Here is a 288,358-nt window from a genome sequence, read left to right on the forward strand (position 1 = left end):
ATGTCCATTGCAAGACGTTCCAAAGTTCTACAGGAAATGTAGGTTCAGAACCATGCCAAAGTATGGAGCACTGTGAGGGCTGAGATTTATATGCCATAAAAATGAGAGGAGCATGTTAATGGAGAAATGAAGCTAAACTGCCAAACCAAACTGTCAACTGGTTATTTTTTAATCTTTTAAAAATTTTTATGGCAAAATTGTTTCACCGCTAGTTATGCAGCAAAAATGCTTGTGGTGAACATACTTGCAGCAAAGATGTCTGCTACAAAGATGCTTTACTAGAACAACAACAACAACAAATTCTGGAGAAGATACCAGACACAGTCAAGGCTCACATCACAAAGAGCATCGTCCAGTGGTATTTATGTTAAAATTTGCTGTAACAAAATAGATTCTATTTGCTTTCAAATCTACGTGAATTACGCAGTCATTATTCAAGCTGAATTATAAAAATGTTAAATGTTGCTATTATTCAAATCAAGATTAAATGGAAATAGAGCAAGATGTCTCAAGGTTCCTGATACAATTGTAAGAAGAAATGAGAAGATAAGGGTGAAGCAGAGTCTGCTCTCTTGACCCTTGATTCTGGTTAAGGCCATGAGATTTGCTTTGGTCAGTGGAATGCTGGCCAACGTGATACATGAAGAGGCTTGGAACAGCCTTGCTTTTTTTTTTTTTCCTACTTCTCTTGCTTCTGCATCACCATTATAAGAGGAATCTGGGCTTTTTGGCTGCATGGTGAGACAGGAGTTAAGTCATCTCAGAAGGGGCCATCTGGGTCAGCATCCCCAAGACAGGTGAGGTGGGGTGAGAGCACCTGCCACTGAGGTCCGAGGTGGTTTGACAGTGTAATGATGGCAGTAAATAACTGATAGAGCTGCTTATGGTTTTGCACTCTCATTTGTGTTAACTTTCTATTTGGAATAGCTGTGGTTAAGTAGATATGAATGGGTTCAATGTATTTCAAGAGTTCCTGTATTCTTTTTTTAAAAGAATAGCTTTCAGATACCCACTATCCAATTCACCTCTTTCAAGTGTCCAATTCAACGGTTTTTAAATATATTCACAGGGTTGTACATTCATCTCCACAATCTACTTTAGACTATTTTTACTCTTTCCCAAAGAAACCTTTCCCCCCTTGGTGGATAACCTTCCATTCTTCTATCCTTCCCAACCCCAGCCCTAAGCAATAGCTAGTCTACTTTCTGTCTCTGTAAATTTCTTTTTCCAGGAAATCATATCAATGGGCTCATATAATACATGGTCCTTATGGTTGGCTTTCACTTAGCATGTTTCCAAGTTTCCTCCATGTTGGAGTGCGCATCAAGACTTCCTTAGTGTTTTTTCCCCAGTCAACACTTTAATAACTAAAATTAATTCAAATTAAGCTCTGTAAATCTTACTAAAACTACAACCTTTGTATCTACAAAGCTGTATTTTTTTCATATTTTTAAATTGAGATATAATACACATCACCTAAAACTCACCATTTTAATCTTTTTTGGGCATATAATTCAGGGACATTACATTCACAATGCTGAGCAACCCTCACCACTATGCCTTCCAGAACTTTTTCATCTTCCGCAACTGAAACTTGGTATGCATTAAACCCTATCTCCTCATCCTCCCTCCTCCAAACCTCTGGGGATTACTAACCTACTTTCTGCTCTTCATTTGTCTCTGAAAGTTCCCTTATGGAAGGGGACGGGTCTTGTCATGTTTTGTCTTTTGAGATTGACTTATTTCACTCACTGTGATGTCTTCAAGGTTCTCCCATATTGTAGTATATATCAGAATTTCCTTCCTTTTCAAGGTGGAATAGTATTTAATTGCATGAATAGACCATATTTTGTTTATCCACTCATGTGTTGATGGACATCTAGGTTGTTTTCACCTTTTGGCTATTGTGAATAATGCTGCAATAAACAAGTTTTTGTTAGGGGTATGTTTTCATTTCTCTTGCATACGTACCCGGAGTGGAACTGGTAGGTACTATGGTGAATCCACGTTTCACCATTTGAAGAACCCCCAGAGGTTATTCCAAAGCAGCTGCACCATTTTACATCCCTACTAGGGGTGTACAAGGGCTTGTACTTCCTTACATCCTCACCAATATTTATTACTATCTGTCTTCTTAAATTATTATTATTGCCTTCCTTGTGGGTGTGATTCCTTTTTGGTAAGTTTGGGTATCCTTAAATCCTACACAATTTGGAGCATGTGCTCTATTGTTAAAGTAACATTCCAATAAAAATGTGTCAAAAAAGTAAAATTTCTTCACCAGTGATTACTGCAACACAAATTGCAATTATGAGCATCATTTCCTATAGGACTTTGAGCCCTTTAACCAAAAAAAGGAGAATGATAAAATTAATACAATTTCTTATCCAAGTGTTAATCTAAAAGGAGAAAAATGCAACAATTTTCATGCTTCCTATCTTTCTGAAGCACAAACTTTATGCTTCTTGACTGCAGCATACAAAATATGGTGTCTATTCACTATCATTGCCTTCTGGAAGATTTCACATTGAGACTAGAGCCAATTTTATTCTCAACCAAATTTAGAAAATATGTTTCATACCTGGAATCGGATGCTCAAGATGATATCATTACTTGTCATGCCCTGTAATAACACCAAGACTTCATACTGACCACATTTTCTTTTCTCTTCTTTTTTTACTTTTTTTTCATTTTCTTAACTTATTTGAGGTGGCCACTATTTAGAGATTAAGTATATAGTCCTGAAAAAGAGTTGCTTAGCTTTTCACCATTAAGCCTAACAATTTCAACAGCTAAACTCATAAGTTTTTTTAAACTCCCTTTCGGTTTCTACTTAAGCCACAGTATATGAACTGGCATTTTGTTTTTGTCCTAAAAGCTCCATTTGGTAAATGAGATCTCTCAATCCAAATGGATTCATTTTTTAATTTATTTTTGCTTTCCATATTGGAAAAGGTACAATTTAGATTCTGACTGTATAAAATCATATTTCAAGATTGTGCCCCTTCATGCAGGACTCTTAAAATCCTTGTGTCAAGATCAGATGTTGATTTTAATTTTAAATGAAACAAACAAACAAAAAAACCTTTTTACCTACACTCTGCCCTGCCTCCTTGCTCCTATCCCCAAAGAAGTGAAGAAAAAAACCCCAGAGGTACTTTTTATGCTTTCAATAGAATTAGAAATTTGATTCAAAAGGTACAAATATATCTCCATAATTTTTTTCTTTTTTCATAATTTTTTTTAAAAGATGTTGTTTATTTATTCACGAGAGACACACAGAGAGAGGCAGACATAGGCAGGGGGAGAAGCAGGCTCCCTGCGGGGAGCCTGATGTGTGACCCCGGGGTCACCACCTGAGCTGAAGGCAGATGCTCAACCACTGAGCCACCCAGTTGCCCGATACGTCCATAATTTTTTAAAAAGAAGAAGAAGAGAGGTATCTGTGGAAATGCATGTCATTAGTCCTGTTGACTGTATCTGCCTGTGGGATGTGATTAGAGGAAATCCTAGCATCTCTCCTCTCTCCTCAAGGGTGTATCTGGGCTGTTGCCCTCTGTGGGCCCACACAAGGATTGGCACTGGAGAGGGTAGTGTTTGGATTGGGTGGAGTGCTGGCCAGCTCCCTCCGAGCTCCGTCTCAATTTTAAGCTTCTCTGATCCTACCCAAGTGAGAACATCAGGGAACGTGTGTGTTATTATCTGGAGTAATCGTGTGCAATGTTTGGGAAATACCACACAGCAGTGTTTTTACACTTCCTGTTCTTGTTTGTGGCTTATTTTAGGTTTTCTTAGCTACCAGAGGTCGTCACAAAAAGTCCTCCCGGGTCGAAGTGGGCTGAATTTGTAAGAAATAGGAGGTTGACTATTCTGGTAACTGAGATTTATGTAATCAGATGCATAATCCTTCGGCTGTTAAAATCCCGGCTTTCCAAGGACTAATTATAGGGAACACAGCTCATCAGAGGGAACCTGGAAAGACGCTCTGCAGTGTGTCCTATATCACACATGTGACATTTATTCTCGCTGGAGTCTGTCTCTCGATAATTGTTCTTCAGGATTTGTTGCTCAGGGGCTTATGGGAAAAATTACTCCTAATAGAAATACTATTATATTTTATTCACAGTATTCTAACTTTCAGAGGATTTAATGACAAATCTGTTCCTATTACGAGAGTAAAGTTAAATGTATTTCTAGATTTAAATAAAACATGCAGGAATAAGAATTTATAGGGGGAAAATTGCTGAATGAAGAGAGGAATTAATGGAATGGTGTTTCAATCTGGGGAGAGCCTTCAGAAGGGTCTTCACTCCGGTCAGGCAAATTGGTCCTTCCTCTGCTCAGGGATGTTGTGGACCGAAGGGTGCAGGGATGACAGAGGACGTTGGTCAGGAAGTGCTACAGGCTCAGTTTCACCCAGAATACTTCTGCAGGCACCCTGTCTGCAATTACATGCATGAGTGTCCACACACATCTGAATATCAGCAGTGCATTTCTTGTCTTTCGTTTGTGACTCATGCTGATACTCAGTTCTCTTTTGTGTTTTGTATAAACTCTGGCTGCAGCCGCACACGCATGGGCACACAATTTGTGGGTGTGAATCATCAGTTATAGAATTGTGCAAGATTACATCTCCACGTGTTTTTTTTTTTTTTCCATCTTCCCTGCTTAAAATAGCAAGGAGCTCTGGAGAAGGGTCAGGGAATGCAGGGAATGGAGTGAGTTAGCTCCCGGTGGTTGGCAGTACCTGGGCTGGCATCCTATCTCCTCTGGGCCCAGAGCTCCAGCATCACGCCCACCAGATCCAGTGCCCTCTCGACAGGCATGACAATAAGCACTCAACGTGCATTTTCTCCTTTAATGCTTGGATCGGTCGTCTGTGGAGAAACTCTGATTACCTTATCAAACAGACGAGGAAGCTGAGGCTCCCAGGTGTTGAGCAGCTGGCAGGGTCTCACGGCTGTTGCCAGTTCCCAAGGCAGCTCTGCAGCTGGTACGCTCAGCAGTCTCCAGCCTTCTGCAGGGGTTTTCAAACCTATAATTTCATAATGGCTCCAGGACTGGCTGTGCTCCCCATTATACAAACAAAAAAAAAACCTGAAAAGTGAGCTACTAGGTCTCCTACTAAAGGAGGCAGCTGAGAGAGATGTATGGACGAACCATGTGGGCCACCTGCTAGCAGGTCTCTGCTTTGGGCACTGACCCTTCTCACCTGGGGCTCCCCTTGTCTTGAGAGGTCATGCCATGACCCCAGTGTTGATGTCCCATCCAGTGTTTTTTTATTTTTTAAAAAGGTTTTATTTATTTATTTGAGAGAGAGAGAGAGAGAGAGAGAGAGCACAAACGGGGGGCGGCAGAGGGAGAGGGAGAAGCAGACTCCCCACCGGGCAGGGAGTCTGATGCAGGACTGAATCCCAGGACCCTGAGATCATGACTTGAGCTGAAGGCAGATGCTTTGCCCACTGAGCCACCTGAGCACCCTGGCCCAGCATCCTTTGCAAAAGAAAACCCCAAGCCCCCAAATGGAGTCACTTATGCCAGATCAAGCCACCAAACTGGGGCTTACTACCTAAGCCAATTAAAGTTTCAGCCTTTACTGATCAGTCAGGACTTTTCCAGCCAGTATCAATAAGCTAATAAGGTAATCTGTCACATGGGCCCTCTCCAACCCCTAAGAGAAGATGAAGTAATCCACCTAAAAAGACTACTTTTCCCTAAAGGAAGATGACCTCACCCCAAATAATCCTTTTTTTTTTTCTGTTTATGACTCCCTTGTCCTTTCTTTAAAAACCTTTCCCTTTCTAGAGCCTTTTAGAATTCCCCTCCGCTTGCTAGATGGGATGTTGCTGGATTCCTGAATCAATTAATAAAGTCAAATAGACCTTAAAGTTTACTCAGTTGAATTTTTTCTTAACAGCTCAATGCTGTGCACTGCAGGGGGAAGGCCACCCAGGGGTCTCACTCCCTTCTGCTGCTGGGTCTCATCTGACCTGTAAAATTCCATCCTAATGCCTGCTCAAGTGATTTACCATCACTGTCCTTTTTCATTTTATTGGCATCAATTATTGAGGTGCTTACTAATGCATTCTAAATAGGTTTCCTGTGAACCACTGAATACAGTTTTCACAGGGTGACAATTCCTCCGTTGCAGAGACACTATCTCTGGGAGAAGGAGTTTTCAGACCTCATTTAACCTGGCTTCCAATCCTGGCTTGCTGTGTGACTCTGGACACATCTCTACCCTCTCTGAGGTCCAGCCTATATATTAAATGGGCATAGTATTTACCTGTGACCATTTATTTAGACTAGGAATACACACACACACACACACACACACACACACACACATACTTGGTCTATAGGTGGTTTTAAAAATATATTAGACCCTTAATGTAAATAATTAATTCATATTTGCTTTACAAAATTAGAAATAAAATGTTCCAGTCCCAGAACTCCTGGCGGGTCCCAGAAAAGTGTCTGTGATGATGAATGAATGAATGTGATGATGAATGAATTCATTGCAATGCCTGTGGCTTTTTGCAAGGTTCCAAATACACCTCCGGACAAGTTTTGCTGTCAGTGTTTCCCCACCACTGCCTTTTGCTGAGGTGGGAGGGAAGTGTTCCTAATTCCCAGAGGCCCAAGAGGGGGTGGAGAAAGCAGAATGTCTATATTTTGGTCTAATTCTCAGCACTTCTGGCTGTTAATTCTATGACTTTGTCAAAACTATTTAAAATTCCCATTTCTTGAATAAAGAAGATGTAGTCTATATATACAATGGACTATCACTCAGCCATCAGAAAGGATGAATACCTACCATTCGCTTCCATGTTGATGGAACTGGAGGGTATTATGCTGAGTGAAAATAAGTCAATTGGAGAAAGACAATTAGCACATGGTCCCACTCCTATGTAGAATATAAGAAGTAGTGAAAAGGGCTAAAAGGGAAGGAGGGAAGGCAAGAGAGGACTAAAAATCAGAGAGGAAGACAAACCATGAGAGACTCTTGACTCTGGGAAACAAACACAGGGTTGCAGAAGGGGAGTTGGGTGGGGGGATGAGGTAACTGGGTGAAGGGCACTAAGGAGGGCAGGTGATGAGACGAGCCCTGGGTGTCATACTATATGCTGGCAAATTGAATTTAAATAAAACAAAAAATGAAATAAAAGGAAGAAAATAAATAAAAAATAAAATTCCCATTTCTGGCCTCGCCCCCCCCCCCCCCCCCCCTCACCAAGGCAAAATAAGAACACTAAAAAATACCTTTTCTGCTTGCTTTGTTGTCAGGCACCTGGGGCTCTGCTAAAGGTGAAAGTTCCTTTCCTATTCTTACCACTTTGGAAAGTACAAGAATGCCTGGAGCCTGTTCCCCAACCTCAGCACATTTGTCACGAGTCTGATCACAGTTTTAGGAGAGTATCGATCTGAGACGCTATGCTTACCACTCCCGGATTTACATCTCCTGGTGGTCCTTTCGGGGAGGGGAGGCGACCACGAAGCCGGTGACTGATTTCCAATCGGGGGTCTTCTCTCTCTGTGAGCCACCTGGCTTTTCTCTTTATGCAGCGCAGCCTCCCCTCCACCCTTTTCTGATATGCTTTTCCTTTAATATTCCATCATTTAAAGAATATATGTCCCTTTTGGGAACGGTTGTGAAAGAGCCTGAGTGGAAAGCAACACACATACGGTAGATACAAGTGGATCCCAAGCCCTTCATTCTTCAATTAAATCTATTCAATTCACCTACTTGGCGTAAGGTCACTTCTGTGAGGTATTTGGAACAACACTCCTCTGTCAGGGTGCCAGTTTATGGTTTTCTCTATCTGCTGGTCGCAGCCCTCAAATCTCCAAGCAGGAATATACGTAATAAAATGCTGACACCATACCTCAAGTGGGGTAGGGCTTACAATTAAATAGATCTCAGCATCTATTTTATCTATCCAACTAACTAATTTTTTCCCCATCCTTACTGAGCTGTAAGTGGACATACATCTCTGCCAAAGTTTGGCCTTGGACGTGATGATTTGATGCGTGAATAATGTATGGAGTTCATCAGGGTGTTTTTTTATTATTTTTATATTTTTTTTACTACGAATCATTAAATGAGTTCAGAAAACAGAGTCCTCTCTGCCATCGCTTTCAGTACATGCGAATGCTTTCCCCCGACCCGATTGGTTATTTCTCTCCCAACTTCAGCTTTTCCACTGATGCCCCAAACCCCAGGCGACGGGAGACACTTTTCGGAGCTCGGCGCTGACGCTCAGCGTCTCGCGGATCCTCCAGCAGCATCCCGCGGGGGACGCTCGCGTCCGGGGCCCGCAGCAGGTGGCACCGCGCGCCCCGCCCCGCCCCCGCGCCCCCCGCCCCCGCGCCCCCAGCTCCCCGCGCGCGCAGGTGGCCGGCCGGCCGCGGTCCGAGCGCACTCCCGCCCGCCGCCGCCAGGGGCGCCCGGGGCCGCGCGAGCCCGCAGCTCGGGCGCGGGCGCGGGCGCGACGCGGGCGCGGGCGCGGGGCGGGCGGGGGCGGGGTGGGTGTGGCTGCAGGTGCGGCTCCCGCCCGCCGGCCGCGCGGGGCCGCAGAGCGCCGAGGAGGCAGCGCCACCCGGGCCGGGAGGGAGCGGGCGGCCAGGCCCGCGCGGAGCCGCTGCGCGACGCCTCGGGTCCTGGGGCGGGGGCACCATGGACCCAGCCGCGGGAGCCCTCCTCGGGATGCTCTTCCTTTTGTCTGCTCGGCCCTGGAGCCCGGTAGTGGCCGGGAATCCTTGTGAGTACGGCGCATCTCGTGAAACTTGCCTTGGCAACTTAAGGAATCGTGTTTTGATCAGTAGCGAATGTGTGCAGGTGGGATCGCTGGCGTGGGCTTTTGTTTTTTTGTTTTTTTGTCTTGTTTTGTTGTTTTGGGAGGGAGACGTTTAAAAAGCATCTCCAAGTACCAGCGCCAAGCTGGGGTGGTTTGATCGATGCTCTTTCCTCCTGCCAAGTCCGAAATTCAGCAAGACCTGAATTTGACTTTTTTTTTTTTTGTCTGGGAGCTGAATCTTCGCTGGGAAAGCTCAAGTTCTAGTAAAACCTGAAACCCGGCAGGAGCATCCCCGAGACGCGGAGTCCGGCGAGAGAAGCGCTCCGGATCAGGGCAGGCCAGCAGGCCGGCGTGGTCATTCATCTCCTTGCGGTGTGGATGCGTGCTGTAGGAAGCGTGTCAGTGGGAAGCGGCGGGTCCTGCATTAGCGCACGCGTTTGCAGTGGGCGCTCTGCGCCATCCGGGGCGGGGGTCCGGGCGCGCCCGGGGCGGGGGCGGGGGTGAGGGGGGGGGGGTGGGGGGGAGCTCCGCTGCGCAGCCCCCCTGCCCTGGACGGAGCCCGCGACTCGGCGCCCGCCCCCCGGGGGAGGCCGGAGGGAGGACAGGCTGCCATCCCGGCTCTGGACGAGTGTCCCTGCCCGCATGTTGTGGTGCGTGCGCTCCTGGTGTTGTGGGTTCACCGAGGCCCGGTGCATTAGGCTCCGGGTCCTGGGCTAGCTGGCGGCGCGTCTGCCCTAGGGAGGCTGCTGGCCGCAGGGACTCAGCCCACCCCGAGGTATTTGACTCTGAAAAATCCGAAAAAGTTGTAAGAGTGCTGTTCGGACTGAAGCCTCCATCCTGGGGCTTTTCTTTCCTTAAGGGCTTTTTAAAAAAAAGTCCCTCCTGTCCTCCCTCGCTGCCCCATCTCCTTCAAGAAAAGGAATTAAAGCACAGACACACACACACACACACACACACAGAGGGAAAACAGGTGTAGGGCTTAGGACGAGCTAGTGTGCGTTTCCAGAAAGTAGGTAGCAGGCTTGCTCAGAAACTAACCCTGCTGCTGGGGATCCAGATTTAGCTCTTGGGGTCCCCACTCTGCCCTCCCTGGGAAGTTTGCTAAAGTGTAAAATTGTTACACCTAAAGTCACTCTCCTACTCATTCATCCGTGGATGCCGCAGGACTGTGATGATTTTTGTGGTGTCATCATCTAGTATCAGCTCATTTAATGCCATATTGGCGTGAGTCACTCCTAAAAAAAACGAGCCTTAATCTCCTTGGAGCAAATACTGCCCTGTGTTTCAGACGCATTTTTAATTTAGCTTGGTGCTGCGACTGCTCTGAATTCATTAAAACAGGGGGTATTTACATAAAATCAAACCCTTAGATCCTGCCATAGAGCCCTTGTCCTTTTGCTAAGAAATTAAAAACAACCACCACCAGATGATTTGCTGACATTAATAAATTGTAGAATGATTCAACGGGCTACTCTGAGGTACCATGAAAAAGTCACTGGAGGTCACTCGTACTTAAAGGAAACGTGGCTTCAAGAATCCTTCCCATGGGAGAAAGCAGAGTGCCGTGCTGCCTTTCTCATCTCCTTAGTTGTGATTACAGCATGTTGGCAACATCAGTCGTTTTGGTATTTATTTTCAGTTAGTATTTTACTGTCTGAAATGCACGGGGGGTGGGGGGGTGGGGAGGGTATCAGGTTCTTTCACACTGAGCATCCTTCTCAGGAGTCACACGCTCTGGGGTGCTGGGCGGCTGAATATCTGTGCAGATGCCCCTGTCGGAACCGGCTGTGTCTCCACGCTCAGTCCCTCTGGGGCTCTGGCTGATTCCCCAGATACTGTTGCTAGTTTTTGCTTTTCAGCCTCTATTTATTTGGGTGTATTTAGTCCTCTTATGAAAAAGTTCGATAAATTAAAAACCAATTTGCCTTGCTAAGGACGTTTTAGATACTAACGTTAAAGTCCTTGACCAGATCACCAGAAAGATGACACTCTCCAAGTGTCGATCGAGTACGTATTTAAATGACATGGCAGATTTAAAGATTCATGAAGACCACACAAAATTGCCTTTGATAATTTTTCGGTAATTGCATCTGGCTGCCTCATTTGTAGCAGAAGCAGTAAATGGTGAAGGAGTCTCATGTCTACACGAGCTGGTTGGACCTGCTCAGTTTTTCTTTAACTCCTGCATATTTGGGAAGTGTGAGTTTTGTGTGCATACAAGCAAAGTACACCAACGTGTTTCTGCAATCTGTTATTACTAAGTCAAGGTAGCAGGGTGTTTCTTGCTCTGCCCCATCATTTGAGAAATTCTAGAAGAGTTGGCCAGGAGTGTGGGATTTAAGCTACAAGCAAGAAATCACGAACATCAATATTGCTCAAGTGTTTTGTTGGCTGTTCTCCCCCAGACACCCCCGCTTAGAGTTTTCAAAACTCAAATAATCCTTTCAGACAGAACTTTAAAATGAACAAAAATGAAATATTCTTGAGGACTAATAAGAAATTAATAAGAATTGTATATGAGTTAAAAAAAAAAAAAGACAAAGATCTTCTCCCCAAATGGACCCAAAGACATAGTCACCTCTTTACAAGCAGGTTCTCAGTAGTAAATGGGTCAGCCAGGGGTCAGTCCAGGGGAGCGGGTGAGTTCCAGCCAAAGAGGTCCTGTCAAGGAATGTGACTTGCCTGAAAGATTTGACATCTCAGAGATTACACATGTGTGATATGAATCTTTTTAATTGGCGGGAGATTTTATAACAGGAAGATGATACACAGGAGGGAAAATGTGTCTAAATGGCCATGACCACAGGCTTGTTTTGTTGCTCTGTATTCTCTGTCTTTTGAAGATAAAACAAGTTGCATTATCTAAAATACAGCTTAGTATCTGATAAATATATATATATATATTTTTTTTTTCTTAAAAAAATGTGAACATTCACCTGGTCTGCCTTCTAGAACTCTCTGTCCTGAGTAAGATGAGAGTGTTCTGATATGGATCTGTCCTCTTAAATAACTTAAGAGAGAAGTTGGAATATAGATTCCAAGTGAGAGCCCTGCTTTCTGGAAGTTGTTATGTAGGCTGTCGTTGGCTCCTTTACTTCCTAGCAAGAGCCACAAATGGAAGAAGGTGATAGCGCTTTGCTTTTAGAATTATTCTTGTGAATCCACGATTCCTTTGTGAATTCCAAGACCCTTTGGGAGGAAGAAGGGATGTAATCTGAGTATGAAAATGTCAACATTTTGATTGTGTATTTAGCGTCATAAACATGTTTTCCAGATTGTGCATCGCTCTGAGGAGTTATGGGTACCCCCTCCCCACTTGGGAACAACACAACTGAAAGCTAATTCACAGCTGAATTATTTTCCCCATCCATGTAAGTTAAGTATAAGCTAGAAGTGAGAGCTGCTGCCCTCCTCCCATCTCTGCTGAAAAAGGACAGAAGCCTATGTTAGAAATTTCAGTCATTGATGGTGATTGTTTGATATAAAGGATGACATTTTTGCAGATCCAGGGATTTAGTTTAGTGAGTATGACTGACTTGTTCTCACTTTGTTAAGTCTCAGTACTTGTAATTTTCTCTAGATGTTTCCTTATGATTCCTTCCCCTATCAAAAGTGCCCTTCTTGTTGCAAGAAAGAAAGAGGTATTTCTGACCCACTACAGGTGGGGCATACACTTTGAATTGCTGTTCTAGGAGTGATAATCTGAATTCGTTTTTATGTATTGACACCTGTTCTCTTCCCCCCTTAAATCCTACATCCATAAGAGAGATGTCTGACCATGACTTGGGGGTGTCGTTCAAGCCCATGTGCTGGCCATCATGGGAAACCAACCTATGGTCTTCATGTACTATGTAGTGCTTGACCTAGGCAATAAACATGCTTACACTTCAATTTGAAAATTTGTACCAGAGTTGAACCCTCCCTTCATTGGAGCCTTGGCTTCTTTATGTGCTAAAGCCTTATTGCAACTTCTTTGATGAAAGTGCATTAATATAATCCTGTAATAGAAATTATCATGCAGTATTATCCTTTTAAAATGTAAGTAACATACATCGTTTGATATAGTAGTGAGACACTTGTAGTGTATGAATTATCCTAACCTGGTGACATGATTAGCCTTAATAATTTGGAATAAAAAATATGCATGCATGCAGAACTTAGTAACTGGCTATAATGCTATAATTGCTAAGAAGGATAAAATCATAAGAATTTGTTTATTTTTTTAGAGAGGCACATGTGTGGGAGGGGCAGGGGGTGACGCAGAGAATCTTAAGCAGACTCCCTGCTTAACGTGAAGCCCCGTGTGGGGCTTGATTCCATCACCCTGAGATCATGCATGACCTCAGCCAAAATCAAGAGTTGGTCGCTTACCAAACTGAGCCACCCTGGCCCCCTGTGAGCATTTATTTAAGTAAATGTGTTTGTCTTATGTCTCTTCTCGAGGGTTTTGTTTTTTAGGAGTCTTGTTCTTTCAGTGGATATGGATTCTTATAATTATTTGCTAAGTGTCATCAAAATTCTTTATTGCTATTGAGTACTGAACGTATTCAATCTCCAGTCATGTCGTGAGTGCTAAGAGGCTCCATATAGTCTGTAAAGGAATTTTGCCTTGATGAATATGGACTAACATCCTTCCAGGGTTTTAACTGGTTCAGGCTTTTCTTTGCCTCCATAGCCGCTTTGTGTTTGTCTAAAGTGAGTCCAGTCTTCTGAGTTAATCATCCTGGAGTAGGAAGGGAGCCTGTCAGAAGGTATGCCTGTGAGCAGGTGGATGGGGAGTCCATTCTTTTTTTTTTTTTTTTTGGAGTCCATTCTTGATGCAGTAAAATATGTTGGGGAAAATGAGTGCAGGATATGTGGGTACACGTTTTAGCAAGCACTGGAGTTCAGACTTTTTAGAAAGAACCTTCAACAAACCAGTAAACAAACTGTTATTTATAGTATTTGAATGCACCTCCCAGAAATACGGAGGTGGTGAGGATACTTTTGGAAACAGGGAGAAAACAAAAACACATTCCCTCCAAAAAACTTATAAAGTCCATGGTGACTCTCAACACAGAGTGACAGGCGAGAACAAATTCTGTTCAAGCATACGATTTTGGGAGACTGTTTAAGCAAAAGCAAACAAAATGATCCAAGGATATGTCATTAGTGACCCTCCCAGGCCTGGAAGGGGGTATTTTGGGGAGAGGAGTGGAGGTCATGAAAATCTGCTTTGAGTTGATTTGGGGGTAAAAAAAACACTCAAATCATGCAAAAGTACTTCATAAAGGACATAATCACTAACAGAAACGTCTCAATTAACTGAGCAAATTTTAAGTTGAATCTTCTCCCTTAAGTCAAAATTAGACTTTGAATATAATAGTATAAAGTAGCTCAGACAATTTGGAAATGATAGATCCAAGAGTCTCTCCCCACTTAATTTTTAGAGGCTTGAAAGTCTTATCTTCCACATACAAAATTCTTCAGAGTGACCTCTGCAAGGTGCTCACTCTACCTGCCACCTGTGGCCCACCGTGTGTGCCGATTGCTTTAGGCATTGGGTGCTTTGTGCTGAATAACCTCTAAAAACTGAACTATTTATGTCAGCATATTTCTGAAAGGCATTAGACCAAAGGTAATATGTTCCTTCAAAATAGATATGCTTGTTATTCCTTGTTTGAGCTCTATGGCGTGGGATTACATGCTTTAGAATTGTGTTTTATCAGGTGTTAAGAAAAATTACACACAACTTGTAAATATTGCAAAAAGGAGTATGACAGTGTGACCTATTACCATTATACAAAGCATTGTTCAAGAGGCCCACATGATTGTTTAATTATTCAGAATAACGCCCCCATGGCTGACTTGGTCATTTACTGTTTGATCACGGCTTAGACACTAAGATGTTACAGGTTGAATTGATGTTTTTTTTTTTTCAGGTACAAATGGTAACTACGAAGCTTTTATTGCCTGATAGCACAGTCGTAGGAGAAAAACTGGTGTAATATGTCTTTTCTGGGCAGTACCCTGGATAAGATACTCATGGTGGGTGTGTTAGTTATAGCTAACTCATGGAGAGGAACATGGAAAAGTTTGCTACTTGAACTGGAAAATGGAATTTTTCTTGGATGTGCCCTTCAGGGAATATGATAACCAGTGTGTCAGATACTGAAATTTATGTCTGCCTGAGTTTTATTGAGATGTGGTCCTTAGGGACCCTATCACTTGTGGTTCCGTCAGCTAATTTAGTGATCGTCACTCATGGAGAAGGGATTTCGGTGCCACACGTTCATTGGGCCACTGGAGATGGGGCTGGCGCATCTTGTTTGCCACCTGTGGTGGGTCGGTAACCTCGGGCAGCCCCTGGATGCTGTGGCTGAGACCTTGTGCTGCATCTGCTCCTGTCAGTGGCATCCCATTGCTTGGGGTGTTCAAGGCCCAGCAGAAGATTTCTCCGGAGCTTGTGAGCCAGCGGGGCAATTACAAGCTTGGATGACAGCAGGAGTGGCTGGCTGCCTCGAGACATTAAATTAGGCACTGCCGGCAGGACTCACGGTTCTAATTAGTTTTTTATTTTAACATCTATGAATCCCCAGGCAACCAGAGAGCTTGATAAAGTTGAGCTAAGTGTGCTGTTTCTGGGAGTGGTGAATTGACAGCAGGGGTGGCACAGTGACCTCTGTGTGCTGGGACGTGTGCTTGCGTGTCCCCAGGGTGTGGATGGGGAGAGAGCGCATGGGATTAGGAGCATCGTCAGTCGTTACAAACCCAGGCTCACGGTGGCTGAGGTGGCAATCCAGTTATGTGGAATCGAGTCGTTTGTCATCAACTATTGTACAAAATGGATATGCTCCAGTTTGGATTTCTGAGCATATGAGCGGTCAGGAAATCTGATATCCATCCTGTCCCAGTTGACACCGTTGCCTTCTCAAGCCTGAGGTGCTGTGTTCCCGGTCCTGGTATACAGCTGACCTGAACCCACAGCCCCTACCCTATCCTGGTCCCTGGGAATAGTGTCCTAAAGATGGCGGGTAGAGTTTTCATCTAAAGGCCAGCAGATACAGGAGAAAGACCCCAATTAGCATTAAAAAATAATGCAATAATTTGATTCAGCTCAAAGAAAGTCACTTTAATCACAACTTCTATTATGAAAGAAAATATTTAAAGAACCAGGATCTATTTTAAGGTCTCAGATTTGGCAGACTTAAGGAAAATAATACATGTCTATAGACATCTGTTCAAATGGTTGGAGATTATCAAGATTAAGGATTTAGCTTTACATGTGTTGTGTTTTTGATGTCTAAAACTTGCAAATAGGAGCCTGGCGACGGTAACAGTATTACAACATGAAAAGAAAAATGAGTAGCTGTGTACTGTCACCAAGCGAGCCTGCTGCTGTGTATCTGTGGTTCTGGGGCTTCTTTGCAATGTTGCGTTGATTCGTGGAAGTTCTGATAAGAAACCCCATGAGCCTTGACATTCCAAAGCATATCCTTTTGTATGATGTAGGATATGCAGGCATTGGTAAGAGTTTAAAAAACTGGAGGACTCAAGGAGGGTGAGTCACAGAGTTTAAGGTGTATTTCAGAGAGTTTAAGGGAGCAAACACCAAATTACTCTGTGCTTTCTTTTCTTTTCTTTTTAAAAAATATTTATTTATTTTACAGAGAAAGAGTGAGAGGGCATGTGAGGGGAGGGGCAGAGCGAATCTGAAGCAGACCCCACGCTCAGCATGGAACGTGACACGAGGCTCGATCCTACAACCTTGAGATAAATGACCTGAGTCGAAACCAAGAGTCCATTGCTCAACTGATTGAGCCACCCAGGTGCCCCTATTCTAGGCTTTCTTAAAGTGTAAGGAAAATTTCTGAAAAAAGTTTTTGCAGACGTGGAACACAGAGTTGGCAGATATCAGAGTAAATTCCTTATTAGGGAAAGTCAAAGGATCTATTCTGAATTATAGCGCAAGGCGAAGAAAACAGTGTTGGTTTTCTAGATCGTAATAATAAAATTGCCATAGTAAGAATTTACAATTCTTTGTCATGATGAACTCCTGCTCTACTTTAGCGAGCCTGAAAACCTGATCTTTGAGAAATTTACGTCACTACCGATGTTTGATTTTTACACGTTCTAAGTTCTGTAAGTAGTGGGATTCACTTGCTGGAGGACAGGTTGCATATATGCCTAGAAAAAAAAAGAGCCTTTCCCTTGTGAGTATTGTTGCAAGGTGAGGCAAGAGGGAGTGGGAGGCTAGAGTGCGCTTTAACACGAAAAAGACACCTAGGTCATTGATTGTGGCCCTGTTCCCCAGGGATGAGGCTGGACATTCCCCTGCATCCATCGTACCCTCATTCCCAGAGCCTCTATGAGCATCTTCCTTTTCCATCGTCTAGAAATGACTGGGTTGGCTTGCATGGATTGGGTTGGCCAGAAAGTTATCCCTCCTCCTTCACTGCTGCTGGTGGGCTCAGGACTGAGTGGGAGGGTGGCAGTGAGAAAGAGACAGTAGCACTGCACACAGGAACGCTTCTCGGAACTCAGTGGTTGCTTGATTTTGTATGTAGACTAATAAGAAATGGCAATGTAAGGATTAGGCTACTGGCAAGCCCCTTCCAGCTCCAAGTGACAGAAAACCCAATCGAATGGACTTCCACCAAAAAGGGAATTGTCAGCGCACATATCATTTCATTTCAGGCAAGGATAGAGATGCTGTGCCGTGAGGATTGGCCTCTCTTCCTCCTTCAGCTCTGGCTTCCCATGTTGGCCTGATGCTCTGGCAGTGTCCTGTCTGGCAGCCCCATGACTGAGGTCAAGCTGCCCAGCAATACTGCTGGAGAGGATGCTTTCCCCTCCCTGGACTTTGGCCCTTATCACTTTGAAGCAGGGAGCTCTGACTTATTTGCTCATTCCCTTATTCCAAGCTCCAAGAAAGCAGGGACTCCTTGAGGGGACAGGGGTGGTTCTGAGAGATAGTGGGCTGTTGACTAAGTAAAGAGGTGAATGATTCTCATTCCCCACACATCCAGCCAGATCTGCACATCTGACTTGCCTTGTCTCTGCTGTGTTGTGTGACTCTTCTTACCCGGGGTCTGTGACAGGAGGGGGTGGCCCTCTGGCTGACCAGGGGTGGAGCCAGCAAGTGACTGGACTTGGTCCTTGACCAGGTGCCTTGGCTGCATCATCTTGACAAGAAAGTGAAATGCGCCATCCACTTAGGTAATTAGTTTAACATCTATTATGGAAGCACTGGCTTTCATTCTCTTATCGGCTTCATGTAACAGATGGTTGGTTACGTGTATCCCTCCTTCATTAGATTTTAAAGTTCCTGAAAACAGAATCACATTTATTTGTCCCTACAGCTCTGCTGTTGGCACTCAGTGAGTATTTACCAAGAAAAGAAGAAATTAATATATGGAAAACATGCTATTTTGAAAGTATATGGAAGACACGGGGAATCTTCATGTGTGTTTTATGATCATTGTGCAGGTAGCCTAATAAAAAATTAATTTTAATTTTTATGTGAGTATCCCTGAGCTCACCATTTGTCCATGGAAAGATCCACTGGCTGATTTTGAATGTTTCCTTTTCTTTTGGTAGCAAAATGCATGACATAACTTCTGGCCTGAGGCTTTGATAGGAAGCATGGAGTATGTTGCAAAAGCTGCTGGGAGCCCCTGAGGGTGTGCTGAAAAGGCCAGGTGTCAGAGGCATGACCCAGGACCAATGAGCAGAGAAGAGAAGGCCTCTAGGCAGGGGCCATTACCACAGGATGTCTGTGTCTAGGGAGATCTTTGATCAAGTCTGAGCCAGGCTCCATATTCAGGGTCTGAATTAGAGGTGCCTGAGAGCATTGTGTAACGAGTTCTCCAGAAGCCTGGTTCATCAACTAGAGGCTTGAAGCAGCGTGATCCAAGTGGGGAAGGCTGGCTACACAACAAGGCAGAGGCCAGGCAGGCAGCAGATGGCCATTGCACCTCAGTGTGGATGTCTAGGCCTGGACAGCCAGGGGGCTGAATTCATTTGAGTCACAGCTGTCTCTGGTGTGGTGGCCATGGACTCTGTTTTGTAACTTGTTATGCCAAGAGGGAGCTCCCATTGTGGTCTGAGACCTTGACACCCTTGGTCTGGGCTGGGGGATTTCTGAGTCAACAAAACCAGTTGTTACTGAAAATTTTTATGACGGGCTGGCTCAAGGGCATGCTGAGATCTAAAGAATATCTCTGTTTTCTTTCTTTCTTTCTTTCTTTCTTTCTTTCTTTCTTTCTTTCTTTCTTCTTTCTTTCTTTCTTTCTTTCTTTTTTTTCTTTTTCTTTCTTTCTTTCTTTCTTTCTTTCTTTCTTTCTTTCTTTCTTTCTTTCTTTCTTATATCTCTGTTTTCAAATGAAGATGGTTTCTAATTTTATTTTCAGAATTATATAGTGGGGCACTGTGGATGAGGATGATTCCAGCAGCATTCTTTCAAATAAATAGCATAAAACTACAAAATTCAACAAATGTGGTGAAGTCATGGAACACACTTCCAGATAGGTGAGAGGGGGAGGTTAATTGCAGTATAGTTGGCGTACGATGTGATGTTAGTTTCAGGTGTACAAAGCAGTGATTGGACAACTCTCCACTTTTTGCTATGCTTACTAGATGCGTAGCTACCATCTGTCACCATACAACCCAGTTACAATACCAGTGGCCATTCCCTAGGCTGTGCCTTGCAGCCCATGACTTCTCATTCTGTAACTGGAAGCCTGTACCTCCCACCACCCTCCACCCATTTTGCCCATCCCCTCTGGCAACCACCAGTTTGTTCTTTGTATTCATGGGTCTCTTCCTGCTTTTGTTTGTTTTATTTTTTAGATTCTACCTATAAATGAAATATGGTATTTGTCTTTTCTGTCTGCCTTATTTCACATAGCATAATACTTCTAGGTTCATCCATGTTGTCACAAATGGCAAGATTTCATTCTTTTTTATGGTTGAGTAGTAGTCCATTATATGTATATATATATAATGTATATATAATAATGTAATATATATAATATATAATAATGTAATATATATATAATGTAATATATTATATATATATATAATGTACCACATCTTCTTGGTGCCTTCTTTATCCATTCCTCTATTGACGGACAATAAGGTTATGTCCGTATCTTGGCAATTGTGGATAATGCTACAATAAACATGGAGGGTACATATATCTTTTTGAATTAGTTTTTAAATTTTCTTTGAGTAAATATCCAGTAATGGAATTACTGTATCATACAGTTTTTCTATTTTTAATTTTTAAAAGATGATTTATTTATTTATTTATTTATTTATTTATTTGAGGGAGAGAGAGAGAACATAAATTGGGGAGGGGCAGAGGGAGATAATCCCAAGAAGACTCCCCACTGAGCATGAAGCCCAACACAGGGCTCCATCTCACAAAGGAGATTATGACCTGAGCCAAAACCAAGAGTCAAACACTCAACCAACTCAGCCACCCAGGCACCCTATTTTTTTTTTTTTTTGAGAAACCTCCATACTGTTTCCATAGTGGATGCACCAGTTTACATTCCCACCAACAATACATGAGGGTTCTTTTTTCTCCACATCCTCACCAACATGTTATTTCTTGTCTTTTTGAGTTTAGCCATTCTGATAGGTTAGCCATTCTGTGAGGTGATATTTCATTGTGGTTTTGATTTGCATTTCACTGATGATGAGTGATGTTGAGCATCACTTCATGTGTCTGTTGGCCATCTGTATGTCTTCTTCAGAAAAATATTCAGGTCTTCTGCCCATTTTTAATCTGATTATTTATTTATTTATAAGTTCATTATATATTTTGGAACTTAAGCCCTTATCCGGTACTTGAAAATATTCTCTTATATTTAGTAGGTTGCCTTTTCATTTTTTTGATGGTTTCCTTCATTGTGCAGAAGTTTTTTATTTGGTGTAATCTGGACTGTTTTATTTTTGCTTTTATTTCCCTTGACTCAAGAGATATACCTAGAAAAATGTTGCTAGGTTCGATGTCCAAGATTACTGCCCATGTTCTCTTCTAGGAGTTTCATGGTTTCAGGTCTCACATTTAGGTCTTTAATTAACTTTGAGTTTATTTTTGTGTATGGTGTAAGAAAGTGGTCTAGTTTCATTCTTTGCATGTAGCTGTCCAGATTTCCCAACACCATTTATTGAAGAGACTCTTTTCCCATTGTATATTCTTTCTTGCCTCGTTTGTGGTAGGTTGATTGACTATAATCATTGATTTATTTCTGGGCTTTCTATTCTCTTCTCTTGACTTATGTGTCTGTTTTTGTGCCAGTACCATACTGTTTGGTTATTATAGCTTTGCAGTGTATCTTGAAATTGATTGTGATACCTCCAGCTTTCTTCCTCTCTTTCAAGATTATCTTGGTTATTTAGTATTTTGTAGTGCCATATAAATTTTGGAATTATTTGTTGTAGTTTTGTGAAAATACTATTGGCATTTTTATTAGGATTGCATGAATTGGTAGATTTCTTTGAGTATATAACATTTTAACAATATGATTTTTTCCAATCCACGAGCATGAGATATTTTTTTGTGTCATCCCTTCAATTTGATTTATCAATGTTTTATAGGTTTCAGAGTACAGGTCTTTAACCACTTATGTTAAGCTTATTTCTAGGTATTTTTTTCTTTTTGGTACATTTGAAAATGGAATTATTTTCTTAATTTCTCTTTCTTCTACTTTGTTATTTGTGTATAGAAGTGCAACAGATTTTTGTATATGAATTTTGTATCCTGTAACTTTATTGAATTAATTTATTAGTTGTAATAGTTTTTTAATGGAATCTTTAGGGTTTTCTATCTATTGTATCATGTCATCTGCAAATAGTGACAGTTTTACTTTTTCCTTGCCAAGTTGGATACCTTTTATTTTTTTTCCTTATCTGATTGCTATGGCTAGCACCTCTAGTACTATGTTGAATAATAGTGGTAAGAGTGGACATCCTTGTTTTGTTTCTAATCTTAGTGGAAAACCTCAGTTTTCCACGATTAAGTATGATGTTAACTGTGGGTTTTTCATGTATGGCCTTATTATGTTCAGGTATGTTCTCTTTAAACCCACTTTGTTGAAAGTTTTTATTATAAACAGGTGTTGAATTTTGTCCAGTGCTTTTTCTGCATCTGTTGAGATGATCATATAATTAGGGGTGAGGTAGTTTTGATGGGAATGCCTGGATGGGAATTCTGCTAGTCCATTGTGTGACCTTAAGTAATTTACTTATTCTTGCTGTGTCTCAGTTTATTCATCTCTAAAAAATACAAGTATAGTAGTGACCTATCTCACAGAGCTGCTGAAAGGATTACATTAATTAATGTATGTAAATATTGCCCAAAACATCAAATCCCTAGTAAAATTTAGCCATTATGCTCCTGTTGACCTCAAGTATAAAATCAGAAATGTGACTTAGTCCATGATCCTGGGAGAATAATGAGATAGTCAATATTTTAAGGAAAAACATTTGTACTGTGTATTTTCATTACCCAAAATATTATCACTATAATGGAAGGTTAAGATAGTATTACATAATAAGAATATTAAAAAGAAGACTATAGTACAGTCTCAGAAACTTGTATAGTTAACCACTTATGGAACCACAATAGGAACATTGGTATGTTTTGGCTCTCTGTAATGTATCTCTGTAAATAATAAAATTCCTTAGATTTAGCTCTTTGGATTAACTTGTCATTAACAAGTTTAATCTTAAACTTCTTTCAATTTTTTTAATATATTTTTCCCATTAGCCAAGAAGGATTCCCCAGATCAAGAAAACATGCTCTTGCAACTGATATTACTTGTTATCTGGCTATTTTTTGGAAGTTTTCTAGGATATGTAGTATCTGGTCATCAACACAGATTGTTCATCCTTTATGATTGTTAAGTAAGTGTTAGTCTCCAAGCCAAACATATTTGCGTGTACTATGGGATGCAGTCTCAATTAGAATGGATATGAAGACACTAGTGTGGATCCTTAGAGAGGGGGCATTACTGCTTGATTCTGAAAGATTATGTTTAGTTCTCTCTCTTCAATTTGTCTCTGTTCCCTTTTCTTCAATAATTCCAGCATTGACTTATTCAAATCCTCCATATCTCTGGGAGTTTATAAGCTATATTTGTCTCCATGGTTTCCCTGTCACCAGCTTATCTCCCTCTAGTCCATTTTATCCTACAGCCAAAGTAGTCTTTCTTTTTTGTTTTGTTTTTAAAAGATTTTATGTATTTATCATGAGAGACAGAGAGAGAGAAAGAGAAAGAGAGAGGCAGAGACACAGGCTGAGGGAGAACCAGGCTCCCTGCAAGGAGCTTGATGTGGGATTCGATCCCAGATCCCAGGATCACACTGTGGGCCAAAGGCTCAACCACTGAGCTACCCAGGTGTCCCCAGAGTAATCTTTCTAAAGATGATCTTACTTTCTGTGGTAAAGCTTTCATATATTTTCTCACATATCTGACTCTCTGTCTCTGTTTGTCTCTCTCTTACACACACACACACTCCTTGAAAGGTCCCTTCTCTTCACTCACTGCTTTCATCCCCTCCTTTAACTGACCCTGGACTACAGCCACCTCATTGCACTGGCATTCTTCCACCAGGGCTTTCATACCTCCTTCATCTTCCCCCAGTTCTGTCTCCTCATGTCTTGTCTTCCTGTTGAATGTGTTTTGCTTCTGAAATCATCTAGGCTCATAGATTCATGCCCAGGAAATACATGCTTACAATAAAAATAAACATAAAACATATAGGAGAGACAAAAACCATGAGGGAAAATCAGGAGAAATAAGAAACTGTACAATCAGATAAAAATAAATGTAGAAATTGAAATCAATTTAGAATGTACAATTTGTTGCATGTGTATAAGGAAATAAAAAATATTCTTTATAATGTAAAGAATAACATGATCAAAATGGTCAAGCAGAATTGAAAAAGAACAGTGTTGAGAAGTGAAATTTGTTATCACTGGGGTAGAGAATTCAGTGGCTGCTGACATGGCAGATTAGACACAGGTGGAGAGAGGCCTAGCAAATTAGAAGACAGTCATGGAATAAATAACCAGTATGTTCCATAGGGAGACAGAGAGGCAGGAAATATGAAAGCCAGACTCAGGAGCAGGATGAAGAATGCAACAAGATCTCTGTATCTGAAGGAGTTCTGTAAGGAGAAGATATGGAAAGAAACACTTAAGAGAATCTATAGAAATTGCCTAGAATTGAAAAGTCACCAATATTTAGATTCAGGAAGACTTTCAAATCCATAGTAAATACAAAGAAAAGGAAATTTCCACCCACAATAACACTTTATGTTGGAACTGTCAAACACCAGAGTCAAGAGAAGCTGATAAGAACAGCCTGAGACAGAAATAACAAACAATAAAAACAAAGACATGAACTGTTAAGTTTGTGAGAGGGAATACTTGCCAACCAAGAATTATAGACTTGTTGACTTTAAGGTTCAAGAATGAAGGTGAGGTAAAGTCATCATAGAAAAAATCAAAACCAGGAGTGTTAAAGACTAACAAACCTTCACTAAAGGTGTGTTAATGGATAAGTTTCACAAGAAAGGAAATGATTATAGAGGGCAGTATGAGAGGTTAGAATCTAGTAGTGTGCATATGTATATGATCTGTATGTATTCATTTGAGAGAGAGAGAGAGAGAGAGAGAGAGAGAGAGAGAGAAAGCATGAGCTGAAGGAGGAACAGAGGGAGAGTGAGAAGCAGGCTCCCCACTGAGCAGGGAGCCTAATGTGGGGCTCCATCCCAGGACACTGAGATCATGACCTGAGCCAAAGGCAGACTTAACCACCTGAGCCACCCAGATGCCCCACTAGTGTTCATATATGATTACACATTTAAGCAACTTTAAAGCTGTATGTATAATATTGGTGTGTAGTTGGTGGAATGGAGAAAGAGGACAAGATAAATCTATATGAACAACTGAAAATACATGGGGAGGGGTGATCAGACGTAAAGCATTCTATAATTTTTACATTATTTTGTGGAGCAAATTAAAATCTGTTTAATTGTAGGCTTTGTTAAATTGTTAACCAAAATGCAGTGTAAAATTTTAAGGAGGCCCACAAGAAGAATATGTAAGAAGATATGTAATAGGAAGTTTACATTCCAAACCAGTAGAATAAAAAAAAAAAAAAAGGAATAGGTGAGGGGAAGATTTCAATCTGTTCAAAAGAAAACAGAAAAGGAGAGGAGAAGAAAAGAAAGCTTTGGGTAAAACAGACAAATAAAATATAGTGAAGTGATAAGGATATAGCAATTTGAATAAATTATTTCCAGCTTCTATTTTATGGGGATGTATTACATTGGACAGTAATATTCAGGCTTTGAACTACATATAGAATATTTACATTTTTACTTGACTAAAAAAACCCAGTTCCAATGAATTTCAAAGAATTATTAACATAAAAATAAATTTCCTAAAATTGAAAAGGAATAATGTGTTTCAATTACAGAAGCTCATGTTCTGGGTTAAATAAATGGAGCACAATAATGGAAATTGTCAAGTGAAAATTGTGGAAATAGGGGGCCCCCCTGGGTGGCTCAGTCAATTAAGCATCTACCTTTGGCTCAGGTCATGATCCCAGGATCCTTGGATCGAGACCTGTGTTGTCGGGTTCCCTGCTCAGCAGGGAGTCTGCTTCTCCCTCTCCCTCTGTTGCTCCCCCTGCTTGCATGTGCTCTCTGTCTGTCAAACATACATAAAATCTTTTAAAAAATTGTGGAAATGGGAAAAACAGAGAAACACGGTCCTGGTTTTGGTCACCAAAGATAATGATGTAAGCTGATTTGCTATAATGGAACAAGAGCTTGTTTGACTTCTTCAGAGCTGTAAGATCAGAAACAAAAGGAAAAGCAGAAATAAACATTATGAGGGAAAATAACTTTTTCACTAGAAATTTACAGTCATGAGTAGGGAGGATGACAAGGGAGAGTAAGTTCTTGCTAATATTCTTTGGGAAATAAGTAAAATTTCGCCTTAGGCATTGTTCAAAAAGTAGGATTAGCATTGTGTTAAAAATAGAAGGATAATCAGTGGAAAAGGAATTAAATATGATATTTTGCATGCTGTTCAAAATCGTGCAATTTCCTCCCCTAGGAAAAAGTCATGTTTTTCTGTTTCATGTTTTAATATGATCATACGTTTATTCATTTGTCTCTGATATTGAGAGTATTCATGATTAAACAAAGGAAATATGTTTATATTTGAGAACAGGTGAATGGGATCCTTTAAGTGTGTAGGAATTTTCATCTAATCTCCTTTTCTTATGGACTGCTGTTAGAGTTACAGCAATAACTCTAAGTATGACATTTGGCATCATGGGTGGATTTGGGTGGCACAATTTAATTTGTGCTCATAACACTTTACTAGTATACTTATGAAGTTATTAAGTTTCAGCAATTATTGCTGATAAATTACGGAGACCTTTTTCTATGGCTGTCTGAAATCTTGAGCTATTTCCCGTATTTTAAAATAGAATAAGACATCGGATTTTCTCATGCGTTTTTCTGTTAAAATCTGGAGTTCCCCGAGGTTAGCGGATTTGTATCTTTTATAAACTAATTTTAAGTTCTGTGGTCTTATATAATGCTTTTGCGGTGCAGATATAGAGTCAGGTTTATAAAAGAAAAGGCAGTATCTATACATGGTATCATTCAGCACATGCTGTGAATTTTAAATTTCTACTTGCTGCTGAACATTTATACATTTCCCCTTCTTTTTGACATGAGTGCAATATATCAGCATGGCTCGGAAGGTTAGTAGAGGAGTAGGAAAAACCCACCCTCTCCGGGTAAATTTTTTAAAGAAATGTTTAGTTACACCCTATGAAAATTACAACAAATAGGTATGTTGTCTTTATAAATGTGTCTAATGAGATATCTGAAAATGTACTACTTTATTCAATGGTAATCTAAGTTTGCCTTTACTTGATATACGTTTATGCACACACACACATGCATACACACGCTTCCTAAAAATGATTGGATTTTCCACTTGTGTAACAGCAGTGGCCTCTAGTTTTGAATAAACATGAACAATTAAACAAAATGATTGTTTTATGGAAATTTTTTTGGCAGAGCCCCAAGTTTTCAGTGAACTGTTACCATTTAAATTTAAATAATTTTTAGGTAAACATTATATTAAACAGCAATGCTGCAGTGTACTGGCACCTCAGCGGGTTCGACCAGAAAATACTAAATTGTGAGTGAGTGGTCGAAACTTTAAGTATCATCAAAATTCCAGAAGATAACAAATTCCATAATATAAAAACCCTCCTTTGTTCCCTCCTTGTATTTTGTATTCCTCCTTGGAACTCTACAGAGAAATTACTGCCCTGTGTTTTTCTCCCTTCAACAAAATGGAAAAAACCCCAGCATTTTGTGGAAGGGTCATGAACAAATAAATACTTGTGCTTGGAATGGATTGATTGTACTTGCTGCCACCAACTACGCACCTGTTTTGAACAACTATCCCTTGTTGACTCTCAGAAGAAAGAAGGGAGGCAGGGAGGAAGAAAGGAAGGAGAGGATGGGAGGGAGAGGGGAGAGAGAACAAAAGGCATGTGAATCCAAATTACAAAACAAAGCTTGTGGCCTGACTTTCATCTGCAGTCCCAAAAGCTTTTTGAAACCTGCAGTTGATTATTTAAAGCACAAAATACACATTTCTTTGCAATGGCATGTATTCTGTTTCTCATTCCTATAAAGCAGTGAGTCTTTAGCTTGGGAATATGTTAGTTATTTTGTTTTTATCAATTTTAAATTCTTTCCACTGAAAATGCCCAAAGATCAGATATTCTTTCCAAGATAGAGTAAAAAGTTCTCATATCACCTAAGTCTTGTCCTAAAAATTCAACTATTTGTTACAATATTTATGGATCAAATAAGATAGTACACTGTTAGGATTGTTTTTTGTTTTGTTTTGTTTTGTTTTGTTTTTTGTTCTGTTAAATTTTTGTAAGTTCTTTAAGAAAGTCATCTGGACTTTCAGGAGAAACATTCTTCAAAATATAAATGACCATCTAATTCCTTTTGTGTTTCATCATCAGTCTTTAAAAACTTTGCACTGTGGTTTTCAATCATTTTACAATCATATAGTAGAGAGGGAATTAAATAATTTTGTTTCTAAACTTTTGGTGGAGAAAATTGAGAAACTTAAAAAAATTTGCGGTTTCAAAATAAATTATTGATTCCCTCAAGAAATATTTATTAGGTATTGCTCCACAAAGCAGCTTATGTAGAAGCAACATTTATAGACTGAAGCTCTGTGGTTTTATGGCAATTACTGTATTTTGGTAATTCATGTGAACAATGTATGAACAGAAAAATTAAAAGCGGGCACACTTGATTGCCTTGTGACCATTTTAACAATGTGAGCATAGCTTGTGGGATATTAGACTTTGCCCCTTGAAATGGACATCTCATATTTAATGCAAGCAAGGCAGTTCTCCAACCAATGAGCTATGGATAGTTAAAATATTTTTAAACTAAATGTTTAGGGCAAAGTCAATACTCATATGAGTCAACAGCTGACTTCCCAAGTGTGTCCTTCTGGGTCAAGTTTGATAGGGTTTCAGATTTTTTTTTAAAGATTTTATTTATTTATTCATGAGAGACACACTGAGAGAGGCAGAGACGCAGGCAGAGGGAGAAGCAGGCTTCCTGCAGGGAGCCCAATGCGGGACTGGATCCCAGGACCCCAGGATCATGCCCTGAGCCAAAAGCAGAAGCTCAACCACGGAGCCACCCAGGTGCCCCAGGGTTTCAGATTTTTGGAATTGTGTCCCTTACACTGCCAAGTAGCCCCTACTGGTTTAAATGCTAAGCACAGAACACCACGGGGATGCCCGGGCTGCTCACAGGAAGACAGGTGGCTGCCGTTGAGCCACTCTGCCGTGCGCTGCAGGGATGGTGTGCGCTTCCTTTCCTGAAGAGCAGAGGGTGTCTCCCTTGAGTGCACGAGTATCCTCCATTGTATCTGAAATACCTGGTTTGGTGGGGCTCAAGGTAAAACACCCCTGCTAAATCAGAATTGCAGGGGTGGGGAGAATGCTAATTTTTAAAATGCCCCCGCTGCTTTTTCCTGGCGTTCAGTTTGGTGACAGATGCTCAGTGATGTAAGGGATCAGCGGGTCCTGCCTGGGGCTTGGGAAAGTCCTTGGCAGACGGCTTCAGGACCCCTGCCACCCTTCAGCCCGAGCACCCCATAAACCATGAAACTTCATATAGGAAGGTAGGTCTCTTGGGCATCAGTGTCCAAGAAACTATTGCTATGCTTGTTTGCCCCTAAACTGTATTGCACAGAATTGTGCAAACCTTGACACATCTGGAGATGTTCCTTTCTTGGAATGCAGAGATGTTCTGTTCTTTCCATTTGTGAGTTCTTCCTGAGAAGTATCTGAGTGTGGTGGGCCCCTGGCTGTTACTGATGTTTTAAAGCAGGAACAAGAATGTCACCTGAAACGAATGCTTCCTGCACAGTCCCCTTGTGCTGGTGTGGCCCTCTCTTCTCCACCCTGGTTAACCTGTGTCCCACTGTCACCTGCCTCGCCTGGAAATGAAGACTGCGTGCTTTTCCTATCAGGATGAGTTGGGCTGTTTCCATGTTGTTAGCTCAATACATGTCACGGATGAAATATAACTTAGATATGGAGATTGAAGTAAGTTCTTCTCCAACTTGTGGCCAATTTAATTCAGCACACATTTATCAGATGCCTACCATGTGCCAGGCACTGCGCTAGAAGCTGAGGAAATAAAGATAAATATATATATATATATTTTAATGAAACCTGCTGATCCTAAACGAGAGGCAGGATGATTCATTAAAATGGCACCAGTTGTAATGCTGGAATCACAGTCACCATTGGGTATCCGTGGCTTTTGCTGAATATAAGTTTTCAGGGACCTTGGTGGATAATAATTGGGATTATTAAAATGTTGCCTTTCAAACAAGTCCAAATCCTTGGCTCCTGTGGAAGGAGGCTGTGGAAGGAGGGAAACCTGTGAGAAAACTGAAACAGTTCTCCTTCCAGAGCTCTGAGTCTTCTGAGGTTTGGAAGTCATGCAGTTTTGCATTATTTTAAAACCAGGAAGGAGTAGACTTTTTTTTTTTTTTTTCATTTGCCAGGCCAAGTGCTAGAGCTAAATTTCACAAAGAGGCTTCTTAACATATAGCTGGAATAGAACCAATGTGAAGATTAAGTGTTTATGTCTTTTCTTAAGGTAGTTATTTGAATCATGGCCTGTATTTTTTTTTTTTCATAGCCTTTATTCTTAAGTAAATCCTCAGTTGTTGATAAAAACAAAGTTGTTTTCTAGTGCGCATTATTTTTAGAGCAGTTTTAAGTTCACAGCAGAATTAAGCAGAAAGTACAGGGATTTCCTATCCCCCCTCCTTTCCGCATACATGCGCAGCCTCACCTCAGAGTGCTTCATTTGTTCAAACTGATGAACCTATCTTGATGTGTCATTATTACTCAGAGTTCATGATTCATATCAGGGATCACACTTGGTGTTGTATAGTCTATGGGATTTGCCAAATGTATAAAGACATGTATTTACCATCCCAGTGTCTCACAGAGTGGCTTCCCTACCCTAAAAATGCCCTGTGTTCCACCTATTGATTCCTGTCTACCTCTTAAACACTGACAACTACTGATCTTTTTTACTGTCTCTGTAATTTTGCTTTTTGCCAAAATGTCATATAGTTGGAATCAAACGGTATGTAGCCTCTTCAGATTGGCTTCTTTCACTTAGTAACATGCATTTAAGGTTCCTCCATGTTTTTTCGTGGCTTGATAGCTCATTTCTTTTTAGTGTTGAAAATACTCCATTGTCTGGTTGTGCTACAGTTTCTTTATCCATTCACCTACTAAAGGACACTCTGTTTGAGCCCACGTTTTGGCAATTCACGAGTAAAGCTGTTATAAACAGTGTGCACATGTTTCTGTGTGGACATAAGTTTTCAACTCCTTTGGGTAAATACCAAGGAGTGTAATTGTTGGAATGCATGGTAGGAGTATATTTAGTTTTTTAAGAATCTGCCAAATTGTCTTCCAAGAAGATCGTGCCATTTTGCGTTCCCACCAGCGATGAGTGAGAGTTCCTGTTGCTCTACATCCCTACCAGATTTTTATGTTGGCAGTGTTTCAGGGGCTGGCCATTCTAATAGGAGTGTGGTGGTATCTCATTGTTTTATTTATTTATTTATTTATTTATTTATTTATTTATTTATTATTTTTTAAAAAAGATCTTATTTATTTATTCAGAGAGAGAGAGAGAAGCAGAGACACAGGGAGAGGGAGAAGCAGGCTCCATGCAGGGAGCCTGATGTGGGACTCAACCCCAGGTCCAGGATCACGCCCTGGGCAGAAGGCAGCGCTCAACCGCTGAGCCACCCAGGCTGCCTGGTATCTCATTGTTTTAATTTCCATTTCCCTGATGACCTATGATGTGGAACCTCTTGTTACGTGCTTATCTGACATCTGCACGTCTTCTTTATTGAAGTCCCTGGAAGTCTTTGGACCAATTTTTAAATGGAGTTGGGTTTTTTTTAATTGTTGAGTTTAAAAGTTATTTTTATATTTTGGAGAATGGTTCTTTGTCAGATGTATCTTTTGCAAATATTGTCTCCCAGTCTGTGACTTGTCTTTTCATTTTGTTGACAGTGTCTTTTGCAGAGCAGAAAATTTTAACTTTCATGAAGGCCAGTTTATCAATTCTTTCTTTCATAGATTGTACCTTTTGTGTTTTAATCTAAAAAAGTCATTGCCCAATACAGAGCATCTGGATTTTCTCCTGTGCCATCTTTTTGGGTATTTTATCGTTTTGTACTTTACTGTTAGATCTACGATCTGTTTGAGACATTTTGTGAAAGGTGAAAAATCTGTGTGTAGATTCATGACTCTACATGTGGACGTTCAGTTGTTCCAGCACCATTTGTTGAAAAGACCATCTTTGCTCCATTGTATTGCTTTTGCTCCTTTGTCCAAGGCCAGTTGATTATATTCTGTGGGCCCACTTCTGACTCTCTTTTTATTTAGTCCTTTGATTTTATGCATCCGTGTTTTGTATTGATCGTGTACATATTTTTTAGATGTATGCCCAAGTGTTTCATATTTTTGGATGCTAATGTAAGTGGTATTGTGTGTGTATGTATGTATGTATGTATGTATTTAATTTTGGTGTTGTGTTTTTAATTTCAACTTCAACCTGTTCATTACTGATATATAAAGAAAGCAATCAACTTTTGTTCATTAGCCTTATATCCTGCCAACTTGCCATAATCTCTTATTAGTTTCAGGTTTCTGTTTTTAATTTTTGTTTTAGCTAATTCTTTTGGATTTTCTACATAGATGATCATGACATTTGCGAACAGAGATTTCTTCCTTCTCAATCTGTATCCCTTTTATTTCCTCTTCTAGTCTAATTGCGTTAATTAAAGACTTCTAGTAGGATGTTGAAAAGGAATGAGGAGAGGGAACATCCTTGTCTTGTTCCTGATCTTAGTGGGGAAACTTCAAGTTTCTCACCATTAAGTACGATTTAACTGTAAATTTTCAGTAGGTATTCTTCTTCAAGATGGAGAAGTTCTCCTCTATTTCTAGTTTAAGAGTTTTTACTACAAATAGGTGTTGGACTTTGTCAAATACTTTTTCTGCATCTATTTATGTGACCATGTGATTTTTCTTCTTTAGCCCATCGATGCGGTAGATTACATTAATTGCTTTCTGAATGTTGAGTCAGTCTTGCATACCTGGGATAAATTACACTTGTTCATGGTGTATAATTCTCTTTATGCATTGTTGGATTCAATTTGCTAATATTTTGTTGAGGGTTTTACATCTATGTTTATGAGAGGTATTGGTCTATAGGTTTCTTTTCTTGTAATATCTATGACTGGTTTTGGTATTAGGTTAATTCAGTTGTCATAAAATGAATTGGAATGTATTCCCTATGCTTCTATCTTCTGAAAGAATTTGTAGAGAATTTGGAAAATTTCTTCCTTAATGTTGGGTAGAATTTACCACTGAAGCCATCTGGACCTGGTATTTTCTGTTTTGGAAGGTTACTAATTATAGATTCAAATTCTTTAATAGATGTAGGCCTATATAGATTGTTTTCCTTCTTGTGTGAATTTGGCAGATTGTATCTTTTAGTCCATATAACCTAGGTTATTAAATGCGTGGACATAGAGTTGTCCATATTATTTCTTTATTTTCATTTCATGTCCATGGGATCTGTAGTGATGCTGTTTCTTTCATTTCTGATATTAATAATTTGTGACCTTTCCTTTTTTTTTTTTAAGCTAACCTGGCTAGAACCTTTTACTGATCTTTTCAAAGAGCCAGCTTTTGGCTTTTTTGATATTCTGCACTGATTTCTTATTTTCAATTTTATTGACTTGTGCTCTAACAAGAAGACTTTTTCAAAAGTGATTTCATGTATTTAAGTTGCACATTTTCTGGAAGTTCAAAGACAAGTCATTAGGCAGGAAGCTCTTTTTATTAACAAATATTTGCCCATTTACATCTTCTCTACCATTTGGATTCAGCATTTGGAATATACTATTTTGTAATTTAAAATTTGCTCAAAAATCTGTGAAGCATTTTATAAATGCTTTGATCTAAGAAAACGAAGTATTACCAGTATGAATTCACTCAACTGGAGGGCCTACACCAGGTCCAGATAGCTTCAGTGGTAAATGAATTTACCTGGAAAAAAATATATATAATTTTGAGAAAAAGAAGCTGATATATTGTTTTATAATCTCAGTCTAAGGCTGTTCTTTTGGTAAGATGTATAATAGGCTTTTGATTAAAATGGCATTGTAATAGGTACAACTAGTGAGACAAGGTTTGAGTATTTCATAAATATGAATTATATCAGAACGCACACAAAGGTGTCCCTGGCACTTTGATCTGAGTCATATATAAATCATGAACAATTGTGGTGTGTTTTTTTTTCTCCAAACACATGACAATGGACCATCACTTTGCCTTTAGAATTCTTAAGCTGTTTTGAGAACCTCACTTTGAGTACATTTTGCTTTTCAAAATTAAGATTATTCCATAGAATCACTCTCATTAATATGAGTGGTTATTAGGAAGGGGAATAAAGTTGCTTTAGCTTATTTAGCTGTAATAGTTTCTGTCTATCTTCATATGTTAATTCTCATAAGCTTATTATTTGTACTCAACTTGCTTTTCCCTCTAAGTGATAAATAGTGGTGCTTTAAAGTTATTTTGCCATCTCACTTGCTAAAAACCACAATTTGTGAATAATTCTTGTATCTTTGAAACATTTTAGGAATCATCTTTTTTTTGGATAGAAATAATATTTATTAGATTATTCATAAGAATGGTATTCACTTAGTGGGATTCAAAAGTTTTTTTTTTTTTTTTTTTGGATTCAAAAGTTTTATAATGATGCCAGAAAAAGAAAATTAAATTGGGTCTTGACAGTTTTTGCTTCAGGAATCTTAGCAGAAAATATAGACATTGCAGATTGAAAACTATAGTTAATTGAAGTTCAGGATGACTCCTGAGCCTTCACCTTACATGCATTAAATTTAGTTAGAAACACACTGAATGCCTAGAAAACACTGTCAAAATCCAGAACCACTCCTCTCCAGGTGCCTTATAGAATGTGACCACCTTGTTTTTGACCACACATATCCTCAACTTTTACAATGTTGGAATAAATTGGAACACAGGCTTTAAAGCCTCTAAGTTAGGGTTAGATAGAAAATTGTCATTCTAGATATTTATTTATTTACTTATTTATTTGCTTATTTGAGAGAGAGAGAGAGTGAGAGAGAGAGAGAGAGAGAACACAAGCAGGAGAAGGGGCAGAGGCAGAAGCAGACTCCCCACTGAATAGGAAGCCAGATGTGAGCCTCCATCCCAGGACCCTGAGATCACAACCTGAGCTGAAGGCAGATGCTTCACTGACTGAGCCACCCAGGTGCCTGAAAATTATCATTTTAAAATAAATTTTATAAATTTTTCTTCCAAAGAAAGATTACAACACAAAAGCTATTACTACTACTACTACTACTACTACTACTACTACTACTACTACTACTGCTACTTTTTAAAGACTAAGCTTTGTATGCCTTCTTTGAGGAAAGAATAAAAAATGACAATATGGTTTAGAACTTTAAATCCTTCCTTTTCCATCTTTGTAGGGGGAAAATGTCTTTATAAGATATTTTGAAGGAACTTAGTGTTGCCTTGTATTACCATAGTGAGAATAATAAAAGCAAATAATTGTAATCCTTAGCAATCCTCTTAGTGTATGAGTCCCATTGTACAGTTATATGACTCCTTGCTATACTGCTGTGTGACTCCCATTGCCTAGTTGTGTAACTCCCCACTGTGCAGTTGTGGGAGTTGGCTCCCCATTGTATAATTACACAATATCACCATAGTACAGTTGTGTGATTCTCCACTGTCCAGTTGTGTGTCTCTTCATTGTACAATTGTGAGAATCCCCACCGTCCAGTTGTATATCTCTTCACTGTCCAGTTGTGTGATTTCCCACTGAAATCTCATCAGAGAGAACCGAGGCTTAGGGAAGGGTGAGTGACACCCCAAGAGCAGGCAAGCTGTCAAATGTCAACCCCACCCAAGTTCAGCTCCAAAATCTGTGCTAGGTTCTCATCAGTTTCCAACTTAAGAGGAGACCGTAAGTGGTGAGAGGACAACAACTGTGTGAGCAACAGAGACGAAGGGGCAGCGTGGGGACAGACCCCTAAAGGAAATTTTGTGGGGCCAGGGATGGGAAGAGAGCAGGCTTCCGAAGACACACAGTTAATGGGAATAATTTTCTCTTGCTCTCAGTCTTCTGTGTGACTTCAAGTTGGCGGTGAGGTCCCCAGGACCCCTCTGCATTCATGGTCTGCTCAACATGCTGGCACCCCTGAGAGATTTCTAACCTAACACTCAAGTTTGCTCAGTTGACCATGAACTGTAGACAACATCCCTCCTCTGGAATGTCCTGAAGTACTAATAATAGCCCAATATGAACTCAACAGCTTGGTGCTTCAGTGCATGACCCCCATCACAGGGGCTTCCTGGGCCTTCCTTGTGCCAAAGCCTGTGTCCCCTTCTCAGAGCAATGGTTGTGAATGCATTATATATTTGTATATGTATATGCCAATTACAGTGATGTGCTGATATCAATAAATTAGAAATTGTTATATAATGTCTCCTTAGCTATTAAGTACATTAAATAACAAAATCTAGTAGTGAGTTGAATAAATGCTATTATTTTGAAATAACGAGGAGCATCAACTGTATTTCTAGATGTCCATGACAATGATTGCTATGAGAATACCTCTAACTTATGATGGTAACAAATCAAATGCATGGGCACTACTCAAAATGCTGTGGTCTGTTGCTGCTCATGATTAAAGAAAATACTGAATTTTTGCTAAAGGTTTGATGAACATAAAGATGTGGTTTTTCTGTTTGTCTTCCCAGGCTCCTTAAATCGTGTCTCTACCCCATGTTATGAATTTCCAAGTCATGGTTTCCCCGATTCAATTTCCTTGAAAAATTCTCTTGGGCGTTTGATTGGACTTCTAAATGAATCTTTAGATCAAACTGGGGGTGGCTGAGATGTTAAACATGCTGTCTTCCTGTCTGTGATTACTGGAGGCTGTATTTTATGCAGTTTTGCTTTAATGTCTTTCAATATAGTTTTTATAATAATCCCCATTATGTTTTTTTCCATTATTATGTTTTGCACAGTTTCCTAAGATTCATTCTTAGATACTTTATGTGTTTTGTTATTATTTGCTATTCTATTTAATTTATCGTCTAACCCCAACTAGAGTTTAAAGTGAAATCAGTTTTTGGGATATGGAGCTATTAAGCCAGTCAATTAGCTACTTTTGGATTTTTTACCTCTACAATCATATCATCTGAAAGCGATGACATTTGCTTTTTTTCTTTTTTCAATTCTATGCTTTTAATTTGTAAATGTTCTCTTATATCCTGATTGGACTTTGAGAGCAGCATTCAACAGAAGCAGTGATGCCTATTAAAGTCTTCTTCCTGATTTCAAAGGAAATTCTTCTGATAGTTCTTCCATTGAGGGGCAGTGGGCTGCAACCAACTTTTAGCAGTTGGCAAGAGCCAATCGTTAACTTTTCATGAATTTTGTAAGCCAGTTGTTAAAATACAGCCATTATTAAAGATTAAATTGTAGAAAGTTACAGTGAAATAAATCATGTTAAAAACAAAGGTAAATTCTCCAAACTCACCCCTCACTACTCTATTTCATGGCATCTTGCTATTATCTGTGCTCTTGAGGTTATTTCAGTGTCTTGGATCTGTAGGCTGGAAATACTGTCTAATGGTGTGAACATGTGTGAGTCTCTTTTCAGTCCCATGCTTGGTGATATCACACTGACAGCTTGTAATTGGCCACGATGGGAGTAGGTACACCATAGAAGATAGCAAATGCTACCAGTCAGGGCTTTTATTTTTTTTAAGAGCCTGTTGTTAGCATTTACTAACACACCTCTGACCAAGACTGATGGTTGCCACAGGTTCTAGCATTTTCTTAGCCTGTTAACTAAAAAGGGAGGGAAAGAAGGAAGGAGAGGAGGAAGAGGAGGAAGGAAGTAGGAAGGGAGGGGGAGAAGAAGACAAGCCTTGAGCAGGGAGTTAACCGGAACTTGGTATTTTCTGCACAGATAATTGTGATGCTGCGCTGGCATCCACCTTGCCACGAGAAGCCTTCAGCAGCTCTTCAGAGCTGTCCAGCAGCCACGGCCCGGGCTTTGCAAGTCTTAATCGCAGAGATGGTGAGTCCGATACCATATTGTTCTTGATCCATCATGATTCTTTCTCAGGGAGAATAATTATCATTCTTGCTTAATATTCATTCTTACGGTTCACAAAGTAATTATATTGCAGTTTAATGAAAATGAAGAAGCAGTTCAACATTTTATTGTTTCTTCCCTTCCTTCTTCTTTAATCTTTTTTGTTTGTTTTGACATCTCCCTTCCCTGTTGATGGACAGCAAATGATCATCAATGAGATTCAAATCAGAAGGAGATTATTAGACGCTCTAGATTATTTCCTAATTTATCACCCCTTTTTAGCTTTAGGGAGCCCTATGGATGAGTGACTAGTCAAGAATAGGTATCATGAGTAGCTAAACCAACAAATGGATGAGCCAATGTCATGGGTGCTGAGGGACACCCAACAAGTCACTGGCATCCGTGAGATGGGAAGCTGCCTTAGGAGAGTGATGGGGAAACAGCTCCATCCCAGGAGCTGGCCTGGGAGGAGCCCGAGGGAAGGCATCTGTTAAAAATAGATTCCCTTTGTATGTGTAGGAAGGGTGATAATGGATTACTTTTTGAAGAGATATTTACTCATTCTTGCTCCTTGAATGTCATTGACTCAGTTATTTTTTCTTTTGCACAAATAATAGTTCAACGGATTGAATAAGCTAATACATACAAACTCAAATGTTTTACTATCTTTTTAAAGGGATAGGTTAACTTTTCTTGGTGAATTATTAATTCAGAAAGTGAAATTTTATCTATTTATTTATTTTTAAAGATTTTATTTATTTATTCATGAGAGACACAGAGATAGAGAGAGGCAGAGACACAGGCAGAGGGAGAAGCAGGCTCCCTGCAGGGAGCCCAATGCAGGACTCGATCCCAGGATCCCGGGATCACTCCCTGAGCCAAAGGCAGATGCTCAACCACTGAGACACCGAGGTGCCCCAGAAAGTAAAATTTTAAATTAACTGTGTCCCTTGTAAATGTAAAACTTGAAGCTAGGACTATGGAATTGAGCATTTCCTCCCTTTATCTGGTATTTCTCAGATCATAGTTTAAGTATAGCTTGAATTTTATTGTATCCTTAAAAATCAAATGCAGGAACCCTGCAAGTGACCAAATAGACTGGTAGGGCACATTAAGGACACAGTGAAGGATTTTGGCAAGTTTAGAGGAGAGAGAGCATACCCACTGATGACCACCTTCATGGTCCTTTAGGAAGAAGCAGCATTTCTGGCCAGATAATTTACTCCTCCAGATATTTATGAAGCATCAGGCATGATAACTTTCAGTTCTCCAATGAAAATATCTTCTCATTGAAGCCAGATTTCCATTAATAATTAAATGATCAAATTTACTATTTTTGGTCTGGTGGTTACTCTAATACCAGCTTAACATCTAAACTTTCCAGTGGTTGCCCAAAGACTATAAAACCTAAATAAGCACCATACTTAATTAGTTTAAAGAATCCCGAGGGGCCTGTGTATTGTGTTTCCGATTTGCATATACAGAATATCTTTATGATTCAGGCCTCCCGTCCTGTCAGTGCGGTGGCACTGGGAAGTTTATAAGCATTTGGAGAGAAAATCCCGATGTTTAAGATGAATTTATTTCCATTACATTTAATTAAAAAATTAATAACTTAGAATATGATAAGCAACCATTATAAAATGGTAAGTATAAAACCTATTTGCTATGTTCAGATCACTCTCTTTGCAAATTTAAATTAATTTTTTTAAAAGCGTGGCAATCAACTGATGAGGTTTTTTTTTTCTTATGGTTGTTGTTACTCTGATTGTTTACAATCCCCATTTCACGAAATATTCCTTCATTTTACCATCTGATTTCATACCCATTGCTAAAGCTAGATTCATCTAGCACAGTTTATTGATATTCCTTCTGGAGGATTATCTATGTATATTTTCTTTTAAAAGCCAGCATATCAGATTAGCCAGCATATCCTTACCAGCTGGAGAACAGATTAGCTCACTTCAGTTGAGGATATTATGATGTAAAACGTGGATTGTGTAAAATATGGACGATTATAATAATGACAACGATGATTCTTCATATATAGTACTTTTGGCTTTTTTGAAAATTCTGTGCATGATCTGGTGATGGAAATCATGTTAGACTACTTGTTATATGATTAGAATTTCCTTGGTGTATGTTACGATACTTGGAGGTTTTATTTTTTGTATTTGTTATTTATTTTATATTTAAAGATTTATTTATTTACTTGAGAGAAGGAGGGAGGGAGAGAGAGAGAGAGAGAGAGAGAGAGAGAGGGAGCGAGCCATGGAAGGGCAGAGGGAGAGAGAGAGAATCTCAAGCAAATTCCCCACTGAGCAAGGAGCCTGATGCTTGATCTCAAAACCTGGGAGATCAAGGACCTGAGCCAAAATCAGGAGTCGGGCACTTAACCCACTGACACACCCAGGAGCTCCATGGTACTTGGAAGTATTAAAAAAGAGGGTCTGTTTTACCTCCCTATTTTCTTATTTTTCCCAGGAGTCTTTGAGTTTTCAAATGTTTTTCTGAAAAATTAGAAATATCTGAAATATCATGGCTTCTGCTAGGGATTTTATGTGGAGCTGATCACTGCATCTACTTGATGCATGGAGTCGTAAGACTAGGCGGGACATTATTTTGTTTTATTTTATTTTATATTATTATTATTAAGGATTTTACTTATTTACTTATTTTAGAGAGAAAAAATGCATGGTGTGGAGGGGGAAGGGAGGGTAGAGGGACAAGCAGACTCGATCCTGAACTTGGAGCCTGACTTAAGGCTTGATCTCACGACCCCAAGATCAGTACCCAAGTGGAGATCAAGAGTCAGACACTTAACTGACTGAGCCACCCAGGCATCCCATAATTTTAGATTGGAATCTATCTATCTATCTATCTATCTATCTATCTATCTATCTATCTATCATCTATCTATCAGCCAAAGGGGAGAGGTGGGTCCATGAGATTCAGGAAACCATGACTCCTGTGTAACCATGTGTTTTTCAGTGTTTTGTGTGAGTCCCCTAATGGAAGTGCTAGTTACTGTGGAGATAATACTTAGCATCATCACTCAATATAAGACTAAGAGCTCCTGAAGTTTATTTTTGGAATCTCTATTCTGGTTCCTCTAAAGTTTCTGTAATGATGTCCAAAGTTGGGTTCTCGATAATACATTAAACAAAATGCCCACGTTGATGTAATACATACTACTTTTTTATACAAAGGAACATAAATTGCTGCAAGTTAACATCCCCAAATGCCTGAATGTGTAATTTTTCTAAACTGATAGATTTTAAGAAGTAAATCATAGACAAATACATTTATTCATGTACCTGCTCCAGAAAATTGATGCCATTAGATAAAAATGCAAAGTCCTTGAAAATTGGGCTTGATTGTTCATATTGGCTGATTTTGTTTCCATCAATATTAAATTGAGTATTTCCTAAAATTGCAAGTTACCTAATATTTCTTAGGCAAAATCCAGATTGCTGAAATCTGACCTTATAAATAAGAACATGCTTGACTTCATATTTTTCTTCTCAAATGTCTTCTAAAGAGTCTTCATACTCCAAGTTTATCCAGGTGAAAGTTCATTAACAAAACCAACAATCTCCTCCTCCCCGGGGGAAGCATCTGAGTGGCTTAGCCTGTGAGGCATTTGCCTTCAGTTCAGGTCATGATCCTGGAGTCCTCAGATCAAGCCCCGTATGGGCTCCCTTGCTCCATGGAGTGCCTGCTTCTCCCTCTCTCTCTCCACCTGCTGGTCCCCATGCTTGTGCTCTCTCTCTCTCTCAAATAAATAAAATCTTAAACAAGCTGGCTTAGTAGCACTGCAGAGACTGTGTTCCAGTTCTGGACACCATGCTCTCCCCAACCATCTGATCTGTAAGCGCAGTCATGGTGGTGAGGTGCGTGGCCTTGCCAGAAGATATTTGAAATTGACTCAGGAAGACACATACACATGGTCTTCCTCGTTTATCTCCCCAGAATGCTTGCATGAACACTTAACTTCCAGAGGGTGGGCCTGCTCTGTTCCTGACTCAGGTGCTGAAAATCATGGCTTTTAATGCAGCAAGTCACCTCACTGGTGGCAGTGCAATGAGGCTGCATGAAATTTAACTTTATCAAAAAATGACATTTCAGAATGCTACATTGGTTATTGCACACAGAAAGTAGACGGGGACAAATTGAGCTGACTAGATGTTTTCTTTTCTCTTCGTATTTTCCACCTTTCCCGTATTGAAACATTGAGCACGCAGAGCACAGATTGTGTTACCTGTGGATGGAGCCAGGACAGATTTTGTCTGATGATGCCGATACAATTAATGGCTGAGTATTTAATTTAATTTAATTTAATTTATTTTTTTAAAGATTTTATTCATGAGAGACAGAGAGAGAGAGAGAGAGAGAGAGAGAGAGAGGCAGAGACAAAGGCAGAGGGAGAAGCAGGCTCTACACAGGGAGCCCGACGCGGGACTCGTTCCCAGGACTCCAGGATCACACCCTGGGCTGAAGGCAGGTGCCAAACCGCTGAGCCACCCAGGGATCCCCAATGGCTGAGTATTTTAGAAACTACTCTCAGCATTAAGATATTTTTTCCTTAATAGTGAAGTACAGTTATAATACAAGTCTATACTAGAGGTTTTAGCAAGATAAATAAGTAAAGAAAAAATGATTAGATTAGGAAAAATGCTTAGATATGGCTATTGGATACCAGTTTCTTACAACATTGAACTCTGATTATTTGAACTCTGCAATATCCCAAATAGGGCATGATGAAAAATTCACTGGTTTTTAACAAAGAAATGTTTTTAAAAATTGAAAGAGTAAATAATTTAAATATCTAAAATTGTGTCAACAGCTGACATACATCAGAACATTGCATCAAAAATGTTTGATGCAAATCTTATAATAGTAAAGTTTTCTGTTATATTTTTTTCATAAAATTGCAGTTCCTATAAATTCCCATCTTTTATTCACAGGCCAGGAGGCTAATGGAGCTGGCCAGCATTCCCAGTTAATAGAGTGAGCAATTTAAGTTGCAATAAAGGGTCCTGAACACCAGATTTTTATAAAGGCATATGGATGTACTGGGAAGGTTTTGCCTCTGGACATCAGATTCTGAATTCTGTTTATCTGGCTTCCTTAAAAGTTTTTAGACTTATTAGGGTTAATGCACAGTCTTTGTAAGCCACCATTTATTTTTCTTTCTTCCCTTTCCTTCCAAATGACTTTGTAGATACTGGGTAGAGGGGGCAGACCAAGCATAATAGCATCAGTGTAAAATATGCCCATGTACTAAAGCACAGAGCACTGTCTTGGTAGCCATGGAGTTTTATTAAATCACAGCTTGTCTAAAATGCAAGGTGAAAATGAAATAAAATAAGATAAAAAAAAAAATAAATAAAATAAAATAAAATAAAATGCAAGATGGTGGCATGTGGGAAGAGAAGCCCCAAACACCAGGGTGTGTGCAGACATCACACAGACCACACACATAACTGCTCTGATCCTCCCCATAGCCCTCCACAAGCTCTGGACTCTCCAGGTTCCTACCATAGAGCCTGAGGTACTAGATGAGACAATCCAGAACAAACCCAGTGTTTTCAGAGTTGCCGGAGACCTTCACGGAGGCAGTGTTGGGGGCCGGTTTCTCTTCCAAGCAGCCCAAGTTATAGAATTACCCCAGGGGAAGACAATTCTCCCTCTCTTCGAGATCAGTAGTCTTTTTTTGGGTAGGAGAATGTCTCCTGGAGATGCTCCGATTTCTCTGTGTGTTTCCTGCTCTTTTCAAGACCGTTTGGGTTTGCAGGCTGGGCTCATGCCCTCATGGAGCTGGATGGTGGGTGGGACTCCTCCTGCTGTTTGCTGAGGGAGTTTGTTGGCTCTTAACACTAGGGGTTAGTTGGCACACACTCCCGAAGCCTGTGGTGGTTTTACTTTACTGGTGCTTTTTTGGCAAGGCCACCACTTGCTAGGTCACCTGCCCCTTGAGGGATAGGTCTCATGTCACTTCCTGTCTCCCTGAAATCTGACCATGAGTCTTACCTGGTTTCGAGCCTGAGCAATCAGGCCACAGTCTTCCTTTACAAGTTTAATCTGTTCTTGCCAAGTTGACCTTCTGTTCAGATCCAGTTGGATTCTCATTTAGCTTCTGTGTCTGCTTTGGATGGCCAGTGGTGGATTCTGGGTCACCATGCCAAGGGGAAAAGAGCAATGGACGTCTTGTCCTGGCAACTCGGCCCAGAAGTAACCTGTCAAGTCCACTCACAGCTTGTTGGCCTGAGCCAGTCACGTAGCTTCACCCAACTGCAAGGGGGCTGGGAGTGCTGTCCTCCACGTTCCTGGAAGGGAGAAAGCAGGCAAGATTTGGCAAGGATGTCCTGACTGCACAGCCCCTATAAGCTGGTCTCCCAGAGTTCCAACGGAAGCCACACCAGAGCCTGACCTCTGCTTTTCACTGATTACTCTCACCTTTCTTATGCCCTGGGGCTTCATTCCCCATCAAGGTGTCTGACTCACCCTGCTGTCACCCTTACTCATCTTCTGCTTCATCTCCTTCCAAGTCCCCAGGGTCCCCGCCTGCTCTTCCAGAACCAAGTCCTCGCACATTGTGATTCCCATTTCCTGAGTTGCCCTTCGCCCTCCTGGCTTCTCTGGGGCTCAGAGGCATCATGATCACCAGCTACCAGGATTTTCTGGAGAAAAGGAGCAAAAAACATAGTTTAGCTTTTCAGAATTATTTCATTGTCTATACTCTGCATGTTAAGTGCCTCGTGGCGGCCACAGTTTTGCCATGAAATTTCCATTTCTCCAAGAGTCAGTCATGCTGTGACATACTTGGCAACTGCCCTCATGGGATTTGGGAGCCCTTCTAAGGGCCATCACGTTCTTAAATAGTTGTCTAGCAAATTCTAGTCTGTTCCTTTTCAAAATGATTCACTTTTTATATCACTCATAATACACAGAGAGGTTCATAGAAGTTATGCATTTAACAGTATGTACCTTTGACACATATCAGGATGGCTTTGTTCACTTTTTAATAAGTGTCATTCCTGTAGACATGTATTTTGTCCCATCCTCCCTGCCCCCTGTACTACTTGCAGGGTTTTCCATCCAGCCACATTCAATTGCATTGCCCCTTCTAGGGATTTCTTTCTTTCTTTTTTTTTTTTTTTTCTGCCCAGGACCCCTGGCTAAAGATGCACCAGCTAAGGTGACCCTCATTTCTGCCAAAGTGGTAAGGTCCTGTTAGCAATCTTTCGTGAGGCACCTGGCATCCCTAATGGTGCATAGGTTGGGTGTCCTGATCTACATGTTTAACTTGTGCCCCAGGAAGACCATAGCCAGTGACCAAAGCTGCTGGGACCTGCCCGTAGGCCCTGTGGGCAGCTGCCTTACTGCCTTGAACGTGGATGGAGACCTGCCTGGACTAGGGGCTGCCTGTGAGATGGTGATCCAGGGCTCACTGTTCTCTCTTTCCTGTGATCCTTGCAACTCGACTCTTGTTTTGTTGCCCTGTTTCCTCTAAGGGAATCACGTGGAGAAGGCTTTGCTCTGACACAGTCAAGTACTATCCTTCGAAGGCCCCCGCCCGAAGTGCTTCTTGTCAGCAGCACCCACGCTTGCTTCGTGACGCTCAGGCCTCATCCTTTTTGCATTCATTAAGACACTCTATTTTGTAGAGCAGGTAATCTGTGCATGACTCTTTTCATCGGAGCACTCACAGTGAGCTTATGGATTGTTATGAATTAAGCTCTACGGCAGCCTTAAAGAAAATGCAAGGTTGAGCCTCAATGGAATTCTTTTCCAGAGGCGTTTGGCTGACTGAGCAGTCACAAATGGGGGGATCGTTTAGTTGTCTTGGTTTTATTTCCGAGCATCTCCCCCTTGCACTTCCTGACACAATCCTCCACCATGTTTAATTTTTTTTAAAAAAGGACATGGGAGAGCAGCAGTGGGGTGTCCATGGGAAGTGGGGGAGGGGGACGGTGAGGACCGTGGCGGCCCAGCCTCCCCCAGTTCTGCAGCTGTGCAGCTTGGCCTGAGGATGCTCGGATACCCTGTCTGTTCTGCAAACTCAGGGGGCTATGAAAGTGATGCTTTCATAGAACGAGGACACATCCCAGAGCTGCCCTCCTTGGGAACGTGGAGATTTCATGGGACAGGAATAAGCTCAGCCACACAGTCTATGCAGTCATAAATGAGGGGTTTACTGCTTGTTCGGATTGTGATAGGCTTGCGGGGCAAGTCTTGTTCTGCTTCTAAGGTGAGAAATGAGCGCATGGTCTTATCCACGCTGTCCACACAGAACTTCAAACGGGAGCAGAAGAGTCTCAGATTGACTCCGATCTGTGCGATTCTCTACTATCTGTTCCCTTAAAACTCGGTCAGGAATACATGTACGAACAGCAAAGCAGAACACACAGTGTTGACAGATTTTTGCTTGTTTTATGCAGAAATAGCTGCAGTAATGAATGCTCGGTGCCAAAGGGTGTAGAAAGTCGTCCCTGGGGAGGCTGTAGACAGCTTCGGGGAGCATTTGCACACCTGAGTGCTTCCAGGATGTTTCCTTTTCCTCAGTATCGCTGGCATTTAATACAAATCTCAGATTGGCTGGTGTGCACAATTTTTATTTACCTTTTGAATTGTCTGTTTACAAAGCCATTTTAAAATGGCTTGCACATAGAAATCTGGTTTACAACTAGGCAGCTGCGTCTGACTTTGGCCTTCTGGATGCACTTTTTGGGAAATGTCCCGTTCTCCCTGGCTCAGGCTGCTGGCACAGTGAAGGAGGCCCAGCGGGAAGGGAATCAGAGCCCAGGTAGGGAGGCCCAGAGGCAGGCTCTCTGGACCTGCTCCAGCATGATAGCCAGAAATGCTACCTGTAGATAGCTAGAATCGCTTCCTAGGGAATCAGAGCTGCAGCAAAATGCTTCATCCCCTCAGCAGCATTGACAGGGTTATGACACAGCCTTCAGTGTGTCGAGCCCAAGGATCCAGGAGTGGGGAGGTCAGGGGGCATCCATGGAGACCGTCTGCCTGCCGACCCCTCTTTCCTGGGGACACCTGTCATCTCCTGGGGTAAGTAGGAATGAGCTCTTGCCTCTCTCCTGCTCTTCCTTCTCATGCTGGGCCCTGCCTGGAACTTGGGATAAAGCACCTGTGGATTGAGAAGTGTGTAAATGAGGAAAGAGGACACATGTAGCTGGCTGAGATCCCATTTGAGACAATGGAGTAATGATCCTTAATGGTAGTGGTGATGGTGGGGCCGGGGGGGGGGGGGGGGGGACTTCCCTTGACAACAATTGCAACTTAGCCATTTATCTGCTTGGCATACAGACGCCCTGAAGTTGGGTGGGTCTGTTCACTTCACGTTAACCCACTTGACTTTTGCTCTCATGGTCATCTTTTTTTTTTTTTAATTCAAATTCAAGTTAGTTAACATATAGTGTATCATTAGTGACAGAGACAGAATTCAGTGATACATCAGTTGCATAACACCCAGTGCTCATGACCTCATGTGCCCTCTTAATGCCCATCCCCAAAGTGACCCCATCCCCTCAAGCCCTCCCCTCCAGCCACCCTCAGTTTGTTTCTTATAACAAAGAGTCTCTTATGGTTTGTTGCTCTCATACTTGTTGAGGCTGGAAGAAGGCATACGCATTGGCTTTTCTGCCCTGGGCAATGTTCTTCTCTGCGTAAAGCCAACGGTTTATAAGGGCGCATGCCCTGTGATCACCGGGAGCCGTGGTCACTGTCATCGTGATCAGTGGACAGAGTAATTAAGGCCCCGCTGAGAGTTTCCTAGTCAACCTTTCTTGTCTCTGAGGAACTGACCCTGCCTGTATCTGAGCCAACCAGGGATGGGGGAAGCAGTCACACAGGAATAACTAGACACAGACGCCTTCCCACGGATCAATATAAAATACAGTGTGGTGAGTGGTAAGGAAACACTACTGAATAGCTGATAAACCACAGGGAGATGTTCTGAGGCAGGGTAGAGAATGACAGGGGGCCAAGCTTTCATAAAACATCCTCACAGGAACCTGAAATGATTGTGTTGTTCTCATCTACAGAGCAGAGACTGTAAGGCCAATCCCGCTTGCTGGGTGTGCAGGGCGGGGGGGGGGGGGGGGGGGGGGGTTGGGGTCACATGTGGGACCTTGGGCAAGGTCTTTAGCACATCATGCATGCACAACCAGGTTTGTCTTTCTTCATGTTCTTACCTTTATCTGATACGAAGTGGCTGGCAAGACACCATTCAGTAATAAGGTGACCGGGAAAGCTCGATGGCCGTGCTGTGGCCCCTTGTTCACCTGGAAGCCTCGGCAGTGATACCTGTTACATCTGTGACTGTCTTTCAGCGCTTGGCAACCAATGGGAGGATAGGGGGAACACTGGGTGCTTAATGCATCTTCCTGCCGAATCTTCCTTACAGCATGAGCACACACCTAGCACGCCTTCCCTGGGAGTAAGAAGGATGCTTTGTGTTGGGCGACCTCACACGGGCACTGCAACCTTGTTCTGTGCAAGCAGGGCCCTCTGGCTAGGCTTTCCTTTGTACACGCTGTGATGCTTTATTCAGGAAGGGGCAGAGGTGGGAGGGAGGTGGGTGGTGATGGGAAAACACAGTCCACGTTGACACCCAATGGCCCCCATTGGCATCCAGTGGCCCCCAGCAGCCCCCAGCGGCCCCAGGTGGCCCTCATCGGCACCCAGTTTCCCCCATCAGCACCCAGTGGCTTCCATCAACACCCAGCAGCCTCCATTGGCACCCAGTGGCCCCCATGAGCGCCCAGCGGCCTCCATCAGCACCCAGCAGTGATCTGGGGGTTCCCAGGGTCCGTGTTATCCTGCCAAAGCCAATTGCCCCCTGGCCTTTGTGGGTTCTGAAATTCCACCCCTTTATCAGAATACCCAGTTAATCGAATTGCTTAATTTGCATATCAGTAGTCTCTGGTCACCACAGGTAAAGAACAGGAGATGCTCAGGGGCCATTGCCTACAGGTATTGAGGGCTGGTTGACAGATAGGTAGCTGCACCTGTGTGAGAGCTGGTCCTGGGCGACAAGCTGGAGATATCATGACATGTTTACTGAATTGTGCTTCTCCACAAGGGTGATGCCATGCTACTATTTCCATGAGAGATGAAAATTGCTGGGGAAAGATGGTGAAATGTAAGAAGAGGTATCATCAGTACCCTCTCTAGGACTTTACTACCATAGGATGAGCCAAAATAATAGAGGGCATTTATGTACTTTCTTGAAGATTTAAACCGATCTATATAAACTTTCAAATGTGGACTCTCCACAATATGACAATCAGTGGAATGCCATCACCTAATTTTTAAGTTTATTTTTGTGAGGATCATAAAATCGCACCTAGTCATAGAGTAAGTAATGTTCCTTTGGACCGTTAGCTAGCTCTCAGCTTAGAAATGGGCACTGAGGGGGACACTTGACAGGATGAGCACTGGGTGTTATTCTGTATGTTGGTAAATTGAACACCAATAAAAATTAATTTATTAAAAAAAAGAATCCAGAAGGACTTCCATTTATTGTCCAGCAGTGGGACCCTCGGACCAAACAGTAAAACTAATCTTGTCATTAGAGACAAGGAAAGACTGCGAAACTGTCACAGGCTGGAGGACACAGAGGAGACACAGTGTCTCCACCAGATCCTGATGCGGAGAAACAGAGTTAGTGGGAAACACTGGAAAAGTCAAAATAAAGTTTGTCATTTCATTAGTCTCTGAGTCTTGATAAAAGTACTGTGGTGATGTCAGATATTAGCTTTGGTGGACCCTGGGTAAAAAGTAGACAGGAATCTCCTATGCTATATTTGCAGCTCTTCTGTCAATTGGAAGTTATTTCAGAATAAAAAATTTAAAAATGCGTTCCAGAACAACCAAAACTGCAGTGTACTTAAGGATTCTGCGTCAGAGGAGAAGGCATTGTGCTTATGGCACATTAACAGGAAAATTTGGAATACTTCAACAAAGATTCACTGTGGGAAATCTGGGTAGAAAGAAATTAGAAAGGCTCTGGGTTCTAAAGAACTTGTAACTTTAGACTTTACGAAAGGTGGTACATGGGCAAGTTGTGCTGCTAAAGGAGGACGTGGTGAAGAAACGTACATGCCTGCCTCCTGTTGATGCCTCTGTACCCTGATGCAAATGCCCCTCATCCCCTCCCCTCCGAGCTGCCCTGTGACCCTGTCACACCCCTCCTGACACACACTCAGCCCTACTGGCTTTAGCAAACCAAGTGTGGATGTCAGCGAGAGCTCCTAACAAGAAGATGGTAAGTGTTGTCTGATGCTTTAGGCCTCATTATGAAAACCTCGAGGTAGGTGCCAGCACAGTGAGGGGAATTTTTTTTTTAAACCGCCTTTGTCATATTAGGGATTATTTATGTGACTCGTGTTTTCTAGACATGGATAATTAGCAAAATATCAATTCCAGAATGTGTATCAAGCTTATTTTTCCCATTTTTTATTGCTTATTAATTTAAAATCAGAAAATTCAACATGAGAGCTAAATCCAAATCCAAAACTCATGTTTCTGTTAAGCTGGAAGAATGAAATATATCAACAAGACATCCTTGGGTTGCTCTAACTTTTCTGTTTCTCATCTATTTCTCTATGGACAAAACAAAGCATCCATCGTGATTTCTGCTCCACAGCTATTGTCTCGAATACCTGAAAATGTCCTTGTTATTCACTCGCTCTGGATTCTCCCTTAGACTCCCTGCTGCCTCTCAGAGGTGTCTCTCCCTGTGCAGAAAAACCTTCACCTCTGCCCCTGACATACTGCATTTCAAATTGTTCTTTGAAATGTGTTTCTCGCATGAATCTGTAAGCATATCGAGTGTAGGGCTGTGCCATCCATCACCACCTTTCTCATCTTAGCATTCAGTACTGTACTTCCTCAGATTCGGGTTTGAGAATTAAGTTTTTCTAGTTCTACCATGGTCTGAATGTTTTCCTTTAGATCAGCCAAGAATAAGTCCCACGTAAAGGCCAGTAAAGACACTAGCTTCAATCATGGATGCAGCGGCATGGTGTTTGCTTGTTCACCTGCTGCGTTAGGCACTTTCACTTAGTGGGACCCCTGGACATTAGAGAGTCAGGGGTTATGAGCTCAAAACCAAGGCAATTAACAATTAATTAATGTAGGAGTCATCTATTTACCTACTCTGTGGTTTGAATGCATGTGTGTGTGTATGTATGTGTGTGTGTGTGTGTGTGTGTGTGTGTGTGTGTAATTATGAGGGGGTTAAATGTTCCAGGATTTGAAACTCTGATTTTCATCTGTTTTATGTGTGTTCCCATTCTTACAGAACCATATAGATCTTAAAGGTTTCTTTCTCTTTACCATGTTTCTCCTGTTTCTGTTTCCATTACAAGGGGCTGGTGGCTGGTCTCCACTTGTGTCAGATCAATACCAGTGGCTGCAGATTGACCTTGGGGAGAGAATGGAGGTCACGGCTGTGGCCACCCAGGGGGGATACGGGAGCTCCGACTGGGTTACCAGCTACATCCTCATGTTCAGCGATGGCGGGAGGAATTGGAAGCAGTATCGGCATGAAGAAAGCATCTCGGTACGTTCCTTCGGTGGAAGCAGTCTGTCAGAGCATGAATTACGCCAATTACTACGTGTTGCTGCAAATCTGTCAGATCAAGTCTAGAAATGGAGCCTCCTAAATTACTTGAAAATGTTTTCAAGGGAATGTAAGACACATGTGGCATTTTAAAATCTGCTGCCCATGTATAATTTATGAAATAAGTAAAACAATTTTGTAATGTAGTGAAATATGGAAAATGTCTTCCCATTATTCCTTAACATGGTGTGAAATCTACAGACTAAAGTCACATGCCACCTACTCTATTTGTTTTTTGTTTTGTTTTGTTTTGCTTTGTTCCATAATCCAGGAGCTGGTATTGCCTTGGTGTTGTTCAATTAAGTAAACTCATTCTTCAGAGTCCTCTGATTAAGTGAGATTTCTGAAGGACTCCAAACATTTAAAAATACATGTAATGAGAGTCTCCCCATGGACAACGTGTTGAGGGACGCAGGTCTGGCTCCGACGGAAACGTGGGTGCTGGTGTGGCCCCTTCTAATTCATGGGAGGTAGATCTCCAGGATTCTTTGGAACTGTAACTAGTTTACATTATTTTACACCAGTGGCGTAGTTTCTACTTCTGATTACGTACCCGTGCTTCTTTTAGGAGAATTATATTTTGCTTGCCTGACTTTTCATATATTAAAATGTGTGAAATTTATTACATAGTTAGCATTTTGAGTCTTCAAACTGTAGTCTGCCCAGAACGAGGAGCTCTGAAAGTAGAGTGTGGTGAACATCTGCAGCATTTGCACGTGGCAATGGATGGAGGGGTGCGGCCTGCAGATTTCTCAGGTGGAGAAGGAATTACTTTTTCTTTTTTTTCTCTTCTTTTATAAGATGTTTGTTTGTTTATTTATTTATTTATTTGAGAGAGAGAGAGAGAGAACAAGCAGGGGGAGCAGCAGAAGGAGAGGGAGAAGCAGACTCCCTGCTGAGCAGGGAGCCTGACATGGGGCTGGCTCCCAGGACCCCAGGATCATGCCTTGAGCCTAAGCCAGAGGCTTAACCTACTGAGCAACCCAGATGCTCCCACTTTTTTTCTTCTTATTTAAAGTATCCTTGGGGGATCCCTGGGTGGCGCAGTGGTTTGGCGCCTGTCTTTGGCCCAGGGCGCGATCCTGGAGACCCGGGATCGAATCCCACGTCGGGCTCCCGGTGCATGGAGCCTGCTTCTCCCTCTGCCTGTGTCTCTGCCTCTCTCTCTATCTCTCTGTGACTATCATAAATAAATAAAAATTAAAAAAAATATAAAGTATCCTTGGGGTGCCTGGGTGACCCAGTTGGCTGAGCTCCTGACTCTTGATTTTGGCTCAGGTCATGATCTCAGGATCCTGGGATCGAGCCCTGCATTGGGTTCCATGTTCAGCAGGGAGTCTGCTTTAGATTCTCTCTCTCCCTCTGTGCCCACTCCCCCTCTCTCATGAATAAATAAATCTTTAAAAAAATACCCTTTAGATGGTTGCCAGGTACTGGGGGAAGGGAGGAATGAGAATTACTATTTAATGGGGACAGAGTTTCAATTTAGAAGATGAATAAGTTCTGGAGATGCATGGGGGTGGTGGTTGCACAACAGTGTGAGTGTTAATGCCATAAAACTGCACACTTAAAAGTGACTAAAGTGGTAAATTTTATATTATGATGATTTACCCACAATAAAAAATATAGTTTGGCTTCTATTTAATTTAGGCTAAGGACATCATGTAACTCTTAAAAATTTTTCTTGTCACAGTAAGAAAAAAAGTATCAGGGAGTAAGCTGTTACTTGTTATCATGTGGCTTATCTATAACACTAACAAGCAACAAAATGATACTATTCATTGGTAACAAATTGGCCTCATTTGAACTTCCTTAGGACTAACTCTTTTACTTAGTATATAAATTCATAGATTATGGTCTATTTAATTTCTTGTCTCTGGACCTCTTTATAGTTCATCAATAAATGCTGGTTTCAGTTGAATTAAGGGGGCACCTGGGTGGTTCAGTCAGTGAAGCATCTGCCTTCGACTCAGTCATGATCCCAGGGTCCTGGGGTCAAGCCCTGCCTTGGGCTCCCTGCTCCCTCTGCCCCTCCCACTGCTTGTCCTCTCTGGTTCTCTCTTTCTGTCAAATAAATAAAGAAAATATTTTTAAATATTGAATTAAGAAGAGCTAAACAGTTGTCTGACATGAGGTAAAAGAGCAATATAGGAGAGATTTTTGTGTTTTGGGGGCTGGCTGACTTAAATATCCCAAACAAGCAGTTGCCAAGTGTGTGCTTAGAAGTAGATATTGATGTTGAGCTAATTCTGAGAACACCAGGTCTAAACCAGGGTGAAGATCAACAGTAATTAAGAACAAAGAACAGTTAAAGCTTAACAAAGCATCCACTTAGAGAACTTTTGTTCAAAATTAAGTCTTTTTTTTTTTAAATCAGCTGATAGTTAATGCATGCTTATTCTCAGCTGTATTAATCAAGGTTCACATTTTTACCCTCACCCCACCCCAATACATGGTTGAGAAATTGGGACAATTCCTGTTTTTCAGCTGAGCAGCTTGGGAGAAACCATATGTAAGTATTTACCATCTGGTACTTTGTTTAGAGGGGCTCAGGGGAAATAAGGTCAGGAATTAGTAGCATTGTTGATCCTAGACCAAGCAGGTGAGGACAGATGCTTGGACCCTCCAGGCCCACCTGTCATCCTACAGTCAAGACTGGTGTGGTACCTCCCTCCCACTCCCGGGGAGCTGGCTTATGGAGACCTGCCTTCCCCTTCTGCATCCCCAGCACATCACTGTGCCAGGGACTGAGCAGAAAGTTGGTAAATCTTTGCAAGATGGATGCATGAGTGGCATCTACCTTCTGACAGAATAGGATGCTTTTCTTGAGGTCCCTGCTCTGCAAGCCTTCGAAACCCTTTGTCTCAGCTCAGGGGTGCTTGAAGCTCCAGGGCAAGCATTCCTTCTGCATTTTCATCTGCTTTAGGATGGGGGCTCACCTTTGTGTTTTCTCCAGCCATCACCACAGCTTAAGTGAATTAATCTCTTTGTACACAGTTGACTGACCACAGTGAGTCACACTTGTTGATAATCATGAGATTATCAGTTTCTTGAAAAATGTCAGGCTGACTTGGCTGCTCTCTGGCCCCCTCACACGGTCAGCTGCTCTTACTCATAAAGCACATATTATACCAGAGGCTGTACCCATTCTTCAGCTGGTGGGTTTATGTATAGACTCTTGCTATTAATTTGAGAGTGAATTTAAGATCCAAAAAAAAAAAAAAAAATTGCCTTGAAGTATTTACACTCTTATTAGCAAAAGTAATATTGTCCTTTCCTTAGATTTGTACTGATGTTGTATTAGGCCACTATGCACTTGGTGGATTAATGCAAGACAGAGCTATCACATCACAGTTTCTGTAGGTCTGCAGTCCGGTATACCTGCCTGGGTCCTCTGTGTAAAGTATTGGCAGAGCTGCAGTTTTCCTCCTCCAAGGTGTCTGGTGATCCCCAGGACCCTCCTCAGGTTCTGCGATTCACCGGGGGGACTCACAGGACCAGTGTATAGTCATAAAACTATGATTCATAAAGGATATAAAGCAAAATGAGTAAAGGAAAAAGGTGCATGAGATGAGGTCCAGAGGAAACCAGACATGAGCTTCCACAAGTGCTCTCCAAATAGAGATGTATAGAACATAATTCCCCCCCAAAACAATTTATAGCAATCGGTGTAAGTGTTGTGAGCCATTGAAGCTCATTAAAGACTCAGCAGCCAGGGTATTTATTGGGAGCTGGTCACATAGGCACCCTCCTTGCAAGACCCCTACAAGGAAGACAGGAATTGAATATAAACTGCCCTGTTTGCATAAACATTAGGCCTAGTGAGCTACTGTTATCATTAGCGTCTTGGTAAGAGGCCAATCTTGCGATTTGGATCAGTCTGGGTGATTTGAGAGTCCAACTACATGGTGAAGAGGATGATTCAGGTGGTCTCTGGCTCTGCTGTACCCAAGAGGTAGCCATGCCCACCCCACCTTCCATGAGTTACCTGCTGGCATTTATTTACCTGTATAGAAGGATGGGTTTAAAAGTCTGGGGGAAGCACTTTGACTCCCTGGCTCCAGCTGAGGGGCCATCTGAGAACTCACATCTGTGGTCACTGGAAGAACCCATGTCAGCAGGTGGCCCCATCGACCCCACACTAGGCACCAAAGCTCCTGGGCTGTGGGTGGAGCCATGTAAGGACCTAGAGGCCACCTGAATGGGGCTGGCATGGACTAATAAGGGAAGAATCCTGGGATGGCCATATTTTCAAATTTCCCATTCTTCATCTCTCTTTATGATCCTTTGGTTTCTTTTATATTTCTCTGGTTTCCTTTCCTGATACATCACATCTTTCTACTCCTATCCTCTGCTTCTCTATGGGAGAATCTGGATTATCGTGGTCTCTACAGCTCAACATGTGGCCCACAGTCGATCAGCATCACCTGGGTTCTTGACAGAAATGTGGAATTTCAGCCCTTTTCCTGGTTTACTGGATCCAAATGTTCATTTTAACAAGATTCCCAGAAGATCACAGAAGTGTGGACCAACATGATGCAAGTCCCATCTGTGGGAGAGATTGTTCTGCTCCTTAACTATCCTTACCTGCCTAGATCATGGGAGATCACACCCCTGCTGGAAGATAAAGCTTGTCCCACACACATGTTTGCCTGAGCACATGATCCTCCCTGTAATTGGACCTTAGGAACCTCTCTCCATTATCCTGTGGCTGCAAACACCCTCTTCCTCCCCAGTAGTCACCAATCTAGTGGAACAAAGCCCAGAGTATCTTCTGCTTGTTTTTATCAATAAATAACAACCAAGTGCTTGAAGTTAGTACCATCCTTGAGAACTATGTTATTTCATGAATCTGTACATTTTGCATTAATTAGGGCTTATTCTTTCCATTATAAACTCATCAAACCTCAAACTCAAAGATCCCTTAGGAATTCAAGATTGGGCTGTTACTCAGAATGCAATGGCAACTTAGAATTTAAGTGAATTTTTCTTCCTATTCAAGATGTTTGTGTGAGAAAGGCCTTCTTCTAAGACCAGACTGGTAAAATGTATTTGGAAAAAAAAATAAGAGAAATTATTTGAAACATAGGATCTAATATAAATAATTCTATTTAATATATTTCTTTTGCCTTGAAAAAATGTGTAGGTCCTAGGGTGAACACAAAAGAGAAATAACAAACCATTTGAAACTTCGTTCTACTTTGGATAATTTACAACCTAAACCAAGTAGAAAATGTAGACTAATTAGCGAGGCTAATTAATATTGTATTGAAAGACACAGCAACCTTCTAATGCTCCACAAGAGGACAAAGGTGATTTTGTAGGGTAAAAAGATTTAGGGTAGAAGAAATGACAGGAAAATACTGGAAGCAAGACAGATGGGATGGGGGGGTGGTGTTCGTTACGTCTGCAGTGGTTTATTTTTTAAGAGAAGGGTCTGATGCACACAGAGCTAAATAGTCACCTTGTTAAATCCAGATCACAGGTACATGTGTGTCTGTTTTTTGGGGGGATGTGTCTGAAATATTGCATAACCGAAAAAAAAAACAAAAAACCTCAAAATACTGAATTCAGGTTTAAAAGAACAATGGTTACTTGGTAAAAATAGAGAAATCATGTGACCCATGTGTGACTTCAAAATAAAGAGGGATTAAAACCTTGTCCAATCATAATGAGAACAACCTGAATCAGAAATAAGGAAGAGTGTTTGTGTGCAAAGAAGTAGACACTCTGCTAAGTGGAAGCTTTGCTGGGAGCCGAAGTGGAAATTCACCTGACAGAGGTCCATATTAGTTTAGTCATTTAAATACATGTTGGCTTATTTCAGGTCCAGGTTCAGACATTTATTAGTGAGTTGATGACCCAACAAGGCCAGGCCCCACATTGCATCTGAGGTTGCAGGAAGGGTCTGCAGGGTTGGTAAGGTCAGACATGAGGTTCATGCCAACACCAGTCTCACCAGTCCCAAGCTTGGCTCTGAGGCTGATTAGTGTTTAGCAGAATGGAGCAACACTTCAATGATTCTGTCATCGATCACTTCTTTTTTTTTTTAATTTTTTTTTTTTAATTTATGATAGTCACAGAGAGAGAGAGAGAGAGGCAGAGACACAGGCAGAGGGAGAAGCAGGCTCCATGCACCGGGAACCCGATGTGGGATTCGATCCTGGGTCTCCAGGATCGCGCCCTGGGCCAAAGGCAGGCGCCAAACCGCTGCGCCACCCAGGGATCCCTCATCGATCACTTGTATGTACTCAGCCTTGTTGGGGATATGGTTGTCTCCTTCTTAACCATCCAGCCCATCACGGAAGCATATCGATCACCATGGCAGTGACTTTGTACCATACTTTGTTGATTGTGCTTACCACTGTGGACCGCAATTGGATTTTCTATACACGTCTTCCCTTCCTGGGCTCTGAGAACCATTATGTCAGGGATTGAAGCCCCCAGAGGCCCAGGACTATTACGCTTTCTCAATAAAGGGCTATTGTATTGAATTAAGGAAAAGTTGCTGTTCTCAAATAGACCTCAACCAGATGGGTAGTTAAGGATATAGAAACCTTAGCCAACCATGGGAGGCTGCTTATGCAGTGGGAGGCATTGGGTGCCAAATCTGAGCATGAGAAGACGTCTAACTCTGCTTTCCCCACAAGGCTGCACAAGGATGGTGCCCTATTGAGCCTAAGGGGGTCGCATGTACCTTTAACTGTGGGTCACAGCAACAATAGAGATAAATGCTGGATTCCCTCCATGAAAAACTCTCACAGCAGCTGAAAAGGTTGAGGCAATGAAGTGCATGAGCCATCCGAGCTGCAACTCCATAGTAACCAGTGGCTTCCTGAGAAGCAGGGTGTCCTGTCTTTGTCAGGGCTCTGCTTTAGGTGCAGAACTAACTTCCTTCCTTCCTTTCTTCTTCCTTCCTTCCTTCCATCCTGCTCTCCCTCCCCTCTCTCTGTCAATGACAGCCCTCTCCAACCCAAAAAGCTTCACTCTGTACCAAAATTGCTTAGACACCCCCCTTCTTTCTCTTCATTCTCATTTTTTACACATTAGTCTCTTTTACCCCATTCATTCATCTCGTGCCTATGTCACATCAGTTCTGGAGTCAGGGGCTCTGGCCTGTGTATCCCTCTATACTTTGTACTTATGTCACTGCTTCGTTGAAGTCATAATTGGGCTCGTTTGAATTGCCATGTTATCAGGCCAGGAGGGAGGGATATGGTGGGCAAGCCGAATCTTAAATACGTTAACAAGAGAAGTGGGAAATCTTGAGACATATTACAAATTACGTTACTTTTCATATTGACCAAGCAGTTGCAGAAGTGCTGTTTTTTTTTTTTAAGACACATATATTCAGCGTCATGATCATACTATTACATTTAGCAATCAACAGCATGGGTGCAAAAAAAAAATCTACATTAGAACCCTTTGTTGGAATGCTTTACACTTTCCACAGAACAGAAACTAAAATAACCTGTTACACATTTAGTCACAAATACAGTCTTTGAGTTTTTTGCCCATACACATGAGTATTGTCTAAAACATGTCTTCTTTGTAGCAGCTAGGTCCTGCCACCACTGTGCTTGGCTGAGTTCACAAATCTATTGTAACCTTAGCTTCCCTGTCACTTCTCTGGCTCTCCTCTCCTGCTAAGCTTTGTTTCCTGGCAGTAATTAAAACCTTCTGCCACTGCCATAGCTGCTGCTGCTGCTGGAACCGCCATAGCCACCTTGGTTTTGTGGTTTGGCAAAGTATTGGCCTCCACCACCATAGGGGCCAGAGCTTCTGCCTCCAAAATTTCCTCCTTTCATGGGTCCAAAATTTGAGGATTGATTGTTTTAATTGCCAAAATTGTTACAGCTTCCGCCACCTCCAAAGTTGCTTCCACTAGCACCGCCATAGCCGCCTCCACCTCCTCCGTTGTTATAGCTGTCATAGCTGCCACTCCCACAAAAGCCACTACCCTGGTTTCCAAAACCCTGTCCACCACTCCCATAGCCTCTGCTTCCTCCAGAGTAACCAGGGACACCTCCTCCATAACCACCATCATTACCAAATCCGTTATAGCCATCCTCACTGCCACCATATCCACCATGATCTCAAATGCCACCGAAGCCACCTCTGACCCCTGAATTTCCCTCCACAACCAAAGTTGTCATTCCCACCAAAACCACCTCCACAACCAACACCAAAGTTTCCGGAACAACTTCGGCCTCTTTGGCTGGATGAAGCACTAGCCATCTCTTGCTTCGATAGGGCTTTCCTTAGTTCACAGTTGTGGCCATTCACAGTATAGTATTTCTGAATGACAATCTTGCTACAGAGTCATGGTCATCAAATGTCACAAAAGCAAAACCTCTCTTTTTTGCCACTGCCTTGGTCAGTCATGATCTCAATCACTTCAATTTTCCTGTACTGTTCAAAATAATCTCTTAGATGATGTTCTTCAGTGTCTTCTTAAATGCCACCAACAAAAATATTTTTCACATTTAAGTGGGCACCAGGTCTTTGAGACAACCCTCAACCATGAGACAGCCCTCTTTGGCTCCACAACTCTTCCATTCACCTTGTGTGGCCTTGCGTTCATGGCTGCATCCACCTCCTCCATGGTGGCATACATGATGAACTCAAAGCCTTTGGAGCATTTGGTGTTTGGGTCTCTCATTACCACACAGTCCGTAAGCATTCCCCATTGCTCAAAATGTTTTGAAGCTCAAACCTCTGATGGAGAGCTTCCACAGCTGCTCAGGCTCTTTGGGAGACTCTGACTTAGACATGACAGCAGTGGGAGGGGAGACTTTAATGATGCTTACTCAGCGGCATCCAGGGGCAGAACCAGAAGTGGTGTTTTTAGCAATACCTGGAAATTAGGACATATTTTATGAAAAAAGTGTATTGTAAACTGTAATATGAATGGAATATGGCAGAGTCATGAGGGAGATAGCTTTAAAAGTAGGATTTTTGTTTTTCATTCGCTGAAAGAGCACAAAAATAAAAGCTCTCTTTGTGTCAAGCAAGAAAAGCGAATGATGAAAAAATTAAAATCTTACAAAATTTTTCTCCAGCAGCACAGTCATTGAAAGGAAATGCCACTTAGCCAAGTCTCAAGGAGGGGGGGAAGCAGGGCAGCTGAGGGAGGCCCTCCAGCAGGATCTCATAGAAATTCTTCCTAGCCTGTTGCAACTTGGGCAGCTCAGCTTCAGAGGATGTTGTACTAATAGTTGGTCTCAGATGGAATGATAGTTAATCCTACAAGGTCTCCAGTTTGCACACATACTGTAAACATGCAGAATGCATAAGTATGGTATGTACTTTGGCCTATCTGTGGAGGATTTCCTGGGCCTATAATTTTGACATAAGAGCTTCAAAAGTGGCTTAGTGCCAGATGATTGAGGTCTCCAGGAAGTGGCCCATCGGGGAGGGAGAGCGGTGGAGAACCCCTGTGTTCACAGCTCCTGATAACACCTTTGGTTTTATGCCCTGTGCACTACCATGCCACCTGTAGTTAGAACAGTTTTATGCTTCTGATACAGAGCACATTTTATAAATTTATATAGACAAAGGCAGCAGTGAAATACATAATATTTTGCAGAAGAGGATGACAGGCTTTGGGTATTTAAAAAATGTTAATGTTGCTAGAAACACAGAGATGATGAGAATTTCTGATTAGCGATCCTCAAACTTTCTGAGGAGTAAGGTCGGGGCATCAGTTGAGAAGCTGGATGTCATCTAAATATGTTTAAAGGTCTCAGACTGAGAGAATATTGGTGTAGACCAGGGGTCTGCCAACTTTTTCTGTAAAAAGACAGATAATGAATATTTTCAGTAGACCATACAGTCTCTGTTGTGATTACTTAACTCTTCCATTGTGTGAAAGAAGCTGTGGGCATTATGTAAATGAACAAGTGTGGCTGTGTTGGAATAAAACTTTATTTACAAACATCTGCAGCCAGCTGCATTTGGCTCTGGGCTACAGGTTGCTTGATCCCTGGTTTAGTCCATTTTGGATCTATCTAAGCCGTGAGGTAGGGATCGAGCTTCATTTATTTTTTCCAGGTGGTTACCTACTTGTTCTAGTATCATTTATTGAACAGTATTAAACAGAGAACAGCATTAACACTGATGTAAAATAGATGCCTGTTCACCAATCTCAAATAAATTAGTGCTTCTCAACATTTTTGTCATGAGGGTCCTCTGGGTGAGTTGTCTTTGTAATTAATGAAGGCAAATTTACTCACATAAAAAGTAGTCTTTTCTGTTATTGTTTATTCATCTCTGGATAAAGTTTTAAACTTCTACTTCTGCCTTATTTCAGAACTTGTCTCAGAGAGAATCAATTTGGGGTTTCGCTTACTTTTGAGACTATAGAGGACTTTTAAAAAACACTTACTTGGGACACCTGGGTGGCTCAGTGGTTGAGCATCTGCCTTCAGCTCAGGGCATGATCCTGGGGTCCTGGGATCGAGTCCCACATCAGACTCCCTGCATGGAGCCTGCTTCTCCCTCTGCCTATGTCTCTGCCTCTCTCTCTCTGTGTCTCTCATGAACAAATAAATAAAATCACTTACTCCACGTGACCTTAAAAGATGAATGTGTTAAGCCCTCCTTTCTGTCTCTATCCTTACATTCTCAAGTTATTAGGTGCATTCAGATAGAGAAGGAAAGGATACAAGAGGCATAAAAATTAGAAATGAAGATAAATTATCATTATATGCTCTTTAAGAACATAAGAAAGTCTCCTGAGAAATAATTTTAAAAAATAAAATAACTCAGCAATGTACCTCCTTTTGAAAGTAATTTCCAAAATTAATTACTCTTCATACCTATAAGTAATTAGCTAAAAGATAAAGGAATCATGGACCTCATTTACAACAGAATCACAAACAATAAAATTGACAAGAAATGCTCCAAAAAATATTTAAAAAACCATTAAGTGGCATCGAAGAAAAGTGAGATTAATCCTTGTCCTTGGGTTATCAAGACTTGATAGTGTAGTGATGTATTTTCATCCTAAACAAACCTGAAATAAAACGAGGTCTTTCTAAATTGCATTTTTAAATGTTTGCACGAAGGAATAGCCACAGCAATTGGCAAAAAGAATAGTATTAAAGGGAATAATACCTTTTAAGTTTGGAAAATGCCTTATAAAGGATAAATCAAGCTGTTTAAATTAATATTGTTTATATTAGCATATTAATGCACAGATTGGTGAAGAAACATAATAGGGTTCATTAACAAATATATTCACAGAATTAGCATAAAATAAATGTGACATTTCAAATCAGTGACAAAAAATGGATTATTCAGTAAATGATACTGGGACAACCTGGAAAAAAGAAATATAGCTGGATCCCTACTTGTATATCTTAAATAGATACAACTTAAAATAAGTCAGCCACGGAGAAAGGACTGGATGCACTTAGGAAATGTTTTGTCTGGATTACTGGGGAGAGCATGCTAAGCAAGATGGGATACCTAGAGGTTACAAAAGAAAAGACTGATAAATCATAATAATTTAAAAATGATGAGTGGAGAAAAAATGCTATCAGAACACCAAACATAAATTGGGGAAATTTTAAATATATATATGACAAAGAGCAAATTATCTTCATTTGTAAAGCATTCTAATAAATAAATAAGATTTTAAAAACCATTTAAAAATGGGTAAAGATATACAGAGGTGGTAAACAATGAAACAGAGAGGTTTATAAATGCATGAAAAGGTGTTCACTCTCACAAACCTTGGAGGGTAGTTTCCTCCAAGGTTCAATTCCTCCAAATTAAATAAAAGTATCTGAAGCACTGGCTCTTTGAGCTCTGAACTTAACAGTCCAAAAGGAGTGGGATTTTAAGTCCCCTCAATATATGGCCTACACTGTGAAGAAACTCCACCTCTGGGAATGAATCCCACAGGGACACTAAGGTACATAGAAGGTGCCCGTGAGAACAGTGCTCACATCAATATAGTTACGATCTGTTCTCTGCCAGTAAATGAGCACATAGGTAAATTATGATACCCCCATTTTATGGAATAATGCAGTATTACATAGAACACATTTCTTTGAAAAGAGTGAGGTAACTGTATTGGTTGATAATGAGCTTTAAGAAACATTACTTTAATGCAAGGAAGAGTGATACAAACACTATGCTCCTATTTGAAGTTCCCAAGATGAACATATACGTACATATGTATGCAAACATACAGGATAATTCTGCAAAGATCTACACAACAAATTAGCAATAGAATTTCTCACTTGGAGAAAGGGCTAGAGGCTAAAAATACACAGCAAGTGTGATTTTTAAACTACCTGTATGTATTGCTGTTCAATTAAATAGTAGGTGTTGAAAGGATTAAAAAAAAAAACAAAATACAAAACAGTTTTTTTTTCAAAATAGTTTTTTTTATTGTGTTAAAAAGCACATAACATTAAATTTACTATCTGAACTGTTTTTAGGTGTTCATTAGTGTTAAATATATTCATATTGTTGTGCAATGTATCTCTAGAAGTTTCTCGTCTTGTAAAAATGGAAGGTCTGAACACATGGCACACAAATTTCCCCTTCCTCCTCCCCTCAACTCTTGGAAACCACTTTTTTACTATCTGTTTCTATGATTTTGACTGCCTTAGATGCTTCCTGTAAGTGGAATCATACAGTACATGCCCTTTTGTGATGGGCTTATTTCATGTAGCTTAATGTCCTTGAGATTCATCCATGTTGTAGCATGTGACAGGATCTCCTTCCTTTTAATGGCTGCATAATATTCCATAGTATCGATACACCACATTTGGTTCATCTGTTGCTATGATCTGAATGTTTGTGTCCCACCAAAATTCACCTTCTATAACCCAAACCCTCCATGGTGATGATAGTATTAGGAGGTGGGACCTCAGGAGGTGCTTAAGTCATGAAAGTAGAACCCTCTTGAAAGGTCTTTTATAGGGTCTTAAATAAGAGGCTCCCAAAGATCCCTACCCCCTTCTGCCCATTGAGGACACAGTGAGTGAAAGTGTGTAGCTCAGAAGAGGGTTTTCATCCGACCACACTGACACACCAATCTCAGACTTCTAGCCTCCACAACTGTGAACGTTGAATTTCTATTGGTTTTAAGGCCCCTAGTCGATGGTATTTTGTTTTACTAGCCTGAACAGACCAAAATATCAATTCATCCATCAATGGCCACTGGAGTTGCTTCTGCCTCTTGGCTATTGTGAAAAATACTGCATTGAATATGGATGTGCACCTATCTCTTGGAGATCCTGCTCTGAATTTTTTTTTTTTTGGACATATACCCAGAAGTATAATGGAGATGGTGATTCTATTTAAAGTTTTAAAGGAATCTCCAAACTGTTTTCCACAGTGGTTGCACCACTTTGCATTTCCACAAACAGTGCACAAGGGTTATAATTTCTCCATGTCCTCCATGTCTCCACGTCCTCCATGTTTACATAGTGTGTTTATGTGGTTCTCTTACCCTTGAGATTTAAAGGAAAGGCAATGCCCCATGGACCCTGAGTGGCCCTACATGTTCTTGTGGGGTATGTCAAGAGTGCAAGGCCCTGGCCTTATGCAGGCCATTCTCAGGGTGTATTACAATAGCAATTCTTGAGATGAGGGGCTGCCTTCCCCAGATAAGTCCAGGTTTGCTTCCACTGTAAGTGGATCCCCGTCAAGCTCCATACTCTTGTCCTCTAAAGCAGCAGAACCCTTTGCATCTCTGTGATACTCAGGGTGGCACGATGAGCTGACCCAGTGTTCATGAAGCCATGACTTCTCTGTCAAGTGAATGGTTTCCAATAAGGTGTCATTTCCCAGCTGTTTTTCTGGATGACCACGACTTACATGATACCCAATCTTCTCCCTGTTGGCATTTGGAAGCTCTCAGTTACTGACCTTTCTCTTTCATGGGGCTTCTATGCTGGTCTTTCTCCCCAAATTATACCCTTGTTATAAAATGTGTCAAATCTAGGCTCCATAGGCTAATGGCTAAAAGGGCATATCATTCATGCTGTCTTTTTATTAAACATAAAAAAATATATATTCATTACTTGAGATTGTCAGCTGAAATGAGGATTTAGGCTTGGGTGTCCTTCACGTAAATGGAATTTTAAGTCATCTCCACTGCGAATATAATCCTAATGTAGGTTTTTTGATGATGCAAATAAGAATAAAGACTATTCCAGTTTAAGGAAAACGTTTTTAGGTTACTTTCTCCTTGCATATAAAAGGGCAAGCTGCCTCTGGAATTACTGCACAGAGGTTTGTGTGCATGGAGATGAGCCCGTCTGTCTGCTGTGTGTCTACCAGGTGAGCACCATACCTGAAACACACGATCCCCTGCCAGTCATATACCCAGTTACTCCATGCTGTGCTCAAAACTCTGTTTCCTTCCTATCGGCATAACCTTCTTTTCCTTATGCCCTTGAGGAGAAATCGGTTAAAACTATCAAAGAACCCAGTTTTGAAAGAGTCCGAGGTCAGAGCCCTTTTCCAGAAGGAGCTGTGAACAAAAGAGAAAGGCAGGCAGTGGAAGTACCAGAACTTCTCCTTGCATTACATCTGTGACCAAGAGAGAGAAATTTAAAATAAATCACATTTGATGTGCGTTAGGCAAATGCACTTTATTTGGATTGAAGTCCCATCTTCTATTGTGTATTTCTTAATGGTCTTAATCATTCAAACCTGAGTGGCTTATCTTCCTTTCAGAGCTTTGAACATTTTAACGATTCAATAGCCTTCTTTTTTAAAAGAAAGAAGAGAAAATTTTCAGGAGCAGCAGAAGAGACCCCCAGGGAGCTTGCATGTATGCTGCAGCAAAAGCTTTATTAGCTAAAGTTCCCACTGAGGGAAGAATCAGGCACAGGAAAAGCTCCTATTTCCTGTAAGAAAATTTGAGGGTTAGCAGTAAAGTGTCCCAAAAATGGAACGTGAAATTCCTGCGGCAATACTTTTTCCTCTGAATATCCCCCAAATAATAATAAGTGAAATGCTCCATGCATTCATTGTATTGCCAATAGATTTTCTTTACCCTTAAATTAAATAAATACATGAATTGATTATTTAAAGAAGCACACAGTGATCTCCTGGCTCTCTTGGAAAACCTGCCTCTCAGACGTTCCCAGGCACCTTTAGGTGGAAAGGGATTAAGTCTATCCCTGTAAGATTTTCCTAGGGCTGCTATTACTCAGTACCTAGGGCTTAAAACACAGAAATTTATTCCTGCACAATTCTGGAGGCCAGAAGTCTGAACTCAATCTGTTGGCAGGTGCATGCTCCCCACAAAGGGTGTAAGAGAGAATCTTCCACGTCCGTCTCATAGCTTATGATGTCGTCGATTCTTGGGTATCCTGGCTTGTCGATGCATCACTCTGATGTCTGCCTGTCATCACATGGCATCTTCTCATGTGTCTTTGTGTCACCTCCCCTCTGCTCTTGTCTCTTCTCTTCTTATAAAGACCCCAGTCACATTTGATTAGGGTCCAACCTCATGACCTCATCTTAACTTGACAATTGGAAAGACCAGATTTCCAAATGAGGTCACATTCATAGGTTCTGGAGTTAGGATTCCAACATATCGCAATGTGGTGCTGGCCAGGAAGGACAAAGGTGGCCGTAATCAAATGATATTTATTAGACAGGAGGAGAGTTACCTTCTCATTTTGTCTGTTGTGACCATGTTTTGTAAGGGACGAAGAGCAATAATCTGGAATTGGCAGGAAATTGAAAAAAAAAATGCTTTTGGACTTCCTGGCAAATGAGCCAACAGCACCCCCCAAGTAATACATAGAGTGGGATCCAGAAAGAGAAGCTGGTGTGGAGTCAAGGTGAAGCACGGTGGCTGGCATCCAACATTTACTGAGTGTTTATTGTGAGCCAGGTATGGTTTCAATCATTCTAGGTGCATTATATCATTTCATCATCTTCAGCGAGCATCTTCATTTTACAGAACAAGAAACTAAATTTCAGAGTTACAAAATAGGTTCAGTGCTACACTGGAATATGGTTAGATACGATCAACATAGTCCTTTATTTTCTTTTTCATTATTCTTACTGTTATCACCTGCTTTGAACTAGTCTCCCAGTGCACGCAGAAGAAAGCCTTAGAGAACAAGAGGGAGGAGGCATGAGAGGATGGCCATGCTATTGGTGATGTCGAGGCAAATCTGAGTATACCTTCACCTGCTAAACCCGAGCCTTGGGTGACCCAGATCTGGGGACTTGCTGACCTCAGGATCCTCAGTGGCATTCTGGAATGACATGGTTTTGCTACCGTCTCAGCCCAGGCTGTGCCTCTGTTCCTAGAGCTCTGCCTTCTAGTTCAGGTTCCCACATGGTCCCTCTGTCGATCCTTTCTCTTCAGTGGGAGTGAAATGTAGGCCAGACCCAGCTATTCCCTCCAGATTTGGGACCCAGCAAAGTGAGTGGCTCAGCATTGGGAAGACACAGTGCCTACTTTGTCTAGGGTTGTGGACTCGCTCAGCAGCTTGGGGCATCTTGGTTTGGGTAAGTGGAAGACAGTGAAGACAGCCATACTAGGCTTGGCTCTGGTTTTCTGTGGCCCTTGTGTGGGCACAGCACCTCTGAGCTCAGTTCTCCCTCTGCCTCTCTGGCTTCCATGGGTCCTTTCTGTCATAGGAGACCCTTCTCTCCAGCCCTTACACATCTTGTCCTCTAAATCATTCCAAACCCGGAGCCTGGTCCTAAAGAACCACCGTGGGCTAAGAATGAACCGGAAGGAGGGAGAAAGCAGGAAAGGGGATGCAGGTGAGAGGCAGCGGGGCTCCATCCCCATTTGCAGAGCCTCAGATTGCTGACTTGACTGTGCCTAGGCTTGGGGGCTGGACACTACCCCAGATCCAATGCTCTCCATCCATCAGTCCTGTGTCATCTTCAAATCTCATTTTACATTTACTTTCTCATTCACACTTTGTGGTTGAACAATGCTTGGTTTTTGCTTTCTGTTTTTTTTTTTTTCTCCTGATTTTAGAATTAGGACTTCCAAGGTAGACTTTTCCCCCCCCCGCCATTTGCTGCTTTCCTCTCATTTTACCTTGTTTGCCAAAGGCTGATTGTGTTTCCTTAGTCCTGGTTAGCCTATTTGGCAGCTCTTGAGATGAGCCCTCTCCTAGTTGGTGTTCCTCAGGAAGTGGAGTGGGGCAGGCTCGTGGACGAGCTTCTGGAAGAGGCTGCCACTTGTTCTCAGGGTGGGGTAGTTTCACTCAGATCTGGCTCCTCAGCCACACACCCTATAACCATGCAAATCCTATGGGGGTGGAAGGTGGAGCCTCTGCTTTTATCGTGTATGAATCATGGGGCTGTAACTTCCTGTGTCTCAGTGCTTCATTTGGATTAATGATTCAGAGTTCATTAACCTGAAGATAAAAAAAAAAAAGTGTTAGTGCTGGCAATATCTAAATAAAATAATGGGCATTTTGAGAACTTCACTGTGTGAGGTTGATGATGGGTGTATTCCCACTGTGTGAGCGCAGGTGAGAAATTGTGCCACATACCCTGACACTCGGGGACTCCATATGAGGCCTGGTGGCAGGTGGGTCCCATGTCACTGATGTGAAGCTGGGGATGGGCATGGTGGCAGAGGCACGGAGTGACCAGGAGAGCTGCACTGGGGTGCTGGGGTGGGTGGGGTTACCCATCACCACCAGGACTTTATATGCAGGAATAAGGTTTCTCACTGGATCACAAAGCAGGCTGCGTCTCATCGGGAACCCCCACATGAAGGCAAGTGCACCTCTTATTTGATTTTTTTTATGGTGTGGTAAAATACACACACCATAAAAGTTATCGTTGTAATTATTTTTAAGTATACGGGTCAACAGCATTGAGAGCATTCATATCGCGTGTCACTGTCACCACCATCTATCTTTGGAATCTTTTCCATCTTCCCAAACCAAAACACACTGCCCATTACCTAATAATCCATTGCTCCCGTTCTCCAGACCCTGACATCCACTTTTCCACCTTCTGTTCCTGTGAACTGGACCAACCTAGGTACCTCATCTAAGTGGAATAATACAATTTTTGTCCTTTCATGACTGCCTTATCTCACACAGCAGAATGTCCTCAAGGTTCATCCATGTGACGTGTGTCGAATTTCCTTCCTATCAAGGCTGAAGCATATCCATACCACACGTATATGCCAGTTTGTTTCTCCTCTCGTCTATTGATAGGTACTTGAATTATTTCTACCTTTGGGCTCTGGTGAATACTGTTCCTGTGAATTTGGGTGAACAGATATCTATCTCTTTGAGGCCCTGCTTTCAATTCTTTTGGGTAGATACCAAGGAGTAGAATTGCTGGATCGTATGGTAATTTTTTTTTTTTTAATTTTTTGAAGAACTGTCTGCTTTGCTGCACTGTGGTGCATTCCCACCAGTGCACTAGGGCTCCAACTCATCCCCATCAACACATTATTTCCCATTAAAAATAATAGCCAAAGGGTGTGAAGTGGTATCTCACTGTAGCTTAGATTTGCATTTCCCTGATGACCACTGATGTTGAGCGTCTTTTCATGTGCTTATTGGACATCTGTATATCTTCTTTGGTTAAATGTCTATTGAAGCACTTTGTGCATTTTAAAATGAGTTGTTTGATTTTTTTTGTTGTTGTTGTTGGGATATATTCTGGATATGAACTAGTCAGATATATGATTTGGAAATATTTCCTGTCATTCATGGGTTGCCTTTTCACTGTGTTGATAGTGTTCTTTGATGCACAAAAGTTTTAAATTTTGATGTGTTTGAATTTACCTATTTTATCTCATGTTGCCTGTGTTTTCAGTGTCATATCCAAGAAATCATCGCCAAATCGAATGGGATAAAGCTTTTGTTCTGTGTTTTCCCCTGAAGAATTTTTAGAGCCTTAGGTCTTATCTTAAGGACTTTAATTCATTTTGAGTTAATTTTTGTATATGGTATAAAGGTTCAATTTTATTCCTTTGCATACTAATACCCAGTCTTCTTAGCATCATTTGTTGGAAAAACTGTCCTTTCCCTGTTGAATAGTCCTGGCACCCATGTTGAAAATTATTTGTCAAAAAAAAAAAAAAAAAAAAAAGAAAATTATTTGTCAATCACTTTGCAAAGTAGTGGCATCTTAAAAATACCAAGTTTTTCAAAACATGAACATGGTATGGCTTTCCTTTTATATGTGTCTTCTCTAATTTCCTTCAGCAACATTTTATAGTTTCCAGGGCACAACTCCACTGCCTCTTGGCTAAGAATATTCCAATGTATTTTATTCTTTTTGATGCTGGTGTAAATGGAATTGTTTTGTTAGTTTCCTTTTTAAATTATTCATTGCTAGTATATTGAATTGTAGCAGATTTTTGTATGTTGATTTTGATCAACTACTATTGCTTAGTTCTAAAAGTGTTGTTGTTTTTGTGGTGGTGGTGGTGGTGGTGGTTTTCCTGGAATCTTTCTACGTATAAGACTATGCCATCTGCTAACAGAGATAATTTGATTTATTTCTTTCTAATTTGGATGTCTTTCATGCTTAATGGTTCTGGCTCATACTTCAGTTTTATGCTTGGTAGAAGTGACAAAATCTGGCATCCCTGTCTTGTTCCTGATCTTAGAGGAAAAGCTTTCAACCTTTCACTATGGAGTATGATGTTCTCTGTGGGTTTTTCATATATGGCTTTTATTATGTTGAGGTAGTTTCTTCTATTCCCAGTCTGTTGAGTGCTTTTATCACGAGAGTGTGCTGAATGTTGTCAACTGCTTTTTCTGCATCAATTGAGATGATCATGTGACTTTCCCTTCCTTTGGTAATGTGGCATATGATATTGATTGTTTCCTGTCTATTGAATCATTCTTCAATTCTGGGAATTAATCCCACGTGGTAATGATGCAAAATTTTTTACATATGCTGCCAAATTCAATTTGCTAGTATTTTGTTGAGGATTCTTGCACTGGTCTTAATAAGGGATTATTGGTCGGTAGTTGTCCTTTCTTGTAGTATCTCTCTGGATTTGTATCAGGGTAATGCTGGCCTCATTGAATGAGTCAGGGAGTTCTCTCTCCTCTTCATATTTTTGGAAAAGTTTGAGAGGATTCATGTTAATTCTTTATTTGTAGAATTCACCAGTGAAGCCATCAAGTCCAATGTTTTTCTTTGTAAGGAGATTTTATGTCTGTTTCAGTAGCCTTACTTGTTATGGGCCTGCTCATATTTTTTATTTCTTTTGGTTTAGTTTTGCTGAAGTTTGGTTTCTAGGCATTTATCCATTTCATCTCAGTTATTCCATTTGTTACTGTACAGTGTTCACAATACTCTCTTATAACCCCCCATGTCTGTAAAATCTGTAGTGATGACCTACTTTCATCTCCTCCTTTAGCTATTTGATTTCTCTCTCTCTTTTTTTATTAGTCCATTAGCTAATGCTTTGTCAATTTTGTTGATTTTTGAAGAACCAACTCTTGGTTTTGTGGGTTTTCTCTATGTTTCTATTCTCTATTTTGCTTATCTCTGCTTAAATCCTTATGATTTTCTTCTGCTGGCTTTTGATTTAATTTGTTTTTCTTTTTCTAGTTGCTTACTGTGAAAGTTTGGTTACTGATTTTGAGGTAATCCTTTCTCAATGTGGCATTAATAGTTGTAAATTTTCCTATTAGCACTTCTTTTGCTGCATCCCATAAGTTTTGGTAGGTTGTGGTTTCATTTTCATTTGTTTTGATACATTTTCACATTTCCTTTATGATTTATCCCTTGACTCATTTGTTGTTTATGGTCATGTTGTTCCATTTCCACATATTTGTAGATTTTCCAAATCTCTTTCCGATACTGATTTCTGGTTTCATTTCATTTTGATCAGAAGAGATACTTCACATGAGTCCCATCCTAAATTTTTTAACCTTGTTTTATGGGCTAACATCTGGTGTATACTGGAGAATGTTCTATGCCTTTCTACTGTTGTTGTATGGAATGGTTTGTAGATCTCCATTGTGACCACTTGGCTTATAGAATTGTTCAAGTCCCCTAATTCTTTATTGATCTTATGTCTGATTGTTTTATCTGTTATTGAAATTGTGGTATTGAAGTCTTCATTATTCTAGATCAATCCATTTCTCTTTTCAGTTCTGTCAGTGGTTTGCTTTATATATGTAGGTGCTCTGATGTTGCTTGCATGTGTATTTATAATTGTTATATCTTTTTTTTTTTATAATTGTTATATCTTTTTGCTGAATTGACCTTTTATCATTCTATAACGTTCTTCTTTGGTGCTTGAAACGCTTTGCCTTAGTTTGTTTTGTCCAATGTTAGGATACCCATCCCTGCCCTTTTGGTTACTAATTGTATGGAATATATTTTTCTCTCCTTTTTTATTTCCAATCTATGCTTGAGTCCTTATATCTAAAGTGAATATCTTACAAATAGCATAAAGTTGGATCCTGGGTTTGTTTTTTTTTGGGGGGGGGTGGAATCATTCTGCCGATTTATGTCTTTTAATTGGAGGGTTTAAGCCATTTACATTTGAAGTGTTTATTGGTAGGGATGACCTACTATTGCCATTTTGTTATTTGTTATCTTTATGTCTTAAGTGTTTTGTTTTTCCATTAATGTCTTCTTTTGTATTTAGTTAATTTTTTTTACTTATTTTGATTTATACATTTGATTTAACTTTCATTTCCTTTTCTGTAAATTCTTAGATATTTTCTTTGTGATTTCTATGAGGATTACATATAATATCCTAAAGTTATAATGATCTATTTTAAACCAATACTTAACTTTATTGCATACAAAACGCCTTCTTTATAGCTCTTCCATCCACAGTTTGTTATTGATGTCACAAACTACATATTTATGTATTATGTACTTATTAATGTAGATTTATAATTATTTTATGTTATTTCTTGTAAATATTGTAGAAGAATAAAAAGTGAAGTTACAGTGTATGTCAGTAATCTCCCAATAAAACTGGAAAAGAGTAACAAACCAAAATTATGATAATACTGTACTAGTTTTTATATCTTTCCATGTATCTGGAGAATTTGATATTTTCATATGGCTTTGAGTTGCCATTTAGTATCCTTTCATTCCAATTTTTTTACACTCTCTTTAGCATTTCTTGTAGGGCAGGTCTAGTGGTAATGGACACTCTGTTTCTGTTTATCTGAGAATGTTTGTGATTTTTTTTAAGATTTTATTTATTTATTTGAGAGAGTGAGAGACAAAGAGAGAGAGCATAAGCTGGGTGAGGAGGGGCAGAGGGAGAGGGAGAAGCAGATCCCCCACTGAGCAAAGAACCCCTCTAGGGGCTCAATCCCAGGACCCTGAGATCATGACCTGCACCAAAGACAAATGCTTAACTGACTGAACCACCCCGATACCCGTGGAAATGTCTTTATTTCCTCATTTTTGCAGGATATTTGCCTAATATAAAATTCCCTCTAGCCTACATTTTGCCTGAGGAATCCACTATAATCTTACAGAGACTCCCTTGTATGTGATGAGTCACTCTCCTCTTGGTGTGGATCTCTTTATGTTTATCCTACTTGCTATTTGTTAAGCTTATATTTCTATACCCATATCTTTCCTCAAATTTATGCAATGTTTGGCCATTATTTCTTTCTGTAACTTCTCTGCATTTTCCCCCATCTTTCCCCTCTACATCTCCCATAATGTCCATATTGGTTGTCTTGATTTTCTCTCATCATGAATTTCTCAGGCTCTGTTCACTGTTCTTCCTTCTTTTTCATTTTGTTCTTCAGTCTCAATAATTCCAAATGACTTGTCTTCAAGTTTACTGATTCTTTTTCTGTTTGCTACTGAACCCCTCACATGATTTTTTTCAATTCAGTTTTGTATTTTTCATCTCCAGAATTTCCATTTGATTGTTTCTAATAATTCCAAATTCTTTGTAGATATTCTCATTTTGTTCATATATTTTCTTGATTTCCTTTTGTTCCTTTGTCCATGTTTTCCTTTATCCTTTAGAGCATATTTAAAGCAGTTGTTTTAGTCTTTCTCTAGTAAGTCCAAAGCCAGTGTTTCTTCAGGGATGGTGTCTGGAGATGTATTTTGTTCCTTTGAATGAGCCACGTTTTACTGATTTTTTCTGTGCCTTATGATCTTTTGTTGAAAATTGGGCATTTCATTTTTTTATTTTTTAATGGTAATTTTTTAAATTTAAATTCAACTTGCCGGCATATAGTATAACACGCAGTGCTCATCCCATCAAGTGCCCTCCATAGTGCTCACCCAGTCACTTCATCTCCCCACCCGCCACCCCTTCTGCAACCTTTTGTTTGTTTCTCAGAGTTAGGAGTCTCTCATGGTTTGTCTTCCTAATTTTTCCCACTCAGTTCCCCTCCTTTCCCTTATGGTCCTTTTTTTACTATTTCTTATATCCCACATATGAGTGAAACCATATGATGATTGTCTTACTCTGACTAACTTATTTCATTCAGTATAATACCCTCTAGTTCCATCCATGTCGAAGCAAATGGTAGGTATTCGTCCTTTCTGGTGGCTGAGTAATATTCCATTGTATATGTATCCCACATCTTCTTTATCCATTCATCTGTTGAAGGACATTGTGGCTCCTTCCACAATTTGGCTGTTGTAAACACTGCTGCTGTGAACATTGGGATGCAGGTGTCCCATTGTTTCACTGTATCTTTGGGGTAAATACCCAGTAGTGCAATTGCTGAGTCATAGGGTAGCACTATTTTTAACATCTTGAGGAACCTCCACACAGTTTTCCAGAGTGCCTGCACCAGTTCACATTCCAACCCACAGTGCAAGAGGGTTCCCCTTTTTCCACATTCTCGCCAACATTCGTTGTTTCCTGTCTTGTTAATTTTAGCCTCACACAACAGGTGTGAGGTGGTATCTCATTGTGGTTTTGATTTGTATTTCCCTGATGGCAAGTGATGTGGAACATTTTTTCATGTGCTTGTTGGCCATGTGCAGGTCTTCTTTGGAGAAATGTCTGTTCATGTCTTCTGCCCATTTCTTGACTAGATTGTTTCTTGGGTGTTGAGCTTGAGAAATCCTTTATAGATCTTGGATACTAGTGAAAATTGGGCATTTTAAGAAACAGCCCCCACTCTCAGTCTTTGCATGTGGCTTCATGCAGCAGAAGACCCTCACTAATCAGTCCTAATATAGTCTATAGGCCCTTCTCAGGCCTGTGCTGTCCCTAGATTTGTGCATGTTTTCTTCCCAGTTCTCTCATTAATATGTTTGCTTTTAAATCTCTTAATTTCTGTAAGGGTCATACCCTTGCTCATTCAGGGGCTGTAGCTGTTCTCTTTTTTTTTTTTTTTTTTTTTTAGCTGTTCTCTTATATTCCTCAATCAGTAATACAGTTTGTGACTGTAATTACCTTTAGAATGGTTTTCACAGGTTGTACCTGCTGTTTCCAGTGACTTCCCCTATACTAAGATATGAGCCACTTTTGGTTGTTTGATCTCTGAATTGGGCGTCACAAAACCAATCCCTCAGGCATCCCCCTAGACAGGTTAGAAATTAGAAGGTTATAAATCAGTCCACTCTGTTGTCTCTGGTTTGCAAAGGGGACTAGCACATAGCAGCCACTTTCCTAAAGCTGTGCTGCCCTGCAAGGTCATGAAATTTCCTACCTTTCTAAATGTGGCCTGTTCTTGGTTGGGTGTTCACATCGTTGCTGTAGATCTCCGACCATTTCCATAGTCTCCATAATGTTATTTTAGCTAGTCTCTAGTTGTTTATTCAATGTTTCTGTGGGGGAACAGGCTTGGATTTTTCTTGTCTGGCATCTTGCTAACATCACTCTCCTTCATTTTTGAAATAAGTTTTTAAAATATCTAATCTATTTCAAAATGTGCTGATGCATATATATTAGTGTTCTGTAATTTTTATGCCTTTTCCCATATTCTTAAAATGAAAGCAAAAATGGGAATAGATTCCAGTTACTGCTGGAAGAAGAGGGTCTTTACTCTGCCAATCTGGTATGTGTGATGGCTAAGAGGACCTTTTGTACTGCACAGGAATACTGTCACTTTTAAAGAGAACCAAGTGACCATGTATAATTAGAGATGCTCCTCCTTAAACACAAATCTGCTTTCTCACTGAGGGGTGGTATTAATCTCTCCAGATGCTGCTGGAAACAGAACACCATGTGCCTGGACACCCACAAGAATTAAAGGGCAGTGACCATGCTCCCCCGTACCAATGACCAGGCCTATTTGGGCCCAAGAAGTGACAGCAGTATTGTAATGTGAAAACATGCCACTTACTAAAGCAGCCTTCACTCCTCAGGGGAAGTTTGTGGCCAGGATATGACATTGACAGAAAATTGGAATCACATCTAAGATGCAGCACTCAGAGGATGGTCCTTCACTTCACATGTCCCTGTTGACCTCCAGACCATGTCCTATGTGCTTCTGTTGCTGGCTCTGCAAATCCCCTAAACCCTTTCCTCCTCTAGCACCTCCTCCTAAAGGCCCATTTTTAGTGACCCACACTTCTCATTTCCTATTGGATGTTTCCTGAGGGCCATGTGTGACCCTCACCCAGGCCCAGCAGTGCCATCTGGAGGACTCACTAAATGATCACTTCTCTGAGGCACAGCCGCACAGCCCAGTGACCCTAACAAGCATCAGTGCACAGGCTGTTGGCAAAAAGAAGGGACAAGTTCTCAGGGCTGCCTCTCAGGGCCCCACCCCAGAGGAAGGAAGGAGGGACTCCCCACCTCTCTGACCTCAGGCTGGGGAGGGTGGAGGACTCAGAATCCATGGAAGTCTCTCAGGGTGCCAGCCCTCCTCCCAGGGAGCCCTGGATGAGCCGTGTCCACACAAGGAGGTGGGGACCCTGCTTCCTACACACCCCCCCCTCCCCCCCGCACAGAGTTACTTACTGGAACTCTTCCCTGACCCTGATTTACCGCAGCTGGTTAGAAAAGAAGGGAAACCTAATAACAACAAAAGCAAGCCTGATTGTGCCCCAGACAATAAACCAGCTTGCAACCTTCCAAAAACTGTTGTAATTCCAAGTGAGAAGGCCTCTATTTTCACTCACTCCTAATCACTAATTAGCCTAATTTCAGATACAGTCTGTACAGATAGATTCCCAGTCCAGGTTCTGAGGCAATTCCTCTCCCCTCCTCCGGGCCCTGTGAGGTCGTTTTCACCGGTCAGGTGGGCATCTGTACCCCAAAGCCTCCCTGGACACCCCTTGCCTGGGGACCACAGTCGCCCTTCCTGGTTTGGACACGAAGGGCCCCTCACAGTGCATCCTGTCCTGGCTTCCAGGCTTGTCCCCTCACCAACCCATTTCCTAAACATCCCCACTCCCCAACCCACAGCCTCCTTGCAGCTTAGTGCCTTTACCTCTGGGTGCCCTCTGCCTCACACTCCGCTCCTCTTTTGGCCTCTGTCTAAGCTCCCTTCTGTGGAAGCCTCACATCCACTGCCTCCTCCACCAGGCGTTGCCTGACTTCCCAAGAATGCACCTGTTGCATTTCCCTGTCGACTTGGAGGCAGCTCCTGAACCACATGATGCCGGTTCCTGACCCCCATCACCAGCCTACATGGCCCTGAGAGCCAGAGTCCAGCCTTTTGTGTTCCATGCCCAATGTGTTTTCTCACCCATCAGTCACTAGAATATTGTAAAGGTAGTATTTAGTGCATTTCCAGGTGTAAGCAGCTGTCATCTCGTAGAAAATAGCTTTTAAAGGTGATTCATTGTGTATAGAGCATATTATGGCTTAATTATTGGTGAGTCGGCACCACTGTTAAAAATATTTATTTTACATTATTCCTAGGGCCAAGCACCAGAGTGATATTGAACAGCAAGGACAGCTATGGCAACTTTTGCAGAATAATTTTTAATTCACAAAACCCATTCAAAGACTGAAAAGTTGTATGTGACATAAGCATATGGTGAATACATCCACAAGCACATTGTTATGGTCCCTGAGGGCCTCATGATGCACTTAGATCCTCTCCAAGTGGGTTAGCATTTAAGCTGCATTGATGACTTCTGAATTGCTGATACTGTGATATCCCATAGCTTTATGGTTCATCTAATTTAGTAAAATGAGACTTAAAAATCACACTCGAATAAATATTGAGCAAAGGTCAAGCTAACTCTTTTCATAATAATAAAGAGATAATATTGGGAAGCATCATTGTCCTTTTCATAAAATGTTCCAGAATTACATAAGATAAATTACATTTACTTAGCACAAAATGTCTTTTTAAAATAAATTGTAAATCGTGAATAATCTGAGGGATGCACCTACAGTTGTAGTTGTATATCCACCTGTGCTTGATGATGTCCTTGAAATCTCCTTTCTTTTTTTTTAACATTTTATTTATTTATTTGATATATATATAGAGAGAGAGCACAAGCAGGGGGGAGGGGCAGAGGGAGAGAGAGAAGCAGACTCCCCACTGAGCAGGGAGCCCCTTGTGGAGTTTGATCCCAGGACCCTCAGATCATGACCTGAGCCCAAGGCAGAAGCTTAACCGACTGAGCCACCCAGGCACCCCTGTCCCTGACACCTCCTAAATTCATGTTTCAAAAAGTTACTTAGTGTTTTAAAGGATATTGCAGAAGTAGGACTTCTGCCTAAATCACTTATTGTGCAAGGTCCTCATTCTTATGCGTTTTACACAATAAGAATTTACTAGTCATAAGCCATGGCTGATGGTCATGAGAACAAGGTTAATTGTGAACAGAGAAACAAGGATGGGGGGTAGAGAGAAACTGAGCTATTGTGATTCACTTTCCAGGAAATGAGCTCTCTGAGTTTATTAGGCATCTAGGAGGCAGTGAGACCTTCTAGAAGTCTGGCTTAGCAGATCACTTAGTGCCTGCTTTCCCAAACCGCATATATTTATAATTAAAATTCTGTTTTCTGCCAGTATCGTTGTGTTGTGAATGGGGAAGTGAAGTCCCCCTGATGGGGGAATTTAAGGAGCATTCTAACGTGGTTGTGGAAGTTACACACAGGAAAGCTAAGAAATGACAGGATTTGATACACTCACAGGTCCTAGGGAGGGAGGCATAGCTAGCACAACTTGGTAGTGGCTGCATGGCCCAGGAGCACCCAGGGGGTGGCCCTACCCAGCAGGTGCAAAGCTATGCCAGTGGGGACCCCTGGGCACATACCCATGTTGGGGTCAGGATGGAACACAAAGCCTTGAAGGGATTTCACTGGTGTGTTTGGATGTCCCGGGGTCACAGGGCAGGCAGGGGAGCTTGTAACAGGAGCCAGCCTGACCACCCTGGTCCACCTGGGTGGGAGCTCACAGCCCCTGTGTAGGAATGTTGAGTCATCTGGGAAAGAAGAGTGTTAACAATTTACAATCCAGTCATCTTCACTCTTTATTCTCATTTTCAACCTTACTTTCCTTTCCCCAGGTAAGAGAACCAAGATGCTGACATTGCCCAGTACAATTCCAAAATCTCTAAACTGTCTTTAATCACCTGAAACTGACAGAGAGGAATCGTGTTCTATTAATTAATGGTGATGTGGAACTGAGACATGTGACATTCTGCTCAGGTGTCCGTGCTGTCCCTGGGCTCTGGACCCCCGCTCCTGGCATTTTTCAGATTCCTCTGTACATTCATTATTGTCTGAAAGAAAAGAACCTTATCTTTCTGTTTTTGTTTCTTCTTTTACTTCTTTCTTCCTACCTAGCCTCATTCCACAAATCATTGGCCATGGGATTCTGGTGCTTTCTCTCAGTCTATAAATCACTACCACCTCTTCCCTCCATGGTGGAGAGTAACCAGAGCAATCACTGTCGCCTCAGTTTTTGCATAGAAAGAATGGAAATTCAAGAAGATTAAAAGATTTACCAGACTCCACACAACAGGGAACTTTGAATTAGATCTTGTACTTAACAAACGTTATTTTCTTCACAAACCCATCACCGCTTCACTAAGTTTATATGGATGTCAAGTGTGGGCAGAAGGTTGTTAGAACCCTAGTTGCAGGGCATCCACCCCCATGTCCTGGGAGTGGGTGGCCAGGAGCTGAGGTGGGGTGGTGCCCTGGGAGAGGGAGTCTAGGGGCAGTAGTGCTGAGCATTCTCACATCCCTTTATCCCCACCATTACTCTCCTGGGCCATGGCAGATCATGTGGTCTCCAGGGTTCTCCCAGTGGGTCCAGCTTAGGCGCCAGGAATCCCAGAACACAGACCCCAGCGGACCTGTCAACTGTTGGTGGTACAGAGTAGGGCAGGCAGGTTCAGGATAAGCAGGCAAAGGATGTCAGCCACTCCTCTGTGTTTAATCGAACCTTCGAGAAACAGGCATGGAATGGAAAATCCCATCCTTGTATCAGGACACCTACCACATTTTTGTCACTTTCGGTGCATAGCATCCTCAAAAACACAAACTTAAAAGCTTCAAGGCGTGTGAATGGGAGAATTATATCTTTTAATATTTCTACTGCATTTGAAGTGGGTATTTAAAGTGAAAAAAGTAGTCAAAGTATTTTTTCTAAATCACTGCTTAAGCAGCTGTAAACATTTTTTAAGAAAAATAGCCCAGGACAGAAATATAATAGAGATTGCATACATTCATGAATCTATCTGACTCCTAACAAGCCAAACTTGGGAAGCATGGAGCATTTTCTATGTTAGAAGCATAATTATAAATCGTTAAAATACCCACTTGATCACACTACAGAACATTTTTATTGCCTTACTTGAATGCTCACTTAAGAATTTTCTCTGAAATGTACTCAGAGTAAGACAGTTAAACAATAAAAGTGAGGTATTGTGAGACCATAATACTATCTTAGAAATAGTCACTGTAGAAACCACTTACCCTGGCACAGCCTTTCGACATGTTTTGTTTGCGTGTGTACTTGTTTTTCCCAATGGTAAGTCTTGAATGAAGGAAGCATGGTATTTGGATCCTTACAGGAAGAAGTACCAGAATTCTCTCCCATCCTTTCCACGCGCAGCAGGCCTGTGAGGGGCTCACCTGGACCTTTCACCCCACGTGTCCGTGGCTTCTTCTGATGCAGAATCTTGGCTCTCACTGTTGTCCTTTAAACTCTTGGGAACTGGTAAAATCTTGTCATGGGTCTTTCTTTCAACCAAAGTTGGTAGGGTTCGGAGCCCATCTGTCCAATCCCTGAGCGCGCTGACAGTCGGGTTGGAGGCATGAGATGTATGAGGGATTGATTTAAGACAAACAGTAACTCAGCATCATACTCTCAATGTTTCTTTCTTAGAGTTTTTTTCCTGAGAATTCCTACTTACTGTTTCAATCACTCAGCGGTCTTAGTTGGTAGGAAAATCTAGAAGCATGTGTAGATAAAATCTCTATTCAGTGAGTAGATTCCTCCCACTTGTACCCTAGTGTGGTGCACATTATTCCGAAAAGCTCATGCCTTCAGTCTCAGAGGCAGGCATCCTGGGGGCTGATCCCTTGCTCCATGGTTTGCTATATAGTTTGGCGAAGAAACTTTCCACATCTGAGCCTCTGTTTTTCTTTCTGTCCATAAAAAAACAGCATGATTAACCCTCACACACAGGGTCATGGTATGGACTTATGGAGATCTTGCCTATGAAAAAAAATCACAATTAGCGCCCTGGACATAGTCGGATCTTAGTATGGGTGAGCCTCTTTTCTTCAGATGGGTGTCTGACTGGTTCAAGCTAGCAAAGGGGCTGATATGTGGTCCTCTTCCAGGCTCCATGACAACCCTGGATGGGAAGTTGCTGTGGGGCCGAGGACAGTGACCATGAGCACCAGGGCAGAGGCAGGGTGCCCTGGCTGGAGGTCCAGTACCTGCACATTAGGTATTTTCCCCTATGTTTTATGTTCTGTCCACAGAACGAGCCTGAGGCAAAACTGTAAGGCAGGCAAAGAAAGTGTTTTGTCATTTCCCTCCTACCTGCTCATAGATGAGCATTTCCTCCTCCACTCTGTGTGCTCGCTATCAGGTAGGAATACGCTCTTCTAGAAAGCACCACGGCTGCTTCTGTCCCTGTAGAGCCTGACACAGAGCCTGCCTGCAACTGGGGTTGGCTACATACTGTTGAATGAATAAATGAGCGAGAACCTAACCTAGAGGAATGCTACAAAGGGGTATTTCCACTTTAGAAAGAGACTTCTCCAGATTGAAAAGCTTTTAAGACTCACAGCAAATCAAAAGTTCAATGCCATGGTGGCTCCTCAGACTCCGTGGGAAAGAAGAGGGATATTTTGAAAGACAGTGATCACCTCTGGCGTTTTTCAAATCATACATCATAGTTTGCCCAGTGGTTACAAAGTGAATGTTGCTTGTGTGTATTGTCCTTTCCTGTAGCTTATCTGCTGTAGATCCCTGCTCATCTGCCTAAGCCTGTTGTCATTCAGGTGTTAGGCTTAAATCATTAATTCTGCTCTCTTGCTTTTTTTTTTTTAGCACTTACAAATCTTTGCTTTCACTTATTTATAGAAAAGATTACATATTATGTTAGCATTTCTGAAATGTTGTTAGCCAAGGTCAGTGATAAAACATGGGAAGGTCCAGTCTCCTACACAATGGGGGATTTTCTTCTGAAACTTTGTCTCATGTCTGTGAAATAATCCAAAAGAGAGGTAATAATAAGTGATTTTGCTTTACGAACCAGACAACAGCAACAAACGCTTGCTTGCACTTCATCCGGTTGGACTGATTGATTCATGTGTAGGCGGGTGTGGTTAAGTTGTCGTGACAAGTGAGGTGATCTAAGCGAAGTTCTTGGCTCAGGGCTTCATTCATAGGAAGCACACCACAAACATGGAATATCACCATCGTTACCAACTTGTGAATAATTTGGTAATATATTTTCTCCTCTCTTGGATTCTTCTCTCCTGTATACTTCTAAAGCTGGTTCAAAAATGTCAGGGCACCTGCCTGGCTCAGTAGGTTAGGTGACCAACTCTTGGTTTTGGCTCAGGTCATGATCTCAGGGTCCTGGGAACAATTCTGTCGTCCAGCTCCACATTCAGTGGGAACTCTGCTTGTCCTTCTCCCTCCTCCCTTTGCTCCTCCATTCCTGCTCCTCCCCTGCACACTCTCTCCTCTCTCTTAAATAAATAAATAAATAAATAAATAAATAAATAAATAAATAAAATAAAGTCTAGGGCAGCCCAGGTGGCTCAGCAGTTTAGTGCCACCTTCAGCCCGGGGCCTGATCCTGGGGACCCGGGATCAAATCCCACATCAGGCTCCCTACATGGAGCCTGCTTCTCCCTCTGCCTGTGTCTCTGATTCTCTTTCTCTATGTGTCTCCCATGAATAAATAAATAAAATCTTTAAAATAAATAAATAAAGTCTAAAACCCAAAATTTCAGTTAATGTAAATTTCATGAAATTTTGGAAACCAATGGTCTTTTGCTGCCTAGTGGCAAAATATCGTCAGAAATTGATTTGGAATGATGCAATACAAAAGCTCCTCCCTATAGAGGGAAAAAGTCATCATGCAGTAGTGTGCACAAACTTGAGGTATAAATATTATTTGTAGGATTCTGTGTTCAGAATTCCTCAAATCAGGGCACTCTCCCCACTCCCCCAGATGCACTAAGGCATTCATGGTCACTGCAGCATGGTTTCAACAGTCAAGCATCAACAGCTACCTAGATGTCTATCAGTGTGAGATGGGTAAATCATGTAAAGTCAATACTTAGTTCTCAAATATTTTATGAGAATGCCTTGATATCTAATAAGCAAATGATAATAAGTAAATGATAAAATGATAAGCAGATACCTAGAACTTCCCAAGTGCTGGGCACTGTTCCCCACAGCAAGCTTCTAAAGTGGGTACTATTATCATTTTACAGGCACAAATGGGCTAAGGGAATTGTCCAGGATCTCACAGTAAGTGGTTGATGGTGAGGTAAATACATTTACTAAATACACAAGGAGAATTGGGTCTAGATGTGCTCTGAGATCTCTCAGATGACCATATCTCACAGGGTTAAGAGCCCAGGCTTTGGGGTCAGACAGCTCTGAGTAAGAACCTGGCTGTGCCATGGGCCAGCTGTCCCCTGGGGCAGATGATTGAGTACCTCTGAACCAGTTTTCAGATCTATGTAAAGAGCAGGCCCAGTTTCATGGGGTCTCATGGGGTTACGGGTGAAGGGAGCCAATGGTGGAGATGCAGGAGGGGAGGTCCTAGTGGGGGGACCCACTCTAAACCCGAGTTCGTGTGGAGATTATTTGAAAGTGAAGGCATTTGGGAATGAATAGCTGCAGGAGGAAGCCTTCATGCAGCTAATCTGACAAAGCATCGGGTGCTGAGAGGTGAGACTGCCCGGAGCCCCCTCCACGGGCAGGCCTGTGCCCAGGAGAGAGACTGAAATAAACCTGCCCCGCATCCTGACTCCGCGGAGTTCCTGGCACAGAAAAGGAAAGACCACTCTCACCTGCATAAATAAATATTATCCCAGACTTCCCCATCTCTGATTCATTCTCCCTAAAACCCATTTGTCTTTCCTAAAGGAACTTTTTTGTTCTTTCCTTAGAAGCACTGTCTCCTCCCTCTGTCCTGGCTAAAGGAAGTCTATAAGTCTCCAGGTCAGGAGCTGGCTTCTTGTCTTGTTAACTCCTGTTTATATGAACATGCTTTTTCTCCTGTTAATCTCCCTTGCATCTGCTCATTCCAAGGCCCTTATAGTCATTTCATCTGAGAGAGGCAGGGAGTCTTTCCTCCCTGACACCAGCAGGTGCTCAGTGCATAACATCATCTTCTCCCATGACTCTGAAATCTCAGGATTCTAGTTTCGTCTGCATATTTTAAAAAGTCCAAAATGTACCCTGAGATTATAAATGAGATCATCAAGCATACTGAAATACAGAGGTAAACATTTTGAAATGGAAGCGATCTGGATTATACACAGAACATAATGTAGATTTCTTCCAATTCTGTAAAATTTTCTGTAGGTGGAAATTTGACTGCAGAGACAAACTGTGGAGACAAATTACATGAGTAGGCTATAGTGGAGGAAAACTTATAATCGAGCAAATGTGATATATGGTTAATGAGATGCATGCTTTTTATTATGCCACAAGTTGATTAAAAATGAATGGTAAGCAGTACACAAAAAATGACTTGAGTTGATCCTGCTTCTAAGTGATTAAAATGAACATGAGCTCCTGATCTGCCTTCCCAAAGATTGGGGCCAGAATGGATCTTTCCTCCCTGCTTCCCTTTTGAAGGAGAAGCGTGGAGGGGTGCCTCCAGATGACAGGGACTGGGGTCTTGTGGATCCAACATGCTTCCCTGTTGGGGGGAGGGATGAGGAGGGATGAGGCAGTATTTGCTAACATTTTCCCCAGTTCCTGGGACATAGGCTGGAGCTTCTCTAGAAGGTCATTAATGATAGGAAGGATTTTATGACAGAGGGGTGCCAGCTGCTGTACCTAAGTCGGGGACCTCATGTCTGCCCTGTCTCTAATCATGGGGATCCCTACTAAAAAATCTGAAGACAAACGACTGGTGGGAAGCAGTAAATGCAGAAGACAATCATTATAAACCATACAGAATGGCTAAATGTTGGCTGGGAGAAAGAGTGGCTTCAGCATGGTAAGCTTTTTTGTATTATTTGACTTTTCTAGCTAAAGCCATCTATATTTATTTCATAAATCTGTATTTATTTTCCATGTCAACAAGGTTTTCTTGCTAGTGAGAACACAGACTACAGTTTGCTTTTTCTTGTCATTTTTTAATTACGAAACAATGTAACATGCAGCATTTAAAAATAAAAAATAATTTGTAATCATGCATTAATAAAAGCAAATGAGAGCACAACCTAAAATAACACATCAGTATATTAGAATATATAAATGTTTGCATAGCGGCTTGACTTAAGCAGATTATTTAGTCCTACAGTTTTTCCTACATATTCTCTATGAAGTCTTCAGGGGGATGAACTTTATACTTTCCATGCAGAACTGTGTGAAGTGTCTGAGCTTTAGCTCTATTTTCAACGTTAGCCTACCTGTTTCTTGGATGCTGGGAGAAGGCAGGAGAGTCCTGCATCAGGATGGGGCAGTGTGTGGCTGATTTGGTTATTCAGAAAGTCAAACAGGCAGCACATCCCGGCCTTGGTTCTCTGTGACCCTGTGTCACACATGGGCCATGTTGATAGGCCCAGATGGATGCCTGCACACGCCAGGGGTTATGTTATAAGGGCTTAAGAAACCTGAATCTTTTGTGCAGAATCATGTCTTTGCTTCACCTGGAAGAAAAAAAGATTATCTTACAAAGCAGCTTTCTGTATAAATGTCCTTGAAAAACAGGTCAGAATAAAAGATAGTCAGGGCTTCTCTTTGTAAGAGGTGCAGAAATGTGAGAAACCCATGGAGAATTGTCTTACCTCTGCTCTGGCCCCCATGGCCTTTTATCATCCCTAGGAAACAGCGAGGATATGTGGCAAAGGGGCTTACTTTTTATTTATTTCAACTTCCTTTTCAGATATGTATTTCTTTTATCCTATTGTACGCATAGTTCTTGTGTCAGAGTTCATTTTGAACTTGTAGTGACCATAATCATTTTGGTTTAACAGTATTGCTAACTCAAATTTTAAAATGCTAAGGAAAGAAGTTTTTTTTTTTTTTTTTTTTTTTTTGGTTACTAAAACCACCAAAACTTTAGATAGACAATAGAAAAACAGCTATTTAATCTTGATACAATTTTTTTTAAAGATTTTACTTATTTATTCATGAGAGACACACACACACACAGAGGCAGAGACATAGGCAGAGAGAGAAGCAGGCTCCATGCAGGGAGCCCGATGTGGGACTCGATCCTGGGACTCCAGGACCATGCCTTAGGCCAAAGGCAGGAACTAAACTGCTGAGCCATTCGGGGATCCCTGATCTTGATACAATTTTAGACTTATTTGGCTAAATCCTATATAAGTTAACATCTCCTTTGAAAGCAGAATTGTGGCTACCACTCAGAAACGACTCTTAATTTTTGTCTAAGTGACAGCTAAATCTTGTGATGGTAAATATGTTTCTCTTATAAACAAAGTGGGGCTAAATCAAAATATCTGATTTGAGAAGAAAATTTTGAATGGAAAAAATTTTCATTCAGCTGCTGCAGGATTGTTTGCTTGTTCCCCTATGTTAAAATGGGCAGTTTTCCTCTTGCTTAAAAGCATTTATTTATTTAAAGTTTGTTTGTTTATTTATTTAAATGATCTCTCCACCCCACATGGGGTTCAAACTTGTGAATGTGACATCAAGAATCATACATCCCTCTGAGCCAGCCAGGGGCCCTGGTGGTTAGCATCTTGAAAGAAATTAAAATCCACAGAGAATGGTTTAGAGTATTTATTTAGTAGTTCAGTGGTATTCACTCTTCCTCAGAAATTATTTAAAAATGGAGTTTTTGTTCAAGATGTCTAAAACTAGTCTGAGGTTTTTTTCCCCCATCCTTGTATTGTATGGTCTTTGCTCTGTGTGCACACTACCCTGGGGCCTCTCTGTGAGTCCAGATTTCCTCTTGTAACAACCCAGTCACACTGGATTAGGACTCACCCTAATGGCCTCATTTTACCTTAATCACCCCTTTATAGACCCTGTCTCCAAGCACAGTCATGTTTTGAAGTATTAGGGGTTCAGGATTCCACCTAGGAATTTGGGAGGGGGACACAATTCAGCCCATCATAGTAAGTGAGATGAATTCTCTACCTTATGAGATACTTTCATGTTGAATTAAATACATCCTGGCATCAGTTCAAATCACTGGAACTTCTCGATGAGAAATCTTCTGAAATTTTGTACAAATAACCTGTTTGACATATCATTATTTTGAACATATACAGGAGACTAACAGGAAAGTGCTATTCTACCAATAATCTGAATGGTTAAAGAATGTCATCAAAACTATGCCTAGAGTCAAGTTTAAATGTTATATTTAATTCTTTTCATTCAGTTGACTTACTTAATTCCTTCAAGTTGCTGATAGGTTAGGCATACTATTAAACACTCATTTAAGGCATTTCTTCTAACACTAGCAATACTTCATTTTATTCTTTAGTGTCACTCTTCAAATACCAAAAGCTAATTCATTTTTCAAAAAATAAGCTTGTGCCATGCATCAAATCACACATGCTTTTTGTGATGTTCTGGTATTGTTTTCAATAACCATACACTTTTTAAAATATGATCTTGTTGTTATTGGAAATACTGTTTTTCTGGCTTTTTCTCCACTTTCAACCTCTTTGCCAACATAAATTTGCCTTCCAGATATCTTATAAAATGTATTTCTCCCAATCACTTAGAAAGACTGGGAAAGGAGGAGTATTGAGAAACCCAAACTAGTTTCTCTGCAGAGTCAAGGAAACCTGTCTTCTCTCTTGGATTCATATTTCAAGGAGAAGGTAAAAGCCTACAACGTAATGATGTGGTTTTTTTTTAAATATTTTATTTATTTGTTTGTGAGAGTCACAGAGAGAGAGAGAGAGAGAGAGGCAGAGACATAGGCAGAGGGAGAAGCAGGCTCCATGCAGGGAGCCCGACATGGGACTCGATCCCAGGACTCCAGGATCACGCCTTGGGCAGAAGGCAGGCACCAAACCGCTGAGCCACCCAGGGATCCCCGTAATGATGTGTTTTAAAGATACTTTCTTTCAACAAGATTTTAGTAATGTTTACATTGCTCTTCTTTATACAGCGCATATAACAAAAGCATGTCAATTAGAGCAGCATTTGGGACCCTGTTTCCTCCAGCTGCATTGGCCCTGGGATGTGGGTGATTTCAGGGCCAGGCCTATGGGTTTCTGGATGGTGTAGCTGCTGTGCTTCGAAGTAGGGGAAGGTGGTGGGACACAGAGAGGTGATCGCCTCTTTTTGCTCAGCCACTGGTTTGACTTTGTGACTTGCTTCCACTAAGACCCCATAAGAGAAACCAGGAAATACTGCCTTAGTGCATGCTTTTTCCAACATATTGAGATTTTCATGTCAGAATATATTACATACATACTTATACATATTATGTGCATTAATACATATATACTCAAGAAAATCTTTTCAGTGCACTTCAGGTACATGTTGGCTTGTTTTAGGCAAGAAGAGAGATTATTCACTCACTTCCTAGAACATTGTTGAAGTAAACTTACCTGCACAGGCTAAAACTCTAGTGTTCACCCAGCACAAAGCACCTGGTTAACTGAGGTTCTCAAGGGGTGATCCTTCCAGATCATACATTGGACATCCCAATCCATGTTACTGCATGTCCAATTCACTCAATAAAACTAAAGTAGAAAGGGCATACTTCCCTTGTTTTATTTATGTGTAAACGGGACAGTACTTTCTAGCTCCATAAAACATTAAAAATAATTTATAACAAGAGCATTGACTTTAAAGCAACTGAGTACAACTTTTACATGGCCTAACTATAGGAAATCATTTTAGTACATCCTTTCATGGTCTATGAGCCTCTGGAAATAACAGGGACGAAATATTACTTTGAGTAATAACAATAATTATTATTATTCCCCCAGTATTCATGAAGAAGCCAAGACGTGGAGAGATTGAAGCATCTTGTCCAAGATCATCATGGCCCCGTAATTAGCATGGTCAGAACGAGAGCTTGGGGATAGCTGCCCACTCTCTTAATCCCAGCAACATCTTCCCTTCTATCTCAGAGGTCTTAAAATAAAACGAACACCATGAGTGAATAATGAAGCTCAGATTTCCTAGGGGCCCAGAGTAGAGGCTTAATATTTATTTATTTTTAAAGTCACTGAGACCTGTTTCTATAAGTGGCATCACTCATATTTTGAAATAAGACATTGATATAAAAGTCTTTCTTAGGACACAGATTTTTAGATCTAAAATGACAAATATGTAAGAGGCATCTTGAAAGATCATCTGTTGACTTTAACACAGAATTGTGGTGACTCACGTTACACTAGGGACCATGGCTCTGAGGATCCCAAGGATCCTTTCTCATGATTTAGATCCTTACTGGTGTGACTGCTAACTAAACTCAATGCAAGGTTGACAGCTTTTCAGAAATGTCACCTGTTCCTAAAACAAACTATTTTAGAAATGTGTATATTGCACATGAGTGGGTCCCAAGCCATAAACTCAACTTACCTTTAGCGCAGCTAGCGTGGAAACAGAAAACTTCATCCGACATCGTTTGTTCCTAATAGTGGATGAAACTTTCAATTGTGATGCCATTAAGGTGATTGAAGATTGAGTCCACGTCCAACTGAAGTGTTCCTGATGATTAATAGCAGGGAGGGTTTTTGTTGGTTTGCTTCTTAGTGTTAGGTGAGCCAACAGGCATGCCAGAAAGACAAGCCCATGAAACTCCTCACACTAACTCATCAAAATTGTAAGACAGTTTTCTCTTGTTCTTAACTTTATGCACAAAAATGCTGGCTTCCCCAAGTGCCAGAGAGATGGGGAAAGAATTTGGATGGAGCCGATTTTGTCCAGGTCCAAGTGGAGGGGAACTCTGTCTGAACGTGGGCAGGGAAGTGCTGAGAAATTGCCAAGGCCTATGGGCAGTCCCCATGAAAGCTCCTTCCTACTCCCATGGGGTCTTCATCCTGTCACTTGTTAGAATAGGGCAAGAGTGGGCCTTTGTTCCTGCCAGTCTATGTTTGGCCTCTACATCCAAGTCTGTTCTAGAAACACCAAAGGAAATGTAGATGAGGCAAACAATAGATTATACCACCTCTTAAGAGATAGACATTAGCTTAGCAAAAATATATGGGATCATTTCGGTAATGAGCCCCAAAAGTGTGAATGACATACTAGCAGAGAGCTCTCCTATGCCAAAGTCATTTCACTTAATTTCTGTATCTTTAAAGAAATGTATTTTTGATTCATATCCAAAGGGACTATTGATCATTCTACGAAAGACAAAAATACTGTAATTCCTTAAAATGAGAATGAATTAAAATAATCGCATAGGTGTACCCACAAACATACATACATTCCAAGTATTTGTATATAATTAAGATCATATGTGATGAATGTTTTGTTTTGTTTTGTATGCAGATTCTCAGAAGTTGTAAAGAGTGCTTTCTGAATCTCTTCTTTTCATAGGCTGTTAAGACATTATTGCCACTTGAAATATTTCTTAAATAGTATTCTGTCTAAATTCCATTAAAACAGAAATAGAAATTCCTTTTGCTATATGGCATTGTCATCACACAATCTGAAGTACGGTGTTCAGAATTTATATTCAATAAACAAAGTGCTTCAGAAGGAAGTAATGATATCTGAGGAAAATAAAACAATTTGTTAAAATATCCTTCCTGGGAAATGATTTCGTTACACGGTTTATACGGAGGTTTAAAATTGTTGTCAGTTACACTCAAATAAATATTGACTTCAGTTCTTAAGTTGAATTATAATTTTGGCATCACTGTGACTGTAGGAGCTGATATCCCTCCCTTGATTATTGATCTGCACGTCTTGGATAATGACCCTGAGATAGAAGGCAAGTAACATGATGCAGAGCTTGACAGATGAGCTGCCTCTGCCAAATGTACCCACAATAGTTAAGATGGCGGCCCAGGCTGTGGCCACAGTGGCCAACACTCATGGACCGCCTACCTCCAGGCAGGTGTGGGAACGTGACTTTTCAGATCCTATGTCACTCAATAGCAGATCAACCTTTGGAGTTAGGTTTGACCAAGCTGGTCTTGTAGATGAAGGAAGTGTGGCTTGCAGCCCCAAATAACTGTTAAGACCATGTGCCAGAGAGTAGTGCAGCTGATACACCAGGCAGCTCCTGCTCATGCCAGCCTGTGGTTCCTGCAGGAAGGTAGGGATGGAGAGAGCACATGCCCCACATCCCATTTGGCACATAGACACAGTGGAAAGGGTTTACCTGACCTTGGCATAACAGTTCCTAAGCCTTGGAAAAAAGCTGATGTCAGGCAACGATTACACTTTCACTGAGCAAGAGAGAGATGAGTGAGGGCCTCCTGGTTGATGTTTCATTCCCTAGCCAAGAGAAAGTATGTGACTGTCTGAGACTGGCACTGCCATCGCATTGGAGTTTTCTGTATTCTCCGTTCCATCTCTTCATCCCTGCTTGTCATGGCTTACAACCTGGAGTTGTGATTGGCCTTGGTTTGGTCTGGTCTGGTTGTTAAGCCAGATCTGGTGTTTCATGAAGCAAAACAACCAGGCAGGCATCCTTCTTGGCTGAGCTGAGAGCTTTGCTCCTGGGCTGTATGGTACTAACTACAGGTGGATAGGGGAGTCTGTCCTTCGAGGGCAGGTGAGCATAAGAAAAGGTCGACTCTTTTGTTCCCTGATTTTATTAGTGTCATATGAAGGAGTATTATGAGAACATCTTTGACAGTCTGGATGATAAAACTTGGAGAGATCAAAGGGCACAGAACTTGGAGTTTTGACTGTGGGTTCCAGAGAAGTGCTAGCTAGAACTTAGGTCGATTTAACATTTGACATTAGAGACACATCACAGCTTAGCATCCCTACTGTTTGCTTTCAGAGCATAAGCCAATAAGGTTCTTGGGGTTCCAGCAAGGAACCTTATGGGGGCAGCATTTCCTATTAAGATGCTGTGTTGACGGAAAGACTTAGGTTGCTGTGGCTTCCCTATAGCATTGGCCATCGGGGAAAATTGATGAGGCATCTGATGAAGAGTCAATGGAATCAATTTTAAAATGGGATTTGAAGCTTCGGGAGCAGACTCTAGAATGCTCAGAGCAGAAGGAGCTCTGGTTGAAATCCTGGTCCAGAGGAGGCTAGAGCAGGTTCTGGGGCTCAGGTGACAGGACAGTAGAGCCCAGCCTTCCAGTGGACTTCGGAGGTGCAGACAAATTGTTTCCACAGGAGTTGTGATCTCTGATGCATCCTACAGCCTCCTGAATGTTGATGAGTGAGCGTTAATGCAAGACCTCAGGGGTGCGGGGAGTAGATCTGCCGATAGGGGACAACTAAACTCATTTCATCTGAAACCCACCCATCTTTTCTTTTCTTTTCTTTTTTTTTCTGCATAAAAGTGCACAACAGGTTAGTAAACGCAGTCAAAGAGAAACTGCCAGGACAGGGAGGAGAGGGTGCGTGGAAATGTACTTCCTGTGTGTTGGAGTCTGTGCTCTCTTGTAATTTTTCTTGCATGTGTGCGTTACCCTTCAAAACATCCATTAAATCGTTAGTAACATATCGATGATTAATATGTATATATACAGAAGCATCACCCCTTTTTTAAAAAAAAGATTGTATGTACTTATTCATGAGAGACACACTGAGAGAGACAGAGACACAGACAGAGGGAGAAGCAGGCTCCCTGTGGGGAGACTGAGGTGGGACTCCATCCCAGGACCGTGGGGTAATGACCTGAGCCGAAGGCAGGCATCCCTAAACCCATTCTTTAGATTTTCCTATATGCTGGTGGTTATATTCAAAACAACACCATGAGAAATGAGTCACATATTCCTTATAACAACCTCCTTTGCTTTCATGCTGGCCTTTCTAGCATGAGGTCAGGTGCCTGTGGCTGAGCAAGCGCACCCCTCTGTCCTGTGGTCTCCCTGGTGCTCCTGAAGTGCTGCTACCCTGGGGCAACCTGACCACACACAGTGGCCACTGGGATTGAAATCCGAAGCCTCAGAGTCTGGTCCTGCCCATGCTGGATAATAGCTGTCCTACCTCTGCAGAGTCTTCTGGCTTTCTTAGACTTTGATTTTGCACTTATACATGAAGGGTTTTGAATGAAAGAACACTGTCTAGGGCCCTTCCAGCTCTCAAATCCCAGAGTCTAGGATTCTTACTGCTCGGGCTGCAAGTTATCATTGTGCTTGATTGCCTTGGGTGTGGGGTTGCATGTGAGCATCTTAACTGCTTAATGATTAGGGAAATGGTTTAGGGGAAGAGCAACTTTCCAAAAGCCAGCCTTCAAGGGTAGCAGGTTTATAGCCAGCTTAATGGTACTGCTGAAATTTAAATCACCCTGCAAATAAGGAAAACTTAGAACAATGGTGACTAATCCAGGCCCTGAAGAAAGGTTGTCCCATCCCCCTGAGATGCTGGCAGCATTTCTACAAAGCAGGCAGCCGCTTGCATATTAACAAAGTGGAGCATCCGTCCCTGGCTGGCGTGAGAAGTGACGACGTGAACTCCGTGTTCTGCGGTCACATTGATCCCTGTCTCCGTTCTCTCCCAGGGTTTTCCAGGAAACACAAACGCAGACAGTGTGGTGCATTACAGACTCCAGCCTCCCTTCGAAGCCAGGTTCCTGCGCTTCCTCCCCTTGGCCTGGAACCCCAAGGGCAGGATCGGGATGCGGATAGAAGTGTACGGATGTGCATACCGTAAGTGGTGTTACTCCCCCACCGAGGTCCATGACAGAGGGACATGCTCCGAAGGCCACGCTGAAAACTCAGCCTGGCTTTTTTCCAGCCTTTTAAATATCTCTGTATATGAAACTGTTTTTGTTGTTTTGTTTTTAGTTTTTTATTTTTATTTTTTATGGAAAGCCTGGTGTCTTTTATAGTTGAATGTAGAGGTGCACCTGCACTGCGCCTCAGAGTTGTAGATTCCCAGAGGAGAGCAGGGTCCCTGTTTTAGAGTGGGCGCTTTGTGACATTAACGACATTCAAATCCACAACCGTAATTCACGGTGACACTGAGTTGGGGACGCACGTGACAGCAGGTGCTTTTGTTTCCCCCGTACTTCCACGATGACTCCGTGCTTCTCCCATAATCACTGCTTGTGCCCCTACTTTCCTCTGAGTGAACCTTCTTTTGAACATCATTAATGTGTTGTGTCCCCCCTCTTTCCCCCACTGATGAGGAGGGTGACAAGAACCGCAGCCAACGTGAGCATGAACGCAAGCATGAGCACATTCAACGAAACGTGTGGGGGAATCGACTCTACAGTTGCCATTTTGATGATCCGGAATATACTGGAATTTCTTCGATTAGTACAGAAAGAAAAAAAATTACTTAAAAAAAAAAAATCTTCCGGAAAACGGGAGAATGACCCAAAGAGTATGGTGGATGGGAATGTCTTGGGAGGTTGGGTCTTTGGGTCACCCTTCATTTCATACCTGCTCAGAGCGTTAGCTTTGCAGAAGAGGGCACCATGCACAGAGTACTTAATGCGTCAGACCTGCGGCCTACAGGCGTTTTCTCATTCCCCTCTCGCACCAGCCACGGCCCCTTATGGTAGTAAGCTCAGCATGTCAGGGGAGGAAGAATCTTCTCCTTGGAGAAATGTAGATGTTTGCCAGAGCTATTACATACTGGATCTAGGACTTAAAAACTGGGTCTTCTTTTTTTGCCGTATTTGGCTCTTGTAACTACTATAGTATCCAGGCTTCCATTTCTTTATGCCCTCCCGTGCCCTATAAGAATTTATCGGACACCTGGTATTTGCAAAGCACGGTGTTAGGGATTGGATGTGGGGGACCCTGCTTAAAATGATTCACTTTCTTTGTCAGGATTTTATGAGGAGTCATAAAATGGTACAAAACAAACGTAAAATATTGGAACACGACCCTGGGGCGTAGGGAGTAGAGCGGTCAGACGGTTTTCCAAGTGAAAGGCCTGGGACGTGAGCCGGGGGGAGTGGGGGGCTTCCAGGAGGGAAGCAGGGACACACACACAGTAGCCGCAGGGACTTCCCGCTTCTGTGGGCTTGGGGATCATGAGGGGTGTGGGCGCTGTGGGGCACAGGGAGAGCTCGCATAGCAATGGTACCATCACCCCTTTGCTAACCCTACAGACGGTGAGACTTCTGGAGGTGAGGCCCATGGTCCCAGAAGCAACCCCATCCAGCTTCGAGGGTCACTTTCGGCCTTGGCTCCATCCGTACTGTTGAGGAGGGGCTCTACCTTCCCTTGGTTTCCAGACCCCGCCTCTGAGCTGGTGTTTCTGTACAGCATACCGCAGAGCTGGTGTTGCAGTGTGGGCCCCCACCCCCACCCCTTTCCATTGGTCATCTCCTTCCATCCTATTGTTTCTGAGGTGCATCAATGTGCACGACTGCCAGGGGCTGGGACATCTGATATTCACTTTCTCTTTGATCCCATAAAATGAGCTTCTCCATTCTCCCATTACTCTGGAAACAACTTCAGGTTTACCGACTTCAAAGCAGAACCTGCCCTTTGATGGAGATTTGCCATTAGCTTGATGTTCTTTGTGAAGAGATATTACTGCAGATCCTTCAGGTAGAGGTCAGTCCCAGGGAGACCGAAGCTGTGAGCCTGATGCCTGGAAGGGCCGGTGGGCTGTCCTGCTGTCATGGGGCCAGTGTGCATCCTAAATCCAGCAAACATGAGCTTTCGGGGACAAGGGGCTCATAGCATAAAAACATTAGACTGATGATAATCATTGCTACTTGTAAAACTACACAGAGTAATCGTAGGGCCTCTGTATTGTCTTCATTTTTATTATTAATAGGAGTAATTGTTCAAGCGTAGAGCTTTGCACTTTTTAGTTTTGCCAGTAATTGAGTATGATATGGTTTATAGCCCAAAGTACTAATTATTGTCTTCTTTCTCCCCATTTCTATTTTCACTGCTCTGTTGATATTGAGAAACTGCCCAGATTGCTTATCTTGGCAGATAATGTCTCTTAGATGCAAGTTGTCTTTTTGGTTTCATTTCTTTAAACTCCAATTACAATGACATTCGCTGTTGCTATAATCACCACGCATTTTCCCGGCCTGGAGCACACGCGTTCTCTACCTGAAAATCTCTCCCACCCTCAACTTTAAGAGTGGATGTGGAGTGTGTGGGGTCTTCTTAGTCCTTCCTCCCGCTAGCAGCCCCACCTGTCCAGAGCCCATCTTCTCAATGGACTTGTTCTAGGCTTTGTATTCCACTCTTAAGAGATCTCCGTTTGGGTGTCCTTCGCTTTCTCAAATGTTCAATAACTTTTACACACCGTTTGATCAATCCCAAACTGGTATCCTCGACGCAGGTCTCTGAAGCCACAGATACCGATACCAGTCCCAGGTCCACCTTCTTTCCTTTTTTTTTTTTTTTTTTTTTTCCACCTTCTTTCCTTTCCCAATTGTTATTCATCGTTTGGGCATCTTCTCTTCCTTCTTCTCTGCCTTCTAGTTTGTCTCCCCATGTTCATGGTCAGTGTCTCCTCAAGTGCTCTCTTGAGCTTGTACCATCATGTGGTCTGTGCTCTCGTAATGTAATCTTATGCTTATTAGTGTGTTGATTGTTTGAATAAGAGAAGGGAGAAAGAAGGAGGGCAGGACAGAGGGGAGAAAAGAGGAAGGAAAGGAGTGCATGAATCCTTAGGAATATGGAATATGTAGGCCCAGAATGACCAACACTGTGGGGATCTATCTCCCAGTCATGCACGTAGCACTCTGGTCCTGTGTCAAATCCAGCATTGAAAATAAAATCAGTAAGCAGGGAAGAGGAGAAGGGAATAAAACATGTAATTGGCTGTTTAAAATATTGTGTTTATTTGGGGCACCTGGGTGGCCCAGTCAGTTAAGCTCTTGATCTCAGCTCAGGTCTCTATCTCAGGGTCATGAGTTCAAATCCTATGTTGGGCTCTGTGCTGGGCATGGAACTTACTTTAAAAAATTTAAATATTGTGTTTATTTAAAATATATATTGACTATTGCAGCAAAAATTTAGAGGTTTTTATTTAGCAACCTCAACACATGCCTATATTTATATCCCTGCTGTTAACATTCTATTTTATATATAATATATAGTTTGTATGTTTTGGGTTTTTTTTTTTTTTTGGTTTTTAAAAGATTTTATTTATTTATTTGCAAAAGACAATGCACAAGGAGAGGGGAGAGGCGGATGGAGAGGGAGATGCAGACTCCCCACTGAGCAGGGAGGCCGATTTGGGGCTCAATCCTGGACCCTGAGATCATGACCTGAGCCAAAGGCAAGATGCTTAACCGACTGAGCCACCCAGGCGCCCCTATAGTTTATGTTTATACATAATGAGATATACATATTCATTTATCCATGTAGATTTTGATATTCTTCCTTCCTTTGTATTAGTCCATATTTTCACGTATCATTTTCCTTCCCCCTCTAAGACTTCACTTAATATTTTTTTGCAGCGTAGATCTGTGGGTGAGGAATCTTTCACTTTTTGTAGGTCCGAAGAGAGTTGGTATTTTGCCCTCACTTTTGAAAGTTATTTTCATTCAGTATAAAATTCTAGGGTAACCTTTCTTTGTTCATCACTTTCAAGATGATGCTCTTCTGTTTCTTCACTTGCATCCTCTCCACTGAGAAATCTGCTGCCATCTGTAATTATATTTCTCTGAATGTGACACGCCTTTTTTTCTCCAGCTGCTTTTAAGATTTTGAATAATTTGTTTCTGGTTTGATTTGGTTTTGTTTTATTCTGTTTCTTGTGTTTGGAGCTCATTGGGCTATTTGGATTTGTGGGCTTATAGTTTTCATTGGCTTTGGAAAGTTGCAGCCATTGTTTCTTCAACTATTTTTTTTCTCAATTTTCCCCTCACCCTTTTCTTTCAGGGACTGACCCAATTATCATTAGAGAAAACATGCATTAAGCTGTTTGATTTTGTTTTGTCACACGACTTCACTGATGTCCTGTTTATTTTCTTAAATTATTTTTTTTCCTCTTTGTTTCATTTAAAAATATTGCTATTGTTGTGTCTTCAAGTTCACTGGCCAATTTTTCTGCAATGTTTAATCTGCCAGTAATCCCATTCAGTGTATTTTTCAACTCAGACATTGTAATTTTCACTTTTTTAAAAGTACCTTTTGTGTATCTACTTGACTTTTTGAACATATGGATGGCAGGTATAACAACTACCTTAATGTCTCTCCTCGCTAATTATATCTGTGTCCATTCTGTTTTGATTGATTGTTTTCATTGTGTGTCATAATTCCAGCTTCCTTGTATGCCTGGAAATTTTTGAGTAGATGCCAGACATTTTGATTTTACCTTGTTGGATGCTGGACATTTTTACTTTCTCATAGCTTGAGCTTTCCTCAAGGATACGTTGAATTGAAGGCATTTGATCCTTTTAGGTTTTACTTTTAAAATGTGTTAGCTCATACCAGAGCAGTGTTTGGTCTAGGGTAATTATTCCCACTTCTGCAATTCCCACCAATGACAGAGACTGGTGGTTTCCAGTCTGGATAATACAGTAGGCACTGTTGCCGTGTGCATGCCAGCACTCTTTCCCATTCATCCTTTTAGATGGTTCATTTCCTGGTTTTGATGGGCTTCATCACTCACACACATTGATCAGTACTTTGCTGAATGCTGATCACCAGTGTTCTCATTATTTATCCTTCTTTGCAACATGCTCTGCCTGTGGACTCCAGGTGTTCTGTTCCTACCAGACCTCTGACTGTCTCTTCTTCTCAGGGCATCTGCTGGGCTCTGCCCCAGTTGCTCCTTCCTACTCTGTACCTGGAAATTGTCTCAAGGCAGTGGCCCAAGTGGTGTTCCAGGGATCATCTTGTTTGTCTTTCATCTCTTGGGCATCATGTTGCTTTATGTGTCTCTCCCTTCCACTATTTTTTCTGGCTTCAAGTGAGAGAAAAATCTGGTTATTCTTATCTTGTTCAGGAGCAGAGGTTGTAAATGCAGCTTCCACTCATGGCACTGCCTTTTCTTTGCCCAGTGCTCTAACATAATTGTGTAGCCAACACCCATATTTCAGGTACTATTGTACACACTGTCTAGATGTTGAGTTATTTAATACTCCATATCAATGCTTCATCGGAAAGGCCTCTTCATCCTCTACAGATGAGGAAACGGGTACAGACAGGTTAAGGTTTTCTGCAATAGAATCAGGATTTGGACTCTCACAGGGCAACTCCAGCCTTTTCTCTGAGCTACTGCTCTGTGTTGTTCTGAAAGGCTGTTTGTGGGACCAGATCCAGAGGCTATTAGTCTATCAGCACAAATTTAGTTTCACTACTGGTAAAAATGGATTTCCTTCCCTAAATGGCTAGCATGTGTGGGCCCTTTTTTTAATAATAATGTTAGTGATAGTCATCAAAATATAACCTCAGTTAATAAAACTAATAATTATAAGTTGAAATCATGTGATTTTGGAAAAACACTTCCTATTTTCAATTAAGTATCATGTTTTCTATTTTGGAATGTAAGTTATGTTCTCTTAAGATAGGGAAAACTATTGCTTCACATTTTAATTCATAATAAGTGACCTCTATTTCAAGTACCCCAATTATTTAATTAATTGAATTACATACAAAGACCTTTGTCATGAAGCCTTCTTGTAAAAGTTAAGTGTGCTACTAAGTGGTAATTTAATGCATTATTTTGGTGTTTTTATTCAAATAAATATTAGATTGGATTATTTGTATTAATTAGGGACATTTAAAATTGTATCATATTTATATACAAATATATAAAATTATGTTTAATTAATATTTATATACATTATATATACATATATAATACATATATACAATAAAGATTTAACCTTAATGGACTGATAACAAGGCCACCTTAGCATCACCAGTGAACTCTAAGACTGGAAAGTTGGCTTCTCTAGATGGGTATGTAACCAGTGGCATGAAGGTCAGGGGAGCCTCTACATAGTGGAAATTGCACTCCAGGGGACCTATCTGGGTGGGGTTGCGCCCATCCACACACACTTAGAGAGTTAGCTCCTGCTAACTCACTGAGTTAAGTATTGTCTGTCCCACAATATGATGTTTGATGTTTTGGTTTAATTTTTAAAAACCTATTGCCTCTAAAAATTGTGTTTGAGTGATATATGTTTAAAATGATATTTTATATTTACTGACTTGTCAATTTGTTTTCAAATATTCGGATTGATTTATGAATGTTTGTAAGTAAACAGCATTTTATAGAATGGATTCTCTTTGATGAGGCCTATAATTGAGTTTCTAATCTAATTCTTCCTGTTGTAAATCATCTTTGTGATAATGTGTGCTCTTACGTATCATGTGGGCTTCACAGAGAGACTTCTTGATCAAAAGTTTAGTCCATTGTTCGAACCATCTTGGCCACTTTATGGTGCCTATCTGTAAATCGCATGTGACAAGTACTCTGTGATTGGTAAGGTCTTAAATCCTTTCTTTCCAGATCCTTCCCAGAGAAGAACCCCCTTGCTCTTATTTCCTCCATCCTGACTGTGAGCTTCCTAGTCTAGTCTAGTTTCCTTAGCAACTCACAGTAGGACTAGGATATTCCTGGTGAAATGCATCCTTTCATGAGAGCAGAAGTGAGAAAGTGAGAGTAATTACGTCAGCTCTGGGAGGGCCAGGCCATGTCTATCCTCTTGGGTTTCATCTCAGCATCAGCATGGCATGTGGCACCTAGTAGGTACTACGTCCATATTAAATGAAAATGGAGCTATACTTGGGGAAGGAATGGAAATTAAGGGGGGAGGGAAAATCAGGCGCAAATGGTCTTTTTTTTTTTAAGATTTTATTTATTCATGAGAGACACAGAGAGAGTCAGAGACACAGACAGAGGGAAAAACAGACTCCCTGTGGGGAGCCCAATGTGGGACTCAATCCCAGGACCCTGGGATCACGACCTGAGCCGAAGGCAGATGCCCAACCACTGAGCCATCCAGGTGCCCCAGAAATGGTCCTTTGATAACAAAACTGTATTTGCCAAAGCAAAACCCCTGCCAAAGTGGAATCTAAAGCTACGGAAGACTATCAATATTAAACCAATCTTTTTGGTGTCCATCGAAAGATGAATGGATAAAGAAGCTGTGGTCTATGTATACAATGGAATATTACTCAGCCATTAGAAACGACAAATACCCACCATTTGCTTCGACATGGATGGAACTGGAGGGTATTATGCTGAGTGAAATAAGTCAATCATAGAAAAACAAACATTATATGGTCTCATTCATTTGGGGAATATAAGAATTAGTGAAAGGGAATAAAGGAAAAGGAGATAAAAATGAGTGAAAATATCAGTGAGGGTGACAAAACATGAGAGACACCTAACTCTGGGAAACGAACAAGGGGTAGTGGAAAGGGAGGTGGGTGGGGGGTTAGGGTGACTGGGTGATGGGCACTGAGGGGGGTGCTTGGCAAGATGAGCACTGGGTGTTATGCTATATGTTGGCAAATTGAACTCCAATAAAAAATTTTTTAAAAAAACAATCTTTTCTATTACTACACAGGAGCCAAAATATTTACCTATTATTTTTACCTCATAAACATATATTCCAGAATAGCCACAAATGAAGTATTGAATTATGCAACAGGTGACCAATGAAAATAATTAAATTTGGGATTTCCCATCTAAAATAGGTTTTTTAATTTTTAAATCAAAGAAGGATCACAACTTGTCCGGCCGTGAGCTGGTTCTTATCCCTGCTACCTGTAAGCAGTCAGGAATCCAGCATAAAGAGCATCACTGGTTGATTCTGCAGAGTGCAGGATGACACATGTCTGTAAAGGACCAGGTAGCACACATCTTAGGCTTTGTGGGCACCTGTGCTCACTGCCACTATTGTTTTTTGTTTGTTTGTTTGTTTGTTTTATGAACCTTTAAAAATGAGCTCGTGGGGCTAGACAGGCTACAGAGTGAAGTGGGTCATTTCAGAGGAAGAGGAGGTATAGCCTCATATTCCAGACTTCTAAAAGCAATTCCTGAATTTTATCTATGTTGTTTTTACCCTCTACACCGAGTTTAAGTTTGTTATCATTTAAGGTTTTTAATGAAACTATGAAGACCATTACAAGACGTATTATTTGAAGTGGTTTTATTTTACTCAGCTGACTACATATCTAGATTATAATTCAGTCCCCTTATAGGCTTAGAGAACCTGTCAAAATGCATGTTAAATGTGCCTCATAAGGATATAATGTGATGATGAACATGTGGTTGATTATTCTAGGTACAAGTGTTAGTGATCTCACCAGAGAGAAAAGAAAAACATTAGAACAAAAGGGTTTTAAGGCCATTCTTTTGTGTTTTCTATAAATCCAATAAATTTTTCACTACTTCATTTTGCCTGAGGGAAATGTTCCAGGAAATATAATTGAAGTTCTTTAGAGCAGTGGTTCTCATGTATAGCCACCAGACCAGCAGCATCAACATCACTAGCACATTTGTTAGAAATGCACATTGTCTGGTCCCAGCCCAGGCCAGCAGTCATGGCTCTGGGATGGGGCCCAGGCATCTGTGTTTAAGCCACATGCCAGGACATCCTCATCCCTAAGAAGACCATTATTACTCTTACAAAGCCATAGTGGCAAGAGGAAAGATGAGGACAAATAATATCTGATCAAAAGAAGCCTAACAAAATCATTCATGGAGCAAACATTTCTTATTTGCTAACTGAAGAAATGAGCCTTACTTATTACCATCACCTTGCAGTGACGTGCCAACAGATAAATGTCTACTGGTAAAATGTGAAAGCATTTAAATCCTTCATTATCAAATTTTCATTACTTTATTGTTATCTGACACGCTAAAGGACATCATTTGAATTTGACAAAGGGTTATGTTTTTATCAGGCACATTTATTTAACTAAGCAATGAAGAATAATTGCTTGCTTCCATGACTTTTAGACACACTGTGGTATTTATATATTTTCTACTATGTATGTGAATCAAAATCAAACTCCTGAATTTTCAAAAGGTGGCTGCATGAAATATATGATTCCTTAGAGGATTTACTATAAATACTTCAGTTTGTCTGAATGAAATACAGGTCCCAGTGTACATTAGCCACACTTCGTGAAGTTAAATAAACAACATCGTATCATTGGCTCGAAAGACATGTTTCCTGTTTCACTGACTTTCTCTTGCACCTACATTTTTTACACATACTCATTTATTTAAAATTTTCTTTTTAAAAATGTATTTGAGAGTAGTGTACACACAATGTTACAGTAGTGTCAGGTGTATGACGTACTGATTTGATGACTTTATAGGTTCTATGAGACTCACCATGAGTGTAGCTGCTGCATGTCCCCATAGAACTCAATTACAATATTGTTGACTATATTTCCTATGCTGTACTTTTCATACCATGACTTATTCATTCATTCTATAACTGGAAGCCCATACCTGCCACTCCCCTTGACCTGGTTTACTCATCTCTCTACCCCCTTCCCTTTGATAACTGCCAGTTTGTTATCTGAATTTGTAGGTCTGATTCTGCGTTTTGTTTGTGTATTCATTTCTTTTGTTTTTAGATTCCACATATGAGTAACATCATATGGTATTGTCTTTTTAATCACAATAACATCTCTTCCTTTTATGTGTGAAATATGAAAAATACAAGAGTTTTTTTCTGGGTAGCATGAATTCCTTTGTGTACCTCTTGTTCTGTCTTCAATTGGTTTGACCAATGTTATTTTTATGTTAATAATAAAAGTTTTTCAATAAACAGAATGCAAGTGATCTTGATAGTCAGAAAAATAAGACTATCAGAAAGTGGAGGGACCACTCTTCATAGTGGTAATGTGCTACAGTGGGGAGTGATTTCAACTTCTTTATGATCTTCATTTTTAACAGGATGAGAAGTGGCCAATACGAAGGCAGAAGCAATTGGGCTTAGTCAACAGAAGTATTTCTAGATGGCACATTTTAGGGAAAATGTCAGAAAAGGCAAATATGGAGTTTAGGGATCTCAACTACTGGTATCATGGGAGGATTGGCAGCACCATTTCTCCAGCTGTACTAAACAAACCAGAGATATGTTATGCCTGCATGTGTTTGTGTCAACTTACTCTTTTCAATGCACGAGTAAAGGTTAAACTTAGATTACTTTTTGATGTCTCCCGTTGTAGGATCTGAGATGGTTAATTTTGATGGAAAAAGCTCCTTGCTATACACATTTAATCAGAAATCCGTGAGTCCAACAAAAGATGTTATTTCTTTGAAATTTAAAACCAGGCAGACTGATGGGATTCTACTCCACAGAGAAGGACAAAATGGCAAATACATCACCCTGGAGTTAGTTAAAGGAAAACTCATCTTATCCCTTAATTCAGGTAAAAAACAAACAAACAAAACAAAACAAAACTACAACTTGGTGTTTTAAAAAAGATGCTTATTTAGATGAAAGTACCTTTTTGTACTTAATTTTTTATAGTTAAGTAGTTAATTTATCCTGAAAACAGAAACTTTTGAGAAAGAAAGAAGACCCTATAAATTATTATTCTGGAGCAATAGTGTAAACCAGAACGGTCTAGGCAAATGGAACCATGGTCACCCCACAGTTGAGGTGTGCTACAGACAACATGTATACATCTTGAATATACCTTCCTGTAAAAAGTTTTATAGCTTGGCAATTGTATAAGACCATTTGTGCATGTTCAATAAATAACCTAGTAATATCATAAACACAAGAGTGGATCATTGAATTTTTGTGATAGTGCTGAACATGAGGCCCTAGGAAGAAGCTACTTTCAAGAAATATTAAAATGCAATAATGAATAATAAAAACAAGAAACAAAAGAAATTATGAGAGAAGAGTCTATATAAGACTAAGATAAAAGCAGCTGACCAGTTCTTGGGATAGAAGGATGTAAGGAAAGTAGTCAGAAGAAATGCCGACCTCCACATGATGGTCATGGCATTGAGTTGGTTGGAGTGATTCATTTGCTTTGTCTGTCCTTCTAGGCCATGCTAACCTGCCCTCCCCTGATGCCCGTGTGACCCTCACCCTGGGCAGCCTGCTGGATGACCACCACTGGCATTCTGTCCGCATTGACCTCTTGAACACACAAGTCAACTTCACCGTGGACAGGCACACTCAGCATTTCCAGGCAAAGGGCAAGTCCAGCTATTTGGATCTTGATTATGAGGTGTGAAAATGACTTTTTAAGTATCACAGATTTTAGTATTTAAATGCAACAGAACTTTGTAGGAAAATACCACTACACTGAGAAAAATTCCCTTTGCTAGTAATTTGGAATTCTGGTGAAACATTTCCCACGGGTGACGTCGGCAGGGTGGGAGAGACAGACACGCGCTGTTGAGGTGTTTTATCACTCATAGATGTTAGCTTTCACATGAGAGGAATTAGTCATTAAATTTGGGAAATGTGTAGATGAAGAGCAATCAGTTCGACGGGCAGCACTTTAAAATGCATTTGTTCGGACAGTTCTTCTGTGTTGCATCTGGTGTTGGCTGTGAACAGTTCCCTTGGAGATTTCTCTGTGTTTTAGGGCAATCCTAAACCGAATTAGCAGTCTAGGGTACTTTGGAGAAGTAATCAACATATATTCCAACCTGCTCTTTTGAGGAACAAGAGAGCCAAATGCACACGATTCCACATACTGTTTCTCGGGGGTATTTAGAGGTTTAACATATTCGCAGCGTGTTACCGACACATATCTAACCTACACTGAAGTGCACCTTTTGTTCTGCTAGTTCTGCTCAGCACATCTATCAGAGCAAATGGGGTGATTTCAACATTCATTTAGTATAAGTGGCCTCAACAGAGCAGGCCAGCTGGAGAGCCTGGTCTTGAATAAGATTATCAATGGCTGTATTATTCTAACCTATCAGCAGCGTCATGGCAAACACCAGGACCCTGAAGTCTGGGTTCTAGAAAGGTTTGTAAAGTAGAATGTCATCACAGTCAGCCTCATTGTCACAGATCAAGAGTGACCATGGAAATGAATGTACAATATTCCCCATTGTCTAAAGTGACATAGCCGTTTGAGTACCAAATTGCCAGGAGAGTATTTAACCACTTATCTCAATATAATAAAGAAAGCATTGGTAAAGCTAATGCTTGATAGTCAGAAAAATAAGACTATCAGAAAGTGGAGGGACCACTCTTTGTAGCGGTGATGCTAATGCTCTAAAACTTCACTTAAAATTCACATGTAACATAACTCATCATAATGTAAGCTATAATGTCATAATGTAAAATAATGCCAGGTAGATTTGAGACAGTTATCCTATACCTGCTAATCATTAACTGGTTTAGGCAGATAAACAGAAAATCATTAAACAATATTATTTATGTCATTTTTTTCTTTCTAAGATCAGCTTTGGAGGGATTCCTGGACACAGAAAAGCAGTGGCATTCCCACATAAAAACTTTGATGGCTGCTTCGAAAATCTCTACTACAATGGAGTGGATATCATTGATTTGTCCAAGAAACACAAACCACAGATCCTCATCATGGTAAGAAAGTCTGTATATGCAAGGTCAAGAGGAAAGGAAACTGCAACTTGTCTGATTGATTCAGTCTTAGAATATACCTCTTCTGAAGGCAGGGAAAGTACCAATCATATATACCTTTTAGTTCATATTTGACTTAACTAATTGCAATTTTAAATTTAATTTTTGAACATTTTAATTCCAGTTCATTAACATGCAGTGTTTTAGCTTCAGGTGTACAATACAGTAATTCAGCATTTCCATACAACGTCCAGTGGTGCTCGTCACAAGTGCCCTCCTTCATCCCCTTCATGTGTTTCCTAATTTTTACATTTGTATGGCAACAGATGCATGCTTTTGCAAATATGTCCCAGCACATTCCAATAGAGACCCTTTAACGGGCTCTTTGTGACTGATTTCCTCTTGCTTCCTTCTCCTGTTACTGAACTCCAAGCTCAGCTGCCTGTCACTCGCTCGAAAGGCCAATACCCAAGAGATGAATTTTGATTGGAAAGGAATTTGAGCTTAATTTAGTTTGAGGTCGGCAACCTGCGGAGAAGGTGGACTCTTGTCCAAAAGAAGCCAGCTCCAAGGTTTCTGCCTGGCTCAGGGGTTTTTAGAGGAGCTTAGGACAGTTTGGTCAATAAAGAGGGTGCAGCAGCCTGCAGCATTTCTTGATTACATGCACGCTGCCCCGTGCCAGCTACAAACCTGATCTCAGCACTCAGGGGCTGCGTGTGGGGTCCCGTTCTGGTTTTATGGACTCCTTGGCTGTTTCTGCAAAGGGAGGCAAGGCCCACAGATACACAAATGGGAGTTGGTAAAATCATTTGTGTGACCCGATAAAGAAAAACATTTTGCCAGAAAAGTTGCTTGGCTATTCAGAAGGCGGACATGGCTTCACACAGGCTGGCTGGGAAAGTTCCTTTTCTCTTCAAGGCCAGCAGTCAGCCTGCTATGGATCCTGGGACTTAGGTCAGCAAGTCCGAGTGTGTTATCTTGAAGCAGGTGAACCCCTAAGGTGGGTTGGAGTGTTATCACACTTCTGTCTCTCCACGGGCTACAGGCCCTCCACCCAGGCTGGCAAGTTACAAAGCTAACATCTGTCCTTCCATGTTTGGTCCATTAAACCCAAATCCACGACAGATCAGAACACACAGACTCACACGCATATTTGTGAATATAGATGCCTCCATATCTAGCATTGTCTACAGAAATGGGATCCTTTTAGGTAAGCTTTTCTCCAACCCAGTTTTCCAACTCAGCTTAACCTTCTGGAAATTCTTTTTTTTTTTTTTTTTCTTTAAGACCCGTTTATTTGAGAGAGCAAGCATGCTGGGGGGTGGGAGGGACAGAGAGAGAACCCTTGAGCAGACTCCCCACTGAGCACAGAGCCCCACATGGGGCTCCATCCCATGACCTGAGCCGAAATCAAGAGTCAGATGCTCAACAGACTGAGCCTCCTGGGCACCCCTAAACCTTGTAGAAATTCTTTTGAGCCATCAGCTGCAGCTCCATGTTGTAATGGCTGCTCACTTTCCATTAGGGCAGTCATTTCCCAATCAAGACGTTTGCTTTATTTCTGTTTCTATTTTACCATAAGCAAGCAATTGCACCTCTGTTTTCAGGTACTGGGCCTTTTATTTTGATGGGAAATATTTCAGGCATAGAATTTCTTGGTTGAAAGCTTTATTCAGCTTTCATTTTTAATAAATGTTGTTGGGTGGTTTTCCAAAAGAACTGCAATGTGGCATTTGTCACCAGCAATGTACGACAGAGCCCTCCCATCACATCTCAAGGAGCCACACATTGTTAGACATCTCTCAGGCTCTTGCCAGTGCAATGGACATGGACTAATACCTGACTGTTCCTTAATGCTTATCTGACTACTGGTGAATAAAATCATCTTTTGTCCATTTGGATTTATTTTTCTGATCATTATTGATTCTTATTCTTTTGCCATTTTTAATTTTATTACAAAAAGTTTTTTCTGGTCAATTTATAAGAGCTTTTTTAATTTTTTAAAGATTTTATTCTTTTATTTAGAGAGAGCACACAAGTAGGGGAGGAGTAAAGGGAGACGAAGAGAGACAAGCAGACTCCTCGCTGAGCATGGAGCCTGATGCAGGGCTCGATCTCACGACCTGAGATCATGACCTGAGCTGAAATCAAGAGTCAGTTACTCAACTGACTGAGCCTCCCAGGTGCCCCAATTTGTAAGAGAGCTTTATGCTTGATAGATTACCCTTTATCATTTATGATCCAAATATTTTTTCAAATTAATCAATTTTATATTAAATATGAGCATTTATAATATGATTATATATTGTATCTTTTATAGTGAATGTTTTATGCTATGTTGAGTATATAAATTTTTTTATTTGTATGTGGTCAATATGTCTATGTATTTTTTTTTTTATACCTTTATAGTATTTGGTCTTGCTTTAGAATGCTTCTAAAACCCAAGACTCTAGATAGAGTCTCATGGATTTTCCCATAAAAAGTTCTAAGTTGGTTTTGTTTATTTATTTTAAAATTGAAAAAAAATTAAGTCTTTGATCATCCAGAATTTATTCTTTATGCAGATCCGTTGTTATTTTATGCCTTATGGGTACCCATTTGTGCCTGCCCTATTTAGTAACTAGGCCCAACCTTTTGTGCACAGGGTTGAATCATACCTTTCATTGCATACTGGTTGTACATATATTCTCAGACCTTCCTGTGGGTTAGTTATTAGGCTCTGCTGCTACAGTTATTCTTATGCCAATATCATTAGTGCCTTTATGGTACATATGCTTCGGTGCCTGCTAAGTCAAATTAAGTCCCATCTCACTCTATTTCTTTGCGTAATATATTTTGGAGAGGAAGGACAGTGTTTGGGTATGTAGTTCTCTGGAATTTATGAAAATTTATCCAACCCCTTTACAAAATTCTTGTAAAGATCTTTTTTTTAAAGGTTTTATTTATTTAAGAGAGAGAGTAAGTGGAGGGAAGGGCAAAGGGAGAGGGAAAAGCAGACTGTTGGCTGAGCAGGGAGCCCGATGTGGAGATTCGACCCCAGGACCCTCAGATCATGACCCGAGGAAAGGCAGACACTTCACTAACTGAGCCATGCAGGTGGCCTCCCTCCTCCCACCTTATAGAGATGGATGGTAACTGGAGTTCTTTAAGAACTTGAAATTCCTTCTTTCTTTCTTTTTTTTTTTTTTTTAGGATTTTATTTATTTATTCATGAGAGACACAGAGAGGGAGAGTCAGAGACACAGGCAGAGGGAGAAGCAGGCTCCATGTAGGGAGCCCAATGTGGGACTCGATCTTAGGACCCTGGGTTCATGCCCTAAGCTGAAGGCAGACACTTTACTGCTGAGCCACCCAGGCATCCCAAATTCCTTCTTTCTAAATTATATGATTAAAAAAATAAATAAGTTTGCCTCTGGAGCAATAGACATAACCTAAAGGTAAAAGGTGTGGGTGTTTGTTGTTGTTGTTTTTTGTTTTTTGTTTTACAAAATAGAATGAAATAAATATAACAACAGCCTGCCAGGCAGGTCAGAGATTGGGCTGGGTGAAGGGGCTGGGAGAGACCTGGCCATGCGAGCTTCTGAGAGCCAGCCTGCCTGCCTGCCTGCCTCCGGGCTGGCCAGGCTGGCCACGTCCTTTCTTCCAGATGTGTGGGAGCACGCGGTCCACCGGAGGCAGATGTACTCATCCACCGAGTGACAGCCCCGTAGGCACTAGGGAGCGCAGGAACGTGCCTGGAGGGTGTGGTCCTTGGTGCTGGGCTTCGAACTGGGCATAGGTGTCCAGCACCTGGAGGGAAGGAATCTGTCTGTGCTGTTGCATCCCGCACCCAGCCCGAGGCCTGGAAAGCCGGGCCTGAGATTCCTTTGCCGAGGCCCAGAACTGGAGGCGACAAAGGTCCCTAAACGACTCAGAACTCCGCTTGCCCAGCGAGGGCTGCGCAGTGGTTTGAGGGGCCTGTCGGGGGAAGCCGGGTTGGGTGGGGAAGCCTCGCCCTTAATGTCCTCGCTTGCTAGAGGCTGGTAGGACACTGCAGATCTTGGAGAACCCCTCGCTAATGAAACAGCCCCCCCAGCCCCCCTAAATCCTCTTCTTCTGTATTCACAGGGAAACGTGTCCTTCTCGTGCTCACACCCTCAAATTGTGCCCATGACTTTTCTGAGCTCCAGGAGCTACTTGGCTCTGCCAGGTGTCGCCGGAGAGGACAAAGTGTCCGTGGCTTTCCAGTTTCGAACGTGGAACAGAGCAGGGCTGTTACTGACCACTCAGCTTCGACACGGGCCCGGGGCTCTCACCCTCGTCCTCGATGACGGGAAACTCAAGCTGAGCCTCTCCCAGCCCGGACATCCAGCGAGGGACGTCACAGCAGGTGACAGGCGTGTGCCCTGACTGCACCGTCCTTACCTATAAACCCACGGTTGGTCATCGCTACAACCACTGAGCGATTGAGTCCCTAGGACATTCATAATGCTTCTAGAAGGAACTAGATTTCTTTTACCTTTGAAACAGGGATCTCTAGGTTGTTGGCATGTGAGTCAGTGTGACACAAAGTTAGCTACGTGAAACCTACTTATGGGAGCATTTTAAAAACAACTTATTAACAAGTTGATAGTAATTGGCAATCAACTTGAAATACTAGGAAGATTGGCCTCATCCTGGGTCCTCTTGAGAAAATAGATTCCTTATAACTGTCTTTTGAGCTTTTATACTCACTGGGCTTCATAATATTTGAAGTTATGATTTTTGTCTTAGCTATCAGAGCTTCTACTTCCTTTGGGAATCCCTGGTTTGGATGAGGCTTCTGATAACTATGGGCAGCTACCCTGCTGGCCTTCTGAGAAGGACCCGCGCGTTTCTAAACTCACTTCCAGAGTCATGTTACCTTTGAACTCTGGGGACTGTTTTGCATTTGTTTTTTTTTTTGTTTGTTTGTTTGGTTTTTTTTTGTTTTTTATTAAACGACCACTGTTTTGCATTTGAGTGCTGATAAAAATTTAAACCCAGGCAGATCCAGTGGCTTGTCGTTCCACAGATGTTGAAATGGAAGGAACAGGCTTATGAGTTTGGGATGGAAAGCCGGGAATGGAACTTAAGTTTTTGTTTCTCTTTATAAAAACAAAACAAAACAAAACAAAAAAAACCCCACTGGCATATGGCATTTCCTTGTGGACCTCAGCAAATGAATAGAGCCAAGAGTGTCAAGTCAGATTTAGTAAATTGCTTCAATCTTGGTTTGTGTAGATTTACAAGCCACATGTCGTATTAACTAAAAGAGATAGTGTTCAACCGTCATGTCACGTGAGCACATACTGCTCTTCCTTCCAACACACACACACAAATTACTTAACTTTTTTTGAAGGCTGGCACTGAAACATTACCCAAATGTTTTATTGCATCAATTTTTAAGCCTTTACAGTGCAGTGCATTAATTTTTTGGAAGCAAACCAAAGGTGAATTTTTCTTGCTACTTGTTTTAGAAGCATTTGAGGGATGATTTTTTTTTTTTTTTGAATTGGAAACACAGGCATGCCTCAGAGATATTCAGGATTGGTTCCAGACCACCACAATAAAGCAAATATTGCAATAAAGCGAATTAAATGAATATTTCGGTTTCCCTGTGCATATGAACGTTACGCCCACAGAAGACTATAGATGTTTAAATGCGCAGTCACCTAATGTCTAGAAAAACAATGTATGTACCTTAATTAAAAAATACTTTATTGCTAAAAAATGCTCTTATCTGAGCTTTTAGTGAGTCGTAACCACTGATCACAGATCACCATCACCAATGTCATAATAATGAAAAAGTCTGAAATATTCGTGACTCGGAGACACAGAGTGAGCAAATGCTGTTGGGAAAATGTCACCGAGAGACGTGCTCCAGGCAGGGTTGCCGCAAACCTTCAGTTTGTAAAAGGTGCGCTCTCTGCGAAGCACAAAAAGCAAAACACAATAAAATGAGGTGCACCTGCAGGTGGAACATGAGACAGATCTCAGTTGGTTTTTTATTTTTAACATTGCATGAAGTAAGAAAGCACGTATCAAACCGAGAACCAAATTTTTTCTTTTTAAAAGATTATTTATTTATTTATTCATAGAGACACAGAAAGAGAGAGAGAGAGAGGCAGAGACACAGGCAGAGGGAGAAGCAGGCTCCATGCAGGGAGCCCTGGGCCGAAGGCAGGCTCTAGACCGCTGAGCCACCCAGGCATCCCGAGAACCAAATTTTAAAGGATGAGTTAACATAAATCGCATTAAATGCCAAAGAGGACACCCAGTCATCTTTCATCCTGTTTCCAGCTTTTAGATCATTTTTCCTAATAGTTACCTCAATATGTTTCCAAAGGGATCTAGAAAGGTCCAAACGTGTATAATCTAGTGTTCGTGTGTTTATGGAGCTGGGCCAGCAGAGCGTGGTTATGGTGCTGTTCCCCTTCTGGGCACAGAAGGACAGTGGAGGAGGGAGGGAGAGTGCGTTCCCCTTATGTAGGAAAAGACACAGTTTCTACCCTTTGCCAAAAAGCCTCTAGTCCCACAGGCCTTATTCTCTGTTATCAGGATAGATTTGACACAAGCTAGTGGGAAGGGTGATTGAGAGGACTTGCCTCCCAGGCTTGTTTCCAGACCTGCCTCTGCACTGCTATAGCTCATGGGCTCCATAAACGACACCTTTGTTCTCCCCAAAGCTTGGGGGAGAACTGTCTTTAAAGTGACACAGTGTGATTCTGGGTAGAAGCAGTGACACCGTCCATCCACACCAGCAGGACAGAGCCTGCTAGTCAGCAAGCACTCCTCAGCATTTAGTTGTCATTATTCCAAAACGAGTCTTGTAACCGTCGCCCCCCCTCCCCCCACCCAGACTGAAGCCTTTTCGGAGCTGGGGAAGGGTAGAGGAATTGGCCTCATCTTCACAGTAGCACAGATCAAAAACACCAGCTACTCTCTCCCCACTCACCCTTTGACTCTAGTGCTGCCTGGGAAACTGGCGTCCCTCCATCAGAGGTGGGGAGGGTAGAGCACACACAAAAGAAACACAAAGGGTGAAAATTATAATGGATAGAAATAGAGAATGAACATAAGTGCAGGTATTTCACTTTTAAATGAGAATGTTGAATTTTATTTAAAACAGTCTTTTATTATGGAGGCAAATGGCATCTATTACCAATTCGAGGAGGTATTCTGGAGTGTTTTCTGCAAGTGCTCTCATGAAATAACTCTATGTCCTAGACAGGTGGGTAGACGGGGCGGGGGGGGGGGGGGGGTGGTAAAAGGGAGTATTTTAAATTGCACCAAATTAAATATTGGGTTTTAATATCAGATTTAAATGGATATGGTTACCATACTGACAGGTATGCTATGTAAGCTTTAAAATCAATACTGAATGACAAGACTGGAAGGAACATTCACAGATTCTTGTTTGTGTATTTTGTTTAGTTCCTGGGCTGGAGGCCTTCCTTCAGGGTCAGTGTCATAATGTCATTTTAACTATCTAACCAAAATCCTCCGTATTCATGAGCCTCACCAGCTCTTGCTTCACAAATATGACACAGAAAGTGAGAGTCTGGCATTTTTATTATCCTGGATGTGTGTACATGGCAAAGAACTGAAGTGACCTTAGGGACTTTAAAATTGTCCCCTCCCTGAAATTGTGTGCTGGGAAGTACCATAACTCATATTTCACAGTCTGAGAAGAACAGGTTATAACTATTTTTATAGTAGGGTCTGTGACCTGCTGGGTCAGGTCAGAAACATTTCCCACACACGGAGATCGCGAGTCCATGTCAACATCACTCATGAGAGATCAAGCAAAACCAAAAAAACTATATTTTATTTTATTTTTTTTACAGATTTTATTTGAGAAAGGGAGAGAGAGAGAGAGAGAGAGAGAGAGAGAGAGAGAGAGAGAGAACAAGCAGTGGGGAGGGACAGAGGGAAAGGGAGAAGCAGATTCTCCACTGAGCAGGGAGCCCCACATGGGACTCAATCTCAGGACCCTGGGATCATGACCTGAGCCCAAGGTAGATGCTTAACCAACTGAGCCACCCAGGTGCCCCCCAAAAAGCTGTATTTTAATTTTAATTTTTAATTAAACTGTAGTTGACATAGTGAAGAGCATTGGAGAGACATGGATTTACATGGTTGATTGAGTTAATCAAGCCACAATCTGTTATTAAATTAAATATTACTGGTTAACTTTCTACCAGAAACATGGTCATATTTTCTTTGGGACTAATCTCCCTGTGGATAGGCTATAAAATAACTTCTGATTCTTTCAGCTTGACTTCCAAACTTATAGGGTCACACACAGTCTGTAAGTTTATCAATTGTAAGAGATATAGGCTAATATATTGGGATAATTCCTTAAGATGATCATCAGATGAGAATCAAGCAGCCTCATGAGCATGCTTAGGCATGACGTTAAAAAACAAAAAACAAAAAACAAAAAACAAACGATTGTCATTTTGTTTTTAAATGAGTTAAAGTGTTTCTTTATGACCTCCTTCCCTGTTGGCCAAGACAATTTCTAGAGATTCCAATTATTCACTGTGCTCCTTAAAAGCAACATGTGTCTCTGTTGGAGTGAAAGTGGCCATGATCCCTGCAGAGAGGAGGAATCCCTTACCTTTGGCCGAATGACTTGCCTTAGCTGATGGATTGTGGGCAGAAGTGACATCCACCACATCTGAGCAGAAACCATTGCAAGATTCTGCCAAGAACTGTTTCTTTTCAACCATGAGGCAGAAATGGGGCCATTTAGTAGCATCATTCTTCTGCGAATAGACAGTGAGGACAAAGAGGAAGGAGACCCGACTGACCTAGGTCCAGAGGAGGAACCAAACCCTTAATTGATACTCACTGAAACTTAGGGATTATTTTCATTGACAAGATAATTTAGTAGATGCTAACTAACAGGCTCTGGCACACCTACCGTTTACTGATTTGTCTTCTGCATGACACAGTATTGGATTTCCATTCAGTGTAAGCCCTGGCCAGTAAGTTTGTCAGAGACACTAAAGTCACACACAGTTGGTTGCTGGGCAATGATCCAACCACATGTTCATTCCTAACTCCATCACTTTAAGAAAAAAAATTGATATTTTGTCTTATGGATTGAAGAGACTGGCTGCTTTATGGGGATAGGGGGCTGATAATAGTTTTTCAGAATAATAACCTAACAGTAGCTGGAGTGTGCTCTATCAAATTTGGGAAAACAGAAAATGGAAAAAGAACATAAAATGAAAGCAAGCCCATTCCCTTATCCAAAAGTTAATGTTAATATTTAAGAATATCTCCTACCAGTTTTTGTCTATTTTTATACAGTGATTTTGTGTAGTGATTGTGTATGCACATACTGTAATGTGTTGTTTTTTAATTTTACGTTTTTGATGAATTTTCATGTTTTATTAATATTTAAATTGCTAATATATTTTCTAAAGAGTTATATTGATACATGATATATTTTTTCTAAATAGTCTACCAAGATTATCATAGATAATTATAATACACAAAGTACAAACAAAATTTCATTTTTATAATTTACAATTTTGCACAATCCCCAAATATTGACAAACTAGAAAAGGGTAAAGTATGCCCTATGCCATATAGTATTTTATTCTATAAAATAGAATATTTTATCATTTCAAGATTGTTTAGGATCAGTTGTGTTATTCTATTAAGGCCCTAGGACTAGAAGAAACTAAGACTACCTTGTCCAAGGCAAAATGTTTGGACTGTCCACTCACGATTCTTCTTTACCACTTTGATTCTGATTTTTTTTCTTTCCCTTCTTTTCTCCCTGTGCTTTTTACTTAACTGAGTGATGAGAAAGTGAAATACATCTATTGCAGCATCTGCACATAGGCCATAACATTCCCAACAGACCACATAATTTTTGTTAAAACATAATTTTTGTTAGAACCAGACTGGCCCATCCACGACTTTGGGGGGATAGATGCAAGGACCTTCTGCAACCACACTTCTACTCAATGAGCCTCACTGCACGGGTCACCGCTTCCTCCTAGATAAACATGACCAGGATACCATATGATCTCATTGCTTCTTTAGAACCCCCCAGTCAAGCCCACATCTATCCCAAGCTTCTCCCTGTCTCTCTGAAAGGTCCCAACTGTCCTCTGCCAGTTAAATCACCTGGTGGGTTTCAGGTGAGTTCATGGTGGTCTTTGGAAGGTGATCCAAGATCTTCATCATATTGTTTTCAAGTACTGGCTTTGTTTAGAGGCATCTATAGAGTTTTTAGGAATCTCTTTTACCCCATTCTGTTTACCTCCAGGTGCTGCATTAAGTGATGGGCAATGGCATTTGGTGTCCTTATCGTTGAAAGGAAATCACCTGAGTGTGATGGTGGATGGTGAGGCAGCCTCTGTGACTCATTCCCTGCGTGGGAAGATTGATTCAGGGGACACCTATTATTTGGGAGGTAAGTGAAAGGAACTGGCTTTGTTGGCAATCAAACCATCTTTTTCCCGCTCCTGCCTTCTAAGGCAACCGACAATTTTAAATGAAGATTAATACTGAAGAACGACCTTTCTCTTTGGGGTATAGTCAATGAAAATGTAGAGCAGACAAAGACAATTTTTGAAAAGATTTATTTCTTTATTTTGGAGAGCAAGAGCATGAGTGGGAGGGACAGAGAGAGTGAGAATCCCAAGCAGACTCCCCACTGAGCTCAGAGCCTGACATAGGCCTTGACATGGGGCTTGATCTCTCTACCCCGAGGTCATGATCTGAGCTGAAACCAAGAGTAAGATGCTTAACCTACTGAACTACCCAGACACCCCAGACAAAGACAATAAATTATGGCCTAAAATGCAAGTCTACTTGTGGCCTTGTTTAAATGTGCGTTTGCTAAGGCTGGTTTTAGATCTGGTTCTTGTTTTCACTTCAGTCACCTGGAAAGTTTCAAAAATGCTAGTGCCTGTCTCCATACCCGGAGGTCCTGATTTATCTGGTTCCAAAGCCTGGGCAATGTGTTTCTTAATGCTCTCCAGGTGATTCGATGGGCAGGCAGCTTGGAGGGTCCTTGTTCTCCTTTTCTTACCTTTAGCACTTTGCTATATTTTCCTAATGCCAAGTGACCCTTATAACCTTTTCTTCAGGTTTTGATGTGACAATTTTATTGTTGCACATGGTGGTCCTTTCTGTCAGCTGCTCTCCTCCTGAGGATCCCAGGCCCTTAGGTGTGGCCCAGGAACCAGCAGCAGCAGCATCACCTGCAAGTTTGTCACAGATGCACATGCAGCACCCTTGACTTCCTGAACGTGAATCTGCCTTTCACCGAGATCCCCCGGTGGTCTGTTGCCCTAAGGTTTAGGTAGTGTTTTGTTGCCCGCTGTCTATACAGAAGGGCACCATTATATACACCAGAGCAAGAGATGAATGTAGCGGCTATTAATCTTCACTCACTACTTTGTGATGAACTTTTACCAAGACAGCAAACACCAGGCCATCACCCTAGACTGTAACTTACCTGTTCAGTAGAGCTTGGACTGAGTCTGTCCAGCATCCGTTCGGCCAGGGAGGGGTAGCTTCTGCTGGTAATGAATCTCCATTCCTGAAGCACTCAAGTGAAAAATCATGAGCCACCTGAAGCTTAGACCTGTCAATTGTAAGACTTATTTCTAATCTTGGCTTGAAGCCATCCTTGATATTATTCCTGTTTTGCATTTTATAGTTGTTTCTTTCCAAAATAAGTTTGGAGTCATGGTGGAGATAACTTGATAGCCCAACAAGAAAGTATAAAATCCTCCCTAAGAATTGACAATAAGCACACAAACCATGAATCAGGGTATTTAATCTTTCAAGTCCCCTAAAGCAACCACCACTGTGAACATAGAGTAGTGCCAGCAGCATTAAAAGATCGGATTGCTTGCTTTCCTTGCCTGCTAAATATGGTGCATTTCTGACCCAGATAGTTTTTTAAATCTTTATGCTTATGATGGATTTTATAGCTCTGCAGAAGAACAGATTCCTCCAAAACTAAATAAAGAATTTATCCAGGAGCTATAACTTAAAAGGTAAAAGATTTTGAAGCACTAAAAGGGATTGAAAGTCAAAATCCTTGCTATGTTGTTTAATGACGCAAAATAGAATACTTGGTATTTTGTATTAAAAAGTGGAAATGTACTTTCCAAAACCACAGAATCTTCTCTCATAGTTGAACACTCTACATGTTCTGAATGTACAACACAGCTACCTGAGAATAAGTACTTTCCATATATATTTACATGTTGATGTGATATGAATCAGTTGTTACTATGTCATACATGTTTATATTTTAAATACAACTAATGTTTCTTGAAAGAATATTTATGGGCGCACCCACCAGTGTACACAATGAAACACTACAATGCTTTTAAAGTTTCCTGGCTCCTCTAGATCCTCATTCCCCCAGATAAGTATTACCCTGCCCCCCCCTTTTAACTAATCTTTGTATTGTCTTTTTATTTTTTAATTCAGATATAATAAAAAATAAAATAAATAATTCAGATATAATCAACATGTAACATCATGTCAGTTGCAGATATACAGCATCATGACTCAATGTTTGTATATATTAGGAAATGACCCCACAGTAAGTCTAGTTAACATATATCACCATACATAGTGACAGTTTTTGCCTTGGGATGAAAACTTTTAAGATCTACTCTCTTAGTAACCTTTGAATATATAATATAGTATTAACTGTAGGCACCATGCTGTACATTACACCCCAGGACTTACTTATTTTGCAACCAAAAGTTTGTAATTATTAATGTATTGCTTTCCATTATAACCTATTATATATGTAGGTAACTTTAAACAATAGTGTTTTGTGTTGCCTTGCTTTTAACTTTACAAACAGTGTACTACTGTATGCATTCTTCTGTGTTTTTTTTATTTTTGCCATCATTGTTGTTCTATATTAGTTTTCGAGATCCAACCTTGTGAATATTTATAGGTAAACTTAATTAATTTTTACTGCCCTGTGGTTTTTGATGTATATTATGCAATGTTTTACTTATTAAATCCACCATTCCATTTTACTGTTGAGCACCAATTTGATCATGCCCATTTTTTTGCTATTATAAAAAATGCTATAAATATTCTTCTACAGCTGCCAAGAATCATCTTGCCAGCAATTTAAAAATTTTCCTTATGCACAAACTATCAAGCTTCCCTAATATGCATAGTCAATTTAATGAAACAACCTTTGGTTGTTTCCAGCCTTTGGTCTACGAAAGGACTCTAGAGATTTGGAGGCAATGTGTTGAAAAGAAAAGCATAATAGGCTTTGCTTATGTATTTTCATAAAATTGTGTTGATGTGCAGAAAAACTGTCTCGTTAGTAGAGTTTCCAACAACAAATAGTGTCCCTAAGATGAGCAGAATTACAAAGTTTAAACATCCCATGAGAGAGTATAATGACTGTTCTTCATTACCACTTTCCTATTTTTTGGTTGTAATTATACTTTGGCACTGAGTGGCAAAAATAATGTAAGATCTTGCAATCACAGCACATTATCTGCAACTAATGTATAAATTCAGAATGACCTCTACATACTTAGCTGTAAATACCCAGTTGATTCCTACAGAACAATTCCAGGCACTGATTCAAACTGACTTAGTCAACTTTACATTTTATACCAACATAACAGCATCTTTTTTTTCCCAGAAAAAGAATGTGTACCATCTAAAAAACTCAAGTAATGCCCTCACCAGGCTAAAACAAACACACAAAACCAAAACACACCAATTTACTTATATTACATAAAAAGATGAATATTATTTGTAGTCAAGGAAAATCAGGAGAGGCAGGTCTAGGACCAGTGATACGGAGTCTTGGTTCTCAATAGATGCACTATATTCACAAGTTTCATGCCCAGGTAAAGACTCCCGTGTTCAGAGCCCCTTGTCTCTATGCTCCATTGGACTTTTCAGCTCTGTTCTGGGTAAAGGAGTGGGGGGTGGGGGAAGGTCAGTTTCAAATTGAGTGGAAACATTGAAACCCATAGATGTCAATGTTAAAGTTATTCCATCCAATCCCAAGAGTTGTTTATGCCAGTGTCTATTTATTTAATTATCTCCTTAGTGAATGTCCATCAGAACTAGAATATGCATCACATCCACAAGGAGATTCACTTTACCCAGGTCATGCTCTTTAGCAATATTTGGTATTCATGGGAATCAATACCCCATGTTCTGAGACACTCCCTAACCAGTTCTCCTTCCTCTTTCTGTGTCTCCTAATAGAGGTTCAGTTGCAAGTTCCCACTTACCATGTGGTCAGTCATATTTTGTTGCAATGTTTTTCCATAAAGACAGATTGGTATGTCTTCCTGTTACAGTTAGGATGGCCATATAATGTATTGTCCAAACCAGGACACTTTCGCAAATGAAGAATATGATCTCAATAATGATGACAGGTCAGCAGGTGTAATCCAGGGCTCTGTGGCTTTCTTTCCACGACAAAGGGTCCTCTTACGAATTAGCAGCCCTTTTTATATGTCCGATCAACACTGTGTGTTGCAGGTTTCCTTTTTTCCATTTCTATTTCTTCTCAGTCTAAGCTTTGTTTGTAAATTGTTCTTCTAACAACGGTTTCACTCTACTATATTGCACACAGAGTTTTGGTGCCTGCCAGTGAGGGTAGTGGAAATCTTTTTTGGATTCCTTTTGTGGAATCTTTGTACTCTTCAATAGCACACCTGCACCATGGAGTTGGAAAACATTAAGTTATGTTCATCTCTTGAGTGTCCTTGTGTGAGACACTAGCAGGCCAGAGAACCAATGATGGCTGTAATGAGGCCTCACCTCATGACCCATTCTGGTGTCGTGACATAAAGTGACAATTTCTCTGTCATCCTCAGAGGTGCTTAAATTTCTTACTCCTTCAGTAGTGATGGATATGTTCCATTAATTTAGCATTATTCCCTGTCCACTTTCACTGACCATCCTGAATCAGGTCATTGAAGAATGACCCTCTGCCATTTTATCATCGGGGCTTCAGGCAATCTTCTGCATGGATGAATGGACATCTCCCAGCCTGGGCTCATCTTGGGCAATGACACCCCTTGCTTCTTGACCTCTCTCTCATGACTGGAGCATTGAAGCACTTAGCAGTTTGACCTTTCCTTCTTAAAGTTCCACTTTGAGAAAGTTTTCCTTTTGATCACTAGATTCAGTTTACTTTTGTCTTTTACAGGAATACTTAGGTATTGCATTGTATTTATTAAATTTTTATTTTTTATTTTTTTTAAGAGAAGGAGAGCATGCATGAGCGGGAGTGGGTGAGGAGGAACAGAGAGAGAGAATCTTAAGCAGGCTCCACACCCAGTGCGAAGCCTGATATGGGGCTCGATCTCATGACTCTGAGATCATGACCTGAGTGGAAATTGAGAGTCAGATGCTCAACTGACTGAGCCACCCAGGCACCTTCAGATACTGCATTGTATTTTAGATGAATTTGAGGGGTGTGATCTGGAGAGAGGGAAGGTAGGAGGAAAAGGGTAAGAGTGCTTCCACCCAACTGTTTATTAACTTAACGTTTTCGATCCTTTATCCTAATCTCCTCAGTTCCTAAGCACTGCCAGTAGAAGTCACCTGTCAAGATACAAAGATATACCAGGTTTCTTCCAAATATATCCAACCTTTCAAAAATTCTTTTACAAACTGAAATGTGCCTATTTTCATATAAAACAAGGAAAAGGTAAATGGAAACTGTAGAACTAAGGAGTTCTTTATGACATAACATTACATTTGAAGTGTCAGAGTCTCTGTGAAGCTAATTTATGAGGTTCCATTGCACCTGACAGTGGGTTTGGCCTGATTTGGATTAATTCAGGCCTTGGCTGGTTTTAGATTATATCTGTGTGGAATACAAAGCATCAAAGCCTCGGTCACTGAAAGAAGAGGAAAGATAGACTATGTGCATTTTGTGGAAATTCTTAGGCAGCAAGCTAGCAGCTGTTAGGCAGAACAAGAGGAGGCTCTGTCTTTACTCTTCGCCCTTTGAAAGTACACCAGTGACCTTCATGACAAGTTCAAAGAGAGAGGGGTGAAAAACATGAATATGATGAGTAAAATGTTGAGATTATGGGTACCTGGGGGCTTTGGTCAGTTAAGTGTCTGACTCTTGATTTTGGCTCAGGTCATGATCTCAGGGTCATGGGATCAAGTCCCAAGTGGGGTTCCATGCTTGAGTTTCCTTCTGGCCCTCCTTTGCCTTGTTCTCTCTCTCTCTCTCTCTCTCATATAAATAATAAATCTTAAAAAAAATACTGATTCCATTTCATTAAAAAAAATAAGAGCCCTGTAAAACAGTCTCAAACCCCAGGCTGTAAATATTAACAAAAAATTCCTTAATATTTAAATGATTGAACAATGATCTTTTAAATGATTTTTTAAAAGAGAGGAATAATTACAACTTTGTACCTAACAAATTAAAAGAAAACATTCTCCTGGAAGTGATGTAAATGAGACCTAATTGTATCAGGCAAAGAAATAAAATAGGTAAGTTTCACAGGAAGCATAAAATTTACTTCACAATATTTTCAAATTAAAGCAATATAAATTATTTTTTAAAAATGTCATGCTTCTTTCATGTTTGCATGTAAAGATAAAGTATTCAGTTAAATGAATGCTTCGTGATTTTATCCCACGTTGCTGCAGATGGGTTCCCCCAGGAAGCTGCCTCTGTGCTTGGGAGGTTTGTGTACTGTGGTTTAGTGAGGTTAGTTCTCGAAAACAACTCCCGAAGGGGGGCGGTGAGAGAGCAGCTAGAATGAACGGAGACAAATTAGGGCAGGTTGCAGTTGCAGCAGAAGCCTCAGAAGATCCCACAGAAGCTTTGAGGCATCTTTGCCCTTTAGGGACATCCCAGTTGAGCAATGGATATAGGTCCCTGGCCACTCCAGTGCATCTGTGGGCACTGGCCATCCCTGGGGAAGGGAAACCATCCTGAGACATTCAGTTCCCTGCAACCAGGGCAGTTCCTGGGAAGAACTTCACCCTCAATCCTAAAAAATGAGAGGTGTGCATATGTAGTAGGGACTAGGCCATGTATACAGATTTCCCCTAATGGTGGCTTGTTACAAAAGTATTTATAGTGACTGTGTTCTCTTCCTGGAGCTTTTATTCTCCTCCTGGGCAGTGGGAATCTTGCAAGGCACAAATCTAAGAACCTGTGATTCCTTTAGAGGGCAGCCCAACAGAGGATGGGAGAGCCCTCCACATGCTGCTGGATCCACACCTGGGGAAGGAGGCAGTTCTGAACTCCTATCTGCTCTGATTTTGATTTCAAAGCTGTGTCCTTGCTCATCATTGTTATAAAAGCATTGTCTCCTTGGGAAACCCAGGGGAATAAAAGAAAGCCACTGTATTATAAACCACTGAATCGTGGCTTGTAATGGTAAAAGATAACCTGCGGCATATTACAATTTTTCAGGGTATATTTGGGCAAAAATTGATTCGCATCACACAACACCAAACCAGAAGTGGTTGGGGTGCTCCGTAGACAAGAGCCAGAGGAAAGGCTTATACAGAGAAGGTGTGGAAGCAGAGAGGGGAAATTATTGTTGGCTACAGATTAAAGCCTGCTTGGCTGTCTGGGATTGGCTGTTCCAATTTCAGAACCTTTATAGACTCAGAATCTGGTTTGCTTTCCTTGGCCACTAATGCTTTTGGTGAGCCACCGCGGTCTGATTGGCCTCCTTACTTAATTAATTTAACAGTAATTTACAGCAAGCCAGTTAGTGAATGCAGCAGAACTTGTAAAATGTAACTCTTATTATTGAAAACAATCAAAGCCCATTTCTTTTTGCATGGAACAGCCCGGGATGCTAATTTTTCTCCATTATTTTCGGTGCCATATTACTGAGATACTTGATAATTTCGTGTGTGTTAATGTTAAAAGGTATTTGACTAAAATGCCTAATTCAGAAACAATTAGAAATGTAAGTATAAACTGTTCTTAGATCTCTTTAACCAATTATCATCAAACATTGTTTTAACTATGCCCGTGCATGCACACACACGCACACGCATGGACAGAGTGGAAATTTCATATCCGTAATTGCTTTTCAGGCATTTTAAATTTAGCAAGTCCTATTAGGCCTGTGATTTTTTTTTCTGATTCTGTTATCACACGGTCTTTAGTTCATAGAGTTTAATGTCATGCTAAAAGGAATGATTTCTTCTTTGTGCTTTCAAAAGAGAAATCAAATTCTGCTTGATTTTTTAAAAAGATTTTATAACATATTAGAGAGAGAGTGAGCAAGACAGAGCACGTGCCAAGCAGGGGGAGAGGGAGGGGGGTGGAGAAGCAGACACCCCACTGAGCAGAGAGCGCTACTCTGGGGCTCCATCCCAGGACCCTGGGATCATGACCTGAGCCGAAGGCAGACGCGTACCTGATGGAGCCACCCAGGTGCCCCTAGATTCTCCTTAAATTAAATGTGCCTTGACTCTACTGGTAGGATTTTACATCCTACCTTCAGCTCATCTGTCCATAAGCCTGGTTCTAGTTGTTATTATTTCTGTGCTTTACCAAAACCAACAATGTCTATCCTCAGGCATCCATTGCCCCATCCACGAGGAGTGTGACCCTTCTAACCCATGGGGGAAGCAGGATCCTCAGGCATCTGCAAACAGGAGGAGACATTATACTTGCATGTATGAAGTGCTGCGCACTATTTTGATCACGACTGTTGACCTTCTCCTTTTTGTGTCTCCATGTCCATCCAGGCTGCCCGGACAGCAGCTCTGGCCCTGGATGTGGAGGTGCCCTGGCCGGGTTTCAGGGCTGCCTGAGGCTCATCTCTATTGGTGACCAGGAGGTAGATCCCATCACAGTACAGCAGGGAACACTGGGGAGGTTTCGTGACCTCCAGATCGACTCGTGCGGCCTCATGGACAGGTAAGGCCATCCCAGGTCACTCTAGCATTCATGATTTCAATTTTTTGATAATAGGTTAAAAACAAACCACTGAGAGAGTGCACCTCTTTCTAGCACATTCTCTCTTCCTGATAGCCAATCCAGCATGGGAAAGTTATAATTAATTGAAAACAAGAAAATGACAATCATTAATTTTATAATTGCTCTTTTCAAATGGTATTTTCTTAGAAGACGCACTGTCATGAATTTTCCTTGTCTATGTCCCCAGGCTACTTAGTTTTTACAGACTACTGTTGATGGTGCCATAATTATTGATGAGTGTAAATACTGATGAGTTTAATACTTTAAAAAATTCTTCCACTGCACAAAACAGATGGAATATTCTAAAGAGATCATGAATCACTGAGGACCAGTAAGTCAAAAGTTGCCTGTGGTCAGCTGGGTTCACCCCGCACTCTCTTCTCTATGTGGAAAATGAAAAGTAACTCTTCCTCTTGGAAAGGTTGAACCTTCCGGGATTTCTAGTCATGTAAACATGAGAAAGAATGGAAAGAACCCAGTTACCTCACACTGAGCATAGTGCCAATTCACTGAAGGAGGTAATGAGTGAATGGGTGAAGGGAGAAAAAAGGCACAAACTTCCAGTTATAAGTAGATCATGGGGATGTAATATGCAGCATAATGACTACAGTTGATACTGTTTTGCATATTTGAAAGTTGCTAAGAGAGTAGATCTTGAAAATCCTCTTCACAGGAAAAAACTGTGAGTATGTGTGGTGATGGATGTTAACTAGAATTATTGTGGTGATCGTGTCACAATATATACAAATACTGAATCATTATGTTGTATATCTGAGACTAATACAGTGTTAGAAGTTAATTATACCTCAATAAAAAAAGAAAAGCTTTGAAACAGCAGCGTGTTGGAATCACCAAGCATTGCAACTTTATTCAAATTGTCTTGTTTGTCGTGCTACCTGACTTTCAGTTTTTCTGGCTAAAAGGGATGGCTTAGCTATAACACATTAATATTTTTTTCGGTGCCTTGTATGTTTGACCTTCCTGCAGTAGGAGTGCCTTACATTGCTGTTGAATAAACGAACATACTCCAGACACCCTCATGTGTCCGTACGTGGCCAACCTCTTCAAAGTTCACGCTCTGTGAAGTGCTTTGTGTGGTAAATCTATTCCAAATTTAACACTAATTGGTATTCCATGTCATGTGCAATAAACTACAAGTTGCATTGCAATTTGGCAGCGTGTTAGAACACCATAAATTCCAGGACGTGAAATATTAACTCATAAAAACTTGATTTCTTTAATGCAGATGTTCATGTGCTTAGTTCACATCCCATTCATTTGCAGGGGGACAAAAAGACTCAAAGAATGCAGCAAAAAACTCTGAATCTCAATTTTCAGTTTATGAAATTTATTCTGGCGTAGGAACTGGCTTCAATCTGTAAGTCATAACTTCAGCCAGCTTTGGAATCCTGAATCGTGATATTGGTAGGGGGTTCAGAAATATGTGCTTGGAAGTTGGGTACAATCTTCACCCATGGGAATGGCCATTGGTGCCTTAGGAGAGCCAGGGGTCCGTGGTTGGGTTGACATTTCAGTTGTGAACTTATTGTAGTGTCCGGGGAATTCCCTCACAAAGTACGGCGTAATCACAATATTTCTTGTACATAAGAAATGCATGTTGCCCCTTTGTGCATAAAGGTCTTTTAGCCAAAACAGCAACAAGGACAACAAAGTATGCATGGTGTACGTATGTGTGTGTGTGTGTGTGTGTGTGTGTGTGTGTGTATCTATGTCACCGAAATGGATTTTCCAGATCACACCTAAAAATGATTTTTATTTTATTTTTTATTTTTTAAAGATTTTATTGATTTATTCATGAGAGGCACACAGAGAGAGGCAGAGATGCTCATCCTCTGAGCCACCAGGTACCCCTAAAAATTATTTTTAGAAATGTGTACCAACAATGGATGGAGACTTCTGGAATCTGGGATGTTAAGCTACTTTCTCTGCTGAAAGCAAACATTGAGGTTCATGGCAACTCTGTAAATGGGTATGAAAAGAGCTGTCAGCACTTTGGCTGATACAGTCAATAATTATATTTTTTTATGGTTTTTATGGTTTAACATCTAGAAAGTGTCCTTATTCACCACTACGAGAAAGGTTCATTCTTTATTAGTGCTTCAGGCCTTACCTACCAGCTCCGTGTTCACTGCATCATGAAATAGATTCCTGTAAGAACAGGACAAACATCCATGCCGGCGCTCTTGCCAGGTGCTCTGTGCTGAGCCTGGCCATCCACCAGCCCACACCCTGCCTGTCCAGAGCACGTCATGGTGTGCTCAGGTGAAACTGAGATTTATTATTAGAATGCAGGTGATTTTGTAACTCTCATCCATCAGGCATAGGAGTTAATAATTCATGATGCATAACAGCATTCCGGGCCCAGCAGTATAGCAGGTTATGAAAAGATATTTGAAATTGGATGGGGACATAGGAAGCATTCCTGAGCCACACAAGGACTCATGCACATGGTGCTCTGTCCTCCCTCCCAAGGCTCCCATGACACAGGGAAAGTGGTGGGTTCTTGGGAATGAGGCTTTGGGGATGAGGTAGCCATGAGGAGGGATCGTGTCTTACCCCAATTGTGTTTTGGGCATTAGGATTTCATGTCATATAACTGAGGTTACACGGTTCTGTATAGGTTTCTTTTAGGGTCACAGGAATGCCATCTTGAACACCTCAAGGTATGGACTGTACTAATGGGGCCACTTTTTCCACCTCTGTGGAATTTAGCCAGCTTTAATCTTCTAGATGCTGAATACAACAACATGCACTCTATGTGTTGTTTTTTAGAGCAGATAAATAGACCGAAGTGGAAGTTTTAGGGGTTTTGGAGACATGTGGGAAGGGCACCTAATTTGTGCTGGGATGAGGCAGGGCTGTCAGAGAAGAGAGAGACACCTACTCTGGGGTAGAAAGGGAGTAAGTTAGTCAAGTGAGTGAGGCTGGACATCCAGCAAAGGTACAGCCACATGCCCAAGCCCAAAGTGCAGCCTTAAGTCTGCCTGTTTGAGCATGACTACTGTAGAAATTAGGGGTCTCAGGAGGAAGAGCAGGGGATGGTGAGAGATGGAGCTTTCTGGCTGGGCAGGAGTTACACCACAGAGGTCTGACTCAAAATCTGGACATTGATCTAAGGTTCCCTGGGAAATCACTGAGGGCTTCACGCTAGGAAGCCACTTGTGCAGTTAAGCAATACTGCTCACAAGAGGCAAGATGGTTTGGGTGTGGGCCACAGAGAGTGGATGTGTGGCTGGGAGACCAGGAGGTAGGGGATTGCCTACCCATATGAGAAGGGATGATGGCCTGAAGTAGGGAGGAGAACAATGTGGGTGAGTTACATGGTGTTTGATGGACAGAATCACAGACTGGTGTGCTACTTGACTGTGAGGTGATGGAGAGGGACATGGCAGGATGACCCTTAGATTCTGGCTTGGACAGCTGGGTAAAGGGTCGTATCACCACTCAATGGAATAGTGATGGAGGAGAAGCATGATTTTTGGAGGGACAGAGTCAAGAAGTTTAGTTATTAGATCTTAAGATATTTTGGGAATCATAGAAGTACAAAATCCTAAAGCTGAGAAGAATTGTAACATGACATCTCCTCAAGCCTCCATCTCAAAGCAAGGATCTCTTTTTCATTCAATGTAGAGAAGAAGATCCTGTTTCTATTCCATCTTTCAGAAATGAGACCCTAGCCCATTCACCAAATGCTTCATAGTATCCTTTGTCCCATCCAGATTTTTACTGTAAATCCTCAACTTTCCTGCTCTAAGTCCAGGCACCCTTTACCCACCATGGTCTTACAAGTACCCAATGGGTTCCCTGAATTGGCTCTCTCCTCTCAGCTAAAGTCTATTCTCATAACAATTTTTTAGAGGTCAGGGTGTTAAGCACTGTCCCAATCCTGATTGCTCTCCTTTATATCAATTCTAGCCAACATCTTGCCTAAATTTGGGAGGGAGCTGGCCCATGCACGATGTGTAGGATTCGTAACTCCCCTTCCCAAAGAAACTGGTATAGACTGAGCTCACCTCATCTGCATGTAATCATAGCCAGCATGTTGGAGTGTGGTTCCCACCAATCCCAGGTCTGTGGCAGTGGAGCAGTATTCAAGTCAGGTTAAGATTCACACTGGTGTGTTTGCACATTCACACACGTGGGGGTGTGCTGCCATTTTTCTTTTTCTTACTATTGCTGGTGCCTCCATGTGCATTCTGGGTCCTGCCAGGAAGGCAGAAGTTTGGGGGTGAGGAAACTGACCTCAGGTGTCAAGGAAGCTGCCCTAAATGAGCCAAGGACATGGGACAACAGTCACTAAGGGAATGGCTTGGATGCAGACTGACCTGCCCTCTAATCCTTGGAGGTGAAGAGACATCCTTCTATTCTTTCAAGAAGCCCACCTTCTAGTTCTTGGCAAATAATCAGGTGTCTTCCACTCAAATGCCAGAAGACACAGCAGGAGAGTGTTTATATGTGTCTGTTGAAAGAAATTGGGCTTATTTCCAGCATTTTTCTCCCAAATACAAAATGAGTGCTGTGCATAGAGTAGAAGTAACCCAAAGTTACCCATTCCTTTGACTCCTTGAAAGAAATAGGCATTGAGATCCAGAGGATAATGAATGAGGATAATGAATAGCCTCATGCAAATGTATGAGGCTTTCGAGGGACTATATTGAGAGCTTTCGCTATATAAACAAGAGAGGCAGTGTGACTTGTCGGGACCCGAGTAACGTACCTTGAAGTTGATGTGGATCTTCTTTTCTACATTAATAACAAAGCTGTGATGAATAATATTTCTTTGAAAGAATATAATACATTTGTTTTATCCATTCCTCATTTGATGGACATTTAGGTTGTTTCTACTTTGTGACTCTTATGAATAATGCTGATATATCAGAACACTCATGTACAGGTTTTTGTGTGGACCTATGTCTTCAGTCCTCTTGGGCATGTACCTAGGAGCAGAATTGCTAGGTCCGTGGTGACTCTGTGTTTAACTGTTCGAAGAACTTCCAGATTGATTTCCAAAGCACCATTTTACTTCCCAATGATGATGTAGAAGGGTCCACATCTTTGTGAGCATCTGTTACTATGTCTTTTTGATTATAGCCACCCTGGGGGGTGTGAAGTGGCATGTCGTTGTGGTTTTGATTGGTACTTTCCTAATGACTAATAATATTGAGCATGTGGTTCATATGTGTATTTGCCATCTTGTTAATCTTCTTTTATAAGTCATCTGTTCACATCTTTGACCCAGTTTTTAATTGGTTGTTCCTTGCCCTTATTGTTGAATCTTGAAAGAATTTTACCTATATTGTGGATATCAATCCTGTGTCAAATGTGTGTTTTGCAAAGACCGTCTCCTAGTCTGTGGTTTGAATTCTCATTCCCTTAACAGTGTCATAATGGAGAAGTTTTGAATTTTAATGAAGTCCAAATTTCCAGTTTTTTCTTTCATAGACCATATCGGAAAAGTCATCGCCAAGCCCAAGGTCAGCTAGATTTTCTCCTGTGTTATATTCTGGGAGTTTGGTATTTTATATTTAGGTCTATGATCTAACTTTAGTTAACTTCTTTTAAAAAGATTTCATTTATTTTAGAGAGAGAGAGAGAGAGAGAGCATGAGCAGAGATGAGAGGTAGAAGCAGTCTCTCCACGAGTGAGCCTGACATGGGGCTCGATCCCAGGACCCCAGGGTCATGACCTAAGCTGAAGGCAGATGCTTAACTGACTACAGTTAAGGTTCCCCTTGAGTTAACTTTTTAAATTCTTTTATTTTTTAATTGAAATACAGTTGACATATTTTATTAGTTTTAGGTGTACAATATAGTGATTCAGCCATAACATACATTATAAAGTGCTCACCCTAAAAAGTATAGTTACCATGTGTCACCACACTAACTTATTACAGTACTATTGACTCTATTTTCTATGTTGTATTCTTCATCCTTGTCACTTATTTAATAAATGGAAGTTTGTACCTCTTAATCTCCTCCACATATTTTGTCCTTCTTATCTCTCCATTATCTGGCAACCACTGGTTTGCTCTCGTATTAGTGATCCTCTTTCTCTTTTTTATTGTTTTTCGCTTATTCAATTTTTTTTTTATAGATTCAACATACAACTGAAATCTTATGGTACTTGTCTTTCTCCATCGGACTTATTTCACTTAGTATAATACCTCTTAGGTCCATCCATGTTGTATCAAATAACAAAATTTCATTTTTTTTATGCCTGAGTGATGTACCATTGTGTATATATATCACATCTTCCTTATCCATTTATTTATTGATGAGTCCTTAGGTTGCTTCCATGTTTGGGCTATTGTAAATAATGCTTATAATAAACATAGGGGTGCATATATCCTTTTGAATTCATGTTTTGGTTTCCTTGGATAACTGCTCAGAAGTGGAATTACTGGATCATATATTTCTGTTTTTACTGTTTTGAGGAAGTTTCACACTGTTTCCACAGTTGAAGCGCCAATTAACATTCCCACCAACAGTGCAAAAGGGTTCCCTTTCACCACATTCTCTCTAATACTTGCTTTTTCTTGTCTTTTTGATACTCATCATTCTGACTGGAGTGAGGTGATATCTCATCATGGTTTTGATCTGTGTTTCCCTGATGATGAGTGATATTGAGCATCTTTTCATGTGTCTGTTGGCCATCCATATGTCTTCTTTAGGAAAACATCTGTTCAGATTCAGTGCTTATTTTTTAATTTGTTCTTTGTTTTGTTTGGGTTTTTTTTGGTGTGGAACTGTATCAATTCTTTATATATTTTGTTTATTAAGCTCTTATTGGATATATCATTTGCAAATACCCTCTCTCATTCAAAAGGTTGCCTTTTTGTTTTGTTGATGGTTTCCTTCAAGGTGCAAAAGTTTCTTTGTTTGATGTAGTCCCAATAGTTTATTTTTGCTTTTGTTTCCTTTGCCTGAGGAGACATCTAGGAAAAATATTGCTAAGGCTGACATGCAAGGGTTTACTGCCTATGTTTGCTTCTAGGAGTTTTATGGTTTCAAGTCTCACATTTAGATCTTTAATCCATTTTGAGTTTATTTTGTGTATGGTGTAAGAAAGTGGTCCAGTTCTATTCTATTGCATGTGGCTATCCAGTTTTTCCAATGTTTATTGAAGAGACTATCTTTTCACCATTTTATATGCTTACCTTCTTTGCCATACATTAATTGGCCATATAATAATGGATTTATTTCTGTACTCTCATTTCTATTCTATTGATCTCTGTCTCTGTTTTTGTGCCAGTACTATCCTATTTTAATTATTATAGCTCTGTAGTATAGTTTGAGATCTAGACTCCTGCCTCCAGCTTTGTTCTTCTTTCTCAAGATTGTTTTGACCATTCAGAGTCTTTTGTAGTTCCATACAAATTTTAGGATTTTTTTTTTGTTCTAGTTCTGTGAAAAGTACTATTGGGATTTTGATAGGTTCTGCATTCAATAGATAGATTGCTTTGGGTAGTATGGACATTGTAACAATACTAATTCTTCCAACCCATGAGCATAGCATGTCTTTATTTGGTTTGTGTCATCTCTGGTTTCTCTCATCAATATGTTACAGTTTTCTGGATACAGGTCTTTCACCTCCTAGACACTTTTCTAGCCTCTGAAATATCAGTTTCCTAATGCTCCATTTGTCAGAGCAGGTCCTAAGACCAAAACAGATTGAAGTAGGCTGTCCTGTCCCTCTCTGTGAAAGAATCTGCAGGTCTCACTGCAAGGAACATGGAAGCGGGGAGGGAAACAAGTGAAGTGCCTGTGGCCATTGCTAGCAGTTTGTCTCTCTGATCATGGATGGAACTGATCTTGCCTTATTTGTGAAAAAGAAACAGATTTTTTGGGGGCACAATGTAATATGTAGAAAATTTATCTGCTGTCAGTACATGACAACTGGGTGTGTTTCTTTGTCTGTAGTGGGTATTGCATTAGGAACCCCCTTCTTGACAGACCCAACAAGTTTTGTTCGTGGTACCATTTTTCTCTTGAAGCCATCAGTACCATCTTTCACTGTTACAGGTTAATGTTAAGATACACACTTTCTCCTGACCGAATGTGGGAAATAGCAGTTGTATCTGTTTTATTGCAGGTGTTTGCCCAGCTATTGTGAACACGGGGGCGAATGTTCCCAGTCCTGGGACACCTTCTCCTGTGACTGCACACACACTGGCTACACAGGCGCCACCTGCCATTCCTGTAAGCCTCACCCCTCACTGTTTACCTTTCTGTTCTGATTTCTGTGCAGGTGTTTTCCTTTTCATGATATGATATATATGTGTCTGTACCTGTGCAACCGTGTGCTAAAAAGCAACCACAAAAACCAGGAGGTATTTTAGAGATGAATTTTTGTCTTATTTATTTATTTAGTTAGTTATTTTAGAGAGTGAGGGGAGGGGCAGGGGGAGAGGGAGAGAGAGAATCCCAAGCAGACTCCATGCTGGGCTCTGTCTCATGACCCTGAGATCATGACCTGAGCTGAAATCCGGAGTAAGATGCTCAACCGACTTAGCCACCCAGGTGGCCCTGGCTGGTTTATTTTTCATTCATTTTATTCCCTAGTGATGTTAAGGCAGCTTATGGAAGTATGTAGTATCAAATAGGTCAGGAAAAAAAGAAAGGAGCAGGCAAAGGAAAATAAGTATGAGAAATAAGTAGTAAAACAAAAACAAACCCAAAAAAAAAAAACCCCAAAATACAAAAAAACAATCTAGATGGCATGTTAGTGTTACTTTTTCTGTTCATTGAGTTGGACCCAATTTTAGTTCTCAAAGTAAAGAGTATGAGTTACTGATTGCTAGTATTTATGAAATCAATTGAGGAGAGTCTTCTGAGGAGCACAGGATGGGAACAGTTAGATCCCTTGCAGTCTTGTTGGAGGTGGTTAACACACTGGGAGCCTACCATGTGCCTGTGGGATCCTAGTTCTCTCTTGTTCTCTGCATGTTTCAACTCCTTTAATCCTCAAAACTGCCCTAGAAGGTAAGTGTTTTATTTTCCACACTGTACACTGGAGAAAAAGGAGAGGCCAGGTGCTTTGACCAAAGGCACATAGCTGCCAGCCAGGGCTCTTGACCACCTCTCCATCCCATTTCTTTCATCTCGAACACCAGTCTCTTTCCTGAAGAATTATTCTCTCAATTTCACAGCTAACCAAACTTTGTGAACTCCTAATTTCATTACTGACTAGAAGCTTACAATGGAGCCCTGGGATCCTCATTGCTTTCTAATTATTGGCTTTTGTTGTTTATGTTTTTATTCTACTCTTTCCTTTTTTGTGTATTGCTGCTGACATTTCTCATTTTTAATTTAAATTCAATTAATTAACATATAGTGTATTATTAGTTTCAGAGGTAGAGGTCAGTGAGTCATCAGTTGCATATAACACCCAGTGTTCATGACATCAAGTGCTCTCCTTAATGCCCATCCCCCAGTTACCTCATCCCCCCACCCCTCCCCTCCAGCAATCCTCTGTTTGTTTCCTATGATTAAGAGTCTCTTATGGTTTGTCTCCCCCTCTGAGTTCATCTTGTTTTATTTTTCCCTCCCTTCCCCTATGCTCTTCTGTTTTGTTTCTTCAATTCCACATATGAGTGAGATCATATGATATTTGTCTTTATTTGGTTGATTTATTTCACTTATCATAATACCCTCTAGTTCCATCAATGTTGTAATTGGCAAGATTTCATTTTTTTAATGGTTGAGTAATATTCCATTGTATATACCACCTCTTTATCCATTCATCTGTTGATGGAAATCTGGGCTCTTTCCATGGTTTGGCTATTGTGGACATTAATACTATAAACACTGAGGTGCAAGTGCCCCTCCAGATCACTACATTTGTGTCTTTGGGGTAAATATCCAGTAGTGCAATTGCTGGGTTATAGGGTAGCTCTAGTTTCAACTTTTAAGGAACCTCCCTACTGTTTTCCAGATTACTGAGTCCCTTCTTTTGTAGCTCATTTTCCCCTTTCTGGGTCTTTAGAGAACCAGCATGACATGAAAATTCACCCAGGCAGAGCATGGATTGTCATGTATCCAACCTATGTGAACTGAACCCCAGGGAAACAGGCATTCATGTTGGGATGAGAAGCCCTGGTCTGCAGCCCATGGGGTTACACAAAGGAACTAGGAGGCTTTTGAAAACAAAGGGAGGTGACTTAGCCCCCTAAAAATCCCATAAGTTCAACCAGAGCAATTCTACTTGCATCTACCTATTCACTAGTAGGTGCCACGTAGAACTTGTAGAACCACTTCCAAATAAAGACACCTCTTTATTTGGAAGGAGCTAGACATCTGGGAAATCTGCAGCTGAGTATTTGTCCAGAGTTGCAGCCTGGAATGGGGGTGGCCTCTTACAGTGCCTCTCCATCACACCTGGCAAGGTAGAGCAGATACCTACTGAATATTAACACAAAGCAGATACCTAATGAATATTAACAACTAAGGAATGATTGCTACAGTGTTATCAGCAACTTTGATTTAAACATCATTCCAAACAACTCTGATTTAAAAATTCACAGGTGTTATATAAAGGGTCTTTTACTTGGGCCTGAATAATTCAGTTTTGGTCTAATAATGACATTGACTTAATTATGATTCTCTAACTGTATACCCAAGTGAAGGTGAGATATTTCCAAACCCACAGTAAGGGATCAGAGGCCACTAGTGTTTGGTGTAAATGCACAATTAATGTGTGTGCATTCACATTTAGAATAGGTGTCTTTCTAGTGTTTCCTCCTCTACCCTCGAGGGACCAACCCAAATGTAACCACTGTTATCACTTGGTGTCTGTCCCTCTGGACACTATTTTAGGCAGTTAGGAGCATGTTTATGTATTTGTAGAAATGTAAACATGAGTGGACAAAGTGGCAGCATGTCTGGGAAACCAATCCATATTGTCCTTGTGGCCATCAGAATAGATGGTCCCAGGTGAGCTATTGACTGTGGCCAATCTAATTTGACACACTTGACACTTGGCCATATTTTATAAAAAAATGTTTTATTTTGCAAAATCCCTGAACACACAAACATTTGACCTTCTTCTGTGAGAAGGGAGAAAAGCAATCTCTCTGCTCCACCCCTCCCCTTCTCCAGGATTTTCTTCATTCTTTGAAATAGGCAGAGTTTTAAATTTTTATTTATTTATGATAGTCACAGAGAGAGAGAGAGAGGCAGAGACACAGGCTGAGGGAGAAGCAGGCTCCATGCACTGGGAGCCCGATGTGGGACTCAATCCCGGGTCTCCAGGATCACGCCCTGGGCCAAAGGCAGGCGCTAAACCACTGCGCCACCCAGGGATCCCAATAGGCAGAGTTTTAAAATGTGGATAACTCAATGTAGAATGGTGTCAATTCTTAGCCCCCACTCTGCACCCTTTGTCCCTACTAGGATCACTCTACTTCATGGCTTTGTGGCCCTGACCCAGCCACTTCCTGGATCTGCATTCATGGATCCCAGGCCTCATTCTTAGGGTGACTTAGAGGTCCAGTCCATACTATGCCAGAACCAGTACTATACTTCTTTCTTGGCTGCCATTAGCAACTTTTTAGGTTTTCAAAGGGTCTTTCCTGTCAAGGAAATGAGTGATGCACATGGGAGGTATTACTCAGTTGATTAGTCATTTAAACATATTCTGAACATTAATTAAGTCCATCATCTGCAGATGTTAATCACTTGCCTCATGATAGCAAAACATTTATTGCACATATTAAAAAATTCAACTAAGAATCAGGATACATTGAAATTACAAAGAGACATTATACACACACACATTTGACTTCCAGTTTTCTTGAATAATCATTTGCAAAGCATTTAAGGAAATTTATTTTTAAGACACATCTTAAAATTTGAATGAAGAAGAGTTGCTGATTTATAAAACTCACCTGGAAAACAATGCATTGCACATGTAGATTGTTTTAAGTAAACAGAGGATATAATTGCTGAGTAATTTAATACATCAACGTGGTTATTACATAATAACGGATCACTCAGGGAGACAAAGCCAGTGCACTTCAGTTCCTTAGATATTATGAGGCAGAGTAGAAGTAGACATAAGTCCAATTATCATGGTTTTGGAAAGAATCTTGTTTCTAGACAAAACAGGGTTCAGATCCACATAGTGATACCTCTTAACATCTTTCACTGCAAGCTTCAAAGTCTTCATGCTGTCTGACTGAAACAGGGGACACTCCCCTAGAGAAAACATCCCCAAGAACAAGAGAGAATGAGTGTCACTGGGGAAAGTTTTCCATCATTAATGACATGCTGGGATTCATACAATTGCAGCCCCTGTCTGAGATCCCTGTCCTTTGCAGCTTTGTACGAGCAGTCCTGTGAAGCCCACAAGCACAGAGGAAACTCCTCAGGGCTCTACTATATTGATTCAGATGGAAGTGGCCCGCTGGGACCTGCTCTTGTGTATTGCAACATGACAGGTACGCTAATAAGCTTTATTGTGACAGTTAAGCTCAAGTAATTGGTTGCTATGTGCAAAACCAAGAGGTTTTACCTCATAGAGTCATGTGTATAAGTAATATTTCATTTCCCCCAGAAACCCAGTTGTATGTGGTGGCCAGACACAGGAATGTCATAAACTGGTTCTGCAGAGGATCAGTGCCTCCACCATAGCGAATGACAGCTGCCCTAATAGAATTGATGCTGATTCTAATGCTTCTTTTACACCTGTGTCTATGGTGTGTGTTGATAGTCACATTTTCTCCTCATGGCTTTGTGGCCCTGACCCAGCCACTTCCCGGATCTGTGTTCATGGAATAAGGTCTCATCCTTAGGGTGACTTAGAGGTCCAGTCCACACTATGCCAGAACCAGTACTATACTTCTTTCTTGACTGCCATTAGCAACTTTTTAGGTTTTCAAAGGGTCTTTCCTGTCAAGGAAATGAATGTACTCACATAACATTTCACTGACAGAAAGGAAACAACCTGCCTTCATGAAACTTTCCGTGCTACTCCAGTGGTGTGGACATAACAGGTACTTGGACAACTGTAGAATTTGGCCCTGCAAACTCTGAGACACTGGCCAGTAAAGAGTCAGCTGTCTATAGTTCTAAGGTAACCATGAGTAGGTTATAATTTTCTTTCTTTGCTCTGACTTCATGTCATCCTGATTGGGATGGAATTTCTACAAGAAAGTAGTTATTTATGGGTGAATTTATGATGATGGTTTGTGACTAGCTGAAAGTCTGAATGCAGGTTTTATATCTATGGTCGTTTCATACATGACACAGAATCTGAGCATTTTGGCAGTGGTTAATCGAATGATTTGATCTGAATTGTCAATTATACCTTCCAGCCCCAAAATTACCCTCAAAGTTTATATAGAAAATGGGAAGGTCCTCCGAGCATTGTACTGGATGCACATGTATGGCTGTTGGGGGTTTTGGGACAAATATTTTATCATAGATACTGACCAAAACATAAATATATTGACTCACCTTTACTGAAAGATGTGTGATGTAAAGTTATGTGAGGAAATGGCCCAAGGGATCTTTTTAAATATTCTGGGCACAAGTGGTTATAACAGGCCTTTAACTTTTTCAATTTCTGCCTTGTTTTCCTGGCATTATCATGGCTCAATTGAATGCCAGGAACAAAAAAAGCTAAATAAAGATGCTGGCATCCCAATAATATTTTCTACTTTTATCAACCACGTGCGTAATTATCACGGAAGTCTAGAACATATTAAAGATTTTCATATATTTTGTCCTATAAGCAAAGTTCCTTATACGTTGAAAAAATTTCAAGATCCATAGAAAAGTGAAAATGATCCCAGCTGGCACATTGAGAGATGAGTAAGGTTTCAATGACTGAAGCTGCTTTCTTGATAATTAACTGTTGGCAGGGTTGGTAAGGCTGAGGTCACGTTTATAAAAAAAAAAAGACATTTGCTGCCAAGAGGAATAACAGACAGCTAATTGCCTGATTGTCTGCAGTGTATGGTTATAATAAAAGAAAAATATTTTAATCATCACAAGTGGACACGTGGTCTTGGCTTCACCAGGAGACTTTCGTTCAGCATATTTATAAAGCCCCTTTGGAATGTACCATTGGTTCAAAGACATTTGTTTTAAGACTAATTTCATGACATAACTGATGTGTTTTGATTGCTTGTCATTGCTACTACCTTTTCAGAATGAACCCACAACCAGAGGGAAGAGTAGTTATCGTCAAAGTGCAAAAAGAAAGTAAGAGCAGATGCTCAGCTGTTTTGGTTAATACAGGAAACCCTCTGATGATATATAAGCTAGGATTTTTTTTTTTAATCTTTGAGGCAAGAAGGAGCCTCTACATATAGGACAGAAGAGGTGAAATCTCTTGGTTAACCCTCCTGGTCAATTTATATAGAAGATGAAGGTCTTGCAAACTGTCTGCTGAGGATGTGAATCATTCTCCTCCCCCGGGTGACTCAAAGAAATGTCCAGGTAAAGGCACAAAACTGAAGAGCTGGAAAAACGTTTCTAACAACATTGAACACCTATGTCCTCAGAATCTACTCTGTGCTGGGAACAGCCATAACCGCAGCAGGGAATGGAATAGAACATTCCCTCCCCTGGTATGGTGTGCATGTCTGTGAGAAGACCCTACCTCGAAGAGCAGCTGATGGAGTTTGTGGCGTGTTGAAAGGCAGCAGGTGCTGTGAAGCTGAATACAGGGGGGGACAGGGGCATCAACCATGGAAGCGGGTGGTCACAATTTTAAATAGAGGAATCAGAAAAGCACTCAGTTTGCAAGTTATGTTTGAGCCAACCTGCTCAGAAGAAGCAGTTTGAGAAAACCTGAGCAGGCCTTAAAGCAGAGGGAGTGTGCCACAGGGAGCCTGGTGTGCTGAACAAATAGGGGTGGAAGGACCAGATGGTGCCTTCATCCAAGTCACAAAGCTGGAAAGTCCTGGAAAGTCCAGGTCTCACACTGGTGGGGCAGTTTGGGTCTTTAACCACCATGCTGTGCCAGGAGGGAGCAAGGAGACCAGTTAGCGGGTTGCTCCAGTAGTTGGGCCAAGACGGTGGGGGTGCAGGGCAGGTGGGAGCAGAGGAGAGGAAATCAGAGTCAGAACCAGTGGATGGGATGTGGCTGGAAGAAGACAGGCATCTAGAAAACCTTCCATGTTGGATATAAAGAATCCAAACGAATTGGATTCCAAAGAATCCAATCCTTCTTTCTTTGGAAAGAAGGTGCAGATTTTATCAGCAGGGAGGAAGCATGACTGAAACGGAATACTGGTGTTCCTGTAGTGAATACGTGAAGTTTGTGTTGCCTGCTGTTTGTCTAGTTAGTGAGGACCTGTTTGTTAGTCATAAAATCAAGTGTAATGTGTCATCCAAAAGCCCACTGGGTGGTTACGACATCCTTGGCAATACAAACTTCTAAAAATATATTTGGAGAGTGACTTTACGAATTAATTTAAAAGACCAGCAGGCTCCCATTTGCTTTACTGTCACCATGGACACTGTCCAGGATCCCATTGCAACAGAGGGCACCTCGGGGTCCCCACACACTTGTCCATTAATGGGAAGCTCTGCTCTCTCTAGACCCAGATTCTGGGGCAGCATCCCAGGAAAAGCTGTGGTTTTATTAAGCTTCCTAAGAAATTCTAATGTATGCACAGATTTAGAAACCACCCCCACGGAGCCAAGGCTCTTCGGTTTGACTGTGCACAGGCTGCTCTGTCTCTACAATAATTAAAATGGAAAGGGAGCAAAGGGCATCACAGAATGGAGAAATAAAACCAACGCAGATGTAAAATTTTGGTTCCACTGTTCATTTTTCTGTTCTGGCAATTGTCCTGTTTTTCCCATTTGTATAGGTGGCTGTGGGTGAAATTTAATAATCCACTACTACACCCACAAAATCAATAAGAATTGTTTGCATACATTAAGATAATATCTAAGGCATTGATTCTGTGAGTTAAATATCTTCTAAACTCTCTAATTTAATTTTGGAAAGTCTTAAGAGCTATAAAGTGCACATTGTGCACATGTATGTATGTGTGTAGGAATTCATGAAAATTATGGGTAATAATTTAATGATTGATATTGCTGTATGTTTTTATTTTTAGATAGTAGTTGATATGAAGTATCCAATAACTATGTATGTCTTCATATTACTTTGCAAATGACCAAGCATTAAGTACAGATCATTGTATCACAGGATCTTTTGGGTGATTAGGTTTTTTAGAGAAGTTTATAGTTGCCTTGCATTAAAGAAAACTTCTGAAGTCAGTATATTTTTACTTGATGTGAAGAGATAAATGCCCTAAAGTTCCATGAATTAAATTGAGATGGAACAGAGTACACACACACACACACACACACACGCACACACACAGCAGAATGAGGAGCAAGACTTAAAAATACTATAGAGAGGATTTCCAAATAATGTTAAATACCAAGTGTTTTTATGAAACACAAAGCCATAAGAAAAGCAATGTGCTAAAGACAGAGAAATGCAGAGGCCGTCCAAAGACAACAAATATTTCCAGCAGCTACACTGCAAAGTATTTAATCAAAAGTTTAAAAAATCCAGAGTGATCCTGGGGAACTACAGACAGGAATGAACCAGAATTACATCTAAATGGCCCTTACTGATCAGGGTCACATGAGGTGTCTTCTAACAAACCTTGTTTTTGACAGTGGAAGTACTAAGATCTTGGTCTTCTTCCCCAAGCCTAGAAATATCTCCGGTGTGAAGTTCTCCTTCTCCATGATGCTACAATGACTGTGGACAATGAAGTATTCTTTAACTGCTATAAACAAATTCTAACACTTGGAGAAACATACCAAAAAAAATTTTTTAAACCAATGGCTAAGATTATAGCCTTAGCTTTCAAAAATCTAGAGCCAGGATATACTCTGCATAAAGTTTAGTACTTTTAGTATAGAAACAACCAAAACAAAACAAAAAAGTAAGCTATTTTTGAATGGACTCTTTGTGCCATTTGTTGGCAGATTGATCCATTTCTAAGCAGAAGTGGAACATAATTTCTTTAGTGGTGGAATGAGAGATGTGAACTCCATGGCTCTACCCACTGGGAGAGGAGGGCTGTGTGTGCCCACCTGAAACACTGTGCAGTTGTCCTTTTCTATGTTTATAGTTGTTCTGCTCCAGAAACTGGTTCCCAGACTTGGCACCATGGGAACAATTGTTGCGAGGAGGAGATGGGATTGAGTCAGAGCAGTGACTCCACATCAGGTTCAAACGAATCAACAGGGGGCTTGATGAACAAGCTGAGGACTGGGTCTGTTGTGCACCTGCCCGCTTCCCACTCAGATTCTGATTCATTGACTCAGTATGTCAATAACTCAGCACTTCTTACTCATTGTGACCACATACTCAGTCACGGCTATGCAAACCAAGCCACTGTGTTCCTAAAACAGCCCTCTTCCTGTGATAGAAATTGCAGCTGGCCTCCAACGAGCATCATGGTCTAACAGAAGACACTCAGCACAGTTGCATTACGTACAGCTCACATTAATTAAAAAAAAAAAAACACTCTATGGAATAGGCAACAGTAAAGCCATCCTGGTATGCTTTTTATGTTTGTATGTTCCTATAGACTTTCTGTTTCTTTCACTTCTGTCTTCCTACAGCAGTTCCTGTCTCAGCACAACCAAACAGCTCCCTTTCTGGTCGACCATTCAATGCATGCATTCATTCACTCAACTCCCCCACTTGACCACTATGCTGTGGGCTTCCAAGTGCCACATGGCCTTTGAGTAAGAAGAGGGAATGAACTTCTCTCATAGACTTTCAGGCTAGTGAGGGAGAGAGATGTAATTCAGCTAACTAAACATATTATGAATATTGTAAGTTTGCATTTGCTATTTTAAATACAAGCATACCTCATTTTATTGCACTTTGCTTTATTGCACTTGGCAGCTATTGTTTTTTTTTTCTTTTTAATTGAAGGTTTGTGGTAACCCTGGGTGGAGAAAGTCTATCAACACCATTTCCCAACAGCATCTGCTCACTTCATGTCTCTGTGTCACATTTTGGTGGTTCTCACTACATTTCTAACTTTTAGTTATGATTATATTTGTTATGGTGATCTGTGATCAGTGATCTTTGATGTTACTATTGTGATTGTTTTCAGGCACTATGAGGTATGTGCATCTAAGATCGTGAACTTCACTGATAGATGTTGTGTGTGTTCTGACCACTTTACCAAGTAGCCATTTCCTCATCTCTGTTCTTTTCTGCCCTTGGGCTCCCTAGTCCTAAGACACAACACTATTGAAATTAGGCCAATGAATAACCACACAGTAGTCTCTATGTGTTCAACTGAATGGAAGTGCTGCATGCCTCTCACTTTCAATCAAAAGCTAGAAATGATTAAAGCTTACTGAGGAAGGCATTTGGAAAGCTGAGGCCTCTTGTGCTAAATGGTTCTCCAAGTTGTGAATGCAAAGGGAAAGTTCTTGAAGGACACTGACAGTCCTGCTCCAGTGAATACATGAATAGTAATGACATCCTTATTGCTGACATAGAGGAGTTTTAGTGGTCTAGATAGAAGATCAAACCAGCCACAACATTCCCTTCAGCCAAAGCCTCACCAAGAGCAAGATACTGACTCTTCAATCCCGTGAAGACTGAGAGAGGGGAAGAAGCTGGTCTGAAGCCAGTAGAAACTGGTTCATGAGGTCTAAGGAAGGAAGCCATATCCATGGCATGAAGGTACGAGGTGATGCAGCCAAGTGCTGGTGTAGGAGCTGCAGCAAGTGATCCAGAAGATCTAGCTGGGATCATTAATGAAGGCAGCTACGCTGACCAACCAATTGCTAGTGTGGGTGAAAGAGCCTGACATGGGAAGAAGATGTCATCTAGGACTTGTGTGGTTAGAGAGGAGAAGTCAGTGCTTGTTCAGAGCTTTCGAGGACAAGCTGATTGTGTTGTGGGGGCTAATGCAGTTGGGCACTTTTAACTTGTAGCAGGTGCTTATTGATCATTTCTCAAATCATAGGACCCTTAGGAATTCTGGTAAATCTACTCTGCGTGTGCTCTATAAATGGAACAGCAGAGCTCAGAGGATAGCACATCTGTTTACATCATGGTTTACTGAATGTTTTAAGCCCACTGTTGAGACCCACTAAGAAAGAAAAAGATTCTTTTCATATTATCTTCACTTACTGACTATATACCTGATTGTATAAGAGTTCTGATGTAGTTGGACAGTGAGATTTATGTTGTTTTCCTGCCTGCTAATGTAGCATCCATTCTGCAGCCCATGGATCAAGGAGTCATTTCAACTTGCAAGGCTTCTTTTCTAAGAAATACATTTCTTAAGGTTATATAGCTGTAATAGATAGTGAGTCCTTTGATGGATCTGGGCAATGTCACTTGAAAACCTTCTGGGAAGGATTCACCATCTTAGATGCCATGAAGAACACTCATGATTCATGGAGAGAGATCAAACTATCAACATTATTAGGTTTTGGAAGAAATTTATTCCAATTTTCATGGATGACTTAGAGGGATTCAAGATTTCAGAGGAAGAAGTCACTGCAGAGGTGGTGGAAACAGCAAGAGAACCAGAATTAGAAGTGGAGCCTGAAGATGGGATGGAATGACTGCAATCTCAGGATGCGACTTAAACAGAAGAAGAGTCGCTGCTGCTGAATGAGCAAAGACAGTGGTTTCTTGAGTTGGGATCCATGGGGATGTAGATAGTTGAAATAACAAAGAATTTAGAATATTACATCAACTTAGTTGATAGTTTGAAAGAAGCTCTACTGTGGGTAAGATACTATCAAATAGCATTACATGCTACAGAAAAATCATTCATGAAAGGAAGAGTCAATCAATGGAGCAAACTTCATTGTTGCCTTATTTTAAGAAGTGGACACAGCCACCTTGGCCTTCAGCAACCACCACCCTGATCAGTCAGCAGCCATCAACATCAAGGCAAGACCTTTCGCTGACAAAGAAGATTACAACTTACTGGGAGCTCAGATGACGGTTAGCATTTTTTTTTTAGCAATAAAGTATTTTTAATTAAGGTCTGTACATTTCTTTAGACATAAGGCTATTATGCAACTGCACACTTAATAGACTCCAGTATGGTGGAAACATAACTTTTATAGGGATGGAAACCCAAAAATTCATCTGACTCACTGTCTTGCAGTATGTGCTTTATTGTGGTGGTCTGGAACTGGACCTGTGATTTCTCTGAGGTATGCCTGAATATATGAACACTTGTTGGAAATTTGGTTTAAAAAAAAAGGAAAGAAAGAAAAAAGAGGCTTTGAGTGTGGGGTTGGAGAGTTTCTTTCACGAGTACATGCACAGCTGCTGCAGTATTTATTTTTCTTTGCTTGGGAAGAGCTGTGATTTCATTGTTCACTGCTTTGCTCTTGAAAACTGAGGTTGGCAGTAAGCATGGCATCATTGGACGTCATGTGTGGCAAGTTTTGTTTGAAAATAGTATCTCTTACAGGAAATTATATAATGTTGAAATGTCAGAATTGAGAGAGAGAGAGAGAGAGAGAGAGAGAGAGAGAGACAAGAGCCGCTCTTTGATGATTGCCATACACCATGACCCTGTGTCTCTTTTATATTGGCTTTTGCCTGGAAAGAATCCTTCCTGCTCCCACTGAGGGATCATCATTCTGGCTGATTTCCTGCAGCTTCTAAAGGTAGCCCCCAAAATAGGCATGCCCAGCATGCGTGGTGACGCAAAGCTTCTAGAGCAGGTCCCGTCACTGCTCTAAAGGGGAGAAAACACCCATGTTTCAGAAAAGTTCATTTTCCTGCTCTCATCAGCCACACAGCACATCCCTGCCTGTGTGGATGGACCACACAGGCAAATAGTCTTGATGAACAATAAAAATATAAAACTCTGATTGCAACGTGGCCAGCCTCATGCTTGGTTAACTGCCTTGGCATTTGAAGATGGCCAGAACAATAGTTTTCTTTTTTTTAAGATTTTATTTATTTATTCATCACACACACACACACACACACACACACACACACACACACACACACATGCACACACGCAGAGACACAGGCAGAGAGAGCAGCAGGCTCCATGCAGGGAGCCCGACTTGGGACTTGATCCCGGGTCTCCAGGATCACACCCTGGGCTGAAGGTGGCGCTAAACCGCTGAGCCACCCGGGCTGCCCAAGAGTTTTCAATCTTGATGCTCCCTGGTTCACTTTCCCCCTTTATCAACTATGGATTTGAAGGCTCAGAGAGTTTTCTTGACTTTTCCAAGAACACAAATTATAACCCATATTCTCTCATTGACCATGACATTGTTCTCTGTCCATATCTAATTTTCTAAGCATATACACGGTGTTCACTCTGAGGGAATTATTTTGCTATCTTGCTGTGTGGTGGGCTGCAATGCAAGGGGAGATACTAATGACATTTCACGGTAATTGAGCTCTTGGGAGGTGCCAGGCACAGGGCCAACCACATGTATCTGTTGCCTCAAGAGACTATAAGTCGTGTTCAGTAAGTGTCCTTCCATGTTAAATAGCAGATGCCTGCACTAATGACTGAGCAGACACTTAAAGCTGCATTTAGTGTGACCTATTAAGTGAAAAGATCATCCTCTGAAATCCCAAGAGAAGGAGGCCATGAAGCAGCTACATCCTCTTGGGGAGTATCTAATTATGTCTTAGAGCATTTGTTTGTGTGGCAAATATTGAAGTAAATCATAAAAAGCTCATGGCATCAGAACTGTGGCAAGAACGACAGCCCTTATAAGGGCCCCAGTGCAAATATTGATGAGAAGGGACCCAAAGGTGTGAGGCTGAGATGGTCGCACCTCTGGGCCTCTCCCAGGACCTGGAGGCTGCCTGCTTAGAGGAGTCATCCCTCCCCCTCCCCTTGGTGAAACACAGACATCAAGTCATCGTTGGCTCTGGCAGACAGACAACATGGCAGGGCCAGTGCCTCCAAGATCCCAGGCAGGGGCAGATAAGAGCCACCCATTGTCTTCCTCGGGGCACCCACTGGACATTCACGGCAGCCACTTGGCCGTCACCAGCCCTGTGTGCACACATGATCTAGTTCTATCGCCCCCCTGGAGTGTTTTCATTTGAAATACAGGAGAAGGCTCAGGTGCATGAGGCACTCCAGGAAGATCATGGACCTCAGCGGTCTTGGAGAACTTGACCTACTCAGAAAGCCCAGGGGCTCCCACTGGGTTACTTAGAAATGTGTGGTGAATTTATATGGTTTCCTGAAGTTGGCCACGTGAGTTTTGCTAGGCTTTCCTTTTCTGTGTAGCAGGACGATTGGGCTGAATAGCAGATGGCAGCCACCTGCTGTAGGGTTTCTCTCTGGATAGTAACACAGTGGAGTTCTGAGAAGGCTTGGGGTTGTCCCTCTCAGAGGCACAGTGTGGTGGTCACATCATCTTCGTAGCACCAGGTATGCCTGCTATTGTTTCCATCAGCCTGCCCACGTGTGCCCCTGGGAGTGTACCTCCTCCACCAGTTCCTCACCTGCAGGCGGGATGTGATGGGTCCAATCATCTGGCATGCTGCCTTCCTCCTCTTCTTTGAACCTGAGCGCTCCTTTTCCATTGGAAGAGATGCAGGCAGCTGCCTTCATTTCCAAAGAGGTGGTGTTTGGACCCAACTGGGACTTCATTTCAAAAGACATCTGTGAGGAAAGGGATTTTTGCCTTCCCTTCCCGCGAGATCAATTTCCAGCTCATGAGTGACAGACCCACCAAGTAGATGGGCATCAAGTTTTTTGTGAAGAAGCCTTTTTTTCTTCTTTTCTCTCAGGGAGATGAAAATGAGCATAGCAGAAATGCTTTGGATTCACGTTTACTTGAATGTGTAAAATACAGATCTGTTTCTTTTTCTATTCAACCACCTGTTTTCCCCTAAAAGACTCCTTGTTATGGTTCAGAGGTGTGTTCTACAGTGTAGGAAGTGTTGCAAATTGCAAAGTGGATATTATTTGGCAAAATGAAGAAAAGCTAGGGATGTCATATGATATGGTGAATCAGTGTTATTTTTTTACATCCTGCCTACCCAACCAAACCATCAAATTAATTTGATTTGCCTAAGCGAATGGCAGGCCAGGAGCCACTCACAGCCTCCCTACTCGTGTACAAATGAAAGGCTCCACTGAGCTGGATGAACATGATATGATGTGGTCTAATTCAACAGTTCAAAAATCCTGTTTAAATTTTCCCTCATTACAATTAATTTCCTCAGATCTCATTTGTGCTTCAAACTACAGCGAAAAACCGTAGGGTATTTTTCCATCGTGCTGGTCACTTACATTCTGTGGTCCTTCTCCTCATGCTTGAGAGCTAAAGTTACGTTGCATCTCAAAGGTGCCTTCCCAGTTACACTTCAGAAAATCTATGAACATTATACATCGTGGAACATCAGGGAAACATAATGTGCCCTTGTTGGGGTCCTGGAAATAGTATTTCTAGAAAGGGCAATTTAAATTTCTCTCTCTTTTTTTTTTTTTTTAAAGGCAGCTTTGAGATTCTACTCATGTTTTTCCTTCTCTCCACTTGAAAAGGATTTCTCTTATTACATTTTAACCATGCAAGACCATGAATCCATCATAGTGACCACTAGCGTATATGAGCCACTCAGGCACATCATTTTTCTTTGTGCCATAAAGCGTGAAAATAAATGACACCCCAGCATTGTAATTGATGAACTCCCCAGCTGAGCACATGGCTTCTCCATGGCTCCTCTTACCCTGTTTCGTCTGATGGAAGAAACCCTGACCATGAATGTGAGTAGGTAATTGCAAAAAATAACACCAGGTCCATTTAAGTAATTTTCCAGGAAAATGTTGAAATATAAAATGTCTGGTGAAAACATGATTAAAGGAGGGAAAAAACCTGTGGGATTCAAGTTGCTATAGGAACACTCATAGCCCCTTCAATGAGCAGAGAGAGGGGATGATGTATTAAAGCCTTTTTTCCTAACTGACCATACTGCTGCCTTAGTCATGCTGACTTGAAGTCTGTTTCTGTTCCTGCTAGATTTTGCATATTTGGCGATGTTTTTCATAGGCTTTGAGCCAGAGTTCTTCCTATGGCCCTTGGGGTTCTCTTCCTTGGATCTCTGGATGTAGTTGATGCATTTGGAGTCTGTGGGCACCAGTGTGACTATTAAATTTTTCCCCCAGGGCAAACCAGGTCAGGGGCCAGTATGGACTCCTCAGAAGGTTCCTAGTAGCATTATTTTGATTTTTTAACCTTGCTTATATATTAGGCATTAGAAATAATAAGGATGAACCTCACATGACTGTTTCCAGCCCGTAGAATTTAGAAATATGTAGAATGATCATGTATATACCAGATGCATGTTAATGAAGAAGTTATGTGACTTGATGAGTTAGGACAACTTGAAGCCAGCCTTTTAGCCACTGACCCATGGGCCTTTTATGCTGTGGGAGGAGCTATATTTGGTGGAAGGTAAAAGAAGTCAAGATGCTTCTCTTCTGTTTTAAACATTGTGGAATAGCTTATTCATTGTTTTTAAATTTCTTTTAAAAATATAGGTAATCACCATAACAGAAATATGTCAGAATTTGCCAGCAGATATTGGTGTAGCTATGGTTACTGCCAGGAATACTAGCTACTCCAAGGCACTGGATTATATAGTGCTGGCCACTGAATGAGTTGCTGACACACGGTCAGCCAGCTTTTGTCAAAAATATTTATTTCCTATAATTTTGCATGATCACACGAGCTGTTTATTCCTCCAATGTGTCTTTTACATATTTCTTTGACTACCGGAGAAAAAGATGTTCGATCAGATGAGGAATATGCTTATTATATATATATATATATATATATATATATACACACACACACATATATAAACACAATGAAAATTTAGCTTTCTTTTTATGGTAATGGAAAGAAATAAATTAAGGTATGAAAAGTTTAATTTATAACTTTGAGTATTTTTTAAAGATTTTTTAAAATTTATTTATTCATCATAGACATAGAGAGAGAGAGAGAGAGAGAGAGAGAGGCAGAGACACAGGCAAAGGGAGAAGAAGGCTCCATGCAGGGAACCCGACATGGGACTTGATCTGGGGACTCCAGGATCGTGCCCTGGGCCAAAGGCAGGCGCCAAACCACTGAGCCACCCAGGGATCCCCAAACTTTGAGTATTTTAACACAGAATTTTAAGAATTGTTCCCCTGACAATGTTGACTACATTCAGGGTAAAACAAATTTAAATAGAGTCCTTACCATTAATAGTTTAACAAGGTCACTTATGTTGATTCCAAGGTCAAAGAGATCTGATAGCTACAAATGTAAAAACGTCAATTCAGATGAAAGAGGCTTTCCACTTCCACATTCATTTTTAATTACTCCAACCTAGTCACAGTCTCTTTCTCCCTCCCAACCCCATTTCTGCCCAGAAGGCACCACCTGGACCTCAGTGCAGCACAATGGCTCCCACTTGGCCAGGATCAAAAGCTCGAATGGAGAAGGCCCCCGCCCTGTGTTTTTCAAGTACACAGCCAGCATGGAGCAGCTCCAAGCCATAATTGACCGTGCGGACCACTGCCAACAGGAGCTGGCCTTCCACTGCAAGAGGTCAAGGCTTTCTACTCGCCACGGTGAGTAATCGGAGTAATCAGCCATTGTGGGCTGCTGTGCCCACAGGTGGCTGGTGCCTGTCACGGATGCATGAGGACTTGTGGCCCTAATGCCCATGTCACGATCTGGAAGTCACGGAGGTGCTTTTCCTTGGAGCAAAGAGCAAGGTCAATATGTGTTGACTTCAATATCTGAGGTCTCTTCCCAGACTCAAGTGGGCAACTGATCCATTAAAGCCTCATTAGCAGGCCCTTGGACTGCTCAGTGCTCATCCACCGTGAAGGGCAGGAACACTTCGATTCTGTTTGACTTCAGAAAGGATGGCTGACATCACACATAGCTTAGTTATCTGGAGGTGATTATTGTGTAAGATTCTTTTTCATAGACTGAATGTCATTAGTGCCTTGGGTAACCATCCATTATAGACCAATGTTGCTATCGTGCCGCTCCTTTCACACAACATACCTGCTAGTGGCTCATTTCCCATATCTGTTCTATTCTTGAGAATTCTATTTTTGGTTTTGTATTTTTTTTCCCTTGAAATGTCTCATTTTTGTCAGAATGTACCGCCCCACAGCCCTTGTGAGACTCCTTAGTTTTCAGGAGGCTGATGGGGCATCTGGGGAGTGGAGTGAGCAGAGGGCAGTAGTCAGGGTCCCCTGAGTTCAGGTTCTGAGCCTGTTGCTCGGCGGCCCTGGGACTCTGGACACCATTTCATCCCTCAGAGTCCTCAGCACTCAGATGCTAACCTTGCCAGGACTTAATTGCACAACATCTTGCATGTAGCAAATGCTACTTATTTGCATCTCTCCAATGTATTGAATTTATAGTTAGCGCTGGAGGGTTTAGTGTTTACTGTGAGTTGATTCCTGCTAAATAGATGACTGAGCTAATCTGGTAGGTTCCCAGAGGAAGGGGAAAGCAACCTCCAGGGGAGGAACAATGCAGGTTGGGCTGTCTGACCAGGGAAAGGAGGCAAAGGCAGAGCAGTGCTGATGCCAGCCGCTAGCAGAGTCAGAAAGCAAAATGCCTCAGTGAATCCAGGAGCACACTGGTGCTTGCTGGTATATGGCCTGTCCCATGGTCTGTCCCGCAGCCTGGACACCAGTGGGTCAGTAAAAAATTCCCACACGGGGGACCGGTGTCTACCTAATTGATTTGCAGGTGATTTGTTAACTGTCCTCCTTTCTGTAGCAATATATATATAAAGCAGCAACAGTAGCAACAAAACCAAGTCCTTAACTGGGGTTAGGGTAAAGATGGAACGAGAAAAGTCTCTTAAACTTGTTAAATACCCTCTAAAGAGACAAAACGGGGGACTTCATTGTCTATATACACTCGAGGCAGCTGCCTTTCTTATATGCTGCTCCCGGAAAATTCGTAGCACAAACCTAATTCAGACAGATTCTGGAAGCTCTTAATCAGGGTACCGGTGAGATAGGCCTGACATAGCATAGCCTAAGACACCTTAAACTGTGGCACTAATCCTTGGGGCATCATCGATAGGCACAAATGGGCGTGCGCAGGTGATGCAGGGCAGGGGTGGCACCCACCAGCCCCCCACCCCCCAGAGCCTCCTGCAGAATGTCGCCGTGTGGAACCTGCAGCATGTGGAGCAGGGAGCAGACAAGTGTCACGGAGTGGCCTATGGAATGGGAATGTCAGTCGAAATCCACTTTTTTCCCCAGGAATTTCCTTCTGGGTTCAAATTCTCAGATGTTATCAGGAACCCGGGGTTAATCGTGAGAGGAGGCCTGCCTCAGTGTCACGGGTCCCGTGTCTGTCTCATGGTGTCCCAGGCAGGCTGCTGGGGAGCAGCAGGGCCTCCACCCTCATTAGGGTCCCATAGCGGTTTGGCCTCTGTGCTTAGGTGGTTTCAGGGGGGTGTGATTATGGGTGGTAAATAGGGAGCCTGAGGATGGTATGTGTTGACTCCAGGGGAGTGTTCAGTCTCGGTACTGTGAACGTCAGGGTCCCTGAGGACTGCCCTTGTGGCCGGAGCAAGGGACAGCCACCCCGGAGCTGAGGCAGTGGAGGCCCAGGAGGCCTGTGCCTTTTCCGTTCAGCCTCTTATTCTCTTAATCATTTCCTTATGCAAATTCTCTAGATTTCTCAAAGAAATCCTGAATGGAGCCAAGTGCACTCTGTACCTTTAACAACACCTGACAGTGCTTTCTCCGTAGAGAAAATGAAAAATTCGGATGTAAACAAACAATTGTGCCTCTGCGAGCAATGATTTCCTTGGCTCCTCCATCTATGAAAAGAATGAGTGTTGAATAATCATGTTTTTAAAATGGTGTTTTGAAAAATATCTGTTAAGTTGGAAAGATCTTCCACCCCCTAGAGATAAGTTCTCAACACACTGGGAAAAAAAAAAAGAAAAGAAAAAGATTGCAGACATTTATTTCTTTGGCGCACATCTCCCCCAGCGGGCCTGCGGTGGGCGGTAATGAACTCGGCCCGGGCGTTCACAGGCGATGGTTGTCGGCAGAAGGTGAAGTCTCATCGAACAGGGAGCCGTAATGAGCCGTGGCGGTTGTAAGTTAGGGGGAAGGTGGGATGTGTTCCAGATTCCCGGTGGGGACAACCTGAGGGCATGAGAGAGAGAGAGCATGCTCAAATGGACAGGCACCTTTGCAAGGCCGACTGATGGACGTCAGTCCATTGCTGCTCCTGCTCTGACTCTCTGTTGATGAGGTACCGTTTCCCTCCACCCTCCTGAGGGCCCTTCTCCTTCATCATCCTCATGCAAGGGGCCTGCCCTTATGCTCTCGGGCCTCAGGGGACGCAGCCCTGCAGAGTGCAGGTGGCCCCCAGTTAATTGTGGGTTGTCCTGAGGAGGGGGTGGCGCTGATGCTCTGAGCTGTGTTGGCCTCAGTTGTCCTGAGCCTAGGGACCCGCCTCAGGCATGAAGCCAGGTCTGTGGCTTCCAAATATAAAGCCAACCCTTCAGTACAAGAAAAGGTGCATGTCTCTATGAGACTTTTAAGATGTCACAGGAAGTACCAGTGTTTTCAGCTAATAAATAAGAAATCCACGTTTTGCATAATCACATTACATTCTTTCAATGGCATTTGAGGATCTGGAACAGATTTTTAAATTCAGTGTATAAATTACTCTGGTTTTCTTTCTTTCTTTCTTTCTTTCTTTCTTCTCTTGTTTTTTTTTTTTTTTTTGACCATTCTTCTTTGAATGTTATGTTCAATGTTATGTTCAAATAAAGTATGTAATCGGAGTCCTCGAAAGAAATATGTAAATATCATGCCTGAATGAGTTAGGGACTACTTGCTCATTTTCTAATAAAAGTAAAACATATGGTGAGAGCATAAGTCTTGATATGGAAATATTTTTTAAGCAGTTGGAGGTCCTCATAGAAATGATCCTGTTGTGGAGTTAACATCTGCTCACGTCTAAAAAAAGTCTCTGTGTTTTCAATAGAGGGGAGTAAAGAACTATACTGGGGAGGCAGGCAGTGGGGGGCAAAGTAGGTGTCACCTTTCTCATACTTGTCTTTCAGATGGAACCCCAGTGAGCTGGTGGGTTGGAAGAACCAATGAAACACACACTTACTGGGGAGGTTCTCTGCCTGATGCTCAAAAATGTGCTTGTGGATTACAGGGGAACTGCCTTGATTCTCAATATCACTGCAACTGTGATGCTGACCGGAATGAATGGTGATTTCCATATAATTTCCCTGTGCAAACTGTAATTGTGTATTGCTTTAAACTATGTCACCTAGGCAGACATTGGCCAAGACAGTTCTATAAAGAGAACAGATTAAAGTATTCCCTAGCAAGATCAAGGTATAAGCTTTGATGTGTACGATGTAATTAATCTGAAGCCTAACGTGTTAAGGTAGCTATTTCTGTTTACCTGTGAATAACTAATCATGTCCGTTTTATTTTTTCCTAATAAGACAAAATAGGAATACCAGGTCAATGTTTCCCATTCACTGAAAGTACAGTATCAGACTTCCTAAAGTTAGTTTAACCCAAACAATCAGGTGACTGCCCCCCTGGAAGGGGGAAGAGGTGAAAGAAGACAAATCTTCCAGCTAGCGCTCTGGGTAGCAAGAAATAACTCCCTGAAAACTCGTGTCTACAGACCCAACGTCACACAGATTTGGAATTCAAATTCAAATCCACAAGTTAGCGTGGCCACAGGTTGGCAGCACTGATGGCTCATCACAGAATTTCATGACATTCGTATTGGAGGTCTGCCCTCCCCAAGGATTCCCGCAGATTAAGGGCCACCAGACGGGAGCTCATAATCAGCACTATGCAGCCCCCCGGGGGGACAGACGTGGGAAGCAGAAGAAACCACAGAGTATATGGATGCCTGAAAATGCCAGATCACGGCTACATTAAGAACATAAGATAAAATAAATAGGTGAGCTGTTTGAAAAATAAGCCCTGGAATTGAAATACGAGAAAGCAATCAGATACTATTGACAAAGGAGTTCGTGGTTTGCAATAGAACCACATGAATGTTTAGAAATGAAAATACTATCATTGAAATTTAAGACTTGTCGGATCAGATATTAGACACAAGTGATCAGAAAATTGGTGAAATGGAAAATGCATGTAAGTAAGTGGCACGGACACACGATGGCAGAAAGGAAAGCAGGGACGTGGAAGGTTGGTGTGGAAAAGGCTGAACAGGTGTGTGAGATGACCTTCGAAGAAGAGATTGGGGATAATTCAGGGAGATAATCAAATAGGTCAGACATATCCAGGTTTGAGAAAATACTAGGATACCGAACAAAATAAATAAAAGTAAACCCTTCTGTAGACACATCATGCTGAAACCAAAGAAAATTAAAGAGAATGCTAAAGAGAGCAGAGGTGACCGGAAGACTCCAGAGTGAGGACATGTAGATGGCCGAACCCCTCTGTGGCACCAGTGTGGCCCGAGGGCTTGGGCACTCCCCTCACTGTGCAGAGTGTAGTAACCTTCCGATTCCAAGTGTGTCCCCAAGCTGAGATACAGTGAACACCCAGACAGACAGACAAACAGACACAGAACAAATACACCACCAGTGGATTCCACAAGATGAAGTTTCAAGAACAATTTTCAGAATGAAAGTAAGTGATCTTGCAGGTTGAGTCTCAGATACAAGAAGAAATATTGAGGAAAGAAATGTGTAAACTCAGAAATTAACAAAAAAAAATAAGAGTCAAATACTAGACACTAGTCACATATCATGGCATGTATGGAATTGAAACAGGAGGAGGCAATCCGATCCTACCAACAAAATGATTGGGATTGACAGAGTAACTAAAGCAGTATTCAGAAATAAAAATATAATTGAACCTTAAAACTTGTTTCATAGATATTTATTAAATTGCTTATAGTGCATATATTAAAATTTTAAGTGAAACCACTGGAGTAGAAACAGTGCAATATTCAAATCAATAGAGGGAAGAAAGAAAAAATGGAATTTTAAAAACTTTGTTAATTCAAAAGAAGGTAGGAAATGAAATTTAAGAAAGTAGAGGAAACAGTGAGCAACAAAATAACATAAAACTGTATGACTAATCACAATAAAGATGACAAAAATAGTCATTTAAATCCAGAGAGATCATTTTGTATTAAAAATAAGTATATCTCGTTTGTACACCTAGAAGTGTTGAAAGCATAAATGCTAAAAACAACTTACTGAGCAAATATGCGTGGGAGTAACAAATTTTATTTTATTTATTTTTTTAAAGACTTTATTTATTCATGAGACAGAGACAGAGAGAGGCAGAGACACAGGCAGAAGGAGAAGCAGGCTCCATGCAGGGAGCCCAATATGGGACGCAGTTCCTGGACCCCGGGGGATCACAACCTGAGCCAAAGGCAGACGCTTAACCACTGAGCCACCCAGGAGTCCCTGGAAGTAACAAATTTTAAAGCCAATTTTTTGGGGAACGATTTTATTTATTTGACAGGGAGAGAACACATGTGCACATGAGTCGGGGGTGGGGAGGGAGAGGCCGACTCCCCGCTGAGCAGGGAGCCCAGTGATGGGGTTCAATCCCAGAACCCTGGGATCGTGACCTGAGCCAAAGTCAGATGCTTAACTAACTGAGCCACGCAGGTGCCCCATAATATTAAAGTCTTAATATGGGCAACGATTCCTACCACTAGGTCATGATGCTTTTTAATTTCACCAAAAAACCATAATAATTCTAAACCTGTATGTTTCTAATAAAAATGACTCAAAATGTGTATAGAAAATAATCGGCTGAACTGAAATAAGGAGTATACAAATCAACCATTATAAGAAGAGGTTAAACATACATCTGTTAGCAATTGATAGATCATGCGGAAAAAAATTATCAAGGGTGCAGAATATTTTTAAGTGAAATAACAACTTGATTAGGTAGGCACCTAACATTATAGAATAGATAATTTTCTCAAGCACACATGGCACGTTTTTGCAAACTGATTTTCCTAATATTCAGTAAAGCAAAGCCCCCCAAGTTTTACAGTAGTTGTTACCATATGGACAATTTCTCTGATTACAGTGCCTTTAGGTTAGAAATGAATAGTAGAGGGACAAAAAATGTAGGAGGCATTTCAAAGCCATAAGTTATTAGAAACCAGGAAATGAGGATGACATTACTCATAGAAAATATGGTTGCCTCCCAGGAAAACCCAAGAGAACATATAGAAATATTATTGAAATTAATGAGAATTTAGTAGGGCTACTTATTGAATCTTAGAATAACTGGATTCCTATGAAGAGCGTGTTACTGTAAGAAAATATTATGAAAACCACTTGCAAAATCAACACCAAGATTATAGTACCTTAGAATAACAAACATATGCAAAACTTTTATGGAAAAGACATCAGAAAGCTTTATTATGAGATTATAAGAAGACGTATCTAAATGGAGACTGCTGGGAGTCGGAAAAATAAGTATTTTCTTGATTCCGTTTAATTCCAACGCCAAACATTCATTTAGCGCTTGGGACAGTGACAAACTGGTAAGATGTACGTGGAAAAGCAATGATAAATAACAGTTCTGAAGGTGGAAACAAGGAGAGGAGCCTGGGCTTCCTGGACTTAGAGTGTCACGGGGCTGCAGGAGTTAAACAGAAGGGGTTGGTTTGCCAAAGCAGCGAGCAAATCCAACAGCGAAACCCAAGAGAGAGCCTGGGAGCTTGCAAAATCTAGAACTCCAGGTGCTGGGCCTAGGTGGTCCTCAGTCTCTCTTTCTCCCCAACAGTTATGAAATGTGAAAGCTGACCTGGGATTTGTCCCCTGTAGCTTTTCCCACAACTCAAAGTCGTGACAGCTCTGTTATCAAAAAACATCCCCTGCGACACAACCAGCGGTAAGAGACCTCTCTAGAGCCTTCACAGCCGAAAACCAGAAGGAAGTGGCTTTGGAAGTCCTCTCACTGAACGTTTGAAACCTACTGTGAGGAATCATCATGCCTGGATAAGCAGCTCTCCCAACTTTTGGGGAAAAAAAAGAGAGAGAGAGAAAGAGAAGAAAAAAAATACAAACTGAAATTGAATGAAATGAGGCAATTTCGAATGAGTCTGGTGACCATGGCAATGAATAACATCCTGCATAAAGCGTGAACATTTGGAAAATGACCCGTGCTGATAAAGAATTTTAAAATCTGAGTTGTTTAAAATTTCCTCAGATTCAGGAAGTTACTTTATAAACACCAGAATGAAAAAAAGAACTTATTATAATATCTGCCTTAATACACACAATTACCCATTATGATGTTCCCTAGGTTTTTTTTTTTTTTTTCTCACAAGGCTCTGTGCTTTGTCATTGCTAAAAACAATTAAAGTGTAGCTTTTCACTACATTATAAATGTAGCTTTTAAATGGTTCTTTAAATTCAGGGATACTCAGTGAATAGTAATACACTTACATTTTTCCTCTGGGATGTTCTACCAAAAAAATGACGACAGGAATTAAAACGCTTATTTGTAACATTTACTGATACTTAACACCAGGAATTAATTTGATGTGTTCCCCACATTTATCACAAATATCTTTTTAGACTGACTACCTTCTAGCTTGTGACCACCCCTTCCCAACAAAGCCAGGTGTGAGGTGTTTCTGACAACCTGCCTTTGTGTTTCCATCCAAAGAAATCACAGAGCCTTACCCAGATAAAGCCATGTGGTTTTATTTAGTCTGATTTTTGGAAGCGATCTGATTTTTTGTAAAAAATTGTTTCTGAACTTTAAGGATATTTAGTTCGCATTTTTCATATCTTCCCAATATGCACTGGTGGTCACTTTGTCACATTTTTTAAGCAAAATAAAAATGTTAATACTTTTAAACTTCCTACCTCAAAAGAATATTTTTGATGCCTGAACAGAATTGGAATGATTCACTATTAAGTTATGCAGATTTTTTTTTGAGGCAAAGCCATTAGGCTGAACCATTCAAAATTGCTGATTGTTTTGACTTGCAAAAGTGTCAGTTTTAAATGCTTCCATCTGTATATATAAGAGTGAATGGTGGCTTTGTAATTGTTAGAAATTAAAGCTTCTTAGGTTCTACACAGATACAGGGCATCAGAACGATACATTAGACAAACTATTATTTGTTCCTAAATCCAAAGTGCATATGTAATTGAAGTATATAATAAAAACAGGAACAACTTACAAGGGGCAGAAGAATCTTCTTTCTTTGCCCAGACAGGTGGTTGGTGTACAGCCTGCTTACTACCCAGGACCTTTGGCTCCTATTCTAATTTTTGTTGTATTGGAACCATAGACATTAACGCTGTCCTAAATATTCACTTACATGACTTTATTATATTACAATTCTATTTTTGTTATTATTTATAATCTCCACTAGATTTCTTGGGGACATTGATGGTGGGTTTTATGTCCACGTCCCCAACACGCAGGGTCTGGCAAGTAGAAGCTGCACAATAAATGTTGGTTGGATGAATGGATGGTCATGGACAAAGCATTTCCCATGCATTATCTCACTTATTAATTTTAAGAGTGCATTGTATCATACTTTTAATTTGGTTTTGAATCAGTATTTTCTTTTGTCTTGTGTTTTGTTTTTAAACCAATGGCATCAATTAAGTAAGGAAATGCCTAGTAACCGCCATAGGAATTTTGGAAAATTTAGTAAAAAAAAAAAAAAAAAAAAAAAATCTGGGAATTGAAAACTTGTATCTTGTCAGTCAGTTCTTGTTGTTGTTATTTTTTAAAGATTTTATTTATTCATGAGAGACACAGAGAGAGATAGAGAGAGGCAGAGACACAGGCAGAGGGAGAAGCAGGCTCCACACAGGGAGCCCGATGTGGGATTCGATCCTGGGACTCTAGGATCATGCCCTGGGCAGGAGGCAGGTGCTAAACCGCTGAGCCACCCAGGGATCCCTGTTGTATTTTTAATGAAGCCAGAGATCTTGCATCATATGTAAGTTCTGAATTTAAATTTTCATGGTGGCTAGATTGGAAAGAGCAGTGAGCTGCTTCATTGCAGGGAAAATGTCATCTTACGTCCGCACTGATATATAGGATTTTGGACCTGCCCTCTTTCTTCTCTGTGGTCACATAGATGGACAAGGATCTCTGATCCTCAGATGATCTTATTAAATATGTTACTATGTAAGAGTTCAGATGAGCTGTTTGATTTTCCTACTGTTATGTATGTACGCATTTAGTTTAATACCTCTTGAACTGCAGTAAGAGACTATTACTTATCTGGATGTCATTCCAAATAATGTTAAAGTGGTTGCATTTGTTTTGTAGGACCAGCGACACAGTAGTCCTTTCCCATAAGGAGCACCTGCCAGTCACTCAGGTTGCGATGAGAGACACAGGCCAACCACATTCAGAAGTGGCTTATGCACTGGGGCCTCTGCTCTGCCAGGGAGACAGTAAGTAGTGGCCAAGAGGAACTGTCTTGACCCCTTGAAAATCCATGTCAATGTGTTAGGAGAAATTTCACTGCCTGAGTTCATAAAAACACTGTCTATCCTAATAATCTATATTTCATTAGCCATATGTTCACTTATAGAAGTGTATGTTGGCATTGTACTTGAGAAAAAAAATGAGAAAAATTCTATTACCTTTTGAGTATGTGTCCTTTACATAGTATTTAAATCAGACTATTGCTGTGAATGCTCATGGAATGATCTGAAATATTGTACCACCTGGTCAGCAAACATCTAATATTAGCCTACTAAGTATAAGTATTGGCTGGGTGCTGAGATGCCTAAAAGTGGTAAGATAATGAGAAATAAGGTGACCAAACCAATCCAGTGGACCTGTTCATACCTTGTGGCCGTTCTGCAAACCTCAGTGGTCTTCACTCTGCTTATCCCTCCTATTGCATCTGGATTTCTTTTGTATCCCACCCTCTTGCAGACTAACTGAAATGAAACAGATCAGTTCTACCTTTAATTTACCTCTTTCTAACTCCCTTTCTGATCCATCACTCCCAAGAAACAGTTCTTTCTAGCTCATCGATGAGACCTCGATATTACTAAAGCCAAATTTTATTCTCAGGTGTCCTCTGAGTTGACCTGTCAGCCACTTTGGTCTCCTCTCTGGATTTCACTCTTTGATTCATGTCTTTACTTGGCTACCAGCTTACCACATAATTCTGGGTTTTCCTTCTTTTTCTTACCCCTTGCCAGTGGCATCATGTTGGGGTGGCCCAAACTTGAATTCTTAGCCCTCCTTCTCTCTGCTCCCCAGTGGCGAGCTGTTCCCAAAAGGCTTGTGGCTTTAAATACCACATTGATGTCAATGATTCCACCATCTATACCTCAAGCCCAGTCTCCCTGAACTCCCAACTCCAGCCTCCAGCTGGTTATTCTGTATCTCTGCTTGTCTTTCAGCAGGCATTTCAAAATCAGTTTATCAAAAATAAGGGGGAAAAAATGTTTCTACCACAGCCCTCCCCAACTCAGAGCATGGCAACTCCATTCTTCCTTTTGCTTAGACTGAGAACATGACAGTCATTCGTAACTTCTTTCCTCTTTTCACACACATATAATTCATCCACAAATCCTATTGCTTCTAACTTCAAAAACGAACCCAGAATCCACCTCCATGACCACTAGCACCTGAATTGTTGCTGTGGCTTAACTGGCCTGCCTGCTGCTGCCTCTGCCCATTAAGCTGATACTTCACGTAACAGCCAGAGGGATAAGTCATGTCATGTCAGTCCTCTGCCCCAAACTCTGCAGGGGCACTGGTATCAGAGGAGAGGCCAAAGTGCAATATCCACCGAGGCTACAGTGGCCATGCTGCCCTCTGAGCCCATAGAGCAGCAACCCACAGGAGATCCTGCCATGTGAAGAAACCCTGGCATTCCTGAACCTTGCTATTGAGAAAAAGTAAGAGTTTCCTACTTCAGATAACAAAAATATTGAGATGTGGATGGTCAAAATGTAAAGAACATATTAACGTGCCTTGACTGAGGATAGTATGAGGCGTTGATTTTTCCCCCTCATGACGTTAAACTGCAGACCACGGCTCTGTTTCTGGATAAGATGAAGTGAGCATGCCCACCTCATCTCTCCTACTGAGTCCACTTATAAAACCTGGATGGAATGCCTGAAGGGGTTATGTCAGGACTCTGGAAAGCAAATAGTAGTGAGGAAGAAAAATGAGAATGCACCATTTACTTTATCCTCCAGTATCTGTTGGCCAACCGAGATGTGGGCACTGGATCACAGACAGAGAGGTTCCAGGAGAAGCCCTCTAGCTCTGGCTGAGAGAGAGAGAACAGAGAAATACTAACCTTCAGTGAATACAGGATCCCATTTGCTTCTCTTTTTTATGTTTTCTGAGCCCCAGGCCCCAGGCAGACCCATGGCAATAGCAGCAGAAGCTGTCCTGGGAGCTCAGAAGAGCCAAAACTTCGGAAGGGGCCTTTGGCTCTAAATAGGGCAGCAGTGACTCAGAGATGGTGGAAAGACTCCTCCTAGTTTTGTTTTCTTTTTCCAGTTACCCATTGCTTGACAATGGACTTGGTATAGTTGCCCAAGTGCATAGGAGAGCACAAGAAAACAGTCTAAATAGAGCCTGTTTTCTGGTTCTGTGATTAAAAAGGGAGACCAGGGGACCAGGGGAGGCAACTGTTCAGAAAAGCATGCTATGTTGCTTATGAAGTCCTGGGCTCACCTCAGAGCAACATGTGCATGGAATCTGATCCTAATTGTAGACCCAAGACATTGAGAATGGAGCCAGGAGGCTGCCACCAAGTCTGGCCACTGGGTGGTGCATGAGTGAGGCCAGTCTGAGTAGTACTGCAAAGACTTTGAAAACTGGACTGCAGGTTGCAATGCATGGCCGGATCCTAACCAGGCCAACTGCCTGAAAAAAAAAAACTAAATAAATAAATAACAAAAAATAAAATTTGTGTGTGTGTGTATATATATGTATATATATATATATATATATATATATATATATATAATCAACATTGCTCCACAAAATTTAAAATAAAGCCAGAGTTTATTAATATAATATTTAAAATATCTAGGAAATAATCCATAATTAGTGCAAAGAACTTAGAAAAATCTAAGCTGGCTGAGGAAAATATAATCAACAGATACTAATACAAATATCACACAGAGGCTAGAATCAACCAATAAAGAGTTTAAAACAGTGATTACATAAGAACTCTAACAAGTAATCATAAACACTTTGGTAGCAAATAGAAAAAGAACATTTCACCAAAGAAATAGGATATATAAAGAGCTAAATGAAAACTTTAGAACTGAAAAATACAGGACCAAAATAAAAGATGCCCTGGGTGGGCCAAATAGCAGATCTGAGATGAGACAGTCAATGGCCTTAAAGATAGGAGTGACTCAATCTGATCAAAAGAAACAAAAAAAAACTAAAAATGAACAAGGCCTCAGGGAACCGGAATCAACAATAACATTCATGTTATTGAACATCCAGAAGTAGACAGAATAGTGTGGTGCTGAAAAAAGTATTTGAAAAATTAATGGCTGAAAAATGTCCAAGTTTGGCAAAAGACAGACTTGAGATGTTGAATGAACTTGAAACAGGATAAACTCAAAGAAATTCATATCCAGACACATCATAATCAAACTGAAAACAAAGACAATGAGAGATGTTTTGAAATCAGCCAGAGAGAAGAATGCTGCATCATCTCCAGGTGAATACCTACTCAAGTGGCAGTGACTTTCTCATTAGAAATATGGAAGCCAGAAGGAAGTGGCAAAACATTTCTCACGCGTTAAAAGTAAAGAATTGTCAGTCCAGAATTCTACATTCAACAAAAAAATCTCCTTCAGGGATGAAAGTAAAAATAAAGAAATTCTCAGATGAAGGAAAGCTAAAAGCATTCATTACCAGAAGACACTCTAAAAGGCTTTCTAAAGGAAGATTCAGACAGCAGGCAAATGATATCAGAAGGAAATTTGGGACATCGGCGATAGCAAATCAGCTTTAGAAATGGTAAATATTGGGGTACATGTAATAGACTATTCTCCTTGGAGTTATTTTAAATATATTTGTGGGTTGAAAGGAAAAAATACAACATAATTTCATAGGGTTTTTAATTTGTATAAACGTAATACATTTGGCAACAATAAATAAAGGGGACTGGGTAAAATGCCAGAATTATTAGTGAGATTTTGACATATAAGACAAAGTGGTTAAAATGTAGATCCTGAGCAGATGTGAAAAGGTAGGTATATATAGTCATTCCTAAAAATAACTGATCAAGGAACTACTATAGACAAATGAAAATAGAATACTAATGAATGTTTAAATAACCCAAAAGGAGATAGAAAAGGAGAAACAGAAGAACAAAAAGAATTAACAAACAAGAAAAAATAATAAAATGATAGAACTAAATTCAACTTGTCAACATTTGTATTCAATGATTGGTCTAAACACACCAATTAAAGGACAGATTGTTATGACTCAACTATGTACCGTGTACAAGAAACTCACTTCAAATATAATGATATCATAAGTTTAAAAAGAGGTGCAGGAAAAGATACACTACACAAACACTAATTAAAAGAAAGCTGGAGTTTCTGTATTAAACTCTGCTTGAAAGCACAGAAAATGAATAGATATAAAGGTGATTAGGAAGACATGAGGATCTTGAATGTGTTTGCTAATAACTGAGTTTCAAAATACATAAAGCAACAACTAACAGAATGGAAAGGGAAAGTAGACAACTTCATAAGTAGAGAATCCTCCTCTCTCATTAACCTTTGGAAATAATAGAGGGAAAACAAGCAAAGTCTGTACAGAAAACTTGAATGTCACCACCAGTCAACAGAATCTAATTGACATTTACTGAACATCCTACCAACAGCAAAATACACATTCTATTCAAATGCACATGGATACACCATATTCTGTGTCATAAAGCAAATTTTAACACATATCAAATAAATCATACAAAATACATTCTCTAAAAGAGTGAAAATATCAGTGAGGGTGACAAAACATGAGAGACACCTAACTCTGGGAAATGAACAAGGGGTAGTGGAGGGGGAGGTGGGTGGGGGGTTGGGGTGACTGGGTGATGGGCACTGAGGGGGGCACTTGGTGAGATGAGCAGTAGGTGTTATGCTATATGTTGGCAAATTGAACTCCAATAAAAAATAAAATAAAATACTTAAAAGGGTACATTTTATTGTATGTAAATCTATAGTATCTAAAAACTACTCTAATAAAATAGATTTTCAAAAATTAAAAAAAAACAAAGTACATTCTCTGACATAAATGAATCAAACTAGAAACAAATAACAAAGAGAGTGAGAAAGTTTCCAAATACTTAGAAATTAAACACCAAACTGTTAAATAATAAGAGTCAAGGAGGTCTCAACAGACATTATAAAATATATTGACCAACATATCGAAAATGGTGGAAGACAGTTATGGCCATGCTTAGGGGGGGTATTAATAGCATTAAGTGCTTGTATTCTGAAAGAAAAATATCTCAACTCACAATCTCTTTCAGAAGAGGAAATTCTTCCCAACATTTTATGAAGGCCAACATTGTCCTGATCCCCAAACTAGACAAAGAAAATGCAACAAAAAGAAAAGAGAGAACTATGGACAATATCATCATGGACATATATGCAAAAATCCTCAACAACAACAAAAACTCATTAGCAAAATATTTTTAAAAATATTTAAAAGAATAATACAACATGACCAACTGGGGTTTATCCCAGGATACAAGGCTGATTCAGTGTAGTAGACCCTGGAACAGTGCAGGTCCACTTATGGGCAGGTTTTTTTTTTCAATAAATACAGCACAGGCCCGTAAATGTATTTTCTCTTCCCTGTGACTTTCTTAATAACACTTTGTTTTCGTCAGCTCACTTTACTAAAAGAATACGGTGTATAATACATATAACATGCAAAGTGTGTGTTAAGCAAGTGTTAATGTTATCAGTAAGGCTTTCAGTCAACAGTAGGCTATTAGTAGTTAAGTTTTTGGAGGGTTAGACGTGACACATGCGTTTTCAACTGTGCAAAGGTCTGCCTCTAACCCCTTTGTTGTTCAAGTGTTGACTATATTTGAAATCAGTCAATGTCATCGATCGTATTAACAGTTTAAAGAAGAAAAATCACACCAGATGCTTTTTCTGCATCAGTTGATATGAACATGATCATTTGAATTATCATAACTATATTATGAATTAACAGGATAATAAATTTAGATCAGATAGCATTCACAATAAAATTCTTAGCAAACTATGAATAAAAGGGAACTTCTTCATCCTAACAAAGGGTGCCTATATACAGAACAGCTAGCATCATAATTCTTGATGAAAAACTAAATTCTTTCCCCCTAAGACTGGGAACAAGATAAAGATATTCAATCTTGCCACTTCTGTTATACAACTTCAATCATGCTAGAAGTCCTAGCCAGTAATGTAAGGAAGGAAATAAGTGCATCCAGTTTGGAAAGCAAGAAAGAAAACTATTCACAAATACAGGTGTGATCGGCACAAATGTTTATAAGCAGCTCTATTTGTAAATGACCAAATCTGGAAATGACATTGACATTCTCAGATGTGGATGAAGAAATGTCGGCCCCATCCATATGATGGAATACTACAGAGCAGCAATAACTTGTGACAACCTGAATGAATCTCAAAGGCTTTACCTTGAGTGAAAGAAGCCAATCTCAAAAGGTTACATCCTGCATGGCTCCATTTATATGACACCTGGAAAAGGCACAGCTATAGATCATGGTTGGCAGGGCCTGGGGCAGAAGGGCGACGTGACTATAAGGGAATTGCAAAAGGGAGTTTTGGGGGAGATAGAATTGTCCTTTATCCTGATTATGGTGACAGTTATACAAATCCATGCATGTATTACAATTCATGTAACCATGCATCCCCCAAAAGTCAATTTTATTCTACAACAATCATTAAATAATATTGTTTTCTAAAAAAAAACACAGGGCATGTCCAATGATTATCTCTCCACTCAGTTGCAGCCTTGTCCAGAATCTTAATCCTTCAAAGAGTCAGTATCTGAATATTCACATTGTGGCTGTATGTTTGGAAGAACCCCCAAATGAAGGCTTGCCATGAATGCACTTAATAGTTTAAAAATGCTAGAAATACAAAATACTGTTGTTACTCCGTTTCATTGTTATTGTCACTGTCTTTTTTTTTTCTTTTTGGAAACAGATTCATTTTGGAATTCCGCTTCTTTCAATACCGAGACTTCATACCTTCATTTCCCTACGTTCCGTGGAGAGCTCAGTGCTGACGTGTCTTTCTTTTTTAAGACGACAGCTCCTTCTGGGGTGTTTGTTGAGAACCTGGGGATTACAGACTTCATCAGGCTAGAGCTGCAGGGTGAGTCGCCCCCTGCACAAAGCCAGCAGGTGTTCAGTGCTTAACAAGAACCCTTTTGGGAACCAAACTCCCAAAGTGCTGCCATGCTTTCTTTGTCACTTGTGTTTCTCTAGTAAATACTAAAGTTCTTTTTTTAAACATTTATTTATTTGATATAGAAAAAGAGCATGCAGGATAAGGGGGAGGAGGAAGGGGCAGAGGAAGAGGGAAAGAGAGAGTCTTAAGCAGACTTCGGCACTGAGCATGGACCCTGATGCGGGGCTTGATCTCATGACCCCGAGGTCACAAGGTGAGCCCATACCAAGAGTGGAACGCCTAACCAGCTGCACCACCCAGGCACCCCTAAAGTTCTATTATTTTGAATCATTATTTAAATAAAGAGTAAAACAGTGATTCATGAAACACAGCAGTCTGCCCAGTTTTGTGCTGTGCTAACTCTGTGTGCAATCGGGACACTCTAAACCAAACTGGTCCAATAACTTGCTCACTAAATTGCAGAATCATTTCATTTAATTGCCTAGTCCCATTGCTTGTGCACGTATGCAAGGCTCAATTCCTTACTTCAAAATTTCATGGAGGTCTTTTAAAATAAAGTATACGAAGATTTAAACCACCTTTAAATAAAATCTCACATATACACGAAACCAGATCACATGTCGGTTTTCTTCCCTTAGGGAATTATCTCTACTGCTTAGAGTTGAGCAAGATGAAGAGTAAGCTCTGAGGAGGAATATATTAAAATGGCTATGTTTTTTCTTCCTCCAGGCTACAGATTTATTTTGCCCTCCTAGCCAGCTCAGAGTGACATTCGTCTGCATCGATGTCACGGTCGACTTTCCTAAGGAGCCTGTCACTTCCCTCCTGCCTACCAATGCTGACTTTCCTCCCCTGTGCATGAACCGAGCTACTCTCCTATCTGTACTTGCAGCTCCTGCAGAAGTGACCTTCTCCTTTGATGTGGGGAACGGACGTTGTGAGGTCACAGTGCGGTCTCCCACTCCCTTTAACGACGATCGGTGGCACCACGTGAGGGCAGAGAGGAACGTGAAGGAAGCATCGCTTCAAGTGGATCAGCTGCCCACCAGGACCCAGCCCGCGCCCGCTGACGGGCACGCCCGCCTGCAGCTCAACAGCCAGCTCTTCGTGGGTGAGTGCGCGTGGTTTCCCGCTGAGCTGCGCGGCTGGCGACGGGCCCAGAGCAGATGCTGGTGACAGGTGTGCGCTGCCTCGGTCCGCACCGTGTACCGCCGGCTCCCTCGACCCTTGGCCTCCCTTGCCAGAGATGGTTGGGAATACGGTTTCCATAGAATATTGCTACTGATTCTTGTTTCTGTAGATTTCCCAGTTCACAGACAAGGTCATGGAGGTTCAGAGAGATCAAGTGACTTAGTCTAGAAACTCAAATAGAAAAGAAATCCGATTCCTGATGGGCTGATTCCCAGGCTTGCACTCAATTACATCAATGACCTGCGTTTGTTTTAATTACTTCTTATCAATACCACTTATAAAGCAATTAGCAATTTTCACCTAGTTCTCCCGCTTCACCTCTCAGTGAAGTTGGAGAACCTGCCACGTGACAGATTTCTCCAGTGTCCCCTCAAACACAGACCCTAGAAGATGCGTGTGGCTGTGCCCCTCGGGACCAGTGCCAGCCGCACCTGCTCAGTGCCTCCCTCCTCTGTGGTTCAGTCCCTGCAAAAGCTGGGTTCAGAACCCAGCTGACTCTTTATTCTCGCTACCTGTTCTTTAAAGATTAAAGCTCTGGGTAGTGGAAGCCTTCCTTTCCATTTACTTGCTTCTTTTTTTAAAAAAAATAATTTTGTCTTTTTCTCAGAAAGAAAGATAAGTTTTGCTACATTACTTTTCAGACAACTCTATTCTAATTTGGAAACCAAGCATATCAATGAAGGAGCTCTTAGGTGGTCATTTCTCATGCATTTTCAGGTAAATAAAGATGCAGTCCAATTAAAACCTGATATAAATCACAGATTAGCATACAGTCTGCTTTTGCAGGGGGTACCTACAGCATCTGGCGGCTAGTGCTATGCAGGGAGTGTGTGTGTGTGTCTTATAACCCATGGCACCATAAAACTCTGCTTCAAGCACAGTTCTTATGAGTAGGCTTCACATTAAGTCATGAAACTGTGAATCAGATTAAACAATTTTATTTTCTGCTTTGTAATCCTGAGGATTAATTAATGGAATTTCTAGGAACACAGTTTGCATGAACATCTACCTAGAATTAATATCTTCACTGAAATGGTATTTCCAGAGTCTGGGAAGCTAGAGGAAAGTTCTGATCTGGGGTACATACCCCAGGCCCACTGAGTCAGAATCTCTGGGAATGAACCTCAACTCTGTTTTCAGCAAACCCCGACACTCCAAGATTTGAGAATAGGCTGGTGTGAGACAGGATAGAAATACAGAGAGCTTACCCAGTGCTCAGTTACTATTGCCCTATGTGACCTGAGCTGGCAGGCTGGAGCGAGGCTGGCCTGAGGACCTAGGTTTTCATATCATCCCTCTCCCTGCTATTTCTTTGCCAACTTCTCAATTCCTTTCCTCAGTGGTGTTATGGGAAGCATGTCTAAGAAAGGCTAGTATTACATATACAATTTGTTATATATATATAACAAATATATATAACACATACATATAGAAACTATAATGAATATTATATATTAACTATATAATATATATACATTTGTATATTATGTGATATATATTATATTGCAAAGATTTTCAACTATGTAACTTTACTGTGTGCCTCACAGTTTATATACTTTAAAAAGGAGAGATGGTCTTTCTTGCACGTGAAGCAATCGATGTAAAAACATAGGAGTCTTTCTAAATATAACTTAAAGAAGTATTTTCAGAATAAATATTTACCAAGGTCAACTTCAAAAATAGCTTCGTGAATGGTATACTCACTATTGTTCACTGATGCTTTCTGTGATAGCAGCCTATGTTTTCAAACTTGTATTTGTTCATAAAACTTTAAACAGGTCACTTTTTTGACATCGGTGTGGCCTCAGTTGGACGTTGGGGTTGAAGACACCCAGGAGCACATTTGTGATTGCAGTGTTTCCCTTGTAGGCGGGACGGCCACCAGACAGAGAGGCTTCCTGGGGTGCATTCGGTCACTGCGGTTGAATGGGCTGGCCCTGGATCTGGAAGAAAGGGCCACGATGACGCCAGGTGTGGAGCCGGGGTGCCCAGGACACTGCAGCAGCTACGAACACCTGTGTCGCAATGGAGGGAGATGTAGAGAGAGGCCCAGGGGTGTGGCTTGCGACTGTGCCTTCTCTGCATATGAGGGGCCCTTCTGCGAGAGCGGTGAGTGTGTCCTCCATGAGCAGGATGGGGAGAGGAAGGCACATCATTTTGCTGGGTGCCTTGTGTTTCTGGTGTTTGACCCCATAAAGAAAGACTAAGGCGGTTCTCTGTGATTAGCTAGAGTTATTTCTGTCCCAAATTTGACCATTTATCTTGGAAAGAGGTATGATTCTCTTCTTGAGAAGCTCTTGACTACTTATGTTGGAGCTGGTATCATCGAAGCAACATTGGGAAGAACTATAACTCGAAGCATACGTTTACACTTGGCATTGAATGCTGTGTAAATCTGAGATGAAGCATTTTGCGGGCAATAATAAAATATTGTTAGTCCTATGTTATAGGAATATGCATGGGGATAAGTTATCTTTTTAATCCATGCTTTATTATTTCTTTAATCTGAAATATTTTTAAATTGTAAACCTAGAAAAACGTGACATCATTGTTTTCTCTCTTGAGATATTTAAGGGTTGGAGATACTGTATAAATATACATAGAGAAGAGCCTTGATTGACATAGCATTAATATGACAAAAATGAGTGTCATTCCAGAGATTTCTGCGTATTTTGGAACTGGCTCGTCAGTTATCTACAACTTTCAAGAACATTCTAATTACACCTTCAATAAGAACTCCAGCTCCTTTGCAGCTCTGTTTCATGAGGATCTGACACTGGCCGGTGAAATAGCCACACTGAGCTTCCGGACCACAGGGACGCCCAGCTTACTCCTCTATGTGAGCTCCTTCTATGAGGAGTACCTGTCCGTTATCCTTGCCCCCAATGGTGAGTGTTGGGACCCTGAAAACAAAGATACTGAATTAGAAAATCAAGACCATAATGAGATGGGCCCTTTAGGTGTTAAACTACAAAAAGGAAACACAATTTCAAGGCTTGCCATTCTCGTTCTCTTAGGAGTGGTTTATTTTTCATGATAACCTCAAGTGTTTATCACTAAAGTTAACATTTCAGTGATTACATTTAAGATACATTTCTCCCATGAAAGTTTGATCATTTTATGTATTTGATGTGCAGCTATGCTTCTTGCTATTCTGGGAGGTCTTTCCTTCTGTACATGAATAAATTAGTTTTGCAATTCACTTTGAAACAAGATATCTCATTTTGTCCATGGAAAATATTTCCTCCTTCTTCTCAGTAAAGTAAAGAAGTATATTAAACTGTATAAATTCCAACATTCATAAGCATCAGATGACTATAATTGTTCTTTACCCATCAGTGGTTGAGAAGTCATTCATGTCATATGTACATACAAAGACAAGTGGGATGAAAGGCACACATCCCATGGCCACCAGGGGTTTTCCAGGACTGTTCCAGATGGAAAACCAAGACCAAGTTACAATCCTGCTTCGCAGAGAGGAAGGGCAGAAACTTAACCTCTGGAAGATCTATCACAGGCAGTATGAGAGTGATGGGATAGGGGGCACATTTGTGAAGGACACCAGGAGATTTAGATATTGTAGCAAATCATTTGTCTGTCCTCTGTCTCTTGATTATGGCAGAAACATTAGGAAAAAAAATTCTGGTTGTGTGAAAAAAATTCATTATTCAAATGTCAGCAATACATTAAAATGCATTAAAATAAGTCACATTAAAAGAAGTGATGCTTATAGAAACCGAATGTTAATGCAATATTGCTTGAGGTTTTACCATTTAATACTATGAATACCACATGAATAATTAACTTCGAGCCTAGCTCAGAGTTCTCATATGCTTCACTTAGACTCTTTCCTTGAGTTCAGGAAAATGGAAGAGCTTGGAAAAAAACGATTTGGTCTTGACTTTTAAAAGAGCATAATTGGATTCTGCATTCGGCCCCGGAATAGCACATGAATGAATGGTCACCCTTCCAGGGAAAGGGACTAACTGGTGTCCTTAAGCAAATGCTCAACAAATTCAAATTATATTAAATAAACAAAAAACAAAATGTGCTTTACAACCTGCATTGACCGTTTTTTATAAAATTCCACCTTAGTTAAAAAAGTCATTTTTGTCTTTCTTAGGAAGTTTGCAGATCAGGTATAAATTGGACAAGCACCATGAACCTGATGTTTTTAACTTTGGTTTTAAAAACCTTGCTGATGGGCAGCTTCACCAGGTGAAGATTCACCGAGAAGCCGCGGTGGTCTCTGTAGAGGTAAGAGGGTAGATCCACAACAGCAACAGTAAGCAATCCTGTGGCCCTCAGTGTGTCACCTCCAGCAAAACTTGGATCATAAATCCTAGAAAGAGACCTAGGAAATGGGATAGCCAGTCAACACAGGCTTCCCATAGAGTCTCAGGGACAGATAATGTCACAGTGTTTTGTTTCGCAATGTCCCTTTTGTTTGTCTGTTTGTGTAGCAAGAGGTTGACAAAGTTATGATTAATATTTGACCACTTAAAATGCCAAGCTGTCCTCATCGGTAGCGGAATGCTGTCTGGCTTCTCATGGTAATTATTGGAGCTATTCTGATGGGAACCTATTCCCATCCGACTACAAAATAAGTGAGGGCTGCAGAAATGTAAACACAAGGGAAAAAGCAAGATTTTGCTTAAAGTGGGAATACTCTTTTAAAAAGCATCAGTGTTTAAATTATTCATTGTCACTGGATTTTGAAGAATAACCTTTATATATTGAATCCGTGTGAATAATACCTTTTTCTGCTCGTGTTACTAATTTCTATTTGGAATAGGTAAAAGCTTGAAGGTTTGAAATAGCTTATTGCATCTCTTTGTGGATTGTACCAATTATAGACTCTTAAACCATGAAGACAAGTAGAGGGAAAAGAATAGGCAATGGGGTGGTGTGAAATCTGAGGCATTATAGGAATTCTTATAAAACAGTTTTCTCCTTTAACCTTTGTGATAGCTTGAATATGTGGCTCATTTTTACCATTGTTCTTGGTCTCCCTTTGATTCCCATTCTCTTATCATCAAAATTGCTCACCATTTTGATGTTTGCTTCTCGTGAAACATTTAATAGGTTAACCAGAATGCAAGGAGACAAGTCATCCTGTCGTCAGGGACAGAATTCAATGCTGTCAAATCCCTCATGTTGGGGACAATTTTAGGTAAGTGGCAGAAAGGGCACCCCTGCCCCACCACCCCACTACTCCATGACATGGATCAGAAGTATTGGGTTCCAAACACAGGAAGTGTTCATCATACTGAAGGAAGCTCCTTGTCATATTCATGGTTTCCCAGTGAGTGACAATCAAGGTAGAAGCTGTTCTTTTGTCTGAGTGCACCTGTAATCATGAGTAAGGGCCATCTGCGTGAGCAAGGGTGATCCCCGAGAAGTGCCTCCACACTTACCCTCTCACTTGGCAATCAAGCAGAATGCAACTTGGTATTTTTCTAACAATTGAGGAAAGGTAAAATCAAAGCAGGTATCATGTTCACAAATTATATATTAATCAAGGATCAAATGCAGAAATCATTTAATGATAAATATAGATTTACATTTGCAAGAAGAAGAGAAAAGACTTAATTTTCTCTTAGCAAGTGATGTGTTCAATGCTCCCAGCTACTCCTGGAAAGTCACAGCCTGAAGATCTCACATACACTCTTTATGACTCTGAGTTATTCTCCATAAAAGTACCGGAGTAAAAGCATACTATACTAGTTAGGCATCAAATTATTCAGGCCTTTATATTTCCCCTTGTTACCAAGAATTAAATTGAAATAAAAATAAATTTTGAAAGGTATCTTTTCTTTTTGATCATTTATATATAAACTGTACGTGTTACCGATATTTAAAGTCATTTGGAAGAAATCCTCTTATGAGGATTTTTATGTTTATTATTCCTGCTCTGGTATGTGACACCCATCTGGCTCTGTTTAGACCTAGATTAATCCATGGAGTCTTTATTACCTTTTCAGCCAATTATACAATGATTCTTTGATCATTTCCTCCACTCCACACATATATAACATCCCAAACTTCGGAGATTTAGAGGCAGCACATGAATGGATATTCAAAATATGGTGAGAAGCAAGTAACTATTAAAACTATTGCGTTTTTTTTTAAAAGATGATGGTCAATACAATTTTGAGTTCTTATTTTTTCAGAGGAAATGTCACAAATCCCTAGTAAATGGTAAAAACAAGTGCCTAACGTTAAATGGTACAGTGTAACCAGAAGCTCCATGTTGGTCATGCAAAGTTACAGATACAGATTAAGCTGGTTAAGGAGGGTACCCGATTTCTTTGTTGTGAAAATATAGTTTTAGCATCATATAATGAATAGCAACTTCAGGCTGAAGTGGTGGTCCTGCTTTCTAATCATGCCTTAAATGGGGATAAAGAATTGGCCTCAACGGTGTGTTGTCAGAAAGGCAGCTTGCATTGTACATGATTTCATGTGGCTCACTGTTCCAGTGTCCTGGGAACATGCAGAATAGTCACTGAGCAGTTAACACAGAAAGAAAAATGAGAACAATTGTTTCCCCTTGTGCGCTGGGAGATGTTTCTAGCTCTTGTAGCCCATTGGAGAAGGGACTATCTCAGGCTCTGCTGTGTGACTTTGGATATGTTTTCTAGGCATTTTTGGACATCCATGTTTTCAGGACATTAGTGGATTTTCTATTCTACTTTTTTCATGTTTTTATTTAAATTCTAGTTGGCTAATATACAGTGTAATATTAATTTCGGGTGTAGAATTTAGTGATTCATCTCTTATATACAACACCCAGTAGATTTTTTTTTAAATTCTATTTAGAACAGTGGCATAGGATAGAAAACCACAAGAACTGGAAACACTGGAAAGAAATAAGCTCCTCCTTTGGCTTTTCACCCATGAGAATAACAGTATACATTTAGCCAGAGGGAGTAATAAAATTCCTAAAAATTCAAAGCTCACATTGAGTTTCACAGAACAGTGGGATGAAACCCCATCCTCGGCTGTCAGCTGAACAGTATCATAATTGTTTTTAACATCCAAGCAGAAAAGAATTTTCTCCCTTTTTATCTGGTACTGAGCTCCACTCTCTGGCCGGATGGATAGTTGCTCTCCTTGGTTTGAACAGAGTAATTGATCGTCTTAGGGTGTGCAAGTCTGAAGGCTCCACTTCCATACAGTCCTGTGGTCTGTGAATGGAGTTGATGGCTCTGTCTGCCCCCAGAAGTCTCTCATCCCTCCTTCCTGGCTGGAGTGGTGTCTGTGTGCATCCTTTTCCAGCCATAGGACAGATAGGGTCAAGGAACAAAACGAACACACCACACATTACTTCCTGCCCTCAGTGACTCCAGCTTCTGATAGAACAGATGAAGCATGAAGCAAGTGCACATGACACCAGGGAGAAAGTTCCCATCAGGAAGTGTGATGTTGACAAAGGAATATTTTAAAAAATAATTTAGCTTTCAATTTATCATCTGAAAAAAATAAGCCATAGATTATGGACATTGATTTAATAACTAAACTGCATTATATAAAGGGAATCATTTTCATAAAAGAAGAGAATAATACATTTTATCATATACATTTTTATTTTCCTACAAGTTAATACATAAAGGGCAATAGCACGGAATCGAAGATGTTAACGTTTCTATTCAAGAATGGTATATTCAAAAGCATCTCTCTCAGGCTATAAAAATTAAAGTTGAAACTCAGCAATGAAGTTTATCGCCTGAAGCAATTGAGTCTAATAAAATTATAAATATTCATTTCATCTGTACCTAGAGGTACGCATCTTGATCAAAGGCTAATAAAACTTTTCATGTTTTAGATAACTTTATTTCAGGGTGGGTGGCTTCTGTTCCGATTTTGCTGCCATTTTCAGAGCAGTTAATAACTATGAGAAGACTACCGTCTTGTGTTCAGATTTGGGGAATATAAGCTGAGCTTCCTTTCATAAACATTGTAAAATAGACTAACAGATTGGCTAAAAGGAGCCATTAATTTTCCAAAGAAAGTTGTCCCAAACTATGGCAAGCTATCCAGTACTTATTTTTTGTTAGCTACTTTGACTCACTGAGCTATCCACTCACTAAAAAAGCTTTGGCTCTAATGTGCACTTGTACTTCACTGGACAATTTGAATGCCTAGCAACAAAACACACTGTACCTGCCCTCAAAGCACTCACAATATAATAGGGAATATAAACAATAAAAGAATGTTCACGACTAATTGAATTTATCGTTATTATAATTTACCCTAATGTGCTTTGGAAAAAAATGGTTCAGGATCATCTTCTAAATTAACTCTTCTAAATTAGTTCTTGGTCTTCCCATTCTTCAGTGGTCTTAGTAATGATGACCAATCAGGTTAAGTATTCCCAGTTACTATAAAATAATTTTAGTAAAATCCTAGTTTAAATGCAAATTGTTAGGTTTCTAATTTCCTATCTAGTCTTGACTTGAATTTGGCCTATAATCAATCCTAAAGTATGAGAGCTTTAAAATACAACAACCCACTAAGGTGCCCTAGCATTTTTACTAAATTTTATTTCTCTAATGACTTTTGTATAAATAGGATTCTGTTGATTTTGTCTTTTGTGCATTAAAAAACAACAGCAAAAATTCCCCAAATATCAAAACGTAAATCTATTTTAAAGTGTGCAGAATAAAGATGTGCCTTTATTTTAAAAAATAATTTAGCTTTCAATTTATTTCAAGTTTCTCCTGAGAAAGAATACAACAGGTTGAATGTAATTCAAATCAATATAGTCATGCAGATAAATGTTAGTGGGTCAATTTTCTACATGGGGAAAGGAAATCCACTGAAGGATCATATGTTGAAATGGAGCTCCATCTATGAGAATTGGATAATAAATAATTTGTGGAAATTACCTACTGCATGGTAATACCTGCATGGACAGACCACAGTTTAGATATTAAAAAAAAATCCATTGACTTATGTGACATATGTTGTCTTTGCTATGCTCTGCCTAAGAATTTATCACATTCAGGAGGAAAGTCATGGAGTAGAAGACACAAAATAGTTTATAAAATTTCAGCAATATGAATATAAATGCAAAATCCTCAAAAAATGTTAGCAAATCTAATCCAGTAACAAATAAAAACTGTTATACACTATGACCAAGTAAGATTTATCCTAGGAAGTTAAGGTTGGTTCAACAGATAAAAAGCAATCAATGCAATAAGCCGTATCAATTGAATAAAGGACAAAAACCACATGGTTACCTCAATAGACACAGGAAAAGCATTTGAAAAAAAAATTCACACTGGTTTCATAATAAAAATACAAACTAGGAATAGAAAGAAACTTCCTCACATGAAAAAAGACATCTACAAAAACCCCACAGGTAACATTATACTTAATGGTAAAATAATGGAAGTCTTGAAAAAAATGGAAGTCTTTCCCTAGGATCAGGAATAAGATACAGATGTCCACTTTCACCACTTTTGTTCAAGACTGTAGTACAGGTTTGACTGAGGGTTATTAGGCAAGAAAAAAAGAGTAAAAAGTGTCTAGAATAAAAAAGAAGAAGTAAAACTCTCTCTTTTTGTAGAGAACATGATCTTGTAAGGAATCCATGAGAAAAGCTATTAGAGCTACTACACAGTTTGGTCAGGGATCTAACATCAATATACAGAAATTTATTGTGTTTCTCTATACTAGCAATGAACCATACAAAAATGAAATAAAGACCGAAATGTAAATTCCATTTAAAATAGCACCAAAAAATAAATAAATAAAATACTTTGGAATAACTTGAATAATACAGGTATAAGACACATACACTGGTAACTGTGAAACGTTGTTGGAAGAAATTATGAAAGACTTACATAAATAGAAAGACATCCATATCCATGTTCATGGATTAGAATTTTTAATATTGCTAAGATGGCAGTGCTCCCCAAATTGATCTACAGATTCAACACAATTCCAATCAAAATCCAAATGACCTTTTTGTGGAAATTAGCCAGTTGATCCCAAAATGCATTATGGAAATGCAAGGGACTCCAAATAGCCAAAACACTCTTGAAAAAGAAGAAGGAAGTTGGAGATCTTATCCATAATTTTAAAACTTGGTACAAGGCTGTGATAATCAAAACCATGTGGTATTGGCAAAGGGCAGACATACTGACCAATGGAATAGATTGAGTGTCAAAAAGTAAAACTATTTATCGTGTTTTACATTGCTGCCAGGTCCATTCAAAGGAAGAACAGTCTCTCTCTCTCTCTCTCTCTCTCTCTCTCTTTTTTTTTTAAAAGATTCCATTTATTCATTCATGACAGACACAGAGAGAGAGAGAGAGGGAGAGGCAGAGACACAGGCAGAGGGAGAAGCAGGCTCCATGCAGGGAGCCCGACGTGGGACCCCATCCCGGGTCCCCAGGATCACACCCCAGGCCGAAGGTGGCGCCAAACCGCTGAGCCATCGGGGCTGCCTGGAAGAACAGTCTCTTAAACAAATGGTACTGAGCTTACTGGATCTTACAAGTTAAAAAAGCAATGTTGACCTCTACCTCACATCATTTACAAAAATTAACTCAAAATGGATGATACCCCTAAATGTGGGGGCTAAAACTATAAAAATCTTAGATCGAACTATACTTGTGCATTTTTGTGACCTTGGGCTAGGCAATGGTTTCTTAATTAAGGCTTCTCAAAAGCCTTGGGCTAGATCATGGTTTCTCAAAAGCACAAGCAAGAAAAGGAAAATAGATAAGTCAGCCTTCATCAAAATTAAAACTGCTGTAGTTCAAAACATATTACCAAGAAGGTAAAAAGACAATCCACAGCATGAGGAAAAACATTTGCGAGTCATGCATCTCATAAGGAACTTTTGTACAGAGTATATAAAGAGCTCCCACAACTAAACAAAAAGACAACTCAATTTTAAAATGGTCAAAAGATCTGGTCAAAGATCAAAATCAAAGACATTTCTTCAAAGAAGATATACCAATGACCAATATGAAAAGATGCTCAAAATCATTAGCCATCAAGGAAATGCAAGTCAAAACCACAAGATATCATTTCACACCTAATAGGATGGCTGTGATCAAAAAGACAGTAACAGGGGTGGCCTGAGTGACTCAATCAGTTAAGCATCTGCCTTAGGCTTAGGTCATGATTCCAGGGTCCTGGGATTGAGTCCTGTATTGGGCATCTGCCTCTCTCTCTCTCTCTCTCTCTCTCCCTCTGCTCCTCCCTATAGCTCACTCTCTCTCACTCTCAAATAAATCTTAAAAAAAAAAAAAAGAGAGAGAGAGAGAGAGAGAATAACAAGTGTTGTGGAGGATGTGGTGAAATTTGAACTCTTGTGCATCGGTGATGGGAATGTAAAATGGTGCAGCCACGTGGAAAAAATAGTTTGACGGTTTGCTTGAAAGTTAAATGTTACGTAAGAAATGTTTGTAAGAAAGTTAAATGTAGTTACTAAATGATCACTCCACTTAGGTACATACCTAAGAGGATTAAAAACTTATGTCTAGACACGAAAGGTGTATACAAACCACCATAGCAGAATTGTCCACTAGTAACGCAAAGTGGGAATAAACCCAGTGACCATTGATTAAGGAATAGGTAAACAGAAGTGGTATATATACAAGGAAATATTGGCCATAAAAACTAATGAAGTACCAACACATGATACAATATTCATGAATCTTGAAAACGTTACGCTAAGTGAAAGAAGATAAACACAAAAAGGCACATGGTGTATGATTTTGTATGAAATGTCCAGAATAGGCAAATCTATAGAAACAGAAAGTAGTTTAGGTTTGCCCAGGGCTGGAGATGGGTAGGAATGGGATGTGGTGCCTTAATGTGTACTGGGTTGCTTTTGGAGTGATAGAAAGATTCTGCAAGTGGATACTGGTAATGGTTTCATAATTTTGTAAATATACAACCCTCCCTGCCTCGAATTGTATACTTTAAAATGGTGAGTTCTAAGGTGTATGAATTGTATCTCAATAATAAGAAAAAAATCAATTAGAGATTTATTTCTTTTGCCAATGCCTCTTCTGTACACACAGCGGGGAGAGGTGAGTGATGAGCCATAATTGACCGTTTATTCTGAAGTGAGAATGAGTTTATTCAAGAACAAGGTGTGATGGGAGATTGGGGGTAGAGAACTGGAGGGGCCCAGGGTTCAGGGTTGCTGAGACAGAGCAAGGCCACATTGGGGAGAGAGAGGCTGCTGCACAATTTTGAAAGGACCAAGAAGCTAAGAGCAGCAATTATGTAGAGTTCTGATGGTAGCCCCTTGTTGGAGTGAAAGGGTGGCAGAGACCGCTCACATGTCATCACACCAAGAGTTGATGTTATTTACTGAAGACTACTCTTCCAGTTGGGTACCTACTGGCAGTGCTTGTTCAAAGGGCTTAGGTTCCCAAATTACTAGCCCTGATTTCTTGTCAGGCGTTAGTTGCAAGAGCGGGGATATTTAGTGTGTGGTGGGCATGTATTTTGGGGAAGAGGGAATAACTAATTCACTTCTTTCTGACTCTGAAAATCAGGTCCCTCCAGCTCTGAATTGTTTGAAAGACAGACTGGAAAAGTTGGTCTACTACTTGTTTTCCAATTAGTCGTTTATCTAGAATTTTAAGCTCACTCTGCTGTTTTAGCAATTCCAAAATAAATAGCAAGTCGATTCGATTGAGCTGCTTTCATTCACCAGGTGTTTTTAAACCTTGATTCATGCTGTCGCATGTACAGAGAAGTTCATTCATTGTCTTTGCTGTGTAGTCCCTTATGGCTTGAGTATGTATTTGTTTATTCTCACGTTGATGGGCAGCAGGATTGTCTTGGAGGCTACTAATCTCCTAAAGCAACTTTATAGTTATACCTCCTTCTATTATTATCAGTTACTTTTAGGATTAGATTACGTATCCTTGATTTACCACACAATGACACATTTGTTGTCACGTATTATACTTTTGAACATTATTTTTTTTGGAAGATGTCATTATTGTTGTTGCTTAAAACAGTCAGTGTTCACTTCACTTTATCCATGTTTACACTTTCTGATGTTCTGCACTGCTTCCTGCAATTCCATGCACCACTCACTTTGTTTCCTGATTTTTCTTGCTGATGAGAGCCTCTGGCAGTGCTCCTTCTACTGTTCCAGTGTTTACTGCCCTTGCCTTCCAGAAGCACTGCTCATTGTAGATAGCAGAGAGCTCTCCACACTCATTTTAATTGTTTAGTTCTTCCTTTCTCTTGTGGATTTTTTGTTTAACAAAAAATTGCTTGTTATTCATAAAAGCGGAAATCATCCCACGTATTGGAATGTACAACCCTGGTGATGTGTCTTAAGGGCAGTACTACCCAATGTCTGAGACAGTTGAGAATGTTTATGTCCTGAATTGCCATAAATTTGATTGTGCTTTCAAGATTTCCTACCATGGATATTTTTTAAGTGAAAAAAAAAAAAGATTGAATCTGTTTTTACTGAAAGTGATTTAGAGTTCTACTCATAATTACAAAGGAAGTGAACTTTATCCTCAACGCTTAGCCCATTTTTTTTTCTTACATGTTACTTTGCATCATGGCCACAGTCAAGTCACATTCTTATCCCCTCCTTACCTAGTATTAAACTGCACTTGTACTCTTACTTCCTGTTAATGTATCTGTGTTGTTGAGCCAGGAGCTGATCAAACATATTCACCTCAATATATAAATTTCTAATAATGCATAGCTATTTTCTTAAGGTTTCCCTCACTTTTTCTTTACATTTTCTTTATTTTTAAAAAAAGTTTTATTTATTTATTTGAGAGAGAGAGAGAGAGAGAGCCAGGGGAGGGGGCAGACTCCCCCCTGAGCAGGGAGCCTGACGTGGGCTCCATCCCAGGACCCTGGAATCATGACCTGAGCCAAAGGCAGATGCTTAACTGACTGAGCCACCCAGGCACCCCTTTCTTTACATTTTAAAGGAAAAAAATTTTTGATCCATAAGGAAGGAACCTTAAGAATGGAATTTCAGGAGTCAGGTCCATAGGGAAGATAGATTTGCATTCATCATCTTTTCTAAACACAGTTCTATTCATTCTGCTGCTAACATTGTACAGACCTGGTTCTGAGAAATGACAGCTTGTACCATAACACTTGCTTCCACCACCAATTCATTGTGCTTGTGCCTTGAGAAGAGGAACTGGAGGCCAGCCCAGCTGACAGAAGGGGCAGGAAGGTGTGAATGAGAGGGATGGGAGGGGGTTTTGCCCTGGCGGCAGGAGTACAGCAGAGTCCCAGGGTGGGAGTGAGAAGCCTGGATCCTCAGGAAAGCCTGGCTTGCAAAGAATTCATCCAAAGGGAAGATTGGAATCAGCGTGGTTGTGTCCATCTTCAGTACCCCTCATGGAGTGGAGGATGGGCTGGATGATTGCGCCATATTCTTTCTACAGTGGTGAGGGTGAGGGAAAGAGACTTCTTCCTACGCTTTGAGGTTAGAGGGTCAGCCTACAGGTCCACTTCTGGGGTGCAGTGGTGGAGGCGGAGAGAAAAAGCTGTAACCTTCACTTTTGGAAGGGCCTGCATATCATATAAGATCCCCAACCAAGGAGTCCTCATTGGCAGATTAATAAATAAACAAGTTAAAAAAAAATAATGTCACCCCCAAGGAGATGGGGAGGAGGATTAAAACAACAAATAAAACTCTCACATCAAAATAGAGCTGTTAAAGAAGACAGAAGACAGCTAGGATAGAACTGGCACTCAAGGAAATTTGAAAAAAGTCACATAGGCACACACAAACTCTGGGAGTTAAAGTAACATGATTTTTCAAGATTTCACTGGGTCATCTGAAAGAAGGAATCATCACTGGTTATCCTTAAACACTAGCCCAGAATATTATAGAGATGGACTGTCTTAAACCACAGAGCAAAAGGATTAAGAGAGAGAAATTAGGAGGGAAAATAAAAGAAAACCTAACATGAATAATTAGAGATGCAGAAACAGAATTAGAAGCAAAGACAAAAATTATGCATTAAAAACATAATTCTCTGAGCTAAAGGAAAACCTGAGTTGCAGATTGAAAGAATGCATCCATTCTGATGAGAAAAGTCTTACAGCTGGGAACATTTCTGAATTGCAAAACCCACAGAGAAAATCTTCCAAACTTTCTAGACAGAAGTTACTACAATGAAAAAACAATGATTGTGGCATCGTCATCCAACTTCTCATTTGTTACAGTGGGATAAAAAAAATGATGTGGATTATCGTTAACACTGCTGAAAAATGAGCTACAACACAGCATCTAATATATAATGTATTTGACACGATTACAAAAATGTATTTTGGGTAACAAGGTAGGATTGAGATTAAATAATTGACCATGCATGCCATCTGAGGAAAATACCAAAGAATTATTCCAGTCAAAAAATGAATCATGACCATGACCTCAGGATAAAAAATATGAAGGCAACAGAAAACAGTGAGCAGTAAACCTCTCAATGTATATTGACACCCAACAAGCATACATAGTCACGGCTACAACTGCATGATTAATAATAGGCTACGTGGGCACATAAATCCACCCACACATGTCCTTACCCACAATCTACAAATATGTATAAGTGTCAAGTACAAATTCTTGAAATCCATGAAAATATACTGCAATATCATGTTCTACTGATGCTTCTTTCTTGAGTAATAGCACTGCCTACAGACATTTTAAATTTATCTTTATAAAATAAATTCTACAAAATCAGCCTAATTAATTCAGATAAATGTCTGCCCAAGATTTGTTCTGTTACCCTAGCCTGGTAGCGCTAGTGTCAGACTTTGACAGGGAAAGGAAGTGCTGTCCAGATCCTCTTTTTTGCTCAGCAGCTGAGACTTTTCATCGGCCAGTAGTAGTTTTTTGTTTTTTTTTTTGTTGTTGTTGTTGTTGTTTTGTGTGTGTGTGTTTTTTTTTTTTTTTTTTTTTAGTATTTTAGTGTTGCAGAAGTCCTATGTTGCTATTGTAGTGTTTTCCCATGTCAGTTCTTCTTGACATTCTCTCAAGTATATTCAAGCAAGGATGCCTTTCTTTAGGGAAAATACATTGTCTGAATGCAAAAAAAAAATCATCTTTAAACAACTCTTTTAATTTATTTTTTTATTATTTTTTAAAGATTGTATTCATTTATATGAGAGAGTGAGCACAAGCTGTAGTTGGGAGGGGGGGGCACGGAGGGTAGAGGAAGAGGGAGAAGCAGACTCCCTCCTGAGCCGGGAACCAAATGGACTCAATCCCAAGACCCCAATATCATGAGCTGAGCCTAAGGTAGATGCTTAACCCACTGAGCCACTGAGGAGCCCCAAAAGAACTCTTTTAATTTAAAACAATCATTTAATTGACTTGTCTCAAGCTCTCTATACTTCACTTTAAGAATCTACCTGAAATCCACCATATATAAAGCTCCTTGATGCCTCATATAATCAAACTGACCAGATAGCTATTTCAGAGATTTGTTTATTATGATTATAACAATGTAAACATGCCTCTAATTTTAGTTGCTTTTAGAGGTCTTTTACATAGCACTTACTTTTGCAGTTTTAACATTACTGAACAGAATTTTGTAAGGCCATGCAGCTCCTGGTGCATTTATTAGAAATCTCAAAGTTAGACCATTTTTCTTAAAAACATGGCTCTTTTCCAAACCAGAAGGAGCAAGGATACAAAAGATTTGGCTTTCAAGGATACAAAAGATTTGGCTTTCAAGGATACAAAAGATTTGGCTTTCAAGATTGACAGACTGAAATAGTGAGATGAAGTTTAATAGGAAAAAGGGTTGAGACATGTAATAAGATTGAAGAAATCCACCCCATGAGTTTATCTGGAGGTGAAACTTTCCATCTCCCCTCTTAGAATCTATGGCCAGGCCGGAACATTAAATTGATCTAAGATAATTTAACAAGGGGAAAGCATATAGATTTTTAAATGTACATGGAGCTCCATAGGAAAATGAAGACCCGAAAAGCAGATAGTGTGTATATGCTAGATGGAACACAGGGCAGTAATTGTGCTGAGTAATTAAAGGTATCAGGAAGCTAAGGGGTTGAAGAGTTACATTAACAAGGTTTTAAGTGCAGGTTTCTCCAGCTTAACCCTTCTTCTCTGATGACTAGGAAGTTTCTTTCCTCCTGGTACAGGGTGGGCAGCTTTGCCTCAGGCGTTGATCTCCTGCTTTTGGGAAGAAAAAAGGGGAAGTCAGAGTGCCCTTCTTGCACCTGTGGTTTTTCTTTTCTTTTCTTTTTTTGAACATTTTATTTATTTATTCATGAGAGACACACAGAGAAAGGCAGAGACACAGGCAGAGAGAGAAGCAGACTCCCTGTGGGGAGCCCGAGGGGGGACTCGATCCCAGGACCCCAGGATCATGCCCTGAGCCGAAGGCAGATGCTCAAGCCACCCAGGTACCTTGCACCTGTGGTTTTTCAAGTACTGTTAGCCCCCAAAAATCCTTTTGCCAAGGTAGCCTATTTTGGGGTGTCATATGTTGTCACCCTTCAAGTAGAAGCTTCAGGGTGTGTTGCTTAATGTTAATGACAATGAGGAGGTCTTTAATTACCATGACGTTCAATATAACTCAGTGGTAGAATACGGCAGCCAGCCATGGAAGTGCCTTTTAGCTTGGGCCAAGGCAAGTAGTCTCTTTTAACAAGCTGGGACCTCTGTCTTCCTCAGCCCACTTCTCAAGAATGCCACTTTTTAAAAAGTTTCAACAGCCAAAGTACTCAGAGAAGGGCAGTAATAGGACCAAGTTGATTCTTTGATTATAAAACATATACCGCCTGTGTCCCGTGTAACAGACCCTAAGCTAGGTGAGGGCGAGGGGGGAGGCAAGAATAAGGAACCTGCCACCTGTTACGTGAAAGCAACAGAGGGTCTACAGAGAATGACCTATAACTGATGCCCCAGGTGAGGCCGGCTGACTGTACGGTTATGCACGCTGGCTCCAGAGTTCAAACGCTCTCATCCCAAAGCCTGCACCACCTGCTTACTGGCAGGAAGTGAGGGACAAGCCATTAAATCTTGCGCTAAGCCCTGGCTCTTCTTTATATGTATAAGAAAAAAAAAATAGCTCTTTTTCACAGCGTCTAGCATATATGTCTTAGATTATCCATATCCAATCAAAACTATTTCTAGTTACTTATATTATCAGGAAATGGAAGCCAAAAGAGCAGTACCCCTCAAAAATTCCAACTCAAAGGAAAATAAAGATTATCCTCAAAGACTTTAAGTATAGAATCAAGAGAGACTGAATCACAGTTGAGATTCTCAGGGCGAACTTAAGGATCAGCAATTACACCAACCAAAAACCCCACTTCTAGAGTCTATACATACTGTTCAGAGGAAGGTCTGTGTATTCGTTGAAGTAGAAAGAAGAGTGTGATGACCCCCATTTCCCTGTCCCTTCCTGTGAGCAATTATGGACACGTCCATAAGATAATACCCTGTTGAAAAGGGGGTTTCTCCAAGCAGCCTGGATCCAGATCACCCCACGTGGGAGACCTTGGTTTACTAAAATCTAACATTACTAACTTCCAGGGGGAAGTGAAAGCACTCACGGTGTCACGCTGTGAGCATTAGATTCTCACCTGGGCAGAGCACTTCGCACGACGCCCAGCGTGTGGAAGCTGCTGGGTGACCTCCGCTGCGGTTTGGGGTTGGTAGGAAAAGGTGTGGACAGGCTGGTCTAGGCCCTGAAGCAGGGGGCGCGTGTGGGGGCCGAGGCCGAGCGTCCCCACTTCGGGGTGGCCTCCTCTGCGGGGGACACGGATGCCTCCCGAGCATCCATCCGAGAGACACCCGAAGCCTGCGCTGCGCTCGCCCTGGGCGGACGCGGTGCCCGGGGGCAAGCGCACCGCAGGCGCTGAGCGTCGTCCAAGGGAGGGAGTGGACGTTGTGCCCTCCTTGGCCGACCGCTGCTCTCCGGCCGACCGGCCTGGGTCAGGTGCGAGCCAGGGCAGGGCCAGCGCCGAGGTCTGGAAAGGGGGCGCAGGCCACCACCACCACCGCGGAGGCCAAAGCAGCCGGGGTGGGCTCCCCCCCCCCCCACCCGGCACCTGCCCCGGGGAGGGGCTCGCGCTGTGGGGCCGCGGAGGGCAGGGCCCAGCCCCAGTGTGAACGGCGAGAGCAGAAGTGCGGCCCAGGGATTCCCTGGTGTCCCCAAGCTCCAGCTCAGGCGACATTTCACTGCAAGCCCCTAGATCGGGGGCCGCAGACCCTGTTCCCAGGTAGGGTACTGACCATTCGCAAGGCGCAGCGCAGGGGATTTCATCCCTTGGTGCAGTGGGGGGGGGGGGCAGGGGGCGGGGGGGGCAGGGGGGCGGGGGGCTGCCTCCCGGGAGGCGCGGGTTTGCCCACGCGCGGGGAGGGCGCACTGCCCGGCTCTGGCGCAGGCCGCGGGACGGAGGGCGGAGGGCTCGGGGGGGACGGGGGGACGGGGGGACGGGGGGTCGGGGGGACGGGGGCCCGGCGGGCCCGGCGCCCTAACGTGTGCCGCTTCTCTGCCCGCAGAGCCCCCCGGCGCGGACCCGGACACGCTGCGGGCCGGCGCGCGCGGCTTCACCGGCTGCCTGTCGGCCGTGCGCTTCGGCCCCGCCGCCCCGCTCAAGGCTGCGCTGCGCCCCGGCGGCCCCGCCCCGGTCGCGGTCACGGTGCGCGGACCCGTGGCCGCCGCCACCCGCTGCGCGGAGGGGGCGGGGCCCGGAGCCCCGGCGCGGGAGGCCACCGGCCCGCTGGCAGGTGGCGCAGGTGCGTGCCCCCGCCCGCGCTCCTCCGCTGCTCCGCTCCTCCGCTGCTCCGCCGCTCCGCCGGCCCCAGCGCCAGCTTCCCCAGCCCCGTGCTGCGCCTCGCCGTGCCCCGGCCCCGGCCGCATGCTCGTGCTCTCCCGTCCCGCGCGGGTGTGATGTCTCCAGAGTCCTCCTTCCCGCTGGCCTCTGTCATTCTCCCTTTCTCTACTGTAGGTGGTTCTGGACCAACAGATGGGGGACAGCCCTTAGTTAATGCTGACAGAAGTGACTCTGCTGTCATCGGAGGTAACAGGGCTGGGAATGACCTGGTCCCCGGCCTGGTTGTCACTGTTGGCATAAGCCGAGAAGCGTCCGGGAGTCCGCGCCGATGGGCGAGGGCAGTGGCGGGCCGCATTGACCGGGGGATGCTCTGGATGGGGTCGAACCCAAGTGGGCATCTGCGGGCGCTTGGTGGAAGGACCCCGTGGTTCCACGGAGACGCTTTTTAAGAGGATAGTTACCAAACGACACAATAATAAGAAGGTTTTTCATTTGGAAATGCCCATTCATATTTTTCAGGATATATAGGAGATATATATCCTATATACCTTTACTCCCTTGATTCAAATTAGCCATGGACGTCTGAGTCCATTAGCACAAAACTTTAAAAAAATGATATTAAAAAGTCAGACATATATTGAGAGAAGCACCCAAACCATGCAAATTGTCATTTTCGTAAACATAGAGATATAAAACTTAAAGATTCTTCTGAACATAAATACATAAAACTATTTCTGGTGTCCTCCTTATCTTAGATTTACATATATTTATATTTATAAATATGATTATCCATATATATTTGTATAATCTATATATTTTTAGTGTCACATGTATTCTACATGTGTGACATTAAAACTGGATATAATATAGCTTTTTAAAGCAAAGTCTGATAGCTAAACTATAAATATATATATTCAAATATATATTCATATATATAATATATCTTTATATTTTCTACATAGTTACATGTATCAGAAGAGGTAAAAGTAATTGCATCTTGAATATCTCCCAGTGTATTCTCTGAAACAGAATTTATTTACGTCTGCCTTAAAGAATGAATATTCAAATTTCCTCCTTATGATTCAGAGAACGTGTACACTTATTTACTTAGATTATTGAAATGTGTCAGTTGCAAACTCTGCTTGGTATGGAGGAAGTGAACTGCTCTCCATCCCATTGCTATTCCAAATAAGGGAATTTGTGCTTAAGTTGGGGGATACAATTGGATGTCCAGTCTTCAGGCAGGCTGTGCACCAGATCACACTGGATCTGTTCATTTCTGTTCACCAAGATGCCAATTTTCTCCAGACCACTAGGAAAATATTCAGACATTTTCAAGTGCTGACCAAACCTATGTAAGAGTGTGAACATGCCCATTCCCATCTCAACTACTTCTGTTTTCGTAGTGAGTGAGGTATACAATACCCTGATTTCACAAGCCCAAGAACAAACAAAAAACATGTATGCTATTTATGATGTATATTTAAGATGAGTAGTTTTCTGTTAAAATATAAGTCAAATCTTAATCCTAAACCATTCTCATCTATTTTTCAATGAGAAGATTTCACTATAAAGCAAAAGCTGATTTAAAATAAATTGACTTAAGTGTGATTAATATTTTCAAAATAGGAATCAAAGTCTAAAAATGCAAAATATCATTAGAGAGAGAGAAAGAACAAGTCAAGATGATGATAGAACAGATGTGGTCTTCGGAGCTTTATTGCATTTGGTTAACTATCATTGGCAAGATGTGCAAAGTAAATAAGCAGCATCGATATTATTTCCCTGAGAAATCCTACTTGGTTCTTGATAGACGGGATAGAGAATCAAAGCACACAAGGTGGTAGGGTGATAACAACTCAGGTTACTGGCCCCTGCAATTCGCTTGGATCTGCTTTCAGTCTGCGTGGTGGCTGTTTGCTGCATGGTTTGTCAGCTGCCAAGTATATTGACCTACGGTGTAGAATTCTGGGTAGAATTCTCAGCCCTAAGTCAAACTGATCACAGACTGCACCCCCAAGTAAAGTATTTGATCTGTTTAAGGGATTACTCCAATAGGTGGGTTCCTCTACGTTTTCTACGGTGTTTATCACCTTCTTCTCTTGCAAGACAAGGGAACAATAGAGGAAAGGAGAATTAACCTAAGTAACATTCACATCCAGTAAAATCACAGAGATCACAGTGGGTTTCTTGCCAAGGAATCTGTCTTGTAAATGGACAGAGAGAGAAAGAGACAGATGTGTAGATAGATGGAGAGGCAGGCGGGCATGAGCACTTGTCACAAACACATTTACACTGGAATTGCTGAAACGAAGGTTATGGAAGGCATCTGATGCATTATTCAAATTAACTCAATCTCTTCAGATAGCAGATGAAGACAGAGGTTATTCTAGGACTCTACCAAACCTCACAAAACAAACAAGCTAGTAATCAATTATGTACATAATAACATCCTGGATGTTTGAGGATAATGGTGACAGTAATTGTATAATCAAGTGGCCTGATCACTGTTATTGAGTTACTGTCCCTGATACTAAAATTGAATATGATGTAGCTCTTCAAAGCAAAGTCCTATAACTAAACAAGAAAGTAATTATAGCAACTCTACTGTTTGTTCTCAAGTGAGATGCAAAATATACTGAAAATGATTATTATTCTACCCATTAATATTTAAGAATCCTCAAAAAGACTCTTGAACACATGCTCAGGAATTTCTGTGACCAAAGCCACCCAACCACGCTTTGAGTTGGTTGGACTCCATTATACTTCTTTCTGTCCGCCCCAGAGTATAGTGAAGAATCTTCATTTTACAATACAAATTTTGATTCACATAACTAAACAGTAAAGGATTTTATAACATTTGCTAATTGGAATATTAATGTCTGTGTCAATCATCTTAAAAGTATAATGACTGGTGAATGCTTTTTTTTGTACCTTCTTGTTTTGGTATAGATGGTATAGATAGCCTAAACACTTGTAGGCTTCATTTGACCGTTCCAACCCTGGCAGTGCTTCAAATCATTTTTTGAGGAACTTTTAGAACAAGAGTGATGTTCAAGTCTCCCTCCCAAAGATTCTGAGATCTTGTCTGCTGTGCAGCCAAAGCTGAGAACCACTGGCATAGCTCATGTTTCAGTACTTAAAGCATTCTAACAGGAGATGTCAAATAATTTACTTTCCCTACAGCTGAATGTTATCTATATTTCTACAAATTTTTAATACAATGGCATATTGGTTATCTATTGCTGCATGACAAATTATCACCCACTTATAGCTTAACCCAACCCACTTCTATTATTTTGCAGTTTCTGTGGGTCAGGAGTCTGGGCACAGCTTAGCTGGGTTCTCTGCTCAGGGTCTCATGAGGCTGTAATCAGGGTGTCAGCCAAGACTGGGGGTGCACCTGGAGATTCCCCTGGGGAAAGATCCACTTCCTCACCTGCATTATTGTTGGCAGCATTCACTATTCACTGTCTTGTAGCCATAGGACTGTGAGCTGCTGGATTTTTGCTGGCTGCTGGCTAGAGCCTGCCCTTAGCACCTAGAGGCTGCCTGCAGTTCTCTGCCATGTAGAGTTTCCCACCATGACTGCTTACCACCTTACAGCCAGCCAAGAAGAGGGATGCTCCCATAGACAGGTGCTACAGCTCTATGTAACATAATCACATAATCAGGTACAGCTTATCACCTTTGCTGTATTTTGTTGGTTAAAAACAAGTCACAGGCCCCACCCACAAGCCACTGAAGGGGATCACACAAAGGCATGCTCCCCGCCCCTCCCCCCAGCAACAGAGATCACTTAAGACTCTTTTAGGCTCATAAAAATAAGTGGCTTACACATCACAGAACTGTAATTCATCAGATCATCAGCACCAAATTTTTGTTAAAATACATAGCATTTAATGACACTCTACAACAGGTCTAATCACTCTATCCTTTTAAAATAATGAAAACTCATTAGCATGAAGTGTGAGCATGACCTCAGAGGTCACGTTGCGGTTCTGAACTTAACTAAAGGGCATTAACTAAAAGCCGAGCTGAAAGATCTTTAGCATGAAGGCATAAAACTGCTGTATCTAAAGGATGTATAGACTTAGAAGTACACTCAGTGTTATAATGTCACTTGGTTTCCAACTTTCTGATGATGTATATATGATGTAAACGAAGCTTTAGGTTATAATGAAGTTTGTATTCTGATGATATTTTTTCTTTCTCTTCTCTCACTAGGTGTGATAGCGGTTGTGATATTTATCTTGCTCTGCATCACTGCCATAGCTATACGCATTTATCAACAGAGATGGTTATACCAAAAAAATGAGTCAAATATTCCGCAAACTGGAGACAATGCTGAAACTGCTCTGAAAAGTGAGGTCAACGTGCAAAATACAGTTAGTGAAAGCCAGAAAGAGTATTTCTTCTGATGGGCAGCAGTGGTTTACTTATGGCTCTGGTGATGTCACTAAGTCACTAAGCCAGGCTCCCAGCGGATGAAGCCCCCTCTTGTCCTCCTGGGCAGGTGGTAGCTCTGTAGCGCCATCAGCTTGCTCTCCTGTGGTCCTGGGAGGCTCTGCTCAGTGCTGCTTCATGATCTATTTATGTAGAAGTGACTTAGGTGTGCTCATTAATCACTGTGTGGCGGCGGTTTCTGACTGTTCTGGCCCGATCTTTGAAAATTCAAATGCATTTTGCTTAACGACTTTGGGTTTTAAGTGAGAACAAGGATTTGAGCTGTGGCCCTACTCTCTTAAAAATGAGACACAGAAGTTTATAAAAGTCAAAGTTGGACTCTAGTGTTTTGTGTTGTGTGGAAGTCTGTGTTTTGCTTTCTTTATCAATCTCCTGCTGACATTTGTAAGCTGGGAAATGCTTCTCAGATGGTCTTCGAGGGCATTTCCATCTGCCTGTGAACCAGAACCCAGTGGCCAAAAATGCATTAGAAACCTGGAAAAAAAAAAGTTTTTCTGCCAATTGTTTTTATTACTTGTCTCTTTTAAATCAGTTTGCACACATTTTAGTGATGAAATGAGTATTGAATGTCGGCTATGAAATTGTATTCTGTTATTTAAGGAACAGAAAAATTCATAGGTAGCAAAGCGTGTAAAGCGTCCCAATCTGCAACACCTTGCTTATTTTTCTTTGTAATTGGTCATTTTCCTCTTTGTAAATTATGATAAAGATCATCTAATGATCTCCCCAAAGTGTATATTTTATAACCAAACCTGTGCCCAGGTATAAACTCTATACTTAATACTGCAAATGTATCCTTCATCCATTTCACTGGATTGAAATATAATCCTAAATTTATTTCCTTCAAAAGTGGGGTGATTAGGTCACTATTCTTCGTAGTCCTGTGGTTCTCTTGTTCTGAAGGTTATCACAACAATTTGATTTCCTATGATTGTCTTTTCATTTACTTGGGAAAAGTCACATTTTGAACTAAAGCTCTCCATTTAGTTTTCTAAATTTTGAGCTGATCTAGGCAGGGCATTCCCGGAATTACCATCTGAGTCTAGTTACTATTTGGAATATCAGTGGAAGGATGCTTATGCTAAGGGAACATGCAGGTTGTATGATCTGAACTAAATCTGTCATTCTAGTCAAAAACCTAGGATCTTGGAATCAGCTTCCATCAGAGAATCCAAAATCAATTAGTTCATTTCATATTAGGGGATATTTGCATACAAGGGGAGCAAAGAATTTGTACTGACCATAGGAATTGTTCCAGTAACTACTTTTGTGGTAGGGGTCATAAAATAATTGCATGGAGCCCACCATTTGCACTCATTAGTCAGTTATAAATAAAATGTGCTGCATTCTTCATATGCCACTTGCCATGTGCCTGCCAGGAATTAGACTGCTTATTTTGACCACAACAGGACCACCTGAAACACTATACACTTAGCCTTGCTATTACCTTTGGGTGTATGACTACTTTTCTCTGATTTTTTTAAACAATGGAAAAAGATATCCTCTATACTAAGTCTTTTCTCAAAAAAAAAAAAAAGCAAACCTTTTTTCTTATGGTTTCATATTAGTTTTCTATAAGGTTTAACAAATTGCCACAATTTAGTGGCTTAATGCAACACATATTTATTATCTCACAGTTTCTGTGGATCAGGAGCTGGGCACGGATGTACTGTGTGTTTTCTGCAAGGCTGCAGTTAAGTATCAGCCCAGGCTGTGTTCTCATCTGGAGACTCAGCTGGAGAGTCCTCACTCTTATGGTTATTGGAAGCATTCGGTTCCTTATTGCTGGAAGATTCATGGAAGCCTGCTTTTGTTCAAGGCTAACAAGAGAGAGAGAGAGAGAGAGACTCTAGAACAAGTCTGCTAATAAGAGGGAGTTTTATATAATGTAGTGATGTGGTGATAGGATGACAGCTTGTCCCCTTTGCCAAATTCTGTTGGTTAGAAGCAAGTCATAGGTTCCTGCCTACACTCAAGAGAAGAGGATTACATATGGACTTGAACCAGCAGGCTGAGATCATGGGGGTCACTTTAAAGTTAATCTACCACAGTACTATATCTTTATTGAAGTTTCTTTAAGTGAAAAATGAAGGATTTTCAGGGTCTTAATATAGTAATATAGGAAGAACCTACCTTGATGAATGATACACATATTCTTTTCCCAAAACCCACCTATGCAGAGTGAGGAAGGATTCAACACAAATATGATAGGTTCTACTTAATGTACTGCTGAATATTAACACCCTGAAATCATTGCAACTTTAACAAATGATCGTATTAAGTTCCGAAAATGTTAATCACTTTGGTAGCTGGCATTTTACAGATTTATAGATAGTGAAATTCATTGTATTCTGCTCTCTTTTTAAAAGAGGAAACAAAATATTTGTACCAAATTGCAGTGCTATACCACCCACTTTCTTTTACTGATTTGTAAATTTTACCTGCTTATTTGTTAATAAAATAAAATTTTTGAATTAAATTAGGAAAATATTTTTAAGAGAAATTGAATGAAATTTGAATTATGAAATTATACTGTTTCCCCCTAAAATATTAAAAAATGTGCAAATGTATATATTCTGTTGTGTGTGTACTACTTTATCTCTACTATACATAGAGAGAATACTATGCTCTGTTAATATTATCCATGATGGTATTTAAATTGCCAAACACAAAGTAAAACACAAAGTGCATAACACATACTGATTAGCACAAGTTAAAATGCCTATGAATGTAGATATTTGAACCTTTGCCAGAGAACAATAATTTAATAATCAGTAAGTTATTTGTTGAATGTTTACTATCTACTCAAAACTGGTTGCACGATTTTCCCCCAGAGTTGGGTTTCTAGAGCACTATAAGTATATAAATTCCAGTTGCAAATAACATCCATCTATGAAATAAATGTTAAAATATAATAATTCTCCAAGTTTTATTTCCAAATAGAAAAGGAAAGTAGTACAAAATTAACACTTATTATTGGGACTAGAACTTCAGAATTTCTCTTTATTATGAAGAGAATTGCCCCTTCACTACCTCCCCAGTATTATGTAGCCATGAAGAAAAACATATTGGGGCATTCTGTGTGTCTAGAATAGCCAATACTTCTGGAATTTTTTCATTTTCTTTCATACAGAACATCAGATAGATAATTGTTTTCAGTGGATTTTAAAAAAATAAGAGTTTATGATTCTTGCCTTGAAGAAAGACAAATATGATTGAAGTGTTTTCTGCATGGAGTATAAAGGAGCTCTGACGATGCAGCTGGATTGTTGAAATAGTCTTCCAACAAAGGGGAACGCAGTGGACCCATAGTAAATGAAAACATATTTACTGGGTTGTTTAATCTATTATTTTGCAATCATGCAGCTAATATGTTTAAGGATTCCCTGGGTGCCTTCAATGGATCCTGGCTGTCTTACTTTTTCCCCATTCTGGCTCATAATGGCTGGCAACACACAAGAAAGAATTAGAAAGATAGTGATAAACATGAAGTGGTTTTCACTCCAAGTGATGGGGAAATACATTTTGTCTGTCTGTGTGCCCATGGCTACTCTGGACCCCATAGACACATTTTCCAGCTCCAAGACATTAATAGATCCAGTGCACGTTGAGAATACTTGCTACAGCTGAATAAAAATGTTCTTAGTGATAGATCTTTGGGCTACTTAAACCTGCATACGAGTATTACGACTTTTTTGGAAGACAAAAGTATTCATAAAGACTGGTTTTGCAAATTTAAGTTCAGAGGAAGTATTGAATTTTTATTTAAAAAACCCAATTCTTCTTATTATTCTCAGGATCATAGAAATTTCTTGTTAGCAGGGGCAGTAACTACGTTGCCATGCAATCATCGTTTCCCCTCGACACAGCCCCTCAAAACAAGTCAAAGTTGCTTTTTCCAAGGAAACACTGTTTATTAGGAGTGAAGTCAGGTTGCAAAAGCCTTGTTTTTCTCTACAGGTTCTCCTGGGTGTAGATCCTGCTGTAGTTACTGCCGAGTATTTTGTTGGAACATCAACCATAATATGTGGTATAATTTCAGTATAAATACGGGGTGTGTTTTAGGAAGATAGGCCTGTGTCCTTGGCATGTGTGGCAGGATTCATCAAACATAAAGCAAATGGCTAGAAAAGTAAGTTCAAGGGCTACTTCCTATGATACCTTCTGCTTCAAAATTCCTAATAATGTGATACATTTGCCATCCTTTGATTGTGACCAAAAAACAATATATATTCATTTTATTGATCATTCTTGAGAGCCCAGACTCAGTTTATCACGTTCTGTGTGAATACACATGCCCCTGTCTCAGGTCTACACTTGCCTTTAGATCTGAAAAATGAGATTTTATAATGTACTTAACATTTAAGACATTTCTTAAGATAGAATCTTTATAGCTGCATATAGTGCTTTGTGTCACTAACCTCTCACTTTAAAACAAAGCAATGAGGTTAGACGTATAGAATTATCCTCTTTTTATAGATCAGAAGACTGTGATACAAAAGGCCTTTGTTGCTTAGATCAGTATCATACAGACAATAACTCACAATGAGTGAAATGCAGGTCCTGATGCTTCTATACCTCTAACAGTGGAAGAGCTTCCATTTTCTGGATAATTCACGACTGCATTCCTTTTTTGCTTCAATCTTTGAGAATATGAAATCATATCTTTATGTTGAAAATATTCCATGCTGAAAAAATATAGAATTGAAGCTTTTTTTAAAGATTTTATTTATTTATTAGAGAGAGAGTGCAAGAGAGCATGAGCGGGGTGAAGGGGAGAGGGAGAGGGAAAAGCAGACTTCCCACTGAGCAGGGAGTCTGATGTAGGACTCGATCCCAGGACCCTGGGATCATGACCTGATCCTAAGTCAGATGCTTAACTGACTGAGCCATGCAAGTGCCCCAGAATGCCCCAAACGGACCCTGGGATCATGACCTGATCCTAAGTCAGATGCTTAACTGACTGAGCCATGCAAGTGCCCCAAACTTTTGTCTAGGTACACACAGACACAGAGACACAGCCATCCTGACACACATGCACAAACACACACACACATGACTTTCTACTTACTGGTGCCAGATTTATGCTTTGAATGTTTCTTAGGATGTTGATTGTGTATAGAGAAATACTCTACTTGTACTTTCTTTAATGCTCAATATTTTAAGCATATATACATATACATATACACATGCTTATGTAAATACTTATATATGAGTATATATATATATATATAATAGATTATATAATAGAATTTATCTAAACATTTAAGTACTCCCACAATACAAAAATTAGCTTATAAATATTAGCTTTATAAATATAATTACTTTTAAAAATTAGCTCTCTCAATAAAATCTATTCAGGCCGACTGAAACCATCCTCAAGTTACCTTAAACATTTTATGAGTCAGAATGTTTAATAGGCTAGAGTCTCTGAAATTTTAAATTGAACTTAAAACCAAAAGAACACACTCAAATTATGATAGTGGTCACAAAAACTCTTGTGACATTTATTATATCCAAGCTATTATAAAACTATTTATGATGTGGTTCAGATCCAATTGTATTATTATAATATCTCTGTTGTGCTGGGGTCATAGCAATGATCACACTCATGACTTCACTGCAAAAAAAGAGCGTTAAAGTCTGCAAGCTTTCAGCTTGGATTGTCAGTCAGGGCACATACACTGGTGGCATCTTCCAGGGATACAGGCTGTGCTTTCAGGGCTGAGCTCCTGCTACTGTCCCATGTTTGTTGGCCATTCCATGCTCAAACTCCTTTTTGAAGCTTCTCCTTCCCTGTGACATACTGGTCAGAGGCCATCCCACCTGTGTGAGTAGCCATCAAGTGGGATTGCATCCTGGTGACATCAGGTTACGTTTTCTCATGCGTTACCCTTTTGGGACATTGGGAGTATTCCTCATTTTGCCATGTTGTTTGATCTGCTATCTACTTGGTTATTTTCTGTGATTCTCAGAACCGACCTAACCTTCCTATTTTGGGGGGGCAGAACTTACTTTGTCTAAAACTCATCACAATTCTATTTATCCAGCTTTTCCTACTTTTACACATAAATCTGTAGTACCTCCTTAGATACAGAGATGAACTAAATTATTTAAGCAGAAAATCCATTTATTGGCAATCTAATGCTAATTAAAATTACTCCTAAAATAAGTTTGAATAACAGCCACTTTTAACTCCTTTATATCAAGTTTTTACTTTATGCTTCTTCACAGTTTCAACTTGTTCCAAATACCTATAATTATCATGATAATTAGCATTCGCTCTTGTCTCTCAAATTGGTACCACCTGACTCCCATCATTCTTCCAGGATTATTCCAGACATTAAAAAAAAAAAAAGAAAAAATCAGGGCAGCCCGGGTGACCCAGAGGTTTAGCGCCACCTTCAGCCCAGGGTGTGATCCTGGAGACCCAGGATTGAGTCCCACGTTGGGCTCCCTGCATGGAGCCTGCTTCTCCCTCTGCCTATGTCTCTGCCTCTGTGTGTGTGTGTGTGTGTGTGTGTGTGTGTGTGTCTCATGAACAAATAAATAAAATCTTTAAAAAAGAAAAAAAAAGACAACATTGCTTTCTGTCAGCAGCAATATGATGTTCCATAACATCTTGCATTTCTCTGCCCTGAGACATGGAATTAGTTGCCCTCAAGGAGTGCTCTTTCCATCTATTAAAAATCAGGAGCAGCAGAGTGCATATAAGAATGTTTCTTATGCATCCTGTTAGAAGGGAGAACTGTGTCATTGCTGGGCCACTTTAAAGACAAGGTTGGAAACAATATTTTAAGGTAACGAACTCAAGATAATATTTCCTGTTTAAGGCTAATTATGTCCATTTATTTTCCTAATAAAAAGCAAACTAACTCATGGGATGGGCTTAGCATAGTCCCCACAGTGAATGCTATTTTAATTTACTGCTTTGGAGATCTCATATATATAAAATAAACTGAAATGGAAAATAAAATTATTATTTGGCTATTTTTTTCAATATAACAGTTGATTCAGATATTTCAGGCCCCATGAGAAAAATTCATTAACTGGAAGTAACTAGTTAATTGCCATTTCATATCCATGCTAAAGACATCTGAGCCACTTTATCCATGGTTATAGGGAAGTAACAGAAGCAGCAGATGTGGTTCTGATGTGGATGACCACATTGGGGGAAACTCACAGTTACAGGAGCAGGAACAAGTGGGGCCAGGGCCCAATTTCCTGCCTCATTTTGGGGCTGCACACAGGTATCAGATTTAAGGAGAAGGATCCTGACCTTGGGTTTTTAAACTAAATGATTGCAGAAGCACCGCCCTTCCCTTGTTATATGCAAATATAGGCATTCAACCCAGAATCCTATACTCACGAGATTTGTGAAAAGGGAGTGCAAAGTGAAGATACTTTGGATACAAAAAGTAGGTCTGCCCCATAAAGACCTTCATTAATGAAATTTTAAAGCAACTTAGCTCAGTAGAAATTTCTAGGAGGATAGAATAGTAGCCACCAGGCCCATGTGGTTATTAAGCATGTGAAATGTGGCTACTGACTGAGGAACTGAATTTTAATGTTAATGTTAATTACCTTAAATTTAAATAACCACATATGGCTAAAGGCTACCACACCATACCACCAACACTGGTCAAAGGATGTGTAATGAACACACAAAAGGCACTTCTAGGAACTGCAGAGTTAAATATGTGGATAAACCCAAATAAAAATCTGCTATACAAAATAATAATACTGATGTCCTTGTAGGAATTTTTTAAAAAAGATTTGATCATTTATTCATAAGAGGCACAGAGAGAGAGGCAGAGACATAGGCAGATGGGGAAGCAGGTTCCATACGGGGAACCCAATGCAGGACTTGATCCCAGGACCCTAGGATCATGACCTGAGCCAAAGGCAGACAAACACTCAACCATTGAGTCACCCAGGTGTCCCTCCTCAGAGGATTTTAAAAAAGAATTAATAACATGTCAATAAGATGGTGAATCTATTCAGATGAGCTATTAATAACATGAGAATTATATGTGATTCAACTTAATTTGTTCTAGGTTCTTACATTGGGAGGAAGAGTCAGGGTAAGGGCATGACTGAAAAAGAGTGACTTGGCTTTAGAAGACCAGTAGTGAACCAAAAGGGTATGGCAGGGACAAAATTATTCTGGACAGGGATAAAAGGTATTCTGGGCTGAGCCCTTTGTATGGTGGTGCAGACACCTGGCTATTGACAACTCTAATGACACAGCAGCCATTTCTTCTATAGGATTAAAGAGCTCAGGAAACAGAAAGTCACATGGAACATTCATTCGAAGGCTATCCTTTTCGCCTGTTTCTTCCTCACAATCTGAGCCATGGAGGGTACTGGACTGGTGATCATTTCCTCTTTAGGTGAAATGTCCAAGACAAAAAAGGACCCCAGATATCAGTAGTCAAAAAATCTTCTCACAAAGGCTATGTCCTGGTGGACTCAAGTTCTATCCCTATTCAAGAAGTAAGTACTTCTGATATAATACCAAATATATAGGGTTAAAAAGCATATTCTTGATGATAAAGCCAGACAAAAGTAACGAAAAAAGACAAGTTTCAAAGGTTGCTGGTGGAAGGCTGTACATCAAGAATGGGTGTTGAATCTGGTCAAATGCCTTGTCTGTACCAACTGGGGTGATCATATGGTTTTGTCCTTCATTCTGTTAATGTGGTGTATTATGTTGATTGATTTTTATATGTTGAATCATCTTTGTATTCCAGGAATAAACCTTCTTGGTTATGATGTATAATCCTTTTAATATGCTGTTGAATTCAGTTCACTTATTTTGTTCAAAGCTCTTGCACCAATATTGATCAGGCTGTAATTTTCTTTTCTTGTATTTATTTTATATGATTTTGGTATCAAGGTAATAGACATCCATAGAATGAGCTTGAAAGTCTTTTCTCATTTTCAATGTTTTTAGAAGAGTTTCAAGGCAATTGGTGTTAATTCTTCTTTACTTGTTAGAATTCCCCAGTGAAGCCATCTGGTTCTGGGCTTCTCTTTGTTGAGAGGTTTTTGATCATAGAGTCAATCTTATTACCAGTTATTGGTCTGTCCAGATTTTCCATTTCATGATTCAGTCCTGGTAGATTGTGAGTTTCTAGGAATTCTTCCATTATCCAGTTTGCTGGCGTGCAATTTTTCATAGTATGCTCTTATAATTCTTTTTATTTCTGTAACATTGGTTATAGTGTCCCCTCTTTCTTTTTCTTTTCTGATTTTATGTATTTGAGTGTTTTCTGTTTAATCTAGGTAAAGATTTGTCAAATTTGTTGATTTTTTTCAAAAAGCAGCTCTTAGTTTTGTTGAAAAATCCCATCATATGGTGCAACACAAATGCACTTTGAGGACATTACACTAAGTGATATAAGCCAGTCACAAAAAAGTAGCAAGAATCACCCAGAATACTGTGTGATTCCATTTATATGAGGAACCTAGAGTAATCAAATTCATAGAAAGACATACTAGGAATTGTGCTTACCTTTGAAGAGGTGGGAAAGGGGAATTATTTCAGTTTGCAAAATGGAAAAGTTCTGGAGATCTGTTTCATTACAAGGTGGATATACTTAACACTACCAAATCTAAATGGTACTCTTAAAAGTGGTAACAATAGAAAATGTTTATGTTGTATATGAGTGTGTTTTTTATCATGGTTAAAACACACACACACACACACACACATACACACACACACACACCCTCCAATGAAAGTATGCTCTCTTTCTAGCCAAAAGTTCTGGGGAAGGCAGCCTAGTAGGAAAGAAAACTTTTAGGATAACTGTTCTACTCTTGATAACACCACAGAAAAATCTGTATTCCCACTCTCAACATGCCAACAAAGGTCAAGCGCTGGTCTTAGCCTCATGAGGCTATACCAAATTATCCCAATGCATACTCTTTACCAGGGTGGTGTTAAAAAAGGTCAACTAAGCAGTCAGGACTTCCATCCCCCAAGTACTGCTGCAGAAAGCAAATGGGAGGCTGGATTTCCTCCCCCATCTTGCGGTAGCAAGGTGATCCCATGGGGGTGCTGGTGGAGGAAGCCTGGTGGATGTTCAAGATTTTCCCTAGCTGCCTATGATAATAATGCCAACCCTCCTCCCAGCCATGTTGTTAGAAGCCACAGTTGTAGCAGTCACAAGACACTACTACCTCTCCCAGTCAGGGAGGTATCATACAGGTGCCAGTGTGGAGTCAAACTGTTGCCCCTGCTTCAAAGTAATGAAGACCCCCTCATGGGATGGGGACTAATAGGAGCCGAATAGGGATCCTGTACTTCTACCCTCAGCTGGCAGAGCTAAGCTGGCATTCCCTACTTTCTCAACTGACTAGTGTCAAAATAAGCTAGCTGAAACAGAAGGTTTAAATAAGCTCCAGATCCTTATAATGTAATGCCCAGAATGTTCAGGTTTCAGAAGAAAATTATTCATCATGCTGAGAACCAGGGGAGATCTCCGAATGAGGAAAGATGATTGATCAATTGATGTCAAGACCACAGTGACAGGGAATGTTAGAATTATCCAACAGAGATGTTAAGTCAGCCATTATTACCATAAAAGAACTTCAATACACAATTATGAGCATCCTTAAAACAAAAGAGAAAATAGTAAGTCTCATAGTAAGTCTCTGCAAAGAATAGATCATATATAGAAGAACCAAATGAAACACTCAGAAGTGAAAAATATAACAACCAAAATAAGAAACTCAGTGGGCAAGCACAGTAACAGAGGAGAGACTGAATGAATAGAAAGATAGAATGATAGCAAATATAGAAATGAGCCAGTTTGAACAATAGACTGATAGTAGTCTGAAAAAAATGTACAGAGCCTCAGGGACCTGTGGGACTGTAATAAAAGCTCTAACATGTGTGCAGAGTGTCTCAAGATGAGAGGACATCAGGTTGAAAAAATATTCAAAGAATGCTGGCCTCATGACAACATGGATGGACCTGGAGGATATTATGCCAAGTAATACAGTAAGTCAGACAGAGAAAGACAAACGCCATATGATTTCATTTATATGTGAAATCTAAAAAACAAAACAAATGAATAAACAAACAAAAAACAGAATCAGTCCTATAGATACAGAAAACTGATAGTTGCCGGGGTGGTGGGGGGTTTGGGAGGTACGGGCAAAATAGATGAAGGGGGTTATGAGGAACACATGTCCAGTTAGGAAGGAAAGAATTCAGGGGGTGAAAAGTAGATCATAGGGAATATAGTCAAAAATTTTGTAATAACTTTGTGTGGGACAGATGGTGACTGCACTTTGTAATGTATATAATTGTCAAAGCACTATGTTGTACACCTGAAACTAATATAATATTATGTGTCAACTGTAGCTTGACAAGAAAAAAGAATATTGGCTTGCAGAAAACTTCCCAAATTTGGCAAAAGACATAAATTTGTAGATATAAGATTGCCAGCAAAACCCAAAAAAATTCCAAACCAGCACACATTATAGTCCATCTTCTAAAAACAGAGGACAAAACTCCTGGGAAGCAGTAAGAGGAAACCAATACTTCACCTGCAGAGCAAAACCACTTCAAATGCCTGGGGATTTCTTATCAGAAACCATGAGGTCCAGAAGGAAGTCACATAATATTGCTCAGCTACTGAAAGGAAAGACTTGTCAATTCAACATCCTATATCCAGCCAAAACATCCTTCAATAGTGAAGGAGAAATCAAGACATTCTTAGATAGAGAAAAAGCAGGACTGCCTGTTAGCAGCAGAACTACCCTAATGGAAGGGTGGAAAAAAGTTCTCTACACAGACAAAAAATGAAAAAAAAAAAAAAAAAAAAAGAAAGAAATCCTGAAATGCCAGAAAGGAAGAAAAGACATAATAGATAGAAATATGGACAGATACAGGGGATTTTCATTCTCCCCTTGAACTGTTTAAATCATGTTTGATGGTGAAAGTAAAAATTGCAACACAGTGTGATGAATTGCTGAATGCATGAATAGGATATGTCTGGGACAACTATAAATGGGAAGGGTAAAAGGACTTTGTTTTAACAGACCATGGTCATTTTTGTATAGATAATGTAACACCTAGAGCAACCACTAAAAAGCTATGCAAGGTGACACCCTCAAAAATGCTATAGATAAATCAAAATGGAATTTTAAAAAAATGTTCAAGAAACCCATAGGATGATAGGGGATGGATTAAAAAAAAACAAAACCTGAAATTAGGGAGAAGAAAGAAGACACAAAAATTAAATGACAGACTTAAGTCCTAACAAAAAGGACTATTTTTATATAACTGGTCAAAATAAACCAATGAAAATGCCAGATGCCAACGAGACTAGCAGAGTGGAATAAAAATCTTGACTTAACCACATGTTGTCAACAAGATATTCATCTTTACTATCATAATATGAGCAGGTTGATAGTAAAAGGATGAAGAAAGTTGCATCAACCACATATTAATCAAAAGAAAGCAAGAGTAGCTATATTATTATTGTCTAAAATAGATTCAGGGCAAAGACAATATTTTTAATACATGTATATAAATACATATCTAGGTATATATGTATATGTAAATACACATATACATGTGTAGGAAATTCTCTTTATTCCTGGTACTTATGTTCTATAACGTCACAGTGAACATTAAATTAGTGAATACTGAATCATTTTTCCTAGAAGAAATTGCACACACACACACACACACATACATGCACCTGACAAAGATTAAAATCTTGCATCCTAAAGGCAATCCATTAATTTTCTTTATTTTACAAAAGAGAAAGAAAGGTTCAGAAGTATTACTGAGTTGCCTATGGCCACATCACTAGCAGGTACCAGGATGGAAGCTTCTTGCTTTACACTGGGCTTTCCCTGCTGTCTGCATCTTCTGTCCATCTCTGTATGAAAGCCAGGACAAGAAAGCCCACTACCGCCCCACTGGAACTCAACTGGGAACATGTGTAACTGGGTGACAAATTTTTCACCACCCTGTGCATGTGCATGAATGCCTGTGAATGCATTGATTTTAAGGGACAAATAAATTTTAGTGATAAGTAAATTTTAAATATGGAATCTATGAATTACATGTTTTTTCACATAGAGATATAATTTGAGTTCCATCAACTTCACCTGTTTCAAGGATATAATTCTTTAGTTTTCAGTGTATACACAAAGTTGTGTGCCCATCACCACTACCTAAATCCAGATCATTCCATCACCTCTCCCTAACATAGAAACCATGTATACATTAGTAGTCATTCTCCATATTCCCCCTTGCCCTCAGTCCCTGGTAATGACTAATTTACTGTCTTTCTCTATGGGTTTGCCTTTTCTGGACATTTCATATAAGTGCAGTCCTACAAGATGTGGCTTTTGACACCTGGCTTCTTTCACTTAGCATCATGCTTTCAAGGTTTAATCTATCTGCTGGATTTAGCTAACAGATAACTCCTGCTAGGGCTGATAGTCTTAAGGGAAGGAGCTGGTTACTTCAATAAGACCAGCCACCTAATGAGCCAGGTGATATCAGCCTGACCTAGGGGAATGAACTGCGGAAGAATGAGGTCCTTCACATGGGCAATGATTCAATCAATCACATCTAAATAACAAAGCCTCAGTCAACACTCTGGACAGCAAAGCTTGAATGAGTTTCCTATAGGCAATACTCCATGTGTGTATTGCCTGCACTGATACCTGGAGGGTAACGCATCTTAGAGGATGCAGAAGCTTCACACTTGGAACCCTCCCTGTTCCAGATCCTATCCTATATGTTTCTTCCTTTGGCTGCTTCTGATTTGTATCCTTTTGTTATAATAAAGCTGTAAATAGAGCACTTTCATGAGTTCTGTGAGTCATTCTAGCACAGTAATCAAACCTGAATGAGTCCTTAGGGACACTGGAGTTTGTAGCCAGCTGGTCTGAAGTGAAGATGGTCATGGAGATTTCTAAACTTGGGCTGGTGTCTGCAGTCTTGGGCAGAGCGGGCCAGTCTAGAGGACTGTGTCCTTAAAGTCCAGTTTTTTGACTCTGGGTATACTGAATGAGATCCCATTGTATGAATATGGCACTTTGTTTATCCATGTACCCATTGATAAACATTTAGGTGTTTCCACTCTTTGGCTATTGGGCTATGAACATTGGCGTACAGACTTTTGCATGGACATAGGTTTTCCATTGCCTGGGGTATACATCTAGCAGTGCAATTGTGGGGTTACATGCTAAGCCTAGATTTAACTTTCTAAGAAACAGTCAAATCATTGCCTAAGCCAAGTTCATGAAGATTTACTTCTATGTTTCTTCCAGGAATGTTCTAGTTTTAGTTCTTACATATAAATCTGTGAACCACTTTTAGTTCATTTTTGCGGATGGTGTGAAGTGAGGTCCAACAGCAATCTTCTGCATGAGAATATTCAGTTCTCCCAGCACTGCTTGTTAAGAAAACTATTCTTTCCTCATTAAATGGTTGTGGAACTCTTTTCAAAAATCAATTAATATATGTGAGGGTTTACTTCTGAATTCTCAACTCTGTTCCCTTGGTCTTTGTGTCTATCCTTATGTCAGGGCTACATTGTCTTAGTCCTTGTACTTTTGAGCTGGTTTTGAGATCAGGAAATATGAAACCTTTAAATTTGTCCTTTTTTTTTTCAAGATTAGTTCTTATGTTTTGGGTCCTTTGCATTTTCATGTGAATTTAAGGATCATCTTTGTCTATTTATGCACAAAAGGCAGCTGGGATTTTGATAGGGTGTGCAATGAACCTGTGGATCCATTTGGGAGATTGCCACCTTAGTAATACCGTCTTCCAATCTAAGAATAAGGGGTGTCTTTCCATTCATTTATATATTCTTTAATTTCTTTCAACAATGTTTTGTAGTTTGTGGTATACAAATTTTGCACTTCTTTTGTTAAAATTATTCCTCAGTATTTTATCCTCATTGATACTATTTTAAAATATAATTGCTTCTTAATTTCATTTTGGATTGTTTGTTGGAAATGTATTTTGCCAAATGCTTTTTATGCATTTATTGAGATTATTGTGTTTCTTGTCTTTTTTTCTATTAATCTGGTGTACTACATTAATTGATGTTCAATATTAGGCCAATCTTGTTAAAATGTTTACATGTTAAGCCAACTTTGCATTGTGCCACTGAGTGAGGGTGTGGTATAGAGGGGGTGTACAAAGAGGAGAGAGTTAAACATTCCAAATCCCATTATCTTACAGAGGTTTAGAAGCTTCTGTTGGATGGATGGTCCTTGGTTTGTTCTGTGACTGGGTTAATTTCCAGAATTCAAAATTAGTTACTTTGAATTATTTGGCTGACATTTTGTTGTTGTTGTTTTTCATGGAAGAGCAGTTTGCTAAGGTCCTCACTCTGCCATTTCAGAAACATGCATTTCAGCATGGTTTGGGGTCAGACTAGATTAAGGACCGTCCTATGATGTCTCACAGATTGCCCTGGTTCTCTTGGTTTCTAACTTTTTGTGATCTCGACAGAAGTGCTCTGCTACTAACATCGAGAAGACTGGCATTTCCTAATTAATAGGAAAAATGCATTTCCTCTCTTAGGTTTAATTTCGTTATACTTCTGGCACCTGCTATTTAATATCTGATTCAGCACAAATTATATATTAAGTTACTCCAGATTTACTCTATCGACCACTCGGGCGCTCTTCAAAGAATATTTTTGGAGGTGGGTGAGCTGACCCTGTGCAATAGAATTCATTATTTTATACCCTCAAGCACATATCTTAATAATTTGTATTTAGGGAAAGTTTAATTCATGAGGAACTATACATAGAAACAGAAATAAGCAATTATAATTCATGCTAGTTGGCAGAATAAGCAGATTTTTATGGCCTGAGCAAAGTATATAGACAATGTGCAGTGGGGCATTGCTTAGCATTCAAGGTATCACAGCAGGCATGGCTTTAAAAAATAATAATTCTGTGCATTCACAAACATGTTGGCCCTGGAGAGTGGCTATAAAGACTTCAGGGAGCTGAAACATTCCTGACATATCTGATGTGGGTGAGGAGGGCACGATTGGTGGGATTCCTGTACTCACCTGGTGCCTGAGAATCCACTAAAGAGACTGGCGACCCCCCAAAATGATGGCAAATGTAGTACAGCAGGATGGACAGACGTGTGGAGAAAAAAAACAGAAAACAGACCAAGAAGAAACCTGAGAACCTGCAGTGATAATTTCCATCTTTGTTCATTTACTTGCTTCCAAATACCTGCCATCTTTTTCTTACTATCAACCATTCTGCACTGGCCTTCAGAATCATTATAGTGTTGGTGATTCTGAAAGTCCACACCCCACTGAAAGAGAGGGTGCCCCTTCCAGAGCCAGGAAATCTCTAAGGTCTATCTGCCCATTTTCAGGAAAGGAGAGGCAAAGCAGGGCAGGTACTTGGTAATACAAAGCTGCCTATCTGTGGTACAAAAAGGTTTTTTGCCCCTTCCTTTCCAAAGTGTGCCAATTCATTGAGCTTTCAGGGGAAAGCTGCTCCATTTCCCTTCCTTCCAACTCAGTGTTTCTCAAACATTGTTAGGGAATTTGCATTTTACATTTGTCTGTAAAATATGGTTCATAATAACCACTTTCTCTCACAAATCAAATTGTATCCAGGTGGCCATGACCCCAACCACAATCAAAAGAATGGCTACTACATTTCTAGACCTCAATATTATTGTTGACTTTGCCTTATTTACATAATGGCTTTCACACCATTTAAACATGGGTTTGTGTAATCAGTTTCCTGGTCACACAGTACTGCTTATTTAGAACAAAGCTTCTCTGTTGGAAGGCTTCCTAAAAATTTTCTAGTCATCAACTGAATATATAATTTTGTTTTCTTTTAAAAACACAGTAGGTATCCAGGCAAAGACACACTCTACTGTATCTCCTCTGTTTCTGAGTTTTAACAGGTGCAGAATGATTAGCAAATCAGAACCAAAAAGAACAAAGCAGGATTTAACACTATTACCCTGAACCCCTGACTCCTGGAACATATATGTTAATTATTCTCATGTCAAAAAAAAAAATCTTACAATATGCCTTCTGAACACATGACCTAGGAGTCAGCAATAATCCCTTGGGGAATGAGAGAGCTCACTGTGAGGCCAACATGTGGTACTTCACATCCCATCATCTGCAGAGTCCATAGCTGCTTTGTGCATGCGTAATAGTAAAAAGCTGCTAACATCCTCTGCACATTTCAATCCTTTCTGTCGTGTCTTATTCCACATGAAGATGTTATGTTGGGAGGAACGGTGTGGTGCCTCCTCTCAAGAGATTGCTATCTAAAGGAGTTAGAATTTTCTTCCATAACAGTGACCAGTCCTACAAGCAGAAGCTCTTCTGATGTGCCATCTGGAATTCTTCAAACATCTGCCATCTAAGGGACCCCAGGAGCTCCCAGAAGATTTGGGAAGGTCTCTGTGGAAGGTGTCATGCTCTGCAGGCACCAGGCTGTCATATTTAACTCATGGTGGGCAGGCAGACAAGACTCTCAAAATCGCACCTGCTCACTGCTGTATTGGTCACCTTTTGATACCTCAGCCAAGGGTTGTAGGGCAAGAAGCAGACAGAGGGTAGCAGATTCCATGTGGCATCCTGATTAGGTTTCTCATGAGCCTTCCTATGATGTGGGCTGTGTAGAAAAAAAACATGCACCTCAATGAAAAGTGTACATTTGCTGCATAGCAAACTTTTCTGGGTAATCAGATGCTGACTCTATAGGAGCTATTTACAACACTGAAAGTTGTAGGTAATGAAGAGAAATGCAGAATAATTCTTATCTATAGATACACAGGTGAATTCTGTCCAGAGGGAGAGACACTCCCTTGGGAAATAACAACAACAACAACAACAACAACAACAAAAAACCAAAAAACTGTATTGCCTTCATGTGTACATTATGCTTGGTTATTCCATTTAATGAATGAGGTAAGTAAAATCTTTAACACGTTTGTTTTATATATTTATGAGAGTGATGATTTTCTCCTTTTCTTGAAAATTATTTTTAATAACTGCCAGGAGAGTGATGTCACTCATATAAGAACATATGTTATGCCTGACTTTGCTCTCCTTCATAAGAGAACAACTAACAAGTATTTATGATCAATACACCACTGAGAAAATCCTAGAACATGGGAGTGAGGTTGAAGCATCCTCTGTATCACAGAGACCAATACAGGTTGCATTAGAAGGCCAAGAGGAACAGCCATACATTGACCTCATTGCCCCTCCTCTAGGCCAGGCCAGCACCACATGGAAAGGTCTCCCCTGGGCCTATGGTTCTGACAGGGGGAAAAGAGAATGAAGATGCCTTCCCCAGCATTGTGGTCACTTTGTGGGAATCCTTACTCTGATTTCACATCACAGGGACTGCAAGAGAAACTGTGGGGCTTGGCCCCTGAGAATCTATGATGAGGAAGGAAGCTAATTTATACCCTCTTTTACTACTGAATTTAGTTCTCAGTGTTGACCATCTAGTAAGCCTGATCAAATAATCCAGGCAAGGCAATCCATTCTGCAGCCCCACTGGTGTAGGGAACCAAGCTAGAAGTCCTATACAGCTATCTTCAACCAGTGGCACACACCCTCCCATCCTTGGCCTCACAGTTCAAATAGTTGCCTTGCCCAATAGTAGACCATAGTAGTAGGCCCCACTAGCCCAAGGCTGTTACCAGGAGATATGCCTCAAAACCCAAACTGAGCTGGCTGGTAAAGATGTCTCTCTGCCAAAGCAAACTTATAAAGTCTGGAAAAAGAGACTGATTACTTAAATGTGCAGACACAAATCAAAGGAATCCTAGATAACAAAAAAAAAAAAAAAAAAGAAACAAAACAAAACAGGTAAATGTGACACCATGTAAGGAAGCTAATAAAGATCTAATAGCTAACTATAAAGAAATGAGGATCTATAAACTGTCAAAGAATTTATAATAATATTTTTAAGTAAGTTTAGGTTTAGTGAAGACGAAAGTATACTGATACCAAAAGAAATCAAAACAAGAAACAAGGAACAATGGATGTACAGAACAAGCAGGAAACAATTAACAAAATGGCAATACAATAGTAAAGACTTACCTATCAATAATTACTTTAAGTGTACATGCATTAAATTATAAGTCAAAAGACATAGAATGTCTTTAAATTAAATTAAAATGGATTAAAATGGATTAAAAACAAACAAACCTCATTTTCAATGATACTGCCTATGAGAAATTCACTTTAGCTTTAAGACACACAAAGATAGTTCAAGGAAATGGTAAAAACAATAACAAAAAAAGTAGGAGTAGCTATACTTGTATTAGATGAAATGTACTTTAAACTAAAAATTATAAAAAGAGACAGAGAAAGTCATTATATAATAATAAACGGGTCAGTTCATCAGAAGATATAATAATTTATGGGCCATCTGGGTGGCCCACTAAGTTAAGCATCTGCCTTCAGCTCAGGTCATGATCCCAGGGTCTTGGGATCAAGTCCCATGTCAGACTTCCTGCTCAGCGGGGAGCTTGCTTCTCACTCTCCCTCTGCTCTTCCAACCCCCCACTGTGTGCACACACTCTCTCTCTTGCTCTCTCTTTCAAATTTATAAGTAAAATCTTTTAAAAAACCCAAAGATGTAACAATTTTAAATATTTATGCATCCAACATCAAAATACCTATATACATAAAGCAAAAGCTAACAGAACAAAAAGGAGAAATAAACAGCAATACAATAATAGTTAGGCACTTTAATACTTCATTTTAAACCATGGATAGATTATCTAAATAGAAAATAAATAAGGAAACAGAAGAACTGAGCAACGCTGCAGATGAAATGGACTTAATGGACATACACAGAATATTTTATACAGTAATAGTAGAGTAAAAATTCTTCTCAAGCACACATGGAACATTTTCTAGGATATATTATATGTTAAGCCACAAAATAAGTGTTAGCAAACTCAAAAAGATTGAAATCATACCAAGTGTCTTCTCTATGATAATGTAAAACCAAAAATTAATAACAATAGGAAAACTGGAAAATTCACTAATATGTGAAAATTAACCAACACTCTCCTGAGCAATCAATAGATCAGAGAAGAAAATTAAAAAAAAAAATTCCTAAGACAAAAGAAACTGAAAATACATCATACTAGAACTTGTGGGATGCAGCAAAAGCAGTTAGTTATAAGAGGGAAGTTCATAGCAAAGAATGCCTATATTAAGAAACAAAAAAGAACTTAAACACCTAATTCTACACCTTAAGGAAGTAGAAAAAGAACAAACTAAAGCTAGTAGGAGGAAGGAAATGATAAATGTTGGAGCAGAAATAAATGAAATAGAGAACAGAAGAACAGAAGAAAAGACTAACCAAACCAAAATCTGTTCTTTGAAAAGATAAAGTTGACAAATCCTTAACTAGACTAACCAAGGAGAGGAACCAAATCAACAAAATTATAGATGAAAGAAGAGATACTACAACTGATACCACAGAAATGTAAAGGATCATAAGAGGCTACTAGGAACAACTATATGCCAACAAACTGAACAATATAGAAAAATGGAAAAATTCTTATAAGCATGCAATCTACCAAGACTGAATCAGGAAGAAATAGAAAATGTGAAGGACCAATTACTAATAAGGAGATTAAATTAGTAATCAAACATTTCCCAATGAGGAAAATCCCAGGAACAGGTGGTTTCACTATGAATTTTATGAAACATTAAAAAAAAAGAATTAACATCTGTCTTTCTGAAGTTCTTCCAAAAAATTGAAGAAGAAGGACTGGAACATTCCCAAACTCATTTTATGAGGACTGTGGACAGCATTATCCTGATACCAATGCCAGATAAGACATTACTGGAAAAGCAAACCTTAAGGCAGTCTCCCTGATGAATATAGATGAAAAAATTCCCAATAAATACCAGTAAGCCAAATTCAGAAGTACATTAAAATATCACTCACTATGTTCAAGTGTGACTTATCCTTGCAAGGGATGCAAGGATGAGATCTGCAAATAAATCCATGGAATGTATCACATTAATAGAATGAAAAAAAAAACAATCATACAATCATCTCAATAGATTCAGGAACAACATTTGAGGAAATTCAACATCCACTCATGGTAAAAACACTTAACAAACTAGGCATAGAAGGAACATATCTCAATGTAGTAAGATTATATACATAACAAGTCCACAGCTAATATTATACACAATAGTAAAATCTTGAAAGTTTTTCCTCTAAGATCAAGAACAAGACAGGGTGCCCATTCTCACCACTCCTATTCAACATAGTACTGGAAGTCATAGCCAGGGCAATCAAGCACAAAAGGAAATAAATCCATCATAATTGGAAAGGAAGAGGTAAAAGTATCTCCATTTGCAGATAACATTTCATACGTAGAAATTCCTAAAAACTCAACCAAAAATTGTTAGAATTAATCAACAAATTCAGTTGGGGTATAAAATTAACATACACAAACTATAGTATTTCTATTCACTAACAACAAATTTCTGGGGGGGGATTGATCCTATTTACAATATTACCCCCAAAAAATAAATATTTAGGAATAAATTTAACCAAGGAGGTGAAAGATCTCCACTCTGAAAACCACAAGACATTAATGAAAGACATCAAGGAAGACACAAACAAATGGAAAGGAATCCTGTGTTCATGGATTAGAAGAATTAATATGCTTAAAATGCAATTATTATCCCAAAGCCCAAAGCCTTTCATAAGGCCAAAGCAATCCCTATCAATATTTTCAATGGCAATTTTTCCAGAAATAGAGAAATCACCTAAAATTTATATGGAGCCATAAAAGACCCTGAATAGACAAAGACACCTTGAGAAAGAAGAACAAAGCAGGGAAACATCAGGCTTCCTGATTACCAACTAAAGCATAAAGCTATAATTATTAAAACAGTGTGGTACTGGCATAAAAACAGATAAATAGACCAATTGACCAGAATTGAGAGTCCATAAATAGGGATGCCTGGGTAGCTCAGTGGTCGAGCATCTGCCTTTGGCTCAGGGCATGATCCTGGTCTGGGGATCAAGTCCTGCATCGGGCTTCCTGCGAGGAGCCTGCTTCTCCCTCTGTCTTTGTCTCTGCCTCTCTCCGTGTCTTTCATGAATAAATAAATAAAATCTTAAAAAAGAGAGAGACTCCGTAAATATACTCAATTATATGCAATCACCTAATATTTGATATGTGAAACAATTTTTTCAATAAATGGTGCTTGAGGGTACCTGGCTCAGTCAGTTGAGCATCTGCCTTCCACTCAGGTCATGATCCTAGGATCCTGGGATTGAGCCCTGCATTGGGCTCCCTGCTCAGCAGGGAGTCTGCTTCTCCCTCTGCCCTGCTTGGGTGCTCTTTCTCTTCCCCACCACCTCTCTTTCTCATAAATAAATAAAATTTAAAAAAAATAGTTCTTGGAAAATTGTATATTCACCTATGAAGAAATGAAACTTGACCCTGTCTTATACTATTCACAAAAATTAATTCAAAATGGATTAAAGACTTAAATTTAAGACCCAAAACCATGAAACTCTCACAAAGAAATGTAGATAAAAAGCTCCTTTGTTTAAGTCTTGGTAATGTTGTTTTTTTTAAATCACACCTAAAGTAAAAGCAACAAAATAAAAAGTAAACAGGTGGAACTACTTCAAACTAAAAACTCTATCAAACTACATTGATTTCTTCTGTACAGCAATGGAAATATCAACAAAGTGAAAAGACAATCTACAAAAGAGGAGGAAATATTTGTAAACCATATATCTAATAGAGTTAATATTCCAAATATATAAAGAACTCATAAAACTCAAAAGCAAAAAAATAAAAAAATCCAATTAAACAATGAACAAGGGACCAGAATAGACATTTTTCCAATGAAGACATAGATGGATAAGAGTTACATTGAAAGATGCTCAACATCACTAGTCACTAGGGAAATGAGAATTAAAACCACATATCACCTCCTGCCCATGACAGTGTCCATCATCACAAAGACAAGAGATGTACATGCTGGTGTGGTTGCAGAGACCAGGGAGCCCTTGTACACTGGAATTGTGAATTGGTACAGCCACTACTGAAAAATCAGTACAGCCTGCATAGAGTTTCCTCAAAAAATTAAAAATAGAGCTGTCATATGATCCAGCAATTCTACTTGGGGTAATATATCCAAAAGAAATGAAACACTAGCTTGAAAAGATATCTGTACACTTATGTTCACTGCAGCATTATTTATAACGGCCAAGACATGGGAATAGCCTAAGTTTCCATCAGCGAACGAATAGATAAAGAAGTTCACACACACACACACACACACACACACACACACCTTAGAGTATTATTCAGCCATAAAAAGGAGGTAATATTACCATTTGCAACAACATGAGTGGAACTTGGAAGCATTATGCTAAGTAAAATGAGTCAGAGAAAATGAATACCATATGATTTTACTTGTATGTGAAACCTAAAGAAGAAATACAAACTATAAAAGAAAAACCTCCAAACTCACACTGAAGAAGGTCAAATTTGTGGTTACTAGGAGCAGGGGTTTGGAGAGGGAGACCTGAGGGAAGGTGGCTAAAAGGTAGAAACAAAAAGTAACAAGATAAATCAGAACTAGGGATACGATGTACAACATGATGACTGTAGTTAACACTGCTGGGTGACATACATAAAAGTTAAGACAATAGATCTTAAACGTTTTTATCACAGAGAGAATTTTTGTATTTTTTTTATTGCACCCATAAGAGATGATAGATGTTAACTAAACCTATTGTGGTGATCATTTCAGAATATATGTAAATCTAACCATCATACTGTGTACCTTAAACATATATAGTGATTGTATGTCAATTATTTGTCAATAAAACAGGAAAAAAATAACTATCAGAAGATATTGCTAAGTCTGTTGTAGACTTGGTTATCCCCTCAAATATTTATTTATGTACTTATTTACTTTGTTATTTATTATAACATATGTTACCTTAAATTATTCATTTTGATAGACAATATGGCCTAAATTCAGTGGATAAAACCAAACCTCTGAGTCACTTTGTGTTACAGAGAAGTTTATGTCCAAATGCATGAAATTGAGTAGTCTAATCATTTCCATTCTAGACCAAAACCCAAAATCGGCCATTCATTTTTGTATAACACAAAAGTTAGGTCAAATTAAATATAAAATTGTGTACAATTTGACATACCAGATACTTTATGATTATATCTTTTTTGATGCAGTCTTTTTTTTTTAAAGATTGTATTTATTTGACAGAAAGAGAGATAATGAGAGAATAGAAGCAGGGGGAGAGGAAGAAGCAGGCTCCCCACTGAGCAAGAAGCCCAGTGCAGGGCTCGATCCCAGGACCCTGAGATTGTGACCTGAGCACAAGACAGATGTCTCACCAACTGAGCCATCCAGGTGCCCCAGAATGTCTCTTTTGATGCAATAAATTAAATACTTTTTTTTTGTTGACATGCTCACTCTCAATGTAGATATAACAAAACAATGTATTTCCATATTAGTCGGGCTTCTAGACATCTCGGAATTTATGAATTAACAAGCAGACTATTTACAGTGTCTATTTAGTGCTACTTCTCTACTTACGTGGCACTATAAATTTTGTGTTATTTAGGTCAGGCAAAGCAGTGTCTAAACAACAAACTCTGATTTAGAAGTAAAGATATCACATACATTCCTACAGAGCATGACTGGCCTCTTTAGCTACTGAACTGGGTCATGAGTTATGGAAGGCTTTCACTTGCTTGTGTTAATTACAGCTTGGCCTACTTTACTTTTTTTTTTATGAATGGTTTGTATTCTATCATCTTAGATGCTTTCTCTATTCCAGTAAAGGACTGTGATTTCTAATTAAACTCCCAAATCTTAACTATTCACATAAATTATTTATAATATGCCTGTTAGATGCAATATGGATTAATGAGATTTTTGGAACACTCTTGAGGTTCTTGAATAGCATTCTTGCTACTCAACTGAAATCTGGGTTAGGACAACAGAGATGCTAACTCTAAGTGATGATTCTCACATTATCTGGACTCAGCAAGTCCAGAATAACTTGCTCACTGGATTCTGGGTTTTATTCTAGACCAGCTGCTCATTCTAAAGTCCCTTTACTGAATCCCCTTCACCTAACTGCTGGCTGCCAGAGGCTCTCAGCAACCACTTCCGGATCTTCTCCTATAGCTACATTCTTTCCATGGGTAGCTTATCTAGTGCATTACTTCTCAATAAAGTCAGCTTAACCTTCTTCAGACAAGTATGCTCATTTGTATGTCAAATAGACATCTTGAAACATATAATTATCAATATCAAACTCTGTTTCCTCCTCCTCTGGGATCTCCTAGATCAGTCAACAATACCGCCATCTGCAGTCACTGCAGTCCAAAGCTGGCATCACCCTTCTCTTGCCCCAAGCATCTGCCTGGCTGCTGACCTCAGGTCCTACAAGGTACATGGTCCTTGGGACATTCTCAACCCTTCATCCCTACAGCAGTGGATGAGACAGAGTTGCCTGAGAAAGTGGGAGAGTTGAGAGCCTTACATTCCACAGTGGGACTGCTCTTTGATCTGAGATGGAATGTTCCTTTTTATAATAAAAGTCAGAAAAAGGGAGAAGGTAAAGAACAAATAGATGTGTTATTGTACCACTGGAAAGATAACAAAGTTTTTGATAGTTTTTTTCAGTGAAGTGTGGCCCTTGGTAAACATGACTTTGGACTGGGATAGTTGAAAATATTTGACAATATGTCAGTGTGCCTTCTTTGCTGATAGGAGACAGAGCTTACTACAGCAACCTAGTAGGATTGCTGCCACTTGTAGGTGGCTGTTTGATATGGTTGTGAATTAATTACAGCAGCATCACTCAGCTCTTGTGACCTCATCCAGTAATATTCAGCTACTTGCAGCTAGCATAAGGTAGTTAGCTGAGTTTGTTTTGGTAGAAACTTGCAGAGTGAGTTTGAGGGAAGAATGAAGGGTGAGAAGCAAATTTGTCTATTGTTGATTTTAAGTCTGACAAGTCAGTCTTATCAGTTTTGAGTCTGTATTTTTACTCATTACAATCGTGCCTCACATGTCTTTATTTTACCCTCCAAAGTGCAAAGTTTTCATAAACGCCCATGATCGAAAGACATAACCAGTCCATCAGAATATATAGCCACAGAATATTTGATAATAATTGATTAGGGGTCATATCAGAGTTCACGCTGATCATTAGGACTTTAGCACTGAATCCTATTACCCTGGTTTGCACTTGGCAGCTGATTGTTTTCCTGCTTAGGCATAGATATTAGAATAAGGAGATATGCATGTTAAGGAGTACTAGTCAGCTTTCCTGCTGTGATGAACTGTTCACAAACATTGAGGGCTCACAACAATAAACATTTTATTTTTAATAAAATAAAAATAAAATTTATTTTATTTTTAAAATAAATAAAACTCACTGTACTTGGCAGTGGCTGTGGGTCTGCTCTGCAGCTCTTCTTCATGTATATCTTCCCTCTGATTCACCAATTCTTCCGCTTCTGGGAGTTGGCCAGGAGGCAGATTTAGACCAGCCTCTCTCCATCCCCATGATAACTTAGGTCACACTAACGTGCATTCCTAAGGAAGGGGCACTGTGGCAATACACAAGAATCTTGTAGTGCTTGGGAGCAGTGGTAAGCTGACATTCAGTGAGGCAGCACCACATCATCCGAGGATGTTTCCCTTCACCTCACCAGGACTCTCTGCTGCATTTGAAAATTAGATGGTTATTCCTTTCTCAACACCTTTCCTTTATGACACAGCTTTCCAAAACAGCACTTAGCACTCAGATTCCCTCTTCTTCCCTGGTCCTTCCTTTTCAGGAGTCTTCCAGCCTTATTTCTCCTCTGTCTTCAGCCTTCACAGACATTCTGAGTGGCCAGATATACGGTGAATTTTCAACCACCATGTCTTTGCTGATAATAATGAAATTCTCTATGTATATGTGTGTCTGTATCTACTATTTATCTATCATCTCCAAAGATTCAAATCTCTTTCCTCAGCTCCAAAGCCACAGCCATTATTCTTTCATTTAATAGGTCATTTTGAAATGATAACCACTAGAAACTGTCCTGAGCATCAGAGATAGAGCTGAGAGCCAAACCAAACCTCCTACATCATAAAGCTTACATTCCACCATGAGGAATCATGTAAATTTAAACAAACAAACAAACAAACCAATAAAATGTCAAGTGGTTGTAAATGCTTTGGGGAAACATTAATCAGGATAAGGTGGGAGCTAGATGAAGTAGGAAATGAGGCTTGCTAGCTGATCTTGGGTGGTCAGAGGGATCTAATCCTTTGTGGAGGGAGACAGAGCTTACTACCATCATATGATGGTAGGAAGGACCTTAAGAATTAGGACTGTCCTTGCTTTTGCTGGGCAGTTCAGAATCCTGGATCTTGAGTGTGACAGTTTTATGACAATGAGGTAAATAAAATCACAAAATGTCAAAAACTCATTCTGTAGTTAGTGCGAGTGGTGGTCCTTTGCTTAGATACTTACGGAATCAACATTTTATCATGAAATGGTAAGTGCAGTAGACTAGCATTGACATGTACACCAAAGTTGAATAAACATAAGGGCATACAGAATATTGTCCAATGCTGTGTTGAGCAAGGGCCCTGCAATTATTTAATGAATGAGTTGTACCTATCACCCAGCGAGTCCCAAAAGCATGACAAATGATATTTTTTATTCTGAACTAGGCTGCTATATCTGTCAGATGAACAACAGGAAACAGATGGCACCCACCAGGAGGGATCCTTCAAGGAGTATTTATTTATTAAAGGGCCTAAATTATATAGTGTGGGCAGGTTTCAGGGAAGCCACAAAGGACAGGACAGGGACCCAGGGCCGGCAGCAGTAAAGCTGTAACCACCCCCAGGTTAGAAGGCACACTGAGAGAGATTACCAGAATTTGGAAGGAGGAAGAATCTGTAGAGAAGGCCACCTTGAGAGCAACAGTGACCTTTTGTCTTGGGACATAGCCTCAGATGACCACACTGAGAGGAAACTAGGAAAATAAGATTTCTCTCTCCCTGTCTCTGTTCTCCTGCCAGAGTTCCCCGCTGGCCAGAGGGCACAGGAACTCACTGCTGCCATCCACACAGGTCAGCCTCCAGACAGGGGGCAAGACACAAAAAGCAGAAAAGGGACGCAGAGGTCACAGAGCCCTCGAGGATGAGTCAATGAGACAGACCTGCATAAAAGTTGTGGGATCGCTTGTTAATATATAGGCTTTGGAAAGTGTGAACTTTATGCTTAGAAAAATACTAACTGGTATCTTCAAATTTAAACGTAAATTTATCTTTTTAAAGTTCAAGTAAAATCTAGCTTATGGAAAATTTGCAAACTCTGGAGCCATCACTGAACAATTTGGTGGAAAATGGCAGAGCAAGCACATATGTAGGTCTTCCCCTCTGTGTGAACCTATTTCCACAACACACAAGATATTCAAAAGGAAGCTAACTTTTTACAGTGACAATTGTATGATGGGCTTGTCAGCTGCTGAGATTCCCTGGAGTTTCTAGCAGCATGGAGATGGGTGGGACCTGGCCAGGATGCTACCACCCAGAATTTGCAGCATAGCAGTAGTGGAGATGATGCTTGCCCCTGAAAGGTCAAGAGGTCATTCAGGAAGTTCTTGGAATGAACAAGAGTTCGCTGCTCCTTTGATCTTTCTGGTTGAGTTTTTTGGAACTATGTTGATGAAGGCAGAGGAAGAGTGAAGTCGTGTTGATGTGGACTGTCAGCTGGGCTGAGTGGGTGATTTTGGTTTCCAGAGGTAGGGCTTCCAAAGAAGTGGTACCTCAGTCACAGAAGTTAAAGCAAAACCCTATTGCTATGCCAAGTCCTGGTCGACAGGTAGATAGGGTTTCCAGGCAGACTGCTAACTTGGGGGGAGAATTCTTGTGGAACATTTTTTCCTTCGGCCCAGCCACCCAAGCTGCCTCCCTTAAAATGGCTCAGTGGCAATTCTGGGGTGGAGATCTTAGGGACCACATTGCCCCATTATGGACATCAGCCCCTCTCCCTGTCCCATTTCAATCTTATAATATGCTGGGCAAATGTAACCTCAAGACCTCTCTTTTCATTTTAATCGCTAATCCTTGATTTTTAAAAATAAATGTGCAACCAGAGATAACCAAATCTGTGCAGAAAAGATGAAGGGAAACTAAAAAAAAAAAAAAAAAAACAAACTGATCCCCTAAGGAGGGATCAATAATTCAGGCAACAGAAATAATTGTTTTATTAAAAATTTTAATTAGCATCCTCAAAGCGATTTCAAGAAAATGTTACATATATAAAATTTCTTCCCAAGAAAAGATAATAAGAAAATGAAAAAAAAATAGGAAATTGAAATTACACTTGGGAAATATTTTAAAATATGAATTCAATAGTTGAGCTTCAAGATAAAGTTGAATCAATTGTTCAGGTTCTCTCATTGTCAGCAAAAACAGCAAAAGATCAAACCTGGAAAATATGAGATCAATTTAAGAGGTGACAATGTTGAATTTATCTAAGCCCTGTACTCCTGAATACCAGTTATCATTGAGGAATCCCCAGGCTTCTTGTATTCTGACAATTGGATAACCACAAAGGACTGCTCTACCTTTCCCTAACTGCCGCTGAGAGGAATGAACGAAAAAACCATGTCTTGTGTTGAAATCTCAACGTCCTCAGAAGATTTCAAAACAGCAAAGCTACTTGAAGATTGGGTGGGCCCCGGTAAAGGTCATCTTTAAAAAATAAATGAATAATACACAATAAAAAAGGGGATTGAGGGGCTGGATGATTTTGACGATGTGTTGAAGACACAAGAATCTTTGTCAACAAGAGAAAACTATTAAGTTGAAAATCCAGAACAAAATCTAAAAGAGAAAATCGCGGTCCAAATGTGATGCAAAGTAAAATGAGGCATAATTTTAGCTGGGTAATGGAAGGTGTGAAAACCTCATTTACCTTAGTGCTAGAAAGCATTTTTCCCAGAGTGGCCCAGGGATCATGACCTGGGATCAGCTTAGAAGTATTTGATGAGGCTCTACAGCAAAGAGCATTTACATGTGATCATAATACTGATAAAGTAGTTTGGATCAAACAAAAAATAATAATGACCCTGTACTTAAAAAATAGATTTTAAAGAGTCTCAACTTTGTGTAAAAACTAAGGTATTACTGAAAGAAGTTGAAACGCGTGGGGAGAGAAAAGTAGAAAAGGATCATAGGGCACTGGTGTTCTCTCTCATCTCACGTTCTGGGATTCCAGCAGACTATTGATGAGAAAACCAGATACAATTTATCACTTAAATTTATAAAAGCAAACAGGACAAATGTGTAGTAAGGAATTTGGCCTCTCTTAAAAAAGAGATCTGACTTTTGTTCCCAGGTATGTTCTAAAATCTAGTAACTGAGTGATGGGAGTGTTTTTGCCATTCAGTAGTGGACGCCGGAAGCCACATCTGATACGTGTGGCAAACGAAGTGATTTGAGGTGATGAGCCTGACTTCCAGGGAGGGGAAAGGAGCTGGAGGTTTAGTTTAATCATGTAAGCAATGAATCAATGGGTCATGCCTAAGTAATGAAGCCTCGATAAAAGCTCTGGGCTCCGAGTTTGAGAGACCTTCCCTGGCTGGTGATACTCATTGTGGCTGCGAGGAGGTGTTGCCATCCACAACCCCACAGAGAGTTAGAGTCTTGGCATTGTGGAAGGCTCTACAGTGGAACTTCTCTTAGACTCTGCTCTGTGCATCTTTTCCCTTGGATGATTTTAATTTGAATCTATTTACTACAATAAAACTTTATTTTAAGAATGGTGCTTTCCTAAGTTCTATGAGTCATTCTAATGGATTGTCAAACCTGGAGTTGGTCATGGGGACTCTCAAATTTGTAACCATCTGGCCTGAGGTGAAGATAGTCCTGGGGACACCCAAGCTTCCTCTGGTGTCTAAGGTTTGGGCAGTCTGAACGATTGTGTCCTTAACCTTGAGTTTGGCTACCTCTGAGTATAACTAAATGAAAATAAAAGTCTCAGAAATTAGGAGAGAAGACTCCAGATTTTTGAAAGAAAAAAATATTCAAGAAATAGTGAAAGAAATAATTTAAACCTGCATATGCAATAGACATATGTAAGCAAAATATGGTCTAAAAATGGTTTTAAAGGATAATTAAACAAACCCAAACAAACAAGGAAGAAGGGTAAAATCCTGTATCTAGTAGAGAGATAAACTAGATATGTGTCAAAGATTTTTTTGAGCTCATTATTAATAAGCGAAGTAGGCAGATGTTGCAACTGGTTCAAAGAAGAATCGAGAAATAGACACATTCATATATCAAGAATATTGGAAGGCATTTTTCTAATGGAGGCAATACTGGCTTTTACATGGTAGGGAAGGAAAACATAATTTTTCTCTACATTTCTAGGTTCTTGACTGAGACATCTCAGCCCCCCTCAATAAAACACAGAGGAGAAAAAAACAGGAGGGAAAAAAAAAGAAGTTTAATAACACGTGTACCTGCTGTATGCATGGAAGAGACCCAGGGAAACTGAGCAACTTCCCAAAATGACCCAAGCTACCAACATCAGTGCCATCTTTAGTGAAAGACAAAAGAAAGATTCTGGGTAGAGGGGAGGCTGGTTATAGGAGGTTATCAGGGTTAGTGCTGTAAAGGAAGACCAGGTTGTTGTGCAGACATAAGATAGTCCCTTCTCCATTGATAAGAGTTTCTAGGGATTTAGTCCTCTTCCCTTTCTTGGTACAGAGAGGAGACATCCTTACAAATGGAGATTTCCCTTGTAAATATAAGAACCTTTCACTCTGTTATTCAGAGCTTCTTCTGTGTCTGGAATGTCTTAAGAATAATCATTCAAGATAAACCTTATGCCAAAGAAGCATATTTTGGGGTATCATATTTTGCTCCCCTTCACCAGAATGAGGGAGGCAGTTGAATCCCCACCTGAAAGAATTTATTTGCATGTGTATAGACAAGAATTGTTTAGCATTGCTTTATTTCTTCTTAAAACTTTCTCAGTTGCTAAATAGCTCCAGGGCAATGAAGGGCTCAGAGCAAACCCAGTCTGGGAGTCAGATAACCTGGAAGGGTGTGCTCTATGTAAACAAGGTGGAATTTCCACGGAAGCACACATATTTGCAACAACAGGTACATCTGGCTGGATGAACTCAGAGCAGGGACTTAGGAGCTTGGAGCCTTGGCTCTTTATTATAAGCTGATCAGTTCTATTTTATTTTTTAACACATCATTCTGGAAAGACTTGATGTAAAAAGGCTTAATGTCAAAAATATGATAGAATGGAAACCTTATCTTAGTCTTTGCAGCTAAAAGGTCTGGGGTAGGAACAGCTCAACTTAATTCCTATAAGCCCTCTTGATTGTATTTTTCATATCTATTCCTTAGCAATTAAGAATATAGATAGAACCCCAAGCGAAACAATGGCATTTTTAGAATATCTCCTTCTTGGGTATCCTGGCTTTATGTGCATCTCCTTATTATACTGAAGAATTGTGTTTGTGAACTTAGTACCTAAGTAATTAAACAACTCAGTTGACACAAAGGAAAACAGACATCTCCCAAAGCAGTGAAACTTTGCAGCTGAGCTCTAGAATTGTTATTAACACAGCGAAGAAGCACGGAAAAGCCCAGCTAGAACAATCGCAAGTTAGGAATTGGGATTTACAGGAGCTTAATTTAATTTCCCAATGCCTAAGATTCCTCCCTAGGCCACAGATGAATATTCCGTGTTTGAGATAACACAAGGACACTTCTGAATATTGCCTGCAAGACATTTAGTAAACTATACCGTTAGCAGTCTAGGTTTAAAAAAAAAAAGTGCTATGGGACTTTAACTCTAAATATAGCATCACAGAAGTTGTTAAGTGACTCTGGGAGCTGTTTGTCACCCTCGGATCAGGGTATGGCTCCTCCCCTTATGCCCTAGGATATTTTCAGCAGGGTCCCAGGTTTACTTGCAGCATTCTGCTAAAAATAAGACAACAAGCCCAAGATGGATGGCTTATTCTAAACCATCTATCACCAAACAGAGACTTAAATAGAGTTTTGTCTTTCCCAGAAATGGAATCTCAGACCAGCTCATCAGGAATCATCTGATCAGCATTAGTCAGGTCATCGGCCTGGGAGACCCCCGTCATCCCCTAAAGGAACACCAATTTGCAACAGCCAATCTGCCTTTCTGACTAGTCCTGTTCCCTTCTGTCTATAAAAGTCTTTCAGTTTGTACAGTTCCTCTAAGCTCCTTTCTGACTGCTGCACTGAATGCTTTCTGATTCAAATTGATTGCTGATCAAATAAACTCTTACTAGTTTTAATATGCCTCCTTTTAAAAAAAAAATATTTATTTATTCATGAGAGACAGAGAGAGAGGCAGAGACCTAGGCAGAGGGAGAAACAGGCTCCCTGCGGGGAGCCTGATGTGGGACTGGATCTCAGGATCCCGGGATCACGCCCTGAGCCAAAGGCAGATGCTCAACCCCTGAGCCACCCAGGTGTCCCTATACCCCCGTTTAACATCTAACAATGCCTACCATCAGAGCTACGTCAGACACAGGGACATTTAGTTTCACAAACCTCACCTTTGCCATCAACAGTTCTCTGGACAAATTCACCTGGAAGCTAAGGAGGTTTGAGCTTGAGGCACCAACTTGCACCAGCCTCTTCCAAGTCTTGTACCTAAGTCTTTATTATTTGCCTTATGGAGGGCCCTGAGGTGCTTAAGCTTCTGGACCCACCTCACCCATAGTCCAGCTGGCAAGTCATAGTTATATTAACCCCTCCCTCCTATCCATTCCATCCCCAGAACTGATCTTTTACTTCTCTGTTTTTTTTCTTCCTTTTCTCTTCTTTTCACCTCAATTGGGTAGAACAGGCCAATTGTCCCCTGAGTCCTAGCTCAGGAACTAAAGAACTTGAAAATGGAGAGATCTGGACTTTCAGTGATGTACTGTCTCTCAGCAAATTGTATTTTGTGGTGACTTGGCATGGGTTAAGCATTAGCAATGCCAAGGTAAATTAGACATGGCCCCAGGTATGAAGGGGCAAGCCATCTGGCAAAGAGGAACAGACATCAATAAATTCATCTGAGATCCATCACCAATAAGAACAATCAAAGACTATTCAGCCTTGTTAGAGCAAGGTCAGCCACCATCATTTGTGCTTGGTAGACACTCAAAGGAGGTGGGGGAATGGGGAAAAGTTTGTAGTGGAAACAAGGCAGGTTCTAGGTAAGCTGTAATTGGAGATTGTTAGCAGGGAGAAGCTAGAGGCAGCCTAAGTAGAAGGAGGCATCTTATGTGGATGGTTTGGAAAGCATATTAGGGATAGAAGGAGGGCATGTGGTGCAGAGTTGTGGGTCAGCGTCCTATATGGTCTGGTCATTGATGGTTTGTATATTCAGTCTCTCAGTTGAGGGCAATAGTAATAATGATGACAATAACAATACTTACGTGATTAATGTCAAAGCCTTTGCAGGCCTTTGTTTAGGAGAAAAAAATCTTTATCCTTTGAGATTCTAGAGCTGGTTTTATAACCCAAGTAACATAGGACAGATTGACAGGAGGAAAATTAACTTAATTATGTATGAGTGGGGACCTCACAAAGACAATGAGACCCAAGGACACCTGGACAATTGAGGATGATGTGCCTCAATTGAGGATGATCTTGAGCTAAGAAATGGGAGGGAGCCTGGTGCTTCACAAGGGAGGAAGATGATTCACAGGACGATAAGAAGACCAGATTTTGGTAATTAGATGTTCACCCTGCCATACAGATAGGTCTTTCAGATAGAAAATTTATCTCCTAGTCATGGTTCTCTTCCTGGGCCAGGTCCCCTCTCTAAATTCTTTTAGGCAGTTTAAGGGAGAGGTAAATGTTCTTGAATCTGCTGAGTCTTGATTGCCTTCCAGACTAAGTAATTCACATGCTGAAGTGGCATATTTTAGGGATGCTTGCTCTAAACTCCTTCACCTTTTAATATGGGTTATCTCATTTAACGGCACAGCAATCCATGAGGATTAGTCCTATAATCAACTCCGTTTTAAATGTGAGTTAGTGGGGGCTCAGAGATATTAATCAACCCCACAGCTTTTGGAGAACCTGCAGGTAAGACTCCACCTTCACATTACAGACTACACAGTTAAAAGGATTTTCAGAGCTTGGCAAGATGTATCACATTAAAGGTAACTGGATGAGGAGATGGGTCATTAAATTCAGTTCATGGCAAACCTAGAGGGTCATTTAAGATCCACAATGGAAACAGGTCTATGAGATTGTTTGCATCAGCAATACAGATAGTCATCTGTAATGGACAGTCATCTAGTCACTGATAAAAAAAAAATGCAGGTATATTTCAATGTATATGATTTAACATGACCTAATCAAATCAGAAAAGTGATATTTATTTGTATACTATCTGTAACTTCCCTGAAAATATATTAGTGTGAACTATCTATGTTTGGACTAGAAAATTAATAATGTAAAATATTTTTCCTTTGCCTCACCATTTTGCCTCAGGACAAGATTCATTATTTGGGGGTTATTGTTACATCTAACAGTAATTTTTACTTACAAGAAATTGTTAATGAAAGAGAATGCAATTGTTAAAGATACAAACGTTACATTTGTAAGATTTATTGAAGATGTTTTTCTTTAACAGATCAGTTTATATTTGAATTTCTGACAGGGGTCTTAAACATATACACACACATTTTTTGAGTGATATTTACCTTAGGAGTTAAATCACCACTTTACACAGCCAAACAATTGTAATTTGTTTATGCTTACATGATAACTAATTGTTACAAGAGCAAAGTGTCAGGAAAAATTATAAATGACTTTGAACCAAGTGCCCTGAGTGCACCTCCTGGAGAGCTACCTCCTCCTTTCAATGTTTTTGAGCTACTCCACACTCTGTGAATTGTAGATAACCGCAGAGCAATGCAAATGATCCTGTTCACATGCAGGCAAAGGAGTTGTCAGGTGGAAACAACTGATCTTCCTCCCACTGTGTGAAAACAGCCAGTTTTACATCTCTTAAGCAAATTCCTTTCAGCATTCTTTTTTTTTTTTTGCTCTTAATAATTATTTAATGTATATTAAGTACAGAAATCAAGTTTAACATGACATATGTAATATGATCCATTTTATTTATTTATTTTTTAAAAGATTTTATTTATTTATTCATGAGAGAGAGAGAAAGAGACACAGGCAGAGGGAGAAGCAGGCTCCATGCAGGGAGCCTGACATGGGACTCAATCCAGGGTCTCCAGGATCATGCCCTGGGCCGAAGGCGGGGCTAAACCACTGAGCCACCAGGGCTGTCCCAACTATACCTTTCTTAAAAAAAAAAAAAAAAAAAAAAAAAATCTTCAACAAAGGGAATATCATGAAAAAGGAGATAAAGTGCTTCCTTTTAGATGGAATTCTTTTTTGTAAAATATTTTATTTATTTATTTGAGAGAAAGAGCACAAGCAGAGGGAGAGGCAGAGGGAGAGGGAGGAGCAGGTTCACCTCTGAGCCAGGATCCCAGGCAGGGATGGATTCCAGGACCCTGGGATCCTGACCTGGGCCGAAGGCAAATGCTTAACCAACTGAGCCACCCAGGCACCCCAGAATTCCTTTCTAAGTTGGTGCATTCTTATAGTGTAAACACTGGACATGAGTCTTCATAGTTACAAGTAAGTGAAAATAGCTATATTCATCTACCATGGGGTTAACAGACAAAAAGGTTTAAGGCAAGAAGATAAAAAGCCTTCCTTTCATAGCCATGCACACTCTTTAGTGAATGAACGGGAAACACCAGTAGAAAATGCACACATATGTGTTCATACCAACGGCCTTTGAGACATGAACAAACATCAAACATCATCTATTTTCTGTTTATGGCACATTCATTTCATTGAATAAGGTTCAGATTGAGCTTCAGGATATACCTCAAGCTTCTAATATTGTTTTTAAAACTTCAAAACTTAAGGAAATAATTTTTTTAGTACCAGCATATATCTAGAGAGGTTTTTTATTTTGATTTGAAGTGACTTATTTTAAACAGACATCATGTGCACGTGGCTGTATATTGCTTTATGCAATCAGTGTAAATATTGATGCGTACTCTTAAGTTATAGGATAACGAGGAAAGAATAGTTTGAGCTTTTTGGTCAGAAACTTATTAGTAAGCACTTTTTCAAGAGATAATATAGAAATATTTATTCCTTTTAGATGCTTTTCTATGTAGGCTATTTCATGCTGTATAACATTTGAGAATTTATGTTTCTTAAAAATAACATGGCAATTATTGGACATCAATGTGATAAAGTTTTGGAATGTAGGTGAAGTCCGGAGCTGACAACCAAGAAAGAATTCTTGAGACATCTTTGGTGCAAAGTGGTGGTTTTACTAAAGCACAGGGACAGGACCCGTGGGCAGGAAGAGCGGTTGCCCCCTGGCCTGTGAGGGGAGGCTGATTATATACCTGGGAGTTGGGAGGGGTTTGGGGATAGCATACTCTCTAAGGAATTTTGGAAGCAAGGTTTCCAGGACCTTGGGGGGGCCAGCTATTGTTGGGAAAAGGTCACTTATTACAGTCTAATAAAACCTGAGTCAGGAGACCCTTCAGATGTAAATCAATGGGCCATGTGCATGAGGGATGATGGCCAACATGTAACTTGGGGATTTAGAGATAAAGGGAAATATCAAAAGGAATTTTAATATGTTAAAGTAGACTTACAGGTTCCTGGGGGTTGGGCTAAGATTGCCTTCTGCCCTTAGCAAAGTATGAATATCGAGGCAGTTGAGTCCCTAGAGGAATGTCCCTTTCCTTGTTTCAAGGATTTGTCAATGTGCTTGTCCCAGGCTCTTGCCTTGTCCTCAGCTAGCCCCTATGTTCCCTCATCAAACACATATAAGAATGAATGTCAAACCAACCTCCCTTGGCGTGATTTAGACTCTTTACGAGTTCTGACTTAACCAGGACTTGATTGACTATATACTTAAATAAAAAAGAAGAGGCCATGCAAAAGACTGAAAACTTACTACTAGTTGATTTGACCAGAGACAGATACACATGGAATCAGTCCTGTCCCCATAGATTACCTGCCATTTTCATTACTGCCATATAAACTATATTTTGCAACTATGGAACCAGTTTGCAGTGAGGATGATAATGTTAATATACAATTATACTCTCCAAGAAAGCACTGATTTTGACATTAGCCACTAATTGCTCAACAGTTGTGTGAAAATGTGCACATTTTCTCATAGAGCTGACATGGTGATAGTGTGTAGAGACATGCAGTGTGGGGTGCATGGGATCCACTTAATTATTTCTATGTTTTTTATATATTTTTCAAAGCATCTTTGCAATTTAATTATATCACATAAAGATAAATAACACTTCTTGAAAACTTCTTTCCACCTCAAATTCCAAGAAGCATCTTGGCAAAGAAAACCAACAAGAAGGGAAATATCAAGCTCAATAATTTAAAAAATACATCTCTCCCTATTGAGGACTACCTGTGGGATAGAAAAGACAGTTTTACCTTCCAACTCAGCAGATAATCTGCATGAAAATAATGTAATATGATTAAATCATCTCAAATTCATTTAAATGTTTATAGCCTGGACATGGAAGGAAATAGGGCAGTTGTAAAATGTAGTAATGGAAACTCCATGAAAAGTAGTAATTCATATTCTGCTTTTAGAAACTTCTCTCCTATTTAGAGGAATATGTGGCATTGTGCTGGCATCAGAAGGGTTTCAAGATGAACTTATGGAGTTGACTCACTGAGTGAACTCATTGCTCTATTTATCTGCTACTGATTTACACCTTAGCCTCCACCAGTGAGGTTGGCAGCAAACCCAAGAGTTAGCAACTTTGAACAGTCCAACCAAAAAAGCCAGTAACCAAATGGTCAAAGTTGGAGCTGAAGGGCCAAAGCAACCGTCTCTGGTCTGTTCTCCTGATGACAGACCACCGTAGGCAGTGCAGTAATGTTTGCACTCAAGGCACTGTCTCTCCCTCTTCTCATCTGGGTGTTTGAGATAGGAAAGTGGATCTTCCCTACATTACTGGGGTTGTGGATGTGGGGTAAGGCCTCCAGTGTCCCTGTGTCCTGGAATGTCCCCTGGACATGACCTGGTCACTGGATGCCTTGGTGGTCAGGGGCTTCACTGTGGTCTGTGGTCATGCACTCCTCTGAGACTTAACCATTTCTCCATCTGGCCAACTGTCCCCAGTCTCTACTTTGGGGTCATCCATCCCAACCAAGGCAGGTCCTGTGGCAACAGGTCCTGTGTGCTCATAACCTGGCTGATAGACAAAACCAGTTCACGGTGGGGTCAATCTGCTGAATGACTCATTGGCAGAATGTGCTTTTTTTCACTATTTGGGATTGACTTCTCTTCAGGTTTTCTTCATAAGAGCACATCAAAGAATGTCCAATTTATTTGTAGCAGCTCCCTACTGCCAGAAAAGGGGCAAGCTGATGGGACATAAGAGAAATGCATTCATATGAATGTGTTTGAGAATGAGATTATTTCTTCTTAATAGAGTTTTCCCATGAATATATTCTTCTCACTGATGATTGCTTATTATGGGCCTCTTCACAGATAATGTATACACTAGGAATGTACTCTCAAAGAACATTTTCTTTTACATGTATATGTATTCTTGAGTATGTTCTTGAATAGGAAGAACATCACATGAATGCATTCTGATGAAAAAGCAGGTCTTAATAAAAAGACAGTCTTCAGCGTTCACACTATTCAATAATCTTGTGAATATATTTCTGTGCTCTGGCTCTTTCTTTCTATTCTTAAGTCTTCAGGATCAGAGTCAGGGAGGCAGTGACAAATCAAATGTTCCTTAAAATGCTGTTAAGAAAGAAAAATGGAATCTGGTCAGTTAAAACTATAGGAGAAAGAGTTTAGCGAAGTTCGGGACAGTGCTTGTTTGACGAGCTGCCTCCATGGCTCTGCTGAGGAGCTCAGCCCTCCAGGTCCCCAGGAAGGAGGTGATGGGAAATTCCCTTGGGCCTCTTCCTTTGTATTCCAAGAAGCAGGAGCTGGATGTTTCCCTAATCTCTCTCTTCCCTCCCTCTGCTGACATTCCTGGTGCTCTTGCACTTCCTCCAAGCAAACTGAGACCCCAGACCCACTGGGTCAACTTCCATGGTAGGCAGATAGATAGGTAATGGTAGATGACAGATAGATAGATCTACCTATCATCTCTCCATCTACCTACCTATCCTTGTCTATTATCTATCTATCTACCATCTACAATCTAGTATCTATTGATCATCTATCTCTATCAATCATTTGTCTCTATTCTCTATCTCTATCATCTACCTCTCTATCTTAATCAATCTGCAGAAATTTCAATAATTGCATAAGAAGCAACTTAGAAAAAGCAAAAGAGAAAAACATTTGTTATGGGTAAAAGCATTTTTTATTGGGTTCTGGGTTGATTTTTCTGAAAATAAATCCATAACTCATAATTGATTTTTTCTAATCTAGGTTATATACATCTGAATTAAAAAATAATTTCATATATAGGGAACTTAGTTCAAGAAAAATAAAAATATGGAAAATTCAGTAACATAAAATGCCAACTTACTAATATAGTTTCCTTAAATGTATATTCCTATGTCAGGAAATAGTTGTGAAATAAAGTCAATTCCCTATGACAACAATACATTTAATGTTAGGCTCTGATATTAAACTTAAACCCTCAGCTGCTTTTCATTCAAAGCACTTTTCATTCACCAAAGTGCTGGATAAACAGACAACTATTGTGTGCAATTTTAGATAAACATCTTTAGTGGCCTATAACATACATTTTTGTAACAAGCATTTCAACTTTGTTAAAAACAAATAGTTTTAGAAAGCCATTACCGTGATGTGTTCAGTGCCCCTGGAGGGCGCGCTCTGATTTTTGAGCCTGGCAGTGACGTCTAAAGGAATTGCATTAACATGGCCCAGGCTGGCTGCCTAGGAGAAAAAAGACTCAGACGTGCTGTGAAAAATGGACTTTGCGTGATGAATTTTCTGGTTTGATAAGCCAAGCATTATGAGTATATCAGTCTAATATAAAACTTAGTGATTTAATGTAAGGCAAACATACCACCTAATTTACCAGTGTAATAACACATGCATTGTGTACACAGATATCAGAATGCTGGCTTGCATCCTGGTACCTGATGGTCAGGATTTAGAATATATATATACAGTTTCTTTCTTCTATTTAGCAAAACCCTAGCTTTCTCAGATTTCCTCTTTTTTACGTCTGGTGGCGAGCGCTCAGCTCAGCTAAATTCTTACCAGTTAGGAATACGTAAACATGCCCTAACGCAGAGGCAGCTCACGAGCTGTGGTTGGCCAATGAAACCCTGGTTTGATTATGCCCCAAGGTCAGGTTTGGTGCCTCTCCAGACCCCTGATTTGGCCTCCAGGTCTCACAGGCCACCTTCCATCTTCAGCTGCTCCCTGCTCCCTCCCCCTACAAGGACCATGTTCTGCTGCTTCTTCTGTTTAAGATTTTCCACCCGATGCCCTCCATTCACTCCTTTATGCTGATTAAAGCCTCTTTGCCTTTGAGTTCTTCTCTCAATAGTCAAAGCTCAGAGTTTAAGCATGTAAGAGAAGTATACAGGCCAACAGTAAGGTTTCTAGTTTGGGGATAAGTATAGTCATAAGTAATAATAAATCTAAGATATGTTGCTTAAAATATCCTAGGTGCAGTTCTAAGCATATTAATATTTGGATTCACTTAACTCATAACAACTCTATGAGATGGAGTATTATTATTATTATTATTATTATTATTATTGTATGTAAATAAGGAACCTGAGGCCAGAGAGGTTAATTTAGCTGTCTGAGGTCAGTCATTTTTAGGTTGGTGCTGTATATTATTTGGTATGGTCAGCCTTTTCAATTGGAAAGTATTTTATTTGTTACTATAAATAATCGTGCCTGACGTGGTAGTGGATATCTTGGTCTTTGATTCAGAATAAACTAGTGAGAACAGATAATAAGATGGCACAGCAATGGGGAACTTGGCTGGTCAGGGCTCTCCATCTAATCTAGTCAGGAAGGGTGAGGACAGGCCTTGGGGATGGAGTCATGTGTTGGGCAGCAGCCAAGGACGGATGCCTTTGGGGAGAAATGGCCATGACCTTTAGAAGGATAAAAACTTAGGGGAGGAATTTCGTGTCTCCATCTCTTTATTCTTACCCACACCCTACTTTTTCTAACTGGTCTGTTCTTTTGATGTGAGTCTTTCTGTTTGATCCTTCCAAGTGTTTACTACACTGGCCAATAGGAGAAGATTGCATATGGTTACCTGATGTAGAAGAATTGTGGATATTGCTTTGAGATTTCATCCCTATGTTGTTTGGTTATGAATTAAATAGTCCTGCTAAAAAGATTGTGCCTTTTCAAATCAACTGTGCTATCCCATTTTTGTCATAGTTAATATTCATACAGTCACAGCATTGTGCCATTATAGGCTCTGATCCTATTACTTTGAGATGAGAAGATGAGAAGATCACCAGAGGCGATGGTGACTAAATAAAGACCCAGAGTCAGACAGCTCTGGAGACTCAGAGCCCTGGGTTGCAGGTAAACAGGGCTCATGCCTGGGGAGGGGAAGGGGGTGGCACGAAGACTAGGGGTGGTTCACTGTGGTGGGCATTGGAAAATGAACATAGGAAAGACGAAGTCTGTCCAGAGCCATGTTGCGTTGGTCCAACTCAGAAGCTTTTAAAAACCAGTGCTTTTGCCTGGTTTCTTTTGCCCATTTAGATATCTGCAGACTTTGCCTAAAGACGCATCGCCTGTCTTTCCTGAGTATACACTGATCTCAAAACACTGAATAGAATGCACCCCCACCTTGGCTCAGCTCTTTGCTCAAAGGTTATCTTATCATGAAGGACTTCCCAGCTGTCTTAGGCAAAGACAGCAAGCTCACTCCCCTAGCCCTCACGGGGTACCTATAGCACGAAACACTGGCCATTTCCTTGTGCTTGCTCACTGCCTGTCTTTCTTCACTGGAAGGTCACCTCCAAGATAGTAATTCTGTTTTGATCAGTGTTTTCCCAACGTTTAGAAAGCAACTGACTTACACTATTCACTTGGTAAATATTTATTTGATGAATAAGTGAATATTCCCCCAAAGCAAACAATTTACTGCTGCTGAAAGTGTTTCCACCTCTGTGCGGAAAATAGACTATCCTGTCTACCCCGGCTCCTATCCATCCTGCCCTGTTTCCAAAACCAAGGGCAAGTAGATCCTAATGCCAAGTTATTTCTTTCTTAATTTTTCATATGTTCTGAAAACCCTACCCAAGGTAGTGACAGTTGGGTAAGCAGGGCTTAATTCTCCATTATGGTGCCGTGGGAAATACAATGAAATTATATACACTCACTTCCACCTAGGTATCTGTGTCTTGAAGAAAGACACACAGGGATTTGTTGTTGTTTTTAAACTGAAGGCCCGTGATGGCTTCAGCGGGGTCTCTACACAGGCACAAATCTGTGTCTTTGAAACCTGTCTTTAAACAAATACATATTATAGAATCGAAGTTTTGTTTTGCCCAGGACCAAAGAAGCGTTGCCACTGGATCTGTGTACAATGTCAGGAACTCAACACACAAGGCAGCTGGAATAGCACTGCACTGAGCGCCCGGACAACACGTGGGCACCAGGAGGACGGTGTGGCCGCGCGGGACACCTGGTCCACTGGGCAGGCCCGAGCGCACACAGTCACCTGTAACCACACTGTCTGGTCCCCTGCACGGTCACCGTATCCACGTACACTGTCGCCAGCTCCCGGAGAGCTCCTTCGTGGTCCCCTCAGCCACGCCGGATTTCCTCCAAATGTTTCACTTTCTCAAGTGAGACAAGAAACTTGCCATCTCATTCTTGCTGTGACGTGCATTTCTCTCCTTACTAGTCTGGGACTCTAAACATATTGGTATTTGAAGTTTCCAGTCTCTTACACTGTGCTTTTGCCTGGTTTCTTTTCCTTTCATTTCCTTCTTTTTGTCCTTTCTCCCTCTCTTCCTTCCTTCCTTCCTTCCTTCCTTCCTTCCTTCCTTCCTTCCTTCCCTCTCCTACCTCCCCTTTTCTTTTTTCTTTCTGTCCTTTCCTCTTTTTAAAATTCTCATTGAAATAGGGGTCTTTATTTCGGACCTCAATATTTTTTGCTTTTTGCTGCAAATATTTTTTTTACCATTTATTTTTTTATTTTGCTCTTTATTTTGCAATAATTACAAAAATCACAAACGTTGCAAAAAAAAAAAAAAAAAGGAAAGAAAAGAGGTAAAAAAAGGATGTGGAAGCCTCGTGTACCCTTCCCCCAGTTTCTCCAGTGGGAACATCTAGTGACACTCTAGTGCACTAGTGCAGCCTGGGTGTTGACTGTCTACCATCCAAAGTGCTTGTTCCTATTCTGCCAATTTTACTGGTGTTCATTTGTGTGTCTGTGTGTTTAGGTTTATTATCAGTTGTTTAAAAATTGTATTCTCAACTTCTTACATTGTACCATTTCTTATGTATGTTCCTTTATGATTTGTGATGTGGTGGGGGGCTTGCTAATAAAAAAATTTTGTTTATCTTAAGGCCAAGAGATTATCTTTTTATCTTTAATATTCCTAAAGTTTTGTTGTTAATGTTTATTTATGTTATCTACCTGAAATTTATTGTTTATAAGGATGTGTGAAGTTGAGGTTCAGTTTTTCTTTTTTCCAATATAGAAAACCAGCTGCTGTGGTGTTATGGGCCAGGAAGCCCACCCATCTTTTTCCCTTTGATTTTCTACATAACCTGCATCCTATGTCAATTACCATATATAAATGTAATTGCTTCTCAATTCTGTAGCTTGTTCCATTGGTATATTCAAACACACACATATATAATACACACCAATGGAAAAAACATATATATCCTACTAGGCTAAGGTCAGACTCCTTTGATAGAACCTTATAATAAATATGCATGTTTTATATATATATACACATATATATATGTATATATACACTTCCTGTTCATCTATCAAAATTTTCCAAGTTTTGCTAATACCTTTGTTAAATAAATACTTGAAATTTTGTTTGGATGATAGTAGATTTCTAGATTAATTTGAAGTTACTTTGTGTCTTTATAACTTTGAATCTTCTTTCATAGCATGTTGCTTCATTCCACTTAACTCCATTTTTTTTTTTCAGACTCTTTCCTAGTTTGCTACTTATACCCTGGTCACATCACACAAATGTGGTTTCTGCTTTGAAAAGATCCTTTCTCTTTTGCTGTGACTGGTTCCAATAATACTATGGATATCTGTCAAACTTGGAGAATTCTTATATTATAAAATCTTGATTCCTTGGAGTCTCTATGTAAACAAATCATGTAGTCTATGAACTTTAACAATTCCTTTTGAAACTTTTATCATCTTTTTTGGGGGGGGTAAGGGGTCTCATGTATACGTTCTTGTAGAATGCTGAAGAGCATTTTGTCATGTTCTGAGTCCGAGGTTTAAAGTACAGTTTGGCAGATACCCTTCATGAATGTAGTACTTACTCAGCAACTTTCATTGTCATTACTGCTATGGCTTGTGTTTTTTTACTATGAGTTAATACAAGCTATATAAAATACTTTTTCTATGTGTATTTTCATGTCATTTTTTTTTTAATCTGATAATGTTATTAGGTTTCCTAATTTGGAAAAATCATGACATGCTTGGGCTAAAACCTATTTAGTCACAATTTATTACTCCTTTAAAATACTGCTGAATCAAATTTTCCAATATCTTATTTAGAATTTTTGTATCCATATCTATAAAATGTGAAAATCTTTAAATTTTATTCTTTGCACCATTCTTTTACAGATTTGGTATCAGATAAAAGGAGAAAAGTCCCTATAAATTTAATTAGAAATTTATTCACTGATTCACTATTGAACAATTTATGGAACATTATAGAAGGATATCCTTCTATTAAATAATGTACATACTGATAATACTATTTTATTCAAATGAATTGCCCTAAATCTTGGAACATTTAGTGTTCCATAAATCATATATATATATGATATATAATATATATATATTTATATATGCACACACATATAGTATATATACATATACACATTGTGTGTGTATATATATATATATATATATATATGTATGCTGTATAATAATACAGTAAAATCCAACTTCGAAAAACCATCCATTTTAACCTTGATCATTCCAGTATAGGTTTATCAATGTAAATAAGTTTGTTTCAAAAAAAAAAATAAGTTTGTTTCTATACTATATCCTTTTAAATCCTATTTGCTGGCTTTACTCATTGTTAGAAATTGATTTATTAACAGGATCTATCACCATCTAACTAAATGGTTAATTCAAATCAGATTACTTAATATTCACCCTGTAGTCTACTCTAGTGATTATTTATCATCGGTTTAAGTAGATGAGAGTTTATGCAGGGCCATGAATAGTTCTATATATATTCTGATTTTAGGCAAACATAAGCTACACATTGTATAAGAATAGTTTCTAAGGCTAACAACACGAATCATGAGCTAGTGTTAGGTTTCTCTAATATATTTTTTTCTAGATGTTTTGTATGTGATAGAATGAGGAACTTATTAAAAATATCTGATTCTTCAAATCCAATTGTCAAAAAAGTGACATTATACCTTAGCCTTTTCCCTGATAACAGAGCTTCTTTGCTAATATTTTCTTTTTAAATTATCTTTCAAGCAATTTCCTTCTTATACTTTGCTTTACAGTCAATTATGAGGTATGTCAAGGCAAGTGAATATTTGAGAGATAAATATTCATTGTGGATTTTTTTAAAAGACTGCATTATAATTCTGATCCTTTACATTGGTATTCATTGAACAATAACCCCTTTATCTTGCTGAATATAGCCCATCACAAACTTCATGCAAGTTATGGAAAATAGCTTGGTTTATTTAGGAGGAGTCTTAACAATATGTTGGACTGAGTCTGTGTGTGGGTCTGCTGAGTGCATGCATAGCTAGGATTATTTCATGTATTAGAATTGCCATTTCATCTAGAATCCCCACATGACCCATTTGAAAGTGAAGGGACAGCACCGATACAATGCAGATACTTTCTGAGGAGGAAAACATTAAGCTATTAGTAACACTGACTTATTAATTCAGTTTATTTCATGCCATTAGCACATTAATTATCTTACAGTGCTGGAAGAAAATGGGACACAGGGATTTTGAGATGAGAAGGAATGGCTCCTATGACCAGAAGCAGGTGGGACCTCAGGCTTCAGTGACCTATGACATTGACCATTGGCCATGTGGGTAGGTTAAATATACTGAATATATTAAAAAGTAGAAAGAATAAAAGAGAGAGAGGGGCTCTCCAAATAATTTCCATGTTTATACTTGGTAACATTTGTGGTGTGTCTTACACATAAATATGACAATCACACATCACCTTGGGCAACTGGGAAAATGTCTGCTTAGTGGTAGGAACTGTGTTAAAACACATCCTTCTGCTACACTTGGGTTTGAAATAGTAAGTATTAAATACATGACATAATCAGAGGATGTGAAGTTGACCTAGGAAATTCCTCCATAGCAAACTCATGGGAGTCAATGGTGTGATTAACTTCTCCAGTGGACACAAGCCCATTGTTGCACTTGGCAGTAGGGTGTGGAGCCCTGTCTACTCAGCACTGGTCATAACTCACTAGGGGATCTGTAGATCAGTGAGGATATGTGACCAAAATGGAGGAGGTCTCTCTCTCTTTTATTTTTTTTTTAATTTTTAAATAAAACAATCCCACAGGTTTTATTGTCCTCTGGAAATAAGGTGAAGGTAATGAAAACAATATGAACAAGTGTTTTAGAATTATACTCCCAACAAAGGACATCTGAAAAAACAAACTGCATGGCTTTCGCAAGAATTTCTCACCTCATTGATCATTTTTAGTTGGAGACACTTTGGAGCAGGGTAATATTATCTCCTTTTAGCATGATCTGACCCAGTTGTTTTCTCGATTTTGTTTTAGAATGAGTCTCTTCAGCATGAGGTTCATTTACTCATCAAACATGAGGTTCATGTACTCATAGAAATCAATTGATACAGCCCTCTATCCACATGTTTACTGCTCATAAAGCCACACCTGAATCTGAGATCTATTTTGCAAGTCTCAAATGAAGTCAGATGAAGAAAGTCGAAAAGTGAGAGGGAAAGGACAGAGGAATGGAGGCAATAATCTCTAGATCTGAATGGAAAAAACTGGCCATGACCAAAATGGACAGAACTCGTTTACATTAGCTTCAGATGATGTACTAAAAGTGCAAATTCCTCTATGATTAAAATGTTACTGTGTTGCTTCCTTTTTTATTTTAAGCCACTTTCTCCCACATAGTCACAAAAAATGAAAATGATACCATCATCTAAAATCTTAAGGGTAAAAATATTTTTGTGTGTGCAATGTGGTGGGTTGAAGAGTGTCTATCCATTATTCATGTCCACCTAGAACCCCAGAATGAGACCTTATTTGGGTATAGGGTCTTTGTTAATGTAATTATGGCAAAGATGGAGATGAAATCATGTGGGGTTACGTGGGGATCTAAATCCAATGAGGGTGTCCTTATAAGAGACAGAAAACGACACACAAAGATAGGAAGAAAGGCCATGTGAAAACGAGGCAGAGGTCAGGATGCTGCTGCTGGTAATCAAAGAGTCACCAAGGAGTCAGCAGGAGCCACCAGGAGAGAGGCAAAGCAGGACCCTCCCCTAGAGCTTTTGGAGGGAGTGGAGGGTTACATCACCCTGATTGTGGACTTTCTGGTATCTAGAAAAATGCAAATAAGTTTCGGTTGTTTTAAGCCACCAATTTTTGTACTAAGTTTTTGCAACAGCCCTAAGTATCTGATAAAGGTAACTTCTATGGAAAACTGGCAGATAAACAGATATGCGTGGAAAAGAAAAGTAATCTGGACTTAATGGCAGAAGTCTTTAAGTCACTATAATCACAAAATATAAATTTTAGTATTTTTTTGTCTCCACAAAAGCAGAAGTTCCTAGGGACTGCAGAAGTCACAATGAGGCCCTGAAGACATCCAGGATAAAAGCCACCTATACACCAGAAACTGATAGACATTCCTATGAATTACTCCAAGTGTTAGCTAATGGTATTTGATTTTATTCCCTCTTCCCATTGTTTTTTGCCTTCTGGCAACTGAGCTTCTTTAAACTAGGCCACATCAAACTATTTACTTTTTCCATAAGATGTAACTCCAGTACCTACTATCTTTTATCATTGAATATTTTCCTCTGACAGATTTTAGCAGACAGATCGAGGATGCTGATAAAGCTAAGCAGCAGTCCTAAGACTTTTGATATCCTTGGTCCTTTACTAGGGTTGTTCAAGTCTTTTTGAGTGCTACACTCCTGTTCATTTTTGCTTTAAAATCTGGCTTCATGAGGCATGCCAATCTAATAGGAGGAAGGACACATCTAACTGCAGGGTAGATCTATCATATTGGAGGGCATGCAGATCTAATGGAAGGGCTAACATATATAATTAGAGGACAGATAATTCTAATTGGGGAGCTTGCATTTCTAATAGAAAGCCGTGCTGGTCTGGTGGGAGGACATGCATATTTAATAAGTAGATACAGGTATCTAACTGGAGGTCACATATATCTGTTTGGAGGGCATGCTTATCTAATTGATTGGCATACATATCTAATTGGAGGCCATAGGTATCTAATAGGATTGCAAGCATTTCTAATTGGAAAATAGCGGATTAAAAAAAAAACCCAACCCTGGGTATTGAGTATGGAAGTTTCTATGGAAATGAGGATGATATAGTTTTTATTATGTGGGATAGAGAGAAGCACAGATAAAATGTTTATCCTCAAGAGCTTTCTCCTCACCTAGGATAACATGATAATTAAAGCTATAAAAATCAGCAAATTCATATACAGTGATCTTGCTCAATATTTATTATTTTGTTATCATATGTTATACAGAATGAACACTTCATTTAACTATTAGGTTTTTTTGGGGGGCTTATAATAATTTCCCTAATCAATGTTCTTATAAGTAAAATTATTTTGACTTGAGTACGTTATTGAGCATTTCATCAGTTAATCAATAGAAGCAATAAAGAGCTATAGGATCCTTCATGATCAAGGTTTTTCTGATCTTTTAATTACATAGGCCTGCATTTGTATTCTGGAATGGCTTTTCCCTATATCTCAAAATTATTTCTCAATTCATAAAAAAATTAAAAAATCCCAACATGGAAAGAAACATTTAGAAATAACTAAACCGAGAATATACCTTGGGATATTTTTGGTAATCATAGCAATGTGAACAATTGAACTGTAATAGGCTTTCTGAGATTCTCAATAATCATATAAATGAAGTTAGTGACCCTATGGTGAAGTTTGAAAACTTGGACATTCATCGAATTCATGAGATGCTCAAGCTTGAGAAATCGACTCTCTTTAGGTGCTACTTTGGTTTTGTTTATTTCTTTGCTTGTTTTTACTTGGTTTTGTTTTTGCTCATTTAAAACAAGGACAACATTAGAAATAAAGCTTAGCTGTCCCATAGGAGTCTTCCCATTTGGGTAAGGCCAAGCAGCCTTAAAAATACCCTAGAAGGTGTTATCCCATGCACTGGGAAGTGCATGTCTGGCAAGCTGAAAAGAATGCAAGCAAAGATAACTGTGCTTTATTCTATTTGGTCAGTTCCTATCCTACTTGTGTATGGAAAAGTTTGAGTTTAAAGAAAATATTTAATTATCACTAGAATGCACATTTTGTTTTCTGATGTGTCCCAGACATCTGCAGTAGAGCTTGGCATATGGTAGACCTTACATAAATATTTTTTTGTAGGAGTGGAGGGAAGGCTCAGATCATGATCCCGGAGTCTAGGATCAAGTCCCACACTTGGGACTCCTTGCAGTGAGCCTGCTTCTCCCTCTGCCTACGACCTCTCTGTGTCTCTCATGAATAAATAAATAAAATCTTTAAAAATACACACTTGTAACACTGACATAAAATCAGGAGAATTGAACTTTATTTGAAATTGTGACATTATGGAATTTATAATCATTCTACCCATTTGTGTTACCAATGCACAGCTGGTAGTGTTTCATTATTTTAAAAACATATTTTTCAAATTTATTTTCATTATTTTAGATGTTTCTATATTACATATTTAAACTGGATAGAAAATTCATTCTGAATTATATTTCAGAAAACAACTGGATAGATAGTTATAAAACAAGACATAAAATATAAAGAATCTTTATAGTTTGTGAAAACCAATGTCATCTATCAAGAGCCATAAACAAAAGAACTAATGTCAAAGTCACTCTAGACCACTGCTTCCCCATAGAATTTTCTGTGATGATGGAATTTTTTTTTTTCATTTCTGCTGTTGAATATGTTAACCACTAATCCCATGTGGCTATTGAGCCTTTTAACTGTGACCAGTGTGATCAGATAACTAGTGAGTTTTTAATTCCAATTACTTTAAACTTAAATTTAGATATTAACATGTGACCAGTGGCTGCAATATTGGACAGAAAAGCTCTAGATTTTGGTCAATGCAACTTTAGGTGCTTGATGTGCCTTCATAATTATTGTATTTATCCTTAAAGAAAAATACTCTTAGCTGTGGCAGATAGATTCTAAAGCTGTGTCTTATTATCCCCCCATTCTCCCCTCCTGGTGTATGTGTCCTTCTGTGAGTCCCTGCCCACTTCCCTGAGGTTGGGACCTGTGACTTGCTAATAATCAACAGTATATGGCAAAGGTGATAGGACCGTGTGATTCCCCAATGTCATATCCATACATAGGATTGTAACTTGTCTCATTAAGAGACTCATGTTCCTTTTGCTGTTGGTTTTGATGAAGCAGACAGCTCTATTAGGGAGCCCACAGAGCAAAGAACCAGCCATGGACTTGAGGAATTGAGGCAAGTTGTAGCCATCAGCCTGCAGGGGCTTCTGCTTACAGCCACCAAGAAAATGGGATCCCATTCCTACAACTGCAAGGAAATGAATACCACCAGCAAACTGAGTGAGCTTGGACATAGAGCCTTCCTCAATCCAGAGTCCTGGGGAGACAGCAAGCCTCAGTGGCATCTTAGCTACAGCCTTGCAGAGAGCCTGCTAAGCTCTGTTTGGACTCCTGCCCCACAGAAACTGGCATAATAAATACGTGCTGCTGTAAGCCCGTGAGTTTGTGGCAATTTGTTGCAGGACAGGAGATAACTAATACAAACGTTCTTCAATATATTAATCCATGAGACAAGGATTCTTTAGCTGAACGAGTCCTGCAATGATTATTGCTATGGCTTTTCTAACATGAATGATGAATTGTTTTTAGGTATATCTCCTATACCTTTATTAGCTTTATGGGTCTTTCCATTTGTGTTTTTGCCTGTGCTCTGGGAAAGGGGGCAGTTTGTAAACCCTCATCCTAATGTCTCAGCTTTTGACAGAGCAGCTGTCAGCCTCTGCTCGGCTGAGGCCAAAGGGGCACACCAGTCACACTCCTCCAGAGCTCTTGTCATGCCACGGGCTCCATGCGTGTTCACCTGAAGCAATTTCAAAACCCATTTGAAAGATTTCAAGTCATTGGAGCTTTTACAATGAAAACTGTAGCTGAAATAAAAGGAATGAGGACGTTTTCTCCTAAACACTATCTAAACTATTTATGATTTCATCAATTGGAAGCCAGTCTGTCAGAAAAACTTCCTATTACCATTCAAGAGATTGCTTGATATATATACTTTCCTATGTATTTATAGACTTTCCTACTTATTTTAATTATCATTATGAAAATATTTTCCTACTTATTTTATCAAATGGAAGATCTGTTTTTTAAATCTGCAAAGCAACCCATTAATCTTTTTTAAAAAATCATTTTTAAAAAATTAATCTTTTTAAAAAAATTATTTGTATCAACAACTTGGGTTCTTGTCACCAAAACCAAACTGGACTGATTGAATTCAACATCCTTAAACCAAACTGTCAAGGTAGTAGGTGTGCAAGAGTCCTGTCTCACGCTGGAGCTGGCAGGGAAAGTGTCAGAGGTCCGGCTCACTGCAGAGAGGTCACACGGGCACCCTACGCCTTTCCTGCATAATGACAGTGCATGACAGGGGATCAGAAGGATCAAACATTTCTGGGTCCTCGCATCAAAGGGAGCTCCTCAGACTTTTCCTGAGTGGTCCAAAGCCAGTTGCCCTTTGATCCCTTTACATTTTATCTAGCATCAGTTTACAGCTTCCAATTTCTTTCTTTAAAAAAAAAAATTTGTATTAAATTTTTTGGAACGAAGAGATAGGACTTACTTTGCAGAAGTGATGTGAGGACAATTCAAGAGTCAAATGAGCCGGAGATATTTTAAAGAAGTACGCAGCCAGTCAGCTGTAAACAGAGGGAGTTATAAGAAGCCTTCAATGTGTTCATAAACCAGAGAATTACTTAGAGATTACTAGGAAGGAGTAATGTAGTTTCAAAATCCTCTACAATGCAGTTTTAGAAATCCATTAAGTCTCGACTACCTGGTCATGAAACACTTTATCTTCAGTTTTTATTAATTATTAATAAGTCTTCAGTTATTAATTAAAAGCATGTCTTGAAATGATGATTCTGGAAACACCTAGCTGCTCACTCCTTAGTGAGGGCAAACAGTCAGGAATTTAGGATGAATGAAGCTACAACTGCTTGCTTGTAAAATACACATGGCTCCTGCTCTGAGAAGAAGGAAGTAGCAGGATTTCAGAGACGACTAAATAGTTGTGCTTCTACAAAAATGACTATTTATCTCAATCTGGACTTACCCTCTCGTGTTGTGGAACTCCAGAGGACTCTTCACATCCAAGACTTTGCCCATGATCTCCATTTTCAAGAAATGCACTTCTCTGACTCTTTGCCTAGATAACATCTGATTCATCTTCAGGAAAAATCTCTTGAGTATTGGAGTTTTGTTTCTTGACAGCATTTGCCATAACTTGTAAACACATATCTATTTCTGTAATTAAGTTTTTAAAATTAAAACTTAAATTTTTTCAGAGCACTTTTGGGTTTACAGCAAAATTGGGAGGTGGGTACCAGTAGTTTCCCATACACCGCCAGCCCCCACATCCCCACAGCCTCCCCATTATCAACATTCCCCGCGGGAATGGTGCATGTGTTACAATGTGTAAACCTACATGACACAATTACCCCAAGTCCATAGTTTGTAGTAGGATTTGGTTTCCATGTGGTACCAGATTTTCTCCTATGCAATCTAGGAGTTTTATAGTTTCATATTTTACATTCAGGTCTATGATTCATTTAGAGTTAAGGTTTGTGAAGGGTGAAAGGTCTGTGATCAGATTCATTTATTGCATGTGGTCGTCCAGTAGTTCTAGCACCATTTGTGGAAGATCTTTGTTCCATTGGGTTTCATCTTTGCTCCTTTGTCAAAGGTCAGTTGACTACATTTATGAAGTTATCTTTCTGGGCTCTGTTCTCTTGCATTGATCTATTTGCCTATTCTTTTCCCAGTATGACACCGTCCATTTATAGTATGCTTGAAGTTAGGTAGCATCAGTCCTCCAACTGTGTTCTTCTTCAATATTGTGTTGTCCATTCTGGGCCCTTTTTTTTAAAATATTTTATTTATTTATTCATGAGAGACATACACAGAGAGAGAGAGAGAGAGAGAGAGAGGCAGAGACACAGGCAGAGGGAGAAGCAGGCTCCACTCAGGGAGCCTGACGTGGGACTCGATTCTGGGCCTCCAGGATCAGGCCCTGGGCTGAAGGCAGCGCTAAACCGCTGAGCCACCCAGGCTGCCCCTCCTTTGACCTTTCATATAAGTTTTAGAATCAATTTGTAAAGATCTACAGAATAACTTGCTGAAATTTTGTTTGGGATTGCATTAAATCTATAGATTCAGTTGGGAAGAATTGACACCTTGACAATATCTAGCTCTATGCTTGTTAGTAGGATGGAGAGATGACTTCCAAGCTCTTTAGATGCAGAATCAGTGTCATTTCCTTTTAATATCTGAATTATATATGCTCCAGGAGAATAGGGAGTGAGTCTGTTTTCACCTTGTATCTGTAATATTTTGTACATAATTGGTGTTTGATAAATATTTGTTAAACAACCAACTACTAAGCAAATATTCTGGTCAACTGAGAAAAGTCACCATGAACTACAGTTAAAGTCAAAGCAATGAAGTTAGTTGATGTTGCTTAGAACTTAGAGAACAGAATATTTCTTCTTCTGTAATTTATTACTGATTTTCAAATATTAGATAATTTTAAATGCCAAAAGTTTTCAATCTAAAATAAATGTGGGGGATCCCTGGGTGGTGCAGCGGTTTGGCGCCTGCCTTTGGCCCAGGGCATGATCCTGGAGACCCGGGATCGAATCCCACATCAGGCTCCCGGTGCATGAAGCCTGCTTCTCCCTCCGCCTGTGTCTCTGCCTCTCTCTCTCTCTGTGACTATCATAAATTTAAAAAAAAATTTAAAAAAAATTTAAAAAAACATAAAATAAAATAAATGTGAATACTATCAGAATGCCTCAGTGATACTTATTGACTCCAGCACAAAGGATCTAAACACCTTCCTCATTGAATTTTGTGAATGAAAGAACAGTCTAATATGTAGAAATAATTCTGGTACACACAGTTCTAAACACATGAAATTTCAATCAAATCACAAAATATTACAATTATTTTAATCTATTAACAAAGCCATAAACTAGTCAGAAATGTTATGGTCTTTCTATGAACCCAAATTCTACAGGTGATTTAATAGAACAAAGATAAGCTTCTGACAGTTTCATTGAGGTTTCATTGAAGTATAATAATAAACTGTGCATTACACTGATCAGTGTTGACATGTGCATACACCCCTGAAATCACAATGACAGTTAAGATAGGTCTTGAATTCATATTGGTAATAATTGCTTTCTTTTTAACCCAAACTCCTCCCATATTCTAATAAAGATACAGTTTTACTGTATTATGGTGTGTAGCCCAATTTCCAAAACGTTTGGTCCAGCCCCTTTTAATGGGGCAGGGGGCTTTCCTGTGATGCCCCATCATCTTACATAGTGGGCCAACATAGTCTCTGCTCTCCAAGGGCACAGGTATCCATCACCACCATCCCATCCTGGGTTGTGTATAAGTAAATGTGGCAGTGAGAGGACACTGGCAAGTCTCCAGGGCACTCTAAATGTCACTTACAACTGGAAGCACGTTAGCTGATGGACTGGTGGTTACTTTGAATGGCAGCAGGGAGGAGGCTTTGCATGCTGTATCAGATGTCCACTCATTCCAGGGACTGTCCACAGAAGGATCTTGCCCAAAGCTTTGTACCCCCAGGTGGCCCTTGTCAAACCTTCCCCATGGGGGTCCCTGCTCTCCAGGACCCTTCAGGATCCCATCTCATGATTACCTGCTGTCTCTCACTTTGAGAACCAAAATCTAGCACTATGTTTTTTTGTTGTTGTCTTTTAAATTTTATTTATTTATTTTTATGTAGCTCTCACATTAAAGGCAATATTCAGCACAGAGCAAGTATCCAATAACTGTCTGATAAAAGAATGAATAAGTGAGTGAATTTTTAAAATATTCAAACCTCTGAAAATACAATGAAAATGTTCTTTCAGAGTTCTTCACAGTCAGACTTTGCTGATGCTTTACATGGTAGCATGAAAACAGACAACTGTAAACAATGAGTAGTGATGAATCTGTCTCTTAGAGTCTGCTTTGTCTCCAGCACATGAGAGAGATTTCTTCATCTGATTTATCTTCATGGTAGCTCAGTGAGGCAGGTATGATGACAATTGCCAGGGGGCGGAGGTTAAGTGACTTGCCAGGGTCATACATCTAGTAAGCCTGAGAGTAAAAACCAGTTTCAAACTCAGGCAGTCCAAGGTTGCAGAGGAAACTTTTAGGTTCTGTGTTATAAAACCTCTGTCTTTTTAACTTGCACACTTTTAAGACTGCAAATAATGTTTTCCCTTGGTAAATATCAAATACTCTTCAACGGAAGAACAAAAGTTGTCATGTTTTGGTATGTAAATATTGCCCTTTAGGACTTTTGACTGATTGGTGTATGAAAATATTGAGTTTCTGTAAATGCTCACATCTAACATAGGAAAGCACTCAAATTGGTCAAAAACAATATTAACAGCCAAAGAAGAGAAAATACTTTCTAGGGCACCCGAGTGGCTCATTTGGTTGAGCCTCTGACTCAGTTTTGGCTCAGGTCATGATCTCAGGGTCCTGGGATAGAGTCCAGAGTCGGACTCTGCACTCAGCTTGGAGTTTGCATGAGATTCTCTCTCCCTCTCCTGTTGCCCCTCCCCACTGCTTACTCTCTGTAACAATAAATAAATAAATCTCTAAAAAAAAATACTTCCTGGGATGGCAGAAACAGACAGGCAAAAAATGATATGATGAGGTCTCATCGTTTAAGGCAAAGAGCATACTTGCCTAGAGACACTCGGAGAGCAGTAAGCAAGTGCCCAGCTGTGGTGCTTAGCCTGATCTCCACCACGTCCCTCAAGGCTTTCATCTCTGTAATTAGGCCTGGTCCCAGAGTCCCTATCCAGTCACCGTGAACAGAAATGGAGACAAAGAGTTGGTCCTATCACTTCCAGAATCCAGGAACAAAGTCATTATAAGCTCAATGATAACAAAACAAGCGTTGACTTTCAACACCCTGTGAACAGTACAGTGGGCAAAGCACTGAGCCTTCATGATTCAGTTGTCAGCATGCACACCCTGAGCCTGCCTATGGGGGGGATCAGGGCACCAGTGACTGGAACTGCATGGGGACGACAGAGGGTCCCACCATGTTCTCCTGGGTGGGAGTCAGGAGATGACTCAGGTCTCATTGACCTGAGATGATTAGAAAACAAAATAATGCATATCACTTCTTCTGTCACTTATTTTTTTTTTGGACATGTGAATCTAGTATTTACTGAAAACTATTTTAAATTACTATTAATTTAATATTTAAATTCAATGTTTACTGGAAATTATTTTTATTGAAGGTTTTATTGAAAGTGATGCCAAGTTATATAAATCTGGAAGGTCAGATATAAAAATGGCTCACCTGGAAACCGTAAGATTTGTTCAAATAACACAGATTGCAGATTCTCCAATACGGTTGGGATGATTGTCATGTTGCAAGGCTTATCATACCAATAGTGGTGACATTTCACTGGGTACTCTTCATGTACATGATCTGGGTTGCTTGTATTGGTTTCTTCCTTTCTATTTTCAGTAAAGGGAAGCCAGTGAATTCATGTTTGGAGGAATCTCAGACTCAGAGTGGTTTGTGTTCATAAAATCTGGAGAGATTTGTGGCCCCAAGACATGGGCATCCTTTTCTCTAGAATAGCAACTCTGAATTCACAAGTTATCACAGTCCTTTTGAGAGAGGTAACTCTTTATACTCAGTAGTGTATGTTTGTGCCTATGAACTAAATGGCTAGGTTTCATTAGAGGACTCAATAGATTTTTTTTAAACTGTTAAATATTGTTAAACTGTTAGGTATTGTTTAGCTGTTTTGTTTTAGCTTCTGGGGATGAAGGGCTGGCTATCACAGACATAATCCATGTCCTGATGGAGCTGATTATGCATGGACAACATAGCAATTTTGGGAAGCCAATTGCTATGGCAATTGCATAGCAATTGGTCTATTTGCCTATTCTTTTCCCAGTATGACACCGTCCATTTATAGTATGCTTGAAGTTAGGTAGCATCAGTCCTACCTAAGGATAGGATAGATAAGCCACAGTTACCCTACGGTCTCATTGTACTTGAGCCATAGATGAACCTAACATCTGTTGTGTGGCTAAATGGGGAGGGAGAAAGTAGGGAGTGGCATGGAGCGCCCTCCATGAAATAGGCAATTGTTGTCTCTCTCACTCTGTGAGGAGTGGCAAATCTATATTATTCACTTCCAGACCACAACCAAAAATATCAGACTTCATGTTTTCAAAATATTCAAACGTAGGCCTATCACTAAATTCAACTTCTCAATTTAAGCTTCTACCAAGATGAAAACAATTCATTAAATAAAAATGTTAGTAAGTTTCTGAGTTTATGGATGGCTGTTAATTTTATCCAAACATGGTAGGCAACAGGAATTTTTCTAATTATTTTAATAAAATGAAGCTTTATTGAGAATAAGATCTTTTTATGAAATGGTTTAAATTGAAATAAACCATGAAAGCCTGTCATTATGTAATCATAAACCCAAAGAATTCCATTAAACGTAAGTTTTGTGAAATCCTTGCACAAAATGGCAAGTTGGCTATAGGCATCTAACTTACCTTCCCCAGGGCTTACCATATTCTAAGGAAAGTGACAAAAAGAGGGACGCTCAGGTGGCTCAGGGGTTGAGCGTCTGCCTTCAGCTCAGGTCATGATCCCAGGGTCCTGGGATCAAGTCCCGCATCCAGCTCCCCTGCAGGGAGCCTGCTTCTCCCTCTGCCTATGTCTCTGCCTCTTGGTGTCTCTCATGAACAAATAAATAAAATATTTTTTAAAAAGTGACAAAAAGAATATTCAAATATGGATAAACTTCATCCTTAGAGTATTGAGAAAAATACAGTGTCACAAACTGATATTTTCCATTTTAAAAACTCCTCCATTTCTACTATTATGTCTGTTCTATATTTTATATCTGTGGGTGTACTTTTCATGTTGAAATTGTTGTGATCATAAACATAAGAGGAATGTGTTTGTGTCTAATGGCCTTCTCTCGCTTTATTTGGCCAGAAACATTGGCAACACTTTGATTCTCCCGTGTGTGCCTGGTCTTTCTGTTTCCCTGTGTTTGTGTGGGTTTTATGATCCCAGAAATCCAGAGGCTGATGTAGGCAATGATTACATGCATTTAATTTTGGATAAACCAGAAAGTTTCATTGCTTCCATAAAGCTTTACGGAAAAAAAACCCTCATAACTACACATTTGTTCGCCCGCACTCCTATGTGTCTCGGCGGACTGGCACTAGTGGCTATGCCTAGTGACACACGGCTTGTAATTCTGCTCTGATGTGACTATCCCTGCAGTTCCCAGGGGGCTGCCCATACACAGATCTGAGCCTTTCCCAGGTGCTCACCTCTCATAAGAGGACTTGGTCCTTCCTGAGGTTGGCAACCTGATGAGTCATCTGGTCACCTCCCCCACTGTAGGACAGGGCACCAGCATGCCACTTTCTTGCCAGGGCACTTGACTGTGGATTCTTGTTGACTCTTGTTGTTTTTGAACAAAATGAAAGTTGATTGAAAAGAATAATTATTCGAGTGGTCTAAAGGATGTAAAAATTCAGCTATTTCTCTGCATCTGCTAATTTGTTTTCCATTAAGCAGGGTAAAGGGCAAGCTTAAATGGGAACCACGTTATTTTGGCCCTGCAGAGATCTGCTTTTTCTGGAGTGTAATTTTGCATTATTGCCAACACCTGACTTTGAGGGATGTTTTAAGAAACAACCTCATGAAAATAGAACAGATTCATCCAACGACAAAAGGAAAGAAAAGAACCCCGTGAATACACATCATTGTTTAAAATGTTGCTCAGTATCTTACTCAGGGTCCATTCTGTGAGGTCCTCATGAACAGCATTTCTTTGAGAGCCTGGTACCACATCTGAGGACCTGGTCACATCCCAGTTTAGCTATGTGGTTGAGACTCCTCTTTGCACTCAATTCTGGAAGACTGAAAGGCAAATGGATTCGCCACTTCTGTACCTGATGCAGACCAGACACCAGCTTCCATTTTATACGCCTGCCTTACTTTTGTCAGATTTTCATCACTTACATGGGGTTTGTTGTTGTTTAAATACAAGACAGGATATAAATAAGAAGACATTTAAAAGATGCCATGGTGCCCTATGGGCATATGTTACCCAGAAAAGCAGGAGATATAAATGCTGAGATAGGGAGAAAGCCTCTCGCTGCACAGCCAAAGTGAAGTAAAGACAGGTTTTGAAGGAGCTGAATGCATAAAAATTACATATTTTCAATATAGGTAATAGGAAATTTTTGTTACAAAATAATAATATTAGAGGGGAATAGGGGAATTTTACTATAATATCTTTTCTGCTTCTACTCCTGTAGTTTAGCTGGTAAATAGAGACTTTATTGAAGGACATCATTGTTTTTGAAATGTATTTAATGGACTCGTATTCAGGAAGGTAGTTTTAAAAGCCTCCTCCTGACGTCTCCCACAGAACTTCCACCTTGCCTGGGCTCCAGGCAGCAGAGCCTAAAGAACATCAGTGTTTTGGAAGTAAGTCCACTGTGTGTCTTGGATCCCTGGGTCCTTGGGACAAAGGATTCCTAGATTGGAAAGACAAATCAGGAAGGCCACCTGTTCCTCAGTGCTCTAGGACACAGAATTCTCTCCTGGGAAGTGATTTATTTCCTAAAATAAACTTGGACCTTGGAGTCATGAAAAGTCCCATTGCGGACAAGTGCTGTTCAGGGAGGCAGTGCCCTGGGAAACACCTGCTTTCCCTGTCACTCTGACCGATGCCACCAACAGGACGTGAGCCTTTCAGGCCAGGACTCTCCGAACACGCAAATTCTTAAAAGGGTAATTGCTTCATTTTTCCTTATTTTTCCCAGCAAATCAAGAACTGAAGAGCTACTCTTACATCTTATAATGTAAATTGGTATTCCACAGTGATGCGGTAGAAATATTTTTGAGTTGTACTCTAATTAGCTTCGAAGAAGACTGACTGTATTTTGCCTTAACTGCAACTGACAGCAAGGACAGATCAAATGAATTGAATTATTCTACTGTGGCTGGATGCACGGGGCTGTCCTCTACATTTAGCTCCTATAAGATATTTAATATAAAATACAGAAATAAATATGTGCAATTTGAATAGATTTAATAAAGCCTTACAAAGCTTGGGCTCTATATTAGGAAAAGTGTCAGTCAGGAAAGATTAAGAAATCTTATGGCCAAGGGAAACATTACAATTTATGAAAAACTTGGCTTGAGCCATAAACTTGGGTCCCCAAATGTAAATGTCAAGACAGTTTAAACTTAATTAATGTGAGTTAGAGAAAGAAAAATTTAGAACATGTACTTGTGCCCAGTTCTTGGCTACCTAATGTGAATAAAATGCATTGCTTACAGCGGTTGTCACACTGAAAGATTTGATCCTTAAATCAAGAATTGCTTTTTTTTCTTTTTGAGCAGAGTTGTTATAAGAAAAGTTGGTAACTTGGGCATAAAATAAATGCTACAGATGAAAAATTCATTTGAGATCAAATAACCATTGATGTTATTTTTAACAATCTGGCATTAGCCCGTTGTCAATAGGCTTTAAAGCAAACTGAGCTGAATTTTTCATATGTGTCTGTTTATTTCGGTGGAGTCTATTTGCTAGTTGTGTCTCCTTTGAATGCCCTTGGGTGCTGTAATACCAACATCAGTCCTTCCCAAACTCGGAACACAGTGTGCTCAACCCCACACATCTTGGATTTTCTAGAAAGTCAAATAGGGTTATTCTGAGAGGCCTGGCTATGTTGCTCAGGCCTCTGGGATCACTGAGTTCACTGAAGTTATGCTGGCTCCATAAATTCACAAATTCTATGTAAATTAGCTATTGTCACAACAACAAACCACCCCAAACTCAATGGCTTGAAACCATCCCTTAGTGTGTTCTGAGCCAAGGCTGAGGATTAGCTCATCTCATCTGGGCTTGGCTCATTTCTGTAGGGCTTGCTCGGGAATCTGTAGGTTGGCTTGCTTTCTGGTTTTAGCCTCTTATAAACACCTATAAACACCCTGGCATAAATGACAACAGTGTTGTTGAAGGAAGCGAAGGCAATGCCACAGCAGATCTAAAACCAGCCTTTTAACACTGCCATGGCTCCTTCCCTTCCCCATGAGCACAATCCACCCCCTCTTGCTCAAGCATGGGGTGCATATTGGGGTCCAGGGAGATGGGGTCCCTCTCCTTTGTCAACGATGTCCTTCATACTTTCTGGCTACAATTTCCAGGGTGTACTAGGAATTCCTCAATACCTCAAATGTCAGCACAGTTACAGATTTGACCCCTCTCTCCATCATCTCTGTCATTTCAGTAAGAAATTAGGAGGAAAATGAGAAAAAAAAAAAAAAAAAAAAACAACCCACACGTATACATATGTCTTTAATTCACCATTTTGAATTAGGAAGCCAAGATTGAATTTCCAGAAGAAGTTCACTGTTGGATTTAATTAAGTTTTAAATTATGACAATCAGTATTTTTGTACCCAAGCTTTTAAGCAATGTTTTTATTAGGTCACATCTGTTATTTATGTTTTCATAGTAGGTTTATCAAAAATGGATTTTAAATTATTTAAAAGATGTAGTCACCACATTCTTTGCTTGATCAAATGAGGTACTGAATAAACTTCTCATTCCAAGGCTTTCCACTAAAAAAGATTTTATGTATGCAAAATGATACAGAGGATAAACTGAATTAAAAAAAAAAAAGAATTTGCCATTCATGAAAACACACTAGGGAAGGTGGATCCCTATGTAGTATTTAAAGCATTGCCTCCATGCTTCTACCTTTGCAATATCTTCTTAAGCCCACTTGGAATATTACCAAGGCCTAATGTGACTGTAACTGTTGCCAAGGTAATATCCTCTCAATCAAACCTCAAAGTCTATTTCAGCATCTCCTTATATAATTAATAATTCCTTTCAGTTATCCAAAATACTTAGCCCAATTTTAGAAAGTGGTTTGGGTGTGCTCACATACCACACACACAAAATACACTCATTCATGCACGCATGTTTCTTAAATGAGTAATCCATGACATTATTCAGCAATTTGCTAATGTCATTTAAAATAGAGTCTACAGCTATCTTTATGAAAATAATGGCTCTACTGGACATGTATGGTGTTTTGCAATTCTTAATAAAACGATGGTTGCTATGAACATAAAGTAAATTTCTAGTAGAAGATTGATGGCTCTGTGTAATAGTTTAATGTTAATTCCGCATTTCAGTACTTGTTTCACAAGCTCATCCTCTATTTCTTACTTTTTACAGTATTAACTGCTATTAGCTGCTTCCAATAGTCAGATTCTAGAAATTTGTAGTTGTTATTGAATTGTAATCATTTATTTTTTAAAAGATTTTAGTTTTTATTTATTCACGAGAGACACACAGAGAGAGGCAGAGACACAAACAGAAGAAGAAGCAGGCTCCTTGGGGAAAGCCTGATGCGGAACTCGATCCCAGGACCCCAGGATCATGCCCTGAGCTAAAGACAGACGGTCAACCACTGAGCCACCCAGGGGTCCCATAATCATTTATCTTTGTATGCATGAGTCTAATACAGAAATGTGGTGCATTGAAGACAATCTTGGGATCAGATATCACCACTAAGGGGACGTTGAGTTTGATGAATGCCTTTTGCTCCTAAGGACCAGAGTGGAAAGCATGAGCACATCCACCTGCCCTCCCAGGTGGGGAGACTGGCAGTTGTGAGTTCAGAGGTTGTAAGCAAGCTTTTTGCTAAATATTCATCACACACTGTGTCATTTGTTTCTCATGACGACACCCTAGGGGTAACAGACCACCCCTCAGTGGATAATGGGAAAATCTGGAGAGGGAAAGCCATTTATCTAAGGTACATAGCTAGAATGAGCTGAAGTGGCTTTAAAAGCCATGTCTGTGTGATCCAAATGTGAGCATCTTCTAAAAGCAAAACTTTCCAAAGCAAATTTTCTAAGTCTACATATCATTTCTCACTTTCTTGGTGAGTATCATTCTCATAGGTTCAATCAGATATCTTTTCTTGATACTCCTTCCTGATCTTCAAGAGAACTATAAATGCCCAATGTACATGAATACACAGATGTACACACCACCTCCTCTCTTCCTTCGGATGACTGGGATGGGATGGAATAGGAATCTGAGCCCAGAGATTGGGGTAATCTACATCCTGGATCCTTATGGCGACTTGAGATTAGAAAATATTTTATAGATGCTTTCTTCTCTTCTAAGTGTGTGATTAACTTATAATAATTCAGCTATGCTGGGCATGTAGGGTGGGTGAAGTTTCTTTATCACTGTTCCGATGCCTGCCTGGGAGTAACTCAGAAAAAGGCATCCGTTGCTGAGGTGAGCTGAGCTGAGCTTGCAGGACAGAAAATCACAGCGTTTGGGAGGCATCATTCCAGTAGATTGTGGTGGAGTGGGAGATCTAGGAGCCTCAGCCGGACCCCACTTCTGGCTCCCCGGTTTCTCCCTGATCCAGGATGTTGGCAAGGATCTTATTCTGGCACTAACCTGAAGCAGATAATAAGGAAAGTCTGTGGGTTTGCCATCGTAACCTCCTCCCAGTCACCTGGCATATGTTTCCCACACCTGCCGCTGTCTCACTCCAAGGTGAGCAACTGTCAACAATGATCTCTCAACCTCCCCTTCCTACTGCCAGGTACATCATTTTTACTCAAGATTTATGTTCTAAATGACTTGCAAGGACATCAATCAATACTTGTTATTTGAAAGGAAAGTGCAACTGGGCTAAGTCTTGGGGTTACTTCTCAACTCCAGTTGCTGATACTACTAACGATTTCTTCTTACTGAACATCTCCCCAGTATTCATTGACTGATGGGGTGAGCCTCTCTGTGATGTCACTGCATTTGCCTTCTGCCCAGACTGAGTCCTGAAACCATGTTTATCAGATAAAACTGAATAGTGTCTGGTAAAATACTTGAGGGGAATATACTGAAACTTGTACCATCCATCTTTCCATTTCAAAATGGCCAGCAGTGTAGGGACCAAGTACCAGAATCCACTCAGGACCATGTGGGTTAAGCTCTGAGAAGAGAGGAAAATGTTTGAAGAAAAATGTTGCACTGGACAATTGCTTGGAGAGGCTGATGTGGTCCTGGCGTTCTCTGGAGGCTTGGGCCAGCAGCAGGCAGAGTACATGTGGTGTGTGTTGACTTCTATGATGGGGCTGGGTGCTGTGCTTCCTGGAACTGAGGCTTTGGGAAGAAGAGGCAGGTGGGCAACAGAAGAGCTCTGGAGACAGTGAAGCTGTTCACGGTGCCCAGGAGAGGTCTTTGATCGACAGATGAAAAGAACATAAGTTGCAGAAATCATGCTTCATGCCGAATCCCTTGTTCACAAAAAGCTGGAGGATCTAGAGAGCCAGATCAGCAACCAATGATTCTAGGGCCAGCCTTGCAAGTTTAGACAGAAAGCTAAGATCCAGATTGCAAATAACATTAATAGAGTGAAATATAAATATTATGAATGTTATGCACACATAAATCACCTTTTTCTGGAGAACTTGGCAAAATGATGGCAGATCTAGTACTTTATAAAATCACATAAGTACTATTCAAATGTTTAGACATATAAAACAATCTGAGATAATCATAAAGTATAATTTACTTTTCGGGAAATTTAGAGATGAGAAGACAAACCACATTGGCCCAGAGAAGGGATATAATTGAATTTTAGATGAACGAGGGCATGTATTATATATGACTAAGATGAAAGCTTGAGCAACTTTCAATGGTTATTAGTGTACACTGTGAAAAATGAAAAGAACAGGGAAGAGATAGCAAAGGTCATAGGGTACAAGGCACCATGGGCTCAATTAGTTGGTGCTATTTGTGTTGAATTAACCAGTATTGTCATGTGACTTTATTTTCTTTTTCAAAGATATATTTATTTTAGAGAGAGAGCATGTGTGCACAGCAAGGAGGGGAAGAGGGAGAGAGAGAAACTCAAGCAGGCTCTCCACTGAGCTCAGTACAGGGCTGGATCTCACGACCCTGAGATCAGGATCTATGCCAAAATCAAGTCTGATGCTTCACAGACTGAGCCACCCAGGGATCCTCATCTGATTTTAAAGATAGATAAATTTTTACTGTAAAGACTAACATCAAGCATGACAAAATTCACAGGTTCTTGTCCACAGGATTCTCAGGATTCTCAGGGCTGATGGCACAGAGTTGATTTGGTTGACCTTAAACCACCTGAGTGAGCCCAGAGAAGGCGTGTTTTGAGATGAGTCACAGAGGTGCTGGAACTCATGTCTTGTGCAGGCTGCTGTGATATGGTTTGCCCTGACCTGTGTTCACGGCCATGTAACGCCAGACTACACCCAGACAAAACGGCCAGAGGACACACATGCAACATGGATGCTCACATGCACTTGAACACCAGGAATGAAAATGCGACAAAATCTTCCCACTGGTTCTTTGCCTGAGTTCGTTCCATCTGGAGCTTCATGATTGACATGAGTGATCATCTATATTCAAGCCTAGTCGGGACACACTGAATACTTATAGTTGAACATCGTACATATGCCATGCTCTCTTGCATCTTTAATTTATTTCATATTTTATCTGAGATTTTGAAGGATAAATATTTTATTGGCATTAGAGCCTAAAATTTGCTCACTAACATTAAAGTATCTTATACTGGGAATACACTAATATGAATTTCTTTAATCATGCCAAATGTCTGATGTGCAGGAATAGGGTTATTATCCTGTAAATGTCTTTCAACTCTATTCTTTAGTAAATATTTCTAGCATCTCACTGAAATCCAGCCGTATGTGTTAGAGGAGCTTAGATTCACAGGCCTTATCAGCCATGGAAAGCCCTTTGGTATATGTCATGGTTTTTCCTTCCTTACAAAGCTTGTCACACTCCAGCTGCAGAGACTATGAGCTGGTTTGGGATTTTGTGTGTGTGGTGCGTGTGTGTGTGAGAGAGAGAGAAGGTAGAGGCGGCTGGCCTGAGTTTTCTTTCCCAGCAGTTTTCACAGTGGCTTGAAATCTTTAATCTATTATCTCTAAATCTCCTGGCTGTGAGAAAGTGACTCTGTTGGGGTATTATTTATGTTTTACCAAAAAGTAAAAATCAAAGGAAAAGAAGAAAAAGTCAAGGCATAAAATCTGTAGGAGAGAATCCAATTAACAGCTTTGTCCACCCTTCACTAACTCCCCTTCCTTTATGCATCTTCTTCCTCCTCACCCCACCAGTTTTATGAGTCCTTTCCATCTTTAGAATATTGATTTCAAATGTGTGAATGAGGCCACCAGCTCAGAGATTGCTGAGGTGGTCAGCTTGCCTGGAGAAAGTCTGTCTTTAGGTGTCTGCCAGTGTCATTTGGTGAAGCAGTTGAAGAGCCTCACGGATGAGCACAGCCACCATCCTGGTCAGTCGGCAGGTGTCCGCTGCCACAGTGAGGACAGATGCAATTTTGCAACAGGTTGATTTGTCATCCAGCAGCCATGCCATTCAGAGAGCTGTGTCTTGCTTTCCTGGTAGGCATCTTCCTCGAATACCATTTCCTGCATCCTGATACAGGCTGCAAGGTGGCCAGGGGATCTTAAAATACACAGATGACCCAGAACCTCTGTGCTCCCCACTGGAGGGTTCCCTATATGCAAGGAGGCCCAGGCTCTCTCCACCTTGCAGCTCAGCATTATGAATATGACCCGGAGGGGTCACCCAGGCTGTCAGGTAAGCACAGACAAGAAGTGGGTGGCTGGGAAGCAGGGTTTGTTCTATTTCTTCTTAATCTTGCCGCTGAGTGTGATGATGGCACAACTACCTCCTAGGTGATTCCCCAAGTGAGGTGCCTCTGGAGGAACAGGGTTCAGCCCACCTCCAGGGCTGCTTGCATTCTCCTAAGGGTCTGTAATTGCCAAAGCCAGCAGGAGTGTGAGCCGCCAAGTCACATCCCACAACACCACTGTGTCCTGACCGGTAGACAACTGCCTTCCAGCCCTATCAGAACATTTCCAAGCATGCAGCGCTTGTAGAAGAATTCATTACCTGCCGCTTTGATTCTACCATTAACATTACTAACTTGGCTTCATCTTATCCATATCTTCATTTCCCTCGCTATTCATCAGTGAGCCTTTTTTTCTAATGCCGTTTAAGGAAAATTGCAAATCTATATACTTCTTCCTAAAAACTCCCATGTGCATATAAAATTACCTAGATTTCAGGTAACATTTGCTCATAATATTTCTTTTTGTGAAGAAATCTAGATGGGTCCTCAATCACCGTATCTGTGTCTGCGTGGTCTTCTGAGAAGAGGCATCAGGATGGGATCAAACATGTAAGAGGTTTGCTGGGTGAAGTTCTGTGAAGGGAAAAAAAGGAGACAGCTACCAGACCCCAGTGCAGTCTGAACCCAGGAAAGGTGGAGGGTGGAGAAAGAAGGCTGAGATAGAAAGAGCCTCAGGGGAGTGCAGGGCTAGGGCATTTTGACCAGCCCAACGGGGAGTCTGGAAGCCAAAGGTGCACTGTAGGAGGTCCACATTGGGCAGGAATGGGCCTGCACTGGTGCCTCACTGCTAATCCTGGGATGTGAGCCGCGGGGGAAGCACAGCCTTGCTGCCATCATGGTGGTGGACCCATAGGGCGACAACAAACCATATCTTAGCTCTGTTCCCCACAGCAGATCTGAACAGCTGGCACATCCCTGACCGCCCCCCGCCCCATGCCTCCCCAGCAGCAGCCAGTGTCCTGACCTTACTTCCCACCACAGATGAGATTTGCTGGTTTTAGAACTTTGTAGACATGGACTCATCCAGGATGAATTTATCTGTAAAGTTCCTTTTACTCAAGGTAATATTTTTGAGACTCATCCATGTGGTGCTTAGTGTAAGTGTGGGCTTCATTCTTGATTTCAAGTTTAATTAAAGTGACCTTATCTGGTGCACAAGCTTTCCAGACAAAACAAACACCAGGCTTCTCTGGAAAGTGGCACCAATGACAACAGAGTTGCCTGAAACTATCCAGTCTGGTTGGAAAGGTTCTGCCCACTTGTGTGAAGTCTTCTCATTTTGTACCTTGTTGACAGAGATAAAGCCCAAAGCCCTTTAAGAAGGCAAAAATTATGCAGTTCAGAGAGCAGGACAAACAATAAGAAAGGAATTAAGCTGTATTTGGGGACCAAGTCATACACGACTCCGTCAGAAGCAGATAAAAAGGAACTATTTTGAAGCTCTTGCAAATGTGACTCCCTGACTACCTCCTAACTGTTTCTAAGAAAACCATTCAAGTGCTGCCAAACTGTCGAGTCCGGATATCTTCTCTTTGTAAGAAAAATCTACTTGTTCTTGTCCTGGACTGTCTCCTCTCGTCTGTGCTCATGGGTTTGGGTCAATGTTCACATCTTTATTTTTCTCTTTGTTTTACTTATGAATCAAATGGAATTGTCCCTAAGCATCGACTAGGTTGTTCATCACATTTTAACTATTCGTTTGCCAGCAATGGTTATGTATACTCTTTCCACTTTTCCTCTGTATATATTTATAATAGATATTTACTACTTGCATGAATGTCTCAAATAATGTTCAATCATAGCCTGCATTTTCCTTCTTTCCACCTTTCCACTGAAAGTGGCTGGCACTCACTGGATTGCTGTCACTCCATGGCTAAAATGGAAGTTCCATTTGAGTGGGACCATTTCTTTCTGGTTTATTATCACATCCCCATGACCAAGCACAAGACCAGCTACAGAGTAGGAGGTATCACATATTTGAGTTAGTGAATGAAATCAAACAGTAATTTATTTCTTACCAAGGAGACTAAACAGATCACCGACTCAGAGAGCAGAGCAATGCAATGACTTTTGGTCAGCCCCATGTATGGAGAAGTTTCTAAGCAAAGTATTGAATCAATGGAGCATGAAGGAACAATAGATAAATAAATCACCTGTTCTGTAACTGTTGGCCAAAGACCAACCATGGTGGCTGTTCATGGGGTGAATAGATTATTATAGGGCTTTCTGTGGATGCACATCAAGAATTGGGAAGCAGACACATGTGGGTCAGTTCTTGCCTCTTCTACTGACCGTGGCATGACCTGCGTGCTTGGATTAGCTCATCTGTCAAGTAGGACTCTGGTAGTTCCCCATGGCACAGAGTATAGGAAGAATCAAGGTGGCGATGTGCATAAAGAGAGCTTAGTGATTGTGAACCAGGCTTACCATTATGGTTGGAAGATGATTTCAGAGATGCTGAAGAGGTGATGTGTCTCAGGGGAGGAGACTGAACTCTTGCAATCGCAGGTAGAAGTCAGAATGTGACACGGGAAGCACCAAGTCTCTGTGGACACTTGATTCTACCAGTTGCCTAGCTTTTTTTCTAAACAGTTCCAAAAACTTTTATTTTTTTCCATAAAAACCTAAAACAGATGATTTAAATAAATAGTCTTGACTTAAATTTCAGCAGACTCTCCCAGTGGACCAACTGCTCCTTAGAAACAAATTTTAACTTGAAGCCACTCAGCCCTTTGGGTCACTAAAGTGTTCTTTCTTGTACTCGGGCAATAATTTATCAAATTGTTCTCAAGTGCCTTAAAGAACCTTGCAGCCTAAGGTTTCTGCATGTTAGATTTATGCATTTCATTCCAGATTTCCACCCCTCTCCCCTCACACACACTTTTGACTCCACACATTAATATTATGTGTCAAATTGTAATGGCTATTTTGGACACTGCACAGTTGATAACAAAGTGCACGTGAGACAGAAAAAAAAGGATATAAAAGAACAGCATTGATATTTAAATCAATAATAAACTCTATTAGCTCTTATAGTTTTTAATAAAATTTCAGGTGCTTCTGAGTTGACAAGAACATGAAAGGAAGCAGCCTCACCATCACAATGCAAGGATTTGGTACCCGTTTCAGTTCTACAGGCATAAGAGCTTCCTCAAAAATAATGGATTTTAGATTCTTTCACTCACTATAACTTCAGTGCAAGAGAATTCATTTTGTTTTACTTTGTTCTGTTTATCTTATTTCCAGAATAACAACTAAGTTCAGCTGTGCTTACCAGGCATGCATGTTCTAGCTGTATCTTGATTTCAAACCTCTGTATTTTTTCCCTATGGCTTCTGTGTGTCCTTTACGGTTTTGTCTGCATTGCTGGAGCTCATACACTGGTTTTAATTTTCTCCTTCCTTGAAAACTAAAATTTTAGTCTTCAGCAAAGATACTCATCGAGACCTGTTTCCATCATGGCTGAGTGCCCTAACGTTTCTCAAGTCCATGCCTAGGGAGAGCTGCTAATTGTGTCTGAATTTCTCTATTATTAGTTCTTTATTGCTGTATCATAAATTACCCCAAAATGTAGCAGCTCAAAATAACAAGCATGCATGATGTTACAGTTCTGTGGGTTGGGAATCCAGGTGTGGTCTTGCCAAAGGTCTCTGGATCCCGGTCTCCAGGGGGCTGCAGTCAAGCTGGTGGCCCTGACACAATCATCTGTCTCAGGCTTGGCTGGACTGAAGCATCTGTCTCCACTTGTCTCACATGTGGCCATGGCAGGCCTTAGAAGGTCTGCTTCCAATCTCACTCTGTGGGCCTCTCCCCAGGGCCACTTGACAGCCTGGCCGTGGGCCTCCCCCACGACCAGCAGCCCAGCAGAGAGTGAGAGAAGCCCCACAGTCAGACATCCTGGTTTTTTCAGGACAGAGGGTCAAAAGGGACACTCCATCACTTCTGCTGCATTCTGAGCTGTGGAGGTGAGGCTGTCCAGCTCATGCTTAGGGGAAGAAATTCCACAAGAGCAGGGGGGAGGGCAGTGCTGGGGAGTGGGGAAGATTAGGGGCCATCTCTGAGCCTGTTCACTACAATTCCCATTCATTTTTTCCCAATTGATGTTTACATTTTATTGCAAATCTGACACTGGGTGTCCAATTTTTCAATGTCTCTTAGGTATTATGGGGCTCCATAGAAGGATCGCTGGCTAACTTAGAGACACAAAATTTCCAAGAGGTAGACAAATTTGCAGGGTAATAAAATTGATGAGGGTGGCTACAATAGAAATAGAATAAAAACTCTGTTATGCCCATTATTTGTGTGTGTGTTTTGTTTTTGTGTTGTTATTGTTTTCTTTTCTTTTGTTTTTTTTTTTTCCCAGAAGGAGCTTGACTCTATCAACATCTATATCCTCATTAGCTAGGAAATAATACATTCTATTTTTTAATTCTTTCTATTAGATGCTTAAACTGATATAGTTGAGGCTAAAAGACAATGTGGAAAATTGAACTTCTACGGATTCTTTTTATTTAAGTATAGGAAATTGATAATATACTGTAAAGAGAGAGCAAAATAAATCCTTTTTAAATTTTTTTTAAGGATTGTATTTATTTATTCATGAGAGACACACAGAGAGAGAGAGATAAATCCTGATAAAAAGTTTTCTGGCCACTACCATTTCTTGTGCAAGCAAATTCAGAGAAAAATGTGAAGTTTAAAGTTGGTAGACCCAAATCTATATCTCCGTTCTGAGGCTCCATCGTTATGTGACCCTGACAAGACATTTTCAAATCTGCAAAATCAGGATTCATTTGTTACGATGCACGTCCAGGGCTTAAAACGTGAAATGAGTCAAGCAACCAACCGTGGCTGACCCAATGGATGAAGTCACCCTCACCACAGACTAGTTCTGCAAACATCAGGCTTCTTGACTATGAACAATGGAAACGGTCTCCAGAGCAATACAAGAAGTTAATTGGAATAGTATTCAACAACTCACAGACCGATGAGGAGGCTGGGCCTCGGCCAACGTCCTCCCCCTTCCACGGGCAACCTGTTTGTGCAGTGTTCCAGGCAGGGGTGCGGCAGGGGACACAGCACCCAGTACCCAGGCCCCATCCTGCCCCCAGCATGAATTCTGACTACTCTGTGATCCTCTTGCTTCAGAAGCATCCAACTGACAGAGGTTCACTTCCAGAGATCAGGGGTGGGGGGCAGGCGGGGACCCCATACCTTCCTTTCGGCTCCGGGGATCCACAAGCAAAGGGTGATAGTTCACATACTGCACAGCCACAGAAAACAAAATTCCACCCCATCATCCCAGGGAAAAAGAGGACAAATCAGAGAGGAACATTTTTAATTAAATCCTGGTAAGTTCTAAAAGGAGCATAGTCTAATTAGTGGTCTTCATATGCCTGAAGACAAAATGTGTAAACAGAGACACCTAGTTGGAAGAGGAACCAAAATAAGAGGCCAAGAACTAGGGACTCACAGTTTCTCCAGCTCTGTCCTGGTGGGGGGGCGGGGGCTGGGGGAGTGGAGGGGGGCAGGTCTTAGCCCTAGAGCACATCTGGCCAGTTCCTCCAAGGGAGGAACTTGGAGACCACAGGTCAGACCACCATTCACCATCCCCTCCAAGTGTGTCCAAGCCGTAAGCAAGCTTGTAGGGACCACACTGTCTGGGTCAGAGCTGCTGACCAGGAGGCAAGGCTGGTGGTGGAGCAGGAGAGCCTGGAGGCCCTTGTCTTATGCTCGTCATCACCTTGGATGCAGTTAATTAAAAGGGCTGCCTGCATCTGCCTGAACCTAGGCACTACATTTAGGACTCATCAGAAATACCAGCAGTGACACCAGAGCAACTGGAATGATTTGTATTGGAGAAAACACTGCAGAGAGGAGATGATATGCTTATTCTATAATATCTACCCAAAATGTCACAAATTGGCTTGAAATAAAAATCTGGGCTCTGTATCATGCAAATTCAGTAAATGCTAACTATCCAAATCACAAGCCTGTCCTCTGGTCCCACCTTCAGTCCCACACCACACATACCCACACCACAGACACAGACCCATACATACATGGTATATACCACATATACCACACATACACATACACATGCACACCACACACAGCACACATACCCCACATACCCCACATCCACCATACGCACCACACACATAATACCATACACACCATGCACACAAACACACACCCATACATATGATACACATGTCACACACACACACACACACACACACACACACACACACACCATTCATCTCATCCTCAACTGAACACACCAGACATACTAACAGAGTCAATTGGTTTGACCTTTCTGCACTGACCCTCAGACTCCTTGTGTATACACTGTCAGCTGTGTTTCCTTCTCTCTAGAAGGAATCCCATCAGCATCAACCTCCTCAGGAGAGAGAGGCATGTGGGGTGATGGGGCATGTGGTGTCCACACCTCCACACACCCCAACTGTGGGTACCCCACAGTTCCTGGCCCACTGGAGGCATCAGTAGGGATATGTCTGGTGAGCAAGGGAGGCGTGTGCCTGCGTGGGCAGCCGTGGCTCCAGGAGCTGATTTCTTCTCTGAGAAAGAAGCAGCAGTCATTCTCCGGGTGACACAGCCTCCCTGGGTCCAAGCAGATGACAGGAGCCTCTCTGCTGCCCATGCTGCTCCCACCTTCCGAACGTGACCACACAGATAGCTTTTCCCTGGAAAGTCCCTTTAGGCAACCCCTAGAATTAACAACAAGGACACTCATCATCAGAGCCCAGGATTCTCTCTCTTTCTTTCTGTTGGAAAAATCTAGACAGATAGAAGCAGGTGAACGGAGCTGCTAACCTCCATTCCCACCTCCCACTGCACCTGTTCATCCCGAGGCAGGTAGAATGTCGCACAGCAGATGGGCCAGGGGACCAAACCGAAGGTGGGGGATGAAGGAAGAGCAGTGGCAGCAGGAGAGACAGCAAGTCAGGCAACTCCTTAACCAGAGATGTGGCTGCAAAACGAGAACTTGGCATCACCAGGTGACCAAGATTGAAGTCATTGCCGAGTTAGGCTGGTATATAATTTGGTCTGTTAGAAAAATATTCAAACTTCACCATTAGAGCCCACAGAGATTATTTTTCCCCCTAAACATACTACAGTGTGTTTGCAGCAGCACAGAGTTTACGAGACAGAGACATTTTACATTGGAATGGACGTATCTGTCCTCCTCTGTGTTGTCAAAGAGAAATTGCAACTCTGGTCTTTCTTAGTACAGCGTTTTCTTAGTGTGTGCATGCATCGGAAAGCCCGAACCTCACATTCTTCACTTTATAAGAAGATGTTTCCCATTCATCATTACTTTTAAAATATCAGTGAATGTGATTTGCGTGAAATTAATAAGAAACTCATTATGCTCTATAACATAAAGGAAAACATTTCCTCTTACAACTTCAAATGGTTGGGTTTTAAAGACTATTAGCAAAAAAGCTTAGCGAAGTTGGCTCGTGTGGGGTTATATAATATTTAGTTCAAAATTGTTTTCAAAATGTTAGGCACTAAATTGGATAAAATTTTATCAGCTGAAAGTTCTTGGCAACCATTGGATGATTTTCAACACTTATAAATTCTGAAATAGAGATTATAGAACTAATTAAATCAGATATTCATTCCCCAGATACCATGAGAAAGCTGAGTGTAATTTATATCCACTTTTAGGTATGTCATATATAATATCCTATGAGTTAGCTTCTAACTATTATTTGCATAAAATTTCATGACTATCTAGATATTTAACATGCTCAAAATTGGTACATTGGAAAACTAATTCTATCTCTCTACACACGGTTGGAAGCAAAATATATTTGACTACTTTTAATTAATATTTCATAAATATGAAGAAAGCTGCTGTGCTGGTCTTTCCTGGTGAAACCACAGTCTTACATGACACATATTGACTAAAGACTCATTGCTTCTCAGACTAAATCAGAACGAAATAGATCATCTTAAATCAAAATTAATACAACCACTGTCTTTGCAGAGTAAAAGCAGTGCAAATCAGCAAAACCTAAGAATTGTTTTTAAAGATGACTGTAGAACAATCTATACTTCTACTATAATTGATTTGCATATACTTGAGGCATGTGGCATCTTCATTTTGTAATTGTACTTTAAGAGTGCTTTACTTTGAAGAAACAGATATAAGGAAATAAGATTTAACAAGACAGGAAGGCAGAGAGGAAGGAGCAAAAAAAAACCCCAAAAAACAAAAAAGGAAAATGAGAAAAAAGAAGCCAGCTTTTTTGAAGCCTTTCATTATAGTGAAAAATTATCTCATTTACTCTCTGGTTGTTATGCTGCACAGACATAGGTCACAATTCACTTTGGTATTGTACGTATGCTAACTCGGCCAAACACTGTGCCTGAAGTGTGCTGGTGAGGTTTGAAGAATGCACCGGTCACCGCCTAGAAGCCCCGCCCACGTGCCTCAAGAGCAGGAGGATGGAGATCTTCTTTTGCATATTATAGATTTATCAGATGCCATTTTTGGTAACCAATAACCACTTCTTGTGTCTGGTAAAGATGATGAATCATGAGCTCCTTAAACTTTTCCCACTATATATATGAAACAATTAAGATTTACTTGACCTTAAACCAGTGATCCATAAAGAAACAGACTGGCATAGTGCGCCTTCTGAGGCGGTATACGATCAGGAAGCATCACTTTTGGTTGTTACTCCCAAAATACATCACGTTTTGACAATTACAAGGGAACACCTGACAGTCACTACATGAGGGACACTCCGCACAACTACTGGCCTGTGATCTTTACAAATGTCAAGGTCAAGAAAGACAAAGGCTGAGGAGCTCTTGTGAATCAAAGGAAAGTAAACAAATAATGACAGCTTGTGATGCCGTGTTGGTGCAGAACAGGAAAATAAATACTTCGGAAGGACACTGTTGGTACAATTGACAACGTGTGCAGGACTGTGCATTAGTTAACAGTATTGTATCGAGTTAAATATTCTGATTTTGATCATGATACAGTGTGAGTCAGGAGAATGTCTGTGCTCTTTGGAAATACTGAATAAAGTGCATAAGGGAAATGGGGCAAATAAAACAGTAGAATCCAGAAAAGGAAGAATAGCAGTAACAATATGAGGAGGGGGCAATTTTTCATCTTATTCTCAAAACTCTTTCCTAAGTTTGAAATTAAATGAAAATGAAAGGTAACCAGAACACTGTGCCTGAGTTGTCTTTGCCCAAGAGGGCCTTTCTGTCAACTTGTCATGACCATCTAAACCACACCCTGGGAGGTCAAGGACATGCTCTGTGCGGAGGGCACAGCTGTGTGAGCTCTGAGCCCAGCACTCACCCAGGGCACTGACAGGAGCAGAGGACACTTGACATGGACAGTCACTGTGGAGGGACAACTGTGCCTGGGCTGGTGAATCTGAGTTAGCTCCTTCTTTGAACTATTCATGAGGTGACACCAAGTGTTGACTTCCATTTTAGACACTACACTAATTTGGCTTGACAAGACAGTTGTTATCACTTCCTGAGAGCCAAGTTCATCCTCCCACATGCCTTACTGACTTTAATTCTTAGATACTCATTTTTCAGGACCAGAACTAATTTTGACATATTTAGAACAGCAAAGAGAATCCAGTTTTCTGATTAATTGCAGGTTACTGTTTCCTCATGCAAATTTAAATTATATCCGGGGATGCTGGGTGGTGCAGTGTGCTAAGTGACCAACTCTTTTTGTTTTTCTTTTCTTCTTCTTCTTCTTCTTCTTTTCTTCTTCTTCTTCTTCTTCTTCTTCTTCTTTTTCTTCTTTTTTTAGTGACCAACTCTTGATCTTGGTTCAGGTCATGATCTCAGGGTCTCAGGGTTGTGGGATGGAGCCCCAAGTCAAGTTCCAGCTGGGTGTGGAGCCTGCTTGAGGTTCTCTCTCTCCCTCTCCTTTGCCCCTCCTTCCATTCTCTACACAAATAAATAAATACATAACCGGGTCATTGTGTCTTGTGATTTCAATTATCAAAGGCAATGTTTTAATAGTTGTGTTAAATGTTACTTTTTTTTTTTTTACAAAGAAAAGGGTAAATCCTGACTTTTGTATAAACAGAAAATAAACATGTGTCAAAGATTTTATTTAGTACAAGGGAAACCAGTAAAATTTCACAAGCAGTTAAAAAGAGAATTCAAAACACGCACGTATTTACAAGTCATCAGGAATGCTAAAATAAATGTATGATGTAGATGCAAAGCTGCTCAATGTCCAGATGATAATATTCAATTGCATTTCTAGGGACAAATTTGCATTTCTAAGGATAGGATCACTTGCATTACTATAAAAATTCTACAACTTGATGTGTTATAAAATAGCTTAATCAAAGACAGAGGTAACCAAAAATGTGTTAGACATGACACCCAATAATCTTTTTTTTACCCACTTCAAAGTCTTTCTCAATTTTTCCTGACAGTTGCTCTTGAGAACTACCAGCATTCTGGAGTAATTATTCCAAGAACCATCCATAGATCAGTGCTTGGCTTCATCATTTAGGGGTATTGGCTCAAAAGAAGTAAAATCAATTTTTGGAATCAAAGCTCATCACTCTGGAAATCTATTAACCTCAACAGGCAAAGATGGCCTTCCTAATGTTGATCTATTTATTTTTATTTATAGCATTTTTAAAGGTTGAATTACTGGTTTATTACTGAAGACACTGTAAAAATTTCATTTCACTTTGATTCACTGGAGTCAAAGCTTGCAGTACATTTTGGTAAATCACTTAACTACATCAAAATGAAGCAGTAAGATTAAATAATAGAGACAAGAATTTTGGTAAAATGTAACTCTGAAGACAATGTCATTTTTTCAGTTTCACAGGGTAGGAGTTGGAGCCCTGGCCCTAGAGCCTAACTCTTCCCAGTTACTCATAGCTTGGGGTGATTGTGGTCAAGTCATTCTCCTGCCTTGCCAGGACTTAGCTTCCCTACCTACAAGATGGGCATAAGAGCAGACTACTTCATAAAGGGGCTATGAGCATGAAAATAGTCAATATGCAAGGGTGGCAATAGATCTAAAGTTAGAATTATTAAGTGATATGTGAAGCTGGCAGGGCCTTGGACAGCCTGACCTCAGCTCCTTTCTGCACTCTGCACCTGTGGGTTAGGCCCCCTCCTCCCCCTGCAAACAACCTTCCTCATCCAGCAGACCAGGTGAGGCGGCTGCTTCAGCCCAAGTAGCAGGTTCTGTCTCCCTGCCAACTGCAGGATCATTCAAATATGCCCTCTTCATCCTCCCATGGGTTCTGGGGGTACTTCACCCTCTTGTCACCACACAGCTGTCTCCCACAACCTGCTGGCTCCCTTTGCTCCCAAGTGCACACCCCATGTAGCCCTGCATGGTGTGTGCACTGACCCCGCCTCCCCACCAGCCCAGGCTGTGAGTTCGTGTGACTACCCAACTGCTGTCAATTGCATCTGTTTAGTGCCATGTGTGTGGCCATCTCCATAACCCTAGGGCAGGAATCCCTCCTTCCCCGAAGGGGAGGGGGGACAGGAGATGATTAAAACAGCATGGCCCATGACAGGTGCTCAACAAATGATCATTTTTATTGTATCTAGAAATGTCATCGTCCCTGGTGCTGTGCCATGTAGTTTTAGCCTAGTGTGTAGCTCATTAACAGTAAATAAATTCACTTTGAAATAACAGTGGGATGACATTTTAATATTTTAATCTTAGCTCCAGCTGATTGCCGCAAAACACTCTGAGTTTTCCGAGACACAGGAAGTCCGGATTTCATGGGCAACCTTCTGATATTGAAATTTTGATGGTAAACTTAAAAATGAATATAATCCCCTATGGGGCAAACAAAGCCTGCTTGGGGGCTTTTAAAGCCTGGAAATTTTCTGTTAGTGAAGTAAAATCTCAGATGCTCAGGTGCTGTAAGGCAAATACCAATTAAAAAAACATTTTTTTTTTTAGCTGTCTTTGGTGCAAAAGAGAGAAGAAGAATTTTCTCCTTCCCTTTTCTGAGAACACGTACTTGAGAAAACTTGTAATTATAAATTCTTGCTCTTCCCTTTTGAGATGCATGTAAATCCTTCTAAAGCCTACACAAGCTTCTTGCTACTTTACAACCCAAAGAAGTTTTTCTCAGTGACCCAGGAGCTGTCTCTAAAATGTAATCATCAGGAAAGATGATGCCCCATCTCCTAGTCTCAGTGGAGACACTCACCAAACTGCTTGGCCCAAGGTGTTAAAACAATTTCTTTTTGTGAAGACTTAAGAAGTTTATTTCCCCTCTGGATAACGGCAACTAGCTAACACAGGTGGCCACCCTGACTGCCAGGTGTGTGTAGGATGAACTGTGTGTGACAAATGGTGCTTCCCAGTCCTCATCCTTGAGGCCAGCTTGTCATTTACCCTGAGATCATGAATGTCATAGGTCACAGCCGCTTGGCTGTATGAAAGGCTGAGATTTCCTTCGGCCTGGCAATCTCTCCAGCAGGCCGCCCGTGATGGGCAGTTCAGTACTTCTGCAACAAAAAGGATATATATATATATATATATATATATATATATTGGTCTCCTGCTTTGTGAGAGGTTTTCCTGGCTGGCAAGAAGTTTTGTTTCTAATTATTTCGCCCACGGTGCCTCTTTCCCATCTGGTTCCCAATGATCAGACAAGCAGGGTTGACCAAGTAAGGCAAGACCCTCTTGGTGGTCTTCATGGTTTGACAGCTCACTTTCCTTAGCAATGGCTGCAAAATAAAGCTTCTCCCTGAGGTGTGTGCACCTGTGCCTTTCATATGCTTGTTCCCTTTTTTGGTATCTGGTCTCAGAACTGTTCCATAAGCTCAGTGGAACTGTGGACAGAGGAGGCAGGAGGACACTTGGCATTCATCTAACCTGAAGGCCGTGGTCACACACGCCATCCCAGACAGGAACCATCCTTTGCAGCACACTCCTCCTCCTGCAGAACATCTCCTTGCTTCCAACTCCCTTCCTCCGGAGAGGCTGTGGAGTCCCTTCTGCCAATCACTTCCTCCTAGATGTGGTGGTTCTCAATCTTCTCCACCTCTCTCCTCTTTGTGACTCTCTTCCCTGCCACTGATGTTTAATCTCCAAAATTTCAAGATCCTCCCCTCTCTGGATGGCTTTAGACCCAAAAGCTCTAAGAACTCTCCTTTTAAATATGTCCATGTGGATCATAAACGGATTCGAGATAAGGGGTAACTTCGCACAGCGCACATCCTAATAGTGATCTGTCCTCCACAACGGGGACACCAGAAGCTTTTCGGGGCCCTCCACCTTCTCCCCAACCTCCTCCTCTGGGTAAAACCACTAGGCTTCCTTTCTCCCCCATCTCTCTCCCCCAATCATCCTTTTTAGATCAAGGATCACATTCACAGACATTGTTTTCTTATTTTCCCCTTTCACCCCCCAAAATAAATGTTTACTTTTTTGAGGCCAGAAAAAGCCCCCTCTCTCCATATTTCCTAGATTCCAAAACAGAATCAAATAGAAGATACAACATAGAATAAATATGTTTTTAGTAAAAATCAGAAAATAAATATCACTACTTTGAAATGCAAGCATTTTTTTTGAAAGAAGAATCCTGTTTTCTGAAACACTAAATTATGGGTATGTACTTTATCATCATGAAACACATTATTTTCGTCTACTCACAAATCAGCAGACAGCAGTCCACGACGTTAGGTATATTTTCTCTCCACTACTTGCAAGGCAGAGAAGAGGCTGTAAAAGGGTTTTTAAATTAGGAATCTCAGAAATCAGAAAAAGAAGATCATAGTCATGTATTTCAAGTAGGGAGGGAAACCATGCCTGCCGGTCCAGTCCTCCGATGATTTCTCCACCACTGTGCCCCGTCCCTCCTGGGTTCTGGCCATCTGATGGAGGAACACCTCCTCAGTCTACATTCCTCACTACTTCCCAAGCAGTGCAGATGAGTAGTTTCAAAATTTTGAGTGGGCTTGCGTGTTGCAGGTGGTGTTGTGTGCATCTGGGGCAGACCTAGGCTGCGAGCTCACCACAGGTGGGACAGGCTGGGGGTGGGGGGTGCAGTGTTGCTGCCTGAGAGCTCCATTTGCCTTTTCTTCTTCCCATCTGGAGGTGGGACCGCATGCAATTTTCTTCCTTGATTTTTAGAAGCAATGTATTTTCAGAAAAGTGCTAAAAAGAAGTCAATGAGCAGAGCATTAGGTTATTTTTTTTATACAAATGGGCCTGGCTGGGCTGGCCCTGGTTCCAGTGGCTTCCATAGGACCCTCTGTGTCCTTCCTTCAGGTTAGATTCATACCTGTGCTTGCCATTGTCTCCTGTGGTACATACCAAGGCCATTGAGCAAACTGCTGTTGGATTCTCTGTATTTAAGTTACACTGCCCAGGGCACCTGGATAGCTCAGTGGTTAAGCATTTGCCTTTTTGACTCAGATGATCCTGGAGACCTGGGATTGAGTCCCTCGTTGGGCTCCCTAAAGGGAGCCTGCTTCTCCCTCTGCCTGTGTCTCTCATGAATAAATAAATAAAATCTTTTTAAAAAATGAATAAACTATAGTGCCCCAGTGTGGGGGTGGCTCAGAGGGACAGGTGTACTCAGGAGCGGAAGGGGCTGTTCTGTGTCTCTGCTGGGGCCCCACCCCGCCAGCAGGTGCTGACCACATGGTAGCTTCCCATCACTTCCCTCCAATCTCCATCCTATCCTCATCCAGGGTGCTCTTCTCCCTTCTAGAAAGTGCTAAGTCTGCAAGAGAGAAGGTACCATTCCTTTGTCGTGCAGTAATCCTAGCTTCATTCAAAATTCTTTTGTGCATCCATCCATCATTCTGCTGATGAAACAATGATCCCTCTTCATATCCTTTCCTGTTTCTGTTTAATAAATTAGCTGGCTACCTCTAAAGCTTTATGTGGATTTGGGTGAGTAAGGTCTTTCAGAGACGGTGCAATCCCCGTGCTGCTCTTTAAAACTGAGCATCATTTGTTATAAGAAGTCATTGATTACAATGGTGGAGCCCAAATGACTTGGGTAGCGTCTTCTTCTAGCTTTGTAGGGTCTCCAAAGAGGAAAGCAGAAAGCCACAGAAAAAAATGAAGAAAGGATCAGTCTTCAGCTCTCGTTCGGAGCCATCCGGGAGGAAGGGCTCCAGGGCCTCAGGCCTGGCAGTTTGCTCAGCTGATCTTGGAACCACATCAGATAGGCTGCAAGCCGATGGTCCAGCACACGAGAGGACACCCAGAGTTCAAGTCTGTAGAATGAGTCCCACCCTCTGTTCATGGCTAAGCAGTGTAATTAGGATTCTTCCCTAATGTAGGCTTGTGGGTGCACAGCCCCAAACTGTAAGATTAAGTAGTAGTTTTCTCTGTGGTTCTCTCAGTTTGTCTCTTCTCACTTTGTCTCTACCCAAACACATGCATGCGCACATACAAACACACAGAGTTTTCTCCATAATCTACTGTTAACTAATCTTGACAGCTGGTTCAAAAAAAGCAAATTCACATTTCTATACTCTAAAAAAAAAAAAAAAAAAAAGTTTGGGACATCTGGGTGGCTCAGCGGTTTAGCGCCTGCCTTTGGCCCAGGGCGTGATCCTGGAATCCCTGGATCGAGTCCCACGATGGGCTCCTTGTGTGGAGCCTTTTCCCTCTGCCTGTGTCTCTGCCTCTCTCTCTCTCTCTCTCTCTCTCTCTCTCTCTGTCTCTCTGTCTCTCATGAATAAATAAATATACTTTTTTAAAAAGTTTGACTTCATTATCATCTACCTGAGAAGAGACTCCTCATGATCTATTTATTACAAATGTTACGTAAAGATATGTGGAGAACTAGATTTTGCTACCTACCCATTTAACCAAAACATTTCTGTGAGGAACATTAAAATTAAATATTATACAAGTGTATTACTTAAAATTTATGAAAGAAATACTAAAAAAATAGGGGATATTATTTAATGTCTTACAGGTAAGATATAGATCATTTGAAAAAATTTTTATGTAATCAGTTTTATAATGACTTTTTAAGATGCAGCCAGAATTGGCAGAAATTGCATAATACAGCTGACTTTTAACCCAGAGTGGTTTTTTTTCCTCAAAAAAAAAAGGTTGTTCACTTAAAACAAAACTTCATAAAATTCTCACGGCATAAATTGATCAGGGCAAATAAATAAAAACCAAGTGTACATCTATTTGATCCAAATTAATAGAAGTGACTATGTTAGTACAATATGTTTCTTCAGTTATCTATCTGTATATCTAAAGTCGTGACATAGAGTCATGATGGAAAGTTTCAACTGATACTCAGGAACGTAACAGTTATTTGTAAATAGTGGGTAATATCAGCAGTAATAATTAACCAACACATAGCAAGCAAGGTTATTAATCAACTCATTGTCTTCGGTACAACATGATCTGATCTGCCATTATAAGCAATAATTGAACGATGTCAACATGTCAAGAGAATTTGAGGCCAAGCAGCATTCGCAAACCTTGAACTTTTATCTATGACTCTTAAAATAGCCGTTCAGGAGTCTGGGAGTCTGAAAGTCAGTCCATTGATCTGAGAGGAAGAAATCAGTCAGGTGAGTAACAACTACCTACATTGTAAGGTTTTCCTAACATCTTCATTTTTTGCATGAATGCATTTTTCTATTATTTTCTCCAGTCTCCATCTCTGACAAAGCTCTGAAAACTGCATTTAACATTTCTCATTTCTAAGGCTGACTTCATTTAATTCTTACCAAAGATGGTCTTTTCTCACATAGACTGTCCCCCAGGAAGGCGATACTGAAGGAGGTGGGTGAGGTTGATCCAAAGCTTCCTGCAACATTCCCTGGGCTGGGGTGTTGCCTCGGGGCTGGTTCACCTGCACTTCCAGGGACAAGGGTGGCCACCAGGTCCCCAGGCTCCAGGGACTTCTGTATTATGGATTTAGGTGTCCTCAGCTTTCTCTCTACCAGCCTAGGATTGGTTTCTTTGCAATTGAAACCAATTGCCAAGACAACCAATTTGTTGTTGTCTTGCTGGCAAAATTATATTGCTGTTATCTTCTCTATTTTACTAGTCTTGTGGGTGTATCTCTTTTAAAATCCATTACTGTCCTTTTAAAAAGATTTGGTGAGAGAGTAGAAAACATTATAATGGTCAAATCGACTAGAAGCCCTTGATATTTCTTTCTGTCCTCTTGTTCCCCCATTGAAGAACTTGGACATACACCTACTAGAAACACAAGCCAAATACAGACACTATTCACTAGGACTCTGTTGGGGAAGCAAAATGTCAAAGTAATGTATTTCTAGATTTTTCATTGAATTTTACCACATTCCTTATGCCTATGATATCTGCTGAATTCCGCATTTCAGAAGATGCTACTTCTGACCTTATCCATGTTTTCTGTGTCCTGGATTTTTCTTTATTCAGCTGAGTTCTTTTAAGATATGATAATCTCTTGGGTTTACGGATCAGGCCAAATGCAAGCTTTACTACTTTTCCACAAAACTTACATTTTCCATAGCTACTTCCAATTTAAAGAAAAAAGTCCTGTGAGCTTCACAGTTTATGAAGTAATTAGATAATCCAACTAAATAGAATGGTCGCTGTTTATCTTATTTGAATGCATTAAGCATCAAAGTCTCTCGAAAACGACATAGTCATTAGAAGTTCTTCCATAAATTTTACTTTGGTACTTCTAGTATTTTATAAATATGATCTAAATTCATGGGGAGTGGGAAAAGCCTGAATAGCATGGGTTTAATTAAGACAAATGTGCTTCCTCTGCACTTCTTCCAAGAGAACAGAGCCCCAGCAAAGATTCCAACAGGGGAAGACCTCATCCCTTTCTGTACAACATCCAATTTCTATACAATGAATTTCCCATCATTTTCCCCATCCACTACCTCATTTTCAGCTGTGATTTTTTCCAATTATCTGAACACTTTGACACTATTAGGTACTTTCTTCTCCTCGGTGTTTAGAGACCCCCTATCCTGGCTCTTCTCTTTCCCCTGACTCACTGGGTCAATGTCCAAGATGACATAAACCAAATAAAGTCAAGATACAATTGCAATACTGTTCTTAATATTTGTATTTTTAAAATGTATTTTTAATTTTAAAGGTGATTCTTTTCTTCTTATTTCTCCCTAAGTTAAAAGAGCTGGCTTTTTGTTTTCTTACGTGAAATAGGTATGTTATCCTGATTTGCCTCTATGTTTATTTCTTGTTCATTTCTACTTAATTCCAAAAGAGATCTATGGTAGTTTTACAATAAGAGGCACAAATATGAGAAAGCCAATTAAAAATGATTGATGTAAAAAAATAAAGATAAAAAATAAAAGTTATTGAAGTGATAAAAGTCTTTTAATAAAAAAAGAGAAGGCATAAGTATAACTGACATGTTAAGAAAGGAGAGAAAATGGAATCATATTAAATGTTTAAGCCACACCATGCAGAAAAAGAGTGGAAGAGAAAACTAGAAGCAAAGAACAAAGACAATGAATAGAAAACAATAGCAAATATGGTGGATATTAATCCAACTATATCAATAACTAAAAGGCACAGACTATCAGTAGATCAAAAAACAAAACCCTTGTTGTATGTTGTCTATATGGAACCTACCTTAAATACAAAGACACTTATAGGTTAAAAGTAGAAAGATGAAGATAAATATACCATGCTAGTCCTAATTAAAAGAAAACAGAAATAGCTGTATTAATTTCAGACAGAGCACTTCAGAACAAAGAAAAGTTATCAGGGATAAAGAAAAGCATCAGGGCACCTGGCTGGCTCAGTCGGTAGAGCATGCAACTCTTGATTTTGGGGTCGCAAGTGTGAGCCCCATGTTGGATGTAAAGGTTATAAATAAATAAACTTAAAAAAATAAAGAAAAGCATTACATAATGATAAAGTATGTTTTGCAGCATTTAAATACGTGAGGCAAAAACTGATAGAATCACAAGGAGAATAAATGAGTGGACTTATTACAGTTGGAGAGGTCAACACTTGTCAATTAGAAATGGGTCCATCAGTAAGGATGTAGTTAAACTCAGCAATATCATCCACCAATGAGACATAATGGATACCTGTGGACCACTTCATCCAACACCAGCAGAACACACATTCTTCACAAGCTCTCTGGGAAGAGCCACCAAGACAGACCACATTATGAGCCATAAAACACATCTTAACAAGTTTGTGTAAAAAATAGAAATCATACAATGTCTGTTCTCAGACCAAAATGAAATTAGACTAGAAATCAAGATAGCTGGAAAATCCCAAAATACATGAGAATTCAACAACACACTTCTAAATAACACATGGGTCAAAGAAGACAGCTCAAGAGAAATTCTAAAAATATTTTGAATGAAGTAAAAATGAATCCACAACTTATCAGAGTCTATGGGGTGCAGCAAAAGCAGTGCTTCAAAGGAAATTTATAGCATTCAGTGAGTGTTCCAGAAAAGAAGAAAGATCTAAGATCTGAAAATCTATATCTAGATGGATCTAATATTTAATATTTAAAAATCAATAAGTTTTCACCTTAATTAACTAGAAAAAGAAGAGTAAATTAAATCCAAAGTAAGGAGGAGGAACAATAAAAAATAGAGTAGAAATCAATAAAAAATTGAAAGCAAGAAATCAGAGGAAATAAAAAAAAAAAACAAAAGCCAATTTTTTTGAAAAGATCAATAAAATGCACAAGCGTCCAGCCAGGCTAACTAAGAAAATGTAATATAGTCAAAATTCGAAAAAGAAGACTTTCATGAGGAAGTCTATAAACTCAGAATCTCCACCATTAGCTCTATCCAAATATTTAAATATTAAAAATTATGCCTTTTAAAAAAATTATACCTTTTCATTCCATTTTACTTTATCTTAATAAATTATGGTTTATTATTAAAAAAAAACATTTGACAGAAGCTTACAATAGGTTGTAAATAGTACATCTAAGAATAAAATGTGGTTCAGAACTTCTTTCTAAAAGAAAAAAATCCTGTGGGACGCTCTCTCTTTTTCTCTGGTAGAGTCATAAGCACTTTAAATCTAAAAAAATAAATAATTTAAAAAAAGCTTCCGGTGTTTCATCAGTGACATCAAATTGTGTTCATGTCTCTCCTGATCGTCTAACTCCATAAACCTGTTGTGTTTTCATCATTTATCTTACTCCTACTTCCGTGTTCCACTTTTCAGTGAGTTGTCTCCAGATGAATTTTTAAGGTCGTGAACCTCAAATTTTATGAAGGAAAGTGATTAGAAAGCACTGTAGCATTTTTTTGCAGCGTGATACTTCATCACGCATTAAAAACTGGAACAAATCCCAACTAAAGTTGCACCCAGAAAGTAATTAGTACTTTGTGAACTTTTCCTTAAACTGTACGTCACTAACTTCCTGGTTTGGGTAGCATTCTTGAAAGAGCGATTTATGATCTGTTCAGTCTGCCAAGTTAAAAGTATTTTACTGTTTTATTTGTCTTGGAATGGCAATCAGAGTTATTTATCACTCTTGCACAAACAAAATAGAAAGTTGGGTTTTCTCTTCTTTTTGCTTTTCACATCTCTCCCGCTAGCTTTCCTATCCCTAGGCTTTGTTTCTTTTCCCATGAAAACATATGGTTCAGACGTTAATATTCTCCTGCTCTTCTTCATTATGTCTTGATTTAGCTTCTGGGCATTGGGAGTTTTGTGTGCTGTGTGTATCTGTTAAATTCCTTAAAATGACTAACGTGTAATCTGCTTTGATAAGTAACTTTTCAGATTTTTGTTGTTGTTAAGAAATTCAGTCAAATGGTTATCTTTGTCTTCAGGATCCCAAATAAATGTATGGTTCTTTAAATTCAGGGGCATAAGAATCAAACAGGGTGCATGCTTTATATGTAGACTCCTGAGTGCTATCTACTGGAGACTGTCACTGGGAAGGCTAGGGCTGAGGCTGTGGAATCTTCCCTGGAGCTACAGAAGAGAAACCCAGGAGCGTCTTGTAGGTTTGTCATCTCCTAGGGAATGGGCTCCCCCTTTCCTGCTGGATGACAGAGGTCAGTATCCCCTTGAGGTTGGCTTACAATTTGGGCAAGAAGGGAACCTCCGACCACCCTTGGATGAGCCCTAGGAGTGAGGCTCAACACACTGCCCGGTGTGCTCCCCGAGGCTCTGTCTGCCCTGACCCCTCAAACCACCCAAGGCTTTCCCAGAGCTCAGTGCTTGGTTCCATGGCTCCTTCTAACTGAACCTGGGCTTGGATTTCCCTAGTTCATTGCTCAACCAAACATGAACTAAGTTTAGTTTTTAGCCTCCGTCCACATCCTTTGTAAGCTCTCGGTTTCCTCTAACTTTCTAAAACTTAAACAAAAAGTCTGGCTATGTGTTGTCACCTCTGCATAAAGTTGTCATTCATGCAAGGGGCCTCTCTAATAACCATCTGGCTGTTGGCTGTCAGCACACATCCCTCAGCAGCTGTTAAGTAGAAGATCCACTTCTGCACATGTCACAGCAGAGCCCATTCATCCTAAGGGAAGAGGCATTAGGAGTGGGAGGAATTTGGTTAAGTTGATGAAAGATGGACTCCATTATGCTGCCATCTGTGTCACAGACCTTGCTGTAATTCTTCTCTGCTCATCTATTGATTTGCAGACATTAATATTGTTTGACAACTGCTAGCATCTGAAATAAATCATTACCTCCTTTTTTACCTAAGTGTTGTTGCAAACATATTTGTACATTTATCATGCATTTAAAAGGTGACCACTTTCACTCAACATCTGCTTGGAAAACATAGAATCAATGATTGTAATATAAAATAACTCTTGTCGCTTCAATAAACTCTATCGGTGGAGCCACATGGATGACATATATCCCACAACAGATCCTACAACCCTGCAGGGGCACAGGGGAAAGATCAGCTGCTGAAGCACACAGTGACAGTCAATGGCAATCAGGGTTACTACAGGCACTTCTTTCCAAGCCCTGTGATTACCCAAATATTTGCAGCCAAGATCAAACTGTTAGAAACGACTCCCTAAAGAGCAGCCACCTCACTCCTGAAGAAGTGGTTTCCACAAGAGGAGCTTCTTTAAAAGCTTGTCTGTGACAAGAGAAAAACTACATAGAACCTGTTCAGCTTTGGTAGAGGTCCAGATCACACAAATGTAGCTTTACGTTGTTTAAATTTCTCAAGCACCCACAGTATCACAGAATCAATCTGCCTTAGGAAGCCAAATCTTTGGCGCATATCTCAGTTGCGAGTTTGCCACCCAATAGTAGAGGATCTTGGGTAAAATGCCACATTCAGCACGTAACTGAATTCCTGAGTCCTCTCTTTCTCAGATCCCATGCTACTTTGTGAGGCCACATCTGCTGCCATCCTCCCAGAGGTTCCCTCCGGCCCCTTCCCATCCAGACAGCCTGTGTCCTAATGACTGGATTCCTCACCTCAACTGAATCCTGTTTAATTTTATCCACCCCCAAAATTTTGTCTGGATGTCAACGCTGATGATGCCACATGCATCCACTAAGAGGAAACGAAATGTGTATGGTCGTCATAATGATACTTTCTTGAGAGGAAAAGGCGGCTCCCAGACAGGAGTGAAAACTGCTTGAGAAAGCAAGAGAGGAGACTGGCCTGTGGTGCTGATGGTGGTTAGGGCTTGTGGCTTGGGTGGACATGTTCAGGTATAGTTTAAAGTTCCCTCTGGCACAAAGGAGCACCAGGGAATTCGTATTAGCTTGTCCAGGTTGTAGGCAAAAGGGGAACAGTGACAGTGAACTCTAAGAGTTATCAGTAGTCAAACATCAAAAACTGAAGTCGGACTTTATTACATATTTTTCTAGTTTCTTGAGTGGAAGCAGGTGGTGAATGTGAGACCTTTCTTTTTTTATTAATATTAGCATTTATTTGTATATGTTTTTCTCTCAGCCCTGCGGAAGCTATACCCCACAAATTATAGCATGTCACGTTTTTACTTTCACTCAGTTCAAAATATTTCCCAAATTCTCATGTTAATGTTTCTGACCCAGTGGTTATTTATAAGTGAATTCTTTAATTTCCACATACATTTTGATCTATCAAATTTCCTTCTGTTGCCAATTTCTGATTCTGTTGCAGCCAGAGAACATTCTGGTATTTGTTTTCTCTATCACTCCTGCCTTTTGAACCTCTGTTTTTCTTTCTTTTTTTTTTTTTTTTTTGAAAGTTACAGACTGTTTTTCTAACAACAGTATGAGAGTCCCAGTTCCTCCACACCCTCACCAGCACTTGGCAATAAGCACTCTTAATTTTAGCCATTCTAACAGGTGTGTAGTAGGATCTCATTGTGTTTTTTTTTAATTTTTTAATTTATTTATGATAGTCATACAGAGAGAGAGAGAGGCAGAGACACAGGCAGAGGGAGAAGCAGGCTCCATGCACCGGGAGCCCGACGTGGGACTCGATCCGGGATCTCCAGGATCGCGCCCTGGGCCAAAGGCAGGCGCCAAACCGCTGCGCCACCCAGGGATCCTGAACCTCTGTTTTTCTACTCACTGCTACCTTTTGTGATAAATTTATTTCACTGCAACATTTTAAAGTCTATGTTGATTCTTAACCATATTTTTGAGTTATTTTTTTCCCCAGTGGTTGCTGTAGGGATTACAATATTTCCCAATTTGACAACCTAGTTCACATTAACAAGAACTTGGTTCTGATAAAACATAGAAACTCTTGGGATGCCTGAGTGGCTTAGCAGTTGAGCATCTGCCTTTAGCTCTGGGCATGATCCTGGGGTCCTGGGATCAACTGTCCCATTGGGCTACCTGCAGGGTAAGCCTGGGTCTTCTCCTTCTGCCTGTGTCTCTGCCTCTCTCTATCACTATGTCTCTCATGAATAAATAAATAAATAAAATCTTTTTTAAAAAACCATAGAAACTTTTCTCTAATGTAGATGCATTTGCAAACCTACTTCTGTGCTATTTTTGTCATATATATCCGATTTCCATGGAAGCCCAATTATATACTGTGATAATTATCACTTACACAATCTCATGCTTTTTAAAGTAGTTAAGAGAAGAAAAAACAAAAAAAAATCACTTATAGACTATTTATGTTAACCCACATATTTATCATTTTCATGGCTTTTAATTTCCTCCTATGATTTCTAATTGCCATCTGATGTAAATTATTTTCCCAGACCAAAAGGTTTCTTTTAGTATTTCTGATATGCCTATTCTGCTAGCAACACTTTTCACTTCGTTTATCTGGAAATGTCTCTATTTCACTTTTGGTTATGAAAGATCATTTTTCTGGAAATAGAATTCTTGGTGGACTATCCCCCTCGAGCCCTAGCGCTTTGGATAATGCTGTTCCACTATCTTCTCCCTTACATTTTGTCTGGGCAGAAGTTAGCCGTTAATCCTATCCACACTTTCTTGTGTGTGACGAGTAATTTCTTTCTTTCTTTCTTTCTTTCTTTCTTTCTTTCTTTCTTTCTTTCTCTTTCTTTCATCTTTCTTTTCTTCTTCTTCTTCTTCTTCTTCTTCTTCTTCTTCTTCTTCTTCTTCTTCTTCTTCTTCTACTTCTTCTTCTTCACTTACTTCCATGATTTTCCCTTTGCCTCTGACTGTATCTTTTGACTATGGTATGCCTAGGTGTGGATCTCTTAGTATTTATTTTCTTTGGGCTTTATTGAGCTTCTTGGTAGGTTGTTGGCCATTAATTCTTGAAACATGTTTTCTACTTTTTTTTTTCCTCTTGTCTCCTTGGAGGCTTCTATTATAGGTTGGTGCACTCAGTGGTTTCCCACGGGTCCTTTTTAGATTTATTCTGTATTTTCCTATGTTCTGCAGATAAGGTAACTGCTATTTATCTATATGCTAGTCCCTGTTTTTCCCTTTACCATCTTCATTTGATGTTGAACTCCTTAGGTGATTTTATTTTCATTTTAGTTATGATCCTTATCCAACTGCAGAAATTCCCTTAGATCATTTTTATAAAAAATTCTATCCGTTTTAGACTCTCTATTGATTTATTCAAGTAGAGATTATCATTGTAATTCCTTAAATCCAGTTTTCCTTACTTGTTTGAACATACTTCTAATAGCTGCTTTGGAGTCTCTCCTAAATTTAACATCTGGGACTATATGGACTAATTTGTTCCCTTTAATTCTGAGCATGGGCCATGGCTCCCTTTTTCTTCTCATGTCTCCTAATTTTGGTTAAAAACTGAACATTTTCCATAATACATCAAAGATAGACTCTGACTTTCCCCTTAGGTTGCTGCTGTCATTTGTTTTATTCACTTGCTTGTTTGTTTATTATCCTGTCCAGACAAACCCTGCGAGTTCTGTGGCACACAGAAGTGGATGTCTCTGCTAAAATAAAAAAAATATATATATATTCTTAGTTTATAATTCTGACTTCCTAGGAGCTACCCCTGGGTCTGCATTGCTCAAAAATAGCCCAAGACTTGAAGAGAGGTTATGTGC

General features: G+C 40.4%; 1 protein-coding gene across 3 annotated transcripts; it reads left to right on the forward strand.

Annotated features, from left to right (window-relative positions):
* Positions 1-8,545: 8,545 nt before the first annotated feature.
* On the forward strand, positions 8,546-196,777 carry LOC112922081 (contactin-associated protein-like 3). Of its 3 annotated transcripts, XM_072761393.1 has the most exons (25): positions 8,557-8,762; positions 37,528-37,638; positions 51,051-51,244; positions 94,415-94,562; positions 104,994-105,197; positions 105,829-106,013; positions 107,204-107,347; positions 111,452-111,713; positions 117,636-117,782; positions 126,086-126,257; positions 134,430-134,536; positions 138,655-138,774; positions 151,726-151,926; positions 155,424-155,580; positions 161,644-161,771; positions 168,552-168,722; positions 169,651-169,869; positions 171,819-172,058; positions 172,607-172,837; positions 174,073-174,206; positions 175,035-175,122; positions 180,255-180,433; positions 189,466-189,702; positions 189,915-189,986; positions 193,968-194,361. In XM_072761393.1, the coding sequence occupies exons 1-24, from the start codon at positions 8,678-8,680 to the stop codon at positions 189,948-189,950; spliced, it is 3,900 nt and encodes a 1,299-aa protein (XP_072617494.1). In that variant the 5' UTR covers positions 8,557-8,677; the 3' UTR covers positions 189,951-189,986; positions 193,968-194,361. The 3 variants fall into 3 exon arrangements, with proteins under 3 accessions (XP_072617504.1, XP_072617494.1, XP_072617485.1); XM_072761403.1 differs by lacking the exon at positions 180,255-180,433 and having other exon boundaries at positions 8,546-8,762; positions 193,968-196,777; XM_072761384.1 differs by lacking the exon at positions 180,255-180,433 and having other exon boundaries at positions 151,729-151,926; positions 193,968-196,777.
* Positions 196,778-288,358: the final 91,581 nt, after the last annotated feature.

The sequence above is a fragment of the Vulpes vulpes genome, chromosome 1 (assembly GCF_048418805.1).
Source record: "Vulpes vulpes isolate BD-2025 chromosome 1, VulVul3, whole genome shotgun sequence".
NCBI lineage: Eukaryota > Metazoa > Chordata > Mammalia > Carnivora > Canidae > Vulpes > Vulpes vulpes.

Bases quoted from the DNA above. Each gene is read 5' to 3' on its own strand.
- LOC112922081 (XM_072761403.1), top strand. From the start codon at position 8,678: ATGGACCCAGCCGCGGGAGCCCTCCTCGGGATGCTCTTCCTTTTGTCT. The intron at 138,775-151,725 runs GTACGCTAATAA...ATTTCTGCCCAG, and splicing joins TGTGTATTGCAACATGACAG to AAGGCACCACCTGGACCTCA. The intron at 189,703-189,914 runs GTGCGTGCCCCC...TCTCTACTGTAG, and splicing joins CCCGCTGGCAGGTGGCGCAG to GTGGTTCTGGACCAACAGAT.